Source organism: Hirundo rustica, chromosome 22 (genome assembly GCF_015227805.2).
Source record: "Hirundo rustica isolate bHirRus1 chromosome 22, bHirRus1.pri.v3, whole genome shotgun sequence".
In the NCBI taxonomy this organism is placed as follows: domain Eukaryota; kingdom Metazoa; phylum Chordata; class Aves; order Passeriformes; family Hirundinidae; genus Hirundo; species Hirundo rustica.
Genome location: NC_053471.1, coordinates 2,255,610 through 2,535,282, shown reverse-complemented (window position 1 = coordinate 2,535,282; position 279,673 = coordinate 2,255,610). Strand labels below are relative to the sequence as shown.

The following is a 279,673-nucleotide window of genomic DNA, read 5'->3' as shown; positions in this document are numbered from 1 at the left end:
GAAATGAAATCTCCAAACCTTGTTCTAAAGAAAAGATGAGCTTCTTTAAGCCTGCGAAAACAGAAGCTGCACTACAGGGCTGTTTCAGTGATTACAGTAAAGAAGATTCTTGACAGAAATCAGACATATTTTGCTTTCTTTGATACTCATACAAATCCAGGATAAACACCACAATTTCACTGGGATTACTTCACATTCATGCTGATGCAAATATTATTAAAATGCCATTTCTTACCGGTAGGATGAGAACCCTGCAGCAGCACATCCACCACGCACCTGCTGCTGCTGTAGCTCCTCATTAGAAATAGGCTCATTGAACAAAGATCAGTACAGCATTTTAGCAATTCTTTTTCTTTGTTCTGTCTCTCCCTCTCTCCAGGTCTCATTTATTGCCAAGGGAAGGAGAAAGAAACAGCATCAGCAATTTCTGTCTACAATGAAATACAAACTCTTCTTCCCAAGCTTCCTTGTGAAATCAGCCCTGGCTACCTGGCTGCTTTCTCTCCTTCCATGAGAGTGACAAAACTCCAGTAGATGATAAATGCATCAGACAGAGAAAATTCTGCTAAAGTTGATGAGCCAGCGTATCATTTTGTGCTCCCAAAGTGGCTTGTGACTGTGACAGAATCACTGGCCTTTACTGGGGGCTCTGGAGAGGGTCCTGAATTATCTTTGCACTGGAGAACATTCCAGATTCCTGCTGAAATAAATGTTTTTGCTGCATTCTGCAGGCAATTTCTGTATAAATCACAGAATGAAATCCAGAGTGCCAAGCCTCTCAGTCCAAAAATACAGCATCTGCAGCTAAAGCTTAAGCAAAATTCCTTGGGAAACTGCCATTGTGATTCCTTAATCTTGCCTAATTTGGTAGGGACAGATGGATGGATGTATAGACACCTACATAGTGCTTTTCAGGTTTCTGCTTGTGACTCCTGAGCATCCCTATTGCTTTAGCAGATGTATCACAGGGAAGACCAAGGTTTTCCTTATCAGTTTCACCATTATCATTTCACCTTATCACCATTTTCTCCTGTCCTAGATCATTTGACCCTCCTTCCTACTCTGTGGGATTCCCTGATAGAATCTTCTAAGTACCAACAGCTACAGCTACAATCTTAATTGGTATTTATGCTGCAAACACTGCCTAACTACACGGTCATTTGCAAGTTCCCTTACATCAGTCATTAATGATATTTAACATCGTCAAGTAACTACATCAAATTCAGTGTTTGGGTCCCCTGACAGAAAAGTAACCCAGAAAACTGAAAGAGTCCTGCCTGTGCCTTGACACTATTCCCACTGGATGTGATCGCTGCAGGATTCCACATTCCCTTATCCTACAGAAGTTACTACTAGCAACTGATTTATCCCATGACCTTCCCCTGCCACACAGCTGGGGTCTGCCTGTAGTACCTCAGCCAGCTCCAACCAACCTCAGGGTCACAAGAGAAGCACAGATTTCAGCCTGGGCTTTGCGAGCTCCCCACGTGTCCCAGGGGTGCACAGCTCACCTGGGCTTGCACCCATCCCATTGCACTTCCCTCTGCCTGCTCCCCGCTGCCTCCCACCTGCTGGTGTTACCTAGGAAAGCCAAATGAAAGATGCAAGGTGCTCACTGTGACGTGATGGCAATCCAACACTTCAGATTGGACAAGCCCTTTATCCTGCTTGAAGTCCCCTGCATGAAGAGCCCTTCCATCAACATGATTCTCCTTAGCTTAGTTCTGTTTGGATTTTTAGGGAATTGGACTTTACAAATTGTTTCAATGTAAAAAGGAGAACAAGTGGTTTTCATATTACTCCTTCAGCTGCTTGCATGCAATATACTTGGCTACCAGGCTGTCCTTGACAGGATAATCTAATGAGCCCCCTCATTTGTGTCTTTGGAATATCTTTTAAAGATGTGTCTAGAAGCTGCAGCAGTTGAGGATGGCAGTGTTGCATCTCCCCCACCTGCTTGCTCCAGATTTGTCTCCACTGCAAAAACACGAGTGCAGCCCTCACCTGGTCATGCTCCCATCACTTTGGGGATAACGAGAATACAACAGCCCCAGGGATATGGGAAAGGCAAAACTTTGTTAGGACTCGACAGAATCCATTTTCTGTTGTTGCCTCTGACTCTACTGCATTTCTGAATTAGGAAGATGCATTCATGGAGCCTTTTATCCACTTTTTCAGGCCTGCAGTGAATTTGTACAGTCCCACCAGAGACTCACAGGCCATTGGCAGTAACCAGGAGACACAGCTTAACACCTCAGAGAGCTCAGTGCAGCACGTGGAACCACTCTGCCTCTCGGGCACGGTTCTGAAAGAATAATAATGGAAAAAAATGTGCTTGCCACACACTGTAGACCCAAGGGAATCAAAATGCCATTGATCCCAGCCCATCCTGCTCTCATTACAATCTGCTCTGCCACTAACACCAGGAGTTTTGACAAGATCCATTGTTATTAGCAGGGTAAATACATCTTTAGGTGGCATAAATCAGCAGCACCTGATATGCCAAGTTATGGCAACTGCAAATAGAGACCACCCTGATATGTGTTTTGTGCAGATACACTGGGTCACTATGGAAAGCTCCAGTATGGCTGAGGCTTGCAGAGCATTTGTTTAACTAATCAGCTGCACTATGCAATCAGTGTCTTTTTTTCCTCTCATAAATAGGCATGCATGAGGGGGAAAAAATGATTGTCAAATACTCATACAGCAGGCTTTAACAACTGCACATTTGAGACAAAAAAAACCCCAAGCACAAATAAAGCTTCCCAGTTCCTCTTTTTTTTTTTTTTCTTCTTCCAGTTGAATAAATAATTGCCTTTGGCTCATGGAATAAATATAAAACTCCTCAGAAATGGCTACTTAACAAAGGGCCAAAGAAGCCTGGCGCTTTCAGAAGGAATTCCTCAAGAAACAGCATATGTAGGAGGTAATGAATTAAATATTTTTCTCAGTTCCTCTATGTGAGAGACGACTAAAAATCTGGAATAGCAAAATAAAGAAAGAAATATTTAATTAATAAACCAAATGAAAAGATGAGCATGGCAGAGGAAATAGCAGATGCTTCACTCTGGAGTCCTGAATAAAAGATAAAAAAACCAGCAAGACATTACCCAATCATCTCCACTGTAGTTCAACTTCTAAAACAGGTCTGCATGTTATACCTCTACTAAGTGCACTGAATAAAATACCACAAATACTTGAGAGAAGGGATTACCTTGAGAGGAGGAAGTAAAAAGCAATATGACAGTGTTTTTCACACACAGAAAAATAAAAACACAAAGACACTGCATGGCTTGAAGCTGAGCTGGTGCAATTGTTGGTGCCAACTTCACCATCAAACCACAAGGTCATCTACTTCTAACTCTAATTCCTGTGTTTCTTAGGAGCATCTTTAAACCATTAGGAACAGCTTTAAACCATTGCCAGACCGGAGTTGAATTTATGACCCAAAGAAAGGATATGACTGTATAATCTTTTTCAACTCATCTTCTTGTAAGGTGGTTTCTATTCATTTAACGTCCCTTCATGGTCTTTATTAGCAAACAAAGTGTGAAGTACATCACATGCTCTGTGTGAATTTTTATGAAGAAGGAGAAGAGCAGCATAAGATGGATGTGTCAGCTGGGAGATTGGCTGTAAGAATTTCAAGGAGATAATTTAAAGAAAACAGTAATCAAGGCAAGCTGAAAGAGTGGAAGAACGTCACAAAAAGAAACAAGCTGCTTTTCACAGCTGAAGGAACTGGGGTGATGTGACTATCTGAGAGTCCCAGACTGGCTGCACCAATTATGAACTCTAAGTTCCCAGGAAGCCCCATTTTCAGAGATTATGATTTACCCCAGATTAAGTAGCCCCATAAATCCTGCCAGCTGGGAAATGGTTTAATTGTTTTAAGAGGAAAATAATGTAACAAAAGAAATCCAATCTTTTCCTTTCTCCATTTTCTCCCCAGTTAAAACATTTTAACAGCAAAGCTGAGTTTTACAAGGAGTGTAACAGACAGGCCAAAATGAGTAAATTCTGCTAACATTAAAGCTGTAAAGGGACCAAATTATCCCCAAAGACCCACTTCTCCATTACAGCAAAATCCAGTGAGCCTTCTCTATATCAATCATTCCAGGATAGCAGAGCATTAGATAACACCTGGCACTCACATGAGGTTTGTGTTCATGGCAAGGTTTGTTTGTGTTATAGCTCCAGTGCACTCATAATTTGACTCCTGTCCAGGCACCAAGTCCCACAGTTTCCATACTGTGCTGTTAGTAGTTCAAACTGATTAACAGAGAAAATAAGCTTGTCTTACATAAAGGTAAGAAAGTTGAACTGTATGATTCAGTTTTGTTGGTGTCCCTGGAAAAGGAGGGAGAATGTCAGGGTTTTGTCTTAAAAAACAAAAAGAATGAGGCTCTCAGCATGTTCTGCCTTCAGCAAGAGTTAAAACAGACAGGGACAGTGAGAGAGGGAAGGAAATGCTGGGGTCCAGCTGATGTGGCAATATAATTCACATTCCAACCGACTGGCACAGATACTTGAGATTAACAAGGTGGCATTTTGATAAATAGGAAGAAGGGATGATCTGGGCTATTTTGTGATTCTATCAGATCTAAAATCTTGCAGTAATCCAACATGGGCAGGGCAGTGTGCAGCATTTCAGCCAGATATTGCTGCACAGAGCCCAAGAGCTTGTGCTGAGCTTGAAGTGTGCCTCTCAGAGAGAGTGCTAACGTGAAAGCCCCATGCTATTGAACCCGGTGCCAAAATGCTCGGTAATTTCAGTAACTGCAAAACTTACACTTGAGTCCTGTTTTACTTGAAGTAAAACAATGTACCCTAGCTCTTAACTGCCAGCTCTGGGCTGTATTCTGTGCTCTGGGATCAGCAGGGACAGCTCACCAGGGTGAGCACCCAGCAGATCAAAGCCTCATATTCCCTCATATCCTTGACAGAAAGACCCCACTGAAAAAGCCAAGTCTTGCTCTGCTCTGCTGAAGGTGGAACAAAGGGGGAACAGAGCTCATCCCATTCATTTTTCTTGCCTGCATGCAGAAATTGGCAGATCTCTCATCAGACATCTGTGTGTGCTGTTAAACAAGGCCCACAGGCTCCCTTTAGGTGCCAGCAAAATGCTGAAGGGCCGTCGTGCTCACATCTGCACTGCCCTGGAACTGGGAAGGTGCCCTTGGAAGAAGCAACTCAATGTCTGTTAATACAGAACTGAAACTATCCCTTTCACCACACTATTTTCCATGCATCCTCCTCACTTTCCTCTGGTTCATCCATCAATCTTTGTATCTCTCTCTGCCTTTTTCTCCTTTCTGGTGCATCAAGATTTTGTTCAAATGGCAAAAAACTATGTTCTCCTTCCAGTCTTGGAATTAAAGTCAATATAAACCAGCTCCTTATCTCCAACTTTAGGGTTTTGGTTTTTTTTAAACCTGCAGAAGTGTTTATATTATTCCAATAGCAAAATTTAACTGACAACTACAGCCACTGATGTGCATGCAAGGAGCTTAAAACCCAGGTTAGCACTGCATTAACCCACACTGAGCATGAAGTCAGGCAGAGTCTGCCAAAGCTGGCACTGCCAATGCTTCCAAAAGAGGCAGACAGGGATACCTTGCATATAAATACCAGCCACACTAGCTACTGCTTTCCTGCTCCCCCATTTCCAGAGCTCCAGATATAACAACCTCACGTTAGAAAAAATACATATAGAATCTAAAGCAAGGAAGTACAGCTGCAGAAGTTAAATGTGTCAAAATTATGATGTGAAACACTGCCGCCTTTACACAGAGAAAAGGATTTATAGAAAAACAACAAGTCTTCCTTTTTAACCAAAACCAAGCCTCACTTCCAGACAATTCATTTGAAAGCAGACGGTGATTATGGCAAAACGAGGCTTCTCCTATAAGGCAGGCAAAACTCTGCTGTCGGGAAATGGAGAACATGAGACCTTCATTTGCCTCGTGACATGGAAATTAACAGGAGTAGATGAGGACTGCTGAGTGCAAATTCCTCAAGGGAGAAGAATCACTTATCTCCAGGAATATGTTCCACTCAGCATCCTCTGGCAGCAGGGATCTTTGGAGCACTGCCAGGTGAATCAGGCAAAGAGCAATGAAGGGAAAGCCCTTCTCCTGCAGGTAACCAGCAGTGACCACTGCCCCAAGGTTTGCTGATGGCCTGAGGACAGACAAGTTGGAATTCTCATTCCAGCTACAGGAAACCACAGAAACAAGCACGTGGCAGTAATTCTAGGGCTGTCCCTCCTAAAAAAAACTTCCCGAGTTTTGGCTCAGAGGAAAGGTAACAGAGATGTGCGGTACTCCAGGAGCACTGGAGAGTACACGTCCCTCTCTGGGGGCAGGTAGCTGCAGTGGCACCTGATCAAAGGCTAAAAACACACACACACACAGAGTCTGGCAATCAAACTGAGTCACCAGTTGCTGACTTAACCAACTTAACATTGTGAGGTTGAATTAGCCACATGCCGGCACTGTAATTCTAATTGTTTTCAAAAATACATTGTAATAAAAGTCTGATTAGCACACATCTCCAAATGGAGCTGATGGCATCTAAGACGGTTTTGCATTGGTGACAAGTAATGAAGGATTACAAACCTGCTATCTCTGGATTACCTTTCTTCTCACCGTGTTTTTTTGGTTTTGTGGTAGAGGTTTTAAATAAACACAGAAGAACAAGAAGGAAAGATCAGGCTGACAAACTGCATGAGATAAAATATATAGATCAGAACCTCAGGAATGCTGTTCAGCAGAGAATATTTAAATAACATGACTACAGAGCTCTGAATTGAATGCCCATGTGCTGAGCAGCGTGGCTGGGTGATCAGCTGGCAGGAGCATGCAGCCCTTTGCAGGTGGGCACACAGGTCTGTATGCAAACACCTCAGCGAATGTGAACCCACACACACCTGCCAAGCCCTGCAGGCAGTGATCCAAGAGCGCACAGACAGCCCCAAACCCCACCATACACCTTCAGCCAAGGACATTTACTGTACCACTGCATCAGATTTCAAGTCCACACTTGAGGCTCTTCCCCACTCAGCTGAACGAGGCAGAGGTGGGGAGGAGTGTGGCTGGCAGCACCGAACATCTCTGGAAGTGGTGTTGTGGGTTGCAGGGAACACCAGCCTTCTGCCAGCACAGGAAATACTGCCCTGTGGGAGCAGCACCATGAGGGAAGCCTGGAATTACGGATGTGTTGCTTTTCCTTCCAGTCCTACTCAGTACAAGGCAGAGCAAGCCCTGAACTGTTGAGCTTGTGTGATGAGCCGTACAGTTTGCAGCACTGTTTACATCAATAACGCCACAGTCTGTGCCAAGGACTGACCCTGCTCCCAGCCTGGGTCAAGGCCCATTGACTGTAGGCTGTGGAGCAGTCCAGACTGTGTGAACACAGAAACAGAGTAACTTGCCTTTGGGCCAGTGATCAGAAGATGGGGTAACTTACTGAAACACGAGCACGCAGTCCCCTCGTCCTGCACAGCACATGAATAACCAGTGATTGCCAGCACAGCCATCCCCATCTCACCCTGGCAGGGGACTCGTTCTCCTGAAGGCAAACAGCAGGAGCACAGGGCATGAAAGGGAGTGTAGTCCCTTCCCAAACCTGCCTGCCTATCCACTGCCATGTTTTCCTGAGCCAGCAAGATCTATGTAAGCAGAAGGGAGCCAATTAGTTGCTGATCTGAGTGGTTCCATGGAAAGTTATTACTTAAAAGCTAATTAAAATAATTAGGGGGCAGTTTAATTAAAGCATCAACTTAAAGTGAATGCAGTAGATATCAAGCCCAGCAGGATGCACAGCTAGCAGATTCCCCTTGGAGGCTGCTAATTAGTGTTTACAGTGACTGCTGACAATAAATATAATAATATCCCTTTAGACCTTAGAAATTTTAAGGGCCAAGCTGGGCCCCGACCGCGGGGCCTCACCATCTCTGGAAAAACCACGCTTCTGCTGTTTGGATCTTCTTCTTAAATATGTCACCACTGAGTTGTTACCAACCTTTCTAATTGGGCCAGCAACATGTCCATCTTCAGAGCTTGGCTCTGTCAGAAATGGTGGAAGGTTCCAGCAGCTTCTCACCAAAGCCACCTCTGTGGCCCCCCCGCTACCAAAAACCAGGCTGTGCCAAATCAACACAAGATCCCAGTCTGGAAATTCAAGGCAGAAGTTTCCATCTTGTTTGGCACTTCTTCTCTAAAGGATATTTAAGTACTTCTGTCATTCTATGAATGTCTGTCCCTGCTCTAAAGGAAATTCAGAAGCAGTTTAATTTTACAGGAGTAGCCTTCCTTTCTGGACACACTTGAGACAACAGGAAGGCCACTCATTAAGTTATTCCCGTTACTCTGTGTAACTGGAGCACAATTATCTACCAGCATGCCACTCCTATCTGCAGCTTCTCTCTTAAATGATTAAGTTCTATGTCAATCATCAAGTCTCTCAGCGTAAGCAGGGTCAAAAGGTAACCCATGCTCAAGTACAATTTGGGTGGTACATTTACAGGAATGAATTCACCCCTGATGCTCAAAATCTGCAAGCAATGATTCCGGTGGCTCTCTTGCTAATGACGATCTGTCAACACTTATCAAACTTGTATCTAATAATCTCATATATAATGTCTGTTGCTTTTTTTTAGCAAGCCATCAAACAATATATTAAAGAAGACATCTAGTCTTACACAGCTCTTTTAGCAAAGGATATTGAAGCGTTTTAAGCAGAAAATGTGTGCCATTATAGGCACTTACAAACAGGAAAATTAAGGCACAGAGAGATGAAATGATTTGCTAAAGGTGTTTGAGAACATAATTGGCCAAGCCAGAAGAAAATTCAAGTGCCTGAAGTGTCGCTTCAATGCCCTGGATGACACCAGGTAAAGATCCTGAACACCAGATTATTGACCACTGAACACAACCATTTCTCATCTGAAACTGATCCCTGCATGTCAGTGCTACATGGCAAATTCAGGACAACTGCGACTTAGATGTTGTCTCCAGTCTCTGTTACCTAATTCAACATCCTATTCCACAGTGCAACGGAATGTGACAATAACGTTATCCGACATTATCCATTTCTAGTTTCCATCCATCCCTCAGGGCTCGCAGCCTGGCAGGGACAGTTGCAGTAAAGCACAGGGCACTGACAGGACAGAGTTACACACAGCAGCTGTGCCTTTAGCCCAGGGATGTGATGCAGCAGCACCAACTGGGCATGAAGACGTGCTGGGACCAAGGCTGGGACCAGCCATGGCTTTGGGCAAAGACAGAAGACACGATGCTGGTGGCAAGGAGTGAATAGAAAGGGCTGGCCTCGATCTCTGTGCTCTCTGAAGTGCCCCTGGAGGAAAGCTCCAGGATTAGAGGGTAATAAAAGCGGTTGTGCCTTTTGGCCACCAGCTGCTGCCTGAATTGATCCAGCTCTGCCCACGGTGACTCGAGGCACGCACGAAACGTCAGTTCAACGCTGCCCTCGAGGGCAGCACGTCAGTGATTGTACCCAGTGACAGCCACGGCAGCAGCTCTTGCTCGAGAGGAGCAATGGCTGAAGGGGGAGCAAAGAACTCAACACAGCAGATCTACATAAATCCTGGTTGCATTTGCATTTCGTTCCAATTTAATAACATAGTTATTGTTTGTTAATTATGTGCCAATTGATTACCGCAGCAACATATTTACTGAAGAGGAATAATTCAGTTGAAGATGCGTATTCTATTCATCTAAATTGAATCCAGCAGATTGAAAGCGATGAAGTGTCGTGGAGCGCTCATCTCCAGTTTGCATGCACTTTGGAAAAATTTCTACAATCTGGAGGACAAGCTGCTCTGTTCCACGGCAACCTGTGACTGGGAGGAAGTATCACCCATGAAGGACTTGAGTGTAAGATGCTGGAAGCCAATTATGAGCCTGCAGACCGTGAAAGCCACAGAACCTTGCTCTGCCAGGAGTCCTTGTGGTGCTCTACAGCAGCTTCTGCCAAGGAGAGCTGTACGCACAAAGAGTAAACATAGAAATAAATGGAAAACCACCAAAAAAAAAAAGCCTCACTCCCAAAACTGGAAGCTGAAATCTCAAGAGCCATTGTTCCCAACCAATCTTTCTAGTAAAAAGCAAGTTCTTGTTTCCACTAAACTTCAGAGAGAGCTGAAAAATCAGATGTGGCAAAGATCACCCCTACAAAAGGTGAAGAAAGGGCAGAGTTCAGAGCTTGTGCCAGTTCTGGGAGGGAGATGTGGGAGGTATGTGAGGATGGGGGGAAATTAAATCCCATTTGATGAATATGAAAAACTAATGATCCTCTTCATGATGGTCTCTGCACACAAGCAGCTGCAAATCAGAAGACTGCTCCAGCCAGGAAATGTCAATTGTACGAAAATGTCATCTTCATTGCAGAGCTCTCCTGGGGCTGCTGGAAAATGCAACTCAACTGCATTAATTTCCATCTCTCTTTCTCTGTCTCACTTTCTCTTTTCCTTTTCAATCTTTTAACCTTTATTTAAAAATTTTAAAACAACCACCCTTTCTGCATTCAGTAAAAATTTGTATCTATAACTGGGCAGAAAGGTTAAAGATTTCCATTAGAAAGGTCACTCCAGGATGAGTGTGCAGCTAGATTCATATGCTGCCTGCTGTTTGGAAAGTTAATGATAGCACTGAGTAACTTCCTGTGCCTGGGCTGACATCTCCAGCTTTTTTAGTCCCAACAAAAATGAAATTTCAGCCCTTACTCTTCAAATAGTGAAAGCCTCTCAGGAGGCTTTCAACAGGGAGAACTGTAATCTCAGTTCAAATTGAAGACCAGATCAAGAGGAAAACAAGATTTATACAGGCAGATAACTCCCAGTGGGGAACCACTACACTCTCAAAGGCGCCTCCAAACTGAGGACACTGGAGCTCTTGACATCTCCAAAGCACCCTCAGCATGAGACAAAGCTCACTGGTAGGTTTATACAACATTGCTGTCTAAACTCCCATATTCCACAATTCCTTTATCCTACCCTAAACTATCCTTGTTTCATAGAAAAATAGGTGAATGAATTCCCTGGTGTTGAAACAAGGGAGAAACAACAAGGTGCACAGGAGTGACAAGCATATGGCTGGTCAGGAGAGAGGGATTAGCTGAATTACAATTGATTTTCCACTGTTAATGAACCATGAAGTGCTTGTGATTGCATCTTGAAGAGATTTATAATTATTCATTGAATCTCAGAAGATAATTAAACTTCATTAAACACAGACATGACAAGCTTGCACAGTAAAGAATAAACCCCAGAGCAGGTTCCTTATCAGAGAGATACCATGTGGGTAGTGATTAGGAGAACCAGGGGAAATAAACTGATTTTTCACTAAAACCAGATTTTGCCCAAACAAGAAACTACCGCCCTCAAACTTTTCCCCTCTTTTTCCTTTGTTTTTAAGGGTTCTTTTGCATTGTCTTTCACGCACAGACTTTGGCTGGCAGTGAATGCTTCATGCGAATGCCACTTCCCTACTCTGCAGCAGTTGCTGCATTAAAATGTTAAGGATGTTTTAGAGCCCGTGGGGAGTGGTCTTGTTGCATGTTTACCAAAGTGTCCATGATCTCCAAAGCACACACTGGGGAAGGAGCAGGGCAGAAGCGAGGGGAGATGAAGTTTATCACCACATGGATCAGAATTCCCAAACAGCAGCTTTTGTGGTACCAAGGGAATGCATATCTCTTTCAAATAGTTTGTTCTTAGCTTGTGACCATGTGAAAATTCAGTTCATATAGTCCATCTTCTAGAGACTTATTAGGACATAATGGGACGTGTACTTCAGGCTGCATGGTATTTTCATTACTGATATAAATTATGCCCTAGTTAGATAACAAAACATTTGACACTGGATAAGCAGAATCTAAGAGTATTTCATTAAAATAAGTTATTCATCAAAGAAGGAAAGCACTGGAAAAAAGAAAAAAAGCTAACAATGATATGCACTACTGAGGAGCAAAGGAATCTTGGCCAGCTATTGGTGGTAACCAAAGCCATTAATCCAAAATAGCAATTGTGCAAAATTTGATTACTTTGCAATTGGGAGCTGTCAGTGGTTACAGTGCCCCAAATCAAGTAAACATCTGCATCCACTAATACAGTCAAAGGAACCAGGCACTCACTGGAATGTTCTCTCTTCTGCTCATACAAGGTAAGAAAAGGTAAGCCAAAAGCTCCCCTGTCCTGGCCTAAGGTGATCTCACTGCCTTTTCCATTTAAACTGAATTTCCTGAAACACAGAGAACCAAGAGTTTCCAGTGCTGAGGCAATCTGATTTTATTAAGAATGGCAAATGTTGACAGGAAGCTAAAAGATGCACCTCCCAGTGGGCTGACAGAACTTTGCTTAGCACAAATGCTCTGTGAGCACACCACACAGGGGAGGAGACTTTGCTCTGTGTTTCTGGAATGAACACCTCTTCACCCACCTTTGACACCCAGGGGAATTACTGAGCCCTACAGCTGCATCTCTCTCATCTCTCCTTCATTTTCTATTCCTGCCTGACATCCCACTTCCTCTTTCCCCTGCCTAAGATAGATTTTGGAGATACAGGTACAGTGTAACTTAAATCAAAATCTTGTAGTTAGCTTTTCACTATGGTAACATTGCCAGAGATGCACAGTGTACACAGACCAGAAAAATTATTGGTCCAGACAAATCAAAGGATAACCAGGCAGGCACATAAGGGGCTAACCATCATCTGAGAGCTGTTATTTATTTTCTCCCTTAGACAATCTTTGTACAAAGCCCAGAGTCTCTGGCACAAAGAGGATTTGGGTTTATCAGGCCTGATTTCTAATTGGTGCAACTGAACTAGTGAAAAGTCCTTCATGAGGTTAAACATTCTCTGAGCCAATTAAACTAAATTGATTTCATAAAGGAGCAAACCAGTCTTGCTGTATATACCCATAGTACTTGCTCCAATTTAACTGAATTAATTTAAAATCAGTTTCAGAAAATCTTTGCAAAGCTTGTAAAGGAATTTCCAGTCCTTTCAGAGAAGAGAAAGGCTGAAGGGAGACCCTCTCCACCCAAGGCTCTTCCTGTCTTATTTTGCAATGACTCACACATCCCAGCTTTGCAATGAAGATTTCCAAAGGCAGCATTTACTTTGGCTCTCACCCCCATGCTGTAGCCCCATGTGTTTTACAGCATTGTCAAACATAATGATTCCTACCCTGGAGAGAAATTGGGTCCCGTTTTATATTTTATTACCCAAGAAAGGAGATTTTTTATTTTCCACAGTCCACGGCTGGCAGCAACAACCTCATAAATCTTGTCAAATGCTTTTTGTTGAAATATTGTCCAGCAGGATGTCTATGAGCAAATAAGTTAATGGCTTCCTGATGCATGACTGAGGAGGAAGGGCAGCAGGAATAAAGAGTGCTGCAAAATCACTGCAGGCAGGGTCCAGCAGCTGGTGGGTGAGCTGAGAGACCTCTGGGAGTTTGTTTCCCATGTTTCCTCCAGAATAACACGCAAGCTGCAAAGCTTCCTGCTCCCAAGAAAGGAATCTTATTCAAGAAATGTCACCTAGCCCTGGTGTCAGCACACGCTGTCAGTACTTGTGGTTGCTGCAAGGGTCTGGATCTTACTTGGAACCATGGTGGGGGAAACCTGTGGGAGCCACAGAACTCATGGAAACCAGAAGAAAGGATAACTGGAAGGAAGGGAAAGGCAAGAACACACTTGTGTGCGCATGTGCATAGAAGCAGATTCCACAAGTGAGGGGACAGAATGCACTGGAATGCACAGTGTGAGCACAGAGGGATGCATGCAGGGGAGACACAGCTCCCTGTCCACAGGGAGCAAGCTCGGTACAACTCCTGTGCCTGCTCTCTGCTAGGAGGGTGGGATTGGTAGATGTAACGAGCAGAAGATGATTGTAAATGCTGAGTTGGATTTGTTTGCAATCACTGCCTATAGAGCAGATGAACTGGTCTGCAGATACAGAGCATGTTTTGGTCCATGTGTTTCTAAATTTAAGTGGACAGTGATGGAAGGAAGGATGATTGTTCTTACCCTATGGGAACATCCAAGATGTGCATTGCATTTGTTAGTTGGTGCAGGTGTAGGGGTATATGTAGGCTACAGGCCCCCTGAGCCAAGCCTAATTCCTAATAGACTTGTCCCTTTTGGCTGTTGACAGAGCCTCTTCTGAGAAAAAGAGATGTTCAGCTTGATTCCTTTGGGCAGTTAATGAGCCATTTCCCTCCTCTCGGTCTTTCTCCCTGTGCTCCTCCCCACAGCTACAACAGCACTTGGAGGGTAATGAAGAGATAATGCCGTAATGACTCGGTGTGTCACACTCAGCCCTGCTGCAATGCCTTGGGACAGCGCCCAGTGCCAGGGCTCTGCCAGCTCAGCTGCTCGTGGGCAGTCAATGCGTGGTCCTTATCTGCCTCTCTGGGCTCAGGGACCTTTCAATGAACCTTCAGCCTGCAAAAACGAGCAAAACTTTGCAAGGCCAGATGTCCCCAGCTTTACTGCCCCACACTTTTCCTGCAGCCATGCCGCAGGAACGCAGTCCTACACACGCACCCCGTAGCAGTTACTGTGGGTTGGCTGTGATTTCTAATGAGTTGGTGATTCTCCTGAGGCCTCAAGAATAGAAATACTGCTAACCCTGGCTGGAAGCATAGGGAACAGGAAGAAAGATTGATTGCTAGGTAATTAAGTGAGAGCTTTGATAGCCTCATAAGCTGCAAGAGCCAAACTGGAGTCATGCGGAATCAGAGTGGCACAGACTCCCTCCCTGCATCCTGCCACCCTCTCCTGTTAGGAACAGCACCTTGGGATTCTGAGCACGCAGCTGTCCTGCTCCAGGCTTCATAGGCTACAAGTCATTTTAAGGGGAAATGGAAGAAATGAGCTTCCCACAGATGAGTGAGATAGGAGACTCAGGGACTGACTACAGTGGGAAGGAGCAGGAACTGGCAAGCTGCCTCCCACCCTGTGCCTCACCTGATTATAGGGTGTCTCTCCACATTAAACACAGCATTGCATCCATTTATAGCCTGTGAACCGTGTCTCATATACAGGGCAGGAGGGCATGGGGACAGGAGATAGAAGGAGGAGGGAATAATTATCCACCAAGGATTTGAATCCAATGAGATTTACACCCTTCCTCAGCCATAAACATCTCTGTGAGCTCTATAGATAAACACACTTGCTCAGCAGAAGCAAATGCTGCATGCCAGCCTCCAGCTGCTCAGCTTCCCTGCATGCAGGTTCATCAAGGATAACACAATTATCCAAGGGGCTGCAGCTCTCTCCACCCCACTCCTCTCCCATCTGCACACAGCAGTGGTATCTTCACCGGATATCTCACTCACAGTATGTGTAGTGTCCCTAGAGGGACAAAGGTAGTTTTTCCCCTTACTTGAAGGTAGTGCTCTGCCTGCCAGCCTTTCGTTTTGCAGCACAGCCACACCAGTATGTTCCCACACAATGGAATAGATCATCACTCCATCCCTCTTCCCTCAGCTCCTCCTCCCAGCCCAGCTTGCCACGAGTGGTGCTTGTGCTGGAGTAGCCTCTGAGACAACAGAAAGACAGCTGTCCATATGCATGTCAAAAGAAGACATTTCCACAGCTTCACCAAGATCATCACAGGAGCCCCTTAAGGAGCCTCTCTGGCCCCTCTCCCAGTTCTGGCTCTGGCTACGCACAGCCCTTTAAGTAAATATTCTCCTGCAGGCTGTTATCCATGGTTTTCCTGCAGATCATGGGAGATACAGGGGTCTTGGGAAACAAACTTCTGCCAGCCTTTGTGCCTACACTGAACTCAGGGTAAAATCCACAACAGGACTTTTCCTTTCCCTCTGGGTTTACACTCAGCCTCACACCACTGTTGATGCACTTGCCCTCCTCTGCTGTTTCAACCGCCCAGAAATACAAAATGCCTCAGCCCACCTCATCCTTATATCAGAGCACACAATTCCCTTCCCTCTGATTTGTCCCCACCTACTGTCCTTTATTCCACTATGATATATTGCCTATTCTTTGGTGTATGTGCACATGAAAGGTTTTTTCCTTCTAAGTGAATCAGGAAATAACTTTCTACTTTCCCAGTGCCATGAGAGGTGATAGCACCTCATGATGAGGTGGGGGAACAAAGGAAACAAGAATTTCTAGAACCCACTCCTAGTTCTGGCATTTTCTGTAAAAGTAGCTGCTGCCTAGGGCTGCCTCAGTTTCCCCACAGTGCCTCACAGAGACACTCGAGGTTTAATAATCTGACATACATTAAAAAATTGAGCTTTTCAGATAAGAGGAGCTAGACAAGGTCACAGTCCCACTGTGACATGGTACCTTTGAGCTTCCCAGCGACCAGATAATGGCTGAACCAGGGAGATGCTGCTGTAAGGGATGTATGAGCCAGGCTGGACTGTCATCTGAACTCCTCAGTGCCTCTCCCACAGGGCATTCACTGTGCATTCCCTTGACCAGGATGTCTGACCCCAACAAAGCCCCACTACAATCTCTGTCCATCACACATTGTTGGCCTTGAAATCCAGAGTACCAGGGGTGACAAACAGATCTGGAGGGTGACAGACTAGCAGAGTCAGCAGAATGCAGCCTGTTGCCATGGAAATTCAAGCCTCCTTTTTGAACATCTGTGTGGCTCAAGGGAACATGACCAGCTCTCGAAAAATCTTTATAAAGAATCCTGTGGAGAGTTGGTTTTGTATCCCACAATTTCTCTTTGCTCCCCACCTCAGTTATGTGTTCCAGCAGGAAATGGCTGGACCACAGCTACACCGAGGATAGAGAACATCAAGGTGCACTGTCTAAGAGATGAGCCTGCAACCAAGGCCAGAAGTTTCTAATACAAAACCTCTGCAGGGAAATGCCAAGTTTAAAAAAAAATATTGGAAGAGATCCATTTGCACTGCTCTGCCACATGACTGCACCAGGCAACACCACTCAGAAGCAGGTTTCGAGGACATCTGCTTATCTGAACGTGCAAAGTTAGATCTCAGAGGCTTATTTATTTGTCCACTACTTTGAAAGGCTTTTTTGGGACGCAGACAAAGATATTGTCATAGAGAGGTGTGACATGCAAATAAATAAATAAAATCTTTAAAAGCCTTAAGGACAGAGGAGTGCTGATGGAAAATCCCAGCAATCCAACCAACATTTTTGGCTTGAGCATCTTTTGCTTCTGCGGAAACCACAAGCAGTTACAAATACAAGCAGAAAATGCACAGGAGTTTTTAACTATTTAAGACTTCCAAACCTCTGTTATGTGTGTTTTAATTAATTGCAGAATTATTGGCTTTCACTATTATGTGTTGACTTCTGCAAATTATTATTAATCATGACAATTTTTATGTAGTACAATTTATAATCACTTTTAACTGGCTTTGATATAGTATAATTTGTCAACTTCTGTGGTCAGTGCCCTGGCCATGTGTGTCTTATCTAGGCATTAATGTGATAAACACATATTGCAGTTTAGGCTTTCTTTCAAAATATTGAATTAGAGACTATGTTAGCTTTTGTAGGATGCTTTTATTTTTTTTTGTTTGTAACTAACCTGCAATAGAAACTTAGATAAGTTTGTGGAAATAGCTTAAAATTGTTTGTGTGATTAAATAACACTGAAGGAACCACACAGATAACATCTAAAAAAGAATGTGGAAAAACTCCTGTTACTGACTCTGTGGCTATTAATAATTTCCTGTCTGTTGTTGTGAGGAAGTGGCATATACATTGTGAGGAAGCAGCATACACAACTCCCAGAAATTAAATCTATTGCACAATGGATCAGGGGTCAAACAAAACTAAAAGAATTCCCAGAACATGTGAAAGAACTCACAGGAATGTTTGAATAGGTATGTAACCAGTATGTACTGAAAAGGGTATATAAGAAAATTGTTTTAAGCTAACAGTGTACTTCCAGCATTTTGGCAAGGTATCCCAGCACTGGATAGTGTCCCTTTTATCGCTTATTAAACCTTCAAAAAAAATTAAAAGTGAATTTTGTTTTTCACACATGTGCGTATCACCACTTACACCACACTACCACTGCATAGGCAGTGTTTTTATTATGACCAAGAGCAATATTTCTTGCATTTGCATAGCAGCTGCATATACTGCACATACATTGCTATGAGACACATGTGCATGCATGTGGGTCTATAGACACTGTGCTGGCTTGGAAGCAAAACCAGCGAGAGACTCCAAGTCAGGAAAAACAATTCAATAGGAGGAAAAAAAAGGTAAAATAAAATAAATGCAATAGTACAAAAGATCACTGACAGAGTCAGAATACAACCTGATACCCAGTGGTGGCAGCAGTCCAGATGAAGTGGTCTTGTTGAAGCAGTGATCCCATAGAAAGGTCTGGTAGCTCTCATCCTCTGGGAATCCAGTGAGTAAGGCTGCCTGGGCTGTCCCAAATGCCAGATTATATCCAGGTGGGAATGCTGGGCTCCTCCTCCTGGGCGGAGCATCTCACTATGAGCCTTGCAATGGGTCCTTGATTGCTCATTAAACAGAGATAGCTCCTGGAGGGAATTACCCATCTGTCATGCAGCAAGACATTGATGGCCATTAGCAGAAGATAGTCTGGAGGGAGGGGGCAAGGGGAACACTGCCCAGCCTAGTTTCAACAGCTCATGTAGATGGTGATAGAGTACATACTTTGGGCACATCTTACATTGTAACCTAGGACAGACACCCACGGGGTACGCACCAGGGTATAGACACAATGCTTGGGAAAGGAGATTACAGCGTAGTCATTCATCAAAAGGTTTTGTCAAGTCTAATTACCTGTGCTGTTTACCCCATGAAATTACTTTTCATGTCCAAGCTCCCTTCTCCAGTTGCATTGACCCTTTTGCCTCTCATGAAATAACAGATACTCAAGCGAGGCTGCTGCTGCAGGAGCCTGGGGATGACATGAGCTTCCTGAGCTTTCAGAGCACCGGACACCTTGATTAGCCAAACGAAGGCCACATGTCCAGGGCTGTACAAAGAGGCAGGGGGGTGTAGTAAAAAAGCTTTAGCAAGCTGTTCTTCATTATATTATCCTACATGCAGCCCTCCAGGTGTGGCTGGTTGCTCAAAGAGTTGTGATAATAAGCTCTCTAAAGATGCTGGTTTTGTGAGGTCCAAAGCACAGGCACACGGCAACATCCCCCAACAAAAGGCCATGACTACCACAGCACAGCTGGTCTGTAGCTGGACAAGATAAATCTGGCCATAACATAAATGTAATTCAGCTAGCCTGGTTTGTTCTAGAAAAAATGTAGAACAAGTCCCTGGGTGAACAATGATGGGATAGATTCGAACTCAAACAGGAACCTCACCCAATCATCTTCAATCTAGAGTGCAGACATACTATAGGTCAAGAAGTTGGGTGGTGTTAAGACCCAGAGCAATCAGCTGTCTAAACCTGGGAAATTCAAACCCCCTATAAAAGGAAGTTCCAAACAGTAGAAACAGGACATTTATCTTATGATCACTGGGGAGTTCATGTCGTTTGTCTCTGGCCAACAACCTCACCCAACTCATGACAAATCACCCTCAAAACTTTTGTTTTAGGCTCCTTTCCAGAAGCCCTGAAAGATATTCAGAAGTCTAGGAATGCAAATTCTTAGACACTCCAGAGAAGAAAAATAGTTACTTACTGCTTCTCTTTCCTGAAGTCTTTTCCCAATGAACTTCCACTATGACAAACATAGCAGGCACTGTAAACCCAGCAAGTGCACTATTTCTCTTCTTCTTCCCACCACTGTCAGTATGAACATCACCCTGAATTAAGGGCTAAGTGCCAAGTTAAAATAATAATCTTGTTGGTCTGGGGATCCGGCTTCTCCAGAGATCACAAAAAATCTGTGATGGCAGGTGAAAAGGAGTGGGGATTTGATCCAGGGACATCAACAGGAAATACTTTCACACTAAATTTCACACTGAATTTCACACCTCCTCCTATGGGTTTGAATGAGCAGTTATCATGATGCATCCTGCAGGACCACCAGAAAGACAGATCATCCCATCACACTATCTTGAACATCTCTGTAACTCTTGAGGCTGTATATTGGAGGGGAAACTTGTTTGTTTTCCTTTCCTCACTCCCACTCTTCTGTGCTCCACCGCTTTTCTGGGAAACCCCAGGGGAAATAATTCTTAAAAAAAGGCAACAAATTTAATCAGGACACCAAAGCTGTAGGCAGCTCACAGTCAGAAACAGTGCTAGCCTGAGATGGAAGCCAGAGAATGTCAAACTTGACAAACAATAATTTCCATCCTGTTGCAAGATAGAAATGCCACAAAAACCCCTTCCTGAACTAAAAGAATTCAAGTCGAGTCAATCAAGATGTTTCTTTGCAATAATTGTAAATCAAGTCATTTTATGCCAACCTTTACAAGATGTGTGTCATGGTCAGAGGAGAAAGAGCACCAATATGGGTGTGACCAAACTCTGTATTCCACACTCATCGACATTGGTCCTGATGAACTGTTAATGGTGGGTTGTGTGCAACAGCTGTCCAGTGCACACCCCACCCCTCAGGCTAGGAGCCCCTGGAGGGTTCTCTTGTCTTCATGTGATAACTACACCCAGCCCAAGGGGGTCGTCTCTGCCAATGGGCCATCAATCTAGGCCATCAAGGACTTCCCGAAATATCCTGTGCCTCATAGGATTACATCATTCTATTGTGAAATTCCCTAGATTACATCATTCTATTGTGAAATTCCCCGCCCTGGGGGAGGTACTGAACATTCCTGCCTGTATATAATCTGGGCACTTTGGGGCCTAGAACCACACCACTGGACATCCAGAGGAGGACCAGACTTTCCATGGGACCGCCACTTTCAACAAGACTGCAGCCATCACTTCAACTGCACTGCAACCACTGCTTAATTGGACTGTGAACACCACCTGATCAACAGGGGCCAGGCTGTACTCTGACTTTTAAGCTATTTTTTTCTGTATTGTGGCATTTATTGATTATACTCTCTAATTGATTGTAACTCCAACTTGAAATCTCTTGCAAGGTATTTGTGTGGGGTTAATTTCTCCTGCTCATTTACTTTCAGACCAGCACAATGTGTTTACTTTTTTAGTAAATTGATTTCTTTTATGACAGCATAAATTCTAAATGTAAAAAGAAAATGTATTTTTAACAATTTATAATGTCTTTATTAAAAAATCCTATTTGCCCTTTTTACTGCAAATCAGGGCTCCTTTTCTGCACATTAACACACTGCTATGGGAAGAGATCTGGAGTCTCCAAGCTGGAGCTTCAAACCTCCATGCAAGCCCTCCTGCAATTCTCAGAGGATGTGAATCTATTGTCAGATGCTTTGCATACAGGGCACAATCTCACCCTTCCCACAAAGAGCAACCCTGCTCACAGGTTTCCATGTAGTCTGGGCTGAACACCACCAAAGGGCTCTGCAGTCCTTCCTAGCACAGCAGATATACTCCACACAAGTTTCTCTGTCCTGACCTTCCTGCTAATATCCTGAACTCCAATCCAAACACCTGCACCTCAGTGAAATTAAATCAAGATTGCCATGAACTCATCTCCAGCCTCATTTTCCTTTTCCTCTGCCTGATTGTGAGGCCTTACCCACATGACAGCTTCATTACAAGTGACCTTCAGCACTGCCTTTGTTGGGGAAGTGATTTAGAACCAAATTACAGATCTATTTCTCCCTCTTACTGAAAGCAGCAATAGCAGCCCTAGAGAGGCTCCCTGAAACAGTTATTTTTTAACACATTCCAGAAGGGAAGACAGAGCAGAAAGCCAACCCCCATCACAGGCCAACACGAAGGGGCTAAACTGCTCTTGGAGAAGTGATGAAACAATTGTACAGTTTATTTCCAGAAGAGTCTGGTTTAGACCAGCCAAGAGACAACTCTTGAGGAGTTGGGGACTCTACTGAGAACAGACACAGGCAGCTGGAAAAAACCAGGGGCCAGGTGGCTGCTGAGAAGACAGGATCCTGTGGTGCATGGGCAAAGCAGAAGGGGGATGGCAATATGGGCTGGGTTAAATCTCACTGGAAACAGTGAGAAGACCAGTTGTCTCTGAGTCAGGCTAAATCAAGGAACACATAAATGTGTCTTTGGTGCACACAAAGCAATGTAGGCTGTGCAAATTGCAAAGACAAGGCTTGATCTGAATTGAGCTATGACACAGCTTTACCATAGACCAATGGCTGTGTGTCTGTGAAAGAGAAGAGGGGGGAGAAAAAGATGAAGAAATAAAAAATAACCAGAGCTAGAGCCCATTATCAAGAACAGTCAGAATAAGCAGGGGAAACTTGAAAAAATGTCAATAGTTAAAGAGACCTCTGCCTCCTACAGGGCACTAACAGCCAGGGGGACTAAAAAGCAGAGGAAGTGGGGAAGCAGGAGTGGGGAATTCTTGCTCTCACTGACTGAAGTGTTTTCCACCATTAGAGCCTAACGTGTAACAGAATGCATCAGCAGCAGATCCTTGAGTGAGTGTCCAGATCAAAGACTTGAAAACCTTGATCCACCCATGAGGCACTCATTCTTCTTTTCAGCAGCAGCATCCCCATCCCCAGATAGCCAACAGTTTCCTGAGCAAGACTGCTGTATGATGAACCACATCACAGAGAATCTCTGATTCTTCACCCGTGTAGGCTCAGGAACAGAGGGCAGAGGCACACTGAACCATTCACTGAATGAAACTGTCAGCAGGCTGTTTCAGCACAACCATTTCAGTAGAGTGACTTGCCAGATGAGAAGAGTTTAATTTACAAACAGAAAACATAAAAGGAAAGTCAAGATTGTAAGCAAAGTGACAACAGAAGAGCCAGTAATGAGAGGTTCACAGAAGAGGAGATTGGCTGATCCGTGTGGTAAAGAGCAGCACAAAAAGACATAGCAGGAAGAGATTAACTGCTGACACTGAAGTGCTATTTCCAGCTGACATTTATCTCTGCCTTGAAACTCCCAGTTGGAGAGAAGAGGTGAATACAAAGAGGAGGAATTTACACTGGCCCCTTTATGCAAATCTAACCTTTCTGCACCTGCCAGGTGGGGAGCATTTATTTACATTCTGGCTGCCTGGCTACATTGGCAGAGGGAATGAATCCAAACAGAACACTGAGAAGATGAAAGGAATACGGTCCATGGCTGTAATTTCAGGACTTGTTACAGACATTACAATTTTAATGTGGCAGTTGAGAGATATACACCCCAGGCAAATGAACTGGCAGAAGACCTGTGCAGGTGCCAGTGTATTGTTCCACATGAGAATTTCGTTGCTCCCTGACAGGCAGATTCAAAGATATTAATCAGTGACACAGTCCATATCTGTGCCTTGCTCATAAAGGACCTCAGAAAATTCCTTTAGCATCATGTCTGAAGAGTGATTAATTTTGCACCAGATAGATGTGAGTCAAATCTCCTTTGCCACAATTCCTTTTTAAGATTCAAAGATGTTGAGCTGTAACCGTGAGATGTCTGGAGGTGAATTTGTCACAATTTAAAATAGAAAGATAACATTCATATACACTATCAAGTTAACAAGTTCATGTTGCACTCCTAACAAGTGAAAATAAATTAGCATAATACCCCATAATAAGACTGCCTTCTTATTAGCATGTCAAATGCCTCTTCTCAAAACAAAATCATGTTAAGCTTTTTGCATTAAAAAATCTCTTTTTGTCCATGTAAACACAATGCAGCTGTCTTTTCAGCTGAAAATAGCAGAAGAGCCCTTTGTACAAATGACCAGGAAAAAAGTAAAATCCACATATTGAGGCAAAAGGAGAAGATTTCAGAAGGACTGCTGCCCCCCTCCCCCCTGGAGTTACAAGAGAAGCATAAAACACCTCCCAGAAAACAGCTTTCAACAAATGGAACAGAATACACATTTTTAGGTTACATAACCCAAGACAACAACAAATCCCAAGAGCAGAACTATATATCAGTAAAACTTCTCTTAACATACATGTAATATTCATCCCTTAATTGCGAGAGCCAACCATCACATTACTCATCTATAACACGAACTTGAAAACGGTGCCCTAAAAGCAAAAATGCCCTGAGATGTCTGGCCTGCCAGGACAAGAATGAAGTTGCACAGCCCTGCTAAGTGTGCTCCAGCTGCTATTCCAGGAGCTTCTCAGGGCACTGCTTCAGTCAGGCCCATCTGATTATACCACATTTTCCAGCTCATGAAGCATTGTCCAAAATACCCCTGACAATAGCACTTGTATAGTCAGTAGAAACCCTCATCTTTCAAACATGCCCAGCAGTTCAGGATCCTACTGATAAATGCCTTTGAGGGATTAATTTCTAGAAAGTACTCAGATCTCCCTGTCTCTTTGTGGTATCGGTGTCTGGGCACCAAGGTCACTCAAGGCATACAGGCACAGGAACTGCTGACAGCCAGGTTTTTTTAGATCTGCTTTAAGTCTCTTGAATTCAAATCTAAGTCAAACATTTTATAACTCATGAAATTGGCTTAGAAAACAGGAAACTTTCATAAGCACACCTGGGTCAAATATTCAAGCTTTTCACTGTAACTGTGAGACTGGAATTGACTTCTCAGCACAACAAAATTGCTTGTGGCATGTGTTCCTTTAGGATCTCCAGAAGATGAAATCCTGCAAAGTTCACAGTAAATGCTATAGAAATGAGCAAATTTTGAGCGCAATCACTGATTCCTCAACTGATCTCTCATACCACATGGCAACATTGGGACCAAGCTAATTGGGGTCACACTTAAGAGCCTTGTGCAGACAAAGCTCACAGGTTCCCAACATTGTCTCCTGTAAAATCAGGTTTCTTTCAGCATCTACCATCCAGTCCAATTTTGCTTAGTAGACAAGAAGTGACAGCAGCTTGAGGTGGTGTGGCTGCAGGACAGCAGGGACACATTTCTGAACCAGGCACACCCTCGCCTTACCCCTGCCCTGCAGCACTGCCTGTCTGGTTTTGTGCAAGCGGGAAAAAAGGATTTATGAAGGGTCAGAGAAAAAAGGCAGAGAAAGAGAACTCCCACAGGATAAAAGAGATGAGAAATTCAAGGTAGTTTTAAAGCAGTTAGTGAAGTCAAGAGCCCAAGCTGACCTGAAGTCAGGGCAGTGAGAAAGTAATTGGACTTTTTAAGGCTTACACTGAGGTTTTCAAAGCCTTTTCAACAACTTGAATGTTCATTTTCATTTTACTGGATTGTAGCCAAGAAAATCCTGTGGGTTGCTCTGATACTGCAGGTCTGAATTTGGAAAAAAGGAAGCTAGACTTTGCTTTATTTTTCATCTTTTTATATAGAGAGAGATCTATATAAAGAATCAGCAAAATGGGCCAATCTTTTCCTCATCAGAGCACCTGAAGGAAGGGTCAGGAATTGCAGGCTACAGACTTCTCCCATTCCAATTCAAGACATTAGAAAAAGCCCACCCATATGAGCCATGTGGGTTGTTTGTCTTTCCAGTAGGAAACAGCAGTAGTGGAAATTACTTTTTTCTGGTTTCCAGCTTTCATGAGCTCTAGGTTAAGAAGACTTGGGGTTTCAGTTCTATCAGACCATCATCTGCCCAGCAGGTAAAGAAAGCAGTAAGTGGAAAGTAACTGATAGCAGCAGGTAGCTCAAATAAGTTTCTGAATCAATACCATTTACAGCAGAGACAGCTCCAAACACTGAAGTAGAGAAGCCCAGCTTAATATGTTTACAGTATTTCTCACTTTGCTTTTCTCATTTTTGCTTCCCTACTTCTTTCAGCAGTGATTTTTTGAGAACTAATTTCTCCATGGATGTAAAAAGTTCATGTTTCATTCACCATTTCCTTACAAACTTGCTGTAAATTGAATTACCTCTGTGGCAAAGGGGAACTGCCCTAGTTCTGCAGGCTCCTGAGTGGAATACAAACACGTGGCCTTCCTCCTAGCAGAAAGAATTTTTTTTTCCTATTATTGGATTTAAAGTGAGGATATATGAGTGGAAAGCAAATAAAAAATAGCCATTCCTCAAAAAGAATGAACAGCACAAAGCAAAGCATGAGGCAGTCCCAGAAACACCTGTGCTGTGTGCTGTATCTCCCACCTGAAAGCCACTGGGATATACAGAGATTCTTTTTCTCTTCCTGCTCCAAGTGATAATGATACAGAATCCTTCTCCTTCCCAGCAGCTTCTGGTTCCCAATATAATTCCTCTGGAAAAAGATGCATTTCAAATCAGTTAGATGGAGAAAGGGGATACAGAGGATTTCTCTCGGTATGAGGAGCATTTTTCTTCTTACTTACTAGCTGAGAAGGGACAATGGAAAAGCTGATCCACAATTCTTTCAAAAGTTTGCTGAGAATCACAATCACTATTTTTCAATACACAAACAAACAAAACCATGTTTTACCCTGAAAAGTTCTGTTTTGGTAAATATAAAAAGCTGGTTATTACTCCAAATAACCAGATGGAGAATCATGAGAAGTCCATATTCATCAATCATCAACATTTTTTAGGGAATTTTTAGCTAAAAGACATTTTCCAGTGGGTAAAAAAAAACCAAAACCAAACAGCTATACTTTTCAGCAAAATGCTAAAAACACTGAGAAAAAAGTCTTGGGTAAATTTTTTGGCAAGACATGTAAACCTTGGTAGAAAATCTGGTCCATGGGAGATGTATGATTCCTCTCCAGTGACTCAGCAGCCTCAAACATGCTTCCAAGCTGCTGGTTGTTCTTCCAGGGATGTTAGAGAAACCTTTCCTTCTCCAAGAAACCTTTTACTATATCAGATGGTTTAGGCAAAAAAAAAAAAAAGTCAAAGCTTTGGTCAGTTCTCACTGAGGAACCCAAAACAAGGACATTAAAATTTAAGGTATCAGAAACTGTCATTTGTCCTTGTGTACAGAGGAGGAAGCAGCAGGAAGACAATCCCTGAAAAGCCATGTTCCCTGCTCCTGCAGGACAGAGGCACAGTTGTGGTTAAACAATTTCTTCTGAAGCTCTCATGTGCTTTGACACCGGCCAAACACCAGGCACCCACAAAAGCCACTCAACCTCCCCTGCCACAGCTGGGCAGAGGAGAGAAAAATTTAACAAAGGGCTCATGAGTCAAGGACCAGGAGAAAACATTCCAAGGGCAAAACAGGCACAACCTGGAGATACAGACTGAGCTTGTTACTAACAAAATCAGAGGAGGACAATGAGAAGTAAAATAAGCCCTTAAAAACACCTTTTCTTGCCCCAACCCCTCTCTCCTTCCCACAGACAGCTCAGGGAGTCAGGGCGTGGGGGTCTTGGTCAGTTCATCACCGAGGTTTTCTTCTGGCTGGCTCAGGGAGGGAAATTGTTCCCCTGTGAGACCATGGGGTCCCTTCCCACAGGAGACAGTTCTCCATTAACTTCTCCAGCGTGCTTCCATCCCACGAGCAGCAGTCCTCCCAAAACTGCTGCAGTGAGTCCCTCCCACAGGCACCCAGTCCTCCCAAAAGTGCTGCAGCGTGGGTCGCTCTCCCACGGGGTGCAGTCCTGCAAGGACAGGCTGCTCCAGCCTGGGAGCAGGGCTCTCTCTCCACCGGGTTCCCCTCTGGGTCACAGCCTCCTCCAGGCATCCACCAGCCCTGGCATGGGCTGTGCACGAATGTCTGCATCCCCTGTGGATCCCCAGGGGCTGTGCATGGATCTCTGCATCCCTGTGGATCCCCAGGGGCTGTGGGTGGATCTCTGCATCCCCTGTGGATCCCCAGGGGCTGTGGGTGGATCTCTGCATCCCTGTGGATCCCCAGGGGCTGTGGGTGTATCTCTGTATCCCCTGGGGATCCCCAGGGGCTGTGGGTGGATCTCTGCATCCCTGTGGATCCCCAGGGGCTGTGGGTGGATCTCTGCATCCCCTGGGGATCCCCAGGGGCTGTGGGTGGATCTCTGCATCCCACGTGGATCCCCAGGGGCTGTGGGTGGATCTCTGCATCCCCTGGGGATCCCCAGGGGCTGTGGGTGGATCTCTGCATCCCCTGTGGATCCCCAGGGGCTGCAGGGTCACAGCTGTTTCACCATGGTCTCACCACAGCTGCAGAGGAATCTCAGCTCTGGTGCCTGCAGCACCTCCTCCCCTCCTTCCCCATTGACCTCATGGTGTCTCAGAATTAAAACTGCACCACTACTTTTGCTTTGATTTTCTTCTTAAATCTGTTATCACAGAGGCATTCCCATCATCTCTAACTGGTCCAGCCTTGGCCAGCAGCGTGTCCATCCTCAGAGCCATCAGGACGCGGTGGAAGCTTCCAGCAGCTTCTCACAGGAGTCACCTCTGTGGCCCCCTGCTACCAAAAACCAGTCTGTGCAAAAACAACACAGGCTACCTCAGAAAAGCTCCCCCCAGTGTTTTTCCCAGAGAACTGTGGCTACTTGAGCTTACAAAGGAGGTTTTCTTTGTGGATGGGACAACTTTCATGAGACAGGTCTTCCCATGGGGTACTCAACAAGGACCCTACAGAGGAGGTAAAATTCTCCTGCGTGCAAAGCTCCAGCCCAGATGCACTCTAATCTCCCTCAACAAGCCCTCAGGAGGATGCTAAGAATCTTTTAAGCCTGTTCCCAAACCTCAAGCGGAGGGATTCATCTCCATCCCTGGGAGCAGTGCAGAAGTGCTGTGTCAGCCCTTAGAGAGCTGCAGGAGGTCCTGGGACCTGGTGGGGAACCCTCCATACCTCACACTGACCATCAGACTCCTCAACCGAAGCCCAACTGCAGCAGCGCCAGGAAGAGATGCTGTGACAGGGAGCCAGTTTCCCTTTCTTTTAAGGACATTTTAAGGGAATGAATAATTCATCCTGAATTACTTTGAGCTGAGGCAACGCTCCACATTACCACCTGATTGTATGTCCCATAAAATGAGATGACAGCAATTTATCTCTTCTCTTGCTGGGTGGGCTGGTGGGGGGATAAATATGCTGCCACCAAAGCAGAGTGATGAATCATCCCTGAGTGATTTGGCAGTTAGTTCTTCCTAGTGGGAGCAATAGGAGAAGGGCTTCAGCATAAACCTTCAGGAAAGGGGAGAAGATCGTGGGGAATGGAGGGCTCGGTTCTCTTCATCCCCATAGGATTGGGGAGTACCCACAGAGGTGTCTGGGCAGAAGAACCTTTCTCCTGAGAGCAGTGGAGTCTGCAAAGATCAGGTGCTCACGTTGCTGCCTGGTGATAAGGAAATGAGTGTTATTCTGCTTTATAACTGGCAGAACAGTGGGGTTGGGCTGGAGAAGAGCAGCTCCATTATGCTTTACCCAAAATCATGCTTCTTTCTGGTATAACAAGCTGAACAGCACATGCCCACTGTTCAGCTGGAAAATGGGAGGGAGAGATTTGTCCTGGGAATTAAAACACAGCTTTACTTAAACGAGACAAGTGTGCCCGTGGGTGCTGCTCTGGCTCGAGGGATGCCCTGTCCTTTACCTATGCCCACTAAGGACAACCTGAGCTTTCCCAAGAGGGGATCATTAGCTCTGCCATCATGGAGCTTTTGGGATGATTTGAAACCATTGAGCATGGATCAATTAGGGCCAAGTCTGAGAAATGAGGGCTTCCTTTCCTTAAACCACCTGATACCCTGCTAGTGCTAGCAGTCCATTATGGATACCCCATATGTGTGTGGCCATGCAAACAGCTGCAATCAAGCTACACCAAGCCAAAGGCAGCCAAATTCTTGATCTGCTTGCCCACAAGCATGTCCTGGCTGAAAGTTTTCTCCCTCTGCATATACTCCCACCTCTGCCCTCAAAACCAGCTATGTTTCATGCTCTGCCTTAAATTCTCTGCAGCCAGGGGCACTCACAAGCACTGGAGCAAAGGAAATATTTCCTTGTACACATCAACACCTCCAGTGCCCTCCCCTGTACGCTTTGTTCTGCTGCTTGTGTCCTCCCAACTGCAAGGGGCTGAGACAGTGTGTAAATCTGCTACAGGACACATCCTTCCCACCCCCATGCTGGATATGGGGAACGTAAAACACAGCGGAGATTGCTGCTACTTTATTATTTATGAAGCTTTGGTTATTTCACATATAAATAATCCATGACTGCAAAATGTTGCTGGCACCGTAATTGAATATTCATGAGGTATTTTTGTTGAGAATTTTCGCCATCATTTCAAACCCAGCCATAAAAATAAAATAAAAAAAAAAAAAAAATCAGCTGTCATTTCACAGTTTCAAGCCCTGAGAAACGAAATCTCTTTCCCTCCCTGAGGGATTTCTGTGTAGGGTGGAACGAAGTAGGGTTAATATGGAAGGCAAGTTCATGCTGCATTGGAAAGAAGCAGGAGCATCCTTCATTGTAGCTCTCCCTGCTGTCTTTTAAGGTTGTCAGGATCCTTCATCTGGGGATGTATGCAGCCTGCATGGAGTATGTGCAAATTCCTTCTCTCCCTTCTAGAAACATTTCTCTTCTCAGGTTTAATCCCAGCCAGAACCTTGACAGAGAGGCACCCAGGTGGGAGCCCTCAGCATGGAATTTGAAAGCATGCTGCTGCCACCCTGTGGAAAATGGTGGCCCTGGGTTGTTGGGGACTACCCCAGATGTTCACAAGACCAGAGCTGGCGGGGTGGTTAAAGAGGTATGTGAGGCTGTCATTACCCTGATGAGACCCAGACGTAAAGAAACCAGGGAATTTCCATTAAGTAACTTCAGGATTTGCAGGGAAGGTGCTTGGATGATTTACAAGAGCAATTGATGGTATCTCTGCCATCCTCATGGTGTACCAGGAGGATGAAATACCTCTGCTGCAGGTGCTTTCAAGGGCATCCTTGGCAAATTCCTGACATAGGCAGTGATTGAGCATCTCTTGCATTCTGGGATAGTAGAATGTGCAGCTTCATCTGCTTGCCTTGCTAGGATTCCCTTTTTCTTTCCCTCAAGGCTCTTTCTTCTTGTGCTTTTCAGCTCCTTCTATTGCACACACACACAAATAAATAAACAAAAAGGAGCACTAAGCAAAAGGTAGCAGAAGTATCCAAACTCTTCCCTTTCCCTGCTTGCTCTCCACATCTTCTGTGAAAAGGTTCCACAGCTGCCTGCATGACACATAAGCTACTGCCCCAATTCTCCTCTACAATTTCTTCAGATCACAGCTCCTTCTTTTTCAATTCTGTGCGCAGAAAGGAAAGAGTAGAAGGAGAAACAGCAAGTTCCCAACCGTTCTAGCCCAGCCTTCTCAAACCAGCTTGGGGTGTGTGAGGGCCTGGCAGGCAGATCTGAGATCCCCATCCACACAGAACTGCCACTGTCCACGTGCAAGTGGTGTAAGTGAGGCTGTGTGACACGAGCACATCCCAAATGGGACCAGAGCTCTCAGAGCACCTTTGCTTCTGAGAATGATTTATGGACTCTGTCAGTCCAGCAGACTGAACTGCAGAGACAACTGGAGCATGCAGCAAAGAGTGCAGCAATCCATCAGCACCAGCTGAGAGTCACCCAGGAATCCATCAAAAGCTTCATCATGATGACATCTTCACAGAGGCAGATGGAGAAACAAAGGAAAAAGATGGACAGAGTGAGCATGGAGTGAGAAATCCACCCGGGATTTCTCAGAAATTCAAAGCCATGGAAGTAAAGCAAGATGACAGACGTATTTTTGGGGTCTTTAGTAATTGAGGTGGTCCTGCTTCAAAGCCACAAATTACAAAGCCTCACACAGCTGAGCAGGGCTTTCCAGTGTCAGCAGTACTCAGGAACTGCTTTCCCGAACTGGCTAGCTTTGTGGTAAGTGTTAATCACTTCCAGGTAGGACAATTGCATGGTTTTAAAGGCAAGGATATTTCATTGTTCAGAAGCTGCCATTGACAGAAAGAATCAAGCCTAGCTCCACTACAGAGGAGAAAGGCGATGCCCTGAAGTTCAAGAAAAATGAAACAAGCTGCAGCATGTCACTATACAGCACTGGAGTTTGTACTGTGACCTAAAGCTGACACCTCAGCAAGAGCCAAGCTGTTCTTCCAAAAAATGCAGGTGCATAGATACGAGTACCCCAGACCAACAAGGACACAAGACCACGTAAGACCTTACACAAAGCCTATAGAGACACCCAAGTTCAGAAAAATACACGTGCAACAGGTCAGCATACACAGAGAGAAGGGGCAAACACAGATTAATTGTGTCTGGAATTTACAGGTATGGCAGAAGTGTAGAAGATGCAGAGACACTCCTCTGTGTAGTGCCAGTATGAAAACAAGAGCCTACATTGTCTATCTTCGGTCTACAGCTCAGTGATAAGGGATATGTCAGGTTCCCCAGGAACACAACTCCTCTCCATCCCAAACTCTCTAAAAAAACCAGAGAATGTGATTTGTCCTAAATCTGTGTTAGGCACCAGGGAGAGAGGTAAAGAACTGAGTTTCTGCTCTTAGAGGAAAGAAAAGAAATTTATCTCTGAATAGGGAGCAGCAGAACAAAGGACATTATTTCTTCTGCTTCATGGACAGATGCTGTTGTTATTTTGAGTCATGCTGATTACAGAATAGACATGGGCTCCCAAAGCTCAGGAAAAATGGAGGATGTGTTGGGACACCTCAGAACGTCAGAAAATTTGGCAAAAAAAATCCCCCAACAAATATTAAATGAACAAAAGGATTCTGAAGCTGGAAGTAGAGACAACAAATATATTTGTACATCACAAGTGGGTAAGACTCAGTAGATACAAGAGAGATGGGGGTGAGGGTCAGGACATCTGTGGGAAGCAGAGCTGGGCATGAGCTGGAACAGCTGGAATGACTGCACAAGAGAAGAGCAAGTACCTGAGACTGGGAAGAAGAGGTCACAGACCTTCTGACCCAGGTTTATTTCTGATATGTGTCTCTTCTGGGGCCCCTGACTTGCCTCCAGAAGAGCCTCTACCTACCTAAGCCATCCATGCAGACAGAGCCCTGAGAACACAGGACAGTAAGGGGGCAATAGGATTTCCAGTGTAACAGGAACCGTTTTCACAGCACAGGGAAGGCTGAGCTGTATCTAGTTACCTCCAGCACAGCCTCTGGTGCCATCTGAGTCACACAGACTATGTGGAGCCATTTGAGTTTATGATCCTTTTATCTCTCTGACCAAGGCATCATATGCTGCTTGTCCCAAGAAGAATGATGAAGCCTCATACACTACACATCTCCCAAGGGATTTAATTTCCCTTAATCTAAGGGGAGGATTTGCCTTCAGTCTCCAGCCCTTTTATTATCCATTTGTTGCTACATCTGCAGCACAGATCACAAAGGAATTTTTTAAGTCAACCTTTGCTTGGGCATCACTGAGCTTGTACACGAAGTCCCATGCTGCTCACAGCTTAGAGAAATAGAAAGAGACAGAGGCACTGAAGGCTGGATGGCCTTGTTCTCCCTCTTAACAGTGCACTGCAAGGACAAGGGGATGTCTGGCTCATCACCAGAAAGCTTTAATGATGGGTCAAGAGAAGCTAAGCACTGACACTTGCCCTTCCCTCAGACCCAAGTTTGCTCTGAAATATTTATTTGAAGAGACCAAGAACTGCCTGAATTCTGCAATGTCTCTTCCCCTGTTCCTTCTTCCTATGTATAGGGAAAGTTTTTCTCTTTACATCATTTCTATTTAGTATAGCAGAAGGGGAGGAGAAAATAGCCTTCATCTTTCCTCACCATCTGCATCCCAATTGTTCCAGTAGGATTTGGGCTGCATTCCAAACTGTTCCTTTTGCAGTGTAACTGGGGCAGGGGGAGGATAAGTTGACTGTGACACGTCTAAGCTGCTGAGCACCCTCCTGCACACAGCACCCCGATTTACCTGCCAATCTGCAGCATGGCCTGCTAAAAACAAACAGCTCTCCTACACACAAAATTTAAACACACAGAAACAATTAAAAAAAAAAAAACAACACCAAAGTGGCATTACTGTGCATTATAAAATCATGAAACTGTAGGTTTTTTTCAATTTATTTCTACCTGAGATAGTGGCAGTGATCAGCACTTTACAAAAGATTCCTCTTCCACATCCTGGCATATGTTATTACCATTATTAATAGCCAGCTGTTCCCAGGGGCAGCACTCTGTACAGGTACATTTATTTCCTTCCCAGCCCTGTCACCACCTTGCTGGTGCTCCAGCTCCTCAGAGTATATCCCACTATGAGGCAAGGGAGGCAAATGGAAAGTTAGGTACCGTTCTACCACGCTCCAGACACAGCTGAGCCTCATTCTGTCACTCAGGGTGTGCCTGTTGTTAGTTTTATATCATCATAATGGCATTACCTGTCTCTCATGCTACTGTTATTTCCTGCTCCTTCCTCCTAAATCAAAATTGCACATAGAAGAGGGAAATACTTGGACACTGCCTCCTTCCCTTGGAGCCACCAGAATGGGAGTTATCAAAAACTTGCTACTGGGCAGCAAATGAACAAGGGGAGCATCTCCAGAGAAATTCACCACCTTAGGGAGTTCTTAGGCTGGATTCAAAGCACACAAAATACACTAAGGCAGATGTGGTGAGCTCCTTCCCTTTGCCTAATTAGTAGCAACCTTTGTAGTCACATTTGCCTTCCCGGGGTGGGATGAGCTCTGGGCAGTCCCTAAAGCTCTGAACTCCCTGTCAGCAATGCACTCCAGATTTGTGAGCACAGAAGAAATCAATACCACTGGGAAGCTTAGCTCCTCTTTGTCCACTGGCCATGTTCGTCACCAGCACAAGGTAACAATGTAGAGCCATTTAATAACACAGCTCATTAGGCTTCTGACAACAGGGGATGATGGAACTAAGGCCTCAAACAAACAGCCTCATGATTTTATTTGCACATGCAGCTTTAGGCGGGGTATGCTATACTTCCCAGCATGTGAGGAATACAGGTCTGGCACAAGACTCAGAGGGAAATTTCCTATGAAAATCATGTAGGAATCCCCCTTAAGGAGCAAAAGAGAATGCTCAGAAAACTGGAAAATAATTTACATGAAGCAGATAGAGATAACCTAGACCAGACAGTTTCTTCAGCTTCCCAATGACATAGGAAACATACAGAGCTCACTTTTGTCAGGGAAACTTCAAAAGAACCACTTGTGGATATTCTGTTCTAGACTATAACTTTTCTCTTCTTGCCCTAGGATTTTGACCTGAAGCTTCTCTGCTATTTCTAATAAAAATATTCACGGAGAAACAGAACTGTAATGGATAACCAGAATCCAGTTAGGGACACAGTGCAGCTGCATGGAAAGAGTCTGATTAGCTGCAAGCTTAGACATGGTTTTCACACAGGTGAACACCAGTCCCTGCCCAGCCAGCAGAAGAGTACAGGGACACAAGGCACAGCTCTCCTGTCAGGACCATCCTGCCGTACACAGAGGCTGGAGAACCAAATTCACCAATAAAATAAGGAGTAAAATCCTGATCCCTTTGATACTGATGACCAACCCACCACTGATTTTAAGGACGTTGTGAGAAGTTATCCACGGTCCCTCTATAACTCCCTGTATAATGCCAGAAGAAAATAGAGGTGATGAGGAAACAAAACCAAGGCTCCCAGCTGCTATAGCCTAAAGACCACCACGTTCCTTCAGCAAGCCAGGCCACCTAAGAGATCACACATCTTTTGGAAGAACCCCCAGGCTGATTCAAAGACTCCTAATAAGAGACAATCCGCCACAATCTGAGGCAAATTGCTCCAGTACCTAATTATCTCCTTGTTTATTTTATCCCCAGCATGAATCAGACTTCCAGCTATTCAGTTTCCAGGCACTGGATCTCACTGTGGCCACTGTCTGCTAGATTAATGAGTTTTCTATTATCAGAAATATTTTCCTTGTACTTACAGACTGTGATCAAGTCACCTCTTTAGCTTCCTTTTGTATAAACCAGATGTAATATCATGGCTATGCCACATTTCACAGAGTTGTGTAAGAAGAAATATACGCAAGTTGTGATCCTACCATGATGAGTTTCCAGAAGTGGAGTCATTATTCAGGGCTGTTTACTGAGTTTATCTGTACTGGACATAAAATTTTGATAAAAATTCACAGGCTTGAGTTTGCTTCACAGTTATTTGTTTGCTGTTTAGAACAGTTTCAGTTGAAGAGCACAGAAGTTCATGTTGACTCCTCGGAGTGCTTGTGCATAAAGCTTCAAATTACTTCAAGAAACCTCTGTCGCAGCAAAATGCACCCACTTAAATATTTGAGAAAAAGAAGTATCGGGGCAAATTGAGAGTCAGGTTTCCCCTAACATTCTTCTGCTTCTAACAGGAGGGGCAGTATGATTTTGGCAGAACGTGCAAACAAACTCAGTGCCTACAACAGGCTTCAGATTGTGAACACAGCTCAGCACTTGGGTGAATCCAGGCTGTGCAAATTAGCTGAAATCATGCAGTTTAACATAGTGCCTTCCCAATAGGATTTACCATACAATGACAACATTTAATGTCCACCGCTGTTATAATCTACTTTATCTTAATACAATCTTCCCCTGCTGAGCCCTCCAAAGTTTAACATCTATTTTCACGGAGATTTTTTTTTAAATTATTATTTTTATGACTTGATACTGTGATTACTCTCGCACTCCTGCTCTTAGTGGAAGGAGAATTTAGTAAGTTTTTTTTCTTAAGCACTTTGAAGCAGAAGTGAATACCCATCAGCCTTCAAGCTGGGTTTCTGCACCTTCTGGATTCATTTATGAACCTTTGCTCTAACTTTCCAAGACACAGCATTTTTCAGATCAACAACAACTCAGCACATAAGGCCTTGCTCCCCTTCCCATAGGCTGTCGTTGTGGGGAGGAAAGGAGGCAGCCAGTGAGAGGGGGAATATATAACTTTCTGTAGTTATTTCCACAGAAATGTTCCTGTATCAGGGCATCAGCCTCATCACACTGTGGAGAGTTAAAGCACTCCCATTTATGTGAATTATTCTCTTCCTTTGTCATCCTTGCTCAGTCTCCCCATCTCCTTTCAGAGCTCACTGCATCTTCCTTTCTCTCCAGGAAGTTATTGTTATTAGGTTATCCCACATCTCTCTGCTCAAACAGTGGTGACACTGTGCTCTCCTGTAATGAACACATTCTAGTTGAGGGTCAGGCTACACAATCCAAGACCTGCCAGTTAAACCCTAACACAGGAAGAGGTTCTGTCTCTGCACACAGAAGTTGTTTCTTTCTACCATGGAAACCACTTAGTTCAATGTCTGGTCCTTTCTTTCCCTTTCTATCCTCACCACACTTCTGCTGTCCCTAGCCTCTTCCACCTCCTGAATAGGAACTTCTGCTTCGACTGGTGTCCACAAGCCAGCAGTCACCCACTCTGGAGCACGTGTATGAACAAGCCATGAAAGGAGTGTGTACACCAGGATGATGTCTATCTCTTCTAAGGATGAATTGGGTCTGTCATTGAAGTATTTCATGGCTAAAGATGGATGGCTGGCACAAATCCGCAGCAATGCCCTGCAAGGATTGAAAAATAGAGTGACATTGGGTCCATGTCTTGGATTAGGCTGTTCTCATTTTGCACCTTATTGCTATTACAATACAAAAAGCTTCCCTTCTGCTTGGCATCATTTCACAGCTGATTTGGACAAGCATAACTGACCATGTGAAGCTGAGGAGATGAAGGGGAATACACTTGGGCTCTCATTTTTCAGGATTTTTTTCAAAACATTGACCGTAAAGGCAGGAGCTGGGTGAGTGGACCTGGCCCCCTAAAATGGGGGATGCACATGAAACACCCAGGAGGCTTCACTGACCAGATACCCCAGAAACCAACAAACACAACCAGACAAAGGCACCTCCCAGCTCCCTGTGGTGCAAAAGACTAGATTCCATGAGGTGTAAAATCCTGCAGGAAGAGATCAGGGCACATTCTGGGTATCCATTGCCTGCACCTAGGCTCTTGGGGGTGATCCTATAGCATTTATCTCTCCCACTCCTGTTTTTTCAGGATGATCAAGCCCTCATCATCTCCCAAATAGCTGACTGCTCAGGCAGCAGGATAAGCTGGCTTCATGAGCAGCCAGGCTCGGAGCCCAGTCTGCAGAGACGGTGCCAGTATTGATTAGAAAACCTGTAAAAAATAAACAAACTCTCTGTAATTACTCAGCCTGATGGATGCCAGTAGGTTTGTTTGCTTCCTGCAAAGATGCCAATAACCTAACAGAGCAAATATCACCATTATGTAATAAAACAATGCAGGTAATTTAAAACATCCTGGCAGGACTATAAACAGGAACATTATCTATTAACTCTTTCAGTGGAGCATGAGGGAAATGATGAAGTTAGAGGGGAGATGGATTTAATGGCTACTTGAATAAGAGCTGAGCCAGTAGGTCGTCACCTAGGGTTCAACATCATCCTCTTTTCTGCCATTAAATATTCCTTTGAATATTACAGCATTCTTAAAGGTCTCAAACTAAACCAGGGCCTCGCAGCACTGTGTTTCTTCTGCATCAACACTTCAGAGATTTTACGTAAAAATGGAGGAAAAAAAAGTAGAGGTGCTTTCCAGAGGACATCAGGCAGCTGATATACACAGCCATCACCTCAAGGAGCCTCTGGTACTGGTCTGTCAATGGGCAGGAAGTGGGGAGAAATGTAATTTAATTAAATGCATTAAACACCTCACCCCACCACAGCTGGCAGCATAACAACTTCATACAGCTCTTGTTGAAACCAGAAAAATCTAAGTATAGGCTTCAGTGAGACTTGGGCTTGGCTGGAAAACTCAGAGATTTCTGACAACTCCTTGCTAAATATTTTAAATAACTCTGTTTCCTTTCCTCAAGTGTACCTGAAAAATAACACCTTCCTATCAAGGGTCATGATGAAGCAACTGTGACCTTCATGTGCATCAGTATTAAAGGGCAACTGCTCTGGACAGCAGTTTATGAGATTTTGGAAGAAAAGCCAAACACCTATGTCATGCACAGCACAGATTAGACAAGGGTTAAACTAGAAAGCTGCATGCAATGCCTAAGGGAGCCATGCTGCTATTCCTGTCAACAATCAGTTGGGAAGCCTTGAGTAACATTTCCCTGCCTTAATTTCTCCTCAATCATAGAACAATTAATTTGTTGGTGCTTCAGCATCATTAAGGCTTAACAGACAGTGAGCTATTTCTTTGCCAGGCCCTGATGCAAAATACTGACATGAGCACAGATCACAAAATGTGAACCTGGAGAAGCAGAGATACACAGATTAAAGCTGTGTTCACTGTGTGACTCACTAGATCACAATAATCCCGAAGGTTTAAGTACAGTTTATATATTATATTATAGCTGCTGTGAGCACAGAGTCCCTGGATCTCAGAATGACAGCTGGGAAAGGAAATGTAGATATACATATATATATATATATTTTACCTCTGGTGAATGTTTCTTGCTCACAAGAAGACATAATTAAATCAGCAAAGACATAAAGGTTCCTGAATCACAGGCAATGCTGCATTGTATCTGACCTCTTCTGCCTTGCTTACTGAGCAAAAAACTGATCTTGCTGGTCTAAGAAATTTAACAGGTAAATGGAAATCACAGCCAGCCAAACCTAGGTAGTGAGAAGATGTCACTGATGATGGAGACAGGAATGTGACAAGATCATGCAGCAACGACCAGATTTTATTATCGAGTGCTCCTTTTTAAAGGGGCTGTGAATTTCCTGCTCTTACACACCTGACCAGGTAAAGATCTCAGCTCCACTCACTGGCCAATGATGTGGGTGCATCCTTGGTTTAAAGGATGGGGTCCCCTGTTTGGGCTTGAGTTCAGCCAGTCACTTTCATTCCTGGGGACTTGTTTTTCTCAATTCCTTAACGGGCTAAGCTGTCTGTCATGGCCAAATTATCTGTGCAGCTAGAGACGAGCTGTAGCTGTCCCAAGAAGAAACTGGAAAAGCAGCCAGGTTGTCCTGGAGAGATACAAGGTGTACAGGAACTATGCCACCTTTGAGACAGCTCAACTGGACACCAAACCATCTTTAGAGACTTTGATATCACAAGACATTGTAATGATTTTTTCTTTTTCAAAATGCACATCAACAGGGGTAGCATGAAACTCCCCTGGTGTAAGAATTCTTTCCAATATTGCTCCTTCAAGCTTAGGAGACAGGCAGCCCTGCATTAGGAAGTCCCAGGTAGCCTGGGAGCCAGAAAACAGAGCAGTGCAGGGCCTGTCCAGCCTCAAATGAACCTGTACCATTCATATTCTATACCACCAAGGGCTGTCTCTCAACTACCACTACAAAAAACCCCAGCAGACTCCTTTGCTTCCACACAACAGATAATAAATAATTCTTACTGTTTATAAAAGTATCATTACAGAAAACTTTAAGCACAGTAGAGAAAAGGTAAGGCAGGATTTTCCTAAGAGCTTTTTTTCATGGCTAAGCAGGCTTATCAGTGGAAAGGGAATCTCCCAAGGCAGCTTGTATTCTAAAACATATGGGAAATAACATCTCTGAATGATTTTTGCCTAGCACAAAAGGGTTTGTAACAACAGTACTGTCAGGATCTGAAGCTGGCACTCCAGATTTTCAGCTTTGACAATGAAATTATTGCACATGATTCTTTCTGTGTAAATTAAACCCATTAATCATCATAATTAGTAACGCTCTGTGTCACTGATATGATAACAGAACTAGTGATTATATTCTGCTAAAGAAGCTAAAGAATGATACTACAGCCACTACATCCTGCTTGCTGTCACTGTCTGGCTGTGGAGGAGGATGTTAATGCCCAAGGCTTAAGAAAGATGCCAACTTCAAAGAGATGTGATGGAAGCAAGATACCATCTCTCTCATGTTGGCTTTAAAGTCCCTGGAATGCTGAGAAGTAGCAGAAAAGAACAAATTCATCCTTTCATACAATTGTGCTTGAGTCATTTCAAGCATGACAAAAATGACTTTGGTCCGTGAGGTTTCCATCTTGATTTATACCTAGCAAAGACAATATTATTCAAATGTGAAGCCAACTCCATCCCCAGGTGTGGGCTGGGTTTTGTGTGGAGTCCATCAGGATGCTGAGCTTTGGCACAATTGTCCTGCTGCTCACATCAACATTTCATCACCGTTTATATTGGGAGTGCATTAACAATGTGATTACCAAGCATGAAAGATCTATCCATTCATAAGTGAGTGGGAGATTTTGCTGAACATTTATCATTATGCAAGTGCCTCATACCAAACCCTAACATGTAATACTGAGACTCTAGACATGTTAAGATATTTGTGCAATACTTTAATCTGGCTGCAGTCCATTTTTATTTGTTTGAGTCTATTTTTATGTATACTCATAATGGCAGAGGGCATGTGCTCAATGCAATGCAACCACAGAAAATGAGGCCCCTGCTGATCCCTGCCACAAAGAGTTTACTAGTCATCCAAATCACAACAAATGACTTTCAGCAGGTTTCTCTTCCTTTTTTTTGCCAAATGTCTCTGGAGAGAGGGAGGTTTTTTTTTTCTACCTAACAGATTTGTTACTTGTAATCAGTTACTGAAATGTTTCACTAATTTCATTTTCCTTCCTGCTCACCAGTCATGCTAGGTTGCTTAGTTACAATTGTCATTTTGAATTATTTTTGCTACATGACTTGACAAATGATGAGTTCTCTGAGGGATTCTGATGTTGATACTGACAGAAATGGAATATAACACTTCTTTTCCTCCTGCCTAGTGTGATTGGACATCATGAACAGAAAGCAGAAAAAAAAAATCAATCTGAACGCCTCCCTCATAAAGAATGTTCCTCACAGTGATGTCAGTGAGACAACTTGCCTGGAGTGCAAGAAAGGCCAAAATAAACCAATTCAAACAGATGACTGTTCTTCTGTTTATTCTGTGATGGGCATGTGCTTGAAGAGACCATATGCTCACACCTGTACTTGATAAGATGTCATTGCCCTGTAGCAGCTGTCCTCACCAGTAATATTCCCACAGCATGCTCTTAGGACAGGTGCCCAAACTGCCCAGAAATATGGGATTCAGCAGATCCCCGGAGCAATGTCTCGCTGAATTGCAACTCCAAAATAACAGCTCTCAACTCTGTGCTCCCTCATCCCCCATTCTTTAGTGTGCTCCACTCCCTTCACATTCCATCTTTTCCCCATACGTTCATTTGCCACCCTCTCACACCAGCTCCTTCTAAACCAGATCGTTCAGTCAATAACAGCATTTGACACTTCTAAGTCAAGTATTTCCTATGTTGTGAGCTCCATCTGGTGATGCAACTGAAGCCTTATCTCCAGCAATCTTCACAGTGCACAAAAGGTATTTTGTGCTAGACACAAGGGGTCTGGGATTGAACAACACTAGGATAAAAAGCCTTTCTGCCTATTGGAATTTCCTTAAAGAGATCAGTAACTACAAGAGCTGCTGTGTGGCACAGGCAGTGCAGCCAGCTGGGGAGCCAGGCAGAAGGCTAGAGGAAAATGGGGAACATGGCCCAGCATCTTCAGAGGGAGCTGCCTCCATATCCATCCTGGACAGGTCCTGGCAACTGTCTGCAATGAGACGAATCTCCCACCCCAGATGAATATTCCTGATCTATCAGGAGTTAATCCTTTTGGAGCAGTGCCTTTTCAGCATTCACACACAGAATGGGCTGGTCTCCTTGTGTTGCAGAAAGGATCTTGTGGATTTGGTTGAACCACAATGACAGAGCAGCCTGAGGGAAATGGATTTCTCATCACCTGTAGTAGCAGAGCACTTGGGCTTCCTCTGCTGCCAGCACAAATCTTTCAAATCAGAAAGAAATCTGAATCACATATCAGAACTTGTTAAAATTGGGCATCAGAGGGCCACTAAAAAGATGTCAGAGAAGAATAAAGCAGTTTTTTTCTCCTGCATATCTGGCTCCTTTCATAACTGCATATAACACTAATGTGAAAAGTACAGCACCATAAGGACAGGACAGTTCCAGCGTGATCAGGATTTGGTGGAAGTTCTAAAACTTGTGGGTGCCACAAGGCTGCTGTACTGCATTTCATGCTGACTTTTGAACCCTTGCCCCTGCACCCTACTAAGAAGCTGGCTTTGAGGCTGACACACTTTTGGAATCACAGGCAAAGCTCTGAAGATCAAGGTGGATCAGGTTTCCAGGAGGGGATGAAACACAGCCACTTGGAACAACACAGTACTCTCCTTAGGCCTGAGTATCTCCAACTAGCCTCCTTTCCTCAATGGACATTCTCCACGAAACCCTCAGCCTGTGGTTTCCACTGACTTATCCTGCCCTGCCTCAGCGCCTATCCTCTCTTTTTGGTCAGGACCTCATCCACCAGAGGACTCAGTTCTGAGTATGGACTTCTGAGGAATCTGGCTCACACCCCTTTGCCCCGACAACTGCAAATGATAAGAATGCAGATACAAAGGGAAATGCACATTTAGGTGTGCTCCAGCTGCCTTCCCTTGGTTTCTCCCTTTTTGGGAGGCAAATTTGGCTTCCTGGAGGCATTTTACTGGGACATCAGCAGGGAATAAGGGGTACAAAACACATTATTTACTGCAAACTGAAATCACAGAGATTCCACAGTAAATTGGAGTGCAATGCTGTTTACCTGTTTTATCCCATGTCTACTTCAGAATAAGAATTTCACAACCAAATTCGTTGTTTAGTATTTAAAATGTTCGCCCTCCACACTCCTTCTATTGAGGGAGATCCCAGTACTCTGAGACAAAGTGTTCAACAGATTCTCAGACTGCAGGAAAATAATATAAACCCAGACCAGATAGTTTCTTAATTTCAAGAGATAATAATTTACCAATATATTAGCAAGCAAAAGAAATATATCTCTCTGTATATCTATCTACAGTGTTTAGGATTTCATCCCTCATTTTTGTAAAATTCATGAAAGATTTATGAGTTATTCAGCTACTCTGAGTTCCTGGGATATTGCTAATAAAAATTCCCCTTATTCCTATTGTTACATCTGATCAACCCTCAGCCAGTTCAGACTTTTAAAGCGCAGATTCTTTTTTGTGGAAGAATTTTAATAACTGCTTCATGAAGATGAACATCAAGTTTTCCTACTCCATCATATTCATCATTTTCCACTTTCCCATCATAACTTAGAAGCCAGGCAGATGAGACATTAATCCCTTTTAAAGACAGGAGTCAAGTTGGATGAAGGAAACCTCTGAAACCAGATAATGAATCTCTACAACTTCTTCAGCTCTTAAAGAACTAAGCAAAGGTAGCTTTTCCTGAAAGTAAATTCAGGACTATTATCACCACAAATTACTTACTGATACACTGACTGCATTCAGTTCAGCCAAATAAGGCTGAATTGAGGACTCATTCAAGTATAACTCTTGTGCAGCAAAAAGAATGCTGAGATTTGACTACTGACTATTCTTTAATACAAGATTTTCTTCCTAGACCTATTTCCATGGTCTCCTTTCCTCCTCTTGCCACCCATTCTCAATTCCTTAGCAATCCATACTATTAATTTCAAGGAAATCTTTCAATGACCGTGGATCAACCACAAACTCCATGCTTGGCAGGCCACAGGTTTCCCTCCTGCAGGCTCTCAGGGCTGAGATGTTGTGCTTAGTCTAAGTCCTACTCACTTCCCAAAGGAGAGCTGGGCAGGGTGGAGCTGCCTGCAATATGTCACAAGACAGGCTCATGATGAGTGAGTCCACAATATTGAAGATCTTTTCAAAAGAAAAAAAAAAAAAAAAAAAAAGAAAAAAAAAAAAAAAAAAAAAAGATAAGGAAAAGGGAAAAAAAAAAAAAAAAAATAAAAAAAAAGAAATAAAGAGAGAGAGGGAAAAAACAACCAAACGAATCAACAAACAACAAATCAAAGGAAATCTTGTCACGGCTTCCCAAAAAAATAAAACAAAGTAAACTCTGTCAAATATACTCTATTACCTATGACCTAGATTTCCAGTTTTCCATATTTTCAGTGTTTCCTCCAGGCCATGGTCTGAAGAAAGTAAGTGCTGTCCAGGGTCCAGGAACTCAGCTGCTGAACCTTAGAGATACAGAGACGTACTCCTTGTCAGAACTAATATAGAGATATATGCAGCATCTCCAAGAGGCTTCAGTTTGAGCAGATTATCCAGAGCACGCAGTGGATGAGCTCTTTAGATATTAATCCTTTTGCTTTTTTATCTCTTTTCCTGCACAGTCTTATCATGCACTGCAGCATTTCCAGTGATTAGGCCTCTGCTGCTTTTGCGCGGGAGTTATTTTTTCAAGAAAGTTATAGCAAAACCCATCAGGGATTAGGTTTGAATATTGACATCTGGCGTAACCACTAGAGAGATGATCCGGCTCTGTGAACACACAGGGTTAAAATCAGAAAAAATCTGGAAAAGCAATTTTTCTTCCGGCTCAGAGCAGGTAGCAGGGGCTGGCGGGCCTGGCCCTGTTCTGCCGTGTGGGCCGCGGGCCTGGCGGGCCAGCCTGGTCCTGCTGCTGTGGGGTTTTTATCTTCTTTTCTGTTAGAACTGGAATTAAATGCTTGAGAGAAGGTGTTCGTGTTCGGACTCAGATGTTTATTAATTCTTATCTATAGTACAGCCTCACAAGTCGTGAGTTCTAGCTAACAAGGTGAAAAATGGCTCTCTCTCTATTTCTTTCCGAGGTCTTTTAAGCACTGATTGTCCAATTATGAAAGGACAATTTTAATCTTGACAAAGATCACCCCTTTTATCTCAAAAAGTTATGTCCCACGCTCATAGCAGATTATGCACTGCAGAGCTTTGGAAATCCCGTCCCTGCTCATTGCCCACCATCACATTGGATATGTCTAGCGTGTGATCTCTGAAACAACCACTATCACACAAGTCTCACAGTGCATCCAACGCAGCTATGATTTCAAAACCTGAAAAGAGAGAAAACAACCTGGGAATCTTTTCTACAGCAGTCTGGAAACTGTGAAAAATCTGGGACCATTCTTACCAAGGAGACTGTAACAGAAAGATGCACTTTACGTCTTTTGGTAGCAATAGGATCTGGCTAATGCAAAGAAAGGCACTAAAAGTTTAGATACTCTTGTAGAAAACCTGAGGATAACACAACCTAGAGGAGATAACTAGGATCTGTCCTGTAGGAACTCCTCAAAAAAGGAACTTGCAAACTGAACTGTTACTGAAAATCGGGGAGAAAATAAAACCCTCTAGAACAATATTTGAAGTGATAGAAAATCAAACATTATTTTCTGGCCAGGATGTGTCAAGGGAAATATTCCAAACACACATGGTTTTGCAGGATTTCCCCCCAAGCTTTATATAGTCAAGACATAAAGATGCACTGTTTCAAAATTCATTGATCTAGATTTGAGCAACTCCCCCAGTATTCAGTTTCCTATTGGATCTCCTCTCCTCCGATGTTAATTAGATCTTCATTCTTTGATTTTCTTATCAGTCCTTTCTGGACCAGATGTCTCCAACTCTGCCAGAGGCAGCATCTGAGGACAGATGTTCATAGATGGCCAGGGATGTTCCCTTGATTTTCCATGGATGGCCTTTAGCTCCTTGGGGCTACTCCCAGTCTGTTGAAATGTTAAGCCCATCAGGCCTCACCTAGAGAAACAATGTCCTGGAAAGAAGCTTCAGTTCTCTTCCCCCTGGGCAAAGGTGAACAAACCTGGCTAAAGCTGTATAAAAATTTTTTAAACTGGTATGTTTTCCAACAGGACCTCTAGGTTATAGAGGCAGCTATATGGAAGCAGTCCAGGCAGCCAAAGAGTCTGCAGAGTTCTGCTCTGGGGACTTCTGAGGTCTGGTTAATTCCTCTGACTCTTAACCTTGTAGTTGTCTGCCTGTCAGAAAGGGAAACTTTTAATAATTTTCTTCCAAAAATTTCCATCGCAACTAAAACCTTGACATGTTGAGATGGAAAGAAAAGAGCCTGCACCAAACCTTTAGAGAGAAAACACTAAACAAAATTAGCATTGCTCTCTATACAGCATCTGCTTTTATTCTGTTTTTGACAGCCCTGGGAGCTTCTGGGATTTTAAACACTCAGCATACTTCAATGTAGATTGGAGAATGGGAGGGCATATGAAGTACAGCAGCAAGGACAGGGAGGTTGACAAGAAAAGCAAGAGGGATGCAGGTGCTCTGAGTACACAAGTTTTATGGATTACTTATCCAGTAGTACACCATCAATTACACTGCTGCTGTCTCAGCTGGGTGAACTCCTGGCAGACAGGAGGCATCTGCAGAGATGGATCTGCTCTTCTGTCACTCATGATCAAGACCAGCATTCCCCACTCGTCCAAGTAGGTACATGTGCGCTCAGTTCTGCAAAGGAGTTACTGAAAGCATCACAAATTGCTCCAGAGGTCCAGTGGCCATCTGCTGCTTCCCCTCCTGCTTTGCTTGGCAGGTCGTGCAGGGAAGCTGGCACCACTGGTTCACCCTCTGTGCCATAACCACTGTTGCTGGTCTGGCACAAACTCCATGCTCAGTGGGCGTAATTGCCAGCCATTTCTGAGCTCAGAGGAAGATGGGGACTAAAATCTTTCAAGTGTTTTCAGCAACATTCTAGAAATCACTGCACCTTAAGTAGCCTCCCTGCCTACAGAGTGCTGTAAGACCCCTGGAGGAGAGGATTCCCATAGGACACAGTGTTTATCAGTAGCACAACATGAATCAACACACACCAACGCCACAGCCCCTACAATGTGTTCCTAAATGCACAGTACAAGCAGCAAAAAATATCTCTTTGTTTTCTCTTCAGCTCTCTTAGCTGATCTGTGTCTTTGCTTGGTGGCTCTTTGTGAAAGGAGTTTTTGTGCTTGTGGATTTCTGTTCCTGCCTCTAGATCTACAATAATCCCATAATTGTGATGCCAAGCAGTGCCTGAAGACCATTTCATCACAGTCTGTATAATGTGCAAATACCATTAAGTTTGAGAGACTTTCTCATTAATTCTCCATCCCAGTGACAAGCCAGAAATTACCACAATTGATTTTCCCCACTCATTATCAATCATCCAAGAACTTTGTCACATCTCATCTGTCCCACCTGGGTCCCAGCATACACTTGCGGACTTCAACATACGTTAAACTAATAAAAAACAACAGTCATAGCAACATCAAACCCCAGAAAAAAATCAAACTGTGTATGTTCCTAACTCCTTTGGTGGTAAACTTCCCACTATGTACCAGTATCCTACAGTGGCCAGATTAAGGAAGAACTGATTGTACACTGCCTGTTGTGTTAATATTGTCTCTCTTGCAAACAACAACAACAAAAAATCCCACTCCTCTGTTTTGCTTTAAAAACTTAAAGAAAACAATTCACAGGGTGTTTACTTCCTGGAAGAAGCAAATTCAGGCGTCTGAAATGCAGTTAGTCCCACAAGCTCTCTGTGTCACCCTAGAGAGCATGTAAATAAGTGTAATCTTTTAAAATCATCAGTTCTCTTTGGCTCATCTGGATCCAGAGTACTCAAAACAGGCTCAGAGATGGAATTATCACTAGATAATAATAACCTTTATGGAAGCTGTTTAAGGGTAATGCTAACCTTTTTTATTAGGTGACTTTTGAAATTTCCAGTACAGATTTGGAATACCAAGCAATAAGAGGTCAGAAGGGTATTTCAATCTGGAACTGTTTCTCCAGATAATTGGATTCCTAATCCCTGAAAGGTCACGATCTCAGTTTACTGTGCTAGGATAGAAGGTGCCCAATTAGTTTTTTATTACATGATCCAGCACAGGCTTTGGCACTGCCGGCAAGGTAACAACTTGCAAACCATCACAGGGGAAAAAAATAAAGATTTTACTGCTACGAGGAAGTCAGGCTCTGATAGACCAGCTCTGTCTTGTGTTCCCACTGGAACAAGAGTGGGGTACAGCTTTCTCCCAGATACTGTGAAACAACAGCTCACAACATCCACAAACACAATGGATAATAAAGTTCATTTTCCAAAAGGTGCTGGTAGGCTAGCTCCTATGGAAGAGCCTGCTCCTGTCTAAGCAGGCCTGGATACAAATGAGTTGCAGAATAAGGACTTTTCAATTAAAAATTCTAGAGCAGGTATGTTTTATTTCCAGCTGGGGCGCATGGGGGATCTTCCATCACACAAGTACCTGGTGGAGATGGGTTCCAGGTTTAAATACACACAAATCCCAAAAACAAACCCACATTTCCCTGCCCAGCCGTTCCTTACCCTCTCTCCACCTTCTTGCACTTCCCATTATACTCTTTTGTGGTGCCATGCCTCCTGCTGGGCACGGGCAGGGGTTTTCTGATGAAGTAACAAGTCTTCTTCCACCTCTGAGCGGGCACGGTGAAGGTTTGGCCAATTCCCAGGTCAGATTGTCCTGGCCAAAACCAGAGCCTGGTTCTTGCGGCTTTCTTAATCAACTGGTTCTGCTTTTATCAGGCCTTCACAATACCTAAGTCCACTTTACTGAATTTTAACAATATACATCTTATCTCTGTGGCCTTTACATAGCCACTAAATTCCTGTGTGTTCTGTTAATTGTTTCTCCCTAACAAGTTACACTCCTATGTGTTCTGGTGCAAGTTGTTTCTCCACTTTTAAAAAATTGCTAAATAAGCTATATATTTGTTTCCCCTCCACCTGCTTAAGCACATTATATGATCCTAAAATTCTGAATTTTCATGGACATACACGTTTCCCATGTCACAAACTTTTGCAGCCCAGACCTGGCAGCCCACTGGGTAGTACTGCTCTGTGTTGTCAGCTTTTTCTCAAAGTCATGGCAGTGAAAGGCAATAGCATTAGCAGAAAAGCATGGAGGAAGGGGAGGTGTTCTATTCTTTATAGAGAACCCATATTAAATCACAAAATAATCTCTCAGCAACTGTGAAGTGTTGGGCTACAGCACAAAGGAGCTCACAAACACAGTGGAACCAACTTCTTGTAAATAATCTTCACAAATGCAGAATAAAACACAGAGGAAGTTAAACACACTGTCCCCATCTCTGTAGGGAGTTTACAGGAACTAATGGCCTTAAATCTAGTCCTAAACAACAAGAACAACCCAAAATAACCAAACCAAAAAATCAGGAGCTAAAATCAGCATCACCTCACAGAAATTCAGGAAGGTCTTACTCCAGATCATACCTGGTGTGTTCTTAATACTATTAGTGCTATCAACAACCACTGAATGTTTCGTGCAAAGACTCTGCCAATGAATAAAGAGAAGGAATGTGTCTCTGGAAAAGAAAGCATGCTCAAGGAACTGCTCCTTTCTGATTGAGACACTAGACAAAAACTGGTGCAAAGAGAGGATTAAAGATCACTGACAATCAGACAAAATGATGTCACCTCGATGGTACCTAAAGTGGCTGTGTCAGCACATGGAGCATTGCAGAAAGGAAATTCAACCCTTGTAGTTTCTGGAGATAAATCAAACCTATTAATTTGTTAATATGTGTAAGGCTTACTGTACCCAGATGATTTTGTAAGTTCTTAACTAGACCACTTGAGCAACCAAGGATCTCGTCTGAATCCTCTCACATACCATTGCGGTCTCAGGGATGACATTTTGTTGTCTTTTTTTTTCACTGCAGACCACAAAGGTGTGTGGTTTTTTTCTAAATATGTTAATTTCCTTGTTAAAGGAAATTATGGAAAATTTTAAGGCTATACTGGAACAAAAACAAAGCAAAAAGCTGACAGAAACCAAGACTTTCTCCTTCATCAAGGGCTGAGCTTAATTCCCCATGTAGCCTGGTAAATACATCCATTCATGTGTAACAAGCTTTATGGCAGGATTCAGATTTGAACAGATTTTTATAGCCCAAGCACAAAATCCCCCTTGGTGAGGCAATAAGACGAGCTGCAACACCACCACAGACAAAGGACAAAGCTCAGGGCCAGCAGCGATGCTGTGAGGTACCAGGGATCAGAGATGAGCACAGCAGGCTGCTGACAGCCAGCTCCCTCTTCCCCAGGACTCCAACACATCCCAGCCAGTGCTTGGCAGCTCTGCCAGGCTGTACAAAGCTCTGCCAGATCCCCTCAGCCAGGCTCCACGTCCAGCCTCGGTTCCTCACACACAGCTCTTCCAGCTCGCTTCAATCCTGCCTTGTCACCACATGTCCAGGCTGTTCTGCCCATCCAGGATGGATATGAATGGTGAGCACTGACTGAAACCATATTCACCTCTGGGCATCGAGTCTGGGGACTCTCTTCAGTGCCACTCACTTGGCAGTGACTGAACAATTTATATCAAATTGAAGAGTAAGGAGTTGATAATGAAACTGTTTAATTTCCAGCTCTGATTCAGCTGCCACCTGTAAAACTGCAGACAAGAATGGGCTCTGGAAATGCTTTGGAAGATTGTTAGATTTTCACCAGGCACTGCCTTCATCTTAATGCCTGTGCCCACTGACACCAGCTTTGTTATTGTAAATGACTCCTCCAGATTCATTACCACAAGAACACAGCTGCCTGCATCCTTTCCAGACAGGTGTCACATGCAGAGCTCAAAGCTCCCCACACTCAAATGTCCTTTTCTGTCCAAGAGGGCTGTCACCCCAGGAAAGGGGGAGCAGTGCCTGCTGAAACTATGGAACACCGGTCTCTTTGGACAGCTGCCTCATGTCAAGGACAAAAAAAAGGAGCACAGGCTGTGTTTGGCCGCTGACATTTTACAAATGCCTGTGCTCATATTGTGAACAACCTTCCTGCCACAGAAACCGACATTCACACCTGGATTGGCATCATTTCTGACATTCACACCTGGATTGGCATCATTTGATCACCCTTTCCATTTTCCATCATTGGCACCCTTTCCATCAATGTCAGCCCCAGCCCCAAGGAGTTTTATGATGCTTATTTCAGACAAACTGCTTAAAGCTACACAAGTTCCAAATGCCACATTTCTATATGCATCTCCTTAGCCTGAGAGTTTGGGTCAATTTTACTGTTAAAGCTCTTGTTTGGCAGATGAAAATTGAACAGTCGGTTTTCGCTATTCCCATTGCAGCACGGACATTTTTACTGCAGTTCCTCCCTATGACCCAAACTATTCCCTGTCCCTTCCTCCACTCACAGACAGGGTTCACAGGATTTCAGTTTTCTCCCCAGAAGTGCTAGCTGGAGAATGGTGACTAGGATGGTGAGGTCTTGAGTAAGAGAAAGAATCTACCTCAAATCCCATTTTCCCTAGAAACTACAAAGCCTTACTTTAGTAAATGAGGAAAACATTTCTTCCCTTAAAATTTTCCTCCAGAAGATGCTTTTTAGACAAGTCAGAATGCAACACATATTCTCTCCCACACACAAGAAATATACGGATCTCGAGAAAACAACCATATTTTTTCCCTCCTGTGGGTTAGTTTGCTAGAGAGATTGATATTCTTCTTTTTATGTCTCAATCCTCAGGAGACATCCAGGGCTCCTAAATTACTTGGATTTGTTTCTTCACCATCTGGAGATGAGTTAACTCTTAGTAGGAACATGCATCACTCATGGATGTATTTGCACTCAACCCTTCCTAGCCCAACACTCTTCTGTGATAGGAATTTAGGACATGGCTGTTTCTAGCCGTGAACATTCCTCAAAACTGAAGATTCCTGGACACACACACACACTGGAAACAGAGCAATTTTCTGCTTAAGGGTTTCCCAGGACATAGCTCTCCAGAAGCCAAGGAGAAGGACAGTAGCCACATACATAGGACTTGCAATCTCAGAGGCAGATATGAAATTCATAAATTGAGCCAAGTGATCTCACTTTTCCAAATCCCAGGCTCTTCAGTCTAAGATCCACACCATCAGCTTCATGAAATTGCTGAATATCTCTGGATAAAGCAGCACTATATAACACAGTTAAAATACCCTACATATAGGAAAGAGGGTTTTTTTTCTCTAGAGCACCTGAATTTCTGTGTTTCCACATTTTATGCAGTGTGGCAGCTATAGCAGGTCTATAGCTCAGCTTCACAAATAATTTGACAGACATTTGTATGTTGCATTCCTGTCTCCTCCATCAGCGATAATGCAGGGATACTGACAGAACCACTACTAAACCTGGAGTAGTTTGGATTCAGCTTCCCCAGCTCATCCTTTCTCTTGCATTTGAGTAAGTTGTAATCCTGGGATCTAATGAACTTGAAAACCAGGTAACTTAGGATATGGATTTTAAAATCCAGGCCATCACTGCTGAAGGGAGGACAGAGACTTGCTACTGCTCACAGAATAGCAGGTGATTCCTGCCCTGTGAGCTAGAGGGGAAAAAAAAGAAAAATCTTTTGACATAAAATAACCAGAATTTCAGCTTCTGAAGTTCATTAATATATAGCTGTCCTCTCCAGCTCTCTTCTTGATCTTTGCCTTTAATTCTCCTCTCCCCATTCATGTGCAGATGTTGTTCCACCTTTTCCTGGAAACCTCAGCTACAAAGGTTCAAAGAAGCAGGGATGCTGCAGAGGATTCATTCAGAGAGGAGCTTTACAGAAAGCCTACAATCATCGGGGAGGCAGCTTTGCGTTTCTTGGTGGCTAATTAAATTCTGCTTAAGAACTAATTTAAGGGAGAAGAAAGACCAGATGAAGAATGGTATGGCACAGCACCAAGTATACTCTTAAGGCTTTATTGAGCTCTAGAACACACACACACACACAAAAGCACACAAAAGCACATGAATCTCTTGTGCTATTCCCAAACTCTCCTTTATTTATATTGACTGGATCTAGGTTTATACAGCAGTACAGCTATCCTCCACAGGTTAAAATACGACTTAACTGTGGCATACAGTGGCCTCATGTCATACAGAAAGTAATTTATACTCTATCTGAAGTCAATTCATCAACCCTTGTGCCAACAGCTAACAAGACTGGGAAGATGGTTTATTAGACTCTCTTTCCATTAGGTCAAAGTCTGAGAAGCTGCTTAATTCCCACAGCAAGATGATTTGTGCAGATGTATTTGCAAACACTGTGTGAGATGTAAACTGCCTCATTTTGCTCCTTGTATCAAAGCAGCAATTGGTTTATTCCCTCACCACTAGTATGCCAGCCCTTCTGGGGCACAGATTTTGGTTTTTGGCTTGATGGCACACCTATAAGCATGCATGTTCTTTATTCCTTGTGCTACATAAGTGACAAGGCACACAAACCAAACCACTCCCTAAAAGAACTTTCCATTCTGTCCATTCTAAAGAAGATCCTAGGTTTTATTAAAATCGCTGACTGTTCTGCATTTCCCAGTAGCAAACTGATCATGGACCTTGCACTAGAACAAAGAGCAGGTTTCTTTCTGAGGGAATGGATAAATTTGACTGATAGCCCACTGTACCTGCAGATCAGTGAGAGAAATGTTGGAGTAAGTCACACTCTCTCAGCTGACCCCAAAGGAATGCTTAACTATGTCCTTCAAGTTTTTGTCATTAATACAAATCCTTATGGGCCACCGAAACATCTGGATTAGGACATGGGTTTTCTTCAAGACGTAGCAAGAATAAACACTGACAGCATTGAAAGTTATCATCAGAAGACAGTGTAAAAAAATCCCATGACAAATTTGTTCATTTTGAGTCTTACTCTGAGTTCAGACAAGCACAAAGACTTTGCTTCAGACAATAAAACATGGGCATGATCCTGTCCAGCACTGGGCCTGTTTCCTTCAGACATACAGCTGCAATAATCCAGCCCTGCTGAGCTTTATTGAAAATTACTCATTTTTAGGCTATGCTGAGAGCCATTGATTTTATCTTGGCTGGGTATTTAACTCCACCTTAAAATGAAAAATAGCCTTAAGAAGCCAGAGCAGCATTTCATTCCTTAAACGTAGTTAAGCAGGCTCAAACTCAAAGTATAAAGTGACAGAAGGTGATTCAAATAAAAATAATCTACCCATGACCAGACAAAGCAAGGTGTGAGGGGAAAGGCCTAGGTGTTAAGGTTTCAGACTGGAAAGGAGAACTGTCAAGTACCCTCCTTCAAGGAGTATCACCTTGAGTAAGGAGCAGTGATTCAGTCTACTCACCCAAGTAATGGGGAGAATAGAGTCCAAGCTCCTAAAAACACTATAAAAGCATTAATATTTTTCACTTGGGATTCAAGATGTGTTAAGAGCAATTGAATGAACAGAAGTACATCTCATAGAGCGTGCAGACACTGCATTCTTCCCCCAAGTCTACTGCCCCTCATGCATAACTTGCCCACAGCCTTTTGAAAGCTCAGCCTCAGCATCTGACCAGAGAGAGCTTATTAAACTATCAGCAAAGGCTTTAAAATTTAAGAGCTGACTGGCTTTCTTCCATTTCTGCCAGTACCTGCCTAGGCCAGGAGCATCTGTCCAGTCATAATCTTCACAATAGAAATTCATCTGCAGCCACTCATCTTTCAAGTCCCCTTACACCAGAGGAGACCCAATGAGATACAACCAAACACTAAAAAATCCTTTGCAAACACGGCTCATGGGTTCCTGCAGAGAAAAAGCGCTGCAGCGGCAATGGAAGAGCAATGCTGCCATCTGCAGACACCCGGAATTGAAGCCTCCTCACTTGGAAAGATCAGCCCGTGTATAGATGCCATGCTATCCTGCATTTTGTCCTTTATAACGATCTCCAAATGCGGTTGTGGAGCACACCGTGCCACTGGCCAAGGCAGGGAAATTTCAAACCATGCTTTAGGGTCATTTATGACACACATTTATGACAGCACCCATTATGCTGTCACAGTTCTACGGAGCAGGGACCACAGCACTGCAAAACTGGCAGAACATACTGGTGAGGATGAGAAAGTTCATCTTTATTAAAGGTGTTAAAGTTCAGCTGAAACCTCCTTATAAAAACTGAACAGTACATGGCACAGAAAACTGCATCAGAGAAAATTCTGCACATTGATTAATATAACCAGAACTATTCTAAGTCTGCCATTAGTAGGAAATTATCACTGCTACAAAACTGTTTGTCTTGTGATAAGGACGGACAGGGCTACTGGATTCATAGAAGGACTTTTACACCAAAAAAAGTATGATTTTCCAGGCACTTATACTATAAACGTGGCAGATGAAGACCCTCTTTCGTGACCATGTTTTAATGCATGTGCAAAAATACAACTTGAGTAATAGAAAAGAATCAAGCATAGCATAATTAAATGAGTAACATTCAGTTTATTGGGTAAGAAGAAAGGCCAGGAGGTGCTTTAGGACACACTAACAGATGGGCTACAGATCTGTTCATCTCCCAGTGCCCACTCATCACACTGCAATACAGCTCATCAAGAGTGACCTGAAGGAAGTTTCTCAAGTTTATATTCAGGGGAAGTAGCATGGGACAGGGAAAAGGGGGTAGGGGAAGAGAGCCAGCATCTTTATCACAAAGCAAACCAATAAATGAACCTCTCTTACCAGTCACTGATTATATGTGAGGATTATCTTGGCCTAATCACATTGGCTAATGTGTTAGTTTGTGTTAGTTTGTATCTAAAATGTTTTCTAGTACTAACAAGTTTTTTGGAAAGCACACAGAGATAAAGCACTTTTTACTTTCAAAGCTCTCTTTGACAAAGATGTCAGCTCAGCATTCCTGTAAGACAGGCAAAAAACAGCTGTTTTCTGAGACACAGAGAAGTTAAATGACTTCCTCAAAACCATGGTGAAGAATGTGTTAGCTATTATTATCCCTAAGAACCTGGAATGATACTGTTTTTCAAAGAGAGGGAATTGGAGGCAACCAGCATCTGCTAGCAAGGAATTACCAAATTTTCATCTCAGTTTCACTATTAAAATACTTTGAACCCCCCCTACCTTGGAAAGTATTCCATACACATATTTTTGTACTAATGAGCTGTTTCATCTTAGTATCAAAAAGCCCTGGTCCTTTCCAGCCCTGAGTAGACATCCTACCCAGGAAAGGGTAGTCAAGATACAGTAAGAGTTACATACTCCACGGCACAAATAACCTTCCCATTATTACAATTACAGTTATCACAGATACAAGCCAAGTTACTTTCAGGAATTTAGCTGGAGTTTTCTAGTTTCTGTAAAAGAAGTAGAGAAAGGATAACTAACCATTCTTTGAAAATGAAAGCTATTCAAAACCAGGCTATCCTGAAATGAAGCACAGCTGCTACAAAGAGCAGGATTAACCCAATAAAGCTGCATATCCCCTATTGCAAGGTTAACAGATTTGTCAGCTCAGCCCTTACTTATCCCTGCAAAAGCTTTTGGTTTGCAGAAATGTGCAATGGGTATTGAAGCCAGGCTCTTCTTCATTCTGTCCTCAAGAAGCAACAGTAGAAATTCTGTTGTGTATATCTGCATTGAAAACAGTTTCCAAAACCCTTCTGGATATCTCCCTCCATCCATCCGAGCTGAACTTTTGCATTTTAATCCTAACAAGTATTTTCCTGTAGAAAGTTGCTGAAATCCATATTTTCTTGTCCTGTGCCTAGGCAGAACAGAGAGATCTTTTGCCCATTTTAATAAATAAAGGATGAAACTGTGGCTCAATTAATAGGCCTGCAAAGACTCCTTCCCACTGACTTCAGCTCAGATGTAACTGCTGCGTAACACTGGATAACGTGAAGCTGTAAAACCAGTTTCTAAAGAGCTGTACCATGTAAGCTGGTACCATCAACTCAGCTTTACTGCTGTCAGTACAGCCCACTAATGGGACATTTGGCTCTTTCAGATTTACAGAAGGGCATAACTTACCTGTGACAGATGCAGGGTTACACCACGTGAGTTTATTGCTAGTTTATTGCTCGTGTGTAAACGCCCTTCATACAGTGCTTCACACACACACACACTTGTTCAAAAGCAAGGCTGTGACCTGGCACCAGGAGCTCTGGTCCAGCACCTGTGTCAGTTCCTCTGAGCTTTCCACAGCTCCTGCTGAGCTTTTTATGAAAATCTGCAAGCAGGACTTAATAACATAGAAGAGAATTCAGTTGCCACCAAGTAATGTGTTATGGATCAAATCCATCTTTGCACTGGAAGGCACATATTTGCCCCATTATGTTTGGCATGTTTTTCACACAGCTACACAACTGCTGAAATAATCAACTCCCCAAAGGGCCACATGAACAGCAAGTGGCAAGATCTGCAGCAGGAAACAAAGCAGCACTGTAAGGTGTACAGTGGGGAAAAGAGGTGAGGAACTTCCCTTCAGAGAGCACTTAATTGTGATTCAGTGACAAAAACTCTGGACTCCATTAGGAAAAATCTTGTTAACAAAATTGATTTCTTCCTGTTTGCAGTCCTAATTTTTATGCAGAACCAATGCAATAATCCAGATTCGTTATTTCTAACACTATATCTTTCTTCTTTGCTGAACTGGGCTTCTTACAATAAGACTTTTTACTATAATACTGTGAATAATACTCTAAATAAACAGAGAAAAACAAATTTAAAAATCTGGTTTTTTAAATCAAGGATTTGTTGTCCACCTATGTATCCATTAATCCATAGATATTCAGAGAAATCTGGCACTCTGTCAGCTCCCCCTTAACTCAAAAACTGTCATTTCAGAGAGTAAATTCTAAGCAAATATAAAAATGGAAACCGTTTGTTTTTCTACTCATTGAGGGCTTTCCAGTTGCATGGTTTGCATTTACAGCTCCAGCTTTTGTAGCAGAGAACGGATTTACTGGTTCTGGCCTAAAGTTTGTGCAGTGGGTTATTTGTGCTCCCTTTTAGCACCACAACCCAGAGATTTACAACTTTGAAATTTCTAGATTATATGGAACAAGCAGAAGCAATAGTTCATGAATCAGTATCTAGTGCATTTCAGGGAGCTCGGAAACAAAAGCTCGAAATTTGGCTAGGGAAAAGCAAAAAAAATTAAAACATAGAACAGATGATTATGAAATACACTAACAAGGGAGTGAATTAATGGCACCTAGGTTGTGATGCCAAACATTTGGCAGTGTTTTCTGATCCCCATACGGGAGTCACTGGACTCTTTCGCCACTGTAAGAAAAGAAGTGATAAGAGCAATCATTGTGCTTGTAAAGTGAACAGAGGGTGTGATTTGAGGCTCTTGAACTGACAGTGAAAAAATTAGGTGGCAGAAGGATGAGGTTCTTCCAACATTTCCTTGACCTTATGTCACCTTGTTCCTCAAAGCAAAACCACACAGTTCTCCCCTTCTGAAGAAGTGACAAATCACTTCTTTGAAGTCTATTGTATAAGCTATCCAAGACCAGAAATCATAACATTCATTATCAACAGCGCAAGGTGGTCTTTCCATTCTTCTCACTGTCCACAATGGGTCATTTACTCCTAACATCCACTGTCCATTGGCATGAATAGTGAATTATGAGGCCTGACCCTCCAGCTCTTTTCACAGTTTGGGCAGAGCACCAGCTGGTGCCAACGTAATGCCAAAAACATAGAAAAGCCCCAGCAGGAGATTGAGTTTGGCTGTCCGCTGAGGAATTTTGTTGAAGCTCTGACTCCGGAACTGTCTTTCCAGTGAAAATGCCATGGGGATGGTGAGCAGTGGCAACGCCATGCTGATGGTGTAGCGTGTGGCCAGCACACAGAAAATCAGGTAGGGCAAGAAGAGCAGCACGGTGTAGAGAATATAGGAGAAGGTGGGGCCAATGAGGATGGCCAGGGTGACGATCCCCGCCTGCCGGTCGGACTCCATGTCCCGCGTGTTGTTGCTGTGCAGGATGGCCTCGGTACTGAGGGCCAGAGGGACGGCGTAGAGCAGGGGTGACACGGACAGGTAACCAACCTGCACTGCGTGGGCAAACATGACAGCCAGGGGCCCAAAGGTGATCAGGATCACCACGTCGCCAAGCGCAACGTATTTAAATCCAATTCCTGCGGCAAGACACAAGAACAGAATCAATCATTTAATCGTTAAATAATTCAAATGACAGAAGAGAATGGATGGCGTAACTGTTCGGCCTCTTTCCCGTAGGAATACTGCAAAACAACCACAGCACATGCAGCTGTGGACAAGAAACGTTATCTACTTCTCCTTTTTTAAGATAAGGATTTCTCCAGACAAACAATGTAATAAAAACTAAGGGCCAGGTTAAAACCATCTAGAAGTACCTGTCTCTGCAGAAATCTATAGAAATAAGGTACTTTTCAGTGTGATCATGCATACTAGAACCTGCTCCTGGAGAAATACAGAAAATGCTCAGCACAAATGCAAAACTGACAAGATGCTTTCAGGGAAACCAATATAACTGAAAATCTGACAGTTTGAAACTAAGTTATTTTTGCTTCTCCTAGTAATGACATTTCTGTCTATCCAACGCAGGAAGACACTAAAATATCCTTGTCTTATTAAGAAGAATCACAAACTGTACAGCATTCACAGTGAAGCTCCATCTAAAGAATAACAACAAAACATCCCAAAACCAAGTAACATCCCCACCAAAGGAAAGAAAATATGCCATTAGCTACAATGCTAAAGGATATGAGATGAACATCACAAAAAGATTCAGCAATAATTCTGATAAGCATCTAAAGCCATATATGTAAATAAAAATGTCTCAACACCACCATCTAACTGAAGATCTTAGTATGACTCTTCCCATAACATTCAATTGCAAAAAGTACAAGTTTATGTACCAGTACTTCAGGAAACACCACAAATATTTTACGGCAGCGCACTAGATAGATCACGTGTGTCTTCTAGAAATCTTTTAACAATTCAGCTGATTCTATCACATCTACATTCAGATTCATGACAAACGGGATGCAGCATTTACCTCCGGTATAAAGGAAGGAGCTGGAAAGTCCTCCAAAGTAAATCAGGGCCAGGTGCTCCAGCTTGAGCGTGGAGACAGCATAGAGCCCAGCAGCGCAGAGACAGCCCACGGTATAGAGAAAGACTCCAAACCGGACTACATCCTGCGGCTCCAAAATCTGGTCCACCAACGTCCTGTCATCACTCTTCTTGTGATCGATGCCTTTGGAAAAGTCATAGTAGGTATTCACCAAGTTGCCGGCCCCGTGCACAGCCAGGACGGTCACGGCGCTTCCCACCAGCAGCCCCGGGTCGAGGGCTCCCTCGGCCCGGTACGCCAGCGCGCTGCCCAGCGCCACAGGAGTCAGCGAGGCACTGAAGCTCCAGGGCCGCAGCGCCAGCACATAGGCCGCACACTTGTGTCTCCAGCTGCCGGGGGCGGCCCCGTCAACGCCCGCCAGCGCCGAGCCGCCGCCGTTCCTCTCGCTCCCGCGGGGGCTCTCGGCGCTGATACTGATCTTCTGCACCGGGTCCGCCGGTCCCATGCTCGCCCCGCCGTGTCGCAGCAGCAGCACCTAGAAGGGGAAGGGCCGCACGTTAATGGGACGGCGGGGCCCGTGGGCAGCGAGGGGCGCCGCCGCCACGGCGGCCTGCGGGGGACGCCAGAGCGCCGCCATTACCCGCCGTACCGCGACCGCCAGCCCGCCCGGCCTCGGCACCCCCGCGGCCTCGCGCGAGGGGTTCCGCACCCGCCGGCACCGCCCGCTGGTACAAATTAAAAGGAAAATGAAGCGGCCCACGGCGCCACGCGCGGCGGCGAGGGGGTCACCCCGCAGCATGCGCCAGCACCACGATTCACGCCATAGCCGCCACGGAGCGCCCGAAGGCCGGCGCAGGCACAGCCGCTGTCACGGGCAGCCGGACACGTTTCAGCGGTGCACACCGGGCACGGCAGCGCCCCGCTCCCTTCGGGCACGCGCAGAGCGCGTTACCCGCGGCTGGGCTTGGGCTGGGAACGAGCTGAGAGCTCATCGCCCTTGCCGTGGGCAGGGACACCTTCCACTGTCCCAGGCTGCTCCGAGCCCCTCCAGCCTGGCCTTGGAAACTTCCACGGATGGGGCAGCCGCAGCTTCCCTGGACAACCTATGCCAGGACCTCCCCACCCTTGAAGGGAAGAACATTTTCCTAACATCTAAACCAAATTTCCTCTCTTTTAGTCTGAAGCCCTTCCCCCTTGTTCCTGGTGAAGAGTTCCTCCTTGTAGGCCCCTCCAAATACTGGAAGGCTGCTCTGAGATGTCCACAGAACCTCCTCCCATAGAGGAGATGCTCTAGTCCCCATCCCGTCGCTCCATCATGTAACAGCATCACACAGCTCGGTGTCACTTGCTGAGGGTGCCTCGACACCATTGTCTATGTCGCCGACAAAGTTGGTGAAAACTATTAGCCCCAGTACCACCCCTGAGGGACTCCACTCGTCCCTGGCCTCCATGTGGACAATGAACCGCTGACCGCAAGTCTTTACGTGCGGCTATCCAGCTAATCCTTTATCCACCGAGTGACCCATCCATCAAATCCATGTCTCCCCAGTTTAGAGACCAGGATGTCATTCGGAACAGTGCCGAACGCTTCACACAAGCCCAAGCAGATCATGCCGGTGGTTCTACCCTACCCACCCGTGCCGTAGCCCGGCCACAGCCGGCCCCTCACGGAAGGGCGGAAGGCGGCATCGGGAAGGTGGGGCCACTGAGCAAGCCCAGCCATTCTATTGGTCAGCTCTACTGCCACTCAGTCATGACTGCCTTGGTGATTGGTCAGAACACGACCGTCCTGGCTGTTCCTCGGGGAAGGGGCGGAGCTTCTGGCTCTTCTTCCCCCTTCCCCTTCTTCTATTGGTCAGACATAAAGCCGATCACGGAGTTCCTGGGAGCCTATTGGCCGGTAGCGGCTGGCCGGCGCCGCAGGCGCGGCGGCGGGGCGGGCACGGGGCCCGGGGCCCGGAGTAGGGGAGCCGGCGGCGGCGGCGGGTGAGTGAGTAAGTGAGCGAGAGAGAGAGCGAGAGCGGCGGTGCCTCTCATCATTATCTGCTCCTCCTTCCCTCACGTCCCGCTTCCTGCCCGGGCCGACCTGCCCGAGCCCCGGCCGCGCAGCGCTGCCGCCTGCGGCCCCGCCGGCCGTGCCCGCCTTTCCCCGCCTCACCGCTCCCTCACTCTCGGCCTGCGGAGCTCCCCCCGGGCTCGGGCCTGCCGGGTCCTGTCCGCAGGGTTCTGTGGCCGTGAGGGAGTCCCCAGAACTGACAGCGGGCTGAGGCGATGTCAGCAACTCCGGGCTGCTCTTTGGTCCGGGGAGCCTCTCCTGGCTCCTGCCAGCAGCCAGCTCACCTATGGTCCCGCTGGATGTTTGTGACCGCGTGTGGAGCATTTGGGGAGAAGCAGTTGAAATTCTAGTGTCAGTGCTTGGTTTGGTCTTACGTAATCTGAATATCGGGGTGGAGGGGCTGTTAAGCGTCTGAAATGTGTTCGACATAAAGAAAAGCTCCTGAGAAAGTTTGTTTATGTGTTATTCTAGGAAATCCCCTGTTGCAGTGGTTGGTGTTGCTATAACTGGACTTCCCATCTCTAAACATCTATTTGAGGATGTAACACTTGCCAGTGCTGAGTCTTCCTTGTGTTGATGTAACACTGAGTTTTCTGTGGAGAAACTTGGATGAAAGTGTTCAGGGGGGAGGCAGATATGACGGTGATATAATCCTGGGAATGGTTGTGCTTGCTTATTATAGGTACTTGCAAAGCCTAGTTTGACCCTGCTGTTTTTCAACTGTTGCATGACCCTTGATTTAGGATTGGATCCCCATAGAGCACCTGGTCTACTGCGATGTATTTTGGTATTTGAGGAGCTAGAGAGCAAATAGGCTGGGGGTCGAGATATGTGGTGATAGTTCTATCATTGAGCATAATGCCTAAGGAATGTAGTCATTACTTGTAATTTTGTGGTCTACCGACACAGCATCTTTATCTGTATTTTGGGAACAGTCAGGAGGGGCAGCCTTAAGAATGAAGCTCAGAGATTTCAATTCAAGCAGTAAAAAAAAAAAATGTGTCTCCCTGAAGAATTTACAGGACTTGATGCCCCTGAGGCCCAGCCTGCTGCCACCATGTCGGGCACCGTGTCCATTCTCCAACAATTTGCCAACGGCTTGAAGAGTCGCAGCGAAGAGACAAGGGCGAAAGCTGCCAAGGACCTGCAGCATTATGTCACCATGGAGCTGCGTGAGGTGAGTGCTACAAGTGGGATTATTTATCCTTGTGTATTGTGTGAGTGTGGGGTATGGGCTGCGTGCCTTGGCAATGGAGATTTCTGGAATATGGAAGCTGGTCTTAGAGAGGAGATGGGGCACAGCAGGGAGCTTATCTTTGCCCCCTGGCATGTAGGAGAGGTAAGCAAGTTGGTGACACAAACGGTTGGTTAAGTACCAGAATAAGTAAAATTGCTGCATTGTAGGGCACAAATAAGAGAAACTGTTTTGAGCTCATAATTTGTATGGTTGGTTTAATTTCTTTCTGTTTAAGTGGCATAAGAAGCATTATCTTTATGGAGGTTTTGGAGCAGGAGGGCAGGAGAGAATGCTGAAAGTTGATTTGAACTTTTTGCTTTGCAGATGAGTCAGGAAGAATCTACCAGGTTTTATGATCAGCTGAACCATCACATATTTGAGCTGGTCTCTAGTTCTGATGCAAATGAAAGGAAGGGTGGCATTCTGGCTATAGGTGAGTGAAAGTGCATAATGCTTCTGAGTTTTCTCTTCATGCAACTGTCTTTAGGGACAGATTTTCAAAAGGAATGTGCTTTTATACTTGGGGCCTGATGTCTAACAGCTCAGTACACTGGGTGTGTTCTAGTTGCTGGGCTCTGAAAAACTGTGAAGTGTCAGCATGGGAGCTACTGAGAGTGGCTGAAAACCTGGTGCTTAATGGGCCCTGAGCTCTTCTGGGAGTTGAGCATCAAATGTGAATGCTGAGCACATGAAAATACTGTTCTGGAGCTCAGCTGAGGACACTTTGTGCTGCCCCTTTATATGTATCAGGGTTGGCTGACTTTCTCAACTCTCTTCCATCTGGGGAGATTGATTCTTGTTATGTAAACTTACCTGGCTCCATAACAGCAACTTCCATCCCCAAGAGGGGCTCAGATGGCTTCTGCTTTGATTCTGATCAGCCTCTCCATTAGTGGCTCTGGCTGTGTGTTCTCTGGGAGATTGCAGAGCTGTCAATCCCCACTGATTGAATCCCCATTCTTGGGAAAGTCAGCTTGTGTAAATACTTTGCCTTCCAGGCAAGTGGCCTGTATTGCAGCAGTTACTTCTTAAATAGCCTAAGAGATGTTGGTTTAGGCTCATGGACATAATCATCCAATCCCAATGTGTTTGAAGGCAGTGTAAATGCCTTAGAGAAATCTTTATTGATAACATCAGCTCTTAAGCTGACAGTATTGCTTTCAAATTGTTTTGTGAATTTAGTGAGGTTGAAAGGTGCCAGCTTGACAACCCTGGACACTGATGGACTCTTTATTTACAGAGCAGGTAGAACCCAGGCACTGGCAACAAAAGCTTTCTGACATGCTGGTGCTTGATGAAGTGCCTCCACCCTTGCCAGGAGAGACTGGCTCTAGGACTGAGGGGGAGAGCATTTCCTTGGTCTGTTCAGTCTTTGACTTTTCTTATGAGGTGGGCTAGGTATAGGAGCTCTTTTGAAACTAAAAATGGGAAAAAGCTATGAGGCTACCAGATGCATTTTCCCACTCACTTGAAACGTTCAGGCTCAAAAGAATGGTGGCCCATTCCTGTTGCTTGATTTTTATTTTTTTTTTTCCTGTGGATTGGCAGTTTAGGAGGACTTAATGGGAATCTTTAAGCAAAGTGCAGGGAATACTAGCTCTCATCCAGGGATTACCTACTGTCTTCCTCACTGACTCTTGGGGAGAACTGCAGCATTGCTCCCTTTCTCTGCAGCAAGCCTTATCGGTGTTGAAGGAGGTAATGCCACCCGTATCGGCAGGTTTGCCAACTACCTGAGGAACCTCTTGCCATCCAATGACCCCGTTGTGATGGAGATGGCTTCCAAGGCCATCGGGCGGCTTGCCATGGCTGGTGACACCTTCACAGCTGAGTATGTGGAGTTTGAGGTGAAACGAGCTCTGGAGTGGCTGGGAGCTGACAGGAATGAAGGTCGTAGACACGCAGCTGTAAGTGATGCCTTTTTTGTTGTCATGGAATAGTTGGGATTAGTGAGCAGTGGTAGGAAATATGCAGAGAAATCTGCAGAAAAGCTTTGGTCAGGATGGGAATGGCTGCCAGTGCCTGTCTGAGAATCTCTAATGCTCTCCTGGCAGACAGAGTGCTGCTTCATTGCTTCTCCATTAGCCCAGTGACTGATGAAGAGCAAGACACTGTTATGTTGGGAATTGTCAGAGTGTGGGGATGGAAACAGCTCACAGACATCGACAGTCTAAACAAATGGTACTGCACTGTAAGAGTTAGGAGGTTTGTCTCTGTGTGCTCATCTTCCAAATTGTTACTGTTTTCCTCCCCACCTCCAGGTTCTTGTCTTGCGTGAGCTGGCAATCAGCGTGCCTACCTTCTTCTTCCAACAAGTGCAGCCATTCTTTGACAATATATTTGTGGCTGTGTGGGATCCCAAACAGGCCATCCGAGAGGGAGCTGTCTCTGCCTTAAGAGCCTGCCTTATCCTCACCACGCAACGGGAGCCAAAAGAGATGCAGAAGCCCCAGTGGTACAGAGTAAGAAAATAACTTTGTTTTGAAGCAGCTCCTCATAATGCAGTGCAGATGTTGAAGTGCCAGTTTTCAAAAGAGCTGGCTAAGTTAAGAACCTGTGTAACTTTTGTGAGTACAAAACTGCCTCTTCTTGAAAGGGTTGAAAATATTATGGCTTCCAAAGTGAGTAGTTCCTTTAGCCTATTACTGTAAAAGTAAGCAAGACTGAACTCCTTCAAGAATACATTGTTCTATCTCATCCTCAGCTGTTGAACTTGACCTAGTTTTATAGCCATGCAATTATCTAGTGTCATCTCTTACTAGTAGGGGGTTTTATTAGTGTAGATAAAACATAAGTGAGAGAGGTAAGGATTCTTTTGTCTGAACCTTTGCTTTGCTGCCATTGTCATCTGAAGTCAAGCTTTGTGATATCAAATAAGTTTTGGATAGTGCAGTCAAATGTTGTGACCTTGGATTTCTTGTAATCCAATAAGTGCTGCAGACAGTGATGAAGCTGATACCATGCTGTTTGATTAGTGCTGTTGAAAATGCTCTGCAGCAGAGTCCACAGCTTTTGGGTGAATCAGAATTTTGTTGTGTTATACTTCTGTTATTACTCAGTTGAGGTTTGTGGCTACTCTTGGAAAATTCAGAATGTCAGTAACCCCTGACTGGCAGTACTGCTTAATTTCCACAGGCTTTGTTTCTGCATTGTCACTGAGATTTTTTTCTTTTCCCCCAAGCATACATATGAAGAAGCTGAGAAGGGCTTTGATGAGACTTTGGCCAAAGAGAAAGGAATGAATCGTGATGACCGAATCCACGGTGCCTTACTGATCCTCAATGAGCTAGTGAGAATCAGCAGTATGGAGGGAGAGGTGAGCAGAGGAACAAGGTGGGGATTATGGGCATTGATTGAGAGTGTGTAGCAACTCTGCAGTCTGTGGAAATCTCCCATAGTGTTGCAATGGGTTGTTGTGTGGAAAACTCATCTGAACATGGAGTCAGGCATTAAAGCATGTCAGAGAAATAAAATGGACAAGTTTGGGCTGAGGAGGTAACAAACTCCCATGGAAAGGCTATTCACTGGATTAAATGAAAAAGATTTTTTTCTATGGAGTGAGGACTCTCTTGCATGTTAGATACCCAGATATTTTTGCTAGATTTTACTCAGTTGATGTTTCACAGCCCTTTGGGTATTGATTATACAAGATGCTATTCAAGAGATTTGGGTAACACTGTACTGGGAGTATCTTACTCAGTTACTTTTTTATTTTTTTAATGCTCCTCTACTTCGTCCAGCGCCTTAGAGAGGAGATGGAGGAGATCACTCAGCAGCAGCTTGTGCATGACAAGTACTGCAAAGACCTGATGGGCTTCAGTACCAAGCCTCGCCACATCACTCCCTTCACAAGCTTTCAGTCTCTTCAGCCATCTCAGTCAAATGCTTTGGCTGGTCTCCTGGGGTACAGTGCTCACCAAGGAATTATGGGGTTTGCAACCTCCCCTGTCCCAGCAAAATCTACTTTGGTAGAAAGTCGATGCTGCAGGGATCTAATGGAAGAGAAATTTGATCAGGTATGTGTTTGTTCCTCAACTTGTCTCCCAACATTCTCAACATCTGTTCTTGCAGAGGAATTGTCCTCTGTGTTTTTACTTAGCAGGCAATACTGCCTAGTATTGAACTGAGCCTTCAAAACTCAAAATTTACGTGTATTGTGGCTTTGTCACTGTCTGTCTCGGGCAAGTGATTTACTTCCTTTGGAAGCAGTCATGATTATCCTTTTCTGTGATGGACTCTGAAGCCAAGTGTCAGTAGAATATCTAAAAGCACACAGGTAATAAACATTTGTGATTTACTGCCAATGGCCATCCTTTAAAGCTCAATCTACTTCCTTCCAGGTCTGCCAGTGGGTTCTCAAGTGCAGAACCAGCAAAAATTCTTTGATCCAGATGACAGTTCTCAATCTGCTACCGCGGTTGGCAGCTTTCCGTCCTTCGGCATTCACAGGTGACAAAGCAGATGGCTGGATGTTAGAAATGTTGCTGAATTTGGGCTGGAAATTATCCAGCTCGCTTTGGTCCAGATGAACTTGTGCAAGCAGTGCAGCACACAAAATGTGGTGCTTGTCTGATGAGCGCATTCCTCTGTGGGAGGACTGTCTTTTTTTTCTGAATAAGTGACTTGATAACTGATGCCACAATGTTGCTCTGATGAAGAAAATAGATTGAAACCTATTGTCAGAACGTGGTGATAATACCATAACACATGAAAACCTCTATTTTTGTTTTCTCCTCAGTATGTCAGACTCAGGGGAGAATTCTCTCTTACTCAGTATATTCCAAATATTATCAGAGTTCTCTTCCTTTTTCTCTGTTACATGTGCTAGGAAATACCTGCCAGCTTTAAAGCAGTTTAGTTGATTTATCAAGCAAGTTGAGGAGAGTATCAGAGTTGGAGACAAGTCATCAAGCCACTCTTAGTGGGTTGGAACAGTTTTTGTGTTAATTATTCCAAATTTCCAATCAATCATGAAACCAAGATGTTTGGATCTTATATGTGTATAAAACCTCTTGCAGTGAGGGTGTTTTATGGCTCTTTTATTTTGGTGATTTTTTTGTTTTTAAAAACAAAGCCTTCTGTAGTTTGAAATTTTTGTTACATGGTGACTTGTTTGCCACTGATCATGTCATCAAATTTAATATGACTATGTCTGTTTTCTAGTTTTATACTTGTAAAGGTTTAGTTGGAAATGTTATGCAACTGTATAAACCTAAATGAATTCTAATACCTGTATTGTTTTCTCTTGTGGGCAGCTGATCAGTATCTTCCAGACACCATGAATCATGTTCTCAGTTGTGTGAAGAAGGAGAAGGAGCGAACAGCAGCCTTCCAGGCCCTGGGTTTGCTTTCTGTGGCTGTGAGGTCTGAGTTTCAAGCTTACCTACCAAAAGTCCTTGAAATCATAAAAGCAGCTCTTCCCCCAAAGGACTTTGCCCACAAGTAAGTATGTGAAAGGTAGAGGAAGAAATGGAAACACTTTAACTTTATATAACTTTTGTAATGTGGGATCAAATTCTTGTATTAAAATATGAAGCACTTCTGTGAGACTGATAAAACAGAAGTAGAATGAGGAGAGATGTTTGAAAAATAGCAGCTCCTTGTAATTATGTGGTCCCTTTCCAGGAGACAGAAGTCTGTGCAGGTTGATGCCACAGTCTTCACCTGCATTAGTATGCTGGCACGAGCCATGGGACCCAGTATCCAGCAGGACATCAAAGAGCTTTTGGAGCCTATGCTGGCTGTGGGCCTGAGGTAAGAATAAATCTGTTTTGCTGTGAGCTGCAGGTTGGCATTGTCAGCCGTACAGAGTGAGATCTTTAAAGTTTCAGATTGAGAAGGGAGATTATTGCTTTTACGTTGACATAAGTGATCTTTCAGAAGATCGCTACAGCAGTTTCAGGAGAATGGTATGTTTTAACTGTTAATGTGTCTGTTGAATTATTTAAGAGCATTCATATCTCAGTAAAGAAATCTTGTTGTAGGACACTTACTCCAGAAGCAGTCTCCTTTATTTTCCACTATTCAAACACATTTGGCAGCAACCTGCAAAATTTTCGAAAGCATCTGACAGCCAGCAGACTCCTGCCATATCAAACTGGCAGGGAAGGAGAGCTGAAGTGCTGAATATTTGCTCCTGGCTTCTTTCACCTTTGTAGCTGACAGTTCTTATTGGAGAAATTAATTAAGTTGTTAGAATGGAAAGGAGTGGAGAAAATTTTCAGGTAGCATGAGGCTGTTTAAATTATATTGTCACCTGGGAGTTAATTTAGTTGCTTTTTTGTTGAAAAAGCATAAGTGTAAGAAGTCATTTAGATTTTTAACAGTATTATAGCAACACTGGCTGATGTAGTGATGTGTGCAGCAGCCCTGGGACTTATTTTGCTCCCCAGGTTTATACATGAAGGTCATCTCGTGCCTCAGTTCTCACAAGGACCCTGTGCTCTGCTTGCAGGTGTTGCTCTCGTGCAGATGCCCACAATTATATTCTGATTGGCAAAGGCATAAATAAACAAAAAAAGTGAAATATGCCCATCATTATTTCTTTCCTAATGACTTCTGCTTGCTTCTTGCCCTCAGCCCTGCTCTAACAGCTGTGCTGTACGACTTGAGCCGTCAGATCCCGCAGCTGAAGAAGGATATCCAGGATGGGCTGCTGAAAATGCTCTCTCTTGTTCTGATGCACAAGCCTCTGAGACATCCAGGCATGCCGAAGGGCCTTGCCCACCAGCTGGCCTCCCCCAGTCTCACCAATATCCCAGAGGCCAGTGATGTGGGGAGCATCACCCTTGCCCTTCGTACACTTGGTAGCTTTGAGTTTGAAGGTAAGATGAAATAAGGAAGCGGGGGCCAAGGGTAGATGGGATATAAACAACTGGTGCATTGGATTAGAGTACAAGCAGCAGGAAAACTTTGGGAGCACGTTCTTTAAACTCCTTTTCCCTGGTAAAACTGGTAACTGAGGTGTAAACCTGTGTTTAAGCACCCATCTTCCCCTTTTCAGGCCACTCCCTGACTCAGTTTGTTCGGCACTGCGCCGATCACTTCCTGAACAGCGAACACAAGGAGATCCGGATGGAAGCAGCGCGCACCTGCTCTCGCTTGCTCACACCCTCCATCCACTTGATCAGTGGCCATGCCCATGTGGTCAGTCAGACAGCAGTGCAGGTCGTGGCTGACGTCCTCAGCAAGCTGCTTGTAGTTGGAATAACTGACCCAGGTTAGTGTGGGATTCAGAGAAAATGGTTCTCCTACCCCTGTTAATTTTATCACGTACGCAGGTGGTGATATTAAGAACAGAAATAGAATTTGTAATAGAATTTGAACATATTTGTCACTAAACTTAAGCTGTCACTTGGTAAATTAGAAAAAAAAAGTCCCTCAATTTCTTTTTCCACATCTTGATTTTTGAGGTATTTATAGAACGCTAGTGAAAAATGCTCCAGCTGTGCCCTTGGTAATCCTTTGAACTAAGGAGAACACTGAGACCCCTTTTGCTGCTGTTCTGACTCGTGGCTTTAAATTTTGTAGTCTGGGTAGGAATTGGTCCTTCTTGTTGAAACTTCATACTTGATTTTTTTTATTCTTTCAGTTGAGCTCCTCTCAGGTTGCCACATTGCATCCAAAAGTGACACTTGCATGTGCCAGAGGTCAGCTCTGTACTGGCTTGGTTATTGGGGCGTGCTGAGTGTCACGGAGATTTCTGGGCTGACCTGTCCTGTTTCTAGTGTGTGAAACACTGATACAGTGTCTTGCTCTGGGGAAGCTCTTGTAAACAATTTCTGAGGCTGTTCTGTGAACAAAGGCAAAAAAAGGAACAGGAATTAAATGCATTTAAAGAGAAATAAATGTATTCTTGCAGATCCTGATATACGTTTCTGCGTGTTGGCTTCTCTGGACGAGCGGTTTGATGCTCACCTTGCCCAGGCTGAAAACTTGCAAGCTCTTTTTGTGGCCCTGAATGATCAAGTGTTTGAAATCCGAGAGCTGGCCATCTGCACTGTGGGGCGCCTGAGCAGCATGAACCCTGCCTTTGTCATGCCTTTCCTTCGAAAGATGTTAATCCAGGTAAGGAGGAGGGATGCCTGCAGGGAAAACAGAGTAATTGATATTCAGACTAAAGAACTGGACTGTCTAGTTGTAAATGCATGGAGAGTGGGGAAATCAATCTCTTTTGGAAGATAGCTATTGCCCAGCTCAGTGGGTTTCAGCAGATCTTTCTCATGATAGATGTTTGGACTGAAGCTCTATGGATGTATTAGAAGGGAAAGGAAGCATAGCAGTTATTTCACCCTTAATCATCGTGCCAGAGTGCTTTCCATCTCTGTTGAAGAATGTTCTGTGGTGCTTTTAGGTGACTGCGTGGTACCTCTTTGTAAACACAGATTTTGGAGCCGTGCCTTCTATGCTAATTAATTTTAGCTTAATTTAGGATAAATGATAGTGGAGGGAAATGTAGAACAGCCTTTAAAAGTGCTGAGTTGTGACAGAAGGAAATGCAAAGAATTTTAATCTACCTTTATTTTCCTGGTTTGCTTGCTTCCCTTGTGTCTTGTGCAGATTCTAACAGAGCTGGAACACAGCGGTGTTGGCAGAATTAAAGAGCAAAGTGCCAGGATGTTGGGTCACCTGGTTTCTAATGCTCCACGCCTCATCCGTCCGTATATGGAGCCTATCCTTAAGGTAGAGTCTCTGCTTTTTCCTTTTTGGAATGAGGTGACACAGCAAGTGGTTACATGACCCTCAGGAGCTGCAGTTCTTTTGCTTCATCATAGCAGGAAAAAAACGCCAACAAATTGGTGATGTTACCCACAGGAATGCACATGGGTGACAGTTTAGCCCAATTTAATTCCAGATTTGCATAATGTTTGTGACACCCAAGTTTCTTCTACTGTTGAAATTCTTGCTATGATTGTGGGGTCAATTTCAGGTGTAAACAAAAGGAAAGATAATTTTGAGTACTCTTTAAACACATTCTAATTTTTCCCACTGTAACCCACCAGGCTCTGATTGTGAAACTGAAAGATCCTGATCCAGATCCCAATCCAGGCGTGATTAACAATGTCCTGGCTACCATAGGGGAGCTTGCACAGGTAGGGATTTACTGCAGATACCTCTGCCACGCTTGTTAAGGTTTTGGGAATGCTAGATGAAGGTTGAATTTTTGTCTTTAAATAGGTCAGTGGGCTGGAGATGAGGAAATGGGTGGATGAGCTCTTCATTATAATTATGGACATGCTACAGGACTCCTCCCTGCTGGCTAAAAGACAAGTAAGTGTTTAAACTGTACTAAACTTGACAGCTGCAGTGACCAGAGTTGTAACAAAATACCCACACGTGCCATCATAGCTGCTAAAATGAACCTTTAAATCACTCAAGTCTCTCTAGTGGAGTTACACTCACAGTACACAGGTGAGGGATTGCAGTGCCTGTTGTGACATAGTTCAGTGCTCTTAGAGGAAAAACAAGAAGGAAAAAAAAGCTGTTTTTATTGGAAGGCTTGGACTCACTGAATTGAATGTTTATTTGAATTGTATCTCGGAGTGAGAGCAATTGTGACAGGCTAAGATGTTGTTGATTATGACTTTCTTTACTATTGCTTATAGAAAAATGTACTGTATAGGGGCTTTCCAACCATGGACTGTGGTTTGCTGTATGATCCTAAAAATGCTCAAAGAAACTTTACAGAAGTTGAGTGACTGATGTATCAGAAGGCATAATAAATTCCCTGGTCAAAACTGATCTTCTCTGGGTTTTATCTTTGTAGGTGGCTCTTTGGACACTGGGGCAGCTTGTGGCTAGCACTGGTTATGTGGTGGAACCATACAGGAAGTACCCAACTTTGCTGGAGGTGCTCCTGAACTTCCTGAAGACTGAGCAAAACCAGGGCACACGCAGAGAGGTATGGGCATGAAACTATCACACAACCACTTAGAAAAGCTTTTTGTGAAGAGAGAACTGCCAAATAAATGTGCCTGCGTAGATCTGAGGCAGGGAGGAGAGATCATTGTTGTTGCTGAGCAAAGTACAGTAAGCAGAATTAAGAGAGTGCATATGTTAAGTCAGTGAAATGGCTTCCAGAAGCTGGATGGAAAGCACTGTTTTTTCCAGGCAGCCACTTCAAGATCTTCCCTCTTAACTCATTAGGATCTTTTCAAATACGGGGATTTGAGTGTTGTCTTTGGCCTTAGCTATGAAGTTCTGATGAATTTTCTTTGTGTCTTTTCAGGCTATTCGTGTGTTAGGGCTGCTGGGTGCTTTGGACCCTTACAAACACAAAGTGAACATTGGCATGATCGATCAGTCACGAGATGCTTCAGCTGTTAGCCTCTCGGAGTCCAAATCCAGCCAGGATTCTTGTAAGCATCTCAGTTTCTTTCAGATAGATAGCTTTATGATCTTCAAACAGATCTTGACTGTTTTGTTACCAGTTTCTCTCCTCTTCTTAAAGAATTGTTAGTGTACATGTTTTCAACTTAAACTTAGATGTTCCTGAACCTGTATTCAAGACCATTTAATACCTAGCTCATGACACTGCCTTCTTTATCCTAGCGGACTACAGCACCAGTGAGATGTTGGTGAACATGGGCAACCTCCCTCTGGATGAGTTCTATCCAGCTGTCTCTATGGTGGCACTGATGAGAATTTTCCGAGACCAATCCTTGTCCCAACACCACACTATGGTAGTTCAGGCCATCACCTTTATTTTCAAATCCCTTGGACTGAAGTGTGTGCAGTTCCTGCCCCAGGTCATGCCAACGTTCCTTAATGTAATACGGGTGTGTGATGGTGCCATCAGAGAGGTGAGTGTGCTAGGGATCATTCCTTCTTCCTGTTCCACTGTGTGAAATTAAGCATCCATTTCCTTGAAGAGACTGTGACTGGCTTTGGGCATTGCTGTGCTATGTGTGGATGCCAAGCATGCTGCAAAAGTGAGGTTCAGCTTTGCTTTTTCCCTTCTGTGACCATTTACTGGAATGTCCAGTGCAAACAAGTTTTCTGCTTTTTATTGAAACAGCTGCTTCTGAGCATAGTCCTTGGAAGGCCAGTATTTGATTCTGTGTTTTCATCAAGCAGGAAAACACCTGTGCAGCTTCCAGATCTTTCAGTGATGTCTGTGTTAATACTCTGTTGCAAACTGTATTATTACATAATAGGGGTAGATTGTTCAAATTTTTGGTGCAGTCGTGTATTTTGGCTCATCTCTGAGAAGGAAAACTCAATTTGATACAGTCTGCTAACATTTAGAGCAGCATGGGTGGTGATTCCACAGCAGTGCTTTCTCTTCCTTCCCACTAAAGTTACATTTACAGAAGGAAATGAGAATTGTGTGAAGATCACGATGGGCTCAAGGTGCGCCTAACCAGAGATGGCTGCTGTTTTCCAAGCTTTTCTTCAGGCAGCCAAAGGCTCTGGGGTGTGAAGGGCAGTTTGTACTTGTTACTGCTGCTGTGTTTTATAGCTGGGACGGGTGCTGCCGTAGCAGAATCCCAACTCTGCTGTAGAACTGTTGTTTTCTCCCAGCCTGAACTACACTCAGATTAGAAGGAAAACATCTCACGTCTGGGTTGGCTGAGGTTCTAGACCTGACTGATCTAACTTGCTTGAAAGCTATGCAGTTGTGCACACTCTGTTTAAAAATTTTCAGGTAAAAGAAGATGGTGAAAGTGTACTGGGGAGAAGAGCTGAGGTGGGTATGCGTGACATAAAGCCTAAAAGAGGAAGGTCCTTGTCCTGTATGTAAGCATTCTCTCACTACACCAAAAAAACCAGGCACAGTGCAGGAGGAGCTCAGAGTTCATTTTTGGTAAATGTATGTGTGCTGTTCACACTAAAGAGGCTGAGATTATTTCTTACTTAGTCCTCATGAAAGTGTTATCTCTTTCTGTGAGCTCCACGTTGTATTTTGTCACTGTAGTCTTCAAAAACTGCATGAAGAAATAAAATTTAATAGATGATAACTTACATTTTCCTATTTTTTGTAGAGAAAATAGACTGTCTACATCAAAGTGATTTAGCCCATGTGATTTCATACCAATTTAACATTCATTGTCACAACTGAATGTTTAAGATTGTTTTGTAGTGAAAGGAATTGCAAAACTGTCATAGTGTATCCAAATAAACTTGTCTAAGTCAAAATTCTTCTTGGTGGTGAAGAATGGATGGTGCAATCAACCATCTTTTAAAAAAATGTGGTGTTTCTGGCAAGGACCTAACTGCATTCCCCAGTAACTTTTCACCAATATATCTTGTTGGGGATAGGAAAGAGTACAGAAGGAATATCTTAAAATGAGTGTCAGTCTGGTTTTCAGGCAGGGGGAAAAAACTAGGGGCTAAATTTCTGGCAGCATCCTTCAAACCTAAATTACAATGCTCTGTAATTGAGGTGTCTGTGCTTGCAAGACTGTTCTGACATTATAGATTTGCTGGCACGTTATAAACCCCTGTTTGTGTGCTTGAGTGTCTGAGGCTTTGAGCTCACAATTTTTTTTTTTTAATGCAAGCTGGGGGGAAACCCAGCCAATAAACCTAAAATCACTTTTCTTCCCCACTTCCCTCTTAAAAAAAAACAACAATAAAAATCAACTGAAAATCCTAAACCCATAAAAACCCGCAAAACTCCACAAAACCCAAACCGCTAAGCTGAAGCTGCCAAGAATTTCGCCCCAGATTTTCTGCACATAGGAGCTATGCATGCTATTTGTTGATAAATGAGCTTGCAATTGCCTGTGAAACCCTTTACCCAGTGGCTTTGATATTTGGACAAGCTACACTGATTATTACACATTTCTTCCTTCCAGTTCCTGTTCCAGCAGCTAGGAATGTTGGTGTCCTTTGTGAGGAGTCATATTCGGCCTTATATGGATGAAATTGTCACCCTGATGAGAGTGAGTGCAATCTTTAAGCCAGTACTTTTCTGTCACAGAAAGGTGGACAGTGTTTATCAAATACATTATCAAAAATACCAATTACTTCAGAAGTTCATATGAAGTGCAGAGTTGCATATATTCGAAGTAATAATTGTAACTTGAAATTATTTGTTTGAACTTAGAATATACATTATTGGTAGTAACTGAAGTAAGTGTAGCTTCAGGTTCTGAATGTGACTGAGTTCTTGTCAGCACTTGGATTTTGTGCACTTGCTACTTTCAGAAACATAGTTTTAGCAAGAGATATGTGGAGTTCATAAACAGCTGTCATTTCACAAAGCAGAAAGTGTAGTCCCTGCAATCCTGAATTTATCTACAGACTGTCTCCTACACTTTGCTTTTCTTGTAATTGGTACAGCTCAGCTGAAAAACTGCTGGATTTTTTTTTTTTTTTTTTTTTCCTTTTTTTCTTTCTTCTGTAGGACTTCTGGGTTATGAACAACTCTATCCAGAGCACGATTATCCTACTCATTGAGCAGATTGTGGTAGCTCTAGGAGGTGAATTCAAACTTTACCTGCCTCAGCTCATTCCTCACATGTTACGGGTCTTCATGCACGACAACAGTCAGGGTCGCATTGTTTCTGTGAAGGTGAGTGGGGCTGCAGCAGCTGCTGTGCTCTGGGCACTGCCAAGGCAGGTGTGTACCCAGTGCCATGCTCAGCAGGGCTCCTTTGCTTGTGTGTCACACAATCAAATGGGACAGGGACAGTTTGGCAGTGGTTTAGTGTGAAATGATGCAGGCAGTTGTTTAGAGTGCAGGGTTGAAGAAATTTTTCGCTGTATAATGGCTTGGTTAAAATGGATTTCATCCGTGACTTCGAGTCACACTGGGTCCTTTTGGTTGGAGGATGTGATTCTCCCTCTCTGTTCTAGTCTTGTGAGACCCCACTTGGAGCATTATGTACAGTTCTGGTCTCCTCAGTGTAATAAGGACATGAAACTGTTGGAGCAGGTCCAGAGGAGGCCACAAAGTTTATAAGGGACCTCCTCTATGAAGTCAGGCTGAGAAAGTTTGGGCTTTTCAGCCTGGAGAAGAAGAGGTTGTATGGACACCCACTGTATGAAAGGAGCTACAGGGCAGCCAGAGAGAGAGCCTTTGTCAGGAACTGAAGTGACAGGAAAAAGAGTAACAGGTACAAATTGAAAGAGGGGAAAATTAGGTTAGATATTAAGAAGTTCTTTACTGCGAGGGTGGTGAGACACTGGAACAGGTTGTGTGTTGAAGTTGTGGATCCCCCCAACCGTGGCAGGGTTCTGAGTCAGGCTGGAGATGGCCTTGAGCAACCTGTGCTAGTGGAAGGTGTCCCAGCCCATGGCAGGGAGGGTTGTGACTAGATGACCTTCAAGATCTCTTCAAACCCCTTGACATTCTACTCCCCTCTGATTTTTCTCTCCAGCTACTTAATGCGATCCAGCTCTTTGGAGCTAACCTGGATGACTACCTTCATTTGTTACTACCTCCCATTGTAAAGCTGTTTGATGCCCCTGATGTCCCTGTGGTGGCTCGCAAGTAAGTGCTGAAGGCTTTGCAGTCTCTCTCTTTGCATTTTTACCTGTGATATCCAAGTTCTTCACTTTTACAATGAAATACCACTTAGTCACTTCCTCAGCTTTTCTGTATTAGATCATTGTGGAAGGTTATTTTTGGACATCACAGCAATGTTAGTAGTTCTTTGGAGTTGTTAGTGGGTTTTGGTTGGGGTTTTTCTTTGTTTGGTTGTTTGTTTTGGGTTTTGTTGTTGCTGTTTCTTTGGGGTTTTTAAAATTTTCTGATTCTCACCTGCCAGTATTTTAGTCACTTGTGAACTGTCCTGCAAGTGCTAGCTGCATTAACAGAGTTCTGATAGCCTGGTTTTCCTATTATTATCAATCCTAGCAGGACTGAGCACTTAAGTATTTTTCAGTGTTATTTCTTCTTTCTTAACTCTCTGAGAGAGAAGTTCTTCCCTCTTTTTGCTCTGACTTTAGAGCTGCTCTAGAAACAGTGGACCGCTTGACAGAGTCCCTGGATTTCACGGATTATGCGTCACGGATTATTCATCCCATCGTACGAACACTAGATCAGAGCCCTGAGCTACGAACAACTGCAATGGACACCCTCTCCTCTCTGGTGTTCCAGCTGGGAAAGAAGGTAATATTGTTCTTTGGCTTGAAAGCTCACAGAAGGTGTGAATGTCCCAAAGATCAAGGCTTTAAAGTTGAAGTTTTGTAATGTATGCGTGGATTTCCATGAGAAATTTTTCTTCTCTCAGTTGTTTCTGGAATTGGGAGTTACTGAAATCAAACTGTCAGAATTGGTTTCTCATCAATGAAATAATTTGGTGGAATTTTATTGCTCTTGGTGCCACTGAGTAACAAGTTTATGATGCATTCCTTTTTACAGTACCAGATTTTTATCCCGATGGTGAACAAAGTCCTGGTGCGACACAGAATTAACCATCAACGCTATGATGTTCTCATCTGCAGGATTGTAAAGGTTGGATGACAAGTATAACATTGTTTGCACTTTTGGGATGTTGTCATGTTGAAACAGATGTAGCTGGAAGCTGCACTTGGATTTACTCATAAAATGAGGAGTTGTTGTTGATCTCTTTCTGTATTAAGGTGATTTTGAGGTTGCATTAGGAAATATTTTGTCTGCGGGTATTAAATATTTCCTGTAGAAGAATCATGGCAAATTCTAGGGAAGAACTTAGACTTGTAGCTAATGTCACTACTATTCTTTTTCTTGGTAGTTCTTAAATGTGGATTCATCCTATTTTTACCATGGTTTCAGGACTTGAGGAGACCTTGTTATCTCAGTATTATTTCTGTGGAATGTGTTACATTTTAAAAATTTAGTAACTGGTTTACAGTTTGTGTGGAACAAGCAACTTGCAAGTCAAATAGGCAAGAGTGCTTGTTTTAATGTACATTATTTTGGCTTTTTATACTAGGAGCCAGGAGTTCTTGACAGTTAACCTTGAGTAGCAAAGGGATGTCATTTAGAGTTGTCTGGCTTATAAGATGTAATCATTATAATTAAACATGGTTATTTGTTTCGCAGATTTTGCTGTAAGATTTTGCTGTAAGTGCTCTGACTTTCTTGCCTTGTTGAGAATTGCTTCTATATGTGTGGATGTGATCTTCACTGTGAACCAATTATTGTAGGGTTACACTCTTGCTGATGAAGAGGAGGATCCCCTGATTTATCAGCATCGAATGTTGAGAAGCAACCAGGGAGAAACTTTGGCCAGTGGTCCTGTGGAAACAGGTCCCATGAAGAAATTACATGTGAGCACCATCAACCTGCAGAAGGTAAGACTGGAGCCTTCACAGCATGAATTTGCTACTGAAGGGAGTTTGTGTGTCACACTGAAGGAGTTTTGTCTGGTACATCTGAACTGCATTTATATTGCTTTTATGTTGCTTTTCTACTCTGAACAAAACTGAGGTCAAAGTAGTTTCTGAGACTCTTTAACGTTAGATGGTGCTGAGCAACTTTAAAGATAGGAGACCTTGAACTCTTAGACTGTTAATGGCTGTGAAATAATCTTCACACTTGCTGTATTAAATATGAACAAGGCTTTCAAGATCACAATGAACAATCTCTTGCTATTGGAGACATCTATTTCAGAGCCTCCATCTTCTTCATATTTTTGCTTTTGCTCCTCTTATATCTTAGTTTTTATTTTCTTGAAGGCAGAGCTCAATAACTAAGCACTGGCTAGTTTGAAGAGTACATGCATGCAGCACACAGTTCAGTAATCGGATGGATTAGTATGAAAATGCTGGACTTAAAAATGTAATTCTAAATGTATTAAGTATTTTTAAGCTGATGTTTCAACAGTGGCTTCAGCTCTACATGTATTTCTGTAGAGAAGGGATTGTTCATGTTAAATACTTGCCATGTCAACACAGGAATACATTTAGGGAAAATTTCTTAGACATGAGACTTAAGTACTGCAGATTATCTGGTGAAGATAATAGATTTCAGAAAATTGAGAAGGAATTCTCAGCATGTGGTTTGGAACTGTAAAGAAGTAATGCTGCCTGCTGATGGATTTCTTCTGCTCTTGGATAGTGCTTTGTTTGGTAGGTGAATTGTCCTCCTTTGTACTGCAGGCCTGGGGAGCAGCAAGAAGAGTTTCCAAAGATGACTGGTTGGAATGGTTAAGGAGACTGAGTTTGGAGCTGCTGAAAGATTCTTCCTCACCGTCCCTGCGCTCATGTTGGGCCCTGGCTCAGGCCTATAATCCCATGGCTCGGTACAGTATTTCTGATCTTTCATCTCACTTGAAATGGCAGATGGAAGCCAGATATTATAAGGAAAAAAAGGGTTTTTTACAAGCTCTCAGGTTTCATAGATAGAGATGTTTTCTGCTTTGGCATAAATGAAAGAGCCAACAGCTTGATTTCATTTCCACCCTTCCTAGTTGGCTGCTCCATGATGTGCACAAAATCTGTTATTGAAATTCTGCATATTAGTCTAGAAATAAGATAAGGCATGTAAGTGAAGCTGGAAAAACAGCAGAATATGAAATAGTTTCGAGTATTTACTGTGGGGAATGAAAATGCCTCTGAGTGGAATAAACTGCAGGGCTTTCTTGCAACCAGCATGTTTGGAGAAACTTTGGTAGCATATGATAGTACAATATTTCTGTTATTGTAGTATACCAGCCTATTCTATATTTTTTAAATGAAGGTTTCCCAGAAGTTACCTTTATAAAAACGAATCGCTATTTATTGCAGGTAGGAATGTAAGTGTATTTTTTAGCTCTCTTTCTCCGAGTAAGAAGGTGAGCCCACTGTCAAACAGACCTTTTTTCCTGAATGCCTGCTTCACACTGTCTTTTGTGTTCTTCCCCAGAGACCTCTTCAATGCTGCTTTTGTTTCATGCTGGTCTGAGCTGAATGAAGACCAGCAGGATGAGCTGATCCGAAGCATTGAGTTGGCCTTGACTTCTCAGGATATTGCAGAAGTCACTCAGACTCTCCTGAACTTGGCAGAATTCATGGAGCACAGTGACAAGGTAGAGAGGCTGATGGGCAGCTCCACCTAGTGCTCTGTGTGGAGTTCAAGAACTACTTTGTGATACTCATCCTGCTTTTGATGTGTGTGCTCCTTCCCAGGGCCCACTGCCTCTGAGAGATGACAATGGCATTGTCCTTCTGGGGGAAAGAGCTGCCAAGTGTCGAGCATATGCTAAAGCCCTTCACTACAAAGAGCTGGAATTTCAAAAGGGTCCCACCCCAGCTATTCTAGAGTCTCTCATCAGGTAGGACCACAACCGGGGAGGTTTCTTCCCTTGCAGTAGCTACAATTTAAGATACCACTAGGATTAATCTAAGCAATTCTTAAGACTTCTCTCTGTCACAAGATGTAGTGAAACTACTTGCAAATGTGCAACTTTAATTGCTGAGTTCTGTCTTTCTACTGTGTGGTTAAATCTATGATAGAAGCCCAGAGAAGCTTTGCAAGAAGAAGTGCAGGAAAAAGTTCTGGTTTCCCCCTCTCACCCTTCAAGTTCACTGTGGAATGTCATGAGATAACTTCAGGATAAATGAGACTGATTTCTACACCTGCATATAAATAAGTCAGAAAAATTGAAGTTCTTAATTAAAATTTCTCATCACATTCTGCTGATTTAGCTTAGGTCTCATTGCTCACATGTCAAATAGAAGATACTATAAAGTATATATTGTTTCTGAGCTTTGTCAGTAACACAGGTGTTAGCCTGAAATACCTGCACAGGATTTAGTGCTAAATTACATGTTTTAAAATGTGAATCTCTGTTCCATATCACAAAAATATTAGCTCGGCTATTTGAGATGAAAAAATTGATTTTGATTGAGCAAAATCTTAACTTTGTCTTTATGCTGTGAATTTTTCAACCCTCCAACTTCCTTGGAATTGTGTTTTCTAATTTTTTTTCCTCCCCTTTTATTTTTTTCACCCTTTGTTCTGCTTCATGCTATTGAGGAAAATACAGAATTCAGTGTATTTTTTTCCTTGGTCCCAGTTGCTCACACAGTTGTTTCTTGTGTATCAAAAAGCAAGTTAAGGAGCAAAGAATTGACGTAAAGCACACTTAAAAATGAAACAATTTATTAGAAATGAAAAAGTTTTAGAAACCTTTAAAAATCCATAATAGACCACAGTTAAAATAGTTCCAACTATAGTTCCACACAGTTGAAATTTGCAGTATGACTATTCGGACATATGTAAATTCCCAAGACACTTTCATCTTCCGTTTCACACAGGACTGAACAACCTAATATAGATTCAAACTCTCTTCAAGGTGAATAAAAATAGATATATTAATGATAACAATCTTTTCCAACATATTCAAACAATGGTGGGGCTCTAGGACGAGTCTCATTCTTTTTTAACTGTTACTTTTAACACTGTGTTATGTGAGGGAGAAGTGTACACTTTTTGACAGACTGTCTCTAGGTAACTTCCAACTGGGGTAATTTTCAAAACAGATTTTGATACTCCTCAGTCTGCTGTGCTAGCAAACATTCCCTTATGTTGAAATAACCTTTGGCACTTAGGGATTCTGTGGTGTGGACTAGTGTTCTGCTCATCAATACAGTGGTTTTAAGTGTTGGAGTTGAGTTCTTCGGCTGGGTCCAGACTTTTTTGGCTAACCTGCTGTTAACTCTCAGCCTTACTGATGTGTGATATGATACTCATACAGCGTGTTTGTAACCTGAACATAATTTGGGGACAGCCCAGAAAGTTGCTTTTCTCGTTTTATCAGCATTTAGATGAACTGTGTGAATAGAAATAAACATAGGAGGGCCCAAGGGACAAATCCTCCTCCAGCATTACTGCCTGTTAGGGCAGCCTTCAGTGGGGATTATTTGAGGCAGGAGGTGGCAGTAAAACTTCAGGGGAGATTCTGGACAATGCTAATTACCATAGCACTTTTGAACTTTGTTCTTTATTCTGTGGGAAAGGAAGTCACTATACACTTAAGAATGGCGCATCAGGGACACTTCTGATTGATTCCTCTGTCTTGAAATGAGTCTCTAACTTTTGTGGTTTGAGTACTTCTTGAAAGGAGTTGCTCAGCAGTGCTTGCTCCAGACACTGAAGGAAAGGAAGCCAAAGAGGCTTTTGCTTTTCAGTCCCTGCCTATCTGGTTAATAACACTAAGGCAACCCAGTAATCACATTGCTAGTGAAAACACACCCTTAGGTTTTCTGAAGGTGCTATAAGTGCATTCAGTTCTAACCTACTCTAACACAATATTTTTCCCTTTGGAAAGAGCCTGAAGAGGAGGAAATAAGCCTGAGCCCTGATAATACTGGTGGCTGTGACTGGTGTCGCAGTGTTTGTGTACATCACCAGTACACAGCTGTTGCATGTATTGGATGAAATGAAAAATTATTTGGCTGCTGATTGCCCACCCTTTGCGTGGTGACATCGTGTAGCTGTACAATCCAACGCTGATCCCTTCTATGGTTTGAAATCCTCTGGCCGGATCTTCATCTCCACTCTCTTGAGTGAATAGGTGGATCCGTGCCATCCGTACCAGGTGATGCCATCCATGTTCTTGGTGTGCTCTCCTTTGCGGTAGTAAACCCCATTCAGGTTGGAATCTGTGCAGCAGTTGTACCAATAGCCACCTTGTCAGGAAACAAATTAACAGATTTTCTGGTGAGTCTTTTTGTATTAACAATTACTACTTTTTCTGGAGGACAGTGAGCGGAATGCAGCATTTAATCCGTGGAGCCTATGGCTCTGATAGTTGAGGTTGCAGGCAAATTTAAAACTTAACATAGATATTTAGGACTTAAAGGCTTTACAGCTCTATAGTGAAATGAGTCCAATAGCTTTTCATTTAGTTGCTCATTCCTCTTAGAATATTTCCTTGACATGTTTCTGACTCAGTGAATCAGCATCGGAAATGAATCTGGGTAATTCGCTAGAGCATCTCAAGGTGCTTAAAAAGTTCCTGAACTCTGTGAGTATTTATTGAGACTGAGATCAACAGCTTTATTTGCATCTTGTGTGAGGCACTATGGAGAAATTGAAGAGCAAAATGTAATGGGCATTATGATCTTTGACACAACTCAAATAAAGATACTAAATTAAATTAAGTGAATAACCTCATCAGAGGCTGGTAATAGGGTAACAATAAAGATCACAAGTCATATTGAATGTGGAGGTGAACACAGGAGAAGAATTACAAGTGCCTAATACTAGGACTTGAAAAATACTAAAAAATTAAGAACCTGATCGATACTAAGGAATAACTTCCTGTATTGCTGTGTTGTATCAGCATGGGAGACACTCTGGCAGATACTATAATGGGCTGGGTAACTGTGTGTGGGTGAGAGCACACAGTTATTTAAGGGTGCTGATATCTGTAATGCACAGTCTGGCTCTTTGTCAATCACCTGTAAGTGCCAGATTTCCCATGTAAGCGTATCTTCCAGAATTGCTCACCTCTCCCTTGATTTGCCATTCAGATGTTGCCAGTTGCATGGAAAGAGAGGAAAGAGTTGGGCTCTCTACGAGTGACCCAAGCAGCTCTCCTGGGGCCAGGGAGGCGTTTGTGTGTTTTACCTTTCCGGAACTGGGCACAGTCATCCACACACTTGTCGTTGTCCTTGTCCTTTGTGCTGAAGGCGGTGTTGTTGTGGTAGCGCAGGGAGTCCCGCCCCGTGTTCCCGCTGTAATTCCCCACAAACAGCCGGTAGCTGTTGATTTCATTGCTCAGGGTGAATTGCCGGTATTGGGCATAGCGTGTGTTACCTTCCCAGTCCTGCACACAACAGGGCACAAGAGATCAGTCCTGTTAGGATGGTTATGAAAGACTCCAACATCCATGATTATATACATTTATTTTTACTGTCTCAGACTGCAGAAGCTGCTCTGTTTAGGCAAAGGAACTTTTCAGAGCAAAGCATGAAGCTTTCAAGTCTTACTTGCACTGGCATTGTACAATATGCAGGAAACCTGCAGCTCTTGCATTCAGTATCCTTGTGTCAGTGTGCTGCCTCAAGTAAATTTTTTCCTCTCTGAAACAGTGACTTTTAGATATTAAGCCTTGCAATTTATACATATCCCATGCCTCAAAGCTATTGCACCAACCATAAACTGGTCTAAGTCAAACCCAAGCCTTTAACAGAGTGAAGAAATTGAGGGTAATACAAGGCAAACTCTTGTACCCAGACTGGAAGGAAATGCAAAATGAAAAGACTCAGAGGCTTGCAAACTTTATGGGACATCTCCTTTTGAATTTATAAATCTGAAGTGATCAGCAGTTTGATCTCTGTCTGCAGTGGCTTCTGCAGGATTTTCAAGAACCCCACTTGTTCTGAAGACACAATGTGTGTGCTGACAGAAGGTTGTGCCACTAACTTGGCACGGGGAGAACATATTTCTGTCTTGTGCTTGAATGTATTCCTAGGCTGATCCTACTTCCTTCTCCTGGAATTAAAGCATACAAATTCCTTGGCCCTCCTATAGAGATAGGAGATGGTATCTGGTACTGGGGAATCAAAAAGCCTTTTGCTGCTGAAATTAAGAGCTTATTAATTACCTCCAACTCTACTCGCAGAACAGTGGGACGTCTTGAAAGTCGGTAGATATTTTCATTTCCCAGCCAAAAATCTCCCCTAATATTTCCAAATCCTTCCCTGTATTGTTTCCAGTCCCTATTGAATGATGTCAAACCAACTTTACGTCTTTGGATGACCGTCCAGCCACCTCCATCTGTCTCCATGTCACAGAACACCTGGAATAGGAAGAGAAGGCAGTGGTTACTTGCCAGTAGACTTAGGAAGGTTCAGTTCTCTTCACACAAGACATTGTTCCAGATTTCACAACCTGAAGAAGTTTCTATGGCAAAAAATCATTAGATAAACCCTTTTTCTATTTTCTCTCTTAAATGTACACTCTTTCCATCCTTGAAGTTTGCCTGCATAAAGATGCTGATGGTAAGTGTGGGGTACCCAAACTTAGTGTGTGCTCTTTTCATCTCTGTAGAGAAGTATTACTTGATTATATTTTAAAAGGCATGCAATATATGTTGTGTACTGAATATCCTTACCTCCAGATCTGGAATTCCCAGAAATTCATCAGGAGGTAACTTGTAAACACCAGAAATTCGGTAGTTCCTCTGGTAAAGCGATGAGCAGTCATAAACAGCATCTACTTGAATCAGAACCAGAAAGTGAGAATCTGAGCAGCAAAAACTCCTCTTCTGTGAACTTCTCCTCTTTGCTTTCTGCAAAGTTTAGTTTGTAATACAAGGAGTAATGAAGAAGGCTTTCCACAAGTCTAATGTTTTCCTGGAATGGCTTTTGAGTAGTGTATGCATTGGCAAAAGGTGTAACACTGGGATTTTGTGGTTTGTATTAATTTATTTCTTTAATTTTTTTTTTTTTTTTAAACTTCTGCTACACAAAAAGACATCTCTGCTTTCTCATCACATTGCCACTGTGTGTCTGTGCTGGAAAGTAAATTTGCTGAACCCCTCCTAAGTAATAAAGACTCATGCAGTGGGATGGCCAGGCGTGCTGCCAGGTGTCTGTTTGGAGTGGTGAACAGGTTGGCCAAGTTTGGATGAGGGATGTTTGTTCAGCCCTTTCTGCACTGGTGTCTGTGACAGAGAAGGAGCTTTTTTGCTGCTGTCAGTCTGTGAAAGCCTCTTTTCCTCCTGGTGCAGGAACTGACTTGAAGATGGTAAAATGCACAGCTATTCTGAGGAGGATAAATGAGCTGAAGCAAGGCTTTACAATGTCTGACAGTTTTCAAAAAATGTCTCTTACCTGGTGAGGTGAGACACATCTGTCTTAAATACCTTGTGGGCCTGCTTTTGCTGTGTGCAACTGTTTTTTCTCAAGCTTCGAAGAGACTTGTTGTGGTGTAACTTTTTTAATGCCTACTGTAAATAGTGATGTGTCAAAACTAACCAGGTGGAACTATTTTAGAAGAAGAATGAAGTAAATAGACTTAAAAGTTTTTCCTTAATGTTAAAAAAAATGCAAATGAAGTCTTTTGGCTAAACCAGTTGAGATTGAGACAATTTAAGCCCTTTGCAGTGAATTTCATTTGAAGAGAAAAGTCAACAAAGAGGCTGCTTTCTTCTAGAAGTGCCTTTACAGGTCGCTGACCTAAAAATGCACCTGCATTCCACATTTAGTACAGGCCTGTGCAATCACTGTGTGCAGTGAAATTTTCCCTCGGGGAAGAGAATTTTGAAGAATTTAACTGTGGTCTGGCTAGGTACATATCACAGTTTGTATCTTGCATCTTGAATTTTTAAGAATTATCATTGAAATATAATGGATCACTCTTTTTTACTCTGGTTTAGAGATAGTCATAAAGATACAATTACAAATCTGTAGTAATTCCTGGAGAGCATTTCTAATTGTTTTAACAATTTGTAGTCTCCTGTCAGCACAGGGAACTCAGAGGTTATTACTGCCAGAGCCATTCCCTCTCCAAGCCAGCTTCCATTCTTTTAGGATTGCTACTGTAGTGCTCAGAAAATGAAATATTAGGAATACAAAATGAAATATTAGGAATAAAAGAATTAGACTGAATTCCTCACTGTAGAAATGCAGTACCTGTTCTGTTTCTGCACTCTCTAAAAACAGACATAGATTTAAAAATACAGATGAAGAAATTCAAGCTAGTTTTCTCAGGGTCCCTGCCTAAGCGCAGTATTCAGTGTGCATGCTTGCCAGCCGCGTTAGCAGGACATGCTAGCCCTAGGAACCAGTCATTAGTTGTGCACTGAGAAGTGTTTCTGGGAGCTTGGTGACTCCCCCTTACCAGCTGACGTTTGTGTGACCGTCTGAGCTGCCTGGAGTTGCATGATGTCTATCTGGTTGTTCATCTCGGAGTACTTGCTCTCGGCGTCGATGAGCCGGGACTCCATCTGCTTGGTGCTCCCTTCCAGCTCCATCACCTGCATCACCACGTTCACCCAGTCCCCTTCCTGCTTCTTGCTCAGCTCCTGCAGCATTCTGCTCAGGTTGGCTACCTGCAGCTTCAGCTCCTTGATCTCCTCGCAGCAGCCCGGCGTCTTGGACTGAGCGTTCCCGTGGCTCATTCTCCTCTTGGGAGGTTTCTGCAGCAGGGCTGGGTAGATTGCCACGGACACGGTGACGATGCAGAGCCATGCCAGCTGAACCGTGGGTCTTGCTGGCATTTTTGCTTACAGCAACAGAAACCTTCCAGCTGACTGCAGTGGTCTGAGTGCAGCTGGGATAGGGATAGGTATGAAATTTCCTGCAGCAGCCTGGTACCTTCCTTGCTTCCAATGAAGGGAGTCTCTGAAGGTGGAGCCTGAAGTGGCTTTTTTTTCAGACCCCTCCTGTAGGAAAATGTGCACTTTGGAAATCTGTCTCAAAGCATCTTTATATACTATTTTTCTATTTACCTCCACCCCCCTGAAACTATGAAGAGTTTGCTGGCCCCTCCCAGTTCATATCAGGTGTTTACAGGGTGAAATTGGAACAGGTTTCAGCCAGGAAAGGTTGGGGAGAGCAGGAGAGACTTCCCTCAGTTCTGTCTTGAAGGGGTGTAGGAGAGGGCTAGGAAATGAGGAGAATTTCCAGCAATTATTGCCTGTTGGATTGCAGCCCTTTTGGTGACTAGTTCTGGCACTTAAATAACATGAGAGCATTAGAGATCCAGAATGTGAATAAGGCTATTCAAAATGGGTGAGTTTGTAGAAGTTCAAGGGAGTTAACTCCCTGGAAGGCAGCTCTGGCTGCTACAGGTCCTACTACAACCCCAGAAGTTGTAGGGGGTAATTCTATGATTGCATTATTTCTTAATTTAGGCAGTATTTTAGCAAATTAATTCATTAAGCATCTGTTCCTCTTCTCTCTGCATACTGGCGTCTCTGCACCTTTAATGTTGTAAAAGCCACAGCTGTTCTTTTAGAAATGGGGTATGTGAGGGTGGGATGAAATGAAATCTGCAGAATGTGGAAGTAAAAACTCACTCCTCTGTTTACTCATAGTGGGCAAGTGAAAGGACATTAAGTAATGGTGAGAGTCTATGTAAAACTGACACAGGGTGGTTGTTTTTACAGGCAAAGTGATCTAACTCCAGTGTTAGGGAGGCCACTTCATTAACAGGATTTTGAGAGGAAATCTATGGGTAATTAAAGCAGCCATAGTTACATAAAGAATAGATCTTTAATTTTTAGACATTCAGAGTATTAGTCCAGTCTCAGCTGTCTGAGATGGCAACTTCCTCTCTTCTTTTATATCTTTTAACAGTTCAGAATTTTATTATAGCAGTTTGATCTCCAAATAAAACCATTTCAGCAAAGGAGCAGCCTTTTGCAGAGGGTCTGCAGGATGAGTTGTAGATCCTTCAGGATAAGTTGTTTCTCCTCAGGCCAGCTGCTCTGTAATTACCCAACATGTGGGTTCTTGCATCTTCCTGCAAAATTTCTGATTACGATAATGGGCAGAAATAAGATGAAATAAAGTATTAAATGCCTCATGTATCTGCACCTTGCATAAAGGCTGTGAAAGCTTCTTGATGTCCAAGGAAACAAAAGAAAGCTAACCTTGCACCTCTTAAAAAGGACATTAGGACAAACCCAACTGACACACACTATCCCATCTTGGCTTCTTTTGCTGATCCAAAGTGGCTGCAGGATTTCTGCTTGATTAGGAACCATTAGAAAAGCCTTGCTGACCTGACATTTGCTTTTAAGGAAATAGAAAGCACAATTGCTTGTTGATGCAGTTTCTCCCCCTCCTCAGCTCTGATACACTTGTTGCTTGATGCTTTGTTATTGCCTCTGATTTGAGCTGGGGCTGGCTAATAGTTTTTCTCCAAAGCAGACCCACAAGAGTGGGAAGATTTGATGAGATGAAGTTATCAGAGCACTGCAGGAGCGGGATATGATACAGGTGTCTTGTAAAGCTGAATTTTCATAGAGGAGGAAGAGGGAATCTTTAGGAGGAGATCAGAATTAAAGCTCTCCACACAAGCAGTTGTCCTGTGGGTGCCTGGCTGCCTGTGTGCTGTGCTCAAGAGAAACCACTGGGTCTGTCGTGTCAGCTGTCACTGTGTGGGATTGGTGAGCTGAGATATTGCCAGAAATATGCAAGTACAATTTGTTTAAAGCACAGAGGGTACCTCCATAGCAGAGCATAGGCTTCAGTCAATTTTTGTCGTGGACATTCCAGAAACCTTCCAAAAGCAAAATTGCTTTTTATACTTCAGACCAGAAAGTGCCACTGCGCACAGATGAAAGCCTGACCTTTTTGTTCTGCCTCTAATCCTGTCTGAGCCCTCTTCCAGCTGGAGCTTCTGTCATTCCCAGGGGCAAATTCTTCTCTGGCTTCCTGTGATGAGAAACATGTTTTTGTCAAAGTTGGAACAGAGACTAGGACAGGCCAGACTCTGCTTCTCTGCCCCAAAATGACACCCTGCTAACACCCCCATTGTGTTACACAGGTCTGCAGTCCATTCTGCTGCTGCTCCCACTCACCATAACTCTCCTGTCCTGGGCAGGTGTGGAAGAGGGGAGCCACTTGTAGGTCCATGCATTCCCTCTTTGTACAAGTTTTGAAAGGCTCCAAGATGCAAATGAACACACAAGTTACAAAACACCACAAAAAGGCCTTAAATCCCTTCTCTAAACTGGAATATTGAATTGGAAATGAGACAGCCAGGGTTTTATTTTGGATTCAGCTTCTAATTTGTCTGTCCAAATGCAAGCCATCTTTCTTCCGGGTACTTTGATTTACCTGTTTTAAAAGAGAATATTTTGTTCTGTGTAAGAGGATGGCAACAGACATAATATGCAAGGAATGGAAAAGCACAAATCTTCCCATCTGTCATTACTTTTGAGAAAGCATTAAAAGAGATTTGGGCAGAGACATCCCTTGGCAGAGATACCAGCCTTAGTGGAATTTGACTTCTTTATGAGTGTTGGAAAGATGGGTCTTTCCCAGTTTCATGGAGAACTGAATGTGGTCACTGAGGCAGCAATAGCTTCAGGTGGTGGTCATTGCCAGGTTAGGTCGGTAGTTGGAGCTGACAAAAGCTGTTCTGCTGTTCTGCACTGTTCACTTGTGATCTGAATTCAGGATCCTGGCACATTTTGTAAAGAGGTAAAGTTTGGGGTGTAGCTGGGGGGAAGATGAGTTCTGTGATTCCTGAGTGGGTCCTGTTCTTTTCCCAGTAGTGATGGAGAAATTGAGCATCATTTGGCCTGAAATCCATCACCCTAGTTTCCCTCCATTACATTTTATATGTGGAAATACTGTGGTACATGATAACTGAAAAGACAAGATCCTAAACTCAAAAACGTGAAACAAATCCTTTTTGACTTCATTCATGATATAGCTCTGAAGTGGTTGGGAGAACTGAGGCTAAACGTGGTTTCAATTTGTATGTGCCATATGTTTATAATGTTGATTGATGTTACAAAATTCAAATATATTAGTATTACTTGATTAGAACCAGTTATCTCCTGTCCCCGGAGGGCCAGATTGAATTAGTGAGTTTAAATGATTGCCTTCTCTGGGAAGCTGTTCTGGCAGGTGTATGCAAAGCTGAGACAAGAAGAAAAGCTCAGTGCCCTCTGGCTATTTATTTGGTAGCCATTCACTGCAAACTTCTTAATATGCATCTGGCAAACCTCAAATCTGGCATTCCTGGTGCTTGCCGAGGTGGCAAAGGCTCTCAGCAGCTCTCAGCTGGCCCCTTGTGCAGTCCACACTCTGAAATACTGCTTTTCCCTCCCAGGAAGTGTGAAACTGTTCACCTTTGGCTTTGGAGATGCTCAAAATGCTCCAGTGGTCACTGCACTGCAGCTTTATGGTCAGGATTGTAAATCTCTGGAATTACATGGGACAGGTGGAACAGGAGAGGGCTCGATGAGAAACAAAACATTGTGACTTCCTGCTGTCATTTGTGACTTCTTTTTTATTTAAGGCATCCCCTCTTTGCATAAGCAATACACAGAGGCTGCTTCTGTGTTTCAGCTTTTTTTTTTTTGCTAAATATCCTGCTTAGCAATTTTTTTTTTCTTCTCTGCTTTCTGGTTAATAAAAAAAACAGGTAATACAAAACCCTTTGCAGCCTAAGCAGTAGGGCTGGCTAAGAAACTTATTGTGACATTTTTCACGGATTTTTCTTTCAAAGCTGATGAATGTTTTTATTTGATTTGCAAGCATTTATATCAAGCTTGGGAATTTGGCCAGTTTTGATGCCTGTGAGCAATGTGGTGTTTCCGTGTCAGAAACTGAAGGGGTTGCTCTGGCTTGGAAGCACTCAACCATCACAACTCTTTATTAAAAACAGTTCTTGCCTGGTATCATTTTCTCAAACATATTTGTTCCTGGAATGGGAATAATTTATAGTGGCATGATGGACATGCCTTGGTTTTCTGAGTTGTTTTGGGGACTGTGGGTTGTTTTCTGAGATTTCTTGAGTCAAGGACTGGGGGATGCCTGAAGGCAAATAAATCATAAAACTGGGGGAAGTGACCATCAAAGCCAATTCCTTTTGCCAGAGGATTATCTGTTCCCCCAAGTCTTCGCAAAGTAGCAGTGCCTTCCAATCCCAGCAGCAGCTCTCAGCACTTCTTCAGAAGGAAAAATAAGCTTGGCTGTGGCTGGTAAAATCTGTCATGTAGAGAATCTTTCTAAACAAACTTGAGGAGACTGAAAAAAAAGGGAAGAGTTTGTGTCCTTGTCTAGATTCTGCATACGAGCTACTTTATTGCAAAAATAAAGTTTCTCTGTTATGTTTTGCATTCTGGCAAGGGGAAATGTTTGTGTTCCCTCATGGGTAAGTTTGGGACCGCTTGCAAAGGATCTACTAAAGTAAAGGGTTTACTTTTTATAATTTTTATGAGAAGATGGGGAAAGTCTGGTTGCTTCCGAGTTCTTGAAAATTTAATAAATTCTGAGTGACAGAGAATATGGTCAGTGTCAAAGATAATGGAAGACTGGAAAGCTCCCAGGACTGTACAAAAGAGGACATTTCTAGTAAACATTACACATTTATGCCTTGGGTTTGTAGGGGAGAAGAGTCCATCATCTGAGTTCTCTTCCCACTGAAGACAGTAAAATTGGTTTTGATTCCCAATTCACGTCTGGTTTCTGTTTAAATAACCTTTAAAATATACAGTGTTGTTCTTTTTGGTGATTCTAGCTCAGTGTACATGTAAAACCTACAGTTTTGATATCTTAATAATCAAGCAGTAGGTTTATGCAGCCTTTCACTACTAATAAAATTTGAAGATTTAAGATTTTTGACCAAGATTTTTATATTAGGAAGTTTTCCAAGGGTAGTTACTTTTTGTAAGGACAGAGTGACATAGCAATTGGTAAATGTTTTTCATCAGAAGGCTTGTTTGCATTTTAATATCCCACTCATGATGATCAAGTGCTCCAAATAGGTCAGGGTTGGACATTTTTCTGGCTACAATAGAGACTGTTTAATAAACAGGGGGGAAATTTAAATTATATTGTCCTGCATAATCTAATTACACACTGAGCCCAGGTAGGCTGAACTCATACCAAACTTTATAAGAATTCGTTTTGGAACTGATTTATGCTCATTTAGAGGGAAAGTATAAGGATCTTCTGTTGTTTTGCTGGTTTTGCTAATCGCTTTGTTATTTGACTAAAATATGATGTGAAGTGGTTGGTATTAAGCACTGAAATTACTTCAAAGTATATAAAAGTCTAGTTGATATGACTTAAGGAGTCTTGTTATTTCTGTGGTCTCCAACTTGCAAGCATGGGACAGCTCTGTCTTGAAATAGCTTCAGAGAATTTCAGGTAAGGATGTTAGCATTGAAAACACATCGTTTTGAAATCTTTTCCCTGAGAATTAGTACGAGAGGGCTCTGCCAGCCCATAGCAGGCAGTAGAGCTGAGTACTTGGGCCTTTCCTGAGAGATGAGATGTTACCTGTGACCTACCTAAAAGCTTCTAAAGTGTTCTAAATGCCCTAAAAATGTTCTTTTATGCCAAGACTTATCAAAGGTAATGGAAGACTGCCAAATCTTCAGGTAGGAGATAGTGGTGAGGGGGTTTTTCTTCTCACTTTCTAACAAAAATGAACTGATGAATATGTTCTTCCCTCAGTGGAGAACAACTGATCATTTCCTTTAATATTAAACATTATCCTGATCTAGGAATAATCACAAGGACATCTGCCAGTAAACAGAGACTTAAATTACTGTATGGCAAGTTAGCCAACAGCGTTGGTTCTCATATCTTGAGAGATGTTTTCCCACTTTCTCCTTTAATCCAGAGAGGTTTTGTAAATATCTTTTTCCAGATAGAAGGAGAAATCCATCCCCTTGATTCTAATCCAGTAAACTGCCCTGATTTCCAGCAGCAACACTGTGGCTAAAACCCCCTGGCAACTCTCCCTGGCTGGAATATTGGCCCTGGGGGCCTCTTCTGAGTGCCTGGATGCTTTTCTGGAGTGTTTTTGTTTCTGTTCAGTCTCCAGCATGGTGGCTAGAAAATAGCTCTGAATTGCTTTTTTAAGTGTGTTATAACATTTAGGAAGATTGTGTCTGAGCACTGACTCCTCAGGGCTGCAGGGAGAGGAGCAGTGCCTCCGTGGAAGGAAGGTGAAAGAAAAGGAGAAACAGAATATTGTATTTTCTTACCCTTTGTTTTGAATGTACCAGGTTAAAATAGTGTGTACACAAAATGGGCTGGGAGCAGGGAGCCACAATATTTACTGCTTTGGCAGAAATGGTGCTAAGCACAGGGAAAAGCAGCTGCCAGGAGAGGCTTATCCCTGTCAGAGGCTTATCCTAGTCCACAAAATTACCTGTCACTGCTCCCTGTGTTCTAGATCATTTGTTACAGGAGAGCAATTTATGATTATTAACAACTGCTGCTGTGTATTGTTGTAAATCAAAGTCTTCCTCCTTTCCCTCCCCATCTTTTCCTTCCTTTGCTTAAACCTAACCGTAAGTAGATTTGAGACACTTAATTCTGCTTTGGACAGCCAAGGAAGTAAGAAGCAAAAGGAGTAATTAAGTGCACCAGGGAGTGACAGAAAAGCAGTGCTAATTGTCAGATAATAAAAGAAAATGATCAATTTTGTCAGGAAGCGTTGCCAAGAAAGATAACTCGGAAGAAATTAACTGTCTGACGTACTGGAATGTGTCTGCCAATGGCTCTTTAAATCATCAGGTCATGAAATGTGGCATCCATTTATCACTTTTACAAGGCTGCTGCCGAGCTTTCCCTTGGGAAGCTGGCTGGAGTCAGTGTGATCTTTGACTATCCTGGTAAAAAAATGGTATGGGTCTGTTTTAGGTGCTTCCCATTGTTGGGTGCCAGTCATTCTGAACTGTGATTATTCTTAGTCTGGCTAAATCTGATTTTAGCTCAACCAGTCTAAAGACCCAATTTCCCAGAGTATTTTACTTAACCTTCACAGGTATTCAGATTATGTCCAGGAGCTTGATCCTTCACCTGCAAGGAAAGAAGGCTTCCAGAGACAGAAGAAATGTAGCATTCATTTGAAAATTTTCCCTTTTTTTGCCTGTATATTACTCCTTTTAATACTTCAGATTTGCTTCTTTTACTGATCCCCTGCCCTCTTTTAAGGGGGAAATCATAATTCCCCCTTAGTGGAACAGCCATTCTGATGGTGGCAGGGAAGGAAGAGCATTCCTGGGAGCTGCCTGTGCCTGTGGTCCCATTCAAAGATCACTGAGAGTCTCTGCGCTGCTCTCTCTTGCCCTGTTTTGTTTTGTTAATTCTGCTGTTTCTGTTCCAGACATGAACTGATGTTAATATTGGGCTGTAGGATGTGTTGTAGGTGCTCGGGTGTTGTGGTGTTGCTTTGAGCAATTTGCACTTCTGGTTCTTCAGAGGCAGTAGGGAAAGAGGAGGGCAATGAATCAGAGGCTGTTCATAAACGAGCTTCATAAAACAGCAGAAACATAATAAAAAGCGAATTTCCTCATTAAATTGGGGGTTAGGAGTAGTGCTACTCCCTAAGTACCCCATTTCTGATAGTAAAGTAAGAAAACCAATGTGAAATAGAAATTATTTAAGAGAATAGCTGTACATCATGAACTAGAGAATCAGGTTCAAGAGTAGCCTATTTGCTTGTGCTTTATAAAATTCAGCTGGCCTTGCAAAACAAGTGCTTTCCTGGTACACATTGAGGTTTGGTTGTGATGGCAGCAGTTTCTGGCATGTTCTTGAAAACCAGCAGAAGAAAAGTGCCAGTGCTGGTTAGTACCAATGCAGAGGCTTTGTATGAAATGTGAAACTGAAATTAGGGTTGCACACCTTTTATGTAATTTCCTGGTGGCTTTTGTCAGCTGTTTTAATGATAAAGAGTGTTTCCTGCGTCATTAAAATCTCTGTTTTGATTTTTAGAGGAGTTGGTGGTCCGTTTTTGAGAATGGGGAGGAAAAAAATTAGGACTGTAAAGCTCTTAAGGGCAGCTGTTTGAAAAATCATGCCTTTAAAATTATTGGCAGCTATTCTTCTGGCTATGCAGGCTGTTACATAGAATGGATAATCATATAGCATCTCTACTTTGTGTAACAAATTTTCAGACTACGTGCAGAGAACTTGTGCACCTATTGTTTTGAAAATATATGGTCATTATGTGCCTTATGTGGTTTAATTCTCCATGTGGAGGTCTAAAGAAAATGTGTTCCATTGGTATTTCTAAATGATAGAGCTTGGTATTATCAAGTAGAAGCTTCTACCAACCCCTAATATGCCAATTTGTGTTAAATCATCTTTCTTTCCCTGCCTTTCCAGCATTAACAACAAGCTCCAACAGCCAGAAGCAGCTGCAGGGGTGCTGGAATATGCCATGAAGCACTTTGGGGAGCTGGTGAGTCCTGCTGGATAATCTGCTTCTTCGTGCCTTATGTTTTCGTGGCTTCTGTAGTTAGTTTTTTGGTGGGTGCTGGTGTGTTTTCTCAGTCAATCACATCGAGGTTCTATCCCTGCTTACAATATTTCATTGTTCATAAGGTACAGGGTTGTTCAGTGAGCACAGTGCAGCAAATGCAGGCTACAGGGAGGGCTGCAAGAACCTCATTGGGAGGAGAATTTTGCAGCTGCTATTGGTTCTAAATGCAGCTGTGAGCAGCAAGCAACTTGACAACATAAGTCCTTTTATTTAGGATAAGCTGGGAAGGGAGGGAGGAAGTTCCTGTTCTAAGCTTGAAGGATTTGAGAAACTGCATCAACACTTTCCAGGTAAGGAGTTAATGGAAGTTAACCCCTAGTCTCTCTCAGAAGTGTTCACAGGTATCATTTAGAAGAACAAGTTAACCAGTCCCTTACAATATAGACTGGTCACCAAAATCAAATAACCCCATTGTGTATTTGTTCTGTGTCTTTCTCAGAATGGTGTACCTTTTATTATTTCTTCTCTTTTTATGAGTAATTTAATTTGTGTTCAAGAACCAAACCACCTATGCTCTCCTGACAGTTCTGTTGATAAAAAGATGATTTTGCAGTGGTAATTGTGCAGTGTTTTAGGATGATTAGGAAAAGGAAGGCAGCCATGGAAGCACAGTAGCCTCTTTAAGTAGTAACCACTAGAAAGTGGGAACCAGGTATAAGCACAAAATGGTGGAAATCCTCTAGTGTAGGATGATGTGTGGCTTTGACCCAGACTGGAAAATAAGTCCTTTCTGGGAGAAGTACAGACTTTAGGACATCTTTGCAGCTTTGGGTGGACTGAGCAAAGTTCTGCATTACCTAATTCTGACTTCACTCTTTAGCAGCAATACAGTCTAGCAATAAATGTAGTTCAAAGCACAGAGTTTGCCAGAATTGGCAGTGAAGAGAAATTAAGTGGAGCTGTGAGCTCTGCTTTCAGGGGTTTAATTGAAATATGACTTAGCTGAGAAGTTAAAGGGCTAAGTGGAAGGCCTGGCATGCAAAGCATGGTTTACAGTGACCCTGCCCACAGGTCTGGGAAAAGAATCTGCTCTGCAGCCTAAGTCAAGACATGAGCTGCCAAGGACTGAGCAGGAAAACACTGGCAGAGAAAAGTAAAGAAATATATTAAGGAATTTTATTTCTTAAAAATGGGAAACAAAATCTAGAAAAAAGACTGAAGGAAAGTGTGTAGTTAATAAGGATCACTGCTTGGCTCACTTTTAATGTTTTTTTTTTACAAAGCATTGCCTTCCTTTGTGAAGGGTGTGATTGGGCCCCATCTTCATACTATCTGCTGTATTAAGTAATTTCCTAGTAGTAGCCAGATGCAAAGTTTGGGCTTTTTTTCTAGTTAGTCATTCCATTCCTAAAGGCAAGGCTGTTTTTCTTGTTTGAATGCAGGTATGTGCAACAATGGGAAGTGGAATATGTTACAGATTTACCCTTTTTCCTGTTCCACTCACTCTACATCTCCAAAAAGAAAAGCAGCAGCTGCTGGGCTGGTATTTCAGTGGCTCTGAGTAAGGGGGTGATGTTGGACTAATCCCTCCAGTAAACTTGAGTTCATTTCTGGGCAGGTGGAGCGATGCCAGGATTCCAGTTTTCACACTAGCTCAAGGCTCTTCTCTGTACCACAGAAGTCCATGAGGATATTTAGAATGATAAAAGGGTGAAGTGACCAGCATAGACGCAGAATTTTTTTAGGAAAAGCTGGGGCAGTTAATATAGAATTGTCAGTGTTAATCCTGCTATTTATGTTCATTTCTTCTTCCCTTCCCTTAGGAAATTCAAGCTACCTGGTATGAAAAGCTTCATGAATGGGAAGATGCTCTGGTGGCCTATGACAAGAAGATGGACACAAACAAAGATGATCCTGAGCTGATGCTGGGGCGGATGCGTTGCTTGGAAGCCCTTGGTGAATGGTAAGAGTGGAATGCGTGAAAATTGTGGAAAATTGTGTCTCTCTGTTCTCTGGATGCTGTCATTTAGGTGCAAATTTTTTGCCTGAATTCCTATTTACTCCCACTTACTTGAAGTATTTGTGTGGCATCTCACTTTGTTCATCATAGTCAGAATTGGTAATAACATCTCTAAGCCTTCTGGGACTGGCCATCTGGTGAGTTAAGGTCTCTCTGGAAGAGAATCTGCAATCTTGTAATCAGGTCAACCCCATTTATAACAGAGGGAGACATTGTAGATAGAGGAAACAAACTGATCAGAACTTGTCAGAAACAGTCATAAAAGGAGCTCATTATGACCCTTCTTTTTAAACTCTGATTAAAACATGAGAGATTTCTCTATTTATTCAGTGTCAGACCTATGCCTTATAGAAGGATGAGGTTTTCCTTATTAGTCTTTTTCAGCATTTCTTAAGCCTTCCTTGTCTTTGTGGACATTTAGTATTTCAAGTTTTTGTGTCAAATCTCTGTTGTCAACATGTAACAGCTTCAAATCAGTGTTTGTGAGAGGGTGAGCTGCTGCTGACTTACAGCTTACTACTTAACTGGGGGCTCCTGGTTTTTCTGGCTCCTCAGATCCAGGAGGATAATTGGAGAAGGCACCCTGCTCACTGGGGCGTGCAGTTCTAGCCAGGGGCAGGTGTGGGTTCGTCCAGGTTCCGCCTTCCTACTTAACTTTGCGTGTGACGAGCTCTCTCCTGATGGGTCCTGACGTGAACCCAGGAGATGGCACCACAGTAAGGAGATTCCTCTTCACTAAAGTCATTTTACTGCTAGAAACAGAGCTGTTTGAGAAACCTACTTCTGGCAGTGTTTTTCTGCCCCTTTTTGTTTCTAAGCGAGGGTGAGACATATTGGGTGTAGCTTTTCCAGTAGGGAAAGTAGATCCTCTTACTGAGCATTCCTCAGTCAGCTTTTATGCAAGTAGGCAGTTCTCACCAGGGATTTGAAGAATTTTTCCCTCCTGCAGGGATGTGTATTTGTGTGATGTGTCCTTTCTGAACCTCCTGCTTATTCATGTATCAGCAACAAATCCATGGAACAACAGAAGGACAATTTTCTTCTGTTGGAGTGGGATATTGTGGATCTATTGATAGGCTGTAGTGATGAGAGCAATCTCCAAGTTCTCTTGTGGAACTGGGCTCCAACTTTGTGCAGGTGTTTTTACAATTCAGAAGTGCTTTTGTGAGGTGCTCTCTGCTGCCTTGCAGCTGACTCTAGAGATGTCATCCTGAGGCTGAGGATTCCAGAGTTTGGCTGCTGATACTCTTCAGTTCAACTGTGCTGGGGGAGCCTGCTTGACAGGATAAGGCAGATAATCTAGAATTATATTGTGTAGCATCACTATTTCAGTACTCTGCTTTGATATTTTGAGAGTACAGCCAAAACATTCCCAGCCATTTGTCTCCTCGTGTAGTTATTCCTGTGGGACTCATAGTGTCTTATCAGCATCTGTGAGGTCCTGATTTACTGCTGTTGCTAGCTTTAGCTTGGTTTTTCATATGCTTTGTTTTTGTTTTTTTTCCTCCTGGGCCATTAAGCTGTCAGAATGACTATCTAGCCTGTGGCAACATTGATTCTGTTTGACTAACTCACCTTCCTTTTGGGGAAGGGAGAGGATGGCAAGTTGTTCTCCCTCACCTTTGGCAGCTGTTTCACTGCTACAGAGTATCCAGCCTGAGAAGCCCTGGAACTGCAACACCCAGGGTAATTGGTTTGATTAGTGCAGCATTCACAGTTGATTTGAAAGAAATAATATGAAAAATCCTGATGCTTCCTCTCCACTGGAGATGAAAGATTCAGATGCTCTCTGAGATCTTGTCATGACAAGTCTTCATTTGAGGTTACAGCGGCATTCATTCTGCAGTCTTTGTCTTCAGACTTGATGTGTTAGTTCAAAATGTTTGCTAGCAGGAGCCATGCCAAGATATCCAGATCATATGTTTCTTCTGCTGACACTTGAAAAAATTTAAAGCATCCTTTTTTTGGTGGTGGTTTGTTTGTTTCCTTGAGATTTTTTTTCCCTGTATTTATAGACTGGCGTTATCAGTCCAATTTTAAAGTAGGCATTAACAGCCACTGAGGAACAAATGCAAACTTCTCTTTGGATGTGTATTTTCAAAACACAGTGTGCCTTAAAATTATTTTCTGATGATAGGATCTTTGTCATCAGACTGGCATGGCTGTGATGGCCAAAGGAGTCAAATCCGATTCTCCACTCAGTATAAAAAGAAGGATGGGGCTGGTTGTTGTGTTATCAGTGGTGAGTGGTTGTTTAATGAGGCAGAACTCTTGGAAGAGGCTTTTTGCTGATCAGAAATTGTGGATTCTTCTTAGGGGGCAGCTCCACCAGCAATGCTGTGAAAAGTGGACCCAGGTGAATGATGAAACTCAAGCTAAGATGGCCAGGATGGCTGCTGCTGCTGCTTGGGGTCTAGGTAATGTATCCTGCTGTGCTGGTGTGTGACAGCCCATGAGGTGCAAGCACAGATAGTTTTAACTTACTTCAGAACTACAGAATACAGGAAACAGCAAGGAACCACATTATTTACATTGGGAAATGAAATAAACATCATTCCATATTGAAGTCCTTTGGAAAACCTGCATTTACATCAAGGGTCCCAGTGTGGTCTCCAGTAGGAGTGGTCTGAGCAGATGATGAGTTGTTTAAACGCTGGATTTTGCATGGCTTTACACTGAACAGAGCTCAGGCTGGAAATGAAATAAAGTGTCCTCAGACTGGTGGCAGACTCTTATTTACAATGAGAACAGTATTTGTTGAGCATTTTAGAGGCTATGTCTGCTGAGTAGACAGTCTTAAGTGGATTAAATCTATAGTGGTCCAGATTTGTGTTGTTAGTGAGGTATTTACTAGAGAAGCTGATGAATCCCTTGCTCTCTGCCAGCCTTTGCTGAGAAAAATTCATCTTTTGCTTTGTAGGGCACTAATTTATTCAGATGTTCTGAAAGTGTCAGAATTTTAATTGCTTCATCACAAAGAATGAAAGAACCTTTTCCACAAGGGTAACAATTTGTCTAGAGGAAAAATGCCCATGTTTTTCACGTCTGTAGCTATGTGTATGTTTCTGTATATTACAGTAGTGTCCCTACCAAAGACAAGCTGTTGGAGATCTGACTTAAATGCAGAATTACCACACAGCACTCAGGCCTAGGCACTGATGTGTAAGCACCACATCACAGCTCTGTTGTGTTCCCACCTTGCAGGGAAGGCTGTTGTGTTACTGAGGATATCTGTGTCTCTGCAGGTCAGTGGGACAGCATGGAAGAATACACCTGCATGATCCCCAGGGACACCCATGACGGTGCTTTCTACAGGGCTGTGCTGGCGCTGCATCAAGACCTTTTCTCACTAGCTCAGCAAGTAATTATCTTCCTTGTTGGTCTCCCAAAACCTGGTTTAAGATGTTCTAGGCTACAGAGTTTCATGGAGAATTGGCTGTAGTAAAGCAGTTGGCTATAACCAATGGATTGCCCAATAATGTGGGGTTTTTTTAATGGATATATTAGATGGGGGTGATAAATGTTACCTTGTATTTCCAGAAACACAGCAGTGAATGTATTGACAGATTGTAGTGGTCCAGTGCTGTAGAACATAAGAATGCCTTAGTCATTTTTTGGCTTTTTTTTTTACTTCTGTGCCTCTTTTCTAGACAGATAGGGCACAAGGATTATCTCAGCAGAGGTTCTGTTCTACAAGGCACTGATTGTGAATTGCTGGGGGGTGCCTGAGACACCTGTAAGATTCCCAATGGATTTTTTGTGCACTTCTGTCTCTTACAGCTTTTTCACTGAAGTGCTCATACATACCATGTACAATAATCTTAATTTTTCTGGTAGCACTGATAAATCTCAAATCTTAGATTGAGATATCAAGGCAAGGAATGAGTCTGTTAAACAGAGCTGTGTTGGTAATGCTTGTTTTTCACAGAGGAGATTTGCAGAGTGGCTCTGTAGATGTGAAACGTGTTGTTTACTTTCCAAGGAAGCTCAAGTCCTATTTCTGAGAATTCTGTGCTGGCTTGCCAGCTTAGATAAAGGAGTAATTCAATCTGGGCTGTCAAAACCCGTACATAGATTTTTGGATGATGTGCACAGTAAAATTAACCAGGCATTCAAAAGGGTAGAGTTTGTGATTAACTTTAACATTTTGAACAGGAAAAGCTATAGGTGAGAGATTATATAATGACTAGAACTAGAGCAGGATTTATTTCATGCTTGAAGAGCCTGTCTTAGTTTGAGGATGAGAAATGGAATTTGCTGTCCTGTAAAATTCATAAAATCCTGTCGGGTTATATAAAACAGTGAAAGCTATTTTCTTTCATTCTGTGGTATCAAGGGATATTTCTTGAGGCTCTTTTTTGTAACCAATTCTCTTGCACTAAAATGTGAAACTTTCCTCTACAAATGTTGTTAGTGATGATGTCTACAATCACAGTAGAATTAGAAATACTGCAAACCTTGATTTTCCAGGAAGACAAACTTCAAACTGTGCAGGTGATGAATGAAGCTCCCTTGGCTTCTCTTTTATATCCCCTGGACTCTGTTTTCCTGTCAAATCTTTCTGTTTATGAGATCCTTTCCTAGTTCTTGTTGGAGAGTGAGGACAATGCCAGCTTTGTTCATGAGATGGAACAGCTGAACAGCAGCTTCAACAGTTGACTCTGGATGAAGGACTCTACCTTTGCCCCAATATCTTGTTCTATTTCAGTGCATTGACAAAGCCAGAGACCTGCTGGATGCTGAGCTGACTGCCATGGCAGGAGAGAGTTACAGTCGAGCCTATGGGGTAAGTGCAGCTCTCAACCTTCATTCCCCTCATCGCTGCTTCAGACTGTCTCTAAAACATTAAACTTCAGCATGAGATCTCTGTAGGCCCACAAGCTAGATGGCTTTTGTCAGATAAGAAATAAAACTTTGCAGGAGCAACTCTGGGACAAACTAAAAGTGAAGTGAGGTCCACCTCCCCCAAAAGAAATAAGAATTGACTTTTAGGGAGTTTGAATCAGCAGGTCATCTAGGTACCAGTATATAGCAGTTGGGCAGCCTATGTGCTTAAGATTTCAATGCCAAAATACTGTTCCTTAATTATAGATTTGTTCTCTAGTGATTGGGATGGAATGTGATTTTTTTCCTTCAGGCTATGGTATCCTGCCAGATGCTGTCAGAGCTGGAGGAGGTTATCCAGTATAAACTTGTACCAGAACGCCGTGAGATCATCCGCCAGATCTGGTGGGAAAGACTGCAGGTACATCCATGTAAAGGTCAAGGATGGAGATGCTGATGGGCTGGCAGGAGCAGCTTCCCTTTGAGTCAGTGTGGTGGCTCAGCAGATCTTTCCATGTCTCTCTCCATCCCAGTAACGTCCATGCTCACGTGGCTGCGTGTTCTGTCTCCTTTGTGCTTGTCCTGGGTGCCTGGGGTTTTGGGTTGGGTTTGTGGGGTTTTTTTTCAGGTTAATGTTCCTGAGGTCTCTGCTCATATGACATGTAAAAGGGTGAACTAAGCCTTGAAATAGATGTGTGCAGAGGAGAGGCACTAGTAACATCCCTAAGGCTGCTTATCTCAGTATTGGATTACATCTGGAAATACTGGTTTAGATCAGGCTAGTTTGAACTTCTTACCTGGCTGGCTGCATTTTAAGAAGGGAATTCTCTCCAAGTATTGGAAAACTGGTCAGAGAATTCACATGGTTGTAAAATTAAAGATTATCCTGTTCCTTTTGGATCTCTTGCAGGAACATTTCCAGCTGATTGGTAACATTTAGGGATGTTACTTAGTGATGGAATTGGCAGTGTTAGGTTTATGGTTGGATTTGGTAATCATAAAGGACTTTTCCAGTCTAAACAATGCTGTGATTAACCTTGACCTTTCAGAAAAGACCTTTAGCAATGTCGATTTTCCTGTATTGAAAGAGAAGTTTGTGCCTTTCTTACTCTAAACACCAAAAGTCCAAAGTACCTCTGAAAATTTAAATCAGACAAATATTTGACACTATTTCATTACAAGAGGGCATCCCTACAGTGAAATTGAATATCCTCAGATGCAGTAGTACATACAGGAATACTGTTTAAAGAGGTGGCTGATTCCTGCAAGAGAAGGGGGTAAAATAAAAAAAGGGCATAACTAAGGTGAAATGCTGCCTGAAGGAAGAACTTTTCCCTGTGCAGAGTTCTTCACTGGCACTGCTATAATCTGCCACCTTCTGAAAGCCTGCTGTATATTTTTTAGCTGTTTGGGAAACTGTGACAAAGCTTTTAGTCTCGCATCTGCATTCCTGTCTGGAAAAGCTCAGGACCATTCCACTGGGGTAGAGAAACTGAAGTGGCAGGAAGCGTAATGTCTGAATACAGCTTTTTATAGTCCTGAAAGCAGTACATCGAGTTCTTGAATGTTTTATAGGTGTTTTTTAATAGTTTTCAAATGCCTGTTGGAAGAACTTTATTTGGATGTTAGGGAACAAGCTTTGCCTAACTTCCCAGTCCTCAACTTGGGAGAAAAGAAAAAGAGAAAAAACAACTTCTTTGGTGCTAAGGTCCTCGCTGCCATTGGAAAATCTTTTGTTTACCTCAAAACCAAGCAGTCTCTGGCTGAATGGAAACTTTGGAGCATCGCTGTTACCCTGTACTTGGCCACTATATCCTGCAGCATGGATTTAGTTGTTACAGTCCCTTCCACAATTCTGCATCTCTGTAGTGTCCTTGAATGTTTGAACTACAGACTCACCCTCTCCTGACAGTGTTGTGTGTGCCTCTCCCATCAGACAGACAAGAACCAGACAATGCTTGCACAAGCAGCGCTGCAGTTGGTGCTGCAGTTTCTGGCAGAAAACCAGTTTAGAGGTGCCAGTCTCCAAAAGTAATACATGTTAGGAGAAGAAAAAGGGCAATAACAAAAATAGCTTTGCAACCATTTGGTTTTCTCCCATCTCCATGTTGAGATTTAAACCAAGAATAGGTGGAGAAGGCACTTGGACTCACTCTGAATGGTATGAAGAGTTTATCTGATTCTTGGATGTGTCTCAGCTTTAGGAGCTTTTCTCCTCCTTCCATTAGAGGATATCATTAGACTGCAAGCACTGAGCTGCCTGCAGATTGTGAGAATCAGGGACTCAACCTTCTTCACAGCTGCAGTGTTAAAGAAATAGACAGTTCCTCATGTCAGTCTGCTGCGAATTATGGGCACAAAAGTCTTTATCTTAATGGAAGTCGCTTCAGAACATCAAGGCTCTTTACAGTACACTGGAAACGAAATATTAACAAGTTCTCCCTTCTTTTCCCCTCTCAGGGCTGTCAGCGAATCGTGGAAGACTGGCAGAGAATATTGATGGTCCGATCTCTTGTCGTGAATCCTCATGAGGACATGAGAACCTGGCTCAAGTATGCCAGCTTGTGTGGCAAGAGTGGCAGGCTGGTGAGCATTGTCAGGCTTTTTCCTCTTCAGCAGGCTTTCAGACAGTTTGCTTTGCTGTGCTGCTTCAGCCTTGAGCATTCCTAAATGCTTTCATTGCCCGAGTGGGATGGGTTCTCCTCTGAGGAAGAAACTAGTCAGAAATGGTTGAAATGCTAAAATTGTAACCAGTATAGTGTTCATGCTCGTAGCCAAGGTTATTTTTATGGGACTGATATTATACCTGAGAGCCCCTGGGTCAATTTTCATTGCATGCTCTAACTGAAAGTTTTTGTGCTGTACTGGAGATTATTAATAATAGGTCAAACCTAGAATGAGATGTTACTGTTAAACATTAACATTCACCGCCAAATACTTGAAACAGACTTTACATTTTCTCCTGGCTTCTGAAATGAGACTCTAATGCTCTGATCCAAAGGAAGACATATGGTTTATCATGTGGTATTCTTGTGAGTCCAGGGAGTCTGCTGTGTCTGTGTTGTATGTATCTGGAGGGTCAGATATACATTTTAGTGTTGGGCAATCCTGAAGCAAGATGAGCTGGAGGTAACAATGATCTTGTTTTAACCTGCTTTTTCTTTGCCACTTCTCCAGGCTTTGGCCCACAAGACCCTTGTCCTGCTCTTGGGAGTAGACCCATCTCGACAGCTGGATCACCCTCTGCCAACAGTGCATCCCCAAGTGACTTACGCATACATGAAACACATGTGGAAGAGCGCCCGTAAGGTACAGGAGAGCACAGTGCTTTGTCTCACTGCTCAGCTTCTGTGCAGTGCCATGTTAGCTCTTCATGTTCCCCACAGAGCAAAGGCAAGGCTGGAGGTTTTACTTTCACTCCTCTAAAATAGAGTCACTAACTCCTTTCCTTATTCAGATCATAAGCTTTTTGTTTCCTCTGCAAGGCTGGAGGTTTTACTTTTGCTCCCCTAAAAGAGGGTAACTAGCTCCTTTCCTTATTCGGATCGTAAGCTTTTTGTTTCCTCTGCAAGGCTGAGAAAACCTGGCCCTAATTTTATTTCGTATGTGGAAAGATTATTTTTGCTGAACCAGCAGCTGGTACCCAAAGGATGCAGCCAAGATTAATGGCCAATAGTAGCTCTTTTGTCCTGTGAAGGTTTGCTACTTGACTTTTCTTCCATTCTTCGGATTGCCAGGTACCTGTGGTCAGGGTTACATGCTGAAAAAGGGAAGTAAAGAGGGAGTTATTACCAGTTTTAGAAGTGTCCTGAACAGTTTGCACTTATTTGCTGAGCAGAACTGATTTTTGCTGAAGAGGTTATCGGAAATTTCTAACTGAAAGACAGCTGAAAAGTTCATGGAGTTTTGTCATGGGAATAGTTTGGCTCCAGAGAGCCCAGGGTGAATGTTTTTGACATGGCAACACAGGGAGAACTTACATAATCAAATCCAATAAGCTCCAGACTGGATAAGTTATCTTTTTTTTTAATATACATTAAACCCTCCACTTATCCTCATATTCTGCCACATCTTTTTTATTTTTTCTGCCTTCAGGATTGCCAGCACTGGAGCAGAGCCTTTGCTGTGGGAGCATTGCCACAACTAAATAGTCTTTATTTGAATTAAAAAGGCAGAAGGAGCTGTTGCTGAGTCCCTGTTTTGCTGGCTCTGTAAAACAGTGAAATTGCCTTTTAACATCTTCAGTAAATGACCCCAGAAGTATTTGGGGTCTCTGCCTCCCTCTGTGAGGGAAACTGTGCTTAGTGGTGTTTGACTTGTGGTCAAGAAATAAATGGACACGGTGCAGGAAACTGGTGCAGTGGTGGAAAGCAGAATGAGAGAAGGCACAAAGACTGAGGGCATGGGAGAACATGTCTAAAATTAACTGATGCAAGAATAAGTGGAGCCCATGAAGATGGGGGAAAACTGATACCAAAATAGATAAATTATAAATACTTACACCTGGTGGTGTGTGTAGTTTTATGTAACTGTGTGTGTTCACTTGATTTGGTGTCCTAAGTAATTAGCTGCTGATGTAGGGTGGGATGGTGGGAAATTATCACTTTTTTTAGCTCAGCAGTTCAAGGTTCCTTTGTTGACCTAAAATGTTTTCAGTACAGCCGTTTTGACACTTGTCAAATCCAGCTGGAAAAAAGCTGGCATCCAGCAGGAAACCAGCCATACAGCACTCACAGAGCTCCGCAACAGTCTTTTCTTAAACAACAGATAAAAATTGATAAGTAAACCCTATTACATTTCTTCTAACAAGGATTTTTGCCAGCAGCTGCATTCTAAGCCATGTCCCATAGAAAGGATGCATGCAATTAGGAATTCAGTTGTTCTGGAAAACTCACTGCTTTCAGTCCTAAGTGCTCTGTCTGTCGGATTATGGTGATCAGTTTTCAATATCAGTGGAAACTGAAGAGCAGATTGTTGGGTGCAGCTAGATATAAGAGGGGCACATAATCAAGAGGTAACATTCTGTACTGATACTGTTTGGCAATATATTTTGTCTATTTATAATGAATGTCAAGCATAACTGTTCATAAGATTGTTATTTACCTACCACCCCAGTCCCTTCCGTCTGGGTTACCAGCTGTGGAATGCAGCACATTAATGTTAGGAGTATGATCCTTTCTTTTATTTCACCATGTTGATACCCTTTTTCCTCACCACTGAGTTGTGCATGCTGACATTTGGACAGGATAGATGAGGCATTTTGAGTTCAGGTGGCTCTTGTCTCTAACAGCTCATTCCTGTAGATACACATAAATAAATAAGGCTTCGAACAGCATCTTCTGCAGCTCCTAACCTGAAATGACCTTGCAGATTGCAGGAGCTTTACTCTTAATTCTTTCCAGTGAAGCGTGCATACTTTTTTCTTAAATCTTTATTCTTGGGTTTTCCTACCTCAGAATTCTTTCCAAGGAATTTTAAAAAGATTTTTTCCTTCAGAATTTGGTAGTGCCAAGTTGCTTTAGCACTACTGCCCTGTATAATATTCTGGCAACAGGGTAATGCACATTTGTACTTCTTCAATAACCTTAGCAGAAATCTAGACTTTAATTTGTTGAAACAACTCCAAATCAATTTCCCATGGTGTGTACTTCAAGCCTAGCCAAAGTTGAAATGCTAGGAGAGAAAATCAGGAAGCTGCAAATTTTCCTTCAGGCATTATTTTCTCAAATTGTTGTGGTTTGTTTTTTTTTTTTTTTCTTGTTGTTGTTTTCTGGCCATAGCATATTCTAGGTAGGCTTCTCTTTGATCCTGTCTGTTCAGTATTTTCCTGGTCAGATACAATTTGTAAGCTATAAACACTGGATTGTTGCAATTGCCAGACTTTCATGCTCAGTGCAAACTAGCTATCTCTGTATCTCCCTCTGTGTGAGCAGTACCAGGACATTCTCTGCTGCTGAAGTTTTCTCCCTGTACAGGAGACTTTGTTGCTTTGGCAGAGTTGAGTTCTTGCACACCAGAGCACAGTGTTGACTTGTGTTATGGTCAGTCATACCTTTGACTCTGTGACAGTAAAGGTGTGCCTGGCTTTGGAAGGATGCAGTTATTTGTTCCTCAGTTTAGCAATTTCAGAGATAACAAGAATTTCTAACCTCTTCATTTATTTGGACATATTTAAAGCGTAAAGTGACTTTAGAGGGATATCAATGGCTGAAAAGCTCTGAAAGAAAACAAAACCATATCTTTTTATTGCTGTGAAAATCATTTCCACGTTGTCTTTCTCCCTTGAGAAGCTGTATTTAAGCCCTGTGGTCCTCACTGCCTCCATCACCCCTTGCAGATCGACGCGTTCCAGCACATGCAGCACTTTGTGCAGACCATGCAGCAGCAGGCTCAGCACGCCATCGCCACCGAGGACCAGCAGCACAAACAGGAGCTCCATAAGCTTATGGCAAGGTCAGCACAGGGTCCTGGGCCACCCTTGAGCTCCAGTCTGAAACAAAAGGCTTTCCTGAGGTGCAGGGTCCTTGCAGGTGACACATTTCAGACAAAATGCTTTGATTAAAAGAACGGGATTTCTCGTTTAGCTGCTTTGGTATTACATTCTTATCTACCGTGTAATGTTCAGGAAATGTTACTGGGACACATCAGCCTAAACAAGCTTCTATTTGTTGCTGGTGCCTGGTTGTATTTTTCCAGCCCTGTGGCTCACTGGCAGAAGGCAGGGCTCTCAGCATGTCTGTTTCTTTGCTTTTCAGATTTGATCACTAGGAAAGAAACACTTCCCACACACCTGGCACATCTGTATTACACAGGCTGTCAAGCACAACAGCAGTGCTTTGGGCAGTAGGTGCCCAGCATGTGATGGTCTCTTATAATACTGTTGTATTAAAAACCCTTTTTCCATTTTTCTCAGTGGATCTGTAGGTGCCAGATCTGGTTTTTTCAGTTTAAATCAAAAATTGCATAGTGCTTTCTATTGAAGGATTGCTTTTTTTTGAAGGGAGGCGTGCCCTCAATTTGCTTTTATGAGGATGGGAACCCTTGATAACACCATTGTCTTTTTTTTTTTTCGTTACTATACAAGTTAGTAATGATTTGTGTACAGTATTTGTCTTGCACAATGCTTTCTGGAAAACTCAAAATATAGAAAGGACAGCCATGTAACTGTGGCATTTAAAGCCTGCTGAGGGAACAAAGTTTTGCACAAACCTTGGCAACCCCACCCTGCTGCAGTAAAAATGTGTTGTTTTTCCTTTCCTCTAGGAGGGAATGACTTAATGGGGTTCTGGCTGGGGGAAGAGCAGTTCCTCTGTGTTTCCATTGTTTGTCTGTCAGCGTTCTCCCCAGAAGGCTCATTCATAGGGTGCTCGTTACAGCTCACCAGCACAAGGGTTTGCATTTTATCAGCACAGACTGGTGAAGTCTTTCAATGTCGTTGTTGCCTACTTATATTTCTTTTATAACTCATACAGATGGGGAAAAAAGTTTGATCCCACCTTTCCTCTTAAATTAAACCTTCAGCTGGTTAATTCCACACTACAAGCCAGATGGAGATATTTTGAATTTTGTATCCAGCCTGCAGGAGAGGCTTCCTGACTGGATTCACCACATGGAATGTCTGTTAGATTCCAGATAGCAAGTTTGCCTTTTAATCCAGAGGCTTTGTTTTCATTTTAGGTTTTGACTCAATAATCCCTTTGCTTAACTAGGTGTTTCCTGAAACTGGGTGAGTGGCAGCTGAACCTGCAAGGCATCAATGAGAGCACCATCCCCAAAGTCTTGCAATACTACAGTGCTGCAACGGAGCATGATCGCAACTGGTACAAGGTCATTACAGAAACATAAATTACAGATAAATTTTATCAAATCCCACACTACAGGAAAGGAAGGTGTTCAGTGGAAGATGTCCTGTAACTGTCTGCCTTGTTACTGCCAGTAGGATAAAAAAAAAACCAAACAGAACTAAAACAAAGAAAGCGGCCCAAGGCAACCATGAGATTCTTGTTTAAAATTTTATTTGGTTGGTAAAACTAGGCCGCAATTCAGTTTCTGTTCTTGCTTTTGAGACTCTCTCCTGTTGTCAGTTAGCAATGAAGGAGAAAGAAAATGGAAAAATTGAACTTGTTCTCAGTCAGTATGCTTAAACAAGGAAAGCAGCCCTGTTGTTAATTCTCCAAAGAAAATTTGATTTCAGGGTTGTGATATTTTAATATTTGGTGCCAGATCTTCTCTGTGGCAGCCATCTTCTGTATTTTTTCCTATTACACATCCTCAAGTCCTAACATACTAATTTTCTATGAAAAATTCTTTGAAAAATTAAAGTATATGGAAATATAATTTAATTCTTGGTACAGAGCTCATTTGCTTTAATATTCAACAGAGTTCCAGGCCAAGATTTCAACATGATATTATTTAAGATAATAAGACAGTTCAAATTACAAGCAATTAGAGAAGTCAAAGCATTGTGTTGTCTGCAGGGTATTACTTACTGCTGCTGTTTGCGGACGCAGAAATGTTCGATTATATCTAACAATTAGAAAGTGCCTGTTGCAGAAAGGAATCATCTTCCTTTTGACTTCTGTTCTCTCCTGTTGGCAGGCCTGGCATGCCTGGGCAGTGATGAACTTTGAAGCAGTGCTTCACTATAAACATCAAAACCAGGCCAGAGATGAGAAGAAGAAACTCCGTCACGCGAGCGGAGCCAGCATCACCAGCGCTAACACTGAGGGCAGCAACAGTGAGAGCGATGCAGAGAGCACTGAGAACAGCCCCATCCCATCCCCAGTGCAGAAAAAAGTCACTGAGGTACCCTCCTTCCTCCCTCTCCATGCTGAGGGATTGGTACTTACTCCTTAGACATGGGAGAATTTTATGGGCTAAATGAATGCAGATGATTATTAGCTGTGACCTAAAGTGGAGACTGAAGGACTGTAGGTGATACAGTGCATTAACAAATTCTGCTGTTTAGGCCCTTCGTGGAAGACTCTGAGGAATCTCTTTCACTTACCAGTTATAGTAAAGTGGTAGTTTTTAGGCTGCTTTGCTGTCCATAGCTTTGCAAACAAACTGAAGTATAAAAACCACTTCACAACATTTTCCCTGCTAGGCTGAAAGGCCTTGGTGAGGTCAAGCAAAACATAAAATTGTAGCAGCTACAATAGGAATTAGGTCTATGTTCCACATATTTCTTTCTCTTTCCCCTTCTTGAGTTTAGGATTCATGTAGGCTGATGTGCTTGCATAGAACTAATGCAGCAATTTTCATTCCAAAAGGATTTATCCAAGACCCTCTTGATGTACACAGTCCCTGCTGTCCAGGGTTTCTTCCGATCCATTTCTCTGTCTCGAGGAAACAACCTACAAGACACTCTAAGGTACCTAATGAAGCACATTGTAAAATCAGCTGCTAAGAGCACATGGTTTCAGATTAGGTTCAGAACACGTTTCTGCTCTTTTTTGTTATGGCTGAAATTAAGTGAAGGCTTCGGTGCAGGCTAATTTCTGTTAGATGGATTATCCCTGCTATCTGAGGGTTCTGAGAAGAAAAGTTGCTTGTAAATGGGTTTGGGGTTGGAGTTTGTTTGTTTGTTTGTTTGGGGGTTTTGTGGTGGGGTTTTATTTGTTGGTTTGTGGGTTTTGTTTTGTTTTGGTTGTGCATTTGTTTGTTTGTTTGTTCCTAACAAAAGTATTTCTCTTTGTCAGAGTCCTCACTCTGTGGTTTGACTATGGTCACTGGCCTGATGTGAATGAGGCTTTGGTAGAAGGAGTCAAGGCAATCCAAATAGACACTTGGCTGCAGGTAAATAACACAGAGAAATCCCAGTTCTGGGGTAGTTTGGGATTTGCTGCATGATATCCATTATGATCCTTTGCTAAACAATCCTCTGTAGGTGAGTGCTGAGAGCAGTGTGCAGTACAGTCTGTAACTGATTTAACAAGCATCTTGAACAGAAAAATGAGAAATGTTTCCTTATTTGTATGCAGATTAGTGCATATTAATGAGAAAGAATGAAAATTCTTAAATTAAAGATGACATGCATTCAGTGGTGATCCAGTATAAAACACCATTGTCCTGCTCTGATGTTGTTCACAATCTGTTTCGGGATTGCCTGGTAGAATGATTCTTGTAATTAAATTAAATTAAATTATTTCCTATTTAAGCATTATACTTCAAGATGCATCTTTCCATAGTAGGATCCTGTAACAGTTTTGCACAGAACACTTTTTCTCTCATTGAGTTCTTGTACATTTCTGTTTGGAACCTTGGGTTACCCTCTGACCAACTCAAAAATGAGCGGTGGGCTTTCCTATCTCCTTTAGAGGCTGTGAGGTCTCCAGGAGAGGGCAGAGCAGCTGGTGCACCAAACACATGAGGTGACAGGAGTGTTTCTTTTCCTTATCCTTACCATTAGGTTATCCCTCAGCTGATTGCCAGAATTGACACCCCTCGACCGCTGGTGGGACGTCTCATTCACCAGCTGCTCACAGACATCGGGCGCTACCATCCCCAGGTAAGCGTTGGATGAGGAGGAATCTTCACAGGTGTCAGATGCCTGCGCTGTAAGTCACAGAGGTTGAGGATGGGGACAGTTTCTGTTGCTGGTGCTGCTTTCAACTCAGCCCTGTTCATATAAAAATGGAAAGAGGTGAATGAGCCATGCAGCCTGGGAAGAACTCTTTGTGTAATGTAATTTTATGTCTACTGGTAGTGCAAATCACCTTGAATGTCTTTACAGGGCTACTAAGAACCTACCTCGCAGGTTTTATCTAAATTTCTTTCCACAGTGTGGAATATCACAAAATCCTAAAACCTATTTTTGTTCTTCCAGTTTGAGTCTCTCAGTGTCATTCTGCTATTCAGTAAATTGAAGTCTTGACAGCCTTTTGGATCAGAAGGCTTTCAGTAGTAAATTCCTGCCACCACTTTCCAGGGGAGAGCTTGCTTCCTCCTGTTTATCCCTAAGGCTGCTGTTTGTTAATGCTTTGCTAATTATTTATTTATGTGGCTCTTCTGTGGGGTTCTATAGTATTATTGGTTGCTGTCCCTTGCAGGCTTTGATCTATCCTTTGACTGTGGCTTCTAAATCTACGACCACTGCTCGGCACAATGCTGCGAATAAGATCTTGAAAAACATGTGTGAGCACAGCAACACTCTGGTGCAGCAGGCAATGATGGTGAGTGCTCAGTGTAGCATTAAGTGTGTTCTGTTGGATGGATGGATGTCAGATATAATAACACAAAATGACTATTCATTGTTGATTCTGTTCAGGTACAATTGATTTGGGGTATTTGCAACTGGTAGAAGTTACAGTATTAGTGTAATTTCCAGAGAATGCTTTCATTTTAAAATAATTCACACATGAGTTTTTGTGTTTCCTTATGAATAAATTTAGAGTAGAAATACGTGAAAAACCTTTGTTCCATAAAGAGGTGGTTTTGCTTAGTGGAAAGTAGAAACAAAACTTACTGAGCATAGCATGAAAGAGTAATGTAACTCATTTGATAAAGATTTTTGTGAATAAATGAAAAATAATGCCTTTGGCCAAGCTGCAGAAGCATGTAGAAAATTTCAGAGGTAACAAATAAGGTGAGAAAAGCATGGTCAGCTTCTTCCAGAAGAAAAATGTGCCATCACTGTGGAAGTTCTTGTGGCTCCCTCTGGCTGCCAGGAACAAATATTTCATAACATTAGAGAAGAAGGGAATTTCGCAATTTTATGTCAGGACACAGTGCCAGGGATTTCTTTAGGCATTTAATCTTTTTATTCTGTCCTCAAACAGGTGAGTGAAGAGCTAATTCGTGTGGCCATCCTGTGGCACGAGATGTGGCATGAAGGGTTGGAAGAAGCATCTCGCCTGTATTTTGGAGAAAGAAATGTAAAGGGAATGTTTGAGGTGCTGGAACCACTTCATGCAATGATGGAGCGAGGGCCTCAGACTTTAAAGGAGACATCCTTCAATCAGGTATCAGCAAACGGCCAAGAGGCTGTTCCTCAAGGACAGCCACCTGCCCCAGATGTGTTATAAGGACCTTTGCCATTTAATACAAAAAGTGAACATCTTAGGACTCATCATGTTAGTTGCAGATTGCATTACTGGTGTTTATCTGTGTCACTTTGGTGACTGTAAAAGGCCGTGGTAGTCTGAATTGCCCTGGAGTCTTGTATTGGCAGGATGTCTGATAGAGACTGGAAAATGATGACTGCTCTGCAGTTAATTATTCTGCTTTGTTCCCAGTAAGCACTAGCACAGATAACAGAATTAACTGAGCTTGAAAGTTTACTGTTAAAGGGTAATTCTAAGCATTCAGTTGCCTCCTATATTGAAGTCTACTTGTGAGCAATGTTGTTTGATAAATTCAATGCAGATCTTGGATCCAGGAATTTCTGGATCTTTAATTCTGATATGCCATAAAAATGTGAGATCAAGTGTTTCTAGTGCAATTTGAAAAGAGACTCCGATGCTCTTCATAGGTGTTAAGTGGTCTCCACCTGTTATACTACAGTCTGTTGAAATTCCTTTTTCTGTTGTTTTAATCCCTAGGCCTATGGCAGAGATCTCATGGAAGCTCAAGAGTGGTGCAGAAAGTATATGAAATCAGGAAATGTCAAAGACCTAACTCAGGCTTGGGATCTCTATTATCACGTGTTCCGACGTATCTCAAAGCAGCTGCCGCAGGTGAGGGGGAGATTCAGATCTTTTCTGGGTCACAGTGCAAGATGTCAATGCCAACCTTGGCTTTATGTTTTCTGGCTATTCAAAACATACTAATTCAGTATTCTGGAAATAACTGCATAGGGTTTGCTGTGAATTTGGTGTTTATGCTACACTTCCTGCAAGTACCTGAAGTATTGGTCACTGCCTGAACTGTTTTAGATCCCTCGACAGCATGAACTCTTCTGACACTGCTGTGAGATTGAACAGAAATTCTAAGGTGTTGTATTTCTTTTGATTTTGGTAGCTCACTTCTTTGGAACTACAGTATGTGTCACCAAAACTCTTAATGTGCCGGGATCTGGAATTGGCAGTGCCAGGGACGTATGATCCCAACCAGCCCATCATACGCATTCAGTCCATCGCACCCTCCCTGCAGGTCATCACCTCCAAGCAGCGGCCCAGGAAGCTGACATTAATGGGTAAGAGCAGTTTTCACTTAGCTATTCCAGTATTTAAACAGTTAGGTCAGACTGTATATTTACCTGGTAAAACCTCTCCAACTTTTCCTTCCAGGTGAGGTTTTTCTTAGTTGGTCTGACTGCCACGCTTCCCAGTTTATGGGTGCATGTGTGTTTGCTCTTGTCTATTTGTTCAATGAGAATCAACTTTTGTGCACTAATTCTTTTGCAGGAAGCAATGGGCATGAGTTTGTGTTCCTTCTGAAAGGTCACGAAGACCTTCGCCAAGATGAAAGAGTGATGCAGCTTTTTGGGTTGGTCAACACTCTGCTAGCAAATGACCCAACTTCTCTTCGTAAAAACCTCAGGTGTGTGTTCTGGGTAATCACTGAAAGTGTTTGTGCAAATGTGACTCCTTACAGGGGTGCAGCTTTGCAAGTAATCCTTGCCACAAGCAGTTGTTTTGTGAAGAAATGGCAAATCTTGGAACTAAGTTAATTAAAAAGAAAAGGAAGGAAATGTATCTGAGGGGATTGTTTTATTTAATTGGAGTCTATCTTGTAAATTGTTATGGTCTTTGAAGCAATGCCTATTTTAAGACACCTTTAGCACTGCCTTAGGATGAGAATGGAGTTTGCTAAAGATTTTTTATTATAGTCACTAAATAGTTGGGTCAAGAGTCACTGAGTGCAATTCTGCAGTGTCTTTCAAGCAAGATCACATCAAATATCGTGTGCAAATAACAGATCATTGTGAGTGACATAACATGGACCTTCTGAAAGCAGCCTTTCAGTGAAAACCACATAAACTTTGAGCTTGTCTGTAGATTATCTGGCAACAATCTGTGCAAAATAGGTGCCTGAAGTCTTTTCGAAAAAACAAGCAAAGCAACTATTGACAAGACAATATGGACCAGAATCAGATTTAACATATAATGTTTTGAGCATCACAACACCTAGTAAGTTACAATATACAACAACTCGAGCTGTGTTTCTCCATTTTTCCCATAGCATCCAGAGATACGCTGTTATTCCACTGTCTACAAATTCAGGTTTAATTGGCTGGGTGCCCCACTGTGACACGCTGCACGCCCTCATCCGAGACTACAGAGAGAAGAAGAAGATCCTGCTCAACATCGAGCATCGCATCATGCTGAGGGTAAGGGGCAGAGCTGGCAGAGGTTTTGGTCCATTCTTTTAGGACACCAGTGTCTTAATGCAGGAAAACAGTGCAAGGCTTCTTCTTCTGCCTCTTTTCTGATTGTTACAATGAGTAAAAAATGTTAGGTTAAGAGTTATAGTTTGCTATATGTTTATTTGTTTCTCCTTTCCAGTTTTGGCAGTGACCACAAGTTGTTGCCATCTGGTGACTGATATGTGTTTGGAATTTTGCATCGCTGTGATGTGTCTCATACAAGGTGCCACGCTGCTGGAATTGCAAATATTATGTCTGAGCAGCAGGGCCAAAATTAGACAGACTGGAGAAACTCAACACTACTAGAGAATTTGGAACTTCCTGCCAAAAAGGAAAGGGTTTGCCAGCTCAGAAGACTTATTTGGATAATGGTTTTTGAAAAATACTTACCTTTGCAGTTTTTTAGTTAAACAGGGCTGTGGGCTACTGACTTTGTGGACACTAAATCATTTGCTATCCCATTTTAAAAGAATTCTTCACTGTTGTGTGATTATCTTGCTATGTTTGAAACATATAGGTCAGTGCACAAATAATTTTAAGTATAAATTTGATGTGGAATTATTTATGATTACTGTGTTTCTCACAGTACAACCAGGGGCTACTGGAGGTGGCTTTTTAATTTGCTGAATGTCACTTCTGAATTATAGATGGCTCCAGACTATGACCACCTGACTCTGATGCAGAAAGTAGAAGTATTTGAACATGCTGTCAATAATACAGCTGGGGATGACCTTGCCAAACTGCTCTGGTTGAAAAGTCCAAGCTCAGAGGTGAGTTCAACACAAGTACTGGCAAACAGCAGAGTGTGTAATTATCTTCTCTGCAGAATGAGTGAGAGATGGATTGATTTATGCTAAACCCCAGCTAAATCACTGCAGAACACGTATCCACTCGTGTATCCCCACACAAGGGGCCTTACAAGGCTCAGAGCCCAAGTGAAGTGCAAGGCACAAGGCTGCAGATTTTACTCTCCATATACTCTGCAGGGGAGAGAAAAGCAGAAGACTCAGAATATACTCTTTTAATGACTTCAGAATATATTCTCTTAATGACTTAGACATCTAATCCGAGGGCACAGGGTGCTTGAACCCCCTTAAACTTATGGAGTGCTCAACCTAAGCATATCACAGTTCTGGTTAATGCATCAATTATAATATATACTGAAACATTCAACATACCTGCCTGGCTTTTTCTCTTTTGTCTCCACTTGTAGGTGTGGTTTGACAGAAGAACAAATTACACCCGTTCACTAGCTGTGATGTCAATGGTTGGGTACATTTTGGGCCTCGGGGACAGGTAAGTAAAGCTGTAAAGGTTTCTTTTATTTAAAAGCACAGACTGTGAAGGCCTGTCAGTTCATTCCTTGAATCTGTTCTTGTGATAACATCTTCCACTGTGGTTACAGCTGAGCTGTAGTGTGATACCATCTTAGGTCACAATTATGCTGCTGTTATTCTCAGCACTGCAGGTGTGAGATGCAGTTTTTGTATCTTGAGTACAAATAAGACTTTCTTCCTTTTTGAAATGAATACACATGGAACTACATTAAGGACCACAATTTAACTTCCAAAATACCTTTGAAGACAATGTATGTTAGATTTAAAATCTGTAATGCCAAAACAGCTAAACCCTTAAATGTTTTAAGAACAAGAGCTCTTATTTCTGAACTTTAAAGTCTCTAACATGAAATTATAAACCTTTGAAAATTGAATTTAAACAAAATTGGAAGATGTAAGCATAAATACAGCACTGTAGTTTCGAAGTCTGGATTGATTTTCTTCTCTGTTAGTGGTAAAATGATTTGTTGTTACCTCAAGTGCAGTATAATGCATTACATTTTTCTACACAAAAAAAAATGAAAAAGCATAAAACAAGTGGAAAAATTTATCCTAACTGAAAAATAAACATTCATATCCAAGAAATGCACTGATTGTTCTTGTCCAGGAGGTTATTTATCTTCCAAGAGGAGAAGATCTCTAACTCATGAGAGGTAATTACAGAAGAAATGTGACAGATGCACTGTCAGGAAGGTTTCCTGTTCATCCTGAGATTGAAGATCTCAGACAAGCAAGCTATCACTGGCAGTTCTTGTTCATGAAGATAAATACTTTTTCAGACTGGAGCTGCTGTGATTTACTTTGTGTTTTTGTAATGTTCTGTCACCAATGGTCTGTTTTTTTCTCCCACTCCTTCACCAAAGACATCCTTCCAATCTGATGTTAGACAGACTGAGTGGAAAAATCCTGCATATCGACTTTGGGGATTGTTTTGAGGTAAGTCTTCCTATTTGGACATGACATTTTCAGTAATATATCACATATTCTGGTGGAACAGAAATTAATCCATAGGCCAGGACAAGCTGACCTTGGAGTCTGATCCTGGACAAACCCTTTGGCTCTGTTTGAGCCTCCCTTTACCTACAGGCAAGATGAAAAATAGACACTTTATCTCAGAAGCATGTCTTGGGGTTAGCTGACCACTGGAACAGGCAAAGAAGTGTTAATATCACTTCCATGAAATTTCTTGGAGCAATTTAAGCTGCTGATAGGCAGTCTGTGTTGCTGGGCACATGCTTGAGTTTTCCCTTTGTTATCAAGTTAATCATCTAGCTTCTCCCAGTAATTTGTGAAAACTGAGGAACATAAAGTTGACTTTATTTCGTATTTGGAATAAAATCTTCAAGATTGTAGCAAAAATATCTCGGTACTTACTAACTTTTACAAAGTAAGATAGCTATTCATTTACTTATTCTCCATCATCATGTGTTTAGGTTGCAATGACAAGAGAAAAGTTTCCTGAGAAGATTCCATTTAGGTTAACAAGGATGCTGACAAATGCTATGGAGGTAAGCATTTCCTCTGATTTAGAGGGGACTGTTCCTAGGGAAAATGGCAACCATATCTCAGTTTCTCCTGTGTTTTTGGTTTTTTTTTTTGTGGCTAAACATTACCACTCCTTAAGGACCAGAGGTGTTAATATTTCAGCTTCATTTTCTGTGAGTTAAAATATCTCCTGTGATATCTGCAGTACATTACAATGGAAAGCAACTTTTGAGTTAGAAAATAAACTACCCTGAAATTCTTCCAGTTTCTTAGGCCTTCCTTAGTTTCCCCATTTCAAACAGCTGTTTATATCAAACAGACACAGTCAGTTGCATGGTACTTTACAAAGATCATCTTCATGGAGAAGAGAGCTTCTTAGTTTGTAATTAATGTGTGTTTTGTTCTCTTAATGAACAAAGCCTAGTGAACTCCAGTTCAAAGCTACCTGAGTGTTGGGGTTGGAGTTGCAGAGTGAACAAAGCAGTGGTTGATTCACTTCTTTTTCTTCCAAAGGTGACAGGCCTTGATGGGAACTACAGAATCACCTGTCACACAGTGATGGAAGTGCTGCGTGAACACAAGGACAGCGTCATGGCTGTGCTGGAAGCCTTCGTGTACGATCCCTTATTGAATTGGAGATTGATGGACAGTAAGTGATCCTGATAAAACAGTGACAGCCAGAGAATGTTCATACAAGAAATCCAGAGGCCTGAAATCCAGTGTGTTTTCAAACAACCTGATCAAACTGTTAGTTTGCATGTGCTATTTCTGTGTGCACACGGTTTTGGGGATTTTAATATGAAATCACAGCAGTGATCAGGAGATTGGAATTATTTTCAGGTGACATCAAAACTGGAGAAGGAGAAAGGCAGACCAGTCTGTATTTTTTGTGGACAAATTTGTTCTGAAAGACTGAAACTGCAGTTCATGCTTTCCAACTCCTTGTTTTCTTGCAGCAAATACAAAGGGCAATAAGCGCTCACGAACAAGAACAGACTCCTACTCAGCCAGTCAGTCAGTAGGTGAGTAGAAAAGATGGTAGATGTCACAAATGTGCTTTTCTAATTAGCTGATTAACAATCTTGCTAATGTGTCCAGAAGAAAATTTCAGCTGATTTTCAGCTTCACATTTATGCTTTTGTGTTTGTATCTTTTTTTCAATAGAAATGTTGGACAGCGTGGAATTGGGTGAGACAGCCCATAAAAAAACTGGAACCACAGTGCCTGAATCCATCCATTCCTTCAGTAAGTTTCATTGTTGGTTCTATACTGATCCAGAAACTGTTCTTAGATCAGAAAATATCATCATGCTCCAAATGCAATTATATGAGATGGGACAGATACAGTCTCTTGTCAGCATAAAAATTATCAGTGTTTTCAACTCCCACAAAGAGCTGTATCTATAGAAAATGCATCTAGGTTTGTTCTCAAAGTGGTATTTGGAAAGTGCACATCTAACAGCAATACAAAGGCTTTTATTGTTCAGATGAAGTCCTAATTCTGTGTCCTACTTCTGTCTTTTAGTAGGGGATGGTCTGGTGAAGCCAGAAGCTCTAAATAAGAAGGCAATTCAGATCATCAACAGGGTTCGAGATAAACTCACTGGTGAGTGCGTAGTTACATTTATCTAAAAGAAACAAAATCTGATGGATCAGCACTATCCTTAGTGTTTGTATTTTGTGTTAATCCTTTCATTTAACATATTCTGATTACATGGATGAGGCCATTTTCCTGTTTTTGTCCAAAACCGAAGTACTGTGCCTGTATTTAGATACAAATAAGTCTGATTTGAAAAGTACAGAGGTGTTTGTAACTACAAAGACTTAATATTTTGCATATATTAGCTTGTTACTGGAAGTTGAATTTCTACTGTCCTGGCTTCATAGTTTGCAGCATTTAGTTGCAAAATTTTACACTTCTAAAGTTTATAAGAAACAACTCCCCACCTGCCAGATAATGTACTTGAAGGGATCAGGACCAGGATTTGTGACTCCTTTCATGGGTTTTTTCATCCTTTAATTTCAAAGGTCGGGACTTCTCTCATGATGAAACTCTCGATGTACCCACACAAGTAGAACTGCTCATTAAACAAGCAACTTCTCATGAGAACCTGTGCCAGTGCTACATTGGATGGTGAGTTTGTCACTCAGCTAACCTGGCTCTTAAAACTCTTCTGGAATAGTCTGAGCAGGGAACTGCTAAAGAGAACCTCACTTGGGTAGTTAGTTATTTATAGGAGCTTTACCACATACTGCATCTGATCTGGTAGATTTTGCAAGCCCATGGCAATGCCATAGACAGTTCTCTAGGAAATTTGCTGTTATAAGTATGACAAGGATTTTACATTTTAAGTGTTTGAAATAAGGAATGTGGTGGTCAGTGCTTTCAGTTGCACTGAAGAGCAAAACAAAGACGATTTAGTGTCATTTGGAGAATTAGATAACTTAGAACTATGCTTAAGGAAATAGATATCTTTCCTGCTAATGTTTAAAAGTGATGAAGATCACCTGGCAACTTTGCCTGTGCTCAAACGGTGCCTGGTCTGTATGGAGTCTCAGTTCTTCTCAGTGTTTGTTGCCTTTGTGAAGCTTCATGCAAGTCATCATTATTACAATATCTTTGTTTTCTTTAGGTGTCCTTTCTGGTAACAGGAGATTCCAGAGTATGCACAGCCTTTTATTCTGGAGGCTTTTTCGCTCCAAACTTGCTCTTCTACAAACACAAACTGAACGTTGGACTGAAATACAGCCTTTGTCAAATATTTTTAAATGTAAATGAAAAGAGTTATTGTATATTAAAAGTTGGTGTAAGCCAATGTATAGCTGCTGTTGGAAAAACAAGCTGTCTGAAACACAACACTTGATTTGGGTTTCCAGGACGGTGAAGACTGATTGTACCATAGATGTCTATGGTTCCACTTTGTCTTTGGGGAACTGGAGATCCATTGAAAATAACTATACGGGTTTTCACTCACTTTGCAATGTAACTAAGTAACCTGCAGATTAATTATTGCCCTGGTCATTCCTGTTGATGTGGGTGCAGTGAGCTCAGTGCGCTTGTGCAGGAGGCTTCTTTTAGGTTTGGGGAGAGCTGCGTAACTGGCAAGAAGGAGAAGTAGAATTTTACCATTGTTTCCTCCTGTACCTTGTTTTCAAACTTGATTCTTGCCCCAAATTGGAAATTGTCTATCTGCTCATTACACTAGTTCAGGATTTGTGTTTCTGACTAGATCAGGGTTTTGACCACATCCGAGATTTGAAAACCTTGAGCTGAGCAAAGTCAGGGTGCCTCTGTGCAGCGTGGTTGGTGGCAAACTGAATGCAGGGTACAAATAAATTCCACTTGGGAGCCTCCTGCAGTGTCTGGGTTAAAAACAGTATTGGGAAATAACTAGGGAAAGAGGATTTGGCACAGGAGGCAGATGGGGGGGGAACTGGTTGTAACTTGAAACAGAAAATAATGGTTATTAAACATGAGGTTGAAGATAAAGTCAAGATTTATGAATTAAAAATATTAAAAACAATGCACAAAATACAACAGAGTAGCCATGTTTAGATGCCATGTTGTATTTGCATATTTTTGTGCCAATAAATGACATCAAAATGTAAACACTTCAGCTGCATTCTTGTATATTCCTAAGGCTTTCTTAGGCAGGGACAAGGAAGCAGATTACTTTTTTTTTTTTAAGGTTTCTGTTGCCATCGATTTGTCTTTTTGTGCACCATCAGGTTGTTGGCTTTATTTCCCTTCTTATAGCAGCTGAATGAAGTCTGTCAGTTGTATAAAAAAACTGTGACCATGCAACCCCTAAATTTTTGTTTTCCAGGAGATGTGATGTCATCTGTGTGATAAGAACATCAGCTTCCTCGGGCTCGGGGTCACAACCACAGCTCCAGGCACAGCATGGAGTGTTGGACAGGATTCCCTGGGCTTCCCCAGCTGCTTGTGCAAATGCTGCACTCCAAAAATGGGAAACTGGGAAGTGGCAGTCACAAATTTGCGTATTGGCCCTAGCCCTTTTCTGGGCACTGGTGTGGCTGTCAAGGGGACTGGGCACCACAGTATAAGGAAGATTATTAATCTGCTTGAGAGTGTCCAAAGGGAACATGAAGGTGGTGAAGAGCCTGGAGGGGAAGAGGAGCCACTGAGGGCACTTGGTCTGCTCAGCCTGGAGGAGGCTGAGGGGAAAGTGATTGCAGTCTACAGCTTCCTCTTGAGGGGAAGAGGACGGGCAGGCATTGATCTTTGCTCTGTGGTGACACAGGGACAGGACCCCAGGGTACGGCTGGAGCTGTGTCAGGGGACTTTTAGGCTGGATATCAGGAAAAGGTTCTTCCCCCAGAGGGTGATGGGGCACTGCCCAGCCTCCCCAGGGAGCTCCAGGAGCATTTGGTCAGTGCTCTCAGGTACAAGGTGGGATTGTTGGGGTGTCCTGTGCAGGGCCAAGAGCTGGACTCGATGATCCCTCTGGGTCCCTCCCCACTCAGGACCCTCTGTGATTCTATGGGTGGGTGTCTGTGGGGGGAAAAAGGCCGAGTCTGCCGCACAGAAGTCCGGCCGGGTGGCCGTCAGGGCTCCCCTCAGGGCCTCCCTCAGGGCTCCCCTCAGGGCCTGCCATCCCCGTCCTGCCGCTGGGGGCGCCGGCGGACCCCGCTGTTCTCTTCTCCCCCTTTCCCGCCACCGTCGCTGCGTTCTCGCAACAGCGCCCGACTCTCGCGATAGCAGCGCGCATCAACATGGCCGCTGCCACGGGTGAGGGGAGCCCGGCGGGGCGGGCGGGCAGCTCCGGGACGCCCGCGGACACTGAGGGAAGCAGCACGATGTCGGCCCTGCCCGGGTTCGACAGCCCCGACGCCTTCGTCAAGGTGCGGTCTGAGAGGGGCAGGGGGAGCGGGGCAGGCACTACCGCTCCCGGCGTGCTGTGTGCGCTCGGGCCATGCCGGGAGCTGTAGTTCTGTCCCACGGGGGCCGCGTGGAGACCCCAGCGTGAGAGGGTGACACCCCTAGGGTGCCCCCCAATGCGAGAGGGAGGGTGTGGACCCGGCCGGCGGGTGCGGGGGCCGGGGTGATGTATCGGGGCCTGTTACCGGCCTGGGTCGGGCCCTGGCCCTGTCAGCCACCGGGGATTCCTGGAAATGCCAAGGAATCGGGGCCCTCGTGAGGGCTTGTCGCGATAGGAATTGCCCCTGGCGTTATAAGTCGCAGTCCCAGTGTGCTTTACCTATGCACGATGCTGCTTCTAGAGAGGGAATGGCTGTCAGATCCCAAATAGGAAGCATTGCAGGGAGTTGGGGTGTTTTGTTAAAGTGGTAATTATCTGCGTTCCTGCTGATTTAGAATTGTAGTATATTCTGAGTTGGGAGGCTTCCACAAGGATCATCGAGTCCAGCTCCTGGCCCTGCACAGACACCCCTAGGATCCCACCTTGTGCCTGAGAGCATTTTCCTAATGCTTTTGGAGCTCTGGCAGCCTTGGGGCTATGACCATTCCCTGGGGTGCCTGTTCAGTGTCTGATCGCTAGTTTCGACTTCCATCATTTAAAGCTGTCTAAACGAACTATGTGAAGTTTCTCCTGGCAAAAAGCCCCACACTACCACACATTAAAACCATGCAGTTCCAACCAGCCAGGCAAAGTGCATTTCTATCAAAGAGTATCCTGAGTAAAAAGAAACAAACTTCTGACAAAACGCTGATAACGGTGTTCCTGCACAGTACGCTCTTGGCACAGTGGTGGCTGCAACAAAGGCATCTAATGGGCTCCCCCAGCCTGGCGACGAGTATGATTTCTACTGCAGCTTCCCTGGGTTCCGTGCGTACTGCAATACGCAGGGCGACCGCCTGCTCCGCTGGTAAGGGCTCTTTTGTATCTCTGGGCTGTTGCTAATAGCTCTCAATCCAAAGCAGAAGGTGACACTCCTAGCTTGTCATAGGTAAAAAGGTGGTTTATTTCACACATCTAATTTTAGCTGCTTCTCTAGCACTTGGCAGCTGAAGCGACAAGCTTAAAGAGGGCCTTTCATAATGGTTGCCATGAAGAGCTGTGCAGGGAGGAGCACCTGATACTGCACACGTTAGGCTGTCCATCTTAGAAGTCATGTTTGTGAGAAACTAATTCTAACACTTAATACTCTTGAGGTGCTTTTTATATTTACTGCTCATATGGTGATATCTATAATTTGATTTATTTGCAGACTTTGAAGTGTAGAAGGTCAAAGAGAATTGGATGTTTTAGTGTTTAGCTTGCTTGCTTTCAGATTGCTGACTGCTGTGCTGTTCTCTTGCCAGCATGAGCCAGGTGATGCAGTACCATGGCTGTCGGAGCATCATGAAAGATTCCAGCAAAGTGACAGGGCTGGAAGATAAGTTTGATATGCTGGTTGACTCCAATGATGTCATTCTTGAAAGAGTGGTAAGCAAATTATTTCTGGATGTGGTTCCTATAAAGTGTTCAGTTGCCACAAGTTTTCTTTTCCTTTCCTTTTCTTTTCCTTTCGTTGCAAGGACTCTAGTTCTTGCACAATTAGTCACTCATTTCCTCAATCTGATGTATTCCCTTTTTATTTTAAAAACCCTTCCAAATGCTAGGCCAGAGATCCCAGCAGCTAAGGTAGGTGGGCCAAAGGGAGGGAAGGTAATATGGGATGTGTGAGGAAACGAAATACAGTTTGACATAAAATCCTCACAGCCTGAGAACATCTGTACATTTTAGAGTGCTTCTTTGAAGTAACTCTTCCCACCCCTGATGTTCAACATACTCCTCCCATGTTTGTCTGTCTTGTATTGCACAGAATTTGGGGGAGATAGCTATGGAGCTACTTACCTATGTGTATTACTTTCTTTACTCAGTCTGAGTGTCTGAGTGTGATGATTGAACACGCGTTTCACATTGTTTTTCTGGATTTTAGAGTATTTTGTTGGATGAAGCATCAGGAGTGAATAGAAACCAGCAGCCAGTCATGCCAGCTGGGTTACAGCCCCCACAGATGATCGTTTCCAGCTGGAACCGTAAGGTGAGGCCCCCATGCTCAGTTTGGCAGTTAGCTCAGCTGTTTTCCCAGCCATTGCACTACCAGTTCTCTGGAGTTGAGTAGTTAAATGTTCTCTCATGTTTTTTCACACATTCTAAGTACCTCTCTCTTTTTTTCCTCTTCATTCAAACTTGATTCTGAAATCTATGCTTTCGGTTGCCATTTCAGTGTCACGTGCCCAACAGGCTTTCCTGTGCTTATGAATTCAGGATCTTGAGTCCCAACACTTTCATTCCTCACTGAAAAATAGTTACTCAGTTTGAAGTGTGGGGTATAACTCTTCCTCTGAATGTTGGATCAGACTAAGTAAAAGAAACTCTGAATGTCTGATAAGTCTTGTTGGTTTTTTAAATAGGCAGGAGAATTCCACAAGAAAGCTCAGTCTGAAACATTCCGACTGCTTCATGCCAAGAATATTTCTCGACCACAGCTTAAGTTTCGTGAAAAGATTGACAATTCCAACACTCCCTTTGTACCTAAACTGTTTATCAAACCAAATGCTTTGAAGCCTTTGCCTGAAGGTAAGAGGTTTATTTTTTTTGGGGGGGGTGGGGGAGGTGTAATTTGTTTACAAGTATTTGACACAAACCTGTCCTCACAGTCTAGAGGAGAAATCACTGACTGGAAAAAAAACCAGCATGACATGTTGAACATTTGAGTGCAGTGATCTTGGTGACACTGTTGTTTCCATATGTGTGATGTCAGTGTAGGTCAGCAAACAGCATCTTCTTGCTGCTATACAGCAAATAATCTGTTCCAAACAGATAATCTGCTGCTGCTTTCTACCACCATGAACATACATGAGAGTCACTTTTGCATGGGAAGTCTTAACTAGTCTAGTTGGTGTCACAGCTTTCAGTTGAGTGAGCTGCAGCTGTGTTTGGGGAGACCTACCTTTGGTTTTGGTGCTTTATCAGAACTGCTGTAACACCCTGTCTCAGTAACACGTTCTGCTGCTGCCAGTTCATCTGTATTCTGCTCTGATGCAGTTGTACTTTCAGTAACCGGGAATGACTGAAAAAATGTTCTGAAGATTTTTCAATTTCCATCCCAGCTTTTGAGCAAAACCACCTCGTGTCTCGCCTAAAAACAGCCAAGTTTTAATAACTGAGTTGTTATTTGAGGTACAAAATGACAGCAAGGGCAGCAACACTAAATTGTTAAGAATTTTGATACTTCATAAACTCTTGTGGTGGGTGGAGAGGGAGATAGTAGTAGGCTGAGAACATGTTATGTGGGGGACCCAGTCCAGTTATTCCATATTGGTTGTTCAGCCCTCACAAAAAGTGGACGGCAGAGAAAGGAGCGCCCTGAGGACTTGGATGTGCCAGCTGCTTTGGCAGACTTCATACATCAGCAGAGGACGCAGAAAACTGAGCAAGACATGTAAGAAACTAACCTGACAGCAGGGTGCTTGGAGTCCCCTGGGTGAACCTGTGTGGTCGGATTATGCTGGTGCTCATCATGTATAACAGTTCTGCATGTGTTTGTGTCCACACTACATTGTGTGTGATTTGCTTTAGACCTCTGCAGCTACGTTAAACCTCTGCTTAAAAAGAGACAGAATAGGGAAACTGCCATAGCTCTCAAAGCCTCTGTGCTGTGTCCTCATAAAGAGGACTGGAAGTTAGTCTGTGCTTGTTTCTTCCTAACTTTCACAGGTTTGCTCACCCTTACCAGTATGAACTGGAGCATTTTTCTCCACCAGATGGAGTTCTCAAGAAACCTGAACTCCAGGTTGGTGCCCACTTTAATTTAAAACTACAGATGCAGTACATTTACAGCCATACTTGACAAATTTCAGGTTTGAGGCTGGAGGTTGGGATTGGGAGCTGGCAATGAACATAACATGCCTAATTCATTTCCTCTGCCAGATGTACAGGCCCATTGAGGAAACACCCTGTCATTTTATCACCACACTGGATGAGTTGGTAGAACTAAATGAAAAGCTTATGACATGTAAAGAATTTGCCTTGGACTTAGAGGTAATCTAATTGCCTTTTCTATTTAAAAGTTACACATTTACTTTTAGGAGCTAGGAGACCGTTATATTCCTTGGGGTGGGGGTGGTTGGGAGGGGGTGGTTCTCTCCTGATTTTTGTACTCCCTGACATGAAAAGTCAGTTCCTGACGCCTGATCTGTCAGATAGCATCTATAAGGTTGAATTAAACTGTGTCAGTATTAAAATTTTTCCAATGGCAGAGCTGGCTGTGCACTTCTTAGTGAATTTGAACTTCTTTCAATTAATCCTATTTTTTTTTTTAAATGCCACCTTAGTGACTGCAAAGAGAAAGTTTGTTCATCCAATTGTCTTTTTTTCTCAAAGAAGTCCTTGTTGCTCTTTCTTCCATCATTTGGAATGCTGTTTGTTTTACGGTATTGTTTCTGTAATTAGTCCTAGCTTATATCTCTCTTCCCTGTTTTCAGCACCACTCCTACAGGAGCTTCCTTGGCTTGACATGCCTGATGCAGATTTCCACGCGAACAGAAGATTTCATTATTGACACGCTGGAACTGCGCAGTGACATGAACATCCTCAACGAGACCTTCACAGATCCTGCAATTGTGAAGGTCAGCTGCCAGATTCACCAGATTTTTTTTTTTTTTAATTACTGTTGTTTTAGTTTAAGCTTTCTTATAGTTAAAATCACACTGTGTGCTCTGTCTTGGTCACTTGATTCTGCTTTCACTATAATTTGTTCAGGAACCTGTTTCCTTGATGTTAGCGGTGAATTGCTTACCAGATGCACTTACTTAGTAGTTCTGTACTTAACAGTAAAAAACAGAGACAAGAAATCTGGTCCTAGACACATGAGTATGTACAGCACAACCAGCCTGGAGCAGAAATGTTCTTCATAGCATTCTCAAATTTTTGTGCTTTTCAAGGTCCTTCATGGTGCCGATTCAGATGTGGAATGGCTGCAAAGAGACTTTGGTCTGTACTTGGTGAATGTGTTTGATACTCACCAAGCTGCTCGTCTCCTGAATCTTGGCAGACATTCTTTGGACCACTTGCTAAAGCTGTATTGCGGTGTAGATGCTGACAAGAAGTACCAGCTGGCTGACTGGAGGATACGGTAAAAACTGACCCCTAAATGGGCTGGAGCTGCAAAGTAGCACTTCTCCTTTTTTGCATTGCTAGAGCTTCTGCTTGCAGGACCCATAGTTCTAAGTTAGTCTCAAAGTGAATGAGCACAGTGTTTACCTGGCTGTGCCCAAAGTTTTTGAGTGTTACTTTTCTCTGTGTTTATAGAAAATCAGTTCTTTTTGGAAAGATCTGTGAAGATGGAGTAATGAAAATCTGGAAGCCTACTTCTTAGAAACAGTTCTTAATCGCTGCAGTGTTATGGAGACAGTATTTGCTCCTCTAGTGCCCCCACAAAAACATTTAATCACATGTGCAAAGTAGAGCAGATGCTGTTGGAGCAGTGATCTTGACTATGCAGGTGTACCCTGCACACTACAGAGATCTCAAGTAAACTTTTGTAGGCTCTGCAGAGAGAAGAGAGCTATGACAAATACTATAGCAAGCAGTTCTGCTGTGTGACCTAGCTACACATCAGTACTGTTCTCCAGCACACGAAAAAAAATCTGAATTGGAGAGTGCACAGCATTTTACTGCTGTTGCCCGACCGATCCTTCAGTAAGAAAACAGAATTTCCATGTTAGTTCTTGGCATGTCTCAGGCATTTTGCCCTAATAAGTCTTTTAAGAGAAATGTGACAGTTTGGTGGGACAACTGTGTTCATGTAATTGTGCCTCTTTTCCCAGCCCTTTGCCAGAAGAAATGATCCAGTATGCCCGTGATGACACTCACTACTTGCTCTACATCTATGATAAAGTGAGGGAGTTGCTGTGGGAGAGAGGGAAGGAGCAGCCCACACAGCTGCAGGTTGTGTGGCAGCGCAGCAGGGACATCTGCCTGAAGGTAAAGCTTCACCTGGTTTGTTTACCTGGATCAGAGTATGAGATTAGGACATTAGGTCCTTTGCCTGTTCTGTCTTTTCCTTTTTTTTGTGTCTGAAAACATCTGTGTAAACTCTGACTCAGTCTTCGCAGTCACTTTCACTAGCTAAAGTCCTTGGATTCAGATGCCTTCCTGCTCTTTTTTGAAATCTAGTATTCCTTGGCCTCACAATGCATTCAGGTGTGTCTTTTCTAAGAGAGATGTTACATTTCTGGTTCTGCTGGATGTTCCTAGAAGTTCAAAGCTTCACTGGAGTTGCAATCTGAGACAACTGTATTGTGCTTGTGGAAAACACTGTCTGTGAAAATAGGCTTTGTGTGGTGTAGTAAAGCTTGAAGATAGTAAAGCTGCTCCTGGGTTTGATGAGGGTGGATTTCCCCTAATGATGGATGTGTGTTTGTCAGCAATAGACTCCTACCAATAGTTTAGGATAAAAAGCTCAAAGACACATTGTGCCAGAGTGTGTTCAGTCCCCCCATGTCCATGTGAGATTCTGTGTCTGAGAGAAGCACAACAGAAAGCTCATGAGTGCTTCTTTTTTTTCCTGTCCAGAAATACATCAAGCCCCTCTTTACAGATGAATCCTACCTTGATCTCTACCGGAGACAGAAAAAACACCTTGACACCCAGCAGCTGGCAGCATTTAGGCTGCTCTTTGCATGGAGAGACAAGATAGCACGTCAAGAGGATGAGAGCACAGGGTAGGAAGTCTTTTGTTATGGACACTGGCTTAATACTTCAGTAAATCTCTTGGATTATGCCTCTTCCACCCCTGAGATGGGACTACTTTGTTACCTGTAGAAATTACTGTACTACATCAGGCTGCTTGTTATGCAGAAGTTCTATCATGTTTCTTCTCTTTTTAACTGATTTCATCATCTCAGACTTTGTAATGGGGGCAGAGTTGTGTACTTTGAAGGTGTTTTTAATTCTTTTTAGCTTTCTGTTACATTCATACCACCTCATTGTGTTGTAGGTATGTGCTACCAAATCATATGCTGTTGAAGATTGCAGAGGAGCTGCCCAAGTAAGTTTTGTTCACACTGAAGGAGTCTTACTTGATCTTAATATCCAGCAAGTCACTTCCAAGTGTGTAATTACTGCTGCAGTTGGTCCCTTCCTTCTAGCTGTCAGTACTGCTTTTCTCTATAGTTGCTCAGTTTGGAAGAGAAATAAATAGCAGTGCTCCTTCAGAAGGCTCCAGACTTCTGGGATACATCACTTGGATTGTATTGCACTGATAAACCACATTCCTTGGCATTGCTCTGTCACACGTTCCCTCTGAGATCCCTTCACTTTTACAGAGCAAGTGAGTGCCCCCCAAACTTATTTGGATTTTTATTGCAGTTCCTAAAGGAGTGGGGAAGGCAAGGGACAGATCCCTTGAAACACCCAATTTATACAATATTTTCCTCAAACATTTGGCACTCATCACCTAACATGCATACTTAAGAATAATAAAAATACATTTTTAAAGGCAGATGCAGTGCTGGGCTCAGCTTTCATAGGTGAATACAGAAAAGTTAGGTGAGAGGAGAGCTGACCTGATGGCTTCTCCTCATCTGCACAAACCTGGTGCAGAATTTCATCTCAGAGATTAATCTGACTTGTCTTGCTGTGTCACAGTCAGGGTAGTGGTTATATCCAGCTGCACATCCTTTGAATGCAAATGCCCAACATTCCAGCCATAAATACAGCACACTGAGTTTTCCTCCTCTCTTTTTAGAGAACCCCAGGGTATCGTTGCTTGCTGTAACCCTGTCCCACCACTTGTTCGCCAGCAGATTAATGAATTGCATCTGCTCATTCAGCAGGCCCGGGAGATGCCTCTTCTCAAGGTAGGAGTAGCTTGTACCACACAGAGACTGATCACTGGCGTTCCCTAAGCCAGGCCCTGGACCTGAATGCTGACCTGTGATGATGCGTGTGCTGGAGTTTGCTTTCTGAACACTGAATCTGTAGCAGTGTTCTGTGATAGAGCAGAAAGATTTGTTGCAGCTGCTTGCCAGTCTGCTGTGTAGTGGCTTACACACTGTGCAGTTTCCTGGGAAACTGGAGCAGTAAACAAGCAGACACTGCTTGAACAGAATGCAGTTTGTCTTTTACTGTACATCACATTTGCCTGTGAGAGGAGGAACTGCACCTTGTGGAATTTGCTGCCCATGTAAATGGACTCAGAAGTGTTTTACAGCTATGGTGAGGCAAAAATAAAAAACCACCTTAGGTGTAAGATGTTCATTAGTTAAAATACATCATCAGCATGTTGTTATTAATACAGCTTTCATCTTGTAAAAAACATTTCTGGGTGAGGTGTTTAAATGCATTGCCAAGTGCAAACACTGCAGAAAAAGAAAGTAATTTTTTTAATCTGCTAGCTTGTAATAAATGTGTTGAAAACACTGACCAGGTGGCCAGCCTAGAAGAAACGGGGCTTTAAGTGATTTACCTTTCTCTCCATTCTAGTCAGAAATTACTTCAGCAGTCAAGAAGAGAGCACCTCTACCCAACCCTGAGGTATTGTTTGCATTATATTTTTACCTAGTGTCTTAAGCCTTAAACTTGGAAACAAATGTATCAAAATTCTACCTGCTAGTAAATTACTTCTCTCATCCATTTTACAAGTTTCTCTGCTTTAGCTTAATGGTACTTTTGTGTGCCAGACTCATAATATTACCAGCTGTAAACTGATATTTTACAAACCACCATAAAGCAGCACTTAAAGTTTCATCAGCAAACACTCTGGCTGCTGGACAGTTTAATGTATGTTGAAATATATTGACTGAACTGTAAGAAAAGAGGTTTTAGAGGAGTTTCTAAGGCTGACTTGTCCTCTCTCATCATGTGTATGAAGTAAAGCATCTCATTAGCTCATGGGTGTTTGCACAAGTAGCCTTTTGATGCCAGATGTGATGTGCTCTGGCACATGAGCTGCATTAAGAATATTCCATCTCTGAATTTCATCCCTTTTTTTTGGAATTTTCATTGAAGAGTCTCTGCAGTATGTGAAAATAATAGATTCAGAGTGTATTAATGGTGTTTATAATTTAAATCTCTGCAGAAGCTGGAGAATGCCCTCTTTGGACCACATGACAGTTCACGGATTCCTATGGATGATTTTCAGAGTAACTCTGCCTTGGGTAATTTAGAGTTAATCTAAAAGCTGTGCTAATAATGCAGTGATGGAGCTTTGACATGGGGAAAATAAGCAGTCCTGAAAAAACTTTCAGGAAAACCTCATGACACACAAAAGAGCAGTAAAATACACAAGACTAACAAAAATTTTGTCTCCTTTTCATGCAGACCCTGCACCAGTTTTGGAAGACGTTTGTCTCTTTTCAGACAGTGAGAGGACAATGGACATTCAAGATGATCAGCCAGAGTCAACATGTCTTGTTGCTACTACCACTATCAGCATATTCAGTGTAAGCAGTATGTATGTGACAGTGTCAGTACTGAGATGTTAGAAAACAAACTTAATAATCTGATAAAACTGTGTGGAAGTGTTGAAAGAAATAAGGTGGGAGTGCATGGCACTGGTACTGACTTTTGACAGGCGTGTGACCTAACCAAGACAGCTGGGTTAGGAGGCCAGCAAGGTTAATTCCATGTCTCTGGAGGGTCACTGCTGTCAGGGGGATTTCAGGGTGAGAAGCAGAATGGCATGAAATAGCAGTAGCCAAACCAAAAGAATATTCATGTTATTAATATTTCTTCTTTTTTTTTTTTTTCCCTTTCTTTTAAGGAATGCAATGAAAATGAAGGAAATAAGAGGATTTTAACCACTGCACAGCGGAAAGCTCAGCTCATAATGGAGTCCTTTGAAAATCCGTTTAAAATGGTAAAAGTTCCCAATAGTGGGACTCAAATTACCCAGTGCAGAGGATGCTCTGAGCTAATTTTCCAGGCATATCAGAAGGGTTTGATAGAGCATCAGCTGCTGCTTTCTGACTGGAATCAAGGGATTGTCCTTCATGCAAAGACACATGTGTGGACTTGTTTTTAAAACCCATTTAAATACCTATTGGATATAAGTCTTTCTACATAGTAAACTGACCATTCACCAATTTTAGATTTTTTAGGTTTTCTATCTGTTCTTTGTGGCTAGGATTAGTCAGCTGATTCAACTCTTGTAATGAATCAGAAGAAGAATAGAATATTGTTATACATTTGGAGTGGTAAATTACTAGGAAAAAAAATCAAATTTTTTTCTGGTGTGCAGTTGACGGTCTGTTGGGGATGTTTTGGTTTTGTGGGGAGGGGTTTTTAGTTGTTTTTTTCTTCAATATTTCTCTTGGCAGTAGCTGTGGGGACTTCTTTTTTTTTCCACAAGGTGTTCTATCTGTAGAATATTTCTTCAAATGAACTCATGATTTACAACAATTGGCATTTTAGCAATGAGCTAAATGTCACATGCAAAATTTAAAGCAAAAATTTTTTTTCTCTTTACAGTATCTACCTCCAGAAGAGAATTCTGCCTATGTCTCACAATCTGCAAAGTTTGACCCGTCATCAAAAATTTATGAAGTAAGACTGATGCTAAAATTTCCTGCCAAGTAGTACAAAATAAATAAGTCGTTTATTTTCCATCAGGTGCCTCACCAATATAGTTTCTTGGGTTTTTTTTTCCCTCCTTGGATACTAGAGAAACTTAACATGTTTCTGTGACATTCATATCCTTTGAAGAGCCAGGGATTGGAGACATCCTGCTGTATAGTCTCTGTCTGTCAGAGCTGCAAACTCTACTGAAGTATCTGCATTTGTTTTCAAGGCTTGTTTGTAGCTTTGAGCTTTTAAAGCATTTGGTTTCCCTCACACGGTGCAGCAGATCTTAATCTCTCTTAGAGCTGAATTTGATCTTTTGTACTCTTAATGAGGACCAGCATGTGTTAGCAAGTTTATAAGCAACTTCTAGCCATAAAAACTTTAAAGAAAGTGTTTCCAGGTCATTTTTTTTTCATTGCAGATCAGCAATCGATGGAAGCTGATGAGTCAGGCACCAGTACAGAAGACATCCAAGAATGAAACCAATAAGAAACCAGCTCAGCAGTCAGGTACAGCCATTCTTCCTTCCTTGGTGTGTCTGCCAGCCTGCTTTTCCCAAAGCACATAGGTTGCTTCCTATAGATGATGGATTTCCTGATGAAGGACATTATTTGTTGACATTTGTACTCTTGTTTAGTTTGAGACTTGATACAAGCTGCTTTGTTTGCTTTTTCTAAGCCCCTGGCTAACTTACTCCTGCTATTTACAGTAATGCTTGTTTGTCTCCATAGCTGCCCACGTCCAGACAGAGAAGGTGCATAAAAAGGCAGCAGAAAACGTTGTATCCATTCGTCAGCAAGCCATGGTATGTCACAGAATTCCTCCTTCCACCCATTGACTGTTCCAACATAGTTCAGAATGAAACTCTGAGCCCCGTAACCGAAATACCTGAATGACAGTGTTTTGATAGTTGTGTTTCTGTGGTGCTGCCCTGGGTGTAACAACAGGTTCCTGCTGATTGTGCTGTGCACGTTGTCGCATCCCTCCACGTGTTCAGTAGGGAATGTTTGCCACTGATGCACCTCTGCTCCTTTGAGGTGCCTCAGTTGTTCTGCATAGGCTCCCCCAAATACGCCAGTGGGGCCATTTGAAACTGTCATTTCACAGGATACGGGAAGCAGGTCTCAGCTTCCCATATCCTGTCAAATGACAATTAGGCTTTTCATAAAAGTCCCTACTAAGAGGAAAAAAGAAAAGAGCAGTTTAGCTCCAGGAAGAGCACAGAGCTTTTTCCCCGTGCTGTTATTGCCAAAGGCAAGAGCAGTCACTGGAGCCTGGCTCTGTTGGTCATTTAATTTGCCCAGTGAGATGTTTCATTCTCCTTTCTTCAACTTATCCTTTTTTCCTGTTCTGTGGGTTGCTTTCATAGCAGGAACAAGCTAATAGGAAGAGGGAGAGAGACACAAGTGAAACAGGAGCAGAAACGGGAGCAGAGTTGCCAACGCAAGAAAAGAAACGGCAGAAAACCCCCCAGAAACCAGAGGAGCTGGAAGCACCAAGGCAATTTACCCCCTTTGATTACAGCAATTCCAACCTCAAAGTGTTTGCAGGTAAGATTTGATCCCTTTCTAGAGTGCTACACACTGTGGAAAACGTTACCAGCCTTGAGAAGGCTGTGTGAGTGTGGGTACCAATGCAGTCAGACTGTTACAACATGCTTACCTTATAGCAGGGAAATACTTCAAGCAAATGACTTGAAGAATGTACACTTTAGTATCCCTTTACTGATTTGGAAACAGAATCCTGGAACAATTAATTGGCCAAGAGGGTTGTGGATTTGGATTTTGTTTCTTTTCTCTTGTCTGTTTCATTGGAGCCAGGAACTAAGAGGCAAAGGAGATTTGACTCCTCTGTAAAAAAACACCTATTCAAAAACATCTCCTGCCCTTAAAAGTTTGTTCTGGATTTTACTGTGTGGGAGACTGTGTAGTGAAACCTCCATATCATCAGAGGAACACTGTGGAATGCATTGTTATATATAGAAAATCTTAGTGACATCTTCTCTCCTCTCTCTTAGGAAGCAGCAAATCAAAACAGTCGCCACAATTTGATCCTGCCAAGCAAGCTCACACAGGCAAGGTATGGGCTTGTCATGAAAGGAGGAGCAGAAATGTGGGAGACAGCATGTACCCATCTGAGGGCTCCCTGGGAGGGCACATGATACCTCCTGCATCTGCAGAATGTTCCCTAACAGCTTCCAGTCACAAGTTCATGCTTAGTGTTATTATTTCTTCCCATTCAGGAGGAGCTTCCTTGGAGTCCCTCAGACTCTCTTGTTGTTTCCCACCCATTCATACATTGCTCACACTTATGCCTCTGTACATCACAAGCATGACATTTGGACCACAGCAAACCACCACAAATTCCAGTACCAAATTAAATTTTCAAAACTCACAGGCATTCCTGACACCAGAATGTGTCAGGTTTGCATGTTGCTCATGTACCCCTCCAAGCAGTGTTATTTGGAACAGTCTCTGCTCAGAGATTTTTTACTTAACTTATTGCTAAGTGAGTAATCAAACCATGGCTTGCTGATGAACAGACACAATGTTTTGTGCTGCCTTTTTATGAATACGTAGGGAAGTCTGTGACCAGCACAGGGAAATTAATGAGCAGATTTCTGTGAGACTGGAAAGATCTGGCAGCACATAAATCTCGTGGAATATACTTGAGAGGAACCTTGCTGTTGGTGATGTTTTATTTGTTTGTTTGTGCAGAAATTTGCTGGGGCTAACAAACTTCAACAGTCTGGAAACCGGAGCATGTCCTACCTGGCAGGGAAAGCTGAAAGGTGAGGTTTTAGCCTGCTCTCATCCAGCTGGAGTGTTTGCACACCCCTGCCCCAGAGCCGTGGGCTGAGCTTAGCTATTGTCCTCTACTGCTGTGGGAGCTTTAGCACATGTTTAATGGAAGAGGTTGCATCACACCCTGACATCAGTTTAAAGGAAAAAAAAGAAAAACTCCCCCGACAATTTAGGATTAATGCAATCAAAGACAAGTCTGGGTGGAAGGTTTGAAATGCTGAGGTAAAAGTTTGTGTTAAAGGGTGTGGGTGTTGCTTTCTTTGATCAGAGACAGGTGGAAGTGGAGAGAACCTCTGCCTAGCTGGGGAGGAATAACAGTACTGTCCAGTATGAACATTCTTTTTCTGAGTAGATACATAGTGTTTATCTTACAGTGTTTGATTCTTGTGTGTTACTTTGTCTTTAAAGAGCAACACTACCTGAGGGCAGCATTGGAGGGAGAAGGGTGCTGTCTGCCTCTGGAGCCTCTCTTGATAGAATCATTGTAACATTGTGTTTTCAGTCTTGAGTGAATTTAGAGCATGAGTTAAAGTGTTTGTTTAACTCTTTTGCAGGGGTTCCACACACCACTGGCCAAAGAGATAATCTTTGTTACAGGACCTGTGGGAGTTGCTGAATGAAACAACAGTTAAAAGTGTTGCTGCTGTGGGAAAGCAAATGCCAGTTATTGGTCAGTTTTTGTACAGGAAAGTTTTTAAAATCATTAAAACCCTTTTTTTTCCAAAAGGAAAACCATCTTAATTGTTATCACTTCTTCTGTTACATTCACATTGCTTTTTTTTTCTAATTATACTCACAGTGTTGCTTGGTTTATAACTTTGAAAGTTTATCCTGTGTCCTCAAACACAGTTAGGTAAACAATCACTTCCTGGAGCTGCAGAACCAGCATGTCTTTGGAGTATGGCAGGAATCTCTTGGCATCTCTAAAGGCAGCACAGAAATAATAGAGATGCAGTAGATGTGACTCAAACCCCAGCAGTTCAAAGAAAAAAATGAGGCCAAAGTGACTTTTCATGATAGACCTTGCTTACAAATTGAACTGCACAGCTCATCTCTTACAAGACAAGGTAATACAGAAAAAGAGTGTGTTTACCTCACAGTGTTTGTGTATTTTAATGGAAAGATTGTGTTTTAAGGAAGGGGAGGGAAGAAAGAGCTGTAGGAGACCAATGGTTTCACCGTAAAGTTACAGAGTGAAAATAAGAGCATTAGGCAGAAGGGAAAAACATGGAGTGGCAGTGTTGTGCTGGGGAAAGGCAGAGGGTTCTGTGCTGCAGCTGAATCTCTACAGCTGAACTAAATGTCCAGGTTTTAAATACCCACGGTGAGTTATCTCTTAAGTCTTTGTAGAAAGAATATCAGAATCATCAGTATTTGATGGGTCAGTGACAGAGTTTATGCTAATGTAGACCTCTGACAGCTGGTGATATTGCTGTGGAGATGAGGGAACATGACATTTTATCAGGGCTTTATTTTACAAAGACTATGAGGAGGCTTGAGATGTAGTTTGTTTTCAATCTTTGGGAAATGGGGAGTGGAAGGAACAGAGAAGGGGTTTTCCTCTTTAGGTATCTTAGTGTGAACAGTGTCGACTAAGCAGCATTGTAATGATAGAACAGAGTCTCTTTCTGCTTATAAAATCTGCTTGCATGGCTGAATATTGGAGAATGCTTTTGTGAAGAGGCAGTTAAATAGCAATTGTCTCCAAGTGCTTTTGCAGGGGCTGCCGATTCATTCCTTGTCAGCTTTACCAGTTCTCGTTATTTCTTTAACTTGAAGAACAAGTAAGTGTTAGCAAAAGCCCCATGGGCCCTGGGGATATTAAAATCTCTGTTTTAAATCCTCTGCTTAAAATTCCAAGGAAAGTGACATTTCAAGGATGATCCTAATTTTAGTCTTTGTCTGTTTTCCAGCAAAAGGTTTTAAAAATATCTTTAATGGAAGTGACTAGCAACTGCATAGATGCTTTATTTATCTGGTTGTTCCTGTGAAGTTGTAGCACTGGAATCCCCTACTGTGAGGTTGTTTTACTGCTGTACAGCAGTTGTTGGAGGTCTTCATGTGACCTGGTTGGAGAACTACTCTTGGTAGAACCTTGCGTTTCTCCCAAAGTCTCCTCCTCACAGCACACACCACGTCCTGTAAGGCTGCTGAGCCCTCACCTGGGCCCGTCAGCACCAGAACTGAACCTGCTTTTGTGATTTCCACAGAAATAGGATGGGTGAAGTTGGTATGGACAAGTCATCTGGCCCAACCTCCCTGCTCAGGCATGGTCATCTTAGAGCACATGGCACAGGATTGTGCCCAGAAGGGTCTGGAATATGTCCAGTGAAAAAGACTCTGCACCTTCTCTGGGCAATCCATTCCTGGCCTTGGTCACTCACACAGGAAAGTTCCTCCTAATGTTCAGCTGGGATTCCATGTGCATCAGTTTCTGCCTGTTGCCTCGTGTCCCAGTGGTTGGCACCACTAACCAGAGCCTGGTTCCCTCTTCTTGGCATTTTCCCTTTATCTATTTACACACGTTCATGAGGTGCCCTCTCACCCGTCTCTCCGCGGGGCTCAGCAGGCCCAGCTGCCTCAGCATTTCCTTGAGAGATGCTCTCCCCAGCCGTCCTCCTGAAATCCAGCACAATCCACGCTCATTATATCGGACTCTTAAATCACCGGCATCAGACTTTCCGTTTTCCCGAGTGCTGGCCACGGGTGGGGCGGGGGTCTCGGTGCCCCTGGAGCGGCGGCTGTACCGGGCCGGGCCGGACTGTGTTGTACCGTGCCGTGCTGTGCTGTACCGTACCGGGCCGGGCAGTGTTGTACTGTACCGTACTGTACCATACCGGGCCGGGCAGTGTTGTACCGTGCCGTGCCGTGCTGTACCGTACCGGGCCGGGCAGTGTTGCACTGTACCGTACCGTACCATACCGGGCCGTGCTGTACCGTACCGTACCATACCGGGCCGTGTTGTACCGTACCATACCGTGCCGTGCCGTGCTGTACCGTACCGGGCCGGGCAGTGTTGTACTGTACCGTACCGTACCATACCGTGCCGTGCTGTACCGGGCCGGGCCGGGCCGGGCAGTGTTGCACTGTACCGTACCGTACCATACCGGGCCGTGCTGTACCGTACCGTACCGTACCATACCGGGCCGTGCCGGGCGCGCCCTTTCGCCGTGGCGGCGGGGGCGGTGTCGCTCCGCCCGCACCGCGGTCACGTGACGCGGGCGTCACGGCGGGCCCGGGCCAATGGCGGCGCGCGCGCGCGGGGGCGGGGCGCTGCGCGCGGCTCCCGCGCCGGTGGGGTCAGGCGGCGGCGGGAGCCCAGCGCAGGTGGCGGCCCCGGGAGCGGCCGCTCCGCTCCGCTCCGCTCAGGGATGGAGCGCGGCGCGGCGGCGCTGATCCGCGAGGGCTGGTTCCGCGAGACGTGCCGCCTGTGGCCCGGCCAGGCCATGTCGCTGCAGGTGGAGGAGCTCCTGCACCACCAGCGCTCCCGCTACCAGGAGATCCTCGTCTTCCGCAGGTGCGGGAGGGCGGCCCGGGGCGGTGGGTGGATGGCGGGGCCGGTCAGCGCCACGCGGTGGGGCTTGGCGGCGCGGAGAGGGGGCGGGGGAGCGCGGCCCCCGGGCCGGCTCCAACCCCGCTTCCCCGCTCCGCACAGCACCACGTACGGCAACGTCCTGGTCCTGGATGGGGTGATCCAGTGCACGGAGCGGGACGAGTTCTCCTACCAGGAAATGATCGCCAACCTGCCCCTCTGCAGCCACCCCGACCCCCGCAAGGTGAGTCGTCCCCGGCTCCCGCCTCGGGGTCCCCTCAGCCGGGCTCTGCGGACCCAGCCCGGTCCCCGCGGGGCCGCCCGGGCCTGCCCTGAGCCGCTCTGGCGGGAGGCGCCGGCCGCCTCACGGGCCCCGCGGTTCATCTCCGGGCAGCCTGGGCCCGCGGGGCTTTCGCGCCGTTCTCCTTTGGCCCTACGGCGAAGATTCCCCCGAGCCGACCCCGCTGACAGCCCGCGTTCTGCCCTCTTCTCCGCCAGGTGCTGATCATCGGCGGCGGCGACGGGGGAGTGCTGCGGGAGGTGGTCAAACACCCGACCGTGGAGTCCGTGGTGCAGTGCGAAATCGATGAGGTGCGTTGGGCTCCCGGCTGCGTGCAGGAGCCCCGGGACCTCGGGCCTCGGGGCGGGCGGGCTGCCCAGCAAAACCAGCCCGACTTCACAGCATCCACGGGAGCTGCGGTGTCACCTGCTGCCTCTCGTCAGCACCGGGCGCGTTTGCTGCTGGTTCTGCTGGCGTGACAATGACAGCGCCACCTCTTTGCCTTACGAGTCATCTACGTGGCAGCTGGCTGCCTCTTCCGTGTGATTTCTTTCACACACATGCGATTGAGGCCCTTCCAGGCAGACGTGGGCCAAGCACGGGATCTGGAGGAGTGCCCTGGCTTTGTGGAGGTGCTGCTTTTCCCTCTCTCTCGCTGCCAGACAGAGTCCTCCTGGCTCCTGGCCGAGGAGGGTGGTTGCTTTGCTGAACAGTCTCTTGCAACCAAAATCAGGAAATAAGCAGCAGGGATTTGCTTCTGTGATAGACAGGCCAGTTGCTTTAGAAATGGTCATCGTTTTCTGTCTAGTACAACAAACTTGAAAGGGAGGGAGTCGCTACCAGTTTCCAGAGGATGTTGAGGCTTTGGCCTATTGGTGCAGGCTGTTACAAAGTGGGCACCTGCTAAGAATCAGCCTGTGGCTGCTGATCTGCTCACAGAGGCCTCCAAGTGAGAATGGGTGTGAGGATGGTAACTGTCAAATCACTAAAGTTTACTCTGTTCCCAGTCCTCCTCACAGCCAGTTTTATTTTACTTTACTCTACTCTACTCTACTTTACTCAGCCTGATATTTTACTTTCTCAGAAAGTTTTGCTCAGAGCAAAGTTCTATTAAGAACAGGAAATACTGCTGTATGAGATTGTGTGCTCTGTCTGCCAGCTAAGTAGGCAAACGTCCCTGGTTTTAACAAGCACTGCCTGACACCAGCATATTTTTTTTTGTTTTTGCCAGCTGTGAGAAGCTGGTACTATTCAGTACAATTGCTGGACCCAGGGCAGTGGTTGTATAATGATTTTAGAGAGAAAACTTTATCTTGAAGGGGGGTTGATATAATGGCTATAGTGCAGAGATGGGGATTTTTCTTATCTTGCATTCAGAAACCTGCTGGCATGGTTTTACTTAGAAAAAAAAAATTGATTTAGCCAAGATCACCTATGCAAGTGATGTTCTGTAGGAAAAAGGAGCACAGAGCCGTCTGACTGTAATCATATTTGCTCAGGGAGCTTTTGAAGCTCCAGGTTTTTGCTGAGTGAGAGTTGGTGTTAGGTAGGATGTGAGCGTGGACAGACCAGCAGTGCCACTGAACCCCGAGGCTGCAGGAAAAAGCTGAGAGCAGCTTGCTGGCAGCTCTTGTGGATTTCACTGGCAAGTCAGGCTTGAGCTGAAGGTATGGAAGGAAATGACTCATTGTGCTGTTCTTCCAGTCACAACTGCACAGCCGTCTGAGGAGCAGCTTCTTGTAAGGCTCTGACCCACTTGTGCTCTCTGTGTTGCAGGATGTGATCCAGGTATCTAAGAAATACCTCCCAGGGATGGCAGTGGGGTATTCCAGTGCTAAGCTGACCTTGCACGTGGGAGATGGTTTTGAGTTCATGAAACAAAATCAAGAAGCCTTTGATGTGATTATCACAGACTCGTCTGACCCCATGGGTAAGGACTGTAACCATAAAAGGGCACTGCTTTCCACATACCTCCTTCGTTATTTTTCCTCTGCCTACCTCTTGGAAGCTATGCCAGCCTGCTCAGGATCCTTTCAAGTGGAAAGATTGTTACCAGCTTGGTTCTTTTAGTAGGGAAGGGGAAGGATGGAAACCATGAAATTTTATTAGCAGGCCTTCACGCCAGCTGTTACATTTCTTTCCTCAAAATTCAACTCCAGCAACTATTTCTTCTGGCAGAGTTGTTCCCTGAGTCCAGCAGTCCCATGGGGGATGCAGCACCACTGCTGGCAGGGGCAGATTTGCACACATGCCTGCTGATAAAGCAGTGGCTCACACACTGCTGGTGCAGCCCCTACCCTGAAGATCCCCGTGGTGAGGCTGATGTGTTTCTGAAGGGGGACACTGAGGTAGAGAGGGACCAAATGTAGATATGGCACCTCATTTCAGGAACCTATCAACGAGTCTGAGTCACCTTCAGTCTTGCTGTAGTCAGCACAGAGAGAGGCATCTCTAAAAGGCAGTTTGGAGCAGGAGTTTTGCTTAAAAAATGCTCCACGAAGCAAGAGGCAGCTGACAGACTTTGCTTAATAGAGGATCTGGGCTTGCTATTTAGCAAAGCTAAAAATCCTGTCTGCTTTGCCCTGCTAGGTGCAGGCTGGGGTTCACCTAGGCTCAAAACTTTTCTTTATTCACCTTTCTCCCAGGTCCTGCAGAAAGTTTGTTCAAAGAATCTTATTACCAGCTGATGAAGACAGCCCTGAGAGAAGATGGGATTCTCTGCTGCCAAGGTGAGGGTGCTGTCCCTGGGCAGAGGCTGATGCCAGGCCTTTACATACCCAGTGTGAGGCACAGAGGGGCCTCTTCTTGGAGGCGTGATGCAGGGAGTGAAACCTGTCATCTCCCAGGTTAAGCAGTGGTTTTGATCTATGTCAGCTCATTAATTATTGGACTGCGCTTAGCAAAACTGGCGTAAGGGTCTCATCTTGTCTTTGAAACTACGTGAGCTGTACAGGTTGAGACTTGGAGCCACTGCTAACCTGGCACAGCTCTGTGCAGAGAAGGGGAGCAGCCCTCACCTTGCATCTTTGCCTTCCTTTCTCCTGGTAGGTGAGTGCCAGTGGCTGCACCTGGATCTCATTAAGGAGATGCGTCAGTTCTGCAAGTCTCTGTTCCCGGTTGTGGAATACGCCTATTGCACCATCCCCACGTATCCCAGCGGGCAGATTGGCTTCATGCTCTGCAGCAAGAACCCGGTGAGTTGCAGGCACCTCCAGTGCCCTTTTCCATTCCCTGGAATCCTGCCTCAGGCTGTCCCTTGCAGAACTCGAGCTGTGGCACTTTGCTCTCCCAGCTGTGGGGCCTCAAGATTCTTGATGGGGCCTGGCTCTGCCAGCCCAGGCTGCAATGTTCAGTGCTGAATGAAGTGCTGGATAGACCAGTTGCTTTAGAAATGGTCATCATTTTCTGTCTAGGACAACAAACTTGAAAGGGAGGAAGCTACTACCAATTTCCACAGTATGTTGAGGCTTTGGCTTATTGGTGCAGGCTGTTACAAAGTGGGCACCTGCTAAGAATCAGCCTGTGACTGCTGCTCTGCTCACAGAGGCCTCCGAGTGAGAATGGGTGTGAGGACGTGGGCTGGTAACTCTGTCAGACCACTGGAGTTTACTCTGTTCCCAGTCTGCTTCAGTGTGACTGTCAGATGTGTTTGGGGCGCCAGCATTGCTGCTGCCGTACGTGATTAATCTGGGATGCTGGCATTGTGCACTGTGCCAAACTTAACACAAACATGAATCCTCCTTTAAAGAGCAAAGCCTTGTTTCTTGGATGCTCGGGCACTCTCACAACTCTCACAGCTTCATCTGGCACATGGCTCATGCAGTCTGACCTCATGCACTGACATCTGTGCATAAGTGCTGGTCACAGGAGTTACAGAGCAGAAACCCCAGCCCTTGGTACTGAGGCTGTGCAGAACCTTTGACCTTACACTAGAACAGAAAGTTATTTGTTTTCCTGTGAGTCATCTCAGTTCTCTGCCATGCGTCAGGGTGCCTGTCACACAGCCTTTAGCTCCTTACCCAAATAAGTCAGAGCTACCTGACTTTGCTTTTTGCAGAACACGAATTTCCGTGAGCCTGTGCAGCAGCTCTCGCAGCAGCAGGTGGAGGAGAGGTGTCTGAAGTACTACAATTCTGATATTCACCGGGCAGCGTTCATTCTGCCAGAGTTTGCACGGAAGGTAAGCCAGGCTGTGCCACAGCTCCTCCCTCAAGGATTGAGGTATGAGTGGGAGTAGGCAGGACTGAGGATTCCCTGCGATCCCAAAGACTTCTGTGGGCAAGTCAGAGCAGGACAGCATTTTGTATGACAGAGCAGAGTATGAGGCAGTCAGGGAAGACTTAGAGTTTATTTAGGAGCTGTTCTTTGGGCTGCTGTCCCATGCCTCGATGACCGATCACTCCTACTTCATCCGCCAAAGCCAAGAGTCCAAGAGCCTGCAGAACTGGTGTTTCCCACTGGAAAGCTTCAAAAGTCTCAGATAAAATGTGCTTGTGATTTCTAGTGCAAACCAGAGGGTAAAGAAGGGATGCTCCAGCACAGTTCAGTCTTGCTTCTTGGAGGACAGTCTGTATTTCCACATTATTCCATCATCTCCATGAGCTGCAACTGCAAGTTCCAGAAAAAAAAACCCTTAGTGTTGCAGGGATGAAGGCAAATCCCCCACCTGTCTTGCAGAGGTGGTGATTCACATTTCTGCTGGGGCAGGCCCACGCTGACAGTTTGTCTGTGGCTCTCTGCAGGCCCTGAGCGATGTGTGAGACCGAGACGCTGCTTCCTTCCTTCAAGTTGGACTCTGAGATCATCAGTGATGTGGCTGGGATCTTCTCAGCAGGCTGCAGATTTGCTCTCCACTGTGTGGGATTGTTTAACCCTTGGCCAGCCAACATTCCCTCTGATGTGTTAAAGATGATGGGGCATAAGCCAGATAAGACTATTGAAAAGGTCCAGTGACTTATTGCGTGAGGTCAAAACTGTTCTTTCCAGTGCTGGAAATGTAAGATGTCTTCTTCCTTTCTCTCCTCCCTGCACCCATTCTAAATTCTCCCATCCCAAGCACACCCCACACCCCCCAACTAACATGATGTATTTATAACTGACACATATTTCTGTCTGGTGGTCTGGGAAGAGTTCAAAGGGTCCCTGACTCAGCCTTAAGCACAGAGAGAGAGCTCGAGCTCTGTGCACAGGTAGCTCCTCACTCTCTCCTCATGGGAGCTCCCCGCTGCTGACACGTTTTAGACTGGTAACAGATCTGAGCCTTTGTGTCCCACTGCCCTCCTGTGATCCTGCACTGCTCTGCAGCACAGCTGGAGAAGTCACAGTGCAAACTGTTGCCATTCACAATCGGTCTCCCTCCAACCCTGATGGAGTAGCAGTATTAAACAGCAGCCAGGCAGGCTGGCTGCAGTCTTGTGACCTTTTTTTTAATTGGTTAGAAACAGAAGTTCTGAGGTGCCAACAGGCTGACTCCTGTTCTTACCTCTGCCCTCAGAGATGATCCAAAGAATGCTTATCAATATGATAATAGGCATATATATATATATATATATATTTAAAAAGGTTTGTTTTTTATATATATATATATAAATAAAAACCAAACCTTTGCTCCATTGCCTGATGTTCAGTACTGATGTTGGGGAGTCAGTTGTGCTGACAAATCTCATCTCAGTCAAGCTGAGCTGCCTCAGGCCTGGGTATTTGCAAGTCCTTAGGGACCATCGTTATTTCCAATGCTGCCCCCAGATGCCTAAGCTGTTTTTCATTGCACTCTCTAAGATGGATCTGCCTTCACTTCCTTACTTCTGTTCTGAAGATTCCATACCCCTGACCAGTGGGAATCACCCTCCCAGCACAGCCACCGTGCCACTGTCACTCCCTTGCACTCAATTAAACACTCAGCTCTGGTTAAGGTAGCATCAGTGTTCTCTGGGGAAGAGGAGATCCTGAAGGTTTGCTGTGCTTCCAGGTGCGTTCTACCTGCTCTTACTTCCTCCCTCACTCATCTTTAGGGATGACAAGTTACCAAAATCAAGCTCTGAAGATCCCATTGCGTGTTTTGTATTGCAGTGTAGCTGCCTGATAGCTCCTCCAGCTTCTGTCATCCTTTGTACTGCAGACTCAGTGCCTGCTTTCCAAGCTGTTCTCCAGTCCAAATGCTGCCTCTGTTACAGTTTTCCAAGTGTTTTTCCAGCTGCCCATCTCCCTGCTGCCATCAGGTAGCTCCTGTCAGTTCTGCACTCTCTTTTCCACTGCAGAAGTAGTGGAGGGCTGAACCACTGAGCTCCAGTTGAGGAGGCTGGGGAAAGGCACTGGGTGACATCAGGAAAAGAGAAATTCTCCTTCTGAGAGGCTTTTTCAGGTTGGTTAGAGAGAACTAGAAGAAGCAGACTTTAGCAAGTGTTGGGGTTGAGCTTTGCCATAATAGTGACCCTACAAACAGTGTAGGTGTTCCAGCCACTGTGTGCCCACAGCACAGGATTTTTGGGGTCAGTACTCTCCTCCTCTCCTGTTTCTGATGAGACTTAGCACTGCTTTCCCAGTGTCTCCTTCCAGCACCAGTGTTGGTACAGTTTCTTTGTGGTCTCAAGGGTTTGCAAAGCATTGCTGAGCTGCAGAGCTGAGTCCAGATCTCTGTATTCTTGTGTTGAGAAGATAACACCTATTTTTCTCTCAACTGTTTGGGTGTCTGTCTTCTTTCTCACACAATTAATTTGGGTTAATGAGGCATTTTCATTGCTCAACTCTTGTATTTTTATAAGGAGCAGACCAGTAATGGAGGCTCCTCCTGTTTGAATTCCTGTGGGATCTGAACCTCACTCAGCCTTTCATCCTTGACAGAAAATTAGCCCTGGCACTTTCCCCTAGAGCAGGAATCAAGACCAGGACTATAGTCTGGGAAGGCGTTAGAGCAGCAGCCAACTGGTAACAAGTTCAAGCCTTTCACCCATCCTTGGTGAGTACAACAATGCCCAGGAGGGAAAGAGCTTCCTCAAACCTGCTGTTGGCCTCCACACAGCTAATTATTCCTTCTGGTTCTTTGAGCTCTCTCCAAATGTGTGAGTTCAGCAAGTGGCCAGTGATGAGAGCAGAAGACAAGGCTGTTTCCCATCCAAGTCACACGTCCTCTGCCCACAAGGCCCTATATATATGTATTTATATATATACACAGTTTCTGACTGATTCCAGGTCACTGTACTCCACAGACAGTTCCAAACACTTCAGTGCCTTCAGTGTGAGGAGACAGAGACTCGGTGCCTGAATCAAGCACTCATTAAATGAATGCAGCAAGAGAGGGAGCAGAGGCTTGTGCACCTGTAGCTGCTTCCACCTGAGCTTCAGGACTTGAAAATCACCCCTGTGCTGATCCCTGCCTCAGGCTTCTCTGCCCTAAGAGCTGCTGGGATGGTGTTTGGCAGCTGCAAGGCAGTTGTGTCCACAGATGGAACATCCCTTCCACAAATTGGTGTCTGAGCTGTTATGCTGCAGGATGTGGTGGCCAAGGGACTCTGGGGGTTGAAGAGACTGGAAATTTGGGTCGTGCTCCACGGGAGGAAACTGTGGGGTCTCACGCAGAACTGAGCACTGGCCACTTTTGCACCGTCTCTAGGTGGGCAGTTAAAATTCTAACTTTGCTCAGAGTTTTAGCTGTCGTTTGCCTGAGGCTAGTTAAGCAAGAGTGTTCGTAAGCAAAGAGTCACAAAGATGATGTTTGTCTAGACACGCTGCAGTCGTGTTCCAGCGTCTCACTAAGGCAGGAGCATATGAACAGGGATAGGCTTTGTCCCAGGTGAAATGTAATGTCAGAGCAGGTGCAGACAGGCAAGGGAATGGAGCCTGATGGGCTTTAGCCCATCCATTGCTTAAGTTGCTTGGCACCTTTTGAGCTGTGTCAAACTGCTCTGAGCTTTACTCGTTGAACTAACTCAATTTTTAGAAGTTCAGAAGAGAGTTTTTAAAAAAAAAAAAAAAATTGAGAGAAACCTCTTGCCTGTATCTCTTGAGCGCTTTCAGTCAGTTATTTGGCATGAGTGTCATATCCACCCAGAGCTAATGTTATTGAGGCCTGGCTGAACTCTGGATGGAGCTTGGCTGGAGCAAAAGGCTGCTGAAGAATGACATTCGTCAGAACAGCAGTCTCAGTAAGCAAGCAGTCAAAAAAAAGTATTAAAAAGTGCTACCAAGTTCAGGTAGAGGAAAGTTCCCTTGTTAAAAGGGGAAGAAGAGGGAAAAGTGTGGACAACATGAAACAAGAGCTCAGGTCTAGCAAACCTGGCCTGTTTAATGAGCTGTAATTTCAAGCCTGTGAACTAATTTGTTTCCCCTTCCAGGAAGGCTCACAACTGTCAGCTGACTATTGCTTTATTTATTGCATTTGCCTTTATAACCTGAGGGCAGAGAGCAAGGGTTCCAATGACAGGAAGGCATTTTAACTCCTCCTGCTGCAGCTGAGAGCCTTACCTTTGGGAACCAGAAACTTCTGGAGGCCTGGTGGGATTCTGCTAGGTGCTTCAAAACATGGTGACCTGAACCCAGACCAGGCAACAAATGGGCAAAAGACAGCAAATGTCCAGGCCATAGAGGAGAGCCATTGAGAAGTGACCTCATTCCTCAGTGTGGCATTTGGTGCCAGACACGGTGATAGCTCTTGTGCTCCTGCAGTGCTCAGTCTTTGCTGCTGCACAGGCACTGAGGAGGGGTCAGAGGCATCTCTTGAATGACAAAACCTCTCCCACTGCATGTTGTGTGTGCAGCCTTCATCACAAAAAGATGGAGGTTATCTCGAGTGATTGTGGAAGCGTTTTCTGCTGCACTTCTGAACCCACTCTGCATCTCTGCTGAAGACACTGTGAGACAAAATCCTTGGAGAGGCAAGCATTTTCCAGTTATTGAATGCAGAAATTCCTTCTGGAGAATGCCCACCTCAGGTTCCTGTGGTTGTGTTCACAGGTGGACTGATTTCAGAGAGATCTGCCCTGTGAAGTGCCAGAAATCCACTCAGGCCATGTGCATCTGAGGGCAGGAGAGCATCAAGGAACGTGATTTCCAAAGGGGGAGTCAGATAACAGAGAGAGGGGTAAGAGGAAAGACTAATCAGAAATGTTTATTGTTCCAAGGGAGGACCTTTACCATGTCCTGTACAGGGTCATAAGCATTTAAGGGTTAGCACAAAAAAAAAAAAAAAATATATATATATATATATTTATGCCTTCTTAAAGGTCAGCCAACTAATGAACATGAAACAGGAACAGTGGCAATAAAGAACAATCCTGGTGCTATACCTTCAACTCTATCTGATTACAAACAAGAGCAAGTTTTATCACCAGAGAGTTATTTTATTTCCTCTGGAGGAGATGGTGCTACATCTTGTGGTGCGGAGGTGGGGAGCAGCACCTGCAAAAGGGCTGGAGGACAGACTAACACAGGGGAAGCAGCAGAGCGAATGTGAAAGGGAAGGGCACTAGGGAACGTGGAGGAATCTGGAAAAGAGGTGCCTGCTATTGAGAGAATCTGTAGCAGAACTCAGGGGGGAACTTGTTTGGATTTGGAGATCCATTCCTACTGTGGGCACTGGAATACAAGTGCTTTGATGTGACCCCCTTCACCCCCTCCCAGCTGGGAAGAGACACTTTCCTCCACGGATGCATGCTGTGAAGGATGGCTCTTTTCTGAAGGAAGGAAAACCTGATGCTCCAGTGTCCCAGGGGCAGCTGAGAGGCAGCCCTGGAAGGACAAGGCCAGCCAGAACTGCCAGTCCTGTCAGGTTTTTTCTGGGAGTAGTCCTTGGGCGCTTGCAATTTTAAGAGGTGGAATCTCCCTTTGTGTGATGGGCACCTGGCCAAGAATGACCACACATTTCCACAGGAGGAAAAGCTGTGTGCACCAGTGTCTCAGGGGCAGCTGTGAGACTGCTCCTGCGAGGCCAATGCCTGCCAGACCTGTCAATTTTTGCAGTTTTTCACTGGGAGCAACCCTTGGAGGTTTGCAGCTTTAGGAGGCAGAATCCCACTTTGTGCCACAAGCTCCTGGCCACACAGGATGGTTCTTTCCCACAGGAAGGAAAGCTTGGCATTTCAGTGTGTGTGAGAGGCAGCCCCTGGGAGGCCAAGACCGTCCAGACCTTTCTTCTGGGAGAATCCTCTGATGTTCACAGTTTTAGGGGGCAGGATCTCACTTCCCCCCAGAGCTGTGTGCTGTGGAGGACAGTGCCTGTCCGCAGGAAGGAAAGCCTGGTGCTCCGGTGTCTTAAGTGTAGATAAGAGGTGGTCCCTGGGAAGCTAAGGCCAGCCAGACTTCTTGGTGCTGGTAGCTTTCTTTTGGGAGCAATCCTCGCCTGCTTGCAATTGTAGGAGGCAGCATCCCACTTTCAGCCCTGGGTGCCTGGCTGTGAAAGACTTTTCTATTTATGCAGAGAAGAAAGCCTGACACTATTGAGATACCCTTTTAGATTAGGGTGAGAAGAACTTTCCTCTCATGGGCCTTTGCAGACACATGTCAATATTTCTCAGGTTTTGTTGTTTCACTGTTTTAAATTTATGTCACCCTGTCACCATATATGCACACCTGCCAGGATGTTCTCCCTTCCCTCGGACCCTGTTGGGTTATTTTTGCTGCAGTACCACACCCCTGTAGCCCCATTAGTCCCCTCAGTTCCTAGCCACCCCTCTGTTGCCCTATCCCTATTGGACCCTGGCCCTCAGAAACTCCCCTTTTATCTGCTATATAACCTTGGATCCTTGGCCCAGTTTTGGCTCTCGTCCCTGGTCTACATTCGAGGCTGTACCCACGATGCAGACAATAAACAGAGCTCAGTAAACAAACAGGAGATAACAGATGAGGGATCCTAATCACAGCTACCTGTGGGTTTCTTATCTTCCTTTCTTCTGTTGGAGCTGGGATTAATACACCGGAGTCGCAGTTTCATGTTTGGACTCAGTGTTTATTAATTCTTATCTATAGCACAGTCTCACGAGTCGTGAGCTCTAAACTAACAAGGAAGAAAATGGATCTGTCCCTAACTCTTTCCAAGGTCCCCCGAGCACAAACTGTCCAATAAGGAGATGACACCCATACCATTTTTACTTCCAACCCAAGAACCAAATAAATACCTGTGGTCTGCAATGCAAACTTCTCCACCCAACCACAAAACATCACTCAAACCCATGAAGAGGAAGGCGAAAGGAGAACTTAGCCTACTCCCCAAAACCTCCATCTTTCTTTATATATATTACTATATACTAAAAGCTTAAATTCCAAGTTTTGTGCCCTGTGCTATCACACGCTTCTATTCAAACTACACACCCATAATCCCAGTGCCACCACAATTCTGGAAGCCTACTCCAAGGCCTCAGGTCAAATGCAGTGCCTGCCTGAGGGTCAGTGCCCTTCAGTGCAGAAAGCCCAAAGTTCCCAGCTTCCAGGGTTCCAACAGCTGCTTACAACCCAGCACAAAATTTACAAAAAATACTAATAGATTACAGCTTAACATAAAACAGTGTGCAATATCAAGGTACCTATATTAAGTATAGCAAAATAAATAGTATTGATTAGAAATCACATGTAACTTGCCAACAAAATGATGATGAGGTACATAACCTCTGCGGGAGTAACGCCAAGCTGGTGTCCCTACTCACAGAAGAAAATCCACACATTTCCAGGGAAACCAGTGATGAAACCTCTTCTCCGTTCACTTCCAATCCAATGCTTCCCACTGACACCACAGTGTGGCACCAAACTGCAGAAGAATCAACACACGACATCCTTGCATTTTCCTTTACTGCCAGCATACATCTTCCAGCTCTTCCACCCGGGTACTTCCTATTCCTTCTTTACTACTTCCACTCCTGTTTCGATGTTAAGAGTGAAAGATAGTTGCTGGGTTCTCATTATATGTGACAGAAGCTGTAATTAACTAACAAAATGTTTTTAAGACACTTTGCCCTACCACATAACAAAGATAAAGGGAGCCAGGTTGAAAAACAGGACCTGTAGAATATGTTTAACTAGGATCTAAAAAGTATTCAGGAAAAATTTAACCAAATAGGTTATGTCTTTGTAAGTAGAGAGGATAAATATTGTTTAAAAGAAATAAGCAGCCAATCAACAACCAGCCTGCAAGGCTGAGAAGTAAGACATCCAGGATGATAGGGAAATAACACCGAAAGAACCAGTTTTGTGCTTTGAAAACAAGGTAACAGAGACTGAGCATGCACCAATTCAGAGAGTTCAGTGAAAGGACAAAGGATGAAGACTACGGAATGATAACTCCACCAGAGGAACTGTGCTCCTACTAAAGGACAGTAGATGGCAGCAAAGACTGTGAACTCACGCTTGGATACTCATGTTTTAAAATAGGCTTGTTTTATGTTATTGATTTCTTCCTCTGCATAATGAATATGTAACAGCCTCGTAAATATAAACTGCATTAATTCACCCAGTGCTGGGAGCACTCATGGTGTGGCCCCAGCCTTGTAAATAAGAATGCCTTCTTAACAGTGATATTCATTGCTGTTGAGTGAATTTCTGTTTCAAGAGCAACTGCTCAGTACTTCCACATACCATTGACGTGTTTGGCTGAGGTGTAAGCAAATTAGACATCTTTAACTCCAGAATCTCGAGTGAATGCAGGAATATCCAGTATGGGACCAGGTTTATACAGCTCTTGTAAAGTTAACATGTCTGGAGTCACAGCTGCCTATAATTTTGTAGGTTTTGTTGGCCCTTCAATGGCATCCATTTGATCTGTGACCCCCTGAGATAAGTGCACACCATTTGTGCACTGTTGGTCTTTGTACAATTCCCTCTGGCAGAGCACTGCCAACGCTGGCTAACAGATTGAAAGGTCCTTGGATTTTTACAGGCTGATGCTGTTGAATTTTTCTACTTGTTTAAGAGCTTGGGTCAGATGCAATAATCCCTTTTCCCAGTCTGGTTTTTCTTCATTGATGTGCAGAAGGGAATTGTTATGATAGAAAATCCAGGAACATGATTTTTCCTGTATCTCAAGGAGAAAACCTCAACGGTATCATCTCAGTATGAGCTCTTGAGTTCTTTGAAGATATTGTGAACATCAGGAGAGACTTCTCTTCTGCAGGTTCTTTGGAAGACATAAACTGACCTTGAAACTGAGCAAAATGAGTAGGAGAAAACAAGAAACCTTTCCTACAGATGACATCAGTGGACACAGCCTGTGAAGGTCTGTCAGGGTGTCTACAGAATTGATCCAGAATCTGGTCCATGGTGGAGAGAAAGCCTCAGCTGGTTTAGTGTTCTGAACCAAGTCAGTCCTTAGCCTGTGCCATGAAGACAAGAAGGACTTTTCTACATTGTGCATATCAAAGTTTTCATCACTCTCTCACAACATCCTTCTGGAAAACTCAGTGTGAGTTGGATGAGAGGGCAGTGATAGGGATTGAGAACTGACTGCAGAGCAGAGCCCAGAGAGTCATGATCACACATTGGAGGCCTATAATTAATGGTGTCCCCAGGGTCTAATGCTGGGCCCAGTATCATTTAACTCTGTCTGTGTATGGATCGTGGAGGACTGGGATGGGTTTTGGTGGACCAGGAAAGGAGTTAGGAGGTTGAAAATGAGTTTTCAGAGGGCTAGGATTCATTATGGGGGGACCAGGAATGTGTTCTTGGTTTTGTGGATGGATCTGGGGAGAGCAGGGCTGGATTTGAGGGGGGCAGTGTTGGGTTTCAGGGGGTTCCTCCACTTCTGTTGTGACATTATGTGTTGTCACGGTGATGTTGGAACCCACAGTGTTGTGAGGTTGGGTTGGGACAGTTAGGTGTCTCCAGTTCCCACTGGGTGCTGAGCTGGAGGATCATGGGACCCTGGTGAGGAGCCAGCCCACCATGGTGACATTGGTGGTAGGCGCCGAGTGCTATGATATAATGGCCATGGTAGGGAAGGGGACCTTTGGACAGGTGATCCAGGGGCAGTGCAGGAGCACGGGGGACATGGTGGCTATCAAGATCCTGAAGAACTGTGATCACAATGGCCAAATAGTGAAGAATGAACTGAGGCTGCTGCAGGCCTTGCGGGAGGGGGACACGAAGGACTCTCACATCGTCCACTTCCTCGAGTCCTTCAGTGACACGGTCTGGACCTACCTGGTCTTCGAGCTGCTGCAGCAAAACCTCTTAGACTTCCAAAAGCAGAACAACTTCTCACCGCTGCCAGTCCGACACATCCGCACCATCACAGCACAGGTGCTGAGGGCACTGGTCAAGCTGAAGGAGCTCTCCATCATCCACGCTGACATTAAGCCAGAGAACATCATGCTGGTGGACCACGCACGCTATCCGTTCCGCATCAAGCTCGTTGACTTTGGCTCGGCTATCCTCCTCCCCGAGATCTGCCACGTCCGCGAGCCCTACATCCAAACCCGCTTCTACCGGGCTCCGGAGATCTTGCTGGGGTTGCCCTTCTGTGAGAAGGTGGATATCTGGTCTTTGGGCTGTGTGATGGCTGAGCTTCATCTGGGTTGGCCGCTCTACCCTGGCAATAACGAGTACGACCAAGTGTGCTACATCTGCTCCACCCTGGGGCTACCCCGGGCCGAGCTGCTCTGCGCTGCCCAGAAGACACGGTCCTTTTTCCAGTATGTGCCGTGTTCCACTGCCACCTGGCAGCTCAAACCACCAGGGAGGGTGATGGCAAAGCCGATGGAGAGGAGGGAGCATATCTTTTCCTCGCTGGATCAGTTGGCGGTGGTGAATGTCTGCCCGATGCCTGATCCTGACCAGGAGGAGCTGGCCAAGCGCTGTGATCTGTACAGGATGGTGGAGCTGGTCAAGAGGATGCTCACCTGGGACTCGCATGAGCGAATCACACCCAGTGCTGCCCTTCATCATCCCTTCATCTCCATGCAGGAGGTGAAGGCCGGCTTCGAGGCCACCCTGTACTACCAGCTCAGTCAGGAAGACCTGAGGGCATCCTGTAAGGATTCCAGCATAGCCGAGGTCTTCCCTGGCACAGAGAAAGGCGCCTTCATCCCTGCCAGCCAGGGAGGCATCCAGAAGGCCTCTGCCCAGATGGATGGGCTCAGCCTGGCTGAGCCAGCTGGGGACACCAGTGACAAGCGTCAGCAGGACATCTGCCAAGGCCCCAGCCCCACCCACCGTGGAAGCCAGTACTGTCAGCATAACTGGTGCCCCCAGATGGAGCCCACTGACGGTCACTTGTCTGTGCTGGGGTCTCCCAGCAAAATGGAACCGTACAGCCACTGCAGTGGCAGCCCAGTCGTTGGTGGCATTGTGGAACAGCACCTGCCTGGAAGATGTGACAGCTCATCCTGTGTCAAGGTACAGGGAGGGGGCTCCTGGGCACACGCACTCTGAGACAAAGGGTGCTTGGGGTTCCTTACTTACTTGGATTTCCTGGTGCCAGGTGTCCCCAGGTGCCTGAGGTCCTCACAAAAAGGAGGTAACACTCACCCCCTCGCCATGCTTCCCCTGTTCCCCACCACAGAGAGCTCTGGTGATGTGGCGCAACCCCAAGCCTCCAGGGATTTGGAGAATGGGCTCAGGCTGGGCTGGGATGTCCCTGCAGTGCTCAGCATGCTCCTCCTACCACAGAGCCAGCAGTACTGAGACCCCACAGCAACCCTTGCACACACTTCAGCAGCCCAGAGTTTGCAAGAGACCTTCTTCTTCTTCACTTTCAAGCACCCCAACCGCCAAAACCCAGCGCCTTGCTGGTGGAGACCACAGCCAGGGCTGCAACAGAACCTCCTGTGCCAGATGCTACGGTCTCTGCTTCTCACATTGATCCCCAATAAATAGTTCTGCCAAAAAACTGAGCATTTTAACAGATTATTTGCTTGGGGAGTTTGGTACTGCCAAGACTCGAAGGGTGTCTCAGCTTCTCACCCAGGGCTGGCACAGCATTTGGCAAAGGCCTGGCACTTTCCACCACTGCAGCATGCAGTGCACCCCAGGCTCAACAACAACATAAACTCCAGAAAACTCGGATTTTCTGGTTTTTCCCCTGTAGCAGGGCATCTCACACCCCAAAACCCCTTACCTGTAGCTCGTTAACTGGTCAGATAACTCAAACAGGACAAGTTGTCCTGTACGAATTATTTCGATGCCATGGGGTTAACATTAGTCTGGCATCTCCCAACTGTCAGTAAACACCTTACATATGAAGTGAAATTTGGCAAGATAAGCTGGATTTCTGACTGACACTTCACAAACTATAAAAGCTACACCAAACTTTCACAAAGCAAAAATCTTCTGCACATTTTTCTGGAAATGTGTGGTTTCTCCCCACAACAGGGACGCCTGCTTTGCAATTACTCCTCTGGAGGCTGAGTAAAAGAACTCTGTGTACATTATCAACAAGTTGGTAGTAAGTTACACTTGACTCCTAATCAGGATTATTTCTTTTTCTAGCTTTAATATAGGTACCTTGATAACGTGCACTGTTCTATATAATCTACTAGTAGTTCCTTTAATTTTATACCGAATCGTAAGTAACTTGCATTAAAATCTTTCATATTATCTTCTGTCTGTTTAATAAATAACTCATTTCATAAATAGGCCTAATGTGCTACTCTTAGAACTTGTGGGCCAGAGTAATTTCTTACATTGAAGCTGGCAGGGCTTGTCTAAAGCTTCCACTCACCCCAAACTGGATCTCTAAATGGGGTCTGGTGGCTGGAACAGCCCACGAGCCATTGCCCATCTGGGCACAACCAGGCTCACGTTCAGCCGGCCTGTGCCCAGCAGGGCAGGGAGATAAATGGGCAGGCCTTCTGTTATAAACATTTTATAAAATTGGCTGTTTGCAGATATTAAGATGAATGCTGTATGTATAATGGTAAGATAACTTTGCTTTTATTTCTGTTATTAACAAAACTTAAGACATAATAGCAGTAGTAACGGATAAACTGTCTATTTAGTCAAGTTTTTATCCAGTAAGCATATAATAAAGACCCTGCTACTAATATGCCAATTATCAACATCTGCCGTCTAAAGAAAGTGTAGACCAAAGCCCAAACTAGAAGTGATAAAAAGAGCAAACTGAAACCACAGCCAAAAAACACGTGTGCTCTAAAAAGTGAACCCAAGGAGTAATCAGTTCCTAAAATATAAAAATTACTTTGTGAAAAAGTATAAGTAGATAAATGTAAATATGAAAATGTAAAAAAACCTAATGTATCAAAAAATAGTAAGTGTGCTCTTAGCTAGATACCAAGCACCCAGCCATCAATTCCTTGCTTTATCTCCTGTTTAATTAAACTTTTAAAATTTTATTTAAAAAAAAACAAAAACAAACAAACAAACAAACAAAAAAACCCCACCACTCATTTTTTTCACACTTCTCAGCCGGGCACCGCTTTGCTCTGGGGACCCCGAGCTGCCCCAGCAGGGTGGAGCTGCGGAGGTATCCCAGGCAGAGTCTGGACACTCCACACATCCTCCAGCCATCCCGGGAACACCGCACACCCTCCATCCATCCCGGGAACACCGCACACCCTTCATCCATCCCGGGAACACCGCACACCCTTCATCCATCCCGGGAACACCACACACCCCCGTCCATCCCGGGAATATCACACACCACACAACTCCATCCATCCCGGGAACATCACACACCCCCGTCCATCCCGGGAACATCACACACCACACAACTCCATCCATCCCGGGAACACCTCCAGCCACCCCGGGAACATCACACACCTCCCATCCATCCCGGGAACACCGCACACCCCCGTCCATCCCGGGAACACCACACACCCCCGTCCATCCCGGGAACACCTCCGTCCATCCCGGGAACATCACACACCCTTCATCCATCCCGGGAACATCACACACCTCCGGCCATCCCGGGAATATCACACACCACACAACTCCATCCATCCCGGGAACACCTCCAGCCACCCCGGGAACATCACACACCTCCCATCCATCCCGGGAACACCGCACACCCTTCATCCATCCCAGGAACATCATACACCTCCGTCCATCCCGGGAACACCCCCGTCCTTCCCTCCCGGCCTCTCCTCGCCTTCCGCCGCCGTTTCCCCTTCCGCCGCCATTTCCGCTTCCTGCAGCGGCGGCCGCGATGTCGGCCCTGGCGGCGAACCCCAACAACCCCGTGGTTTTCTTCGATGTGACCATCGGCGGGCAGGTGAGGGTTCCCCCGCTCGGGGAGCGGCCGCAGCCCGGGGATAGCTGGGGGTGTCGGAGCGCTGTGGGGGCGAGAGAGCCCGGGCGGGGCCGAGGGGCCGCAGCCGGGAGCGCTGCGATGTGTGGGGCCAGGGGAGGGATAGCGGGGCTGTGGGGTCACTGGGACCCTCGGGAAGGGCTCGCAGGGAGAGGAGAGGGGCCTGCAGGGGTGGGGATCAGCGCGGGTGAGTGAGGGGATTGGATTTGTGCGAGTGCCTGGGGTCGGGCGGCAGGCGTGTGCGTGTGAGGGGACCTGCGAGCCTCACCTGGCCCCCGTCTCCTCAGGAGGTCGGCCGCATGAAGATCGAGCTGTTCGCAGATGTTGTACCCAAAACAGCCGAGAACTTCAGGTAACGAGCAGCTGCCGTTCCTGCAGCTCAGCCGGAGCGGGACTGCAAATGCTTTCTGGGGCAGGAATGGCTTTTGGTGGCGAAGTGATTAGATGACACCCGCCCCAAACTGCTTCGCCTGCTTTGTGTCTCTGTCCTCAGAGATTCTGTGTGGCATCCTGGTTTCTCAGGGGATCCTGTCTGGCTGGAAGGGGTCCTCTGCTTCCTCTGTGAGGAGGATCTTCCTCCTTATTTGCTCTGTGCATTTAGAACAGGCAGTGCCTTGTGCCATGGTGGAGGTCTCCTGGCCACCCAATTCTCCTGCCGTCAGCTGAGGGATGCACCATGTGAAATCCCACTTCCATCAGAGGGATGGACATACCCTGGTCTCTGTCACAGTGCCTGCCCCACGGTCACTGTCTCTTACAACCTTGGTGTTAACTCTCTGACCTCTTCACCACAAAGAGCACAGAAAATGTTTTGAAATGGCAGGGGGAAGGAGTTACCATTTTGTGTTCCTGTTTCTCTGGGAACATCTCTGACACAATAAGGAAAATCCTGTGCACCAGTTGGTGGAGCCCTCAGAGTTCACATGCACCTAACACTCTGCTCTCTTTTTGTTTGCCAGGCAGTTTTGTACAGGTGAATTCAGGTAAGTGGATTATAATGTCCTTGTAGTGTCCCACTGGAGAAACAGGGCTGGGTGAAGTAGAAAGGGTTTGTCTTGAACTTTTTCATGTACCAGTGGAAAATGGAAGAGATGTCTGCTCTGAGGAAATTGTGAGGAGCTTGGAGACTCACAGAGATGGCAGGTTTCCCTTTTTGGTATGACGTTTTTTGTGCCCAGGTGGCTCTAAAAAAGCCCTGTCTGCAAAGTCCACCTGCTCATGCTGCACATTGCAATGGGATCCTGTGAAGATGATGGTGTGGGTGTTGCAGGGGACAGAGTCATTTCATGTGCACTTGAGGGGTTTTTTTTGCCTCCAACAGCAGCAGCTGAGAGGCTGCAGCACTTGGTTGTATTTCAAGGCAGGTGCTAATGTGTAAGAACCCTTTGGGACTCTGAATTGCTGGGAGAATTCTGTGTTGGGATATCCAGTAGGTTGCAGTAATTCTCCTTTTCACTTCCTTACAGGAAAGATGGTGTCCCTATAGGTTATAAAGGAAGCACTTTCCACAGGTAAATAATCTGCTGTTGTTTAGACACTGGATGAGCCATATGGGGTTTTGTGACCTGTCTTGAGCTATTAGTGGTGTTGGAGACATTTTTGGATCATGGCTCATGTCGTTCTGTGGCTTTGGGGGACCTGGGGATGCTGTCCTCCCTACTGGGAGGGATCCCCTGTTTCTGGTGTGCCACGTCAGATACAGCATCTATCACCTAATCACTGTCCCTGGTCAAAAGCAATGAGCCCTAAATGACCTCATATCAACCACTAATTAATATTTGTTGTAGGTTTTAGGCTGCAGCATTCACAGACTGTTAACTTCTGCAAGGCAGAACCCCTTTTCACCTTACACTGAACTTCTTGAGGCCTTTGGCTGCTGAGAACTAAGTGTTGTTTTACTTCTTTAGGGTAATAAAGGATTTCATGATCCAAGGAGGTGACTTCGTAAATGTATGTACTCCTGTACTCTTTTTGTCCTTTTCTGCTGCTTTTCCTCTATGTCCTTTTTCCTCTGTAACATGCTGCTGTTCCCAAGGGTCTGTGCTGCTTTGCAGGATCACTTTTCTTTTTTGAGGTATTCAGTAGCAACTGGAGGTGTCCTCATAGCATTGCTGCTGTCTTACTTTGCACTTGAAAACAAATCTGGAGCCTTGGGTGAACACACATTCTTTCCAAAATATTTTCTCTCTGCAATAGCCTGGCAATACCCTGGAAGCTTTCAGAAGGTAAAAAAAAATTTTTCCCCTGTTTTCCTTCCCCCTTCTGTTGTCCTTCTCCAGACAAAAATTTCAATTCACATTGTAGATGGACCCTAAGTACAGAACCCAGTGTGTAATGTAAGAGGTAATTTAAATCAAAACTAGCCTTTTATTGCTAAATTGTCTCAAAATAGAAGAGACTTTGTGCCCACAATGGTGGTCATCCTCTGACACGGAGACAAGCAGAATATATAAGTAAGGCTGAAGGGCCACAGGATCTTTTCACCGTTCTAGGACCCAGTAAAATTATTTTATTTTTGGAAGTGTGTCAAAATGAGGGAAGGTATAAAGCTTTTTTAATATAAAACTTTGTTTTATGAAAGTCTCTGAGAGAAGTGATCACACAGCAGGCGGTTCAGCAACACCAGACTCTGGAGTAGTTGCTAATTGTGACACTGCTCAGATGTCCCAGTGCACTGTATTACTTCCACTGCATCTCAACAGGCTTTACAAATTGCTCCAGTATTTGGAATTTATATGTTATGTTTATTACAAAGCCACTTGGGGAGCGAATACAGTCATACTGACCCTTGAGACAGGGTGCAAGTTTCTGTCTCAGAGCCAACAGTTTAAGTCAACTACAGACAGCAGGAGGAAAACAAACAAGGGCTGGGCAAGTAGAGCAGAAGATGTGGAGCTGCATGTGGTGTATTACCGATATTTTATTGTTCTATTAAGTTTGGCCTAATAAAGATCATGTATGTTAATCAGAAGGGCAGTGAAGTGAGACAGGTTGTAGCAAGGTAGAAAAAACGGGTCTGAAGTGACACGGAAAGGGAAGCTCAACACAGAATTAACTGTCGGGATAGTAAATTTAAGTGACTGTACTAGAGATACCCATTTGCATTGCTTCTGCAGCTTTCCCTGGAGGGTTCCTCAGTGCAGCATCTCTAAGGACCCTGTTGAAGGTCCTTTTGTCATCATACAAGAACATCTCTGCGAGGCTGGACCCAAGGGCAGGGTGACCTCTCAGTAGTCCCTCAAGTCAATGTGTTTGATGTGAGCCATCTGCAGGGTTCTGAACTTGTGGACGGTCAGAGCCTGCAACCTGCAGCTGTCACAGCCCCTGCTGCTCTCATTTGAGTGTCCTGAGTGCTTGTGGTTAAGCACAAGATGTCTGGACTTAGTAGAAAGTACAGCACAAACTAGAAAATCTTTATTTTAGAAACTGTCCTTGCAGAGCAGAGAGATTGCTTTCCAAATTCCAGTAAAGTCACAGAAAATAAGGTAAAATACATAAACCCACTGTAAGCCAACTTTTACCATGCAACCACTTCTGCTTTCTTTGTCACACCAGCCAGTACTTCTGTGTCTCCTCCCTTTTCCCTTCCAAGTCCTGGCTGGTCTGTACCAAGCAATCTGTAGCCTCCACTTCGCTCTGGGAGGTTTGGACTTAAATTTACCATCTGCATGGGCTCCTGCCAACATACGAATGGTGAACAATGAGCTGTGTAGTTAGAAACCAGTTGCTGTTCTTGTTCAGTAGCAGAATGTTGAATGAGTTCACTGCTGGTGTATGTAAATGGCAATACAATATCCATTTTGCCCTTTCCTCTTGCTTGGAGAGTTTAAATTAATTTTTAAATTGAATTGCTGTGTAGCAATTGCTACAGAGCAAATGCTGTGGCTGACTGGGTACCTCTCTCATGCAGGGAGATGGCACTGGAGTAGCCAGTATATATAGGGGTCCTTTTGCAGATGAAAACTTCAAGCTGAAACACTCTGCTCCTGGCCTGCTTTCTATGGTGAGTATGAAATGATGACATTACAGACTAAAAAGCTTTTGGTACTTTCTCTGTGCCCTTTTTCTAAGTGTGTGTACAGTATTTGCTGAACAGAATCTCTGCCATTGGGTACAAGGTCTGCTTTGTAACTGCTAGTCAAGCAGCTACTTATGGGTTAATATATTGATTAACACAATAGTACTGATCCCAAAGCATCCTTTTTTTTCTGCCTGTTGGAGTGCTGGGACAAGCTTGGCTTGATTGTTTTCAGACAGCTTAATTCTTACAGTTTTCATACAGTGGTGAGTTGGTGGTGTTTTCTTCTTTCCTGATACCATTATCAAACACTGACCTTGGCAAGGATGAAGCTGAGAGATTTGGGAGTTCCAAAGCCACAGCAGTGTTAACCGTGGTATCTTTTAAAACAGACCTTCCTATTCAACATAGTGGGAGAAACTGCAACCATTGCACATTTTCTGGTAGGAACAATACCCTGACTTTTGGAATAGAAAGTAAATGGAGCCAGTGCTTCAGTGTTCCTATCCACAACTGCTTCTTCCCCAGCTCTTTCAGCTGCTTTGCCCTTAAAACCACTTGCTTAGAACATTTGGGTTAGTTATTCATCCATTTTGAAATCCATGGCTCTGAAATTATACTGGATCAAACCATGGATCCCAGCTGGATCCTTTTGAAGCTGGTTAGCATTAACTCAAAAGCCAAAATGACCCTGTCCTTTGCAGACCTGCAGCTGTAAAACTTGACCAGTTCACTCATCAGGACAGAAACTTGCTTTGGTAGCTCCTGGTTGTCAATATCACAAGTGGCCTTCAGTGTTGCAGAGATGTTTTCTCAACAGAGTGCAAATGCTCTGGGTTTTGTACTTGGGTGTGAATAAAATTTCACATCTGCATCCCATAGTTCCTGTGAGCCCTGTGCTAATACAGTTGTTACTTTTCTCATCATGATCATTGAATTCTTATTTTTATTCTGAAGAAACCACCCAAAAAACCAGAAATCAGCTGGGTTTTCTCTAGCTCTGGTTTCTGGCATTCAGTTTTCCTCAGGGTAATGCTGCAGCCAATAAACACTCGTCACCAAAAAGCTCAGCCTTTTTTCAGGAGTGTGCTCTAGAGCGTGGACTTTGGCCCAGTCTTTTATTGAACACACCTTTGTAGAAATATAATAAATAGTTGGTGATGTGGCTCTTGTGCGTTCTGGTGTGACGAGAGGTGGTGACATGCTGCATCCCAGCACAGGGTGCTCTCCTGCAGATGTGTATCTTATTTCCTTTGGTTTGTCTAGCAATAAGCTAAAAATAAGGTAGTCTTGAGCAACAGCTCTTCTTTATGTGTCTGCCTTCAGTTTTGGCCAGTCTGAAATTGTACACTTGTTGTACCTTGCCATTCCCAACCCTCAGGCAAACAGTGGTCCGAGTACCAACGGCTGCCAGTTCTTCATCACGTGCTCCAAGTGTGACTGGTTGGATGGGAAACATGTTGTGTTTGGTGAGTACCTGCAGTAAAAGTCCTGGAGGGCCAGCTCATGAACATCCCTGCAGGGCAGCTGTTAAAATAAATAGTGAGAATCAGAATCTTCTCAATTGGGAGAAACCCAGAGGTGTCATCAAGACTGACTTCTGACCCTGCACAGGACACCCCACCAATCAATCCCACCTTGTGCCTGAGAACGTTGTTGAAATTCTCCTGGAACTCTGGCAGCCTTGGGGCTGTGATTGTTCCCTGGGGTGCCTGTTCAGTGCCCAAGCACCTCTGGGTATGGACTGCTCGTTCTTCCCGAGTTGCTTGTGCCACCTGAAGGATCTGTACAAGCTGATACTGTGATGGATCACTGTTGAAATGAATCATTTTTTCACAAGTTAGCCTCAATCCAGATCAGTGTTCAGTGTAGTGTATTTGTACAGAAATCCTTGTGCCAGTGCAGAAGGCACAGAGGAGTGCAAGGATTCCTTTCTTCTCCACTATCAGAGAGGGCTGAGCTTTCATCAGAGTTTTGGACAGTAAATGTGTGAAATCACATCTGCTAACTTGCATTTCCTGCTGGTTGACCTGCAGGAGTTCCAGGCCAGTCTTAAGTTGGTGGTCACAAACCCCGAATTCCTACACACACCACCCCTGTGATGGGAAAAGGCACTTAATCTGTGCTGAATGTGGAGAATGTTTGAAGAGGGATTGTTTCCTCTGTGAGTTTAGAGATCACCTAGAGATCACCTGAAGTGCCCAATAATTACACACTGCACAGGGCTTTTCAGGAAGGACAAAAATGCATGTACCTGTGATGAGTGGGGGGAACAAAGGTAAAAACCAGCCATATTGAAGTGGATAAATTTTCTCATTCTAGGTAAAATTGTCGATGGGCTGTTGGTCATGAGAAAAATTGAAGTAAGTTTGAATATGGCTACTTCCCTGTGAATGTCTGCATTGGAAAGTCATGTACAGGATTAAGCAGAGTTCTCCTGTTCTCTCCTGCTGTCTGTTTACAGGATACCAGGGAATACCACTGTTGATAACTGGCATTATTGGTTGTCATCATTATAATGTAGCAGGAAATCTGTCGAAGCACAGGCTGTCATATGAGCTGGCTTTGGAAATGCTAGGATCTTGTGACTGATAGTCTTTGAGCGGGGATTGCGTTCTTGGCTTTATTTGCTTTGCGTTTGTTCAGGAGGCTGAATTAAAAAGTTGTCCCATCAGCAGCTCAGACAAGAGCGTAAAGCATCTCGCTTCTTTGCCGCTGCCTGGGATTATTCAGTGGATGCAAAATCATCAGTTCTGCTGATCCGTGATCGTCATGTTTAATAAGAAAAAATTAAACTAATCTCCTGATGGGCTTCCAGGAGCTGCAGATAAATGCAGTCTAGGTGATGATTGCTGCCAACATCAGGCATGGGTGTCATGGCAGGATAATGAGTAGATTTAACAAATAGCAGCAAGTTCTCTGAGACAGCCAGCATTGACTCCATGACACACATGGGATAATGTGTATGAGGGCTTCTAATCTAGAAAGTGGGGCAAACAGAGCTGTTGGGCTTTGAGGAAAGGTCATATGGAAGGAGATGTGCAGCGTGGTATAATCTGCTGGAGGGTTGTGGTGAGCCTGCTGTGGGTATCAGTGCAGTGAGACCAAAGTAAAGAAAGTTAGAGATTCAGAGAACAGCTGAGTCCAGCACATCAGGAGGTTCAGAATGAGGGTTGCTTTGCCATTGTCTCTTTCCTTTCTGTATGAACACAAGTTTGTTTTGCTTGTGGCAGCTGCTTTTAGTATCAAAGCCAGAGCAGCTTCAGGTATCTCCATGAGGAGCTCTCCAGTTTTTGCTCTGTTCCTTCCCTCCAGTTCAAAGGACCAGCCTCTGGTCTGTGTCCCAAACCTTTACTCACAGAGAGAATTCACCAGCTTATTGTTGGGCCTGTTGCCAACTGTGTAATGGTGCTTTTCTGTTCCTCCGAGCTGTGTCTGGAATTCCCTCTTCCTCGTGTTCCAGAGATATCTCTTAGCCAGTCTTCCAGTATATGTCACTGCTTTTATAAGTTTCAATGTTCTGTATTTGTTTGTCCCCAGAATGTGCCTACGGGTCCCAATAACAAACCCAAGTTGCCAGTTGTGATCTCTCAGTGTGGGGAAATGTGAAGGGATGAAAGAGCAATGTGGTAAGTCCCAGTCTTCACAGCCACAGTGCCATTAACTGTGGGCTGCCCTGCTTCTTACTTTTCTCTTGACTTATTTTCACATTCCTTTGAACCTGCAGAGAGCTGCCTCAGCTCAGTGAAACACCAGAGAGTGCTTCTCTAACAGCATTCATTTTTTGCCAGCTTCCCTCCAAGCTGCACAAACACCAGAGGCAGCACAGCAGGGATAAGATTTTGCAGCTGCAGTCGAGGGGAAGATGGGTTTGTGGGAGCTTTGTCTTGGATTGGGTTAGGCTGCCTTGAAGCCTCAGTTCTAGAAAGTGGATGAAAAGGGAATTGCAGCAGTAATCCATCTGGTGTTACCCAGGCAGTCTAGTTGGTGGGAGGCCTCACTTTGTCCTGCAGATTGGAGAACTTTCCAACAGCTGCAAAAGGCAAAGTATCCATGGGTGGGACAGACAGGGATCAAGGAAGGGAGAAGAGAAAGGGAGGACTTGAGCCTCCTTGCTCAGTACAGCTGTAGGACTGACGCCACTGAAGGACCAAGGAATTGCCATTTTACATTGTCTTACCTTGAAAAAAGTACCGCTGTCCTTATCTGAAGGGATGTTTCCACTATTTACTGTTCTTCAGGCTTCGTTTTGGTTAAACCAATAGTCTCAGGCTAACATACAGTATTGTGTTTCCATTTGTCTGCTCACTTTACCTTAAAAAACACGGGTATTTAAACAAATCTGTCTAGATTTCAGTGTGTTGGGCTGCAGCTTGTCAAAAATCATCTGTTTTAGCCTTTTGGTTGCTAATTTTTTCCAAATTGCAGGAGGCAGCTCTCACAGAAGCACATACCCACAATTTTTGACCTTCCATGAAATGATCTCCAAAGGCAACTGGAATTGCCCACAATGTTCCCTCTTTTGTAATAAAGTCTTAGAGACCTGCAGCGCTTCAGGCTCTTGGGAGCTCTTGCTGTTTGATGAAGTTACAACAGGGAGTGTAATCATTCTTCTATTCCCCTGGCACTTCTGGTGGCATTAACAGGCTTTTGAAAAAAGCCTGCTAGCAAGGTTGTCCCTTTCCTTGCAGAGCTGTGCTGAAGGGTTGGGTCCCCTTTATGGTTGTCCTCAGGCCCAGACTTTCTTATTATTTTAGTTTGGAGTACAGGATCTCTGGCCAATGCCCAGCTTGAGCCTGGAAGCTGGTGCCACTTTACTTATTTCCAGCCAGGTCTTAGGACCAGCCTTGCTGCACCCTCATGTCGCTGACCTGACTGGGGATGAGAACAGCTTTTGCATTGCCTGATGTCAGACAGCCACATCAGCTACTTGTCAAGATCCTTGAAAATCAGCTGGGCTGTTGTTTTTACCTTCCGAAGCAGATGTGGTTGCCTGGCAGGCAGGCCCAGGAGGACTCCTGAGCTGTCTGGATGATAAGAGCTGGTAGCAACTGGCATGCACTTAAAATTGCTGTGTGGCCCCCAGTGTCAGTGCACAGCCTGGCTGTTGTAGGATCTGTTGGAAATGGCTGTCCAGCATTTCAGACCTGTTTCTTCTTCCTTTCAGTGTTCCTTTAGTGGTGATTAGACCTGTGCTGGCTCCATGCAATTCCAGTTCCAGCCAGCTCACCCACTGCCCCAGATTTCTCCACAGCCAGATCCATGCTCTTGAGGTTCTCCTGAATTTTTTTTCTTTTTTTTTTTTTTTTTAACACTTTGAAATGTAAATAAAGAATTTTTTTAAACATGTGCAGTGCACTTCAATTGACATTTGTGGGAATGGATTCTTCTCCAGATGAGAAGGGCTGTAAACATCTCCAACAACACGCGTTATCCCTGGCTGGTTCAGTCAGGAACATTTACTGCATGGTATTGAGAGAAAGAAGGGGTGAAAGGAGCTTGGCAGAGCTGTGCTGCACCAGCTCTTTCACTTGGCATGTAACTCGGACTGTCTGGCTGGCAGAAAGGTTCTTGGCATCTTGGGAACCTCCAGAACCTCTGTGTGTACTGGGGCATGAGGAATTGGTACAGCACAGATTCCATCACGGTGGGTGCTGGGCTCTGAGGAGAGTTCTGATGTCAACAAGTGTCTTTCAGCCTTCCCCTAGCACCTGGCAGCACCAGGCCACTGAGCTGTTCCGGGCCATGTGTTGGAGGAAGGGTTCACCTGGATGCTTATAAAGGTGTTGGAGCAGGACTGTCATCTGGGAAACAATGAATGGTGATCCTAGAGGGATGAAACTGAGGCTGCTCGTCCTGTGTAGTGAGGAGAGTGCAGCTGAGGCTGCCTTTCTTCTCCGGAACAGGGCTGGGAGCTCATCCACCTGGCTGGGGACAAGCCAGCACCCTGCACAGGGCTGGGTTCCAGCAGGAGCTTCTCATCCAGCTGTTTAAAGGTAAAGAGCCTGTTTAAAGTTAGGACAGAGTCTGTTCTGTCACGTGCAGGTGCTTTATGCCATGCAGAGAGATCCCATCCCTCCCTGGGCCAGCAGCTGTGGGGTGCACTCTCTGCCTGAGCTGGGCCTTGCCCAGCACTGATGTGCTGGAGGAAGCTCCCACAGGCTTGGCTGTGCTCTTTTCTCTCATGGCTCTCTGAAATCCTGCATCCAGCAGGCTCTGGCTGTCAGGATTCCTGTATCTTCATTCCTGGGATTGCACGGCAGCTGAGGACACTCACGTCTCTCCAGCCTGAGGCATGTCACTTTGTACCTGCAGAACATCAGGTGATAAAAGAAGCACAGACACCCCAGTCCTTTCTTTCCCAGCCCTAGAAATGCTTTGCAGAGGGCTCTCCTGTGAGAGGAGGGTTGAAGATTTTCAACAGGTGCCTCAGGGAGCTATGTCTTGCAGTGCTATGCTGGGGTTTGCACTTCTGGCTGCTGGTACCCAAATTCACCATTTTTTCACCAGGGAAACCAGTTTATTTCTGGTCCAGGCTTAGCAGCACTTTTTCAGCCTAATGTATTTATATCACTGCCATCAGCTGGTCTCACTTTCTGCATACAGGGGTCACAGAGCTTCCCCAGATTAATTAAGAGTGGCTAATCCATTACTACCTCTTTGTTGTTTACAATGGCTAATTACATCCCATTTTATTTCCCTTCAACGTGGTATGTGCAGGGTTCCAGCTTTCCAGCTTGTGTTCCTTGTTCCTTACCTGCTGGCTGAAAGTCTTCTCAAAGACCACATTTTTTGGTTTAATTCCCCCATGATGTCACCCTTGTGTTGTAGGCAGCAAATCCTGGAGTGTCCTTCTGTAGAGGAGATGATGGAGCTCTTCTCAGCTCCAGCATCTTCCTCCAGCTGTGGATGCTACAACTGGAGATGGTATTTCTGGGGTGGCCTGTGCATTTCCCTGAGGGTCTGAGTTGCCTGTGGACCCCACAGTGTCGCCCCCTCAAAGACATTGTTGGGGCCCACAGTTTCATCTGTAGGTGCATGGCCCTGACATCCCCACAAATTTCCTCCCAGAGCTGGACTTTTCTCCACCATTTTCTCCCTCGTGGGTTGCTGCCTGGTGTATTCCCTAATTCCCATTCTATTGTAAGATTATTTTTCAGGTGACTCACTAAGCAGCATCCAATTTTGACATCACTGTAGCTTCTTTATCCAGGTCATCATCCTGGTGCAGATCCTTGTGGGATTGTTTTATTGTTTTCAAGCCTTCCCTTCATTTACGGAGTTGAAGATCAGGTGGAAGAGTTCCCCAGAGTGCAGGATGGGACCAGTGTTCCTAAGGGGTTGATGTGGTGTGTTGATCTTGGCCTCTCTGGAGTCCCTCACCTGGCCAGGGTGGAATGTGGGGGACTGGGATGGTGAGCTGGGCAGTGATTTGTGTGCAGTGCTGAAAGGGCTCATCCCAAGGGGATTCACGTTGGTTGCAAAAATGGTGGTGGAGTGGTGGCTGATCTCCCAGAAACCTTCTGGGTGGCTGCTGATGATCTTTCCCTTTCCCTCCTCTTAGTCAAATGAATGACACAGCCAAGGCAGGGCTAGGAATCTGTGGCCACCAACCACATTTTTCCAAGTGCCTAAGGGAAATTTAACTTGTTGGACAAGGACAGGGCTTTCCTCTGGACCTTCCCTCTGGGGAATCCAGCAGGAAATGTCGGGTATCTGCGGGCTGCTGTACATGCGGATAAAGGAGGCAAAGAGGAGCTGAGAGCTGCTGCTTGGAGAACGGCTCCAGCGGGCTAAAGGACCCAGCAGTGATGCTTTCCCGACAGCCTGGGCGGGTAGGAGGGCTCAGGGTGAGGAGCTACCCCCGCCCCTCCGGGAAGGGAAGGATGGGATACTTCGGGAAAAGCTGATTCCCCGCGTGTCAGCTCAGCGCTGTAGCTGCATGTGCGTACGTGGATTCGGGAGCTCTGACACGGCTCCAAGTGGGCCATTCCCCGCTGGTATTTAACTCTCCCGGGCCCGTTCTGGCAGTCACTGTGGGAGCGGTCACCCGGGGAGCGCGGGCAGGCTGGCGGCGCCCCGCGCGCTTCCAGCGAGCGGAAGCGCGGCCGCGCGCGCCAGGGGACAGCGGCCGCCGCCACATGGTCGCGCGCACTTCCCCGATCGTGCCCGTTGGGGGCGGGAGCGGCGGCATGAACGGCCAATCAGGGGCGCGGGCGGGGACTCGGGCGGGCCGGTGAGAAAAGCGAGCCTGGCAGCCGCGGGCGGAGCGGCCAATGGGAGCGCGCTGCGGAGGAGAGGCAGGCGTGGCCGCCAATAGGCTTCGGGCGGGGGGCGGTGGCGGGCCGGGGAGGGGCCAATGGGGTCTCTCTCCGTTTAACCGGCGGGCCGGGCGGCGAATTGCGGCGCGCGCGGGCGGGGCGCGCGGGGTGGCTAGCCGGTGCGCGCCGCCATTGTGGCCAGTTCGATCGGTATCGGGAGCGGAGAGCGGAGCTCAGCGAGCCCGGAGCAGGGAGCAGCCCCCCCCCCCCCCCCACGGCCGGCCTCAGTCACCATCACACCGCGGGAGGCGGCGCAAACAGCAGTCACCACCACCGTCCGCACCGAACAGCCGCCGCCATGAGCAGCGAGGCCGAGACCCAGCCGCCCGCCGCCCCCGTCCCCGCGGCGGCTCCCGCCGCCCCCGCCGACTCCAAGCCAAACGGCGGGACCGGGAACGGGAGCAGCGGCCTGGCCTCGGCGGCGCCTCCCGCTGGCGGGGACAAGAAGGTCATCGGTGAGGGCAGCCCGGGGGTCCCCCGGCGGTCCCGGGGCGGGTGGGGAAGCCCCGATCCTTTCGCCCCTCCCCCGCCGTGGCTGAGGGTGGCGCGCGCTCCCTTCCCCACCGCCCCCCCCCCCCTCCCTCCCCTTCCCCCGCGAGGGGCGGCGCGCGCCCCCCGGCGCGTGTCCCCGCCGGCGCGCGCCGCGGCCGTTGATCGCCCCCTTCTCCCTCTCCCCGCGCGCCGCCGGCCCCGCGTGCCGGGTGGGGGCGGGGCGGCGCAAGATGTCCGCCACGCGGGGCCTTTGTGCGCGCGCCCCGCCACGTGCCCCTGACGCGCCGCTCCCTCCCCTCCCCTCGGCCCCCTCTGCCCCCTCTCCCCGCAGCAACGAAGGTTTTGGGAACAGTGAAATGGTTCAACGTGAGGAACGGTTACGGCTTCATCAACAGGTGAGCGCCCGGACGCGGCCGGCCTCGCTACGGGGAGCCCCGGGGAGCGGCGCGGTGACAGCGGGGCGGGGGGCGGCCGTGCCTTGGCCGCCTCTCGGTAGAAGGGGCTGGTGAGATGCGTGCTTTCTCCGCCCCGGGGTTTCTGACCCGCTCGCCTGGTTGGCTTTTGAGTCCTGTAACCTGGACAAGAGCCGCGCTCTCGAAGCGAGTCTGTTTTCGCGGCGGTGTGTCTTACATTGTGGTCCTTTCTTTTATGGTGTTTTAGGGGTTTTGTTCTCCCCACTTAAGGATATAAAAGTATACTGGCTGTCAGCACGCACAGTATTTAAGTTCCTGCGTGAAGTTCAGTCAATGCGAGCAAAAATTGCTTTGAGCACTTGGTAGTTCAAAATGCTGTAATGAGGACTGCTTCAGCATGTGGGAAAATGAGCAAAAGGAGCAGAATTCACATGGTCTGGTGCCACACTGAAGTGTATGGACAGGTCTGATAAGACAAGTGCCTAGAAGATTCTTTTTATGACAGTAGTTGATGTGAAAGAATAATTTGAACATTACATGCCTAAATGCCTGTCAGGGAGGGGAAGTGCTCTGCAAACAAGTTTTTAAAAGATGGGAAATTTTTGGCCCCATGGGTTGAGAGGCTCTCTCCGGGGTGCTCCCTTAATTTGTGGTTTTCCCTTAATTTGTGGTACTTAAACTCCCCAGTCTCAGAATGTGGCTGAAAACTGGGGAATCCCCCCTTTAGGGGCAGTAAGCGTAGTGTTATTATTGGGCCTTGTGCTTATGTTTAGTTTAAACACTGCCTTTTTGAACTGCCTGTTACTCTGTGAACTAGTCTGAATGGCGTGTCAAGCTCCTGATTTGGTTTTGTGTCTTCAGCTTTACAAACTTGCCTCCCAGTCTGCCCAGTTTGCATTGTTCACACCATGCTTCAGCTCCCAGCGTTGTGCAGTCACCAGTGCTGGGAGCTGTCGTGTCTCTAGCCTTGGGAACGCCTCCCAAGTCCCAGCCACAAACCCCACCTCGAGGGAAGGCTTTTCCTGTTCCCTCAGTAGTGAGTACGTTCTGTGATGTCAGTCAAGCAAGGAAGCAGCAGCAGCTAGTTGAGACATCCGAGTAGCTTCCCCAGTCATTACTTTGGCAGCTGTTAAATCCCCGAGGTTGCCATTTGTAATGAGAAACCCAGCATGATCTCGTATTATCAAGAGATTAGAGCCTGGTAACTGAAGGGGAGGACATTTCCTCAGCTCTGGAATCTTTGCCTGGCTGCAGGGAAGCTGTGCCAGGAGCTCCCGCCCTTGCATGGCTCTGGTTTAGCCAGGTCTGCTTTCAGATAAAATGAGGCTTCAGAACTGAAATGAGCTTTGATGTAGATGCATGCTCACTTGCGGAATTTTCTGTGCGTTTTTAATGTTAGAAGTGTGATTCTGTTCCAGAATAGGGAGGTGTTGGAATTCTGGCTCTTTGATGGTTGTTTCTCGCGTTTGCCAAAATAACGAGTAGATGTGCAAAAGCCACTGGCTTGGTCTGTACCATAACTGGAGCTGCAGTGTCTGGCATGGTATTTGGTGCCCTGCTGGACTTGGCATCTTCTTAGTCTGTCTGCTTTGGTCTGTTTGCCTTTTTCTAATTTTTTGTGGATAAAAGATGTGAATGGAAGGGCGGTGTAGTGCAAAGATCAGCTGAATGATTTGTTCGGCCCTTCAGAATGGGTGTTTCTCTTGTACACTTCCAAATTTTCTTCGAAAAAGTGATGGTCCTGCTGTTCCATCATCCACACGCCAGCATGCTTGCTTCTTCCAGAGGTGCTTGCTGGAAAACAGCATTGGGAGTGGTGTGAGGCTGTGAAATGGCCTGGTGTGTTTTCACTTGACTCAGTGAGCTCTGTGTGACCCAGTCAGTTGTCAAACCAAAACTCTGATGTCCTCTTGAATAGAAACCGCTTTGAAAAGGATTTTAAAAACGAGTATCAGCTCTGGTTGTCCAAAATTCAACTTGGGCAAAAGCACAAGGCTTCTGTGCTTGTGGAGCACTTCGTACCGCTGTTTTTCAGCTGAGGATGAAGGAAGGTGCTCAACATTTTTGCTAGAAATATGTTACTATGCTCTTGTGAAGGTTTTCAGCGTTTTGGACATTGTGCTTTGAAGAAGAGTCTTTCAGCTTTGGCTTTGCAAGGGCTTCTGGGTGCTGCATCGTGGGCCTTTGGAGATGAGATCAGAGTGGCTCTGCTCCGCTGCCTTTTGGCTGCCTTTCCCAGCAGCCTTTGAGGTCTGTAGGCATCAATTTCAAGAGGAAACAGAGGGACTTATTTTACTGGTGATGTCTGCAGAATAGCTCTAGCTTGGATGGAGTTGCTGGAAGAAGTTTAATTGTCAGTTCTCACTTTCTAAAGCCAGGGGTGAGGAGCGCCTGACTTTATCTTACTAAAAGTATTCTGTTACCACTAGGTGTGAGCACTCCAGTTCAGAGCATGTTTTCACACAAGCTGATGTCTTTAACCAGTCATTCCAGGAAATAAAAGCAACTTTGCTGTTGATTCAAAGGGTTCCATGCAGTAATGAAACTTCACACTGCAGTGAGGGTGGGTTGGTGTGCTGGGAGCTGGGATGTACATGCTTCAGGAGTGGAGGAGATGGCTTGTGCAGCTCTAACCAGTGCAAGGGTATCTGCTGTACATCTTGAGAGCAGAATAGGAACTTCTCACTCAAGCTGGTATTGATGGTTGTTCAGGCTTGTGGCAGTTGTGGAGGCTCTGCCAGGGCCATGCTGAAGGATGGGTGCTCTTGGGTCCTTAGAGATACAGACCTGAGCTGTTTCTTGAGAGGTGAGACCAAGGCATGACTGACTGTGCTGCCTTCACGGGCAGCTGGTGTTGCTGTTCCTTGGGTGAGTGGAACGTTGAGGCTGAGGGGATGGAAGTGAGGCTCCAAAAGCTGCAGTAGCCAGTCTTGCACACAGCACTGCTGGGAAGGAGTGAGATGTCACTGTCAGGTGTTCAGACATCTCCTGTTGATGGGATGTGAAGGATAGAGGGCTGTGCAGCAGTGAGGAGGAACGTGCCCTGCTGAACCTTCAGCACGTGCTTTGCACTTTGTGTAACCTGCCTGCCGATCTCTTCCCTGCACACTGTGAGCTGATAGGAACTAGCTGGGAGCAGGTTGAGGAGTAATGCTCAAAGCCTGTTAGGATAGATCTGTGTTTTGGCTCTGTACCAAACAACTGAATTTTTAATTTACTGTGCATTTTATTCACAAATGTCAATTTCCTGTTGTCTTGCAGGAATGACACCAAGGAAGATGTGTTTGTCCATCAGGTAAGATTTCCTTCAAACTGAAACATACTCCCTCTCAGAAATTGACTGTGCCTGCCCCATTTAAGTAGGATTGAAGTTGTGGAAGAGCCTTGCATTTTCATTGTTACTTGAACACAAACAAATGATTCTTGGTTGCATTGCAAGTAGAGCCTGCTTGCACTTTGGGGTTTTGTACGTTGGCTGAGTGGGCTGATGGTGTACAGTGAGGAGAATTGCACTGGCTGCCAGCATGGGCATGGGAATAACTGCTTGGAGTCCAGTCATCTTGTGGATTCATACAGTGGTTAAGTAAGCATCTGGAAATAAATTAAAAGCTTGTAACATGGAGAGAAATTAATTTAACTGAGGGATGAGGTGCCAATGAATGAGGCTCTTTTTTTTTCTTAGGCAAAATTATAGATTTTATTGCTCTAGGTTTTCTAGTGAAAGTATACAAACATTTTAGTAGGGGCTTTTCAATTTAACTGATACGTATCCTTAGATATAATGGAAGGCAAACAGGTAAGCCTCTGGAAAATAGCCCAAGACTGCACACCACACCTGTGTCTTATTTCATGGAGCAGGTTTGCCTTAGTTTAGTTCTTTGTCTGAATTGCAAGGCTGTGATTAGCAGCAATTTGCTTTTTGCCCTTTGTGGCTCAGGATCTTGTTAGTAAGCAGCCCATAAAGAATTCTTGGTGGAGCCTGGTTTACTTCTGGCATTTGGGAGTCCATGGGTCATTCTTTGGTCTCAGGTTAGGGATATGCTGCCGATGTTAACACAAAGGAAGGGAAGATCAAGGCCTAGGAAGTGTTTTGTGTTTATCATTTCTCAGCTTTTTTCTTTTTCTTTGTCTGAATTACCGGCTTTTAGAGGCACTGGTTTGTGAGAGGTGATACATACCCTGAGGGGAGGCTTTCACACCCACCTGGCATGTAGGGTCACCTGTGAGTGACCTTGACTTCCTGGTTGTGTTACAGGACTTGTCATGTAGCTACTATCTATGTTTCTGAAATAACAGCTTGGTAATGATTTGTTTTGGTGTAATAGTTTTCACAATAAAGCAGTTATAGGGCTCTAATCTGAAAGCAGTCAGGTTGTTTGAGAAGTTCTAGCTGTATATGCTTTTCTCCATCCCTGTTACATAGCTCAGCTATCACAAAAAGCTGTTGGACTGGCTGCTTTTGTAATAAGGCTTTCCTTAAAGTTACTGAGACTTGTGGGCATGTTTTCCCGTTGATGTTGTTCCGTTTAGAGGGAAAAAAAATCTAATCAAACTGTGTGGCAGGTATTTATGTTAAAGTTAGCACACTTTTATTGCCCTTTAGTTAAAGTGTTTGATAAGCAGAACATGGCTGAGCATGGTGTGTATTGAGTATTAATTTGTCTGTCAAAGATGTCATCCAGTACTGCAGAGCACCAAAACTGAGTCTGTTCTAGTGATGTTGTGTGACACATGGCCACTGAGGTAGAGGATTGTCTGGTGCTGACCCCTGGAAAAGGCCAGGCCTTGTGCAATACACAGCTGGAGTAGATTTAGGATTGATTGGTTGGTCCTGTGGTAGAAACTACGGTGTTGGAAGCCTCTGAGGAGATCTCTTGGTACCTGGCCATTCCTGTGTTTGCAGAGTATGGAACACAGAAGCTGCTGTGTCCTGTGGTGTGTGGGAAATAATGGAGGGCTGGAAATCCAAGAAAGGCTGATAAATTGGTGTATAGGCTTCAGAGGAATGTAAAATTACCATAGTGATGTTGAATCTTAAACTCTGGTTAGGAATCCTTTAGCCAGTGGGAGTTTTCCTCTGTTTTCAAACTGCCTTTTTAGCCAGCAGACAGGACGTTGACTGGTGCTTCCAGTTAATGGTAAAGCTGTTCCACATTTCAAATAGTCCAGAGTGTAATACAGGTACATTTTATGACTTCCTGGATTATCCCAATGATTCAGTTGCTTTTTCAGGAGTACAGATCTTTCTCCTAAGATGAATAAATTGAATATTTAATAATCTTTAAAAAAAAAGTCTTCCTTTGTATTCTTACGCTGTGTCTGCACTGTTGTGTTGTTAGACTGCCATAAAGAAGAATAACCCCAGGAAGTACCTCCGCAGCGTAGGAGACGGAGAGACCGTGGAGTTTGATGTGGTTGAGGGAGAAAAGGTAAACGCATCTCTCGTGTGTCAGAGCGCACATGGAAAACTCCGACTGCAGGCTTTGGTGTGGTGCCTGTGGTTTGAGTTGATGCCTGATGACATCCAAGGAGGTGGATGGTTTTTCATTTCTTCACAACGTGGATGCAAATCATTGCTCAGTACTAAACTGTTCGCTGCAGCTGCTGGGATGGTGACTGTTTCCCCTAATGCTGTTTCCACTCTTTAGGGTGCGGAGGCAGCCAATGTCACAGGACCTGGTGGAGTTCCAGTGCAGGGCAGTAAATACGCAGCAGACCGTAACCATTACAGACGATATCCACGTCGTAGGGGTCCTCCACGCAACTACCAGCAAAACTACCAGAACAGTGAGAGTGGGGAAAAGAATGAAGGAGCAGAGAACATACCAGAAGGTCAAGCCCAGCAACGCCGTCCCTATCGCAGGCGGCGGTACCCACCTTACTACATGCGTAGGCCCTACGGGCGTCGTCCACAATACACCAACCCTCCCGTGCAGGGAGAGATAGTGGAGGTAACATTTGCCTGGCAGACGGTGCTAAACGGGCTTGGTTGATTGCTTTGGAGCAGGGTGATGGGATGCACCTTTTGACGCTTCTTGTAGGTACTCCAGATGATTTTGGTAAGGTTTGGTAGTAGTGTGAAATGAAGTAGCTGAAGGTCTTCGTGTTACAGCTTCTAAAAACCAGAGTGTTTCGATATGTATGATTTACTGGAGGATTCTCCATCGTGTGCACACCTGTTCCCTAGATCTGCTGTTCACCTTGACTGAACTGACAGTCTTCCAGCTCCTTTCTCACAGCGTGACAAGCTGTGGAGTTAGCACGTTTCTGGATGGGGCTGAGGGGGTCTGTGGCCTGATGTCTTGCAGGGTGCTGACAACCAGGGTGCAGGAGACGGCAGACCAGTCAGGCAAAACATGTACCGGGGTTACAGACCGAGATTTCGCAGGTATGCTGCAGATGAGCTGCTGGCTTTAGCCTTGTTCAGCCGCAGAGCCAGGACATGGCGGTGCTCAGGTGCTGCATGGTTAAAGCCTAGCTTGACTTTCAGGGGTCCTCCTCGTCAAAGACAGCCTAGAGAGGACGGAAATGAAGAAGATAAAGAGAACCAAGGGGATGAAACCCAAAGTCAGCAGCCACCTCAACGTCGGTACCGCCGTAATTTCAACTACCGACGCAGACGCCCAGAGAACCCTAAACCACAAGATGGCAAAGAGACGAAGACAGCCGAACCACCAGCTGAGAACACGTCCGCTCCCGAGGCTGAGCAGGGCGGGGCTGAGTAAATACCGGCTTAACATCTCTACCATCATCCGGGTGCGTCACCAGGGCCCTGGGGATGCTGTTTTCTTTTGACGCTTTTAATTTGTGCCTTACGAGGTTTGCACCCTTCTTGCTCCCACGTGCTGTAGCTGATCTGTGATCGTGTCTGCAGAACCAGACCGTGAGGCCTTGTTGCGTCAATGCCGTCTAATTGGGAGGGCTTAGTTACAAGCTTTAATTGTCATTGATGGAATAATGTTACACGTTGAATCTTGGCTGTGTGAGGTAGTTCAGGTTTACAGCAGTCTCTGCTCATCCAGAAATCCGAGCAGTGCGAGTGTAAACACTTAAAAGTAGTCAGGAGAAGCGTGTGCTGGGATTTACCTAGCTCCATCAACGCCTGAGTCCCTACAGGGAAGGGGATGGCATTGAGACCTCAGCATCCATTTCTGCAGTGATGTGGAGTTAGCTGAAGTGTCTCGGGGGCAGCTTTTTATCTAATCAAAGTGCTTTTGTCAGTGTGTGGGAGCTGTTGTTGCAGTGCTGAGGCAGGGGCTCGGGAGGGTTGTGTGCAGGGCACGGGCCAGAGGCAGGGTTAGTTTGCAAGGGAACCTGGCTGTGGCTGGGGCTTGTTTGGTGCTGACTCCTGAGGGACAGTTCTGCTAATTTGGGAATTAGCAGAATCATGGCCAGGACTCTACTGCATTTCTTGTCATCCATGTGTTTGTATCCCATTCCTTTGGTCACTTGCTCCTTGCTCATTACTGGGAGGGCAGGAAGGTGGAGGAGGCTTTTAGGCTGTAGTGGGAGCAGACTCTGATGGGATGGACAGGGGCTGGAGGAGCTGGGCTCAGTGTTGGCAGCAGCTGCAGCTTCTCCCAGCTGTGGGAGCTTGGGGACTTGCTCTGCATGGGCTCGAGTGCTTCACGTTCCACATGCAGATGGATCATTGAGTCACTGTCCAGGCTGTGCTGCAGTGACCTCTGTGCACTTTTGGTGAAGGTTTGTTGTATCCTGGTATTCATCTTTGTGGTCAACACCTCCTGGATGAATTCTTAGAACATGGGCTTCAAAAGGATACCACAGTGGCACCTTGGTTCCTCCTGCTGTCCTGGTGGCATTGGAGAACATTGGGTTTAGTTTCTGTGCTCTGAGCAGTGGCAGAGCCTGGTGGAAGCAGCCCTCCCCATGACTGGAGGGTTTGAGTTTCACCCTTGGGGTTTGAGTGCTCTCTTGGAGTCCTGGGCACTGGTCCTGTGGTGTGGTTGCAGGGGATGGGGCTGACCAGGGACAGCAGCTGGTGAGGGTTGGCCTGGGAGCTTCTGACAGGCGGCTTAGGGTGAATTTTTGAGTTGTAGGTGAGTCTTGGTACACAAAGCACCCCTGTAACCCTTTGAAACCTGTCTGATCAGCCTTTTTTTTTTTTCCCTCTTTTTCAGTTTAGTCATCAAAGAAAAGACTTTAAGAAATGAAGACGAAAATGAAATTCCAGCAATAAGAAATGAACAAAAGAATTGGAACGGAAGACCTTAAGTGCTTGCTTTTTGCTGTTGACCAGATTACTAGAACTATCTGCATTATCTATGCAGCATGGGGTTTTTATTATTTTTACCTAAAGAATTCTCTTTTTGGAAATGATAAACACGTTTTTTAAAAGCCTGTTTTTTCTCAATATACCTTTAAAAGTTTGTAAATTGTTTCATATCTGGTCACGTTGAGATTTTTAAGAACCTCATTTTTAATTTGTATGAAATATACGCCTGATTTTTTCAAGTCAAACTGCAAGCATCTGTTAATAAAGGTCTTAAAGAGTTACCATGTGTGCTTAGGTGTTTTAAACCCACTTTTGTGTGAAAGGGTTTTAAATATTCATAGAAGGTTTGGGGGAAAAAAGTGGCTGCTTTGCTCCTTGGGCATGCAGGCTGGTGGGGTAAAACAGAAAAACTGAAGTAAAAAAACCAATGAAGATGCAATTGAGTCAGATTGGGGAGGGGTGGGAGTGCTTGTTGCTAGCCCGGTGTTTTTCAGGAGCTGTTTGCTAGAGCAGCTTGAATGTCCTTGCTGGGGTACAGCACTTGCAGAGCTGAGATGGTGTTGAGGGTGCTTTAAAAAAAGGGGAAACGCTCCCCCAAAAATGGTAGAATGCCATGTTGGTTTGGGTTTAAAGCTCGCCTCATCCCATACCCTGCCACTGGGGCAGGGACACTTTCCACTATCCCAGGTGGCTCCAAGCCCTTTCCAAGCTGGCCTTGGACACTTCCAGGGGATGGGACAGTCACAGCTTCTCTGGGCACCCTGTGCCCGGTTTTAGATTCCAGAATATCCCAAACTTGTCCCTGGGGCTGTGCTGGAGCTCCTGAGTGCACTGCAGAGCCAGCTGTCCCCCAGGGGTGCAGAAGCACGGAGCCAGAGCTGTGCCTTGTGCCAAAAGTGGCTTTGGCTGCAGCCCAGTGCCGTGGTGAGAACCTGGGGAGTGGGGGCTGCTCCCTCAGCGTGGGGCTCCCCCTTGTCTGTGCCCAGCTGTGCCGTGCTCTGACAGCACCCGTTAGAACCCCTGTCCAAGGGCAGCTCGTGGGACCTTCCTATGTCCTGGTGAGCTCTGTGCTCTTCATTTTCCTGTGGGCTCCAGTGTCCCAACAATCCCAGTGCTCCTGGCTTTGCTCTCTCCAAGCACCTTGTAATGCTCCCACCTGCCCATCCCCTGGCTGTGCCATCTGGGAGCATCCTGCCCCCCAGACACTGCTGTTTGACAGCAAAGTCTCATCTCTGCTCCTTCTTCCTGTCACTCAGTGTTGGGATTTTCTCCTTCCCTGGGTTCCTGGGGTTTTGCTGGTGATGGGCACAGACTTGCCCTGGACATGCCATCTGGCAAAAGTGTGAGAACCTGCAATAAGCAGCAGCCTTGCTGCCTTTTGGCTTCATGTGAAGGGGCAGATGGCTCAAGAGGACCCTCGCAGCTCCTCTGGGTCCTGGAGGAACGTGCAGGTGCTTTGCAGCTTGCCTGGGCTGCAGGACTGGGACTGTGACTTCACCCCTATCTGTTTTGGGGACTGACCGTGCCCCTGCAGCACCATCTGCTGTGCCCTGGAGCTCGGCCTGCCTCCTCTCAGGGTGACAGCGCTGAGGAGCTTCTGCTTGGTGTCCCTGTGCTGTGTGGTGTCTGTGCTTAGCTTGGGGTGAGAAGTCAGTGAATGAGCAAACATTCAGTAATTGAGCGTGATGGGGATTGAGTTGGTGCTGGTTTCAGGTTCTGGTTTGTTTTTATAATGGTTTACAAGTGCTGAAAGATAATTCATTTGGAAAACAGAAATCCCATTTTGCATGAACTCAAAAACCCCACTCTGCTGGTGGAGCATCTCCATCAGGCTTCAGACTGACTCACCTCCTCGTGTCTGGTGTGTATGGCTTTGGTGTTCCTTGATCCCCCATGAAAACATTGAGTGTTCCAGACTCCTGGTTTTACCCAGTTTTGGAGCACAAATTTTGTGCTGCCCTGTGTCCGAGCCCAGGGAAGGTTTCCAGTGGGGCTGGTGTGGGAGGAGCCAGGGCTCCCAGCCACGTGGAGTCAGTGCTGCTCCGTGCAGAAAAGACTTCCCACTGAATACCCCAAAGCATGGGCTGAGCAATGGCAGAGGAGCTGCTCTGCCCTCAGGGTCCTGACAGCTTCCCCAGGGAACAGGGGCATCTTTTCTTAAAGCAACACTTTTCTGGGATTTATTTTCATGAAACCTGGCTGGAGGTGGGGAAAAAACCCCTTCCCTGGCTGAGTGCTGCAGTGCCCTCACTCTTAGCAGCCAGCTGGCTGTGTCAGAGCCTGGGAGCAGCTGCAGAAATGTCTCAGTACGGGTGGCAGTGCTTTAACGGGGTCGGACTGGCAGGGACAGTGTCCCGTACCGGGGCTGGCTGCAGGAGGTGCCGTTGGCCGTCACACACGGGAATCCATGGCATACATCTTGCTGGTGGCTCTTTGGCCCCGGGGCTGGGGATGCCTCTGGGGCTCACAGCGGCTGCTGGGGGCTACCAGGAAAGAGTTGGGGTTGTGTCACAGCCAGCAGTTGCAGGGTGACTTGGGACTGCCACAGCAGGGGGACACGGCAGGAGAAATGGGCAGGCAGCAGGGCTGACTTCCACCCCTTGGGACCAGGAATAAGGACCGGAGATGACATCTGGGGAGGCATCAATGTCCCTGGTGGTGGGGCTGGATTTCAACCAGCACACCCCTGCAGCCACTGGCTCAGGCTTTGGCTGATGACAGGGATTCAGCTCCAGCACAGCTACTGCCTTGAGTAAACATCAGCACATCTTCACCAGGACCTGGAGGCCCACAGATGTGTGTGGACCCCTGCACCCTCTTCATGCATTTATAGGGTTTATGGGACCCCTCACTCAGCCCTATTCTGCCTTGTGTAGCCTCCCCAGTCAAGGGGCACAAGCCGGGCACAAAGGGGTCCCCCTTGGTTGGGTTGGACCCTGCAAGAGACCCCTGGACCCCCTGAGCTGGTCCTTCACCCCTTATTCCTGCAGGGCAAAAAGGAACTTGAGATAGGACGGGGTGGAATGAGACAGACTGACCTGTGCAGGCATAGAGGCAGCAGGTCAGCAGGACAGATGCCACAAAGCAGCCAGTGGAGCCAGCCATCCCCAGCCAGCACGACCACCCAAAGTCGTAGTGGACTCCCAGGAATATATTGTGTGACACCAGCATGGCCCTCTCCACGTAGACGTCCACAGCATACCACAGGGAGCCTACGAGTCCCAGGATGCCTAGGAAGAATGGGGCTTGTTAAAAAGAACCACACAACGCCCCCCATGCTCCCCAAGCCCCGCTGAGGGGGTGCTGCCAGCTCCTGGCATGCTCCTCAGCTCCCTGTGGGACTCGAGGGCTGTCTGCTCCCAAACTTCCCCAGCCACGCACTCCCAGCGCCGAGTATGACTCCAGCTCCATAGCACATCTTCAGTTTGACACGAGGATCTTCCTTGAGGAACGTGATGCAGTCAAGCCCAAGGACCAGTGTAGCCAAGGCCAGGCCAGCCAGGAGATCCGCCGTGATCATCAGGGTCCGTGTCACCACGATCTTCACTGGGCAGGGAAGTTAAAACAACCGGAAATGGGAATGAGGAATAATCAGAGGATCAGGTCTCTCCACTCCAGATTTCTGCCTATGTCCTTAGAGTCACCCAGCTCACCAGTGGCCATCCCCACCAACCCCATCCCTGCCATGGCCCAAGGGAAAGGTGCTCAACAAGCTCATAAGAAACTTAATAAGGACTTAAACCCATGATTAGACCAGCTCAAGAAACCAAACAACTCAGGGCATACCCATCAGCACCTCGTATGTGGTCAGCTGCTCAAGCCTGGAGCAGAAGACACTGCTCTGGAGCAGAAGACACTGCTGTCCACAGTTTTTTCCTCCAAGTTGTGTAGCAGGTGTTTTGACCAGCAAATGTCAATATACCAGTGAAAAACAAGAGCTGGCATGGATCACATCACAGCTGTGATGGGACTGTGCCCTGCAAAGCTCCCTTCTCCCCAGAGCAAGGTGGCAGCCCCCTTTAGTCCATATCAGCTATTTTCCTTCTCCACTGCCTGAATTTGTGTTGTTCCACGTCATGACCCAACACAAGGGTTCTCTCTGCAGCACTTGATGTGCCCTGTGCAGGCCAGAAGAAATGTCCCTACCCTGATGTGACTGTCCCTGAGCTGTGGGCAGGAGTCCTTGGCCAGTGGGAATGGTCCTTGCTCTGCCTGCAGCACGGTGGGTTGCAAATCCGGGGCTCTACGTGCCAGAACGTGTTTGTGGTGAGGTGGCACAGCTTCACGTCCTCTTTCCTGCCTGATAACCCCATGGCAGGTCTGAGTGAAGCCCGAGTTGCTGCCAAGGCCAAGCTGTTGATTGGGGCAGGAGACCACGAGCAGCCCCAGGCTGGTGTGGCTGACTGACAGGGGGCAGCTTGGTGCAATGAAAATCACTTTCCCTCTTCCCTTTCAAGAAGACTCCGAGCTGTGAACTTATTAAGTGCCTGCAAGCCAGGTCATCTCACCTGGGTGGTCAGCCAGAATGGAGTCATACTGGTCGCAGGTCCTGACCCCGTCCTGCATGTTGGTGACACACTCCCTCCAAAGGCCCCGGCATTTGTGACTTACCTGGAAGCAGGAGAAAGGCGCTCATGCAAAAAGCACCAGAGTCTGCCCAGCTTCCCTCGGATCTCCCAGCCCAGCAGGGCAGATTTCAGGCTCCCACCACTACACCTGGACTCCCTGCCCATTCCTGCTCTCTGTTTTCTCCTGCTCCATCCCTCTATCTCCATAATGGTCTAATCCTTCAACTCAAAAAGCAGTGGGTTTGTCCCACCATGTCTCTTTTCCACGCCTGTGGAGACATGGTGCAATCTCATGGATGGCAAGGCACCCACCTTGCTCTCAGCTGCTCACCTTGAGGATGATGGTTGCTCTGCTCACCTTAAAGGTGGCTGCTCACCTTCCAGAGGATTTCTCTGCTCACCTCCAAGCTGTCATCAGCATTGACCATCCAGCAGTCCGTGCACGTGGCCAGGAGTAGGAAGAGCGTTGAGAGAAGAGCGAGCCCAAACGCTGTCACCTGCAGGGCTGCACCCATGGGTGACCTGCAAGGACACAGAGATGTTCACCCGCTCTGCTCTGGCTGCTTTGAGACACTCAGTCTTCCGAGGACAAAGTGCCACCAAGGCCAGGCATCCTCTGGATCCCCAGGAGTCATCTGGGTCCTGTCTCCGGTGCTCACTTGCTGTCAAAATGCTCTAATGTCCTCAGCCAAGGTTGGGCCAGGTTTACATGTAGAGAGATCTTTTAGACCCACAGTAATTTTACAGTGGAGATGTTCCCACACTGGCTCCCTCTCTTCCAAAAAGAACCTGCCAACCATCAGCACTCGCCCTTTGGGAATCAAGAGCTGCTGGAGGCCACTGTCAAATAACTGCTGCTACAGAAACCTGTGAGCTAAGCACTTCTCCAGAGAACCTCTAGAGAACTCCATCCCAGCCATATGTCTTGGTGGGTACATCCTCTGCCTTTTCTTGCTTTTGTTTTTTACTCCAAGAAAAGCTATGAGGTGTTGAACGTCCAGGTCAGAGCACAGACAAATGTCCCATGGAGGTGTCCTAATCTTAAACAAGATTAACAAGCCCAAAGAAATATCTCCCATTTCAAGGGGGACAAAGGCTGCTGGGGCATGATGTGGGTGCCCTGAGGAGCTGCCAAGGCTTTCCACAGAGCAGAAGGGATGGCACCATCTGTTTTCCATCCTAGATGGATGTTTTCCATCCCTAGATGAAAGGACTCTGCAGAGAGGGGAGCTGTGCCCAAGGTTGTGTCTGCAAACCCTGGGCAGGAACCCTACTTTGTCACATTTTGCAACCTCAAATGCCAAATATTTTACTGCCTGAAGTTGCAACTACAGCAACAGCCCTTTGGACAGGGGTTCATACAAATTCATTAATTAGCAAGACCAGATGAGTTTCTGAGCTACAAGGGTTAATTAGCATGAGAAGATAACTCGTCATCACCAGGTCTAGTACCTCCAGGCAGAGGCTGCCCACGCTGGCAGGGCACAGGCTCCCTGTGGGGCAGAGGTGGGAAGGAGGGTGGGGTCCCCACACCCCGTGTGCCCCATCTCCCCCCACATCCCCTCCTGGGATGTCATTGCAGTAGAGGCATCACCCTCCCACCATCTCTGAGCCCTTCCATCAGCTTCACTCCAAGTGGGCAGTCTCTTGGACCCCAATTTACAATAATTTTTTTAAATTCCCCAGGCTCCCTTCTGAGCTAGCTCCCCAGAACCTTATTTGTTTCTGCTAGACCCCAGCTGTTTTGGAGCCTTTGAAGAAAATCTGTTCAGCCACTTCATTTATATGAGCAAGGGAAAAAAAAAAAAAAAAAAAAAAAAAAAACCAGAAGAGAAAGAAAGTCTTAACGCTGGGAAAAATCAGCTCTAAAACTTGTTGATAATAAAAGGGGTTCGTGGGGAGCATTACCTTCACCGCAGGCTCCTTCTTGTTGCAGTGGGATGATGACAGAATCTCTTTGTTGCTGATGATTTGGGATAAGGATGTAGGTCTGGAAGGATCTCAAGTGCTGATGGGATTGGATCCTGACTCATCTAGTGGAATCAGGGATATGCAGCACCAGCTGGAGCTTGTGCTGGGCTATTTAAGGTTTCTCCAAGGTACATCAGCTGGGCTTTGTGCTCTGAGACATGGTGGGCATCCCTGCAGTTAGAGCAGTCATAGGCTGGGAGTGGAGCCTCCCCAAAAATGTCACGTGGGGAAACCAGTGGAAACCTGCTGGGAGCTCTCCCCGGGTGGGGGACTCTGTGTCCTGGACAAATAACCCCTGTTTTTTAATTAGACCTTTCAATTACTGCCTGAGAATGAGGGGCCTAAGACACTGGAGTGGCCCAAGATCCAGGAGCGGTACCAGAGCTCAGAGGGTTGGAAGGGGCCAGAGAAAGGAGCTGGAATGGCAGGGTGATAATGAACCTCTTTGGCTGGTAATTAATACCTTTCTTTTTTTCCCCATTAAGCAGAAATCGAGTGAAAATCACTGCAGCGGTGATGGCTCAGGTACCAGGTCTGGTCAGCCCCCAGGGAGGTGCCTGTGACCCTGGGTAGCAGCACCCCGACTGTCTGGCGCTTGGAGCTGCCCTAAAAACTTCAGGTTTGTTCTCTAATCCCCTGCTGGTTTTGGGATTACACAGGATCTGTGTTACAGCATCCTCTGAGCATCCCTGGGCTCAGCTCTGCCTCATGGCTCTGCCACTGCTCACCCTCGTCTCTCAGATCCATGGAAAACACTCATATTTCCATTTTGTGGGTCACAGTTGAGGTGCACTTGGGTTTTTAGGGTGGGTTTGGTTTTTTGTTGTGGTTTTTGTTTTGGGTTGTTTTTTTGGGTTTTTTTTTCCCTCTAGATAATCCTCTGCAGCATTTTGCTGTGGGCATTTTGGCAAAACACCAATCCTGGCAAATCCTTCAGCCCTGCAGAGATGCCCAGATGCCTGATGTGTGATTCCTGGGGCTTTGAGTTATCCTATTTTCCCAGAATTCTGGCACATGGCAGGTCTAATGCTTTGGCATGTAGCGATGAATTAGGGCCAAAAATGTTCAGAAGGGTTTGTGAACCTTCATTTTCCAACCTTTAAAGCTCAGGAATTTATGGTTCTTGGACATCTGTGACACGTGAAATGCTGTGTGACCCCAGGTGATACAAAACTGTACCTCCATGGTCTTGGCACCTATAAAACAGGTGTATTTATATCTTCTGCTCATCTAAACATTCAGTTTATGATAGATCAAACTAATCTGCCTTGCCAATCCTCAACTGAAACCTTTTTGGGAATGAAAAGAGGAAGGTAGAGGAGCAGAACTAGCAGTAGTCAAATGATTAAGCTCCTTTCCCAGGCTGATGACAGTGAAAATCAGATCTTGGGTACCATGAGGTTTGTCAAAACCATGTGTTAAAAAAGTGCTGACAACACCCAAACCCTGAACTTTAGCAAATATTGTACTAAAAAACCTTCTGTGGCTAGAAGGTGAAAAACAAAAGATGTTTTCTTGGATGGGATCATCTCAGAGAACTAGAGAGGACTTGGTGGATGCTGTAGGGGCAGGACAGTGAACGAGAATTATTAAAAACACCACCAAATCCAAACAGCCATGTCTCAGAGGTGAGAGAAAAGCCCTTCTACATGCATTTGTGTGGGGGTCATTCTCCCTTTTCCCTAATTTCTGCCTATATAAAAATGACTATTATTTCCCAGAGGTTTGGCTGAAAGCAAGAGGTGTGACCCAAAACTTCACTACTGCTCATTAAACTGGTTTAATGACCAAAAGATTTGTGTTGGAGGGAGGAAATGCTGTTTTAGCCTGCCTGTGGTGTGAACAAAGGCAGATCCCCCTCTTTGATGTGCTTCCAGCCTGGGTGTCCATCCCCAGGGAGCCCTCAGGTGACTCTCAGAGATGTCACAGCAGCCACCAAGGACAGCAAATCCCTGGCTTTGAGGTGGGATGGGATGTAGTTCTGGACCAGGTGCAGGGGGCAGGATGAGGATGCTAAGGTGATACAGCAGCCAGGCAAAAACCTGGATGGAAAACGTGATTTCTGAAGAAAAACATGCACAGCAGGTGTCACGTCCCTGCACAGGGGAGTAAAAATCAGCTTAAATTAGCAAATACCCAATTAGGCACAAGTCAGCTCTGAATTCATGGGAAATAAGATAAAACAGGGAGACTTCAGCTGTGAGGGTCCATGAGTGGAAGATGCTGGTGGCATTTCAGCCTTGGGAAGAGACTTGTGGAGGGGCCAAGCTGGATTCCCAAGGATTTAACCTGAAATTGGGAAATTTGTAAAGCCACATCCCCACCTCTGAGAGCAACACGTGGCAAAAGATGCAACTTATTTAGCCAGGAGGGCAAGAACCACTGAGGATGGGGGAGAGGCTCCTGCAGAAGTGGCTCTGAAGCAGCACTGGAGCCACTGGAGGGGACTGGTCCAGATGGGGAGTGAGTGAGGGGAGATCAAAGAGACAGTTCCAGAGAGATGCCCGTGATTGAAAATATTTTAATACCACCGAGTCACAATTTTTAGTACAAAAAGAAAAAAAAACAAAAAAGAAAAAAAGAAAAAAGGCATTTAAAAAAATCCCCACCCGTCCCATGGAAAAGTTAATGGAATTCATATTAATAGAAAAAAAACCCCATCTTTATACTGAAATATAAAAAGGCCTTTTTAGGTTTGTTTGTTTGTTTTAAGGCACAAGGTTCATTTTCAATCCTCGCTGCAGTGGCTTTTGGTTGGTGTTTTTCGAGGGGAACCCCAAAATCTGGGTGCAGCACCTGATGGGTGATGCCAGCCTACAAGCACTGCTCTCCCCTGAGGGGTGCAGGACACAGTTTTACGGGGGGGCTGCAATTTAAAAGAGAAAAAGGCTGTTAATGCCAGGGAGAAAGAGAGAAATCACCCCCCTGGGAAAAAATAGCATTGTTTCTCCTCCAGCACAGCCAGGGACCCAGACCCAGGATGGGCATAACATCAAATAGAGGGAAAGGAAATAAAAAGGAGGGAAAGAAAATAAAATGGAGAAAAACATAGTAAAATAAACCAGAGCAAAATAAAAGAGAGAAATAGAAAATAAAGTAAAATAAAGCAAAATAAAATAGAATAGGGCAAAGCAAAATTTTAAAAATCAGCTTTCTCTTCATATTTGGGTTTTAAAATGAAATAATAATAATAAATAGATAATGGAGCTGTTTGGATAATTTCCATTGTCCTTCCCTGTGGGTTGGCTGGGGCAACACCTGCAGCAGGGCTGGAGGGATGGAGTACAGGGAGTTTGGAGGATTTACAGAAACTGGAGCTTTGGCAGTTGCAAAACAATTAGTAGCAGTAGAATAGAGGTACAAAGAGGTGGAGGCAATTAGCAGGTTGTGTTTGGAACCTTCACTGTCTGCTCCAGGGGATCCCGGCGGGGAAGAGGGATTTGGACCCAGCAGGGAGGCACCAAAATTCAGGGCTCTGTCCATCTGCCACTCAAAATAGTTGTGTTGGGCACCAAAACTAAAAACAAATCCTTTGTGTTCAGAGCCCCTTTTTGCTGCTTTAATTTGCCCAAACTCATTTATTCTTGTTTAATAAGGCACAGCCTGGTCCTGGGCGGGAACGAACCCAAGGCAGGTTTGGGCTGGCAGAGCTCAGCTGGAGCAACTGGCCTCCAGGCAGGAATCAATAATAATTAATAATAATGTTAAAAGTGTTGCTTTTCGGTAGCAATGAAGCAGGGGGATGCTGCACCCCGAAAGCATCCCTCTGCCAAAAGCGGGGTTGTAGGGATGTTCGAACCCCGGGCTGGTGCTGTTAGAAATGAAAACCTCATCCCAGGAAAACCAAGCACTGGCTTTCCTCCCCGCTTGCTCCTGGAAACAGGATGTGGGAGAGGGGTGGCCAGGGCACAAAGCGCTTCTGTGCAGCACACCCCCGTGGGATTGGCTCTGTGCCCCTGTGGCACCAGCACCAGCCTCCCTGCGTGGCCCCCACAGCATCCCTGTGACAGACAGACGGACGGACGGACAGATGTGGCCTGGCCACAGTGCGGGGCTGGGCTGGGGGTGCCACCCCGCCCAGCTGAGGAGAACATGGCAATGATGGATATGGGAGGTGTCACACATAAAAAACTCTATTTCCGCACTGAAAATGGTGCTGAAACCTGGAAGATGAGGAGGAGGAAGTTCTCACGGGGCATTCAGGGTCCAGGCAGGGCAGGAGCACCAGGGTCTTGCCTGTTTTTGGGAGGGGAGGGAGGCACTGGGCAGCAGGAGGGCAGGGTCAGGGCTCAGACATACTCCCTGGCCGTGGAGAGCTGTGGCTGCCGAAGGTACTGCTGTCCTCGGCGCTCCTTGGCAGGCCAGGAGCAGCACAGGAGGGACCCCCCCAGCATGGAGAGGCTGGCGGCCCCCCAGCCCACGAAGAGAGCAGAGCCAAATTCGTACCTGTGGTGAAAGGGGCAAGAGATCATCAGGGAGAGGCAGAGGTGCAAACTGAGATGGGCAGTAGGATGCTGGAAGCCCTGATGAGGTGACGGATGATGCCAAGGCAGATTTTGGTTCTTCCCTCTCTATCCCCGTCTTTCTTGTTGGCTGTATCCAGCTCCCACGTGTCCCCATCTTTTGATCCTCCCCTGGGCTGAAATTCCACATGTCCACCACTACCCTGCCCCAGCTGGTAACAACTAAAGCTTTAGCATCAGGGACATCTTCTGCAAGGTGGCAGCGAGGGCTGGCAGAGGTCCCACCCGTGGGGAAATGGGCTCAGAACGCTGCTGTGCCCCAACAAAACCAGCAAGGGAAGGTCCAGTGGGAAGTGTAGGGACAAGACTCAGAAGGGCACCCCCTGAGCCAGGCTCTTACCTAGCGTTGATGGGGATGGTGCTCTCTCTGAAGAACTCATAGGTCACCTGTGTTGCATACAACGACACGGCAGCCAGCGTGCACAGACCTGGGCACAGAACCATGGCATCACAGAATGCTCTGATCTTTAAAGATCACCTAGTCCAAAGCCCCTGCAGTGAGAGGGTTGTCTAGCTGTTCCACTAGACATCAAACACAGACTGTCAGTGGCATCCAGCCCTCACCAAACTGCTCCCCTTCCTCTATCAGCGTTGAAAGGTGTTTGAGGATCCCTGCACCAGTGATGTACGAAGGCTAGAGCTGCCTTACCAGAGAGAACGAAGAAGACACCTCCAGCAACAGCTATGCGGCTCTTGGTGACAGGATCCTCCTCCCCAACTTTAGTGCACTTCATGCCCACCACGCTCACGATGATGCCAAAGAAGCCCAGGAGGAGAGAAATGACCATGAGAGCCCGGCATGTCTGGATGTGAACTGCAAGGAGGGAAGAAAAGCTGCTCCCAGCAGGTGCCTTTGGCCACAGCCAGGCACTGGAAACGAGGTCACCAAGTTCCATGCTGGTGATGGACCTGTCCTTAACCCTGTCCTTGCTGTGTAGCTCCCACGTCATATCCGTCCCACCTGGCAGATATGGAGAGAGCTCAGCCCAGGGCAGTGCTCCCAGTGCCCAACCTGACTTTCCTTCCCTGCCACCCTCATCTTGGTCATGACTGGGTTGGGCTAGGCAACACCTTTCCTGGAGCAGCACCACAGTCACCAAATGCCAAAAGGGTGATGCACAGTCATGGATGTTTTTGATGTCCCCATGGGGCACTGTTGGTATCTAAATGCGATGCCCACACTGCAGCTGGGTCCAGGAGTGTCCCAGTGACACCAAGGGGATCAAACCCCCAGGGCCAAGAGAGGCTCAGTTCTGGGATGAGGAGGTTGGAGCCCAAGATTCACAGATGGAGAGGGAAGCTTGGACACACATCGAGGCTCAGCTCAGTGGATGAGTGGCCTCAGACCGTTCTGAGGTGGGACAGACCTACAGTAGGGATGGTGGCAAGAAGGACTTGGACCTGAAGGTGACTCAGGCTCCAGGAGGGGTCAGGGAAGCTCAGATCCACAGGGGAGGGGGGCATCCAGACGTGAAGAGGGTATAGACCTGTTGGGGACGTGTTCAAACCCTCATAGGTGGGTTCAAACACAGAGAGGGGCTCAGAGCCATATGAGGGAGGGTCAAACAGCAGAGCTCAGAGGGGGCAAGGGCAGCTCAGACCCAAGGCAGAGACAGGGAGGGGGGACTGCACCCAGGAAAGGAAGCGGCGCTCATCCTTCCGTGCCCCCCGTACCCACCTTCGAGGGACAGCAGCGAGTCGTGCAGGCGGCACTGGACCTGCCCTGTGCTCTGCGCGGCGCAGCTCATCCACAGCCCCTCGTGGAGCCCCACGGCCGTGATGATGGCGTCCCCGGCGTACGAGCTCTGCCTCCAGTGCGGCAGCACGGCGGCCGCCAGCGCCGCCATCCAGCCGGCCAGAGCCGCCAGGTACCCGGCCAGCTCCCGAGCCCCGCCGCCCATCGCCGCCGCCGCTCCGCGCCGCGCCCGGGCCCGCCCCGCCTGAGGGAGAGCGCCGTGGGAGGAGGGAAAGGCCGGAGGGGGAGCGCTGAGGGGGAAGCGGGGTGGGGCTGGGAATGTCCGGGGAGGATTTGAGGTGAAGGGAGAGAGATGGGTCTTGCGCGGGGAGAATTAGGTCACGGGAGGGTTCGAGTCTCGAGTGGGGAGAGTTGGGGACAAAGGGGTGGGTGAGCTGGAGTTTAGGGGAATTGAGTATTGGGAAGCGGGAATTAGGGGCCTGGAGTGGGGACACGGAGGCCCAGGGAGGAGCATTAGGTCTGAGGGGGAGAGGTTTGAGTCTGAGGAGAGTGATTTGGGGTTGGAGGCTAGAGATTTGAACCCTAGAGGGAAGAATGTGGTCTTAGGGGAAAGATTTGGGGTATGAAAGGTATTTGGGTCCTACAAGAGAGATTTGTGTCTTGAGGGAGATGGGAACCCCTCAAACGACAGTGGAGGGATGTGGGAAGATGGGGCTCCCCAACAGGTGGAGGGGACGGGGTTGTGTGGGAAGTCACCATCCTTGAGCCGCTGGCGTGGGCTGGGAGCCCCGCAGAGGCCCCAGGGGTCACCCCAGGAATTCAACGGGGAGCAAGCAGGGACGTGGTTCATTCAGTGAGGGAATTCAGGCACACCATGCCCCACCATGGCACCAACAAGAGAAGCCATTGTCAGTGGCGTACGCCTGGGGGTGCGGGGAACACGTGTCACCGCCCTGGTGACACCAAGCCCATTGCAGCCCCAGGACCTGGCAATCGTTAACCTCCACGGCCTCATCAGCAGTCTGCTCACGCGCCCAGGCAGCTGGGGGTGGGTGCTGGCATGGTGGGCAGCCTCCACTGGCACCATATGTTCATCCTGGAGAAATCATCCTCCAGACCCCCCTTGCCCACCCCCATGTTGAACGGCCCTCTACGTGGGATGGGGGTGCTGGGTGGCTGCACATGGGGCAGGATTTATTTGCCCACATTCCCGGGATGGTTATGCTAATGGCCAGACATCTGCGGGAACAATTCAGTGCCCTGTCCGGGGGTGTCAGGGTGCTCAATGTCCTTCTTGTACAAGGACGGTTCCCTCCTCCCTGGAATGGTGGGTTCCTTCCCACGCTACGGGAGCAGGGTCTAGAGGACGCTCAGCTGGAGATTGCATTGCTCCTACTGCCCCTGGGGCACCTTTTCCTCCCAAACACCTTTGTGAGGCTGCAGGGCTACAATACCCTTGGGTAAATGTTTCCCAGGAGGGAAGGCTGCACCCCAACACTGACAGCAGACAAACGGTGCTACCAGCCTTCAGTCCCCACTCAGAAAGCGACAGCTTAGAAAAAAAATACCTTTATTCACCCATTTTCTGCAGAAGGCACTTAAATAGCTGCAAGTTCAGGAAAGGCACACATCTGCACTCATTGGCACCAGGGCCCCACCCCTAACGTGGCATCCCTCCCTTGTCCCCGTGTCACCCACCCCTGAGCCTCCATCACACACCCCAGGTCAGCTCCACAGGGGGATGCTGGATGCTGCAGGGGCAGCACACGGCATTCCCCAAAGCCCCATTCCAACTGGGTTGGGGCAGAGGGGATCCCATACATCACCCTTATGACCGTGCAGCCCGAAGCCACAATGCTGACATGGACTAGTTCCAGCAGAGATGTCCTGGTCTCCGTAGGATGTTACAGCTCATCCTTCCCCACCATAACGGCAGCTGGTGATTCCTTCTCCGGCTCTGGCTCCATATCCCCCTCTTCCATGCCAAAAAGCATCTTCACCAGGTCATCTGCCTGCACACGCTCCTGTGGGCAGACCCATGGTGGTGAGCACAGCCACTGTCCAACCCAAAAACCTGCACGCTGCCGGGAGGGAGCTTACCCGCTCACTGTGCCGAGGGTCCAGGGTGAACCAGAGGGCAATGGCGCAGCGCTGACCCTTGGTCACAGCCTTCACCCCATGGGGGTTCTCTGAGCCGGAGGAAAACCCCACGGCACGGCCACACTGTGGCTGGACCTCCGCCTGTCAAGGGTGGGAGACCGGGAGACCCCCATCAGGGGCAAGTTGGTTCCCCTCAACCCATGTTCATCTTCTGCAGTGGCTCAGGGGATGTTCCCAGGGGACAGAGCCAACAGGCAGGAGCCGGATTTGGTGCTGCACATGGATCCTCGGAGCTGAGGTACTCACGGTCTCAGTCTTGGCATCCAGCTCGGTGAAGTAGAAAGCTCCTCCTTCAAAGTCTCCATTGAGGTAGAGGATTGCACTAAAGGGAGGAGGGGACAAGTGGAGGTGACAAGCAACCATCACCAGAGCTCCAGCAAGCAGGTGAGTCCAGAGCTCCCCAACACTACGGCAAGAGCCAGAGGCAGGAGAGCCCAGGTTCAGTGTCCTCCCAACCCAGGTGCCACCAAATCATGGTACCCTTAGGTGGGGAAGCTGCAGCTGACAGCCACCACCTGTACCTGTAATCCCGGAAAGTGTAGGCTGGGGGTTCCTTCACACACACCCGTGCCTCTGCATTGAGAATGCAGTTGTCCACATGCACCTCGTGGCTGTTGTCACTCCGACCTTCTTGCTTCTCTAGGATAGAACAGGGCATGTAAGGACCCCTCTGTGCAAGAACAGTGTCTATCCCCAAGTATCCTGTACTTGGAGATGACAAGAAAGTCACATGTAGCCTAAAGCCTTCCACTTGCTGGAGTGTGGATCGTGCAAGGCCATTTGGGTGGCATAAAACACTGTTGACTTGTCCCGTGGCATTTCCATGGCCCTCCACGCACAGCCTCTCTCTGCACCCATCCCAAAATGCCTCTGGGGGATGAAATCCTGTACGGCATGAAGCCATCTGTCCTGTTAGAGGCAACCAGCAGAGCTGCTGCTCATCTTCCCAAACTGAGCTTAGGGAAAAGCTTCCTACACCCTCCTGGGAAGAGGAGTGGGTTAGGGAGCAGCAAGGAAGTCTCCAAAGGAAGGTCCAAGACCAGACCACTCCAGCTGTTAGAGGAGACCCAGACAGGACAAGACTTGCTCCTCTGGGCCACGCTCACCATCGATGGCTGTGCGGCACACCAGGTGGGAGTAGGAGAAGTGGAGTGGGACCTCCAGGCGGAAGTAGGACTCCATCATGTGCCGCACCTTCTCTGTCACATTGTAGTACAAGTAGGCACTGTGCAGGGGCACCTTGCCCTCCTGGCCCAGCTGTGGAGGACAGACAGGACAGGGGCTCAGTCCCAGCTGGGCATGAGCTACCACCTGCCCCAAAACTACCCTCCCTTGTCCCCACACCCATCCCAACCTTGAGGGCCTTGAGGACAGTCACGCCATAGAAGGTCTCGCTGGGAGTGTGAGGAGAGGTCTTCCCCCGATAGCCATCTCCAGCTGAGGCAGCCGCCTGCAAAACCCAACTGGTGTTACTGGCCTGATGTCTGAGCTGCAGGATGGGACCCCTTGGCATCCTCTACCCATCCCTGCCTGCTCCACCCATCCTTGCACTCACGTTAGTGAGTCTCTGCAGCGCTCGGCACTCCTCAGCAGAGAGGACTCCGTCCACCACAACACGCTGGGAGCCATTCAGGGCCTTGGAGTTCATGGTGACAGTGGCTCCTTCATACACCAGAGGGCCACCTGTGGCATCAATAGGATTGGTGGATGTGGGGATAGATGCCACCAACTCTGGGGTGGCTGGGGGAAGCTGTGGTCCCACCAACTGCCCCTGCTGCCACCCCTGTGTGGAGGGATTGTGAGCTGGCAGCAGGGGTCACAAAGGTCCCCATCCCACCTCCCCTCCTGGCCTTTTCCACCTTCTCGGATGAACTTGCTCATGTCGGCAGACTCTTTGGCCTTCTCCTCCACCAGTGTCTCGATCTCCTTCATGAGGTTGCCGATCTCCTCAGAGATGCGTGCTGCTGTCTCCCGCTCCACCCTGGGCATGCAGCAGCCATCAGCACCACCACCCCACCGTCCCCACATCAGAAACGAGGGCCACTAAGACAAGGGCAGGACAAATTGTCTCAGGTGCCGGTAACAAAGCTGGCACCTAGACTGCAGGGAGTCACCTCAATGCATCCCTCACTCTGAGGTGCGTGGGGTGACCTACATGTGCCCATCATCCCACGGGCTGATGGGAAGTAAAGTCCTGCCCTCCAGCAGCCCCTTCCAGTCCCAGCATCAAAACTTCCCCTGGCAGAAGCTCTGTGCCATGGCCTTTGGCCCCAAGCCCACAGAGGAAGAGGGGTTTGTCATGTCAGACCCCCACTGGGTGAGCTTGGCTCAGCACTCACTTCTGTTTCTCTCGCAGTCTTTTTGGTATCACCTCTTCAGGTGTCCATGTGTCCTGCAGCCAGAAGAACAACATCAGGAGCTGGACAAGTATCTGGCCAGGACACAGACCCCTCATCTGCATTCCATCTGGCCACTGCATCCCCCTGGTCTCACTCCACCCACCGGGTCCACAAAAGGGATGCCAAAGACGTCGTAGCTGAAGAAGAGCAGCTCCTTCTCCATCAGACTCTGCTGGTGATACACCTGGATCTCCTGCGGCAAGGGGCAGAGGGATGGCATGAGGTACAGCAGGAGGGTTCTGAAAGACCCCGAGTGTGGGCAGGAAGGTGCAGGGTTGCACCATTCCTGTGGTCCTTGCTCCAGACCCACAGCCTGATTTCCTGCTCCATCTGGCAGCTGGGAAGGAAGTGACTTTCCCCATCCTGTCTGAACTTCCCTGTGGACAAGCCCTGGGGAGATGACGGTTGAGCAGAGGCACACGTGTGTTCCTTCTGCAGGAGGCTCTTTAGGAGCAGCTTCCCTTCCCTACTCCAGCTAGTGTGGGGCAGAGACTCCCATTCATGGCTATCACATCCCAGGCAGGACCTGGCCATCCAGATCTGGCTATTTTGAAGCCAAATCCTCTCCTTTTTAAGCAATTTCACTTCAGTAGAGTGCAAGAGAGGTGGGCTCAGATCCTCCTAAAAAGATTGCCCACGTGCCTCTCACAGCCCCCTCTCTCAGGAATGGGTCCATGTGTGCCAGTCATCCAGCTTCACTTGGCCCAAGACATTTTGCCAGTGGTATTTTTCAGCTTTTCAGCTATTTTCCAGCTTGTCCGACCTTACATCAACCCATTCCTGTCCACCTTCACTAGCTGGCATGGAGGAGACCCTACAACTTCTGCAAAGGTCCTCAGTGAGAAGAGAAGATGTCCCTGCAATCATTTGCCCCATCTGATTGCTCACCTCTCGTGGCTGGATGGGGCTGGCCAGGTTTTCCCCCAGGACGGCAGTGTAATAGGCCAAATTTTGGTTCATCACCTCGTCATGTGGGAAGAAGAGCAAGTAGGTTTTGGCACATTCAATGGCTTTTTCATAATTCCCATCTGCAATGAGGAATGGGGCTGTCAATGGCGTGTCCAAGGACATAGGAGGCAGAACAAAGCTATGGAGAGATCAGTCAGTCCTTGTGTTCCAAATGGTGTCATGAGTAGGGCAGATCTCCTTAAGCAAGGATTACTGCTGCCACAAAGGCAAAATCCTAACTCTGTGGTGCTCTCCTGTCTCCAGAAGCCATCACAACAGAAATCGGGGTACTGGTATAGCTTGGGTACTTTTCTGACTTGGAAAACATTACAAAGCCTATTTACAGGTAGCCAGACCCAACCATTTACTGGCAAACCTGCAGCTTCCAGCAACTGAAGCATCCTACCCCACTTTCATGTGGCCTTTCACAGAATCACACAATCACAGAATGAGTCAGGCTGGAAGGGACCACAGCGAGTCATCTGGTCCAACCTCCCTGCTCGAGCAGGGTCCTCTGAGAGCATTTGGCACAGGATTGTGTCCAGATTGTCTGGAATATCCCCAGTGAGAGAGATCTGACACCGTCTGTGGACAATTTCTTCAGTGCTCAGTCACTGCACACTTCCTTATATCCAGGTGGGACTTCTAGGCATCAGTTTCTGCCTCTTGTCCTATTGCTCAGCACCACAGAGCAGAGCCTGGCTCCATCCTCCAACACTTCCCCGCAGATACTGACAAACATTGATGAGGTCCCCTCACAGCTGTCTCTTCTTGAGGATTTCCATCCTCTTGGACTTCATATTTTTTCTCCTCTTTTTGAAGAAGTTCACACAGAAACAGTTTATACTTTTCTAAAGTGAATAAAAAATGAAATAAAACCAGGTGTATTTTCCTGGGTTGTAATCCTTCTGCAGTGGGAGTGCGCTGCTGTGATTTGAGGCAAGAGGTGGACAGCTGGCAAGCAGGAAAAAAATCCTTCTCTAGGCTGTTGTTTCACTTGAAAAGTGAAGCAACCCAGGGATAAAACAACGTGGAGAGTGACTGCAGCCAGGCACAGAGAGAGCCAAATCTCCTGGAGAACATTTCAGGCAGGAGGAACATGTCTGTATGAACCTCACAAAGTACAAGGCCTAGTGGAAGGCTCTCCACCAGTATCAGTGAAGACAGGGAGATGTATGGGAATAGAGCACCCAGTGGAGAAGGACATGGAGATAATGGTGGATTGCACAGGACCCGTCTGTGTGCACAAGCAGCTCAGAAACTCGCCCAGGCTGATCCCTGGCAACATGGGAAACCAGTGAGGGAAGGATTCCATCCCTCTGCTCCATTCTGGTGAGATGCCACTTGCAGTGCTGCCTCCAGCTCTGGGTTCCCCAGCATAAGGATGTGGACTCAGAGCGAGTCCAGAGGAAGCCACAAAAATGGTGAGAGGACTGGAGCCTCTCTGTGAAGAAAAGCTGAGAGAACATGGCTTGTTGAAACTGGACATGAGAAGGTTCCTGAGAGATCTTATGACCTTCCCATACCAAGAGCAGCCATGAGAGAGATGAAGACAACTTTTCATCAAGGTTTATAGTGACAGGACAAAGGGAATTGTCTTAAACTGAAGAAGGGCAGCATTAGGTTGGCCATAAGGAGGGAATTTTCTCTGATGAGAGTGGTGAGGCCCTGGCACAGACTGCCCAGAGTGTTAAAGACTGAGCTGGAAGGGGATCTGGGAGATCTGAGTGACCAATCTTCAGTTGGACTGATGAGATTATTTTTGAAGGTCCTTTCCCCACCCAAACCACAATTTCAGCTCATGCAGAGCTGAGTGCCCAGTGCTGAGAACCACAGAGGAGGGGGTGAGGAGCTGCTTACTGTTGTAGTAGGCAAACTGCAGGTAGTTGAAGTGCGAGGGCAGGAAATCCTCCAGAGGCTTCTCCTGGCCGGGCTGTGAGGCCAGCTCTGTGACACAGCCCTGCTTGCAGCTCAGCACCTGCATGGAGTGATCTGGAAGAGAAAAAAACCCATGTCACTGCTCACAGTCACTCATGGGCTGGTGGGCAGGACCCCGAGGGCTGCCCAACCTCCTGCTCATACTGGGGTTGTTGCAAGCTTTTTGGTAGTGGAAAACCCTCAGGGACGGGGGTTGTCCACCTCTGAGTTGATCAGTGGTGGGGTTGTGGTGCTCTCTCAGGACAGAGTAGCCATCCTCAGCCACCCATCACATCCTGGTGACCCTCGACTGGTCCCTCTTCTGGTTTTCCATATTCCTCTGGAATTTGGAGGATTCCTGGGCATTAGCCCTAAGTGCTAAGTGCACGTAAACACCTCCTGGCACTTACTGGCCACACCTTCCCTAGTGAAAGCCAGGATGGGGTTTCCATTCTTCAGGGACCTCCTACTGCCACCCCAGGTCTTTGTGGACCAGTCCCCCAAGAATTGTACTCAACTCTTGTGACAGGATACAGAAGGCATGGCTCCCACCTGTAATGGCCTGGAAAAGGTCTGCGTTGTACTCCAGGTAGTTGTAGCCCTCATAGTCGTACGGTCCTTCGCAGAGAGCGCGGCACTCAGCATCTGCCACAAAATACTCCTCCAGCGCCTTCTCCAGGTGCAGGATGGCGGCGGCTGGCTGCTCCTCTGTGTAAAACCGGACGCCCAGCTGAAACTCGCGCTGTGCAGGGATGAGAAACGATGAAGGGATCTTAATGCTCCACTCCCCCTGACGGATCACCTCATCCCCACCACAATGGCATCTCATGAGCTCTCTGAGACAGCAGCTGTGGTGTGATTGCCCTGGGTTCCACAGCGGACAGGGGTTTTGGCAGGGGAGGGTCTCACCAGGTGGGGTCTGGCCTCCAGGTCAGTGAAGTCATCCTCGCGGACTCCCACCATGGCCTGGTAGTACTCCAGGTTCTGCTTCATCTCCTGGTGCCCGGGGTTGGCCACGAAGAAGGTGTGAGCGGCTGCCGCCGCCTGCGCCGGCCGGTTCATCTGGGTGTAACGGGGGTGAGACAGCGCAGATCCCATGCGGACCGGACTCCCCGGGGCATCCCGGCGGAGGGCGGTGACAGGGGCGGCTCCGGCGAGCTCCGACGTGGCACTGGTGGGGGGGGGGGCGCGAAGGGGGAGGGGGGGCAAGGCCGGGGCTGCCAGCCGGCAACCCTACTCCGCCGGGGCAGACACCGAACCCTCCCGGCGTCCCGGGACCGGGATCGCCAGCGGCCTGTTCATCTGGTCCCACCCGTCTATCCTCCCGCCTGATTCCGGGATCCTCCGTGCATCCCGCCCGTCCCAAATCCTGTCGTAGCGGGACACCCCGTCCCCTCCCTTCCCTTTCGCCGCCGCCGCCGATCCCGCACCTTGAAATAGGCGACCTGGAGATAGTTGTAGGGGCTGCGCCGGCCGAACTCCCGGTCCAGCTCCTCGCCCAGGCGGTATCGGGAGGGCTCGGCGGGCCCGCAGTCCCGCAGGCAGGCGGCGCGGCGAAGCAGCGCCCGAAAGTACCACAAGTCCCGGAGCACCGGGTCGGGTTGGGACTCGGTCCCCTCCGCCGGCCCCGCCGTGGCGTTGGCGCAGCGCAGGCGGCACCGCACCAGGCGGGAGCGCACGGCGGCCCGCGCCCGCAGCGCCCGCTCCATCTGCAGCACAACGGCGGGCCAGTCCCCCCGCGAGTACGCCTCGGCACCGGCGGCGAACAGCTCGTCCGGGGACTGGGCGGGCAACGGCGGATCGCTCGGTGCCAGGGTCGGGACCGAGACCGGCTCCGGTGGCGTGGCCGCCCGCGCCAGCAGAGCCATCAGCAACGGCGGCAGCCGCAACAGCACAAGAAGCAGCGGCGGCAGCGCCATGTCCGAGCGCCGGCCCAGCCGCGGCACCGCCCGCCCCGGGAACCGGAGCGATATTGGCTCCGCCCCTCTCCCCGCCCACCGGCCAATCAGCGGCAGCACAGCCCCGCCGTGGCCACACCCCTCCCGTGCGTGCTGACGCCTCAGCGGAAACCGCCGCGCCGGGCGGAAGCGCGGGGGCGTGGCTGGCCATGGCGGAGGGCGGCGCGGAGCCGGGGGACGACGGCCCCGGCCCCGGCCCCGGCCCCGGGCTGGCCCTGGTCGAGAGCAGCGCTGGCCGCGCCGGCCGCGTCACGGACCCCGGGGATCTAGTGGCCCTGGCCCGGCAGGTGCAGCAGGTGAGGGCCGGGTCCCAGCGGCGGGGCTGCGGGGAGCTCGCTGTCCCGCTGCATCCCGGCCGTCTCCGGGGCCTTCTCAGCCGGCAGCGGCCTTGGTACCTTCCAGCACGTTCCGCTGCTCTCCGGTGGCCCCGGCGGCCTCCTGGTGTGTCCTGTGATGTTTCCCACCATTTCCCAATCTCCCTTCCCAGTGTTTCGCAGTGCCCCGCCAATATCTTCCCGAGATGCCACGCTGGTGGTGTCTGCGGAACCTCCTATTGCACCTAAGTGCTTCCCACTGTGCCTTGCTGCCCCACAGTGACAGGATCCTAAAGCATCCCACTAGAGTCTCATCCCAGTATGACTTGCTGCCTCCCAGTGTGTCCCACTATCTTTAGTTCACGGCAGTGTGTACAGATGCCTCTCACTACCACGTTCCCAGTCCATCCTAGCACACCTGACATGTCCTGACTGCTTCAGTGATTCCCAGTCCCTCCTGCCTCTGAGTCCACCCCAGTTCTTCCTGATATGTCCTACTGGTTCACCCAGTGCCCTCCAGTATGTTATACTATTCTCGCAGTGCCTCACAGCACATCCCGTACTCCACTGATGTCCCCCAGAGCTTTAGTCTATGTTCTCCTGCCCCTTCCCTGTGCATACCACTACCTCCCAGTCCAACCCATAGCTTGTCAGTATGCCCTGCTGCTCCCTAGTCCTTGCTCTTGCCGGGGGGTGCCAGGACAGCTCCTGCACCCACAGCTCTGTTGATGCCTTGAGCTCAACCACAGCTGGCTCAGCACAGTCGAGAGGGCTGCGGTTCTCCCTGTCCTGACCAGCGCTGATTTTCTCTCCCAGGCCGATGACTTTGTCCGAGCAAATGCCTGCAGCAAACTGACAGTCATTGCTGAGCAGATCCGGCACCTGCAGGAGCAGGCACGGAAGGTGAGTGAGGATGGGCAGAAGGCTCATTGCCTGGCCTGGGGAGATGAGCATCTGCTGCCACTGCTAAGCATTTGGGGAAAGCTGTGGCCTTGATGTGACTTGGGGCCAGGAGCCGAGCAGAGAAGATTCGATGGGCAAATAAGGAAATTTATTGCCCAGTGTGAAGGGGGATGGGGGAGGGTTGATTTTGGTGCTTTCCCTGCATCCTGAGCACAGCAGGAAGGACTTTGACTAAAATAGGGGAGCAAGGGTGGGTGGTCCAAAACAGCTCGGGTGTCAGGACAGAGAGAGATGACTCTGGTTTTGGGACAGGTGACTTGTGTGTGCACTGTGCTCTTGGAAGGATCTGGTGAAGTGATGGTGTGGCCCTAGCTGAGTCTGAGGCCCTGGGAGAGATGAGCTCTTACCTTGAGATAAGCTTGGCTTTCCCGTTTATCCTAGCTCATTTGCTGGAGCGGATGGTCCCAGCAGCACGCAGCAGGGCTTGGCCGTGCTCATCAGTCCAGCCTTCACCCTTAGGGGTGAAATCTGGAGCCAGAGTGGGGAAGGATCTGCCAGTCACTGCAGCTGGTCCACTGCCAGTGAGACCATTACATCATGTGATCATTAACTGGTGGAGCTGGAGCAGTGGAGCAGTCAGGTGGTGGAGCTGGGGAGATGAATTCTCCTTTGTTTCCTGCCCCTTCCTTTGTTGGGCACAGCAGGAAGGCCCCAGAGTCCAGCAGCTGTGGGTGGAGATGAAGAATAAACCCAACATGTGGTGGCATCAAGCGTAGAGGTGAATCTGGGATGAGATGCAGAGGTATTTCCACCTCTGTGGAGAGGTTCTCTGAAGTCCAACTGTCAGGGAAGAATTGGGGAAAACTCTTTGGAAAGCGTCTCCTTCCTGTGTGCCAGAGAGATCAAGGCCTCATGACCCACAGGTCAAGTGATGTGTCTTGGGCTATGGCTGAGAGGCAATTGCATGTCGTCATTTTATTCGAAGTGCAAAGATGTTAAGTTTTTTGTGTATTGCAGGCCTTGGATGAAGCTAACAGGGATGCTGATCTGAACCACGTGGCCTGCAACCTTGTGAAGAAGCCAGGAAATGTTTACTACATGTACAGGCGGGAGAGTGGGCAGCGATACTTCTCCATCCTGTCTCCTAAGGTGGGTGGTCACAGGCCATGAAGAAGCAGGGAGGGGAAAAAAATCATATTTTTGGTGCTTGGGAACATATGGAGCTCAGGCAAAAGCAGCAGCTTGATGAGGGCAGTCATTGGTTCCTACTCAGGTTTGGTGTTTGCCCTTGCTCTGGGATAGTTTGCCCTTGCTGGGGCCAGAGCCATCTTACAGAGCTCTCTGGCTCTTGGTGGAGAATGGCAAGAAACCATTTGGGGCATGGACCTGAATTTTGTCTTTTGGTACCTGCGGTTCTTTTTCTGGAAATAAAGAACTGCCAATGTGCCCTGAGCCTTCCCTGGCTGGTGTGGCTGCCTGGCAGGACGGTCTCTCCGGGTACTTCAGCCCAGGGACTGTGTTTGCCTGCAGCTGAGGGGATGGTCTTGGAGGTCTCCTCCTTCCAGACTACCCATTTGCTTACATACAGGGTGAAGGCTTCAGGGCAAAGCTCAGGGAGATCTTGTGTTCACAAGCCTTCCTGTGTCAGCAGTACCGGAGCTCAACCTGATCTTGGACTCGGGGTAGCTGAGCCTGTTTTTGGTTTAAGAAATGGGATGGTCATGTAGCTGGGACTGCTTTGAAGGTAGTAGGGCTGAGGGACAGCCCAGCTCCAAGGGAAACTGAGCACTGATGGGATCTCTCTTTTCTCCACCAGGAATGGGGTACCACTCCCCATGAATTTCTTGGTGCCTATAAGCTCCAGCATGACATGTCCTGGACTCCGTTTGAGGACATAGAGAGACGAGATGCTGAAATAGCTGTCCTGGAGAAGCTGCTGAGCCGGCAGGCAGCACTGCCCCTGTGCACGGAGCCCAACTTCCAGGGCCTGACCACGTCACACAAGTGACCACACAGGACCCCCTGAGCAGAGTCCCTGAGTGAGGGGATACAGTTCCTGTACGCTGCCAAAGGCAGGGCAGGGAAAGAGACCAAGGAACAAAAATGCTGGCTGCTTTGTGCTTTAAGGAGACTAATTCTGCATTCAGTCTTACTGGATTTTCTAGTAATTTAATAATTTACTTCATTGACCTGTGCCAAGCTGTAGCAAGAGGCAGGTGATACCAGGAGGTGTGAGTTCCAAGAGTGCTTGGAGCGAAGAGCAGAAATGCTTGGGGCAGATGTGATAATGCTGTAAAATAATATCTCCTCTCTGCTTGGCTCTGGTGTATCTCACTGTGAGTGCTTGTGTCAGGTAAGGATCTCAAGGCTGGATTTTGCCCCTTATTAAAATGCACACATTTAGAGATCCCTGTGGCCTGGGAAGAGTGGTCAGAAGCCTTTGCAAAGGGTCTGCTGTGATGAGTCTTCTGGTCTCTGTCCTAGCTGGTCTGAATCCCTGGGCTGGGAACATGGGGTGACCTAAAGCTCTCTCTTCTGGAAAGAGCACCCTCAGAAGTGCCATGGAGGCTTCAGGCGCTCTTCAGATGATGTGTGTTTCACATCCTCATACATTCCCCCTTGGATTTGAGTGCATGAGCTGCCAGGTAGAGACAGGATACTGGATGATTTTATGCCAGCGCAGTGGGGAGAGTAAAATAAATCAATGTTGATCTCACATGTACCACCAAGACAAGGCCCTGTTTTCTTCCTGTGTGAAAAAAAATACCTTTAGCTTTGCCAGGGGGACTTAGTGGCATGTGGAGCTGGTAGGACACCACCAGCATTTTTTCCACCTAGGAAAACTAGGGAGAAGTAAAGATCAGAGCTGCTGAGGAGATCTCCTCTGTCTGCCCAGCCACACAGGGCTTCTTCAGGAACTTGCATGCTCTTCTGTGAGGAGCCAAAGTTGGAATTTATTGACAGAAAGGATGCCCAGGTTGGATCCTGGCATGTAGCATTGGATCTGGTCAGGTGCTCCCATGACTTCCTGACTTTACTGACATGACAAGGTGATGTTATATGCTGCTCCAGGCATTGCATGTACACAATGGCCCTGCCACCTCCACGGGCAACATGGGAGGCTTGGAGACCACTTCTAGGAGCTGAATTTTGACCCTGGGGTCTGGGCCTGCTATGGATGGAGTCGGTGCTCCTTGGTGGAGCCTGGCTGTGAGGGCGTCGGCAAAAACGAGACCCTTGGGGACCAGCACTGTCACTGTGTTTTGCCATTGCTGGAGTTTATTCCCCTTTTGCAGGACACAGCCTCTCCTCTGTCCTCATCCCCACACACTGGGAGATGCTCAAGGCTGCTGGCAGTGACAGTTCCTCATGGGAAAAGCTGTTTCCTTCTGGTGTTACAGAGGATTGGGAAGTTTGGGGCAGCTCCCTAGCAGCCCAGGATTTTCTTCTTTTGTCCCAGATGTTCTTCTCCCAGCTCTGTCCAGTGCAGTAGCTCACCTACATCCCAGCATGGCTTAGCCTTTGTTTGGCAGAAACCTGCTCCTTGGATTCAATAAGGGACATTTTTCTCAATGTCTTTTCCTCACTTGGAGCACAAGGGTGTATTAACAGCAATTTAGTAGTAGTAGTGGTAGTATTAGACCACACTATAATTAATTCCTTATCAAGTCACAGGTGCCTAATTCGGCAGGGTTTTTCTCTGCTTGTTTCATCGCCTTGGGTCTGATTTTACTGCATGCTATTAAATCTTAACTTGGAAGGGACAAAGTTAATTACTGCACGGGCTTTGTGTGGTGCTAATTACAGCAACACCAGGTCTTCACGTGTGTTGATTTATGCTCCTCTGGGAACTCTGGGGATTCCTGCCCTGGTTTTATCTGTTTCCATCATTTATATCTGTACCATGGCATGCACAGGAGGATTGGGGGGTGGTGGTTGTGGAGCTCTGTGGCCTTTGGTGGGATGTCACTTGTGTCCAGCAGATACCCCTGGCCCTCCATACCCCACAACTCACAGGTGTTCTGCAGTTCCTCTAGGCACTGTCAGGTCTTTCTCTTGGATTTGAGAAAGCAAAACCACTATGGCTTTGTATAAAACACAAAGGAGGTCTCAAGAGACAGGGCACAGAGGTGGTGAGCTCATGGCCATGCTCAGTGTTCTTGGCACTGTGGGAAGTGGGTTGATGGAAAGGGGGAACCATTCCCCCAAAATTGCTTATGCACTGTTGGGACCTGATTAAAGCCAAAGAACTGAGGCATGATCAGAAATACTGGAAGGTGCTCTAGAGCCAAAGCAACCCATCATCTGGAACACAGACAAGGATGAAGCTGGTGACAGGAGGTTGAGGTGGAGCCTCCTGTGATGCTTGTGGCGAGGATGAGTTTCTGGAAAAACGAGGAGATGGTGCCCTGTGGGAGACTCCAGGTTCGTGATCTCATCCACTCAGCTCAGCCTCTACCCAGCTGGTGCCTTTGTGCTTGACAGGGCAGGGATTTCATGCAAAATCAGCTGGAAGAAACAGTGAGACACTGGCATCCATTAATGATCTCATCTTGAAAAGTCTTTTGAAAATATTTTTCTTCCTTTGCTCTTTTTTGAATGCTCAGGGCAGCACTGAGCATATTCGGAAGGCAATGGCTCGCTCCAAAATCCCCAGGGATGGCAAATATTTGCAGGAGGCGGCACAGGTGTGCTTCTGACATCATTACATTGGGCGGAGTGGGTTTTATTCCATCTTTGGCCATGCATATGAGCCAGGGCTCATTTCAGAGGCCCAACACAAACATGCTCTGAGGGTTTGACCCATTCCAGATGTTCCCCAGAGCCAGTGTTTGGTGACTTGGGGCTGCTGCCACTGGTACTTGCAGCTCTTTCCGGCTCTTAAAATTTGAATTACTCTGGAGTTTCCTGTTTCAGGCCAGATTTTTGCTTTGCTTCTCAAAGTGGCCGTGTGTGGAGGTGAAGGATGGGAGCGGAGGACTTAACCTGCCATAAATGCCTACTGCTCTGGGGTGTCATCTCTCAGCCAGGAGAAGTGTCCCAGCAGGAGGAACTATGGGTCTTTGGCCTTTCTTATTTCAGCTTCAGGTCCAGGGAGAAAAAAACCACAAACAAACAAATAAACAAACAAACAAAACCCCGAGGGAGTTTGGGCGCTGCCTCACGCCGAGCAGGCCGTGCCCGCGCGCGCCCCCTGCCGGCCCTGCGAGCAGCGAGGCGTGGCCGGCAGGGGGCGCTGTAGCCGGCACGCCCCTCGCCGGCGCGCTGCGCGGTGACGTCAATCGGCTGCCCCTGTGCCTGCGCGGAGGAGACCCCGCAGTGAGCTGCCAACGCCCGGCGGAGCGTCCGAGGTGAGAGCGGGGGGTGTGGAGAGGGAGGAAGGCGGAGACGGCACCGCGACCCCCGGGCGGGCACCGGGGCCCGCGGGACCACCGCCCGGCCCCGATCCCCGCCCGGCGGCCACCGACAGACCCCCGGCCTTCACCTCGGTCGGAGCACCCGCCGTGCGGGAGCCGCCCTGCCGGGCCTGCTGTGTATGCGGGGCCTCCCCAGCAGCCGCCTGCCGGGGGGAAGGGCGGCCTCCTCCCGGCGGGTCCCGGTGGCTGCTGGCGGGCGCTTCCTTTGTGGGGCTGGTCTGTCGAGACGGTGGGCATGGCCGCCGCTTCTCCTCCCCACCCTTCCCCGCCTTCCGGGCGGCGGGCGGGCTGGACCCTCGGAGCGGCGCAGGAAGCGTTCCCGCGGCCATGGCGGGGCCCGGCCGCGCTCCCTCGGCCCTGTCCGTCCCGGCCCCGCCCTGCCCGTCCCGGCCCCAGCCGCGCTCGGTGGCAGCCCGGCTGCGTCCGGGGCTGTGGAAGAAGCCCCGAGGGGGCTGCGGGCTGGGCTGGGCCGTGCCACGCCACAGGAGCTCTGAACCGCAGCGGGGTGCGGGCACGGCGTGGGGTTGAGCTCCAGCTGTGTTCCCTGCACAGAGAGCGCTCAGTCGAGGAGTCGCAGACTCTTCCGGGCATTTGCCTCACGACCTGCAAGGCTGCGGGTTACCCAGAGCTGTCCCACTGCTCTCATTACAGCGTGATGCCACCGTAGCATCAAGCGTTGGTGTTGACATGTGTTTCTCATTCTCCTTAGCTCATAGAAATTCATATACTGCAGCAGCCTAACGCCTGTCTGTGTTTTAAAGGTCTGTTTTAGTGGTCCGGACTTCAGTTGTGTATCTGTAAGTAGAAAGAACTTGCAGCTGGTGACAGCAGGAGACAGTCGCAGAGCCAGGTAGCTGTGAACATAACAGCCAGCATTGGAAATCTGTGCTCGGCAAAGAATGGTCAGGATTCCTGGTGTCCTTTCTGTGTGGATGCTGTGACCAGGGCAGCCAGAGCTCCCCTCAGCAGCGTGAGGAAGACAAGCTCTGGCGAGGAGGCCATGTTAGATGGCAACTGGGTGATCAGAAGTGGCTTGGTCTGGCCATCTGTGATTGTTTTTGTCTCACGTTTATCTGTGCTTCTCTCTCTGGGAAGAAGGTGTGAGCTGTTCAGAGTATTGAGTTGCAGTGCCCCGAACACTTTTTGGAAGGGGCATTTAAAACCTGAATCAAGCTCATTGTATTGCTGATTGACATAACTCAGTAAAGCATTACAGCTTCCCTTTTTCAGTAAGCAAATTATATTCAGCTGGCTGTATGGGGGGAAGCTGTTGTAAACTTCCCTTCCGTTTTAAACTTCTGCTTTGTAAACTCTTGTCAGTGTAAGGTTCTGAGGGAGATAGAATAGGCAAATGTATATTTGAGTCAGGTCTTAGATGTGCATGTAAGGTTTGAATCAGAATATTGCTGACTGTAAGAATGGTTTGGTGTTTAAACTGTTCTTGTTCATGCTTCAGTGAAAAAAAAAATATATATTTTTAAGTCTTGGCAAGGAATAGAATATTACTGTAGTGCAAGATAAAACATGTTTTCACTTTAGTAACATATCCTAGGCAGAAATTTTAATCACTAGATTTGCATACTTTGAACTTTGTTATTCATGACCTGCAACTGATGCTCCGAATTCATTAAGTGCTTTGCTTTAGGGTTGTTTGTTTACCTGAAACTGATGGCTGGGCCGGGGAGTTCATGATGTTTTTACTGTTTAAAAAGAAAAGCTCTGGAAGCTCTAGAGTGCAAAGTACCTAAAATGGAAACTGTAGTTCTGCTAAAAAACAACAGAAAACAGAAATGGAGCCCCTGTGAAACTCCCAGGGATTTTTCTTGTTAGTGTGCAGTGGGCTTTCCTTGGTGTAAAACCGTGTGTGAGGCTGATGGGAAGTGCAGTGTGAAGCTGGCCACTAATATTGATGAAAAGTTTCCTTTTGGTTAAAATGCAGCTGTAGTACTAAAATAAATTTCCAAGTCTTACAAGCGCAGACAGCTGGACCTTGCAATTAAAGCCTTTTCAGCAGCTCTCTTGTTACCATGGCGGGTTGGTGGAGCTGGGTTCCAGCTCTGCTGCTAGCTCTGGAAGACTTGGGCGATAAACAAACATGCAGCACTGCAGCTGAAGCATGTGTAACATGTTGCAAGGGAGGTGTGTATAATCTGCTTGATGCCCATGTGAGCGCTCACAGCTTTTAAAAGTTGTCTGTAGGCTTGTGTGTTTTATCCTGCTCTTCCCCTACCTGCCCTTTGTGGTCAGTTGAGCTTTCCCGCTGTCCTTTGACTCCATCGTGAATTTATGATAGGAGTTTCTAGAGCAGGAGACAGTTAGGAGGAACTGTAGGGGGTGTAATTATCTTTGCCTTTTAGGAAAAGAGTCATTCCTGAGGAAGGAATGGCATATTTTTCGTTTTAGAAGATGAAGGTGCTGTCAAATCAAATGGAAGTGAATTTGTTTTCTGGTGCTTCAGGTAGCAGGAAGCTCTCTTGAACCATTTAGTCTTCTTCCTTGGCTCCTTTCACATTAAATGTGGGTGAAAGCACCCTGTTTTCAGTAGCTAATATATGACAAACAACTTACTGACCAGGTAAGCCTTTATGCAAAGTTTTAAAATAAATTTAAAGTATCTTTACATTTCTGCAACTTGTCATCATTTAATTAGCTGGCTCCCTCCAAACCCTACACTTTGTTATGGTTTTACACTGTACAAGCTAAGGGTGCACCCATCTGGAAGCCATTAGGAATGGTAGGTAAAGAAAGCTCTTTCTCCAGAGTTTCTGCAGGGGCTGAAGCTTGGCACTAAAATCCTCCCTCCCTGAGGTTGTCTGGCCACCCTAACATAGCTGCAGCCTGTGGTGTGTATGTCAGTTCCTGAGGTGAGTGACAGGAATGACATTAAGGAGGTAATTCCCAGCTTCTGATAGGGGATCCTTTAGGGGGTTTTTTTGAGTGGATGAACTGGGTTTGTTTACCTGACAGTGGAAAAAACTGCAAACAGAGCAAGAAGCAAAATTTGTGTGATTATCTTTGTAATCTTCCCTTGGAGTTTCAGAGATTGACTCTGACCAAAAGAGATGTAAAACTTCAAAATACTAATTGGCCTATTTTTTGTAGAGCAGATATTCTTTCCTTGAGATGTGTTAATTTTTCTTCCAAACAAGTGATATTTTATAAAGAGAAAACAAAAAAAATGTTTTCAGAATCTTTTAGAAGCTGTTTTTCTGTTTTAAGCTCTTGTGCTGCCAATTCACCCCATTACTTTAGAGTGTTGTGGCGCGATTCCTGCGAGGAGAGTTGGTCCATGCACTCTTTTCTTGTCTCATGAAAAACCAATACAGAACCCGTTTTAATAAAGTATCATGGGGATTTCCTTGGGGCCTTTGTCTGGAGAGGGTGTGGAGGCACTGGGTCATTTTTGCCAAGTTGTCCATGGCTGCGATCAGATTGTGTGGGATCAGCATAGACTAAACTCTGGCAGATGAGGGTTTTCACCGAGTTAGAGCAAGCCTTAGGCTGCTGAGGGCTGGATAGAGACCCTGGGAGAGCTGCATGGGATTGCTGTTGCATGCAGTGCTGGACTTGCAGCAGTCGCTGAGGCTGCCAGAATTGTCTTGCTTTGGAAGAAGCTGGTTTCAATTGCTCAGCCCTCTCAAGTTGAAGGATGCTGTGCTGTGTTTCTGGCCAATGATGAGTGTTCTGTTTGGGGAAATAATGACAAAACATGCTCCTGCAGCTTTGGATGCAAGTCAGGAAGGCTTCTGCCGCTCCATGAGCTGGATGACTGTGTGCACCAAAGAGCAGCTGGGGAACAGCTGAATGCAGAGGGGCTTGTGTGGGGCCTGGATCTGACAGCATCAGTGTGTTTGAGCAGTTACCTTGAGTTCAGTGGTACTTCAGGGTTTGGTGCATGTGAAGTGTTGCTGAGTCTCCCATGTCTTGGGGTGCTGTTACATCTTCGTGAGCCTCTTGTGCATCTGCAGTGGCTGAATGATTGCCAGTTGCCCAGCAGGCTCTTGGTCCTGAGGAGAGGGCTGCTGGGGCCCATCTTGGGCCAGGCAAAGTGGGGTGGTTCCAGCTGCTCTGGTTCCTTCTGCTGGTTAGGTGAATGAAGGGCAGCTCCCCTGCTGCTGTCGTGATGTTGGTGATCCTTCCAGCTACTTTAACAGCGAGCCAGGATTGCTCAGTATCTGGGAAAAGTTGCTTTCGCAGTGTTTTTTAACCAGGCTTTATCTTTGGAGTCTTCAAAACAGCATGTTGGTACACAGCCTGAGCTATTACCCCTGAACACAGCACATCTTTCTAGGAACTTTCTGGTTGTGTGGATGGAGCATCTGCAGCTGTGCTGTGCTCTGAACATAACAGGAGTGAGCAGGATCTGCTGCAGTGTGCCAGGCAGGGTGCTTCTCATGGAGGGAAGACATACCTCAAAATAAAGGAACTTTCACCAGTGTCTTTTCTACCACTGTTGAATGTAGCTGGCAAGGAGAAAGTGGGGAGACTCATCAGCGCCATGTGGGCCTTGGTTGGGTGCTGTGTCCAAATAAGAGTGTAGGTGCAGCTTGTATTTTAAAACATTATCAGTATGCAACTAAGCTAGTGAAAATAGGGTTTTTTAAGTGGTAGTGAAAGATTGAACAGGATTTTGTTGCGTGGTTGTGGAAAACAGCCTCCTGTAGAGTATGAAAGTGAGGAGTAATAAGATTAAAATGCCTTTGACAGAAAAGGACTTAATATAACCCCACACACTTCCCAGTGCTTAATCTGGGGCAGGTTTTTCCAGTGCTGATGCTACTTTTGACAGTGTAACCTTAACCAGAGTGATAATGGGAAGGTTGTCACACTTTTCTGTGGAGTTGGTGTTCAGGTGAAGGTGGCTGGTTGGAGCCTTGAAATGAGATAGTGGGCAATGCCTGTGGTAAAGCAGGTGTACCACAGTGTAACTGGTGTGGCAGCAGAACCTGCTGAGTCGCACTACCTAGCTGGTCAGCTTTCTGGTTTTGAATTTGGGGCTAAAATGGGATGACATTGTTTTCTCTTTTCTTGAGGTTGCAAAATTTTGGAATGTTTGTTATAGTGCTGCTGGTAGTTTAGGCTCAGGCTATTAAAATTCCCCTGCCCAACTGTCTTCACTTCTTGTCCTGTGCATGTGTGAACCAGGTGGCTGTGGGGAATCTTTAGAAAGATTTGCAAAGTAGCTCTCAAATCTTACAGAATTAGAAAAAGAAAAGCATTAAGTATAGAAAATATCAGTTGACCTTGAACAGTGGGGTCCCTTCTGACTCAGCATATTCTGTTCTGTGATAGCTCTGTGACAGTTGCTTTTTGAGAAGAGATCTTTTACTGCTTCTTTGGCAATTCATAGTAACTTGTCCAGAAATGGGAGCTTCAAACCTCCAGAGATGTTGGGATATACAGGCTCTGTTGAGTGGCAGATTAAGGGATGCTCGAGGACACTTTATGCTTTATCTCCCAAAAGAGATTCCCATAATGATACCAGACTCTGTGGGTTTCAAGTACAGCAGGAGCCTATGAGCTAAATCAGGGCTGTCATGGTATTGATCCAGCTTTCCTGTGGCTCTCCCCACTGCTTGTTTTTGTGTGCCTTCCCCCAGATTTCTCATGCTGACATCCAACACCAGGTTGACACTGTTGGTGTGAGCAGGTGTGTGGGATGGAGCCCAGCAGTATGCTCTGCTGCTTTCGGTCTCTTCAGCCTCAGATAAAAACCCACTCACTGCAGATCCAGGTCTTTACCTGAATTCTTGTGTTTTTCTTGACACAGCTTCTGCTGCAGCTGAACTTTTGTGGCTCTGTCTCATAATTAGACACATTTGTAAAGTGAACAGCAACACTGTTTTTTGGAGATTGAATTTGTACTCTGCAGGGAGAACTGGTAGTATTTAAAGGATTTTGTCTGATCTGTTAGCGACAGTTAACCCCAAAGCAATGCTTAAAGCAGGATATCCTTTTCAAGATCCTGAGCTGATGGGAATACAAGATTGTGTTTCAAGTCTACCCCTTGTGCTTTTGCAGGTTTTAGCTTGGACTTCATGATTTGCCTTGCTCTAGTGGACTGGAGCTCCAGTGCTGTTCTGGTTTGTAGTTCAACAGCCAGCTTAAGCCTCACCTAAGAAACTAAAGACTCATAAACTTGACTTGAAACCTCTGGGAACAAGTGTATTTGTGGACAGAGCTTAAGTGTCTGCAGCAGTCTAAGTTGTGGGCAGGATGGGCAGTTGAGCTTGGGCACCAGCTGGTTTAGAACCTAATACATGATTTTATGTGTCACTTACCACCTTACTAGCATAGAAGTGGCAGATGTGTTTAGTTCTGGGGTGGGATCCTCATGAAGAAGGTGATTCCTAGCAAGCAGGAAGCTGGACTTTGGGCTGGAAGATTTTCATAGTATCTGTAGATGGTTGCTGCCCATGTGCAGAGGAGAATTCTGGCTGTGGTGATACTACTTTTAAAACCAGTTTTGCCTTCTTTGCCAGTTAGTTTTTCTGGAGTTTAGCTCTTAATCAGAGAGTGGCTTGTGTTTGTGTTTTGCATCACAGGCTTGTGACTGTACAAAGAAGTCCAAGGTCTTCTCCCTTTGCAGCTGGCAGCTGAGCTCCTGTGGTCCCTTCGTTAGTGGTTGGGGATCTCTGCAGAGAAAAAGTGTGTTGTACACGGTGACCTTTGTCATGTAGTGTTTATAGTACAGGCATGGAGTACCTCCTCCAGGTAGTGCTGGTAGGTATCTCTGGTGAGGCAATCAGGTTGCTGGGATTGCAGCAGCCAAGTGCCTGTCCTTGGCGCCCCTGTGACTGGAGAGATTTGTCACTTTTGAAAAGCAAAAGTGTTAGTTTGTAGTAGGGCTAAGAGAGGTGGCTGAGGGCAAGGACCTTGAAATGGATTGGATTAATTTGGGGAGAAGTTATCAAGTACAAAAGGAAGACTTCATTTAGGTTTGTATGGTTTTAGAGGATATGAAATGAAAGTACCGTGGAAGGGCAAAAGTAGTTACCAGAGATCATGAGTAAAATCCTGTGAATATCGTTCCTTTCAGTGTGGACCCCTGAGTGCTTTGAGTTGGGTAAATAAACTGTTGACTGTAAAATGACATTGGATGAGGAAAAAAATAAATCTTAATTTTCAGAAATGGCTGTTTGTTTTCTTGGGATGTGGTGCAGTTGCCCAAACAGCATCTGGACGCTGTGATGGACTAGTTAAGGTTCAACTCATAAGCTAATGGTGTATCCCAGAGAGCACCACAAATTGGTTCTTGGTGGCCAGAACCTTGCAGTGAGCCAAGGGAGCCGGTGCTAGTAATGAAATGGCAGCAGTTTCGGTCCTGCCTGACAGAGGAAGTGGTGGTGCTGCAGAGGCAGGAAGTGAGTTCAGGACACACAGACAGATCTGACAGCACAGTTTCCTTTAGCTGGGAGAGTGTACACATTTTAACCTGAAAACAAACTTCAGTAGCTTAAAAGTAAGAGAAATTTTAACGAGCTTGAATGCTTGTGGCTTTTCCTTCAGATTGCACGTACAGCAAGAGTGAAGGTAAGATCCTGCAGATTCTTAACTCTGAGTGTAGTAGGAAGCACTGATTGTGTACAAACCCCACAAAATTTCGCTTTATTCTCCAGTTAGCAGTGCACATAGGTACTGGAACAGATTGCAACTACTCTTTAAGTTACAGAGAGTTTGTGAAAACAGAGTGCTCCCACAGTACTGCCACGTTTCATATGCTTGCCTTGCCTTTAGGATGGGAAAGTCAGACTTGCACAAGAGGTGCAAGTGTGTTTGGGATGGTGTGGCTTGTGCTTAGTCAGTGGGAACCTGCCATAGGTACCATGGATTTCTTCAGCCTCTTGTGATTGCTCAGTGTCTTGGTGTGAGTAAAGTGCATCGCTCCAGAATTTCCTTTGCACCAGGAAGGATTACCGAGCTCCAGAATGTCCCACTAGAGACTTCAGTTCCTTGCTTGCTGTATTATTCATATCTCTGTTAACACTTTCGGTATTAATCCTAAATTTAGATCAGCTGTCTTGCACAAAAGTATAATTGAGCTTTAAAGCAAAATTCTTTAAAATGGGCCTGTGAATTTGACAGTTTACATGGCTGTGCAATCCAGATGCCAGATCCTGGTTCTCTAGGACAGTGTTTAGTTCTCTGAAATCCTGCTGTTGTGATCACATGTTGAGCAGGTTAAAATTCAGCAAATACTGCAAGTGTCATTAGTTAATATGTACTTTACTGAATTGCTGAAGTTTTTGGTTATACTACAGAGAGGCTTGAGAGGTGAAATCAGTGCAATGCTCTGTTTCTTTTTTGTGTTGTAATTTTTATTTATGTTTTTAAGAAGTCTTCAGAACTCCTTGAAGAGAATGGTGTCATATTGACCTGCATTGCATTCCCAGTCTTTATCAGCTCTCCTGTCTGGGCTTGGCCAGATGGCTCACAATTACATGGCTCAAAATCCACTCTGCACTCAGGCTGGGATGGCTTCAGTGCTTTCCAGTCTGTTTCAATTCTCTCAGATATTTAAAGCTGCTTGGAGTGCTCTCTCTGCTGGGTGTTGTACATACAGACTTCCTTTTATTAGATGGCGACTTCTGGGGGGAAGCAAGCCCAAAGCCTCTGTAACTTCTTTGTTTCTATTTCTCTTGTTGTTGCACTCTGGGGATGAGTTACTCCGTAGTTAATCTCAAATTGGATTAAATTACTTTTAAACCACAAGTCAGTGATGTATGTATCTTTAAAGTTATTCCCTATGGAAGAGGAGGTCCCAGGATAGTGAATCTAAGCTCCTTAGAAATGAGCTTGTTTTCAGCTGTGATCTATGGACTTCTTAGAAGTGCAAAACATGAAGTAGCTCAACCAGCTAATCTAGAAAGCCTACTAATCCAAGGAAAATAATGTATTCAACAACTCCACTTTGCCACTGCTAAGACTTTGGAGACCTATGCTGAACACTCTAAGTCTGTTTAAAACTTACACCATCTTATTTCAGTATTTAAACATAAAGTTATGCCTCCATTAAAAAAAAAAAAGTGGGGGGAATCTCTTTACCCAAGAGATGTGTTCGGATTTCTTTTGTTCCTTTTATTGTGTAACCTTGAAGTGTCTTAATTGTGGTGATGGGAACCACAATTGAACAACTTGTGTGAGAACAGTGGTACTTGCTAGTTTCATAGAGAACTTCCAGTGGTCCAGTGCAGTTGTTTTGATGGTAAATGCTGTTATTTTGTGTTTTAGAAAGGAGGAAAAAATAATACAAAACCAAAAAACCAAGAAATAGAGCAACCCTCCCTGGGCTTCTCCAGACTCCTGTTGTGCCATTCAGATTCTGCTTTAGGCTTTGGGTCATTTGCTCTCTGTTTAGTTCCTACTGCCAGAAAACTGAAAGGATCAGTTTACCTGGTGGAAAAAGGTGTTGTGTGCTGCTTCACCCAGTGCAGCCGTGTGTGTGTTTGAGTCGTTGATGTGCACCACAGCAATGCTTCACTTCAGGAGGGAATTGGAGGTGCACAGGGTGAGCAGTGCTCTCGTAGATGCTCTTGATTTGCGGTGCTGCTGTTCTCTGTGAGAGAAACTGTGTGCATAGGGCTGATGGCTGACTGCTAGAGTGTGTGCAAGGTGTATGTGTGCAGAGGGAATTGTGTCAGCCCCAGTCTGACCTGAGCCCTTGCCAGAGAACAGCAGCTTCTCTCCCAGTGCCAGCGTGGGGACTTGGCTGTGTCCAAGGACAGGGAGGAAACGAAGGCTTGCAGCACACTCTGTGACCAGAGACACTTTCTAGTACCATGGCTTGCTTGGTGCTCCCTGGAGTAATGAGCTTTAAAGAGTAATACTTGAACCCGTGTTTTCTTTTTTTCTTTTTTTTTTCTTTTTTTTCTTTTCACAAAGGTACATGTGAGTTTTTCCGGTAATATACAAAATTTGGGTTTATAGAGTTTATGGATTGGTCTGTTGCAGTGAGCACAGGGAGTGCCTTCAGAGCCAGGATTTTATCTCTCGTGTGCTTTCTGGGCTTTGGAGAGGTGGTCTGAAGCAGATGTGTAACCTGCAAATTACAGGTAAACAAGGAAATGCAAATAATTGGGGAAATGGGTAGAGGAGGGAGGTAGAACAGGGAGGGAGAATTACAGCATGGAGGAGTTCTGGTCTGCCCAGGGGAGAGCTGGGTGGACAGAGTGCTCCTCTCAAGGGTTGACTGTAAATGCTGTTACGTGAGAGGGATGTTCCTCCACTTGTGGCAGCCCTGGGGTGAGCAGGGGCAGCTGGAGCAGGGTTTCCAGGGACTGGCTGGGCAGTGTAACAAATCTGAGTGGAAATTGGAAAAACATAGGAGAAGTGACTGGGAAACCCAGTGTGGAGGTTTGTTTTATACTTCATTTACTAACTCTGAGAGGAATTCCTGGAGGCAGCCGCTTACCTGCACTGTGCAGTGGCAGAGCTGAATGCTTTGGGCTTTCCCAAACCAAGAGACAGATGGTAGAATTGTCTTACCTGAGTGGGGAATACTGGTGACCATGGCTGGGGTTAGCTGGAATGCCCTTGGGTTCATTTGCTCTGCCTGAATTTTGGTGTGTTTTCCTTTTGAAATCACCTTAATGACTGGCTTATCCTTTTGCGCCTTTCCTCTGAGCATGAAGACTTTCTTAATATGGGCCTGAGCTGTGCTGTTCCTGCTTTCTGTCTGGTTGCTTTTTTTTGTTCTGAAATGGGATCAATCCATGCTGATACCATGGCAAGGCAGAACTGTGGCAGCACTTTGCAACTGAGGCAATATTGAATAGTAGTACTTGGATATGAACAGTTCAACTGGCCTGAACACAGATGATGTCTTTTGAAATGTAAATAGTTGCTTTGTCCTTCTGAGTAAGTATGTGTTTGCTTCAGGGCCAACTTGCAGAGCTTTTTGTTGTATTAATGAAGGGCCTGTTGATAACGTCTGCACAGTGCATCCTGCTGGATGTCTGCTGGAAAACTGAGATCTGCATAAATCAATAGATTCTATTGATATTAAAATGGAGCACCGGGTAGAGGACTGGTGGCAACACCTGATTCTTACACACATCATTCATTGTGTCTGTGCTTGCTGAAAGAAGATTTATAGATGAGGATGGCGGTGTGAGTGCCTGGTGTACCGGGTGCTGGCTGATGGATTGCTCTGAGAATCTTTGCTGCCATTTCCTAAAACTGCTTGTGGTTTTGTCCGGGTCTTGTGGGAAGGGTGGTGACTAATATTCCCATACAAGTACTGCTCTTAGGAACTTTAGAGGATGTTTATTTTGAAGGTAGCTGTCTTTCTTGAAATCTTAGAACATCCCTGCAGTATTTGAAGAGATGGGGGTGGAATGTTTCTTCTGAGTCCCTTACAATTTCCTTTCCTTGCATCCATGATGGTGTGATATACAGTATCAAATCATGTTGCTGTCTGTGACTAAAGCCTCAAAAATCTGTATTTCACTGTACTCTATTTACATTACTGTAAGAAATGAAATCCCCAGGAGGTGACCAAATGCATAGTTCAGGAGGGATTGATTCGGATTTTTCATGCTGTTACCCACACCTGAGAGCTATGGCAGCATCCTTGCTTGGCTAAAGCTTTGCTGTTCCTATGATGGCAAATTTGCTGTTTACAACACCCCCTGGTCCCCATCAGGACTTTACAAAGACTGCAGCAAGTCTTTATTGCTGTAAATCAAAGTATTTTGGATGATACAATGCTGACAGTCAGTGAGAGCTTAGCCACTGATTTCCTGGGGTCAGGATTTCACACATCTATGTGAAGGCATGACCAGAGGCCTGGCTACACCTCTAATTAAAGTAATACACAAATGAAGGATAGCGGTGCAACACTGGAGATAGCCAGCAAGTGTTTGGAGGAGATATTGGTGATGCATACTGGTTTAGTTCAGGTGCTAATGTTTTTGCTTTGAGACAACGTTGGAGTAGCTGGGTGCATTTGGATCTTGTGATGTCTGAAGAGTAATCCCCTTGGGATCTGTGCTGTTCACACTTCCCAGTGGGGGTAAAGGTGTGTATTACCTAGCAACTTCAACCAGAAAATTGTAAAGCACTGCTTAGGTCTTAAAAAAGGCAAGGAAAGAAGAAAATAATCATGTTTATTTCTATCTGTACATGTTCATTTTTATTCCATAAACACTGCTGGTGTATTTTTTACTGAGCTGCTTTCCAGAGGGAGTTCTCTGGGAGGCAGGTGTGTTCCTGAGCAGCTCTCAAGACCAGAGCTTAGACTTCCAGCTTTCAGTGCATCTGAGGCTAGATGCTTCCATGCATAAAAGATCCAGTCTGGAAAAGCCCAAAGATGTTTTTGCCCACCTCTAGGTAACTAGGCAAAAAATCTTTCACTTATGAATGTGAGCAGCTTTATGTGTGTGATGGAGGGAAAGGATCTACCAGCTCATTTAGAAATGTCTTGTTTTCATATATCACATGTGCTGTTAGTGATTTGGGCTCCAGTCAAAGGTGATGTGCATGGCTGTCTAGTGCATATGGGAAACATCTAAATATATGTATCTCTTCTTTTTTTTTCTTCTAGGTTCTCTTGGAGTCGATATTCTAGTAGATTTCAGCTATGCAGACGATCAAGTGTGTAGTAGTGGGTGATGGTGCTGTTGGTAAAACCTGTCTCTTAATTTCTTACACAACAAATAAATTCCCATCGGAATATGTACCAACGGTAAGTGTGAGAATGGCTCCTGTTCTTTGGGCATGGTGGGGAGGGGTAGCATGAGTTCCCTTTTGAGCTAACCTTGGTGGCATGAAGCTCTAGCACATGTTCTCACAGACTCCTTTCCTCTTGGACACTGACTAATACAGCGTGGAAGAGTGACAGTCAGCCTGATACCCTGCTCTGCCTTCCATATCACTTGGTAGTGCTGGTCACTTCACCTCTATCTGCTCACTTCTTGCTGCTTGACTGCTGTGCAGAATATGCATTTTCTTAGTGGACGGATTCTGTGAGTGAGATAAGCAGAGTGAACAACTGCAGACCAGTGGAGAGCAAGCAGTAGGAGCACCTGCTCTCCCAGTGATGCCCTCTCTTACTTCTGCATCTTTGTTTTTGGGGAAGGGAGTGTTTCATGTTGCTAAAATAGTCAGTGACTACAGTTAACATTTTCTGAGGCTCATTTTTCTTTTGCAACTCTGAAATATCCAGAGGTGTAGTGACCCATGGAGGGTGACTGGTCAACTTCAGCTAAGTATGAGGAGTGTGTTTGGATGCAGTCATGTTCTTTGTACTTCAAATGTATGCATAGTTCTTAACTATGTTGAAGTAACCTTTTTGAGGTTCACAGGCTCAGTTTTCTGACATATTGAATCCCTTGACTTATTGCAACTCCTAGAGTTGCAGCTGAGAGCAGTTTGGCTGCCTGTGAGGCATGTGCAGAGTCTTCCTGTTAGAAAAGTGCTTTTCTGCTTAATATTACATATTCAAGATTGGTATACTGCCACTGAGGTGGGTCAGTTTTTAGTGAGTTTGCTGCAAGAGACTGACTGCTGGATGCTCTTTTTACTAATTTTCTCTGTTATGGACCTGAAAAGGCTATCTTCTGTTAATATACAAGTTGAAGAGTTTATCTGTTTATCCCAAGCAAATTTGGAGCTGGAAATGCGTCACAGAGAACATCTGCTAGTGAAGGGGTTGGTAATATTCTCTGTGTTAGAAAATAACTCAGAAGACTAGGTAGCTCTGCCTGATAGATCTTTTGGAATAGGACTTTATGAAAATATCCTCTCTTTGTGGGAAAGAAGTTGCAGTAAACATCATCACATCTTTTTGAGATACTGGCTTTGTATGCTATCCAGAATTTTTCAACTTGCCAAATACGAGGTTTGTTTCTATACTTATCCCTTAAGGGAAGTGATTAAGTTGAAAAATGTTATAATCTTAAAATGTATGTTTTGAAAGCCTTCAAGTTTGTCTTCTGTTCTGCACACAGTAGTACTAGCTGTAAATCTGTGCTAGCAGGGAATGTGGAAAACTTGCTAAAAAGTTAGTTGCCAGTGAAGTGTATTCAAGGTGTGCTAAGGCTTCTTTAGAGTGCCTTTTAAATCTGCCTCATGTTCCCAAAATGTTATTTACCTGTGAACTTCATGGCTCGAGGAACTTGCTGTTCTGGAGATACCAGAGACCCATTCCTAATTCTGTGCACAGTCTAGAGGCATATTTCAGACTCTGGAAACTGATACATAACCTCTGATATCCCAGCTAATGCTTCTGGTAATAAATACAGAGAAATAGAACAGATAGTGCTGTGCTTTTGCAGTGCCCTGACCACAGTATGAATGGAGAGCACACCATTTCAGACCAATAGATAGTTGTATTCAGTTGGCTCTGTGTTTTGTAATCCTTTGTCTTCATGGTGGATATTTCCCAGTGGAAGATGGGTTTCATGGTGGTACTGCACGTGGTTTGTTACCTGTGTGTTTTTGATGTTGTTGCCATTCTCAAAAATCAGGGCAGTGAGGGACACGTCTTTGAAAGGGCACTGGCAGCGTTTGGGTTGTGACAGCTCAAGTGTGAGTCGTGTCCCATGAGAGCTTGTGCCAGCTGCTGCAATGGGCTGTCTGGCATTGGCAGGAACTGAAACTTCTTTGGGCTCTGGTTTTTAGCCATTTTGGCGCGACTGAGGATGAAATAATCTGTGAATTGTGCTATGAGACTGTAGTTGTCTGGTTTCTGTGAAGGCCAGCCTCAAAACCCTGACTTTTCATAGGGCTCTACCCCAAACATTTCAATAGAAGCTGTATATTAACAAAAATACTGAAATTAAAAAAAATCTCATTTTGCAGATAGGGAGCTTAAAAAAAAAAAGATAGGAGATGTACTAATTGCCCTGAAAGGGTAGCTACAGGTGGTAGCTGAACAGCTACAGGTGGTAGCTGAAATGGGGGGATATTGCTGGGGGATTGAGCTGCTGACCATCTTCTGACATGTGGAAGAGCAAATACTCTGACCTTCATGATTTTGGTTCCTTGTTCTGTTCCTAGGAAGAGAGGAGTCCTCATCCTGGTCTGTCTTTTGGGGTCTTGAAGCAGTCATGGCACGTTTAATGTGCCCTGTGAAATACTTTGCATCCTCCCTCAGCCTCATGGTGTGATTTGGAGCTGGACACTTTCTTGTGTGTTCAGTAAGGCAAACCCAGTGCAGTGTGTGATGGATGGGGCTGCAGGTAGTGGGGATGAGTGGTGAAGTCTCTTGCAGTGCTTCAAAATCTTGAATGTACTAATTCAAAATAGTGTGAGAAGTGGATTTCTGCTTCTGGATGATGTTCTGGGGATATGCAGTGTGCAGTGGCCATAGCTGCTTTCACAGTCATTGTAAGCTGTGAAAAGTTGAAAAAATTAGTGTCAAGTCTGTCTTTAACCAGGGCAGTGAGGTGGGAAGGAGACATCTGAGCTCGGGAGGACAGCTTTGAAGTGCAGTCTCACTGCTCTTACTTCAAATTTTGTTAGCTTTTTTTTTCCCAAGGACCTAAGCTCTTACTGTATTAACAACAGATGCATGTGACTGCTTATTTTCCACATCCCTCCCTGCTCACTTCATGAAAAGCCTTTGAGGTGGCTGCTGACCTCGTTCCTCTTGGGGTTTACTTCAGCTGTGGGAGCTGCTCAGGCTTCAGTTCTGCGAGGAAGCACAACTTCCCCATCATCATTTGGAGATCCTGACTGGCCCCAAGTGACCATGCAGCGGCTTGCAGGGACAGGTGGTGGGGTTTGGGTTTTTTGTAGTGGGAAGGATCTTTTGCCAAAGGTCATTCCTTCAGTACTGTCTGTTGTGGCTCTGAAGACGACATGCTTATTTGAAATGAAGGATGCTGAGCTCAGACAGTGCTCTGCTGACTGGGTGGGTGTTGGAGGTGAGATTTTGGGTTAGACCCTTGTTGTATTGTAAACCACTTAGTGGGTGAAACACTGGGTAGTGCTGGTTTTAATCTTTGTGATGTCCTTTAGGGCAGTACTGTTGTGCCAGGTGCTGTTCCAGAGGCAATAGAACTTGGTATCTGGAGCCATACTCTCCTTTTAGATTGAATTTGACACAGGCTGATTTTTACCAGATACTGCTCCCTTCAAAGATGGAGCATAAATCCATCTTGAAAGGATGGATTCTATTACAGAGTTCCCTAGATATTCAGAAATTCAGACTTCAGAGGGTTTGGGTACTGTGAGATGCAGCCCCATCTCTGTGTGCCCTTGAAGGGCAGGGCTGACGTTATCTGTCCTCTCCTTGTAGGGATGTGTCTGCTGTGTCACACTAAGGTTGAAGTTTGGAATTTCTGTGGCAGCATGGGAAACCTCCTTGCAGTAACAGACAAACACTGTAGTAGGTGTTTTGCTCAATGGTTTTTACCATGTGTTACTCAGTGGTGTGCCTCGTATGCCTTTGCTTTAGTATGTCATGGAAACAGCTGGAGTACCCCTATTCCATCTGGAATTGTTCTGTTAATGGTATTACTGGTAACAGCACCGTAAGCCTGATGGTTCTTTTTTCCTGTAGTGGTGTCTCTTGTTCAAATCAGAAGTCCTCTGGCAAGGTGAGTAGGATGATGGTTTGAGAAATGGCTTATTCATGTCTCCTTTGATTGTGTGTCTCTTTTCTTGCCAGGTTTTCGATAACTATGCTGTAACAGTGATGATTGGAGGAGAGCCTTACACCCTTGGCCTCTTTGATACTGCAGGTGAGAAACCTGTGTCATTGTACTTGACCAAGATTTACCTGAGGGGATATTGAACATGAAGACATACAATTGGCTTTTTTTTTTTTTTTTTTTTTTTTGAGATGTATTTTTTAATAGAAGGGGAAAATCTCTCCTGATTCTGTCAAGACAGAATGACTAATATTAGAATCTCTTAAATGTGTGTGCATCTCTGCATCCTTACATGGATGAAGTCAGGGTGTGGACTTCATAAGCCCTCTCACTGCGTGCTTTCAGGTATTAAAAACCTGCTGGCATCTTGTTTAAGCTGCATCTCAGTTTGAGGCTGGAGAAGTGTGCAGTGGAGAAACACCTAAACATTGCTTTGCATGTGTGAAAAGTTACCGAGGAAGGGTAGAAACTGGTTCAGCTGCTGGATACCCAGTCCCTACCACCTAATAATACTGAAGTGATGGGACAGCAACTGGTACTGTAAACTCCTCAAAAGAGCCCTTCTAGAGAGCTTAGTTCATAAGTTTTCATCTAAAATTGTCTGATATAATTTAGCCTGTTTCCAGCTGTGTTCTTACATGCCTCATTAGTGTCTAATTTGCTTAATGAAACAATCTTGGGTTTCCAGTTAAACCCTAGAGGTGTTGAAGAAACTCTCCTGTTTGGCCATCCGGTCACACTTCACCACCTGAGCTGGGACTGAAGCCTGTTCATAGCAGCAGCTCCAGACCCAGGGGGCCTCACTTGATTCTCAACGTGCACCACACCTCACAGTCAGACAGGATCTCCTTACTGCCTCGGCCCCAGGTTTCCCATAGATGTCTCAGGCATCCAGATCCTTAAAATTTAATTGTGATACAAAGCCAATATAACAGTTTGAGCTAGTGCCTATGGGTAGAGACTCTGAACAAAGCAAACCGTGAGCTTTTATATCCCTCACAGCGTGTGTTGGAGAGTCTGGGGGCCTCCAGCTGAGTCCTTGCTGTATCTCTGAATGTCCATTAGCTGGCTGTGCCACAGGTCCCCAGCCCTTTGTTGTGCCAAGGGTCAGTGCCAGCTCACCTGGAGCTCGTGGACACGCAGAGCTCAACCTGCAGCTGGCAGCATGGCTTCACTTAGCTCTCCACGTTCTCCTCACAAATGTGATTGATGTTCCTGTTGTTGTAAGTTCCCTAGTTCATGGATAAGGAGTTAGGTGGGAATGAGAGACTCCTTCCTGACACGTTGTGTGGTCTGCTCTAGGGATCTTGGTGGTCCTACAGCAGTTGTAGCATTGCACAGTCACTGTGTGGGGAGTTGTGTTGGGTCCTTCTCTGCCTGTTTTCTGGCTGAGGGTTCACACCTCTGAGAAGTGTTGTATGTGTAGTTATGCACATTCATATTTTATCAGCATGAGCAGTGATCCAGCTAGTAATTTTGAGAAGTTACCAAATGATTTTAATGCGTGTAGGTGACTCTTGTGCACCTGTGAATGTAAAACTTTCTCTCCGCAGCTGGACTGCTGAGGGGGAAATACTTGTTCTTAAAGGTTGTTCTGTTTTTTCTAAATAGCTGCCAGCACAGATGACAAAATTTAGCAATGGATGAAACCCCTGTTGCTAGTTCTCAGATAAAAACCCGAGTCTTTGTTTTGAGCTTGTACTTGGAAGACAGACTTCGGGAGTAGTCTGTTAATTGCAACAAGATATTTTAGATTAGATGCTAGGAAGAAATTCTTCCCTGTGAGCATGGGGAGGCCCTGGCACAGGGTGCCCAGAGAAGCTGTGGCTGCCCCATCCCTGGAAGTGTCCAAGGCCAGGTTGGCTGGGGATTGGAGCAACCTGATCTAGTGGAAGGTGTCCCTGCCCATGGCAGAGGGTTGGAATGAGATGAGCTTCAAGGTTCTTTCCTCCCCAAACCATTCTAAGGCTGATTCTGGTCAGTGCTTACTCCTCTGTGTCTACCCAAGCACAGTAGATGAAACAAGCTGTCTAGATTTCCATCTTCAAACTGCAGGTCTTCTCCATTGAGATGTCCCAGCTGTTGTGTCGGCTCCTTCAAGATCTTGCAGGTCTTTGTCCTGTACAGTGAATGAGACAGCATTAGCTGGAATCTGAGATATTTTAAACAAGTGTTCAGGATTTGGTTGCCAGTAAGTCCAGCAGCTCCAGTGCCACATTGGCTTTCTGAAAGCAGTGCTGTTGAATTGGGCAGGAGGAGGTTTAGGAATGAGATTGGACAGAGTCAGGCTGGTGGATCAGTGCTAATGGTGCCTTGCAGAGACTGCCCACCCATAGGGACTCAGAGGGAAGAAACTGGCTTCTTCCAAACACAGCCCATGTTGGGACTTTGGTTTTAGGGGAATGCTGCTGAGTGCCTGGTCACAGTCGTATGTACCAGCAACATTCTCCTCCTCGTGCCTGGAGACACTTCATTGAGTGCTCACAGAGTAAGTCAGAACGTTCTTGTGAATAAAACTATTTTTTTCTCCCCTCCAAAGAGAAGGGGTTTTTTGCAGGGTAATGAACGGACTAGGTGCAGAGGACCTCATCTATAACTGGATCCACGTTCTGCAACTTTCTTTTATAACTGAAGACAGCGTTATTGCAGTTTGAGGGTGTTTGATATCAAACTGTATTGGAGACTTCCCAGCTTTCCTGTGACTTTCAGCAGCTCACTGTTATGTAGCAACTGAATGAAAGTGGGTTTGAAACGTAGATTTTTCAAATGTTTGTGTTCACCATATGCTTGGCTCTTTGCTTAGGACTTAGGATTAATCACAGCAATATTATCGTGATGAAATGTGCATTCTGACTCCATGCAGAGGGCAGGATTTTGTTGTCTGGGTCTAATTCAATGTTAATTTCCTCCTCTCTAGGTCAGGAAGATTATGATAGATTACGACCCCTCAGCTATCCACAGACAGATGTATTTCTGGTCTGTTTTTCAGTGGTCTCTCCTTCTTCATTTGAAAATGTGAAAGAAAAGGTTGGTTGAACTCTGCATGAAAATGGAGCTGCTGAAGTATGTCAGGAGTTCTTAGGTGCTTAGTAACAAATGCTGTGTCTCTTCTGTCTTTAGTGGGTACCTGAAATTACTCACCACTGTCCAAAGACTCCTTTTCTGCTTGTTGGGACCCAGATTGATTTAAGAGATGATCCCTCAACAATTGAGAAACTTGCCAAGAACAAGCAGAAGCCCATAACTCCAGAGACTGCTGAAAAGCTGGCCCGAGACCTGAAGGCTGTAAAATACGTGGAATGCTCTGCACTCACGCAGGTAAGGGTTGGTCTTTGACCATTTTTGCTTGCTTTTATTCCATACTTTCTTCAGTTCCAGGGAAAAACAGCTCGATGTGTGGATGTGAAGGGGTGTAAGCTCTGCTTCTGCTATTTACACTGTAGCTTTCTCTTTGTCCTGTTGTTCTAAGGCACAGAGAGTTGGCACTGGTACAAAGAAAGCCAGCCTGTGTGGATTAGGCCTAGTGTAGAGGGGTGATGGAGGAGGATGTGCTCACTGTGTTTGTTTCTGTGCTGGAGAAAAATAACTGTTGTAACTTAGAAGGTACATTATGGCCAATAATTGGGTTGGGACACGGTGCTGAAACTGCTGAAACAAGCAGGCAAAGGAGAAAAAAATATGCCTCTCATTAAAGTTAACGCTGATGCTTTTAAGACCGGAAACCTTCATAGTTGAGAGCTGCCTTCTCTTCCTGTGCACTGGTGGTGAGCTGTTTCCTTCCTTCAGATAGAAGTTCTGTTGAAACAGAAAATAACAGTTAAATAGTTCTTGACAGTTCTTACATCACGTTTATAACTTGGGAATGTGAGTCAAAAGCCAACTAAAGTAGCCGCTTTGAGAGCCAAGAAACTCAAATATCTTTTCCCTTTCAGTTAGGAATGCTTGAGTGGGAGCCATTTTCTGACCTGTTGCCTTGACTTTGGATGCTCTGAGAACTTAATCCTAGGTTCTTACTCTTGCAGAATTGACTATAACTCTTTTAACAACTTCCTTAATGCTGGTCTGTAAACATTTGTTCCTCTCTGATGTGCATGGAACCAGGGGTGCAGAGTATCAAGCCCCTCACTCTTTCCACTTATGTTGTGCATTCATCTCCTTGAGCACAAAACTTTAATTACCAAACTTCACAAAGCCTTAAATTCTGCTTGTCTTCCCCCTTCTGCCCAGATTGCATGTTGACTCTTCCATTTAAAATCCTCAGGCTTTTTTTGTATCAGTGATTTGCCTGGGTGTCTCCTGTGAAGGAAGTGGCTTTGCTGGAGTTATGCAGGACACTGGCACTGGAGGTGGTGTGGTGGGGAATGCTGCTGTTCACCCTGGGAACCCCTCATCTAAAGGAGGTCTTGGCTGTGCTTCCTGACTGCCCACAGGCGAGCTGAAGGCTATTGATGCTTGAGCTGTAATTTTCTTGGATCTGTTCAGCCCCAGAATACCATTTTAGATGGTGTCTGGCACAGCCTGAATGCTGTGAACCTGCTAGTTGGGTAAATAACCTGCCAGGGCCTTTGTCCTGTATTGTTCTCTGAGACCCTCTCCTCTGTAGCTTTGGACTTGAGCTTTAGTCTGCTCAAATTGCATGGAATCACTTAGAATTACCAGAGCAAGAGTTGATATGACAAAAAACATTGGTGTTTATCCATTCTTTCTATTTCCAGATAGACTAAACTGTATCTTTGCAGTGCATTTGGAAGCTCAGCCTGAATTTTCTTCCAGAGCGTTAGTGCTTTTTACCAAGTGATGATTTTAGGAGTGACCTGGGAGGAGGGTTCAGAAGCCTTCTCACCTGGACAGCTAGTTGGTTTGCATCTGCTCCGTTCTTCTCCCTTCATTTGTTGTTGACTCGCAAAACACCTTTTTCCTGGCTCTGTTGTCAGTAGCTGGTGAACAACAGTGTAGCTGATCTGGGAAGGGTTGTGTGGAGCTCCTGCAGGGATCTCACTGGCAGCTTGCTAAAAACAGAGGGCAGCTGCTTCCCTGGCCAGGAGGGTTGTTTTCCTACCTGCAAGGTAATGCTGTAGTAGCTGACTTCAGCTGATGTGAGACTCGGCTGGGAATTCAGTCTCTCTTTGCCTTGGATGCTGTCTGTGCAGTTCACCTCAGCAGTCCAGGATGGTTTTTTATTTCCCAACTCATTTCCAAATTACTTTGACACCACAGTAGCAAATACTCGTAGAATCATGGAGCTGGCATTATTTTTTTTTTTTTTGTACTATGTGAGTCATGAGAGGCTGAGGTTTTTTTGTAAAGACAAAGTATCTTCTCAGCAAGTTTGGATGACTGCTCTATTGGAGAGCCAGTTCTTTCCTCAGGTTGTGGAATCCGTTTTTGTGATGAAGGCATTTTCATTGTTCTTCTTCAACCTTTCTCTACAAAACAGGGCCCAGTGCCACTGTGACAGGTGAGGCTTTGCTGCTAGGAAAGGGTGACTGACAGATTGCAACTACAGTAATTGTTACTACTCTTACTCTTGGGTGCAAATGTCTGGACTTTCTGAAGCCCAATCTTAGTACCTAACACCAGAGAGAATGCTGAATTTGGTTTCATTTCCCTCCTGATGGTGGGTAGCCAGTTTTCACACAGATTTATAAAGTGCTTTAAGCTGTCCACAAACAGAGGGAGTAAAGGAAGCCTGATCTCAGCCTGTTCCCAGTGTAACACAAAAGTCATTATTTTAGCAGGCCTGTGTGCCTGTGGTGCTGAACACAGTGTCTTCCCTTCATGTTGTACTCTTGGCCATCCAGGCTTTTAACCCTGCTCCATTTTCACAACAGTTTTGTCCCAGTCTTTTTTTTTTTTTGGATCCTCTTCCCTTTTTTGCTTCGTCCTGCAAAACAAATACCAAATTCTGCACTCCTGAACAAATTTCTCCCAGGCAATATGAAAATAATAGGAGTCCCTGAATAGGAGAACTTAAGTAAAATTGTTTTCTTGACTCTTGCCCTGCCTGGGTTCTTAATCTGTCTAACAGTACATAATTGATTTTTTGCTACAGCCTTATTCCCACAGAGAAAGGAAACCTAATTACTATTCAGACATCAGAGACATTATTTATCTGAAGCCTTTAGCTCTTTTGTGAGCCTGAGTTGCAACTCATTTAAAGAAAAAAAAAATTGCTGGGGAGGATGTACAGCATGTACGTTGTAGTTTCCTTAAACTACTGTTCTTTCAAGTATAATCTTGCATGTAATGTGATGGCCTTAAATGCTTCCAGATGGCACTGCCTTAGAGATCTCCCATGTATGTGCTTCAGTGAAACAAGATTAAAGACCTTCTAAAAGGGCTATATCCAGTATAACCTGTAAGGGAGAAACCAGTTACATTTGAATGATCTTGAAAGAAGTCTAAGTTCTGCACAGACTGCAGTTGTTTACAGGCTGTAATTGAAGCTTTTCTGTTTGCCTTCAGCTGTCATAAAGCAGCTCTCCTGAATTTTTGAAGGGTGCACTCATGACAGTAGATTTAGGCGAGTCCAGTTAGCCTAAACTGAGCCAGGTTTCACTTCTGGTGTGGAACTTGGCAGAGTTGGGTGGGAGTGGTGATGCCCTGCGCTGTTCCTGTTGCGCTTACAGCAAACGCAGTGCGTGCTCCGTGCTGCGGTGTGACCCCTGCAGAGTCCTGCAGCTCTCCGACTGCTTGTCTGGTGTTGGACCCCAGTTGTTGCACTCCTAAACGCTGTTCCTGTCTTTCTGTGGTTACACTTGCTTTGGCAACTAAACTGAATAACTGAATTGTGTCATTTCCATGCTGGCTCCCGGTGTCAGAGTAGCACTGGTAAGGTATTGCATCACTTGTAAAGACTGAGAGTTAGTGACTGCCAGTGATGATGGCTTACCAGGGTGGTCCTGCTTCCATCCCAGACTGTGTGTTCCCAGCCATTTGGAGACCTTCAGTTATTCAGGGGCTGAATTCACAAAGCAGAGGAGTTGTTTGGAGTCTTTGCTCTGGACCGTTGTCACCTGGGGAGTTGGGAGCAGTAGTCTGTGCATCCAAGGTGTTCACTTACCCACAGTGGTGGTGACAAAAGGTTTAACTGACCTTTTGGGTGCCTGTGGTGGGGCAAGCTGCTGTGTACTTGATTTATTCCCCTGTGATCTCCCTCAGTGTATGTACAGCAGTGGAGTGGAAACCCATCACCCTTTGTGTGGCCCCAGCCCCCATGTTCTTGCTGTGTTTGTGCCTCTGCCCTTCTGAGTGTTGATTTTGTCCCACTTGGCTTGTCACATGTTCTGTCTGTCTCTGTCATTGACTTCTGGGTCATCTAAATGAGATATTCTCCTGGGATCTACTTTGTTTTTTTGCAAAGTAAATCTGTTTACTGCCTCTGTGAATTCAGCCCGCTCCTGAATGCTCTTTGTATCTGCTTGTTTTTCTCTAATCCTCTAACCTGGCTGCTGTTTTTTCTCCTCCCCTCTGTCTTATAGAGAGGTCTGAAGAATGTGTTTGATGAGGCTATCCTAGCTGCCCTCGAGCCTCCGGAAACTCAGCCCAAAAGGAAGTGCTGTATATTCTAAACTTTCTTCTTCCCCTCTTGCTGCTGCTTCCTCTGTCCCACTACTGTAGAAACCTGGTTAAAAATGAATCAAACCACCTTGATTGAAAGCTGTTGTGCCTCCTTGCCATCTTAGAGCAACCTCTGTATTAACTCTTGGACTGAAAACAGTACTTGAGATCTTTAGTAAAACATTGTGACTGTGGAACATGAACTGGACTCGCTTAACTCCCTGCTGCTTGGGTTGCCAGGTGTGGCTAGCTTTATAATTCAGGCTGTTGGGGGAAAGGATTTGGTTACATCGTTATTTAAAGAACGACTAAAAAAAAAAAAGAGATGGTGTTTGATCTTCCTGAATCCAACTGGAAGAAACAATGAGTGTGTTTTCCATTTCTACTTGTGACTCTTAACTGTATTTGCATGACAAAAGTACCTGAACTGGTGATCTGCAAATGAAACTGTAACGTGAAGGGTTTTCTGGTTCTCCTGTGTGCAGTGAGATGTTTCTGTTGCTGTTGCTTTGGCTGTCTGTGCTATAGTGGAGTATCTGTCAGTCCTTGGGGGGAAGGAAATATTGATGTACTTGCTACTGCTTTATGAACTGTTAAAATTCTTGCTTTCACTAACATGGTAGAGCTCTTCATTTCAATAATAGATCCATAAAGCCTGTTACTGTAAGATGTAAAGCTGCTGCTTACTGTCGTGCTTCTGATTTTTATTGTTTTAAGGAAAAAAAAAAAATCAATTGTAGCTTGTCTTTAAATTTTGAAATTAAAAATTGCAGTTGTTTGTATAAATGACTGATGAAGCTTTATTCAAGTTGCATTTCCTGGCTCCAGTTTAATCCTTAACAGAGTGTACGGTACCCCTCTGTATTCCTCCCAGCTTGACTTTTCTGTTACCACGGAAGGTTCTGGGCTCTGCCTGGCTCCTAACCCTGGGGTGGTTGGGGCTGGATGCCCGGCCAGAGCATGTACTGAGCAGGTTATCATTGCATGCTTGCCTTGCCTCTCCTCCACTGACACGCCAGGCGTGCTCCATGCTCCGGGTTGAGCTCTTCCATCTGAATGCAGCACTTTCTCCTTTGTCATTAGCATGTGAAGTACGTGAGTAGCCAGTTACTCAAAACAGTTCCTTAAGGAAATTACTTTGGTGCTGGTGTGTTGCTTTTTGTGAAGAGCTCTGCTCTGCTCTGTGTGAGGATTCGTTTTCTTGTTCTGAAAATGAGATGCTGATCAGAAGCTGCTGAGAGCAGCGGTACAGAGCCTCGCTGGGCAGGCAGGCTTTGGAGATGCCAGATCTCCAGGTGTCCTTAGAGGGGTGTGGCTGCCACTTGGTTTTCTGGGGTTTTGTTTGTGTGAAAACTCAAAAATGAGACTGCCCCTTTCTCTCTTTGCCCCTTTTCAGAAAGGCCTAAAGAATGTATTTGACGAGGCGATATTGGCTGCCCTGGAGCCCCCGGAGCCGAAGAAGACTCGCAGGTGTGTGCTGCTATGAACGTCCCTCCACAGCCCCTTCTGCAAAGCTGGTGTTTGATGTCATACTAAAAGCAATGTTAAAAATCAAACTAAAGATACAAATTTTAAAATTTGTTTTTGCAATAATGACAAATACCCTGCACTCCCATCTCCCCCACACGATCCCTGTGTGAGATGAGAATGTTAGTGTTTATTCCCCAGTGCCCCCTTCAATTCAGTTAAACTAGTTAATTTTGAGTAATTATGTATTACCAGAAGACACTGATCATTACTAGTTTTTTTTTTATTTTGTTTATAGTTTCTAATTTTTTTTCTGTTTGTTTAACATCAAGGCATGCTCAATGACTTTTTCTGTAACAGACTAATTTTAGGCTGCTTAACTGAAGTCTTGGCCCTTAATCTGGTGTGGCAAGACTTGGTTCTGGTTTCTAGACCTTGTAGGGCTGCTCTGCAGCCAGCCAGCAGCCTGGGTATGAGCAGACTTTAGTCAGGAAAGCAAAATGTCCCAAGCTGGTGCTCCTCTAAGAAGGATTGCAGAAAGTAAATCTTCTCTGAAGTTGCCTTGTATCTTTTACCCCAGGCTTTTTAACTGTGCAGGTCAGGAGATTTATACCCCATCCTCTTAAGTTATGGAGCCTTATTAACAGGAGAACGATTTTTCTCCGGATGCACCATCAGACTTGAAACTAACTTGCCAGTCTCTTCCTTAATCTTTGCCATCATAATCTGTTGGCTCGTGTTGAAGAAATAACTGCGCCTTTGGAAACACGCCTAGCTGGGTCAGTTGGGTTTTAATGAATCTACCTTCTGCCAATCCTTAATTATTAGAGAAACGCTTACAGTGACCTGCACACGTACACTGCTGCTTGGACACCCTGAAGGGACCTGGGATGTGCTACAATGGGTTTTGGAGCTGGCTCTGATGGTGCATCTCTCGCTGGATGGCTTGGTTTGAGGAGGGGTGGAAAGATAGACCTGTGTCAGTTGAAAGGAAGTGCAGGGAGGGGCCTCTGGTGTTTGGTGTGACACCATATCGGGACCACTTGAGGGAGCCCCTTTTTCTGCATTTTGCTCATGAGTAACCTTAAACCTGTAAGAGAGGCTCCAACCCCTCTGAAGATCATGTGCAGTGTCTCTACAAAGACCATCTGCAGTATCAGAAGGATTTTACCAAAAACATATTTTGGATTGCAAATTCAAAAATTTTAAGACTTAGGGAAATCTTCTCCATCTTCCAAAATTTCAATTTCTTGTAGACTCATTAGTGTTGAACCAATGCTTTTTCATGTCTAAGTTCTTTGTATATGCATTCTTTTCAGATGTATTAAAGTATCTTCACAAGCCTGTCTGAGGGTAGTTATTTCCTTTGCTTTTGCCCTGAGTGGTGTGAAGGTCTTGTAAATATGGCTTTTATCCCTTGTGAGCCCCCCTCTCCTCCTTGTGAGCTAGTCTGGGTCTTTCCTTAATGTTTAATCCTTGTCAGTCTGCTCCTGGCCTCAGTCCTGTCAAAACTGCTCTGATCTTTGATTGAACATTTTTGCTGTCAGACCCCTATGAAGACAGGGTTTGGTAGTTCTTAGTGAAAGAAATGCTCAGTGTGCATGGTCCCAAATAATAAAAGCTGGCTTTTGGGGCTTATTGGGCTCCTGCACCTCTTTTGTCCGAAGTTTCCTGTTACTCCCTGCTCATAGGCAGACAGCAGAAAGCCCAAAGGGAAAAATGACATCATACCTATCCCTAAACTGCACACACTTCATCACACCTTTTTGTTCATGCTCCAGAAGAATAGTAAAGTCTTACACTGTTGATAATACCTTATATTTATTATCAGAACACATAAAAAGAACCTCACTTTTCACAGTTATTAGTGCTGCTGTTCAGCTTTGCAATTCAGTTTTAATTGCTGCCTTCTGTGGGGAGGTTTGGCTGGGACTTTGGGCTTCCTGGAGAAGGTTATGCTGATGTTGGTGGCTGTTCTTACAGCTTCTTCACCTTCTAACAGCTAATCCTAATTCCTGTGTCTAAAGCCAGCAGCAAAACCAAGGGATTGCCTGCAGGAAGCTGCCTTTGGAGTGGAGGGAGAACCCTTTATGATTTCTTCAGGGTTACCCTGTCAAGCTTTTTCTGTCTTGGATATGTCCTGATGTGATCCCTCTGCATACATCTTCATGGCAGTGATCTGTGCCAGTCCTTTAGGCAATAAAGTCTGTTCTGTTAAATCAGGGCCACAGGGTTAAACTTGGCTCTGGAGGGAATCCAGGAGGTGCTGGATGATGGAAAAACATACTTCTCAAGGAGTGGTGCTGTTTCCTTTTTCCTAGTGTTGCATTAGCATTGCAGAAGTCTGAGAGCTCCCTGGATCTGCTAGGACATAGCTGTTCCCAGGCCTGTGGCTGGTTAAACAAGCTCAAACAGCTCTCAGGCTGTTTCACACCCTGCCTGGTTTTTGCTGGAGTGTGGTAAGAGAGGTTTGTCTGAGGCCAGATGTTAGATGTGCTCTCTCTTACCCCATTCTTGTATGAGCTCTGTGGTGACTGTCTTCCTTCCTGTATGAAAGCATGAAAAACTTTCAAAAGCAGGCAAACCCACCACTTGCTCCCCCTTCTGGAACTGCCACTTTAAGGTTTGAGAGCACAGGGCTTGGAGGCAGCTGGGAATATGTGGCACTGGTATGGCAAACCAGTCTGTGGCATGAGCTGGGATTTCTTCATGTTGCTGACAGACAATTTGCCTCTGCAGCTGTACTTGGGGCTCAGGGCTGTTGTCCTCTCACCTGTGAGGGCTGCTGAGGTACCTGTAGCAGCTCCTGAGCACAAATAGAACATAAGGTTTGGACTGGCTGCTTAACCAGTTGCCACATAAAATCCCAGAATCCCAAACTGGTTTGGGTTGGAAGGGACCTGAAAGCCCATCTTGTTCCACCCCCTGCCATGGGCAGAGACACCTTCCACTAGACCAGGTAGCTCCAAGCCCTGTCCAGCTTGGCCTTACATGAGCTAAGGGGGTCCTGTGTAAAGGGCCAAACCCTGAAAATTGTATCAAGCTTGGGCTGAGGGCTGCATGGAGGCCGAAGAGCAGCTTTGTGTTTTATTGGCACTGCAATTTCTTATTAAAATCTTTAGGTTATTCATGTAAGTCTTTCACTTCTTCCTGCACAAGGATTAGGTTTGTGATTTGAGGGCTTTGGTTGGTCTCATTGTGAACCTCTAGTTCCTGATATTAATCAGATAGTGAGCAGAGTTCATGCTTCTGTTGGCCATTCAAAGCAGGTGGCACTTGATCAGCTGGTTGTTGTCTCTGAAGCAGGGATCATCTGTTTTCCCTGTGTGGGCTGTGTGTTCCCACATGTCCTTCACATCAGCTCCACTGAGCTGTACAGGGAGACAGTTACATTCAGAAACTGCATGCAAATGTAACATCTTGTATGATATTTTCCTGATGAACTAGTGGACCCTGTTTTTCAGGGTCAAGCTGATACCAAAAAGAGTGCAAGGGATGAGGTAGGAGAGCAAACCTGCTGTAGAGGGTTAGGGAGTAGGTGTGAGTGTGCCCACTGTGTGACCACTGCGGCTGTGTCAGGTAAACTTCGTGTGCTGTGGTCACAAACAGCAGGAATCAGTTTGTTTTCCCACTGTGCTGTTGTCAGTGGAGTTGACATATGGAAATCAAGGACTAAATAGGGAAGTAGTTAACTTGGAAAAAAGCCCTGCCTCTTGTAGGGGACATACTTGCACCTGAAATCCAAACCAAGACACTCGACTCCGAGGATGATTGCTGGTGCGGAGGGTGCTCCAGGGCAGCAGTTGCTCTCCTGGGCAGAAGATAATTTTAAGCATACCCTAAGCTCAGTCCCTCCCTTGCTGATTTAGGTGGTATGTAGGAATTTTCCACTGTATATAAGCTGATTCAGCTAATCCTGCTGTTTCTGTACTTTCTGGTGCAGGCATAGACTCTGCATGGCTGCTGTAATGCTGGCTGTTGCTAAGATTGTATTAAACAGGTGGCTGTTATTTCTCTCCAAGCTTTCCTGTGCTCTGCTATCATGTTGGAGTCATGAGCCTTTTCTTGCTCTCCCTTGCCTGTTTCCCTGTGGGGCAATGGGAAACTGTTACGCCATTAAAGAAATTGTACTGTTAAACATCAGATGCAGTGAGGGTCATCTTTACTGAAGTGTTTGGGAGATCAGTGAGACAGGCTGAGCTCTGCAACTTCCCTAGAAGGCAGCTGCTTTGGTCATCTGTCCTCCACTCCTCCCTCTACTTCTCAGTAATGTACTGGGCATTATACATAAGTAAAGGTATAAATTAAAATAGGGGGAGGGTATCAGGTAAGGAGAGATGGGCACATTTGATAGGACCTCTGAGAGAAGAGCTTTCAAGAGCAATGGCATCTTCCCCAACGCAACCGAGTCCCCCAGGCTCCTGAGCAGTTGGTTTCATGGCATTACACAAACCTGTCCTACACCCCCAGTTAGCTGTTGCCTGTGGCCTTGAAGGGCTCTCTGAGGGTTGTGTTATTCCATCTGACCTGGGATGGTTCCCTTTGTGCTTCACTGTCTCTGCCTGGGTTATGTGTGTCCTTCCTGTCCTAAGGGGTTCTCAAAAAGGAGATTTGACAGAGTGCAGCTATGCAGCTGCTTTAGTGTTCCGTTGGATTGATGTACAAATCTCCTGAGTTTTCTGCCCTCTATGTGCTCTGTTTCACATCCCAGGGTGGTTTTGGAGTGTGCTGGGGGGATTTGCACTAGGTGAAATGTAAATGGGTATTGCTGTCCCGTAGAGAATGGAATTTGGGTCACTGGGGCCTGACTGAAGGGAGTTTGAAGGGCTCCCAGAATCTCAGCATTGCTGTTGGGTTGGTTTTGCTTTGTGGATCTGCTGCTGCCTGCTGCTGCACACAGCTAAAAGCAGACCAATGATTTTGTCATATTCCCAAGAGACAGCAGTGTCCTCTGGTACCTGGCCACCATTTAGGTCTCGATTTGCAGATGGCAGCAGCTGCCTCCTTTTAAAACCAGACTCTGAGTGATATATGTAAGAGCATTCTTAGCACTGACTGATCCAGCCTTCCTGCTGCCTTCTGTGAACCAGCCTCTCTCCCTGTCTGGCTCTTTTCCATGGGGTGCTTCTGGGGTGCTGTGCTTGCAAGGTGTCTTACTTTGCTTCTGGCTGCTCGCAGTCTGCGTCCTCTGAAAAACATTCCTCAGTGTTGTTCCTCTTTAAAAAGATCAAGCATGACAGAGGAAATTACTGCTTCAAAACCTGCAAAGAATAATCCTGAACTGGTTAAACTGTGAATAAACAAGCTCTTGCTACTGAAATGTACTTGTGAATTTCTACTAGTGTTGTCACCTTGGTCCCACTGGTGATCTGTCCCTTTCATGGGCTGAATCAGTTCCTGAAATCGAGCCTGGGAAAAAAGCAACCATGATCTGGGAGTTGGCTGGATCTCCCTGTGAACTTCTGCCCTAAATGACTTGTCCAGGATTGTGCAAGAACCTGGCAGCATTGGCGCAGGCTGGAGCTCAACAACAAGGTTATCTCAGCTAGATATCCTGCTGCCCTACCACAAATACACGGGCAAGTCCAGGGCTCCTCCCTCTTGTTCCTGTGGAAGCTGGTGCTGACCAACCAATTCCTCACTACGCTAAGGTGAGATGAAAATACAGCTTTATCCTGGGCTTAAAAAAGCCTGCATGCAAAGTAAATTGACTGGAAGAGGTGGAGGAGCTTGGATGAGGGGCAAAGGAAATCCTGATCTGCATCCGGGCTTCTGTCTGATTTTTTGGGTTCCCTTGGGAATAGATTGTGTCTTTTTTTAGACCCATCCTGATGCTGCTACCCTCTGCCTACTGCTCAGCTTTGGCAGAGGATCAGAGTAAGCAAGGGCGGGTGTATTTATCTGATCACCCCCTAATGCTGTGGTCCCTGGAAATCAGTAAACACTTTTCCTTATGCCGAGGAGGTGTATGCTCAACAATGGAACATTGACCGTGTGTGTCTGTGTGTCTGTGTGTCTCTGTGTGTCTGTCTGTGTGTCTGTGTGTCTGTCTGTGTGTGTGTGTCTGTCTGTGTGTGTGTGTCTGTGTCTGTGTGTGTGTCTGTGTGTGTCTGTGTGTCTGTGTCTGTGTGTCTGTGCGTTTCCAGCTGCCCTCTGGTGGTTTGCGGCAGAAGGGCTGAGGTTGGAATTTGGCCCGTGTTCTGTCGTCACTGAGAGCTTCCACGGCGCCTTCCGGAGCCGGGCGAGCCTTGGAGCGGGTGGGACACGGTGGGCTGGGCTCCAGCGGCCCCGCGGGCCTCCTGTGCTGGGGCCTGGGGCATGGTGCTGCTAATTAAACCTGATGAGGTGCTAAACGACTCGACTGTAAGGGTCATCGCTCTCGGTTCCTGCACGGGAGGTTGTGTTCCGAGATGAGAGGGTGGAGTTCTGAAGCAGGAAAATGCAGACTAAAGTCTCCACAGCAGGTGTCTTCGTGGGCTCTGATGAGAAATGGCCATGAGCTCTGGAACATAGATTTGCCATCACCTTCAATTTCTTACCATCAAGTGTTAGTGCTGGAACAAACTACATAAAATTAAACTAGATACGTACTGAGTTCCTGACCTTTAGTCTTGATGCATGTGTGAAAATACTTGTTAGTTTTGAATTTCCAGCTTTTCCTTGATTTTGAAGAAATCGGGGCCCTGCTGAGGGTTGTGTAGGGCAGCCTGGGGTGGCTGCCTGCGCACGTGGGAAGTGTATGTGCATCTGCTCACCCCCCTGTGCCTCTTGTGCTGCAACTCTCTGCCTAAATTGGCTGTATAAATGATGTTTTCAGTGTGTGAAAGTACAAGGGATGTACTGATCCTGTCTGTACAGTCCCTGGAAATCCTATCCAGAGTTGGACACGTGCTGGTTCCTGCTGGGTGACCCCAGACCTGTGTGCCAAGGATCTGGTGGGTGGCTGGTTGTTTCTCTGGGAGCAGCTACAGCAGGTGAGCTGTACATAGGACATCTGCAGGAACTGCAGTGACATCCCAGGAAATGTCACTGCTGGACAGTCCAGCTCTTCTCTTTCTGGATAAAAGTGGTTTCTGCGCAAGTGCAGGACACTAATGACCTACCAGTGCTCAGTGTGTGGGGTAGCATTAGTGTCTCTTCTTTTGGGGTGATGGTGGTCACCAAAGTCTACTTGTAATTGCATGGGGAAGAGAGAGGATTTCTTTCCAGAGAGAGGAAAACTTGGTTACTTTATCCAACCCCCAGCTCTGGAAGCATGGGGATGTCAGAAGCAGAGTGCTGATACATCTTCCTTGAATTTAGTACAGGACCTAGGTCTAGGCTGCTGTTCCATGCACAGCTGTGACAACCTCCCTGTGCTTCCAACCACACAGTTACAGCTGGAGGGAGCTTACCTCAGGAGAAACACCTCTTGGCCCTTCCTGAATGTTTCGGGAGGATCAGATTGGAGCAGAGGTTCCCTTGCCAGATGCTGTGGCAGCAGTGAACCCCATGGGTATTTTGCCCTCTCCTTCATAATTCTCTGCTGGTTTGATGGTGTTCCTCTTCCCATCAGGTGGGAACTTTCAAAAAGCCCAGCGCTCCTGCTCTGCAGCTAGTCCTGGCTTGGATCATGTGTTTCCCAAATCTCCTTTCTCACTGTCGGCTATCCAAGGGGACTGGAGACACTAGCACAATGCTGCAGGCTTCCCAGAGCTCATAGTGAGGTGGGCTCCTCCTTGATGGTTTCTGAATTTTGGCTGTCTGTCACCTGCCTGTGCCATTCTGGGCCGTGGACCTTCCTTGTATCCCAGGGTCAGCATAGAGTGAGAAGCAATTCCCTTTAAATGCAGCTGAGGCTAGTGGGAGCAAAACTACAAACATCAAATGATTGGGGTCTTGCAAGAGTTGAGACCTGATGTCTTCAGGCAAGGTGAGTTACTGCTTTGGCCCTCAAGGAGTGTTTCAGCCCCCTCAGCCGTGGCCTGGCAACGCAACCAACTCCTTCCTTCCAGCCTGTGTGTGCTGTGGAGGTGCAGGACTGTGCTGAGTCCACCAAAGATGCTTGGATATATGTGGAAGCTTACAGCATGAGAAAGGCTTGTCCTGGAAACCTGTTCCAGCTTCTTCCCTTCTCTCGTGGAGAGTCTGAACTGGGCACCACTTTTAGAAACTGCTGAGGCATCATCCTGGCAGCCAAGAGGCTTGGTTCCTGTGAGCCTGGTGAGCTCTGAGATCCGGCCATGTCTGAGGGGTTCTGCTGCAGAGGAGAAGCCACTCTGTCTTCTGGAAAGCAGAGAAGTGATGAGCTGGGGGGCTGTGATGGGGCTGTGTGGTTCTCTGCTTTTATCCAACGTGGTTTTAAGAGACATTGGCAGCCCACTCTGGAGCACAGCATCCCTGGCTTCATTCCTGGTGGTGACAGTGCTGGGACATGCAGGTGGCTGCTGAAGTTACTGATCATGGCTGGGGACACTCAGGAACTGAGGGGGTTGTTATGGCAGATAATAGAATCCTAAAATCATCTGGATTTAAAGAAACCTTTAAGATAATTTAGTTCCCATCCCCTGCCATGGACAGGAATATCTTCCACTGGACCAGGTCTCTCCTGTCCCACCTGGCCTTGAACACTTCCAGGAATGGGGCAGCCACAGCTTTTCCAGATCCCTGGAGGCATTTAGCCCTGCTTTGGAGCTGGAGTCTCTTGTGCCAGCAAAGGGTGAGGTAACGAGTGTGGATTCAGCCATGACCGGGTCTGAGGTTGGATCCTGGTGGAGGACAAGGTCTGCTCAGTTTTCCAGGATTGCTGTGTGACAGGAACTGAAGCTCAGTGGCTCTTGTAGAGTGAATCAGAGATTTGTGAGCACAACTGGTGTGACATGGGACCCTTTACTTGCTGTCAGGGTTTGCCATGGCTGGGACAGTCTTGTGCTGTGTCAGCCCAGCTCACAGAAGTGTGCACCAGTAACTGCAGCTTTCCAGGGATCTGCCTCTGAAGAGCAAGGTTGAATCTGCATTTCCCAGCTCATCTTCCGCACCAGGAGCGGAGCTCCAGCTGTAAATCAGGTAGGTATCGCTGTAGGCATGGTATTTGCAGGGCTGGGGTGGTTTTTGGATTTCAGGATGAAGAAAGGAGCCCACCAAACCCTGGTGAGGCTGGCTGGGTGTATCTTTTGTCTCAGGAAGATAAATCTGGGCTTCTGCACAGTTTCTGGCAGTGGTACCCAGGTGCCAGGGAGGCTGTAAGGCTGCAGGCCTTTTTTCCACTTCATTTGAAAAAATGAAAAAGGGAAAATGGAAGAAAAATAATTCTCCTGTGGCAAACGAGGGCAAACCAAAAAGGTGCTGGCTGATAGCTAAAGGCTGTTTAAAATAAACCTGAAAATGTTTTGCACAGCATTTTCTTCTTTCCTTGTTGTCATCCTGATCAGTGATTTGGGATGTGCTTGGATAACATGGGAATTTGTCACTTTTGTGCAGTGGGGGAACAGGCGGAGACGGACTTGGCTGCAGGAAATAATCTGGAATTTCTCACTGCTGCTCAGCATGTGAGTCACTGGGGCCTGTGCAGACAACCTCATCATGGGGTCCCCTCCTCTGGTCATGGGGCTTTACCTGGGATCAAATCCAGCATTTGGGTCGGTAGTTTTCCATTTTCCTGTCACATGCAGGGTGACTGTGCCACCCCTGAGCTCCTTTTCTCCAGGCTGAGGCCCCCCCCAGCTCTCTCAGCTGCTCCTGGTGCCCCAGACCCTTTCCCAGCTCCATTCTTTTCTCTGGACATGCTCCAGCCCCTCAGTGTCTTTCCTGTCATGAGGAGCCCAGGGCTGACCCCAGGATTTGAGGCAGGACCTCAGCAGTGCCCAGCACAGAGGAACAATCACTGCCTGCTCCTGCTTTGCCTTTCTCTCTTGCCCACCTAGGCACACACTGGCTCATGTTCAGCACCCCCAGGTCCTTTCCTGCCCAGCAGCTTTCCAGACTTCTCGCATCTCTGGAGCACTGCCTGGGTTTGGTGTCACCCAGGCTGAGGACCCAGCACTTGGCCTCGTTGAACCTCGTGCAGTTGTCCTCAGCCCATCAGTGCAGTCCTGATGCCTCTGCAGAGCCTTCCTGCCCTTCAGCAGATCCACACTCCCACCCAGCTGGTGGTGTTGGCTGTGCTGGCACCACCCTGGCTGCCTGGGGTGAATTTTGGGCTCTCACACACAAGCCCAGCCCCCTTGCCCCGATGGATGTTGTCCCAGCCATGTTCTCCCAGAGCTGGGCTCTCATCTGCAGGATGCTTTCAAGGTGCTGATCCACCTCGCTGTCCTTCCTCCACGGCAGAGCGTCAGGGGCTGAACGGGGACCCTGCCATGCCCCGGGCAGAGGCAGGGGTGAGTTCGGCTGTCTCCGGACAGCCCGTGTCAGGTTGTCTCCAGCCCACTAGATGGCAAACACGTAAAGGCTTTGCTCGCTCCCGGCCAGCCTGATCCTTGGCTCCAGTGCCAAGAAGAGGGCTGGAGGAATTGGATTTCTTTTTGCTGCAGCCACCGGCTGTGGGTCCAGTGCAATCATTTACATTTCCAGCTCTTTTGTATAACATCAATGCCGGGGCGTGCCCAAACTGCTGAGCTGTTTACAGCTGTGCTGGAGCTGCAGCAAGCCACATCCAGCTGTGCTCCCAATTGCTGCTGCTGTTGCTTTTGGCTTCCTCCGGATGAACCCAGCCCTGGTTAACAGAGGACCAGAAGGAAGAGGAGAGCGGCTTGGGGATTTAGTGGGGTAGTTTGTTCCACTGACTATGCTGAGCTGTTTGGGTTTCCCTGAGTCTCCCTGGCTGCTAAGCGAGCGTATCCTCAGTGACTGTGTCCCTGTGGAGTGCTTTATGGGCACAGTCCTCTCCAATCCAAGACCTTATTGCACTCCACAGCTTCCTACAAGGGGCAGCTGTTGATTTCTGCTCTCTGGTGACAGTGACAGGTCCTGAGGGAACGACGTCAAGCTGTGTGAGGGGAAGTTAAGGCTGGATGTTAGGAAAAGATTCTTCCCCCACAGGGTGGTGGGGCACTGCCCAGGGTCCCCAGGGAATGGCCACAGCTCCAAGGCTGCCAGAGCTCCAGGAGTGTTTGAACAATGCTTTCAGGCACAGGGTGGGATTGCTGGGGATGTCCTCTGCACACCCGGGGGCTGAACTCGATGATCCTTGTGGATGCTTTCCTGCTTAGGATGTTCCATGGTCCAGGGTGAGTGGAGTGCTGCCCAGACATGTCTATGTCTGTAGGTATCGATATCCCTTCTGCGCTGTCCCCTGTTGTCCTGAGCCCTGGTGAGCCTGGGGTGGTTTGGCTTCTAGTCACAGAAACTGCTATGGCTGGATGGGACAAACCTATCTGAGGGAGTGCACTGCCAGCAGAGCTGGCTCTCCCCAGCTTTGGCTCCTGGGCCTTTTGCCTTTCTTGCATGAATGGAAGGTGCTGCTTGAGTTTGCAGGCTCAAGGTTCAGCAGAAGAGTGGGAGCATCTTCTGTCTGCTGAGAGCCAAGGTTTCATGGGACATGGAAGAGCTGCTACCAGTTACAGATACTGGCCAGGGAACGTGGGACATGGCTGTTGCTGCAGCAGAGCAGGAGATTTTTGAGATGATTCAGGAACTTGATGGATGCATGTACCAAGGTGCCTCTGAAAATCCCTCCAGACGTTAATCTGTATGACGAGGAACTGAAGTACCTTTGAAAACCTGGCTGTGGTGTCTGGCTGGAGCTCAGCTGCCATGATGAGAGAGCAGTTTTGCTTTGAAGATGGGATTATGTTGCTTGTTGGGCTTTTAGAAATGTGAGCTTTCACCTCGTGCCCTGATCAAGCCTGTCCTGTTCCTCAGCCCTGTATTGAGGCAGAATAGGCCATGATTGGCCTGGGGCAGCCTGGTCTGACTGAGGTGGATGTTGAGATACACTTCGAATCCTGGTGGGAAAGAGGTCTGGGCTGTGGGATGTGTCCACAGTGCTAGTGGAACCTGTGGAGTGCTTGTGCCACCCTTCAGTGATGAACAGGCATCAGTGGATGCAGAAAAGCCTTCACATGGGGCCATTGGCATCTGCTTTTTCACAGTAATTCAGGCTGATTTGGACTGGAAGGGGCCTTAGAGCTCATCTTGTTCCACTCCCCTGCCATGGCCAGGGACACCTTCCACTAGACAAGGTCCTCCAATCCCTGTCCAGCCTGGCCTTGAGTATTTCCAGGGATGAGACAGCCACAGCTTCTCTGGGCAACCTGTGCCAGGGCCTCACCACCCTCATGGGGAAGAATTTCTCTCTAATGTCTAATCTAAACCTACTGCCTGTCAGTTTACACCCATTTTGCCCTGGTCCTTCCCGGGGTCTCTGCCCACTGCATGGTGCAGGCTCTGCCTCTGCAGTTTGATTCCTGGCTCAACCTCCCCTCATTCCACTGTTTTTCCCTTCCTCTGCTCTCCTCTAGTTTCATCCTGCCTTGGCTTCAGACTGGCTCCAACGTGGGTTAATCTGTCAAACTGTTTCCAACAAACCCACCCAGACAATGGATGATCTTGGATCTCTGCCTCCTCTCCCCTTCTGTGACCTACAGCAATTTAGGTTAGAGAACAATAGTCCTGGCCTAACAGACCTGATTTCATTCTCTGGAAGATTGCAGCTTTGGTTGTAAAGATAACCAAGTTTGCATAGGGGGCTCCAGATCTGCAGAAGGTGCAATTTACTGTTGTCATGTTCGAAACCTCTCACAGCACACTGTGAGCTGAGGGTGCTGCTTGTTCAGCCTGCTGCTTCTGTCCCATGTGGGACCAACCTGCTGAAGGGAGCAGGGAATGGCAGACACCCCTGCTGTGTGACTGGGGCTGTGGCCTCTCTTCCCAAAGCACAGACACTCAGGACACTGCCTCTGAGGCAGAGTTTTATGGTGGGGAGGGGATGGAGCACTGACCATCTCTGTGGTGGGGAGTTCCAGGGTGATGGCAGCTGCTGAGAACATTTTGAGCTAACTACTGGATGCCATTAGTGGAGCCAAGGGTGATGTCCAGCGCCCTTGCCCAGCTTTAAATCTGTGGAAGGACTTGTTTGTGTACTTGAGGTGCGTTGCTGATGCAGTGGTGCCAGGGTGGTGGTGGTGTTGGAGGTGGAGGTGAGTCTGGCTCCCACCTTTGCCTTGCCTGGCAGAATCACAGCCCAGCCCCAGTGCCCTGGTTTTGTTCCAGGTGTGCTCTGCATAGGTGTCATGAGTGAAGTCAGATTTCCACTCCATTTCTTGCCTGTCCCCTGCTTTTGAGGAGGGACATCTCTTTGTGTACTGATAATGGAGCCCCTGAGCTGCAGCCATGTCATTCCCTGTCCCTGTGTGCTGGTTTTGGCTGTCCTCATAGTGTGGGGCTGGTGTGAGGCTTTGTTTTGAATTTGTGCTGAGCACAGGGTTGATAATACAGAGATGTTTTTGTTATTGCTGAGTGGGGCTTACACAGGGCCAAAGCCTTCTCTGCTTTTCCTAAGGCCATGCTGGGGAAGAAGCTGGGGGTGCATGGGAGGGTGGGAGGAGGCACAGCCGGGACAGGTGACTCAAACTGACCAGAGAGATGCTCCAGACCACATGGCATCATGCTCAGTGTATAAAGCTGGAGGGAAGAAGGAGGAAGGGGGGACATTTGGAGTGATGGCACTTGTCTCCCCAGGCTGCTGTTCCATGGGATGGGGCCCTGCTCTCCTGGAGGTGTTGAATACCTGCCTGCCCATGGGAAGCAGGGAATTAATTTTTACTTTGCTTGTGTGTGTGGCTTTTGGTTTCCCTATTGAAGTGTCTTTATCTCAGCCCAGGAGTTCTCCAGCTTTTACCCTTCCAGTTCTGTCTCTGATCCCACTGGTGGGGGAGGGAGTGAGCGGCTGCAAGGGGTTTGGCTGCTGGCTGGGGTTAAAGCAGGACAATGTGCCAGATGCCTTTTATTACTGTCTTGGAGTTAGGAACTGTCATGCTGGAAAGCATGGTGCACCCTGCAGGTCCTGCCACAGCTGGAGCTGTAGGGCAGACTCCGTGTGCTCTGTGTTCATTGCCAGACCCCCTTGTCTCTCAGCACCAACCCCCAAGGCACACCAAGAGGGCTGGGGGCACCTAGGCTCCTTCCTTGGTGCCTGAGCAATCCTGCAGCTTTGCATCAGTGATGCACGTGCCCAAAAACCCAACACTGGGTCCTGGAGCCTTGGAAAATGAGGATAAGGGGGGAACGTGAAAACAAGTGACACTGGAGGAGTTACTGCTGACTCCAGTGACCCATGGGCATGTCTTGGGACCAGAGTGCTGATTTGGGAAGGTCCGTGCTGTGTTTTCATTCCTGGGAACAGCTCAGGGAAGCAGAGCTGTAGTATGCAGCTGGGTCTGTCAGTCTTTTGACACTGTCCCATCCAAAAAGCCCCTGAATCTGCTCGCTGAGCTTGCCAGCCCTGGCTCCTTGCGTGCTTCCCTCCTGAGGGCTGGTTGGAAGGCATGGGCAGAATGAATCTGTCCTGATGTCACTGCAGTGACAACAAGGATCATTTTGGTCACTGCAGGTGCTGTCAAAGCTTGAAGGACCAGGCACCCCCAACACAGCCAGCATCAGAGGTTGACACCCAGCTGGCTGGCTGGCTGTATATTGGCATCTCTGGCTGGGAGGTTCTCTGTTTTGGGGAGGTGCTGGCACCTGCAGAACCAAGAGAAAACAGAAATACTGATTTTTTCTAAGCTCTCACGAGCCTGAGCAGTGGTTGCAGCAGGTCCCTAATTCCTGGGGAATCATTCTGTCTGCAGCTGTGGCAGTGCTGCCTTAGTCTGCTCTGTGGCAGGGCTGGTGCCCTGGTGTGCTGGGTCAGTCCCAGCTGGCCTGGAGTTTGGGGCAGACTCTGTTCAGTCATGGCTTTTGGAGGTTTATTCCTCTGTGTCCCTGGCTCTTTCCTTGTCTGTGAAGACCTTGCATGGGGAGGCTGGGACTCTGATGGGTAGATGTCCTAGCAGTTCATCTGCCTGCACAACATTCCCTAAATACACTGCCACTGCTGTGGCATTTGCACAGACCTCTCCAGCCATGCTTTGTACTAATGGCTTCCTTCATCCTCCTGTCCCCCCCTGCTGAGGACAGGACCCTGGGGATACAGCAGCAACCCAATCCCAGCCACTGGGCACACTGGAATACACTGAGGAGACACTCAACCACAGAATCAGTTAGGTTAGAAAAACCTGTGAGATCATTGAGTCCAACCTATGAACACCATCGTGTGAACTGGACCGTGGAGTGCCTCAAACACCTCCAGGGACACTGACTCCATCACCTCCCTGGGCTGGTTCCCTGGGAGCAGAGCCTTACCCCTCACCTGGCTGCACCCTCCTGTCACGGAGTTGTAGAGAGCAAGAAGGTCCCCTCTGAGCTTCCTTTGCTCCAGGTCGAGCCCTGCCAGGTCCCTCAGCTGCTCCTCACAGGATGTGTGCTCCAGGCCCTTCACCAGCTTTGGTGCTCTTCTCTGGACCTGCTCCAGCCCCTCAATGTCCTTTCTGAACTGAGGTACCCAGAACTGGGCATAGCACTTGAGGTGTGGCCTCCCAGTGCCCAGTACAGGGGGACAGTCACTTCCCTGGTCCTCCTGGCCACACTAATCCAGGATGTCACTGGCTTTCTGGGCCACCTTGGCCTTCTCAGCACATGCTGGCTCACGTTCAGCCGCTGTGGCCCAGCACCCCGATGTCCTGTTCCACTGGGTCACTTTCCAGCCACTCTGCCTCAGCCTGGAGTGCTGCATGTGCTTATTGTGGCCGAGGTGAAGGTCCCAGCGCTTGATCTTGTTGAACCTGCTGCCAGTGGTCTCAGCCCATTCATCCAGCCTGTTAGTCCCTCTGCAGGGCCTCCAGCAGATAAACACTCTGACCCAACTTGGTGTTGTCATGGAGGGCATTTATGAGCTCATCCAGATCATCAGTTAAGATATTAAACAGGGCTGGACCCAACCCTGATCCCTGGGGGACACCATTAGTGACTGGCCACCAACAGCACCATCTACCACCACTCTCTGGGCCCAGCTGTCAGCCAGTTCATCTTCCCACAGTGAAGATGCACCTGTCCAAGCTGTCAGCTCCCAGCTTTTCCAGGAGTGTTCCATGGGAGACCGTGTCAAAGGCTTTGCTGAAGTCCAGGTAGACATTTACAGCCTTCCCCTCATTCCCTAGGTTGGTCACCTGGCCATAAAAGGAGAGAAGGTTGGTCAAGCAGGACCTGCCCTTCCTAACCCTGTCCTGCTGGTCGGGTCTGATCCCTTGGTTGTCCTGTGGGTGCTGTGTGATAGCACTCAACGTGATTTGCTCTATGGTCAGGCTGGCAGGCCTGTCCTTTTCCAGATCCTCTTTTTGCCTCTTCTTCCCAGCCCAGCTGCCTGGGGTAAGGGCTCAGGAAGAGCTTGGTCCTGCCAGGTATAGTGGTCTGGCTCTCCTGCTGTCAAACCTTCCTCCAACCCCTGATCCATCTGCCAGATTATACCCTGGCTGCCTCACGTTTTCTTCTGTGTCTTATGGGGCTGGAAGTTTCTGGGCACCCACAGGCACCATAGGAGAGAGCCCGAGGGCTGGGCAGCGGTGGTAAAGGGGCTGATTTGTGCCTGCTGGCAGCCCTTGAGCCCCCCTGGTGCTAGAAGCCCCCAGTCCTTGGGATATTTGCATTGAGGCACAGTTTGCTGAATGCCACCAGGTGCTCCAGCGTGGGGATACCTGGCCAGGATCACAGGACAGCTTAAGGCTCTACACAGACAGGAGCTTAACAGCTTCACCCTGGGACCTCTCTGTTACTCCCTTGGGGCATCTTGTGCTGCTGCATTGAGTGATTCTAACACGAGCAGGAGGCCTCAAAACCCTGCCAGGGACTGTCACCAAGCCCAGGAACATCCCTGGCTCCAGAGGTGATGGGTTGATCTCTGCGGTGACCCACTGGCCTGCATCCCAGCAGCACCTAGCCAAGCAGGGCTGAGGCAGGGGGGGCCCAGCAGCGTTTTTCCCCCCTTTCCCCAAGTTGTTATTTCAGCTGCCGGAGCCTTGGCAGGGCTGATAAACACCCTGCAGGTGCCATTTGCAAGTACCTTCTCCATGAAACACCCCCGTGCCCTGCCTCGGGGTTCCCTCGCTGCCCGCCCCTCGCCCTCACGCCTCTTCCCAGGCCCCCGGGACAGGCAGTGCATACACAGAGCCTTGTACTTGCCTCCCTCCTGACCCACCCGTGAACACAGGCTGCTTTTCTGTTGGCGCAGGAGCCGGCAGCAGAGCGCGGCCTCAGCCGTCGCGCTCCGGTCCTCCAGGGCTGCTTCTTAACCCGGAGAAGCAGTGGGTTATTTGTGTTGCTCTTGGCAGGGACACCCGGGCCCTCCAAAACTCGTGGAGGTGTGGGGCACGGGCCAACCTGTGCTGTTTGTGTTGGACCCACCGTGCTGGGAATTCGTTCGGTTCAGCCGCTAATTGCTTCAGAAGTGTGGGGCTGTGTCAAACGGGTGCATGGTGGGGACAGCAGGCATCGGTGGGGGAGGAAGGCTGGCCCCACGCTCAGCGCTCTCAGGACTTTGGTGTCTCACTTCTCCTGGCTGCATCAGCCCCAGCGAATCTGCAGGGAGTGGAGGTGTTTTGGCTGTGACTCTGTTTCTCAGGAGCCCCAGTACGGAGATGTAATGCTCTGGTTCTGGTGGAGAGAGAGCAACCCCCTTTCCCTGCTGCACATCATCTGTTCTAGGATGCAGAAGGAGAGCTGGAGGGCAAGAGGCTTTCCCAGCCTCAAATCCCCACGGTTCTTCCTGCATTGGCTCGCCCAGGTTTGCTCTCATGCTTGTTTGTAAGTCGCACAATGCCCTGGCTGGCGGGAGTGGAGGATTTTGCCCCACAGAAGGGCTTCCCCCTTGCTCAAGCGTGAGCTGACCCCCTCCATTCCTGTCCTTCCACTGTACCTGGTCCCTGCTGTAGCTTCAGTGCTGGGGTGGTGGTAGAGTTCACTCACCTTGCTACGAGCACAGCTGAGGGCAAGCAGGAGTGGAGAGGCCTGGAAAGCACCACCCTGTGTGTCGTACAGAGCACTTCTGGGACCTCCAGATGTGCCAGCTCCCAAACCCTGTATGCAGGCTGGGGGCTGCTGAGCGTTTCCCTTTGCAGGCTGGACACACCATCATTCCCCTTTGAGCAGTTCATCACTGTTTCCGTAGCATCAGCCGTCCATCCAGGTGGGAGGGGATGTCCTTCCCCAGAGCTGGATGGGATCTAGGGCAGGAGGAGGTGCTACCAGGTGCTATCCTGGCCTTGGAAAGAGGCCACCAACCCTCCCACCATCTTTCATGCAGCCATGACCACGCAGCTGACCCAAGGCATGTTGACCCCAGGGCAGTGTGCAGGCAGAGGGCTCTGTGCCAGGTCAAGGACTGAAAACCCCAGGCAGACTCAGGTCCCTGGGGTGGACACGGTCCCTTGGTGCTCATGCCTCTGAGGTTTAGCATTGACCGTCGCTTTGAGGCTCTGTGGGCTAAACCAGGATGCCTGTCCTGTGGCTTCATCTCTGCCTGGCTCGCTGCCCTGCTGGCCTGCATCCTGTCGTCCTGCCTGTGCCCTCTCCCACCCTTCTCTCCCTGCCCCTGCTTTCCTTCAGTAATTGTCCTTTAAAAGTCCAAACACCTATTGTCCAAATGGGGATTAAGCACCATCTGTACAAACTCTGAGGCCATTTTCAGTGACTGGAAGGAAACAGATGACTCAGAGAGGCATTGCAACACAGACCCGCAGTGACCCTGGCTGAGCCAGAGGATCTCAGTGGAGCAGCCCTGTTAACCCAGGCACCTCCCCGCAGCCTTTTGAGGCTCAGGGCAAAGCAGCCAGCAGTGGTTTTCAGAGGGCTGTGGGATCCCCCCTGATTTGCGAGCTGTTTCCAAACAGCCATCCCTCGTGGCACAACTGTAGTCCATCTGGTCCTACTGCTACCTCCTGGGGTCTGGTTTGGAGCAGTGCTGCTGAGAAGGTGATGCAATATGGGGGCTCCATGGCAGGAGGTCATGGTTGGTGTGGGACCTCCCAAGACCTTCATGCTGTGGTCCTTTTCCTCAAAATGGTGACCAAAGATAGATGAAGGCAGCTCTGGAAGAAGGTGACAGCATTCACTGATAGGTGTCGGGAGATGTCTTCTCATGGGAGCAGAAATTTGTGCTCAAGTCCCTTCTCTCCACACCACCTCACCTGCCTTGCACATGACAAGTTTCTTTGGCCCCTTGGGACTGGGATGGCACCCAAACTGAGGACATGGCAGTAGAGCACGGGAGGCAGAGGCTGCTGCCTGTGGTGGCCCAGCAGTGAGGAGCACTTGGCCAAAGGAGGATATCCAGCAGGATGTTTTGCAGGCAAAAGCAAAACCCTGCTTTAGCAAAGTCCAACAAAAAGCCCCTTTGATCCTGTGTGCTGAAGGAAGTTAGGAGAAACAAAACAGATTAAGGTTGGGAAGACTGAGTGGATTAGATATTTTGAAAGATTTGAGATGATTTAGCTGATCCCATGGTTACAGGAGGTGGATCTGGGTCCTGAGGAGTGCAGGCACAACTAAGCCCGAGGAACTGCACAGGGATCCCTGGGAGATGGATGTGAGGATGAGGAGTGAAATGCTCCTGTTTTTCATTTGTAAGGGAACTGTAGCTTGCAACTTTTCCCCTTTGTTTGCTTTGTTTATTGTTCTCCAGCTCCACCATGGATTGTTTCTGGCTTGCCCAGACTCTGTTGATTTACAAGATGTGATGCTGGAGCACCTTTAAGCTCAGCTGCAACAGCAAGGACGAGGCAGACCTGGACTTTGGGTGGTGGCAGTGGTGTGGGAGGAGCATCAGGAAAATGCTCCTCACTTGGGAGTGTTTTGCTCAGCTCCTGCTTGAGGCGCAGTCCATGCTCACTGCATTGGGATGGGAAACTGGCGTGAGATATGCTGGGGGTGTGCACGCATCTGAATCTCGTATCCTGTGCACAGCTCAGTGCCTTCACATCCTGAGAGGTGATGGTTGGGGCAAGAGATAAGTAGGTCTCAACGAGGAGCTGTGATTAAGACAGCTTTACCACACGTGAAGCCTAGACTGATACAATAGGCCAGAAGTTGGTAAAAACTATTTAGCAGAGTTTAAGCAAAATGATCTGAAGACAGTGTTAAGGCAGGGAAGATTTTGCTTGGCTTAACACACAAAACAGAGAAGAAAAGGAGAAGAAAAGGAGAAGAAAAGGAGAAGAAAAGGAGAAGAAAAGGAGAAGAAAGAATTTCCCCTGTGAAAGTCTCAGCTGGTTCAATTTCCAGTGACAGTCAAAGAGTTAAAGTGATATGTTGGGAGTTATGAGTGTTTATCTAAAAGAAAAGTGGCAGGTGAAAGGGATAAAATAACACAGTTTGTAAAGCAATGCAATATGTTTGAATTATCCAAGGATCAGAGTAGGAATTTGGAAGGTAATATTGGATAGAAGGAAATGAGAGATGGAGACAGAAATAGGATGGGGCAAAACCAGCTTGAGGTGGCTTTCCCATTGGTTACTGCAATGGAAAAAAAAGGGGTTGGTATCATTAGGACCATTGTGAATTTGTCTATTAGAGGGGCTTTTTATTATACTTCCAGAGTTAAGCTCAGGGCCTCTGCTGTATCAGGACGAGGAACAGACCTTCCTGAGCTGGGTTTGGCTGGAAAAACACGTACAGAGTCTGTGACTGTGCTCAGAACGTCCCTGAACAGCCCTTGTGCTCAGGTGACCTGTAGAACACCCAGTGCTGTTCCTGACTGAGTGCTGCATCCTCCTCTTCCTCCTCAGTGTGCTGTGAGTGCTCAGCCCCTTGGCAGAACTGGGTTCCCCCCAAATCTCCGGTGGGCTGAGCATTTCTTCAGCAGTGATGAAACAACTGCTCTCCATCTGCCCAAGCAGGTGCTTCTGCTCTTGTCTCCATAGCACCTGGGAGGTTTTCTTCATGGGGGAAACGTGGGTGGAAGGGTCTTGGCACCATGGGAAGATGCATGGGATGCAGCTGAGAAACTCCTCTGCTAGGAGAGCTTCAGCACTTCCAAGGGCTGCTCCTAAACTGTGGCAGAGCCATGCAGGAAGATTTAAAATAGATGTATCCCACTGCCCTCACTCTTAATTGGCTTCTACAACCTTGTCTTCACCTGCTCTCCATCCCCACTAGCCCAGAGATCAACTTCTCCTGGGCTGTTTGCTTGGTTCTGGGATGTTTCCAGCTCATGCTGGCTGAGAAACTCAGGGTGCTTGGGGAAGGGGCAACATCTCCACCACTGCCTCTGTCTGGAGCCTTCTGCCTGGACAGCTCTGAATTCTCTGTTTGCCTCCTCAGCTACATCTTCATCCTCACCTCTGCTGCCATAAATGGTATGTTGTTGCTTCCAGAACCTTCATCTGACAAAGCCCTTGGATGGTTATATATATATATATATATATATATATATACACACACACATATATATTCTATTTCTATTCTATATTTCTGTGGTCATTCTTGGACATCTTGTTTTACACCCAAGTTTGAAGGCCCCTATAACCCTGCTGCATTAAATTTTCTGCACAACTTCCTTCCTGGACAGTAGCTCAACAAAGTAATTCTGCAGTACAACAGGATGCCTGGCCTGTTTTTCCAGAAGCAGCCTGAAAACTCCCTTGTGAAAGTTCTAATTCTTGGGTTCAAAAGCTATTTGCTGATAAACTTCTATACACCATCTCCTTCTTCAGAAAAGTGGAGACTTTGAGGATATAAATTTGATGTTGTCCGGTGCTGCTCTCCTGGGTGTCTTTGAAGGAAGATGCAGCAGCACTTCTGGTCCCTACATCCTTTCCTGGCCACAGCAATTTTTCTGACAGTTCCTTGATATGTGGTAGGGTCGTGCATCTCTTGTTTCTGAACCAGCAGAACAATGATGTACGTGCAGGTAGCTGAAATCATCTTGCAGACCAAAGGATGGGAGCTGGAGAAGCTGATGGCTTCTCAGATTGTGCTGGAGGGAAGAAGTCACAGTCCATTGAGCTGTGACTCGGTGAGCAAGCAGCAGGGACATAGTCCTGGCAGTGGTTTATGTACCTCTGTGAGATCACCTGTGGGCACCTGGGGATGATAAGACAGGTGAGAGGTGACCAGACATCACAGTTTCAGTTCCTGTACTCCAGTACAGTCCCTGGTGAAGATTACCTACCTGCTGGTTGCCTGCTTGGCCACGCTGCTGGATAGTCTTCCTTTGGAAAGGCCTTGAGGTGGTGGTGAGACTTTCTCATGGGCTGAGTTTGGCTACTCTCAGCTCAGGAGACACCTGAAGAGACAGGCCATTGCATTTTTCCATGTCTTCTCATTAAGCCTTGCTGTAATAACCTCACAACCCTCTGAGTAAAGAATTTCTTCCTAACATCCAATCTAATCTCTCCTCTCTTAGTTTAAAATTGTTTCCCCTGGTCCCATCACTCTTTGCCCACGAAAATTATGGGAACAAAGCTGTGATAGTGCAACAACTGTCCTAGACCAGAGCCAAGAGGGACAAGTAGGCTCAGCAGCCACTGAGGAGTTTGGGGTGGGTTATTTTTTTTCACTGCTGAGCAAATGACTCTAATTAAGGCTTGCAATTTGTGCTCTCATTTGTGGTGATGAAGAGCTGGAAGGAGAGGATCCTGGTGGATCATTTATCTCCTTTGGATGAAACATCTAGTGTTGAGGCACTTCAGAGCAGTTTGGGGATCCACAGCGGTATGGAGCTCACCCAGGCAACACTCCTTGCACATGCACTTGAGGGAATACCGATGGTCAGTTCTGGGATGGGAGAAGGAATGCGTTGATGGATCTGGAATCCAGCCTAGGAGAGGTGATAGCTCCTGAGGACCGTGCACAGGCACAAGGATGGGGCTGGCATGTGGCTGCATCTCTGGATCCCTGGTAAGGAGTTGGTGGTTGCAGAAATACCCTGGGCATACGTGTGAGGGATGAGAAGGGCAGAGCCCGGTGCTGCTCGAGCTCCAGGTGGGCTCCAGCCCCGACACTGCGATGCAGGGCCTGATCCTCAGCCCAGCTCCTGCCCCTTTCTCCCCTCCACCCACACCGAGTGTTACAATCCAGTCCAAGGCAGGTTGCACAATTTATTTTTCTGTGCTTAAAGCAGGGTTTTGGCAGTCAGGGTCGGGAGGCCTCTCTGAGGAGCGCTGGCTGGGCGCCCTCCTGCCGTCACGGTATCACGCTGCTGTCAAAGGCTCTGCTTCTGCCGGGTGTCTGTCCTTCAGCGTGGCCTTGTGCTGCAGCCCAGCGCTGCTGAAGGACACACAAGGCACCGCTGACATCTTCAGCAAGCGCAGGTGGACGTGATGGTAACCCCAGCGTGGTTCTCCTGCGCCCGTCGTGCCCAGTTACGGGTGGCATGACGCGTGCGGTGTGACGGCTCTAAGGAGGACCGACCCTCCTCTTTACCTGCCCATGCAGTGAGACACCAGTCTGTCCTTGAAGTATCTCTTTGGTGGTCCCAGACACTTCTTTCCCGCTGTCTTCATCGCCTTGCTTCCCTACAGCCAGCTGGTGAAGTCACGTGGATGAAGGGAGAGAAGAAGATGCAGAATGACCGTGCTCATTGCTGAAGGAACGTGCAAAGGGGTTTGCTGTAATGTTCACTGATGGTGTGAGGGAGGGAAAGGATGTGAGTGTTAACTTATGCTCTGTCAGCATCATTAATTTCACCCACAGTGATTTAATTGCTTTGCAAGGAGCAGTGGGTGAGGCTGAACATGCCCAGGGAGGGAGAATGAGATAGTTGGGAGTGATGGAAGTGTCTTTGGCCAGTAAAGGGCATGAGGGTGATGTGGTCAAAACAGCTGGAGAAAAATACCAGCTCTGCCCATGTGCTTGGCTGGTTCTGGGATGGAGAACTGGCAAATGTGAAGCCCAGAGTTTGAAATAGCTGAGGCTGAAGGTACCTGACACCTAGGTGGATTTTCCAGCAGAAAAGGCAAAGAAAACAGAAGAAGCAGAACATGGTGGTAAAGCTGGGAATTTGGGGAATGGGAAAAAAAATCATGAATTTACCCTTCGGAGCAGGGTGGAGAGGACTTGGAGTTGATGTCCTATTTTTGCCATGATGATCTCGAGTTGGCAGTGGGACATCCAGGAAGGTTTATGAGGGGGAGAGGCTGGGTGGAGATGTCAGCCTGTGAGTTCTCAGAGGAGGGACGAGCTTACTAAGGAGAAAGTGTTGGGGGGCTGGGGATGAGGACCAAGTGCTGGGCCTGTGGGGCTGGAACGGGGCTGAGCACGTGGCAGGATGCAGCGGTGGGGAGAGGCATCGTGTGATGTGCTCTGATGTGTGGGATGCAGGGGACAGGCAGAGTACTGGAAGAGGAAAACACAAATATCTTACTCTGAGTATGGTCACAGAGAAGCCAGTGTCTCCCTACACCTTGTTTCAGGAGAAAAGTGAGGCGTCTTTTTCTTTTCACTGGAAACAATTCCTTACCTGAAGCTGAAGCTAGAGTGGGGAAAAGAAGTGCTGGAGGAGTGGGATCCAGCACTCAGTGGAAGTAAAGCTTTTTGGGAGGCTCAGGCATCATTTTCTCCCATCCTCTTTCTGCAACAAGTTAAGCTTAACAAAATATCCCCCAATCCCTGCCACCACAGAGGCCGAAGGGAGAGGAGACAATGGTTTTATCATGAGCCTATGAAAAGGTGGCTTTGAGAGCACACAAATGGAGAGCTGCAGCTCCAGAAAGGAGACAAGGCAGAGTGTACAGCGGGACCCAGCAGCAACCCCTGCTGAAGCAAAAAGCTCCAGATTGTAGGGAACAGTGCAAAAAGGATGCAGCCAATGTTCCTGGCTTTGGCAAAGGGCAAGGGACAAGAAAAATGCACTGTCTGTGGGAAACTTGGAGCATACCTGGGCATTGGGCACTGCATCCCCTCCAAATCCAGCGACTGCAGCACAAGGATGGAGGCAAAAGGCAGCAGGTCTCTGACCTGGCACCTATGGGCAGCTCTTGCCCCCCTCCCTGCTCAAATACACCTCTGGCCCGCAGGCAGGATGCTTCCAGCAGCACACAAGGAAGGCAGCTGTGCCTCCTTGGCTGTGGGCAGGGCAGGGAAGCACTGTTCTAAGCAGATGGATATCGATGCCCTCTCCACAGGAGGAAGTCCCAGACTTACTGAAATCTAAAGTAAGTTGTCTCTTAAGCCAGTGGTGTGTCAAGGGGTTAAGGCAGAAGCAAGCTGTGCTTCCATTGATGGGAAAGCAGGGATGCTGCCTGTGGTGCAAACATCAGCATCTCCTGGGCAGAGACTGGAGGAAGGACAAAGAGAGCTTTAGTGCTCTCTTTGCATCATCAGGAGGGCACCATGTGGGCACCTCTCTTCCCAGCTAAGGACTCTTGGGAGGAGATCAGCAGCCATGAGGTGTTTGCAGCACGTTATGGTTTTACACAGCCCCGTGGAGCTGATTTCAGGACAGGAAAACCCCATGGCTTGTACAGCACAAACTCATTATTTAATAGACAAAGTAAATATGAAAACGCATTTCTAAACCCCGCTCTGGTGTTGAAACTTTAGAGTTATGAGAAGAGCCAGAGTGCTGCAGAGCTAAAATATCCCTGGGTGGCATTTTGCAGGGCTTAGCTTTCATTGCAGCCTGAAAAAATCCCATGTGCAGAGATTATCTCCATGCTGATTTGGATTGTCTTGTTCAGCTTTGGCCCTCATCCTAGATGGACAAGGACCAGAAGACTTGGCCAATGGCCTGAGGTCTGTGACCTCCTCTGCATGAGCTGGGAAGAACTGTCTCTAAGGTATTTGAGGATTTGCAGCCTTGGGGGGCTGAAGAGATGGAACCAGGGAGGCAAAGCTCGGATTCCCCATCCCCTGGGGATTTAATGCTGCACCCTTGGCCAACTGAGTCAACTGAGACAGGCAAACCTTGCTCTGGTGAGGAGGTCTCTGGTTTGCACTGAAATGGATCAGTGGGTCACCATGGTGCTCCACCTCAGGACCCACCTAGGGTGTCCCTCCCCACCATCTGGCACATTTTGCTGGAGGTTTATTGGAGCTGGTGCTGAGCAGGCAGGAGAGAGGCAGCTGGGGTGTGCTGGGGTTTGCCCTAATGCAAACCTCCCTTGCCCTGCTCTGCTTCGAGCCAGTTGTCAGCAGATGGTGTCTGGAGACCTTCCAGTGACCACAGGCTCCCCCCAGCCCATCACTGCCACGGCACAGATGGCATTTCAGATATGCCTGTGCATTCCCCAACCTTTCCCCCTCTCAAGGAAGAACGAGAAGACTGCAGGTTTTGCAGGGACCCCCTGCTGCAGCCAGGAGGGTGATGGCCACAGCTCTGGGCTTTCCTGGACCATGCAGGCAGCTCCCTCCTACTCAGGAGGGCTCAGCAATGCCGACTCCTCACCTGTTGTCTTGAGGTGCCATTTCGAGGGGTTTTTTCCTGCTTCCCTTTTACTTCTTGACTCACAGACCAGTGGGTGAGGGAGAGAGGAACTGGTTCACTTTCCACCTTCCCTTGCAGTGCCCCTCTGCTTATTAGTTCTCCAAATATTTCATACTGCAGCCCAACAGCAAGGACCCTGCACTAACGCAGTCCTAGGCAGAGGGAAGCCAGCACAGGCAGGACAGCACTTTATCCTCGGGGCAGGCTCCCAGGGAGCAGGACAGGACAGCTGGGGCCCTGATGCACTAAATCTCTCTGACCAGGGCACACATGGCAGCATCTCCCTGGCTGAGTCCTTCTCTTGTGCCTTCCTACAGGTGAGACGGCGATAGTGGCAGAGCACTCCTCCACCCCCAACAATTGCTTCACTTTTGCTTTTCTCAGCATTCAGCAGGACAGAGACTGATCCCCAGTGCTCTCCTGAGTGAGGAGAGCAGGCACCTGGAGGAGAAAGAGGAGAAAGAAAGAGGAGAAAGAGGAGACCTGTTGTGGCATGTGTGCGAGGTGGGGGGCACTTATGTGACAGAGGAGAAGAAATCAGCTTCTGATGGTTTTTCTCCCATCAGCTCCCAGCTCCATTAAGAGTCAGTGGATTGCAGGTATCACTGCCCTTCACTGTCTCCAGTGGGACCAGGTACTGGAGAAGAGATGGGGGCAAGGGAGCATGGTGGGACCATCGTGTCCTCCAATAGCCCTAGGCAGCCACCGAGGAGCTTCTGTAAATCAGAGCAGCCACTGGAGCTGCTCCAAAATCCATCCACTGCCCAGAAGGCATCTGAGCATCCTGAAACAAGGAGGAGCAGGAGTGTCTCACACTGCCCTCATAAACTGATCACCTTGGCTGGGCTCCACGTAGAAATTAACTCTTGGAGGACAGTGCCACCCTGTCACCGCCTGCCTGCGCTCCTTCCCTTCCCGAGGCTCAGCCAGGGCAGCGGTGCTCCAGGATGCTCAGCACGTGCCTTTAAACAAACAAAAATAACTGCAACAGAAGATTTCAAATGCTGCACTACCCTTGCCTTAAACACTTCTTGTCAGCAGCACCAAAAGCAGCAGGAGCCCATCTGATGGGAGCTGGCATCACACAGGTCTCCAGACAGCCAGAAAGCAAACTGTGTCTGCTGGCACAGGACACCAAGGGGCTCTGGCGTCACCAATAAATACAGCAAAGCAGACAAAACAAAATTAAAAAAAAAAAAAAGCAAACAATGATCAGTTTTTTTAAACTTTAAATATTTTTTTTTCTTTAAAATCTGTTTTTCTCTGTGGTTCTGTCTCTGTAAAGAGCTGTGCTCTCCCTGCAGCATCTGGGTCACTTCCTCAGTCCTGGCTGTGGGGCAAGGGAGAAGCAGGGTCAGTGAAAGGGGGCACGGGTCGATGCTGTCCCCCGTGCATCACCGGCACGTGTGGATCTCCACCACCCGATGGCAGGGTTTGCACTTGACGGAGCAGCACCAGTGGAATTTGCAGCTGCACCTTTCCACAACCTCCACTTCGTCCGTGTGAAAGCCACGGCCGCAGCACATCAGCTCGCAGCCATCGATGGCCTTGGAGGTCTTGTTGCACTGCCGCCCACTGGTGCCCAGGACCCCATTCTTGAGGTCGTGGTCACAGAAGTCGGGACTGGAGTCTAGGTAGACGAGGTCCTCGTCTGTGTGCGGCTTGAACTGGGAGTTTTTGGGCACCAGCACTTTGGTGGATCCAATCTCGCTCTGTTCGACCTCCGTGGCACCGTCGAATTTCTCCTTGAGGACGTTGCCCACTTTGCGGAAGGGGGGCATGGCTTTCCAGCACGTCTTGAACTCGCACGAGCCTGACACGCCGTGACACTTACACTCCACCCGCATGTTGTTCAGGATCGCCTGGAGGAACAGACACAAGAACAGGATGGGATGGTCAGCGCTGTAGGACGCAATGGACGGGGCGTGGGAGGGTCATGCAGAAAACACGGCTGGGTGGGTATGGGATTCAGAGAAGCCCAAGCAGAGCCCAGAGAGGATGCTACGGAGGGGCACCAGCTGCCTCGGTTTCCTCCTTGCCATTACCTTCCTCCCTGCCTCGTTGTTGTGGAGGTTCATTAACGCTCTGTTGGAAGAGGCCCCTTTGCTCCTCTCGCGGATGTCGATGAAGGACTGCGAGAAGGCCACACCGTAGGCGATGTTATCGGAGCAGCCCGACCACTGGAAGCCTGAGGCAGAGAGCACAGATGAGAGACAGGTACTGCCACCCTGTAGTGCTCGCACTCTCCAGCCCTGCTCTTCCTGAAACCCAGCTGGCCTGCCCCCCCTCTGTCCTGTTGTCTGCTAGTCTGCAACACACGGGAACAGGGGAAGCTAGGGAATGTGGCACTGGGGAACACATGGACAAGACTCTTTCTGTCCTGTGGGTGATGCACCCAGGCGCTTTTTTGAAGCAGTCACATGGACTAACCAGAGTTTTGCTTTTTTAAAATTTTTCCCTCCTTTCTGGATGGCTCCAGAGAGCGGGTTTGGACTGCAGGTTATTTTGGCTACTTTGCGTCCCCGTGCAGCTGCAGCTGCCCCCTGTTCAGGCACTCACCCTGCGGGCTGCCCCCCTGCACCGTGCGGTCGCACCCACACTTGTCCAGCTCGCCGCTGCTGCAGGCGCGGGTCACGGCGAAGGCCACCCCTGCCGAAGAGATGGCATAGACGAACGCTGCCTCCCGCGTCCCTGCAAGGGCACAAACCACGGTGGGAAAGGGGGCACAAAGACCCAGGCAAGACGAGCGGGAATCCTGGAGGAAATGGAGCCTTGGTGTGGCCAAAGGCCCTTTTGGTGGATTGCCCCGTGTGTCTCTTCTCCTCTCCCCTCTTAGGTGTGGCACATAAACCCCCCCTTGAAAAACTGGTCTGAAAGACAGCTCTTCAAAACGTGCTATACAGAGCTAGCAGGCTAAACTCTGTCACCTCCTCCTCCTAAGGTGAGACAGCACATGCAGGACCCTCATTGTCCCCACCCCCAGGGATGCTGTTTGCTTAGTGCCAAGCCTGAACCTGACTCATCAGAGACCCCTGGGTGCTGGGAAATGTTTTGCAGAAGTGAGGGCCCATTCTCACAATGGTGAAGAAGCTGGGAACTGCCTCACGACACTAAAAACATGAATGACGGGTGAATGATAAAACCTGGCAACAGGAAAGGCAGAGGCTGTGCTGCCAATGCGGGCAGAGCTCTCCACAGCTTACATGGAAGACTGTCTTGCCTTGTGCTTGCAGGGCATCTCTGCCATGAAATCTTTCCTGCACCCAAAACAGCTGTCCACTTTCCACATCCAGAAACATTCCCTGCGGCTGCCGATCCTTGCCATCCTCTTTCGCAGGGTCCTGTAGCTCGCAGTGCCTCCCAAACTATCCTGCAGAACCCTGTTCTGCTCCCAAAGCACCTCACACAACCCTGCTGGTGTCCAGGGTGCAGTCTCAGCTCTCATCTCTGCCTATGTGGTGCCACACGGCCGAGGAAAGCTTGTTTGGGAAGCTGGGCACATCCCTGGGTGTGTAGCAGGGGCAGGGATCATCTTTAGCAACACACAGATCCCCAGTATCCTTCCAGGCTGGTCGAGGACACACACCCTCCATTTCTGAGCGAGGAGGGCTGGTATTTGGTATTTGGTATTTGGGGTGGCCCCATGCTCGTACAGAGGGGGGATGGCTTGTGAGCAGGCATCTCTCAGCTTGCCGGTCACATAGAGGGCAGCTACTTTGGTGGTCGCATCCAAGACTTTGGTGGCCCAGCTGGCAGTGGCTGGGGAGGACCCAGCCAGTGTGGGGACTGAACCGCCTCCAAGTTAATCGAGGTTAATAGTAGGATCATGTTGGTCGGTTTGTGCTGTGGCTGCCTAAAAGAGACGACTTTTAGTTTCTGGTATTTCTGGTATTTCCAGTCTCCCTGAACCTTCACAAGAAGAGATCTTCACCCCTGCATTGAGGGGAGGAAAGCCAAATAAGGAGCCAGGGGGATGCTTTGGTCTGGGGGTCCTGGGATAGGAGGTGAGATAGTGCCTCAGAGATAGCAGCTGAGGGGAGGCAAGGGATGCTGCAGTGATCTCGAGGGGTTGCCGAGGGGTTTCCCCCTCTGTATCCTCACTCCAGTGCTCTGCTTTGATTACAGTCCCGTGCTTCTGGGATGCAGCTGGGGTCAGAGGGGCTGGGGGCTGCCCTGCAAGGCTGGTGGTGGGCGATGGTGCTGCCACATATTCCTCCCACGCCAGGCGGCACAGACCCATCCTCCTGACGGTGCCCCCACTGCTCAACAGTGGCCAGGCGCCAGCCTGGCAGCAGCCACTGCTTCAGCACTGCGCAGAAAGAGACTGAGTAAATGTACCCATGGCTTTATGGAGCAGAGCTCCTGGGTTTGGTGGGGAGAGGTGAGACCACAGCGTGACTTCAGGGCCTTCGTTCAAACTTGGCATGTCCTTGTCAATGGGTGTGAAAAAGGTTCAGGAGAGCTGAGGAGCAGCAGGAGTCTGGATATGCTGTACCCAACACAGTGAACAGAGCCCTGCTGAAGTGCACAGAGACCCATCCACCCCAAAATCCAACACCGGACGGGCAATTCCTGACCCTCCTCAGCCACCGGTTCAGGCAAAATCCCTGCCTGTTAGAGCCATTCCCCCAGCAGCATCACCCCAGCCACGTCCTTCCAGCTCACCTTGCGTCACCACCTTGCCGAAGACAGGCAGGGTGTCCAGCGTGGAGCAGTTCCAGCGGCGGTTGCGGAACTGGTACTGGCACTCCTCGATGGCCAGCTGGGCTCCGCGTCGCACTGAGTCCATCACCTCCAGGTTCCTCTTGCACATCTGCACCTGGCGCTGGATCAAGCCCTTCAGCTTCTCGCAGGTCTCCTCCTCGGAGATGCTCCCCACTGAAGACAGCTTTGCCAGGTACCTGCCACGACAGCGGCACAAGGGGTCAGGAGGCCACGTTCAGGGCAACTGGAATATGGGAACAGGAATATGTTGAATATGGGCTGGGGACGCTCGTATTCAGCTGGGACCCATGTTCTTGCAGAAAGCCAGAAGTCTGAACCTCTCAGCCCCTCCATAGCTGAGACCTGCTGCCCATCTGGGCTCACCTTCCAACGTACCACAGCGGCGGCTCCGCAGGATGCATTTTTGGCTGACAGAGAACAAGCCCTAGCAAAACAACCGTCCCTCTGCTGCCTAGTCCCTGTCTCTTGGGGAGTCCAGCTGTTGGCTCCCCTTTGCCTCTGTTGCCTGCAAGGAAGATATTTTCAGTGCTGTCTGAATGTGCCTGGTCAGGTCTCCTGAGCATCGGCATATCCAAGTGCTACTAGGAAAAGCCAGAGGTCTCTGAAGTCAGCCAAAACAAGCAGGACAGGACTTGGCTGCCAGCTCCATCTGCCACAGTGCTCCCACAGCGTGGCTGTGTGCTCATCACCGGCAAATACTGCCCTCCAAACCACTTCCCTCCTGGAGGCTGCTTTTAGCTGCCCCAGACCCCAGCAGGCAGGGATGGCCGCTGGGAGCTGCCAGGTTTCCTGTCACTTGGGATTTCAACGCAGGGAACCAGAATCAGGAGCCTGCCAGGGCAAAATTGCACAGGCTGGACACATCCTCTACCAGCCCAGCTTGTGAATAGGGTCATGAGGTCTTTGCTGATGTGGAAAAGACTCTCCCTGTGTGGAGGTGACCATGAGTTCTGCTTGCCATAGTGCCATCCTCAGCAGAAAGAGTCACAGAGCTGCTCTTGGGGGTCAGTGTTAGGGGAATGAGGGAGCAAGCACCTCAAAAGCTCTCGGCATTTCCTTGTCCAGTGTGTGGACGTGATGGTTCCTGCTGCATATCCCAGTAACTCAACCTCCCACCCCTTGTGTTGAGGGCATAGCATCCACACTTGCCCATTTCCCAGTTCTATCTTCCTGCCCCAACCTCTGGATCACAGAAAGAGCTTAAGACAGACCCAGCCAGATTTTCCAGCACGGCTGTGTGATAATGCAGTATCCCCTACAACTGTCAGTGACTGTGCTGGGAGGTTTGTATGAGACTCCCTCCTTCCTGAGGCTGCTGGTGGCCACTTCAGATGACACTGCCACCACGGTGGAGCCCTGAGCTGCTGTGGACAGGGAGGGTCCCCTGCATGGGACAGGTGTAACTCACACTCACACCCATCCATTAACCACGCTGAGCCTTAACGTCCTTGGGAATTGCCAGCACTGTCCCGTGCTGCTACCTTGTCTGCACCAAGAGACGCACGTACTGAACTTTTTGGAAACTTCATTCCTTGACTCCGCATTTCCCAGCCCTACAGAACTTGTGGGTTTTTTTTGTTTGCGTGTTTTTTTTTTTTTTAACTCCCTCTCCCAAGTTGCAACATCCTGCTAAGGATTGTTCTTTTGAAGCCCTGCTTGTCTCCGAGAAGTGACTGTGCAAAAGTGGCTCCTGCTCCCTGCCTGTTCCCATGTGTCCCAGGAGCCAGATCTGCTGACTTCAGCCACAAAATCAAGTTGTCACAGCCTCTTCCTCCCATTAACCCTGCCAGTCTGCCCCAGGAGGAGAGAACAGGATTTTCTCTTCTGTGCATCAGCAGAATTATTCACCAGCTTGGTTTCATGCTCACAACTGGGGGGGCCGTGGGAGCCAGGGAGAAAGCTGTTTTGGCTCATGGTGTCTGTGGGGAGTCTGCATGGCGAAATGTCAAAAGTATTCAGTTTTCTCTGTGTGTGATCAGGGAGGCAATGCTTCCCTGACAGCGGGACGCAGCAGGCTGCCGGGGTTTCAGAGCCAAGTGCTGTTAGAGCCTTTATACCAGCAAATCATCTCTGCCCAAGGCTTCCTGCTCCTCCCTGTTTGCAGAAGGCAGGACCTGATCCACCCGTGGGGCTTGAAAAACACACTGTGGCCAAAGTCAGGGCTGTCACCTTTCTGCTGCCCCCCACACCGTGCACCGCGTGTCCCCAGCCCTGCGCTGCGGTCCCAGACGTGGAGTGCAACAACTGCTGTTCTCACATCTTGCTGCACTTGGCTCATCTGGGGTGAAGGCACCAAACCACCTCTGGGAGCTCTGAGGATGTTGAGTTCTGAGCACACACAGGGTGCCCCTAGCAGCTGTCTCCTCCCAGGTCCAGCCATCATTCCAGCTTGGGCACGGGGAAGATGACACACAGCAGAGTGGTACGATTCAGCTGAAGACAGCGTGGGTTATTGATCAGCTTTGAGCCTGGAAGCCAAGACAATCAGAATCTCTCTCCAACCCTTTGGGCTGATTTGGCTTCCCCCTGCGCCAGCATCTCCAGCAGCACTGATCATGCCAGGCAAGCAGCTCCTTCAAAGCCGTGAGACTGGTCCTACAGATGAGTGCTTTGAGCAGACACACTGGCAGAAGAGCTCTGTGACACAGACGTGGCACCCACGTTATTATCAGCTCTGCTCAGGATGGGACATCATCTCCTTTTCTAATATAGTTCCCAGCTCGAGATTCACTGGGCAGTGTGGAGTAATAAATTCAAAGCACGCATAAAGGAAAGTGTGACAAGAGCCTTTCAAGCTTTTCCAGGGAGATGCACCTGATAAGGTGCCTTCCCAACTCACATTTAATGCTGTTTGGGATGATAAAAACAAAGGCCAAGGATGCTTCAAAGATAGGTACAGCTCTGCAAGAACAGGTCTGGTAATTTGTTCTGCAAGGCAGACAAATAAGATGAAACTATCCAGAGCAGTGCTCTGGCCTCTCTCCCCCTTGACAGGTCCTGTGTCCTATCACCCCTCCTCAGCCTGTATCTGCCAGCCCCTCTGTGGAGATGGAGGCAACTGTGCCTAAAATGCTGTGGCCCCATCATGCTCCCAGTTTGTTACTGGTCCAGGAGAACCATCACTGCCTTCCGAAAGACATGATTTTTGATGGGGGAGGAAGCTCCCATCCTGATCCCTGGTTCAGGATCCAGAGGTCGAGGCAAGCATTTCAGGAAGGGCTTTTGCTGAATGACCTCAGCTTTGAGGCTCTCACATGACATCTCATCACACCACATTCAGGAGCACCAGGCAGGAACATCTCAGCCTCTTCCCCTCTCTGGGGCAGATGAAGAGCTGGGGAACACGCTCTGCCCTCATCAGCACTCAGAGATGCTTCCATCTCACGTTTCTCAGGGCTGTGGAGCACCAGGGCTGTCAGGAACCAAACCCATCTGCAGCATCCCCCGGTCCCCATGGAAACCTGGCTCTAGTGCTTTGCCTGGTCCTTAGAAGAACTTCGCTCCAAACTTTTGTTTCCCTGGGCTGAAGTGGTAGAATCCACAGCCAAAGCCTTTGTCTACCTGCACAGAGAGGAAGACAGGCACAGCAGGAGGAATGCAACAAACAGCTCCTGCCCTCTGCAGAGTCTCAGCGCAGATCTCCATCGTGACATCACGTCTCGATTGCTATGCAGAGCTCTAGATTATAATTTAAGTCTCACATGCAACCTCAAAACAGCCCTGCTTGTGGAAAACAAACCCAAACAATGGCGTAGTTTCTTCCTTTTCCAAGAAAGTTTCAAGAGGAGAGCTGCTGCCCACACCATTTTTTCAAGTTCTGTCTTCTTGCTTCATCATGGCCTTGTACATTTCTTTTCTCCTGCCTTTAAATCCAGGCAAGTCACTTGCAGAACAGACTCCCTCTTAAAAGTCGTTGATTTATGAGAAATCTGACAGAAAGCCCTTCCTTTTTTCCCAATCTGAAGTACTGAGATCAGGATTGAAGCCCCATAATTTAAGCAGCTGCAGCTGATGCACTCTGCAAGATGGCAAATAAGTAAATCTGAAATCCAGGGAGCTTTGGGAAGGTGGGGGATGTCAGAAAGCCCTGATTAAATAAAAAATATGCTAATACTTTCATGAGGAAGAATAAATGGTGAAATGACAAGGAGACATTGAAAGACCCACAGTGTCTGGCAGATAGAGCCAGGAGGAGAGGGGAGATTCCCTGCCATGGAAAGGGGTGGGAATTCCAGTCATTGACAAACACTCAGTTGAGGTGGGTAAGAGAAGGGGAAAGCAGAGATCTCCGGTGTTTCTTTTTTCCAAACAAATGAGTTTCAAGCGTGAACTCTTTGTATTGTCTCATTTTGGGAACATTTTCCTGAAGATGAGAACGTTCAGATCCAGACCAGTGGCATCCCTGATAAACCACTCAGCAGATGGTCTGAAATCAGGCTCAGAAGCTTCACCCTGCCCAGCAAATACTCAACCTTCCCACGAGGTCGAGTGGCCAAGGCCACAAAAGGCTTAAACTGTGAAGGTGATTCAGCTCTGCTCCTGTCTGAGGGGCAGCAATCCCATCTCTGTGCCTCCTGAGGCTGCAGGGACAGTCAGCAGAGACTCGGGATTGTCCTAAGAGTTGCAACTGGAGGCAAATTTCTTCTGGGGAAGAACTAAAGGCTTGTTTATAATGTGAGAAATCCACGGAAAAACCACCATGGCATCCATCTGTCTCCACAGAGGTACTGACCAGTGTTAGGGCTCCTTGCAATGAGCCATCCTGCAGGTGTGGAGAAGTGTTTCATCTTTGCCTTGTTGGGGGAGTGAAGCCATGGCAAGGTGTCTCAGCCAGGCCAGATGATGCTCCACGCAGGCCAGAGAGCTCCCAGGATTTCTCGTGGTGTCCCACACTGGGCTCAGTGCCAATCTCCCTGTGCCAACAGCATCAAGCTGCTACAGCCCACCACATCCACGGTTCCTTGTCCTGCCAGCCTGGACATGCTCCTGTTGGGATTTGTGAGAGCCCTGCAAGGTTGCCCTTGTCCAGCTGCGGGCTCTGTAGCACACTTGGCCCTGCCAAGGACCAGGCATCCACCTGCTGGGATTAGACATCCTGCCTTTCCAAGTGTAAACCATGATTTACAAGTCATCACCTGAGAATCTGTCTGCTCCCTTTCTTGGAGGAAACACAGCTGTCTGCCTCAGTCCTTCCTGTCACAGCTAGGGCACCATCCCTTGGCTTTTCACACCTACTCCCCATCTCCAATTAACAGCTGCCAAAAGCGTCACCCGGGAGGAGGCAGTGCTATCTATGCCTGCACATCCCCCCTCAGCTCAAGGGGATTGCACTTCCAATCCTGGCCCCCATCCCTTGGACCCAGGATCTAACACCGTGTGCAGCCGTGCCCCAGCTGCTGCTGGTGGCTGTCCCACCCCATCACAAGTCTTTGGGGCTGGCTGCTGGTCCTCAGCCAGTGCTGCTTTTCTGCTTTCTGTGGGGGCAACATCTCTGCTTTGTAATAGGGAAGAGCAGGATGGAAGCTGGGAAGAGCGTGAACAGCATCTGGTTTGGAAATCTGCTTTGAATGTGTAGGAAATCTCCTTTACTTCCTTTATAAGCCAAGAGAAGCTGCTCCTGGATTCAAGTACAACACCTAGGCCTTGTTGCAAGAGGAGGCAAGTGCAGGCCAGCTCCTGCAGTGCTTCAGGCTAGACTTGGTTGCAGAATTTCTGACGATTTTTAATTTTGATCAGAATTTGCAAATACGCGGCAGGGAAAAAAAAAAAAAAAAAAAGCGCCTTCTAAAGGATTAGTCTGATCTCACCCAACTTTCAATAGACCCCAGGCTACTCTCCATTGGCCAAGAGACTCAATTACTTTTCCCCAAGTAATTTCATGAAAGCACAATACTGGCTCCAGTTCTGCGGAGCCAGCCCGATCCTGCAAGGCGGCTTCCTGGCTGTGAAGTGCAACAGCCCATGGCAGCAGCTCCGAGAGAGCCTGGAGGATGCTGCCAGGGGTCACCCACAGGTGCTGGGGACAGACACCCCCAGGGCAAGGCAGAGGTTACCTGCTCTGAGTATCCAGAGCGGAGTCTACCATTCAAGCAGCCTTGGATGACTGCAAGTTTTGGGGATTCACGAGGCTTTCAAGCCTTAAGGAAAAAAATCGCCGGCTATTGTAAAAGCCAGTGTCATTGCACTTGTAAGGAAACAGAGAAGAATATCCTAGAAACTGTTAACCTCCAGGATTGCTCAGCAATTTCATCATTCTAAGAAAGTGGCTGCAATGCATTTCTTTACATCTACAAGGATGAATTAATCAAGCAGACAGTAGCTCCCAGCAGAGTAACATAAACATTTTTGTTGCCTCGATGCGAAAGTCCAGTTCTGATTCATGGAGTCGCATCAAGCCATTGCAAAAAAAAGAAATCTGTCTCTTGCTGTTGCTCATATTTGGAGCTTATCCAGTTCTTCACAACCTGGTCTGCAGAGTGGTTTTATCTCCCTCCTGTCCATCCTCCCTAGAGTTGGGTTCTGCTATGAAAGACAGGGGTGTAATTTTACTTGAGGCTTTCTTAGGAGAGGACAGAAATGCCCATCACCACTGAGGAGCTAGAGAGCCTGGGGACCTCCTACACCCTGGCAAATGCAGCCCTGAAGGGCGTCTGCCAGGCAGCACCATTGCTCAGAGACAAGCCAAACGTGTTTGGAAGCCCAGTGCCAGGATCACCACCCCACAACCAGTCCATTTTCATCGCTGAGCTGAAATTAGCTGGTATTGTCAGAAGCGGCAAGACCTACAAATAAATTAAAAAACCTAAAATCTATTTCCAGCAGTTTCAATTTCCCACCTCACAGCCTTGGGAACGGGTTCTGTGGGTTCGTGCACCAACCTTGTGGATCTGACAGGATCCCCAGGACAGTGCAAAGGGGCCCTGAGCACCCCAGAAGTGGAGAGCCACTCAGCCGACCCACAGCACCCCTCGAGGTAAAAATCCAAATGCTGCAACCTCCCACCCAGGCTGCTGGAACAGATGTGACCTGGGAACCTTCCTGACACTGTCCTCACAGCAGAAACCAGGAGCACGGAGAGGGGAAGAGCTCTGCCTTAGAGCCAAATCTGCGCCATGGCAGAGCCGCATCTGAAAACGCTGCACCGGCTCCTCACCGAGTGGAAGAGGGGAGCATTGCAACGACAACGCAAAGCATCTTGTACAAAATCAAACCATGCCCGCCTCCAGGTGAAGTGAACTCTCCCCACCGTCAAAGCTGTGGAGACTCACCTGAAAAAAAATAAAGCCTGGTTTAAAACCAGAAGGATGCAAACGCAGGACCCAGGCACGCTTCCTCTCAAATCTTCTGCATCGCATCATGACCCAGACAAAATGAGTGTTCTGGCTGCTCTTGCAACGTCCCCACTCCTAAGCTGGCAGAGATGGGCACAGAGGATTGAGCTCCCTGTTTGCAAAGCACCTTGTGATGTTCAGATGAAGGAGGCCAGGGAAATCCAAACTCCTTTTATCCCTTCCTCACCAGCCCTCAAAAGTTGTCAGAGAGCAGCTGCTGAGCCAGGCTTGTTTGGACCCTCACAATGTCTTCAAGCTTTCCCAGAGCACTCAAATTAATTTTGTTTTTTAAGGTTTTAAAAGCCCATCTGTGCTCCTGGCCCTTTAAGCCAACCCCAAGCCCAGACGGAAATTTTAAATCCCTGTAAAGAACGGGCAGACAGAGCTGCTGGTGGTACACCCTGCTCTAAAATGGCATAACCACATCTCAGACCAAGCATGTCCATATGGAGAGCCTCCTCCAGAGCCAGTTTTAGCTGCAAGAAAATGGAGAAAGGCTGTAGTGATTCCCAGAGAGTTTGATAACCAGGGGTCTCACACCTAAAGGACCCTACCCTGTTGTATCTGATGTTTTCTGTTTTGGTTGTCTCATCATTCAAACTCTCTGAACAGCTAAAGAGCAAGGCAGTGGGCCCCAGTGCTTCATGCATTTAGTGGATGCTTACATCCACAACCCACTTTGCACATTTTCTAGTTCACTTCTTCATGTGGACTTCCTTCTCTCCCAGGTAAATAAATTAATAACTAACTAACTAAACAACTGGACTGAAACCAAAGCCTGGCACTCCTGTACCAGCTGTGGAATGATGCTTGTTTGGCTGGAAGTCTCTAGGAAACACCCTCAGCATCAGGATGGGTTTGGAGCAGAAGAGGCCTTGCTTCCCAATTCGACCACATCACTGCACTTGTGGGTTCAGGAGTCTGTGAAGTGCAAGTTGCTTTGAAAAGTAACTCATCTGCTTCCCCTGTATAAAGCACGAGCCTGGACTCCTTCAGAGACAAAGCAGAAGCCAGCGGGACCTTCCTGTGGACAGCCAACAAGATGTAAAAGGCTCTATCTACAGCCCTTTATTTAATTTACAAACCTCTGCCTGAAGAGGGAGGAGGAAAATCTGAGCCTCCAAAGGCAGAAGGAAGAGCAAGCTTGAGGCTTTCACAAGAAGTGGGAGCAGAGCATCTCTTCAGATTTGGAGAACAGAGGCTTTCTGGATAGGCAACAAGCCAAGCAGCAACTCCCCAGAGTCATGACACTGAGAAAAAAAACCACCCGAGGTTCGCTTCCTAACCAGGGAGAAAGGTAGCTTGGTTTGTTCAATGAAAAGATTTGGCAAATCCCTTCCAGCCCCTGTAGCAGAGTGATCCCTTTGAGAGATCCTTACACCTTTTTATCCTGGATGGGGCAGCTCAGCAGACACCTTTGCACGGCCAAAACGAGCGCTTTCCCCACAAAGCCAGGCTTAGACAAACCCTCAGCTCGAGCGTTGCAAGCGGCATCTCTCCAAAGCACCGGGGCAATGCGAGTCTGTACAGGTCGAAAGAAGCTTTAGAGCTTTAGGGGGAGAAAAAAAAAAAAGCTAAAAAAAAAAACCAAAAAAACAAGCTCACAACTGAGCTTAATCACTAATCCAGCAGGTTTCTGGAAAAGCAAACTTCACCGCGCGCTGCCATTCCGCGCACACACCTCTGCGCAGAACTATGTGCCTGGCGAGGCTGGATCCGTCCCGTGTGCTGGGCAGAAACTGGCAGCGCCCTGGGATAGCGCCGAGCATGCCGAGCCCACACACGTGAAGACATACGAGGCACACTCATTCCTCGAATATCTGATAATTCCTGGGATCCTTCTAACTCTGTTTATTGCCTCCGGCAGCCTTTGTTTCTGATGTGAGAAGATAAACAACGGGAATTGTCTTAATCCTAAAGGCAAAGAATAAAAAGCACTGAGCGGGGGACGATCCTTTTATCATGATACATTTGCAACATCAAAAAAAAAAAAAAAAAAAAGAAAAAAAAGAAAAAAAAAAAAAGAAAAAAAGCTGACCCCCTTCCTTTGAAACGCACTGAAATGTATCTGCTTTTCCTCCCCTGTTGGCAGGAATGAGCCCTCCGCTCTCTGCCGCCGAGCCCCCCGCGCCCACCCTTGCTCTGCCAGCACGGACGGCTGCACACAGCCCTCCCTGACTAGTGCGGCGAATCACCCCTCCGCCTCGCCTCCCAAATCCTCATCCACCGCTGCGTGCGGCGCCGGGGACCCGAGGGAGTCCCACCTCTGCGCATCCGTGCGGGGCTGAGCTCGTGAAATCCCCACTCTCCGCCGTGCCCGTCCCAGGGGCAGCCGAAGCTGCTCCTCTCCAGGCATCTGCCATCATCTCAACAAGAGCGTCCTCAGCAGGACTTTCTTCCTGCCGGGAAAAACACTCCCACAGTTCCCAATATACCTTCACCAGAAGCACGACAGCTTAAAAAGACCACCTTGATAGCTGCTATGATCCACCCACCAGTTGCTGGAGACGTGTGGCACGCAAGTCGCTCCATCTGGCAAAGGAGGAGGGGAGAAGGACTTAAAGCACTAACCCATCCTTTTCCCACAGGCAGGACGCTCAGAGAGTGCTGCTGACCTGGCACTTTCCCCAGGCATCGGGGAGCATCCTCCAAAAACCACCCACATCCCACAGCGAGTCAAAATCTAAAGGCAGGAGCCGTATTCGGATGCGGAGAGGACTCCTTGGGCGGGGGACGCGCGTCCACCTGAGCACCTGCGATGGGAAAGGTACACGACACCCGGGATCTTTCACGCCGACAACCCCGGGAACTCCTTATCCTGCGCGGTGTACCTGTCCCTCCGACAGAAAGCCGTGAAGGTGAGGTGGAGGCGGCCCAAGCTCCCAGCCGCAGAGCGGGTCTGCCGGGTGCGTGCACGGGAACTAATGAGTTCCGTCAGCCGGCAACACGGGGAGCGGGGGAAGCACCATCTCCCGCCAGAGCAGATTGATTCGGAAGAACCGACGCATTCGTTCAAAGTTAGGTGGGAAAGCGCTGTCGTGCTCCATCCCTTCTGACCCGGGGAGGGGGAAAGGGGGGGGGGTGTCCTCTTCAGAAAGTAGTCCCACCGCCTTGGCAAACACGTAGGAATTTTCCAGAACGATTTCCGCCCCTGTTTACCTTACACATTATTTCAGTGTTTGTTCAGCGGGTTCCCGATGTCATCGGGCTCCTTCTGCGGCGTGCAGCAGCCCCCCGACACCCGTCCTCCTCCCGGGAACGGGGGGCCGAGACGTGGGCAGCCCTGCTCGCCGCAGATCCCCGGGCCCAGCACGTTCGGCCGCCCCAGCTCTGCCAAACCCTCCCCTGG

General features: G+C 46.6%; 14 protein-coding genes across 22 annotated transcripts in view; 8 read left to right on the top strand and 6 right to left on the bottom strand.

Moving 5' to 3' along the window:
* Positions 1-55,610: 55,610 nt before the first annotated feature.
* On the bottom strand, positions 55,611-61,203 carry UBIAD1 (UbiA prenyltransferase domain containing 1). The gene is made up of 2 exons (XM_040084715.2): positions 60,561-61,203; positions 55,611-59,658 (listed from the first exon to the last, which is right to left on the bottom strand). The coding sequence occupies exons 1-2, from the start codon at positions 61,081-61,083 to the stop codon at positions 59,171-59,173; spliced, it is 1,011 nt and encodes a 336-aa protein (XP_039940649.1). The 5' UTR covers positions 61,084-61,203; the 3' UTR covers positions 55,611-59,170.
* A 1,300-nt stretch (positions 61,204-62,503) lies between these two features.
* Positions 62,504-125,234, top strand: MTOR (mechanistic target of rapamycin kinase). 4 transcript variants are annotated; one of them, XM_040084313.2, is made up of 59 exons: positions 62,504-62,564; positions 63,648-63,811; positions 64,196-64,304; positions 65,546-65,778; positions 66,133-66,333; positions 67,053-67,187; positions 67,612-67,887; positions 68,212-68,320; positions 69,127-69,313; positions 69,497-69,625; positions 70,451-70,695; positions 70,875-71,090; positions 71,733-71,938; positions 72,431-72,553; positions 72,874-72,963; positions 73,049-73,141; positions 73,638-73,772; positions 74,100-74,229; positions 74,423-74,673; positions 75,519-75,560; positions 76,672-76,758; positions 77,223-77,390; positions 78,199-78,311; positions 78,770-78,932; positions 79,185-79,277; positions 79,952-80,098; positions 80,906-81,048; positions 81,651-81,813; positions 81,914-82,059; positions 97,553-97,628; positions 99,473-99,612; positions 101,986-102,086; positions 102,915-103,030; positions 104,378-104,455; positions 104,807-104,914; positions 106,954-107,079; positions 107,671-107,802; positions 110,831-110,946; positions 112,203-112,320; positions 113,092-113,298; positions 113,766-113,866; positions 114,195-114,291; positions 114,905-115,003; positions 115,545-115,667; positions 116,274-116,456; positions 117,036-117,170; positions 117,454-117,628; positions 117,840-117,975; positions 118,618-118,765; positions 119,449-119,571; positions 120,015-120,097; positions 121,002-121,074; positions 121,572-121,646; positions 122,137-122,272; positions 122,580-122,645; positions 122,788-122,868; positions 123,148-123,228; positions 123,651-123,756; positions 124,256-125,234. In XM_040084313.2, exons 2-59 carry the CDS (start codon positions 63,692-63,694, stop codon positions 124,269-124,271), a joined length of 7,608 nt encoding a protein of 2,535 aa, XP_039940247.1. In that variant the 5' UTR covers positions 62,504-62,564; positions 63,648-63,691; the 3' UTR covers positions 124,272-125,234. The 4 variants fall into 4 exon arrangements, with proteins under 4 accessions (XP_039940247.1, XP_039940250.1, XP_039940248.1 ...); XM_040084314.2 differs by having other exon boundaries at positions 62,533-62,572; XM_040084315.2 differs by lacking the exon at positions 62,504-62,564 and adding an exon at positions 62,847-62,985.
* ANGPTL7 (angiopoietin like 7) lies at positions 84,189-88,959 on the bottom strand. Its single transcript, XM_040084318.1, has 5 exons — positions 88,581-88,959; positions 86,851-86,954; positions 86,341-86,535; positions 85,362-85,560; positions 84,189-84,418 (listed from the first exon to the last, which is right to left on the bottom strand). Exons 1-5 carry the CDS (start codon positions 88,957-88,959, stop codon positions 84,249-84,251), a joined length of 1,047 nt encoding a protein of 348 aa, XP_039940252.1. The 3' UTR covers positions 84,189-84,248.
* Positions 125,235-126,346: 1,112 nt separating the features above from the next.
* Positions 126,347-140,700, top strand: EXOSC10 (exosome component 10). The gene is made up of 25 exons (XM_040084784.2): positions 126,347-126,488; positions 127,336-127,472; positions 127,909-128,032; positions 128,529-128,633; positions 129,007-129,172; positions 129,926-130,037; positions 130,313-130,388; positions 130,526-130,636; positions 131,080-131,223; positions 131,539-131,729; positions 132,424-132,580; positions 133,172-133,320; positions 133,596-133,646; positions 134,346-134,457; positions 135,083-135,133; positions 135,678-135,756; positions 135,920-136,041; positions 136,362-136,457; positions 137,069-137,143; positions 137,583-137,670; positions 137,893-137,966; positions 138,531-138,711; positions 139,179-139,240; positions 139,879-139,952; positions 140,520-140,700. The coding sequence occupies exons 1-25, from the start codon at positions 126,360-126,362 to the stop codon at positions 140,548-140,550; spliced, it is 2,697 nt and encodes an 898-aa protein (XP_039940718.1). The 5' UTR covers positions 126,347-126,359; the 3' UTR covers positions 140,551-140,700.
* Positions 140,701-143,235: 2,535 nt separating this feature from the next.
* SRM (spermidine synthase) lies at positions 143,236-156,275 on the top strand. Its single transcript, XM_040084455.2, has 8 exons — positions 143,236-143,482; positions 143,621-143,741; positions 143,996-144,088; positions 145,554-145,707; positions 146,423-146,506; positions 146,826-146,971; positions 147,835-147,957; positions 148,520-156,275. The coding sequence occupies exons 1-8, from the start codon at positions 143,337-143,339 to the stop codon at positions 148,535-148,537; spliced, it is 885 nt and encodes a 294-aa protein (XP_039940389.1). The 5' UTR covers positions 143,236-143,336; the 3' UTR covers positions 148,538-156,275.
* A 302-nt stretch (positions 156,276-156,577) lies between these two features.
* Positions 156,578-159,471, top strand: HIPK4 (homeodomain interacting protein kinase 4). The gene has a single exon (XM_040084453.2). The coding sequence runs from the start codon at positions 157,638-157,640 to the stop codon at positions 159,123-159,125; it is 1,488 nt and encodes a 495-aa protein (XP_039940387.1). The 5' UTR covers positions 156,578-157,637; the 3' UTR covers positions 159,126-159,471.
* A 2,328-nt stretch (positions 159,472-161,799) lies between these two features.
* Positions 161,800-171,340, top strand: PPIH (peptidylprolyl isomerase H). The gene is made up of 10 exons (XM_040084738.1): positions 161,800-161,922; positions 162,246-162,310; positions 162,918-162,941; positions 163,425-163,469; positions 163,866-163,908; positions 165,869-165,961; positions 167,358-167,445; positions 168,299-168,339; positions 169,517-169,605; positions 171,144-171,340. The coding sequence occupies exons 1-9, from the start codon at positions 161,857-161,859 to the stop codon at positions 169,583-169,585; spliced, it is 534 nt and encodes a 177-aa protein (XP_039940672.1). The 5' UTR covers positions 161,800-161,856; the 3' UTR covers positions 169,586-169,605; positions 171,144-171,340.
* Positions 171,341-174,412: 3,072 nt separating this feature from the next.
* Positions 174,413-181,941, top strand: YBX1 (Y-box binding protein 1). Of its 2 annotated transcripts, none has more exons than XM_040084674.2 (7): positions 174,413-174,752; positions 175,121-175,184; positions 178,464-178,497; positions 180,542-180,631; positions 180,851-181,153; positions 181,511-181,590; positions 181,681-181,941. In XM_040084674.2, the coding sequence occupies exons 1-7, from the start codon at positions 174,596-174,598 to the stop codon at positions 181,925-181,927; spliced, it is 975 nt and encodes a 324-aa protein (XP_039940608.1). In that variant the 5' UTR covers positions 174,413-174,595; the 3' UTR covers positions 181,928-181,941. The 2 variants fall into 2 exon arrangements, with proteins under 2 accessions (XP_039940608.1, XP_039940611.1); XM_040084677.2 differs by having other exon boundaries at positions 174,439-174,752; positions 181,693-181,941.
* A 2,361-nt stretch (positions 181,942-184,302) lies between these two features.
* Positions 184,303-190,044, bottom strand: LOC120762319 (claudin-16-like). 3 transcript variants are annotated; one of them, XM_040084626.1, is made up of 6 exons: positions 189,915-190,044; positions 188,408-188,528; positions 187,947-188,049; positions 186,820-186,984; positions 186,477-186,668; positions 184,303-185,921 (listed from the first exon to the last, which is right to left on the bottom strand). In XM_040084626.1, the coding sequence occupies exons 2-6, from the start codon at positions 188,519-188,521 to the stop codon at positions 185,830-185,832; spliced, it is 666 nt and encodes a 221-aa protein (XP_039940560.1). In that variant the 5' UTR covers positions 188,522-188,528; positions 189,915-190,044; the 3' UTR covers positions 184,303-185,829. The 3 variants fall into 3 exon arrangements, with proteins under 3 accessions (XP_039940560.1, XP_039940561.1, XP_039940559.1); XM_040084627.1 differs by having other exon boundaries at positions 184,303-184,769; XM_040084625.1 differs by having other exon boundaries at positions 184,303-186,668.
* A 2,434-nt stretch (positions 190,045-192,478) lies between these two features.
* On the bottom strand, positions 192,479-196,401 carry CLDN19 (claudin 19). Its single transcript, XM_040084546.1, has 5 exons — positions 196,179-196,401; positions 195,150-195,314; positions 194,841-194,928; positions 194,277-194,423; positions 192,479-192,843 (listed from the first exon to the last, which is right to left on the bottom strand). Exons 1-5 carry the CDS (start codon positions 196,399-196,401, stop codon positions 192,792-192,794), a joined length of 675 nt encoding a protein of 224 aa, XP_039940480.1. The 3' UTR covers positions 192,479-192,791.
* A 1,348-nt stretch (positions 196,402-197,749) lies between these two features.
* Positions 197,750-207,226, bottom strand: P3H1 (prolyl 3-hydroxylase 1). 2 transcript variants are annotated; one of them, XM_040084617.2, is made up of 15 exons: positions 207,203-207,226; positions 204,530-204,682; positions 204,173-204,362; positions 203,564-203,695; positions 201,644-201,783; positions 200,859-200,948; positions 200,696-200,748; positions 200,216-200,337; positions 199,912-200,039; positions 199,711-199,806; positions 199,463-199,613; positions 198,878-198,995; positions 198,603-198,678; positions 198,297-198,437; positions 197,750-198,220 (listed from the first exon to the last, which is right to left on the bottom strand). In XM_040084617.2, exons 2-15 carry the CDS (start codon positions 204,680-204,682, stop codon positions 198,101-198,103), a joined length of 1,710 nt encoding a protein of 569 aa, XP_039940551.1. In that variant the 5' UTR covers positions 207,203-207,226; the 3' UTR covers positions 197,750-198,100. The 2 variants fall into 2 exon arrangements, with proteins under 2 accessions (XP_039940551.1, XP_039940550.1); XM_040084616.1 differs by lacking the exon at positions 207,203-207,226 and adding an exon at positions 205,051-205,549.
* Positions 205,693-209,129, top strand: C22H1orf50 (chromosome 22 C1orf50 homolog). The gene is made up of 4 exons (XM_040084618.2): positions 205,693-205,874; positions 206,709-206,795; positions 207,813-207,944; positions 208,612-209,129. Exons 1-4 carry the CDS (start codon positions 205,728-205,730, stop codon positions 208,801-208,803), a joined length of 558 nt encoding a protein of 185 aa, XP_039940552.1. The 5' UTR covers positions 205,693-205,727; the 3' UTR covers positions 208,804-209,129.
* A 2,914-nt stretch (positions 209,130-212,043) lies between these two features.
* CDC42 (cell division cycle 42) lies at positions 212,044-239,183 on the top strand. 2 transcript variants are annotated; one of them, XM_040084758.1, is made up of 6 exons: positions 212,044-212,146; positions 224,757-224,897; positions 228,828-228,900; positions 231,728-231,837; positions 231,931-232,128; positions 237,767-239,183. In XM_040084758.1, exons 2-6 carry the CDS (start codon positions 224,793-224,795, stop codon positions 237,854-237,856), a joined length of 576 nt encoding a protein of 191 aa, XP_039940692.1. In that variant the 5' UTR covers positions 212,044-212,146; positions 224,757-224,792; the 3' UTR covers positions 237,857-239,183. The 2 variants fall into 2 exon arrangements, with proteins under 2 accessions (XP_039940692.1, XP_039940694.1); XM_040084760.1 differs by having other exon boundaries at positions 236,292-239,183.
* Positions 239,184-265,259: 26,076 nt separating this feature from the next.
* Positions 265,260-279,673, bottom strand: part of WNT4 (Wnt family member 4) — a 15,096-nt gene continuing 682 nt past the window's right edge. The window contains exons 2-5 of the mRNA XM_040084708.1: positions 268,934-269,169; positions 266,828-266,959; positions 266,314-266,456; positions 265,260-266,130 (exon numbers count right to left, since the gene is read on the bottom strand). Coding sequence (XP_039940642.1) covers positions 265,663-266,130; positions 266,314-266,456; positions 266,828-266,959; positions 268,934-269,169 — 979 coding nt within the window. The 3' untranslated portion in view covers positions 265,260-265,662. The remainder of the gene's footprint in view (positions 266,131-266,313; positions 266,457-266,827; positions 266,960-268,933; positions 269,170-279,673) is intronic.

Excerpts from the sequence above, each read along its gene's own strand:
- UBIAD1 (XM_040084715.2), bottom strand. The coding sequence starts at position 61,083 with ATGGGACCGGCGGACCCGGTGCAGAAGATCAGTATCAGCGCCGAGAGC. Across the intron at positions 59,659-60,560 it reads CTCCTTCCTTTATACCGGAG|GAATTGGATTTAAATACGTT; the intron begins GTAAATGCTGCA and ends GTCTTGCCGCAG.
- MTOR (XM_040084313.2), top strand. The coding sequence starts at position 63,692 with ATGTCGGGCACCGTGTCCATTCTCCAACAATTTGCCAACGGCTTGAAG. Across the intron at positions 70,696-70,874 it reads TGGTAGCTTTGAGTTTGAAG|GCCACTCCCTGACTCAGTTT; the intron begins GTAAGATGAAAT and ends TCCCCTTTTCAG. Across the intron at positions 82,060-97,552 it reads ATTCTAGAGTCTCTCATCAG|CATTAACAACAAGCTCCAAC; the intron begins GTAGGACCACAA and ends CTGCCTTTCCAG.
- ANGPTL7 (XM_040084318.1), bottom strand. The coding sequence starts at position 88,959 with ATGCCAGCAAGACCCACGGTTCAGCTGGCATGGCTCTGCATCGTCACC. Across the intron at positions 86,955-88,580 it reads GGTCACACAAACGTCAGCTG|TAGATGCTGTTTATGACTGC; the intron begins GTAAGGGGGAGT and ends TTCTGATTCAAG. Across the intron at positions 86,536-86,850 it reads TGGGAATTCCAGATCTGGAG|GTGTTCTGTGACATGGAGAC; the intron begins GTAAGGATATTC and ends TTCCTATTCCAG.
- EXOSC10 (XM_040084784.2), top strand. The coding sequence starts at position 126,360 with ATGGCCGCTGCCACGGGTGAGGGGAGCCCGGCGGGGCGGGCGGGCAGC. Across the intron at positions 132,581-133,171 it reads GCAGGGACATCTGCCTGAAG|AAATACATCAAGCCCCTCTT; the intron begins GTAAAGCTTCAC and ends TTTCCTGTCCAG. Across the intron at positions 138,712-139,178 it reads CAACCTCAAAGTGTTTGCAG|GAAGCAGCAAATCAAAACAG; the intron begins GTAAGATTTGAT and ends CCTCTCTCTTAG.
- SRM (XM_040084455.2), top strand. The coding sequence starts at position 143,337 with ATGGAGCGCGGCGCGGCGGCGCTGATCCGCGAGGGCTGGTTCCGCGAG. Across the intron at positions 143,483-143,620 it reads GAGATCCTCGTCTTCCGCAG|CACCACGTACGGCAACGTCC; the intron begins GTGCGGGAGGGC and ends CGCTCCGCACAG. Across the intron at positions 146,507-146,825 it reads TGGGATTCTCTGCTGCCAAG|GTGAGTGCCAGTGGCTGCAC; the intron begins GTGAGGGTGCTG and ends TTCTCCTGGTAG.
- HIPK4 (XM_040084453.2), top strand. The coding sequence starts at position 157,638 with ATGGTGACATTGGTGGTAGGCGCCGAGTGCTATGATATAATGGCCATG.
- PPIH (XM_040084738.1), top strand. The coding sequence starts at position 161,857 with ATGTCGGCCCTGGCGGCGAACCCCAACAACCCCGTGGTTTTCTTCGAT. Across the intron at positions 162,311-162,917 it reads AAAACAGCCGAGAACTTCAG|GCAGTTTTGTACAGGTGAAT; the intron begins GTAACGAGCAGC and ends TTTGTTTGCCAG. Across the intron at positions 163,909-165,868 it reads AAGGAGGTGACTTCGTAAAT|GGAGATGGCACTGGAGTAGC; the intron begins GTATGTACTCCT and ends TCTCTCATGCAG.
- YBX1 (XM_040084674.2), top strand. The coding sequence starts at position 174,596 with ATGAGCAGCGAGGCCGAGACCCAGCCGCCCGCCGCCCCCGTCCCCGCG. Across the intron at positions 175,185-178,463 it reads GGTTACGGCTTCATCAACAG|GAATGACACCAAGGAAGATG; the intron begins GTGAGCGCCCGG and ends GTTGTCTTGCAG. Across the intron at positions 181,154-181,510 it reads TGCAGGGAGAGATAGTGGAG|GGTGCTGACAACCAGGGTGC; the intron begins GTAACATTTGCC and ends GATGTCTTGCAG.
- LOC120762319 (XM_040084625.1), bottom strand. The coding sequence starts at position 188,521 with ATGGGTGCAGCCCTGCAGGTGACAGCGTTTGGGCTCGCTCTTCTCTCA. Across the intron at positions 188,050-188,407 it reads ATGCTGATGACAGCTTGGAG|GTAAGTCACAAATGCCGGGG; the intron begins GTGAGCAGAGAA and ends TCCTGCTTCCAG. Across the intron at positions 186,985-187,946 it reads CATTCTGGCTGACCACCCAG|TGAAGATCGTGGTGACACGG; the intron begins GTGAGATGACCT and ends TTCCCTGCCCAG.
- CLDN19 (XM_040084546.1), bottom strand. The coding sequence starts at position 196,401 with ATGGGCGGCGGGGCTCGGGAGCTGGCCGGGTACCTGGCGGCTCTGGCC. Across the intron at positions 195,315-196,178 it reads CTCGCTGCTGTCCCTCGAAG|TTCACATCCAGACATGCCGG; the intron begins GTGGGTACGGGG and ends CCCTCCTTGCAG. Across the intron at positions 194,929-195,149 it reads TGTCTTCTTCGTTCTCTCTG|GTCTGTGCACGCTGGCTGCC; the intron begins GTAAGGCAGCTC and ends TTCTGTGCCCAG.
- P3H1 (XM_040084616.1), bottom strand. The coding sequence starts at position 205,539 with ATGGCGCTGCCGCCGCTGCTTCTTGTGCTGTTGCGGCTGCCGCCGTTG. Across the intron at positions 204,683-205,050 it reads TCCAGGTCGCCTATTTCAAG|ATGAACCGGCCGGCGCAGGC; the intron begins GTGCGGGATCGG and ends CGTTACACCCAG. Across the intron at positions 198,996-199,462 it reads GTGCCGCACAGCCATCGATG|AGAAGCAAGAAGGTCGGAGT; the intron begins GTGAGCGTGGCC and ends GTTCTATCCTAG.
- C22H1orf50 (XM_040084618.2), top strand. The coding sequence starts at position 205,728 with ATGGCGGAGGGCGGCGCGGAGCCGGGGGACGACGGCCCCGGCCCCGGC. Across the intron at positions 205,875-206,708 it reads TGGCCCGGCAGGTGCAGCAG|GCCGATGACTTTGTCCGAGC; the intron begins GTGAGGGCCGGG and ends TTTCTCTCCCAG. Across the intron at positions 207,945-208,611 it reads TCTCCATCCTGTCTCCTAAG|GAATGGGGTACCACTCCCCA; the intron begins GTGGGTGGTCAC and ends TTTCTCCACCAG.
- CDC42 (XM_040084758.1), top strand. The coding sequence starts at position 224,793 with ATGCAGACGATCAAGTGTGTAGTAGTGGGTGATGGTGCTGTTGGTAAA. Across the intron at positions 224,898-228,827 it reads CATCGGAATATGTACCAACG|GTTTTCGATAACTATGCTGT; the intron begins GTAAGTGTGAGA and ends TTTTCTTGCCAG. Across the intron at positions 232,129-237,766 it reads AATGCTCTGCACTCACGCAG|AAAGGCCTAAAGAATGTATT; the intron begins GTAAGGGTTGGT and ends GCCCCTTTTCAG.